The sequence below is a fragment of the Tachyglossus aculeatus genome, chromosome 14 (assembly GCF_015852505.1).
Source record: "Tachyglossus aculeatus isolate mTacAcu1 chromosome 14, mTacAcu1.pri, whole genome shotgun sequence".
Lineage (NCBI taxonomy): Eukaryota > Metazoa > Chordata > Mammalia > Monotremata > Tachyglossidae > Tachyglossus > Tachyglossus aculeatus.
This window is the reverse complement of record NC_052079.1, coordinates 8986640-9274997: the sequence shown is the minus strand read 5'-3', so window position 1 is coordinate 9274997 and position 288358 is coordinate 8986640. Positions and strand designations below refer to the sequence as shown.

Here is a 288358-nt window from a genome sequence, read left to right as displayed (position 1 = left end):
TTCTCTCTCCACTCCCCCTAGATTATGAGCCCCATCTGGGACAGGGACTGTGTCTGACCTGACTGAATTGTTTCTACCCCGGAGCTTGGAACATTGCTTGGCACATAGTAAGAGCTTAAGACATATCGCAATTATTAAAGATAATAAGTATTAATCAATTAAAGATAATAATTAAGATAATTAAAGAGAGGATAAGGTCTCGGGTAGAACATTAAGATCCTGTGAGCAGCAGAGCTGAGGAAAAGCAGAAGGTTCATCAGAGATGAAGATGTTGCCCAATCCAAAACAAAATAGAATGTGAAGGCAATTGACAGGATTATTCTGGCAAAATGGACTTTACTACCTGAGTTTTTCAGGAGATTTCCTGACTCCACCTCTTCCCCTGCCAGGTGAAAAAACAGCCTTAGATGTCTGGCCTGTCTATAGTAGGAGACGGGGCAGCTTCCAAGTTCCCTGGGAGACTCCCAACTGGTTGCTAGCAAAATGCCTGTATCCTCACTTCATTTCTTTGGGCCTCCATTTTCCTATCTAATCCTGCTTGCCATCCTCGACCAGCTGGGGGAATCTGAAGCATCTTTGTTTCAAACTGCTCCAAGAAAAGAGAAAATTTGAAATGTTCTCCAAAAATCGCATCTCTTCCAAGAGGCCTTCCTTGATAAAGCTCTTCCTCTGAATCGACTATGCTCTTGGCTATGTACCCCTTAGGTACTTACCCCAGCCCCACGTGACTAAAGTGCATATCCTTGTACTCTACTTTTTTCTCTGTCTGTAAATTATTTTAATGCCTTTCTCCCTGATTTAGACTGTAAGCTCCTTGTGGGCAGGGAGTGCGTCTGCATATCCTTGTACTCTACTTTTTTCTCTGTCTGTAAATTATTTTAATGCCTTTCTCCCTGATTTAGACTGTAAGCTCCTTGTGGGCAGGGAGTGCGTCTGCATATCTTTGTACTCTACTTTTTTCTCTGTCTGTAAATTATTTTAATGCCTTTCTTCCTGATTTAGATTCCACTTGTACTGCGTGACAAGACTGAATGATCACCAGTTTCTCCATGACCCTGTGCTCGGCTATTCTCTTCCCTGCGTGGAAAGAATCTGGTTATGACTCCGTTCCCGAGAGGCCCGCCCGCCATCACACCGCGAGACGCCCGGGACTCCGTTCCCGAGAGGCCCGCCCGCCCGCCATCACACCGCGAGGCCTTGCTGCTCCCGGAAGGATCCTCTCCTCAGAGCGCCGCCATAGACGCCCGGGACTCCGTTCCCGAGAGGCCCGCCCGCCCGCCATCACACCGCGAGACGCCCGGGACTCCGTTCCCGAGAGGCCCGCCCGCCATCACACCGCGAGGCCTTGCTGCTCCCGGAAGGATCCTCTCCTCAGAGCGCCGCCATAGACGCCCGGGACTCCGTTCCCGAGAGGCCCGCCCGCCCGCCATCACACCGCGAGACGCCCGGGACTCCGTTCCCGGGAGGCCCACCCGCCATCACACCGCGAGGCCTTGCTGCTCCCGGAAGGATCCTCTCCTCTGAGCGCCGCCATAAACGCCCGGGACTCCGTTCCCGAGAGGCCCGCACGCCCGCCATCACACCGCGAGGCCTTGCTGCTCCCGGAAGGATCCTCTCCTCAGAGCGCCGCCATAGACGCCCGGGACTCCGTTCCCGAGAGGCCCGCCCGCCCCGCCCGCCATCACCCCCGCGAGGACTTGCCGCTCCCGGAAGGCTCCTCTCCTCAGAGCGCCGCCATTGACGCCCGTGACTCCGTTCCCGAGAGGCCTGGCCGCCCACCCTCCCGCCATCTCAGCGCCCCCACGGACGCCCCGCCTGCTTCCACCCCCCCCCACTTAGGAGGCCTTCCGTAAAGTGCCCCTCATCCCCCCCCCTTCCCGGTCCGGTCCTGACTGACTCTACCCCCGCCCGCCCCCAGGTAAAAAGCCCTTGTTAGCACCTTGTTAGCACCATGTTACATGTTACATTAACGACAACCTCATTCACACCTCCTCAGCCCTCCCATGCTAGTTGACTGTTCGCTCCCCTCCCCAGGTATCTCTGCTCCCTGACCCCCCTTAACTGGCCCACCCTACTCCAGCTCTTAATAGTTTGTATCTGCTCTCTGTGGCATCATTGTTTGCCAATTCTATTATTGCCATAGCATATTGATTGCTCAACTACACCCTGTGATGCCATCGCCTACTTTTATCATTGCTACTGTTTTATTGCTTCTGCATCTCAATTGTTAACCCCCCACTGTACTGTCACTCGCCCTGCTGACCTCACCATGAACTTTCAGTTCCCTTGCTCCCAACTGCCATTCCCATTCCTCACCTTCCCCTTCCCCCCTCCCACCCAGCTGTTTCCCTCCCTCTCACCCACCAAGACCGCTCCCCCTCAACCCCTACCAAGGATTCCTCTGTACCAGCGCAGGTCCTCTGCTTCTCCCTCCCGACCCCCCTCCTCCCCTTCTCCCCGCCCCCACCCCATCCCAGTTCTCCTTTCCCATCGCCACCCCCCCTTCCCACTCTCCCCGCCCAGGCCCCCGCCAACTCATCCCAATCCAAACCCTCCCCACCCCTCGCACCCTTCCCCCTCCCTCCCCACCCTCGACAGCTGATGCCAAGTGTGGCCTCTGGAACCCCCGCTCCGTTTTAAGTAAGATTCCTTTCATCCTGGACCTTTTCCTTTCCAGTTCTCTACTCCTCCTCGCCCTAACTGAAACATGGCTGTCGTCGGACGACACGGTCTCTTCTGCTGCTCTCTGCAGTGCAGGCCTCTTCTTCTCCCACTCCCCCAGACTCACTGGAAAAGGAGGAGGTGTCGGTTTCCTTCTCGCCCCCCAATGTCGCTTTCGCACTATCCCTCCTCCCCCTTCCCTTTCCCTCCCCTCCTTTGAAGCCCACATTATTCGCCTCTACCACCCCCTCCAGATTCTTGTAGCCGTCATCTACCGCCCTCCGGGCCCCACTTCCAACTTCTTTAACGACTTTGACCCCTTCCTCACATTCCTTCTCTCCTTCTCCATGCCCACTCTGATCCTTGGAGACTTCAATATCCACATGGATATCCCTAACGACTCCTCTGCCGCCCGCCTTCTATCTCTCCTTGACGCTGCCAACCTCTTCCTCCACCCCACCTCACCCACTCACCAACTTGGTCATACCCTCGACCTCATCATCTCCTACCGCTGCACTGTGTCCACCCTCACCAACTCTGTGATCCCTCTCTCTGATCATAATCTTCTCACCTGCCTCCTCACTCACACTCCTTTCCCCTGTAAATCCGTATTACTCCCTCACAGAGATCTCCGCTCTCTGGACCCCACCCATCTTTCGGAACGCCTCACACCCCACCTCGCCGCCCTCTCCTCTCTACCCAGTCTTGATGATCAGATTACTGCTCTCAACTCTACCCTTTCTACTCAGCTAGACTCGCTCGCTCCCCTTTCCCTTCGCCGCTCTCGCACCACTAACCCACAGCCCTGGATCACTGCCACTGTCCGCCTCCTTCGCTCTTATGCTCGAGCTGCCGAACGCTGCTGGCGAAAGTCTAAACACCATGCCAACCTCGTTCACTTCAAGTTTATCCTTTCCTGCCTTAACTCAGCCCTCTCTTCTGCCAGACAAAACTATTTCTCCTCCCTTATTGACACCCATGCCCATCACCCCCGCCAGCTCTTCCGTACATTCAACTCCCTTCTCAGGCCCCCGGTTCCTCCCCCTCCTCCTTCCCTCACCTCCAACGATCTGGCCTCCTACTTCATTAACAAAATTAAATCCATCAGGTCCGACCTCCCCAAAGTCTCTTCCCCCCTTTCTCCAACCCCCCGGCTCTCAACATTCTCTGCTACTCTCCCATCCTTCCCAGTGGTATCCTCAGAGGAACTCTCCTCCCTCCTCTCAAGTGCTACTCCGGCCACCTGTGCTTCTGACCCCATTCCCTCTCATCTTATGAAATCTCTCGCTCCATCCCTTCTCCCCTCCTTAACTTCCATCTTCAACCGCTCACTCTCCATGGTTCCTTCCCCTCTGCCTTCAAACATGCCCATGTCTCTCCCATCCTAAAAAAACCCTCTCTTGACCCCACCTCACCTTCTAGTTATCGTCCCATATCCCTCCTACCATTCCTTTCCAAACTCCTTGAACGAGTTGTCTACACGCGCTGCCTAGAATTCCTCAACAACAACTCTCTCCTCGACCCCCTCCAGTCTGGCTTCCGTCCCCTTCATTCCACGGAAACTGCGCTCTCAAAGGTCACCAATGACCTCCTGCTTGCCAAATCCAACGGCTCATACTCTGTCCTAATCCTCCTCGACCTCTCAGCTGCCTTTGACACTGTGGACCACCCCCTTCTCCTCAACACGTTATCTGACCTTGGCTTCACAGACTCCGTCCTCTCCTGGTTCTCCTCTTATCTCTCCGGTCGTTCTTTCTCAGTCTCTTTTGCAGGCTCCTCCTCCCCCTCCCATCCTCTTACTGTGGGAGTTCCCCAAGGTTCAGTGCTTGGTCCCCTTCTGTTCTCAATCTACACTCACTCCCTTGGTGACCTCATTCGCTCCCACGGCTTCAACTATCACCTCTACGCTGATGACACCCAGATCTACATCTCTGCCCCTGCTCTCTCCCCCTCCCTCCAGGCTCGCATCTCCTCCTGCCTTCAGGACATCTCCATCTGGATGTCCGCCCGCCACCTAAAGCTCAACATGTCGAAGACTGAGCTCCTTGTCTTCCCTCCCAAACCTTGTCCTCTCCCTGACTTTCCCATCTCTGTTGACGGCACTACCATCCTTCCCGTCTCACAAGCCCGCAACCTTGGTGTCATCCTCGACTCCGCTCTCTCATTCACCCCTCACATCCAAGCCGTCACCAAAACCTGCCGGTCTCAGCTCCGCAACATTGCCAAGATCCGCCCTTTCCTCTCCATCCAAACCGCTACCCTGCTAATTCAAGCTCTCATCCTATCCCGTCTGGACTACTGCACTAGCCTTCTCTCTGATCTCCCATCCTCGTGTCTCTCTCCACTTCAATCCATACTTCATGCTGCTGCCCGGATTATCTTTGTCCAGAAACGCTCTGGACATATCACTCCCCTCCTCAAAAACCTCCAATGGCTACCGATCAATCTGCGCATCAGGCAGAAACTCCTCACCCTGGGCTTCAAGGCTCTCCATCACCTCGCCCCCTCCTACCTCACCTCCCTTCTCTCCTTCTACTGCCCAGCCCGCACCCTCCGCTCCTCCACCACTAATCTCCTCACTGTACCTCGCTCTCGCCTGTCCCGCCATCGACCCCCGGCCCACGTCATCCCCCGGGCCTGGAATGCCCTCCCTCTGCCCATCCGCCAAGCTAGCTCTCTTCCTCCCTTCAAGGCCCTCCTGAGAGCTCACCTCCTCCAGGAGGCCTTCCCAGATTGAGCCCCTTCTTTCCTCTCCCCCTCGTCCCCCTCTCCATCCCCCCGCCTTACCGCCTTCCCCTCCCCACAGCACCTGTATATATGTATATATGGTTGTACATATTTATTACTCTGTTTATTTATTTATTTATTTATTTTACTTGTACATTTCTATCCTACTTATTTTATTTTGTTGGTATGTTTGGTTCTGTTCTCTGTCTCCCCCTTTTAGACTGTGAGCCCACTATCGGGTAGGGACTGTCTCTATGTGATGCCAATTTGTACTTCCCAAGCGCTTAGTACAGTGCTCTGCACATAGTAAGCGCTCAATAAATACGATTGATTGATTGATTGATTGATTTAGACTGTAAGCTCCTTGTGGGCAGGGAGTGCGTCTATCAATTCGTATTGTATTCTCCTCAAGGGCTTAGTACAACTCTCCACATATAGTAAGCGCTAAGTACCATTAACTACCACATTTTGCATCTCCCCATGCTTTACAGTAAGTGCTCAACAAATACCATTGATCGACCTCCTTTCAAACATGGGGCCAAGTCTGAAGTTGGGAGGATAGTATCAAATATGTCGCTCTCCCTTTCCCAAAATAGAGCAAGCTGCTCGGGTCAGTCAGTCTCCCTTAGAGACTGAACAGCATAAATCTTTCCTCGCACCCAGCGGGGTTACGGATTGTGTCCTCCTCAGCCAAGGGCTTCTGTTCCTGCTCGTACCCATTAATCAAGTGTTATCCCCTGCATGGAGGGATAGGAAGGAAAGCAGAGGACGTGAGCAGTAAGGGCAATCTGCATGCAAATTTCAACTTCATATCAAGTATTGCTCCCAGCTCCAAACCTTGGTATTAACGTTGTTGGGTCTTGGGGAAGCTCTTCAGGTGAAATGTTTTGAGTCGTGTGCTCAGAAAAAGACCAGACCAAAGCCAAACAGATCAGGTGACCGCCACAGGTCCTGAGGACATTACCAGAATGAAATGGTTAATTAGCTACCCATCAAGCCCCCTAATCCTAGGCCCGGTGGAGGTGGCCACTAAATTAAAAGGGACAGGGGACAGACAATGAACTACCACTCCGCAATGAAGGGAATTCTTGCCTTGGTAAAATGCTGAGTTTTTCCCTTTCAAAGGACTTTTTCTCTCTAAACTAAACAACGCTGGTTGTTTCTGAAGTGGCTCTAGAAGCTGGAAAGCATTTGCTCTTCACATCCCAGTTACTCTTCTGACACACTGTTGGGTTTTTCTTTTCTTTTTCGAAAAAAAAAAAAAACCAACAAAAAAAATTTAACTTGATTCTGCCCAAAAAGAAAAAAATGGCAAGGAATATAAAGATTTGTTTGACTGTGTTCGCTGTTGGAACAAGAATTGAATTATGGGCAGAAAGCCAGGGAACAGTGACAGAGGATAAACTGCATTAATTTTGCAACGTCTGATAACGGCCTTGAAAAGCAGAATAATCATAATACATAATCATACGGGTAGCTGTCAGGAGACAATGAAAATAAATACCATACCTTCAAAGATATACAAATTATCCATCTGAGTGAAAGTTCTTAAATAGCTATATAGTGCTTCTGTCAAATGAGATAACGTGTAACAACAATAGATGCTAGTGGGACTATGGATAATTGTTATGAAGTTACAATTTTTAGTTGCATAATATCTTTTTTTGGCTTATTGGCTATTTATCCATCGTTTAAATAGGTTCTAATTTTCCTTCTCTCGGGTTTCATGCTGGCTACTTAATTTCTGCAAGAAGTGCAAGTAATCTAGGCTAAATTCAATTTCCAATACCTAATAAGTGGATTGGAAAAAATGGCCCAATTATTTCAGTATAGCCTCAGGGCAGGGCCACATTCTGTAAGGAGAAATGAACCTAAACTGTTCTGGTGTATGATGGTTTCTGCAAGGTCTCCAAGGGACCAGATGCAAAGAAAATGCACTCTAAAGCCCATCTGACCAACATCTTACCCAAAGAGATTCCCCAAGTCCCAGTCACCTTAGTGCAGCAGTTTGGAGCTGGGAGCAATACTTGATCTGCAGTTGAAATTCCCATGCAGGTTGCCCTTACTGCTCACGTCCTCTGCTTTCCTTATTGGCCCTCCACACAGGGGCTGACATATGATTAATGGGGATGAATGGGAAGAGAGAGCAATCGGCTGAGGAGGACAAGGTCCTGCGTCACAAAGTCCCGGAGATAAGAGTCGAGTGGGTCAGGGGCTCTCCGGTGTTGTTTACCTTCCCATGGAGACCCTTGCCTCTCCACACTCCTCCCCTACCTGGGGAAACTTTAGCCTCCCAAGGCTGGAGAGACCTGAAAGAATCTATTCCATTTCCTGTTCTTGAGCAGGAGGTCATTTCTGGGAGAATGAGTTTGTCCTTGGTTTGAAAACTTCCATAGCTCACTATTGTCCTCATCATCCAGTCGTCCGTGACTATCACCAATGTCGTGATCGCACTCGCTGGCTTCATCATCAACTAGATGATCAATTGATCAATGGTATTTATTGAGATCTTTCTGTGTGCAGAGCACTGTACTAAGCATTTGGGAGAGTACAATACAATAAAGGTGATAGAAACACTCTCTGCCCACAAGGAGCTTGCATCTAAGAGCCCCTATAAGGTGTCCTAGGCACTGAGAGGAATTATTAATAATAATAATAATAATACTAATGGCATTTATTAAGTGCTTACTATGTGCAAAGCATTGTTCTAAGCATTGGGGAGGTTACAAGGTGATCAGGTTGCCCCACATGGGGCTCACAGTCTTAATCCCTATTTTACAGATGAGGTAACTGAGGCACAGAGAAGTGAAGTGACTTGCCCAAAGTCACAGAGCTGACAGTTGGCGGGGCCAGGATTTGAACCCATGACCTCTGACTCCAAAGCCCGTGCCTTTTCCACTGAGCCACATAGAAGGGCAGAGTAAATCTGTGTCCCTGCCCTGAAGGAGCTGACCATCCAGTTGTAATAATAATAATAACTGTGGTATTTGTTAAGCACTGACTACGTGCCAAGCACTGTACTAAGAGCTGGGGTGGATCCAAGCAAATCAGGTTGGATACAGTCCCTGTCCCACATGGGGCTCACAGTCTCAATTCCAATTTTACAGATGAGGTACCAGGCACAGAGAAGTGAAGTGACTTGCCTAAGGTTACACAGCAGACACATGGTGGAGCGGATTTAGAACCCATGACCTTCTGGGTCCCAGACCCGTGCTCTAGCCACTCAGAGAGAGAAGCAGGTAGATGTATACAGCTGGCCTGCATGCTCAAAGGCGACGTTACTGGCAGAAGACTTTCATCTGTATGAGTGAGAAGTATGGCCAAAAAGACAAATTCTTCTACAGTATTTATCGCTACAAAAAGCAGGACATTTTGGGATTCCTAAATGAGACTGCTCAAACATCCAGGAACTCTCAAAGGGGACTGCTGCCTCTTCAGTCCCTGAGAGACCAACTCTGGGCTCCAAGGGACATAAGACTTTAGTTTGGGGTTGTGGAGAGAAGGAGGAAGAAGTATCCTACCACAAACTGGGTGTGCATTTGATTTTTTTTTTCCAGTAGTAATGATGAGTTGCACTGAGTCATCCACATCTTCTCACCTGGACACCACATAGCACAAAGTATGCCCTGCTAGGTGGCTGGCAGGAGTAGCAGGTATAGCCTGTAGCCAATCTCTGTACTTTTTTCACATTTGAGAGACTGCTCTGTGTGAGACTCGCCATAAATATGCAACAAGACCAACTTTTCTTCTGAAAATACCCCCTCAAAATAATACGCTGTTCTCCCCAACTGGCCTTGGGCATAATGATTCTTGCCTTAGACCAGTAGCAATAGTGCTTTGCACATAGTAAGCACTTAACAAATGCCATTGTATACATATATATGTATTGTATATATTGTATTTATATATATTTTATATATATGAAATAGTAGAGAAGCAGTGTGGCCTAGTGAAAAGAGCACATGCCCGGGAGTCAGAAGATGTGGGTTCTAATGCCAGCTTTGCCATTTGCTTCTGGGTGACCCTAGATAAGTAACTTAACTTCCCCGTGCCTCAGTTTTCTCATCTGTCATATGGGGATTTGCTACCTCTTCTCCCTTCTACTTCAACTCTGAGCCCCATGTGGCACAGGGACTGTGGCCAACCTGATTACCTTGTATCTACCCCAGCATTTAGAATGGTGCTTGATGCTTAATGATATCATAATTATTATTGATATAGTAGTATTTATGGAGCACCCATTTGGTGCACTGTACTAGATGCACCAACTCCCATGCAGGAACTGTGAAAATGTGACCAGGTTCAAGGGATGGTCACCTAACGTGGCCGCTTCCCAGACAAACAGGGGACCTAATTCACTTGTACCTACCCCCAGCACTTAGAGCTGTGTTTGTCACAGAATAAGCACTTGACAAATACATAAAAAAGATTATCTTCTCCAGTGAAATGTTGGGGGGGGTCCCGGGTCCCAATCCATTTCAGCTGACCCATTTTAATCAAAACATTTACCTTCCTATTTCTGCCAAGAAATTTCATAATCCTTCTCATTAACATTTTTCACTAGATAGGTCAAGTCTTAGAGCAAGAGTTGCTTAAAAGCAATTCAAAATAACAACCATGTCATCCTCGTAAGGGGTGTTGAACTGGAGGAAAGAGATAAGCATAATGCAGGAGTGATAAACAAGAAGAATTTGATTCTTGAAATGTCCTTCAGTTATTTCTAATGCAGGTTATTTACTACGGGTGAAATGCTTGAGTCTCTGCATGCCAAGGTCTGCTTTGATGTTACTCTATATTGATACAGCGCACAGATTTGCTACTGCATTGAGGTGTAGAAGAATAGTGATACTCCCCCCCCATACTGTGGGTCACAATGTTGTAGCAGGGAGCCAATTTCCTAAGGCTCTGCTGGCCTCCTCCAGAAGGGAGGGAGCCATGGAGTTCACTGCTAGGGATAAGATACTCTTCTGCCCCGCCAGTGAACTGGAAAAGTAAACGCACCTTCCACAGAGGGCCAATGCACACCCTATAACTGCAGAACCCTGTGTCAACCCTTTGGGGTCATATAATGGTATTTGTTAAGCGCTTACTTCGTGCTGAGCACTATACTAAGTGCTGGAGTAGATGCAGGCTCATCAGGTTGGCCACAGTCCATGTCCCACATTGGGCTCACAATCTTAAATCTCCAGTGGCTACCAATCAATCTGCGCATCAGGCAGAAACTCCTCACCCTGGGCTTCAAGGCTGTCCATCCCCTCGCCCCCTCCTACCTCACCTCTCTTCTCTCCTTCTGCAGCCCACCCTGCACCCTCCGCTCCTCTGCCGCTAATCTCCTCACCATGCCTCATTCTTGCCTGTCCCGCCGTCGACCCCCGACCCACGTCATCCCCCAGGCCTGGAATGCCCTCCCTCTGCCCATCCGCCAAGCTAGCTCTCTTCCCCCCTTCAAAGCCCTACTGAGAGCTCATCTCCTCCAGGAGGCCTTCCCAGACTGAGCCCCTTCCTTCCTCTCCCCTCATCCCCCTCTCTATCCCCCCCGTCTTACCTCCTTCCATTCCCCACAGCACCTGTATATATGTTTATATGTTTGTACATTTTTATTACTCTATTTATTTATTTTACTTGTACATATCTATTCTATTTATTTTATTTTGTTATTATGTTTGGTTTTGTTCTCTGTCTCCCCCTTCTAGACTGTGAGCCCACTGTTGGGTAGGGACTGTCTCTATATGTTGCCACCTTGTACTTCCCAAGCGCTTAATACAGTGCTCTGCATACAGCAAGTGCTCAATAAATACGATTGATTGATTGATTGATAAGGTGACTGAGGTACAGAGAAATTAAGTGACCTACCCAAGGTCACACAGCAAACAAGTGGCAGAGGCAGATTTAGAACCCAGGTCCTTCTGACTCCCGGGCCTGTGCTCTATTCACTAGGTCAGCTGCTTCATGAATCCTGATTTTCAGTCCAGTACTCTACACAGCGTAAGAACTCAATAAATGCTAGTGATTGATTGAAAAGGAGGAAGTAATCCTCACCCCCTGAGCCCTTAAATATTAACCTATTCTTCCCTCGCAACTGTGCTAAGTACGTATCTTTGCAAACTCTGTTGCTTTTTCCTACCAGTAACGTATTTTATAGTGTCTATCTCCCCAAGTAGATTGGGAACTATTCAAGGGCAGGGATCGTGTCTACTAACTCTGTTTTACTTTCCCAGTATTCTGCAAAGAGTAAGTGCTCTTGATCGATTATTTGATTGGTTGATTGATTAATCAGGAAGGTGAGGAAGAGTTGGAGAAAGTGAGGAAGGAGAGAAGGAAGAAGCAGTAAGTGCTTTAGCCTCCATTTGAACGAGCGACAGTAACACGTTGAGCAAATCGGAATTATCTGTCTTCAGGACCGATTTGCTTAACAACAGATTCCCCTGGACCACGCAGCTGTCCGGGACAAGTAATGTGTTTTATAGTGTCTATCTCCCCAAGTAGATTGGGAACTATTCAAGGGCAGGGATCATGTCTACTAATTCTGTTTTACTTTCCCAGTATTCTGCAAAGAGTAAGTGCTCTTGATCGATTATTTGATTGGTTGACTGATTAATCAGGAAGGTGAGGAAGAGTTGGAGAAAGTGAGGAAGGAGACAAGGAGAAGCAGTAAGTGCTTTAGCCTCCATTTGAACGAGCGACAGTAACATGTTGAGCAAATCGGAATTATCTGTCTTCAGGACCGATTTGCTTAACAACAGATTCCCCTGGACCACGCAGCTGTCCGGGACTGAGGAAGCTGGTGTCCTCTGGGAAATTCTTCCGACTCAACGGAGCATCAGTTAAGCGCATCATTGAAAGTCCTTGAAACAGTCATCCAGGAACTCATCAAGGCTGATGAGTGCGCGCTGGAGGCCCCCACGGCAGGAGCCAGGCCGCTCATTGCCAGCCACTTCTCAGGACCAGCCAACAGCTTGGCTGTCCTGTGGTAGGCTGACTGGCAGAAGGTATTGCCAGAATTGGTGTCAGGATTCAGACGAAAGCCAAGGTGGAGCCACCGGAAAGGGGGCTACTGCCCTAGACTAGAGTCTCTGAGAAGATGGCAACACCCTGAGTGCTCTGCACACAGTAAGCGCTCAATAAATACGATTGATTGATTATTTATTTATTTATTTTACTTGTACATATCTATTCTATTTATTTTATTTTGTTAGTATGTTTGGTTTTGTTCTCTGTCTCCCCCCTTTTAGACTGTGAGCCCACTGTTGGGTAGGGACTGTATATGTTGCCAACTTGTACTTCCCAAGCGCTTAGTACAGTGCTCTGCACACAGTAAGCACTCAATAAATACGATTGATTGATTGATTGAAAGAAATATAGCAGCAGGTAGAGTTAACTGACCCAGGGGTCAGGGGATACCTCAGGGCCCACCAGGTCCTCTTCTGGACTAATGTCCCCCGAGACGAGCAACCTTGGAGAAGCAGCTTGGCCTAGAGGAAAAATGGCAAGCCTGGGAGTCAAAGGACCTGTGTTCTAATCCTGGCTCAGACACTTGCCTGTTATGTGACCTTGGGCAAGTTGCTTAACCTCTCAATGCCTCAGTTTCCTCATCTGTAAAATTCATTCATTCACTCAATCGTATTTATTGAGCACTTACTGTGTGCAGAGCACTGTACTAAGCGCTTGGGAAGTACAAGTTGGCAACATATAGAGACGGTCCCTACCCAACAGCGGGCTCACAGTCTAGAAGGGGGAGACAGACAACAAAACGAAACATATTAACAAAATAAAATAAATAGAATAGTTAATATGTACAAGTAAAATAGAGTAATAAATCTGTACAAACATATATACAGGTGCTGTGGGGAGGGGAAGGAGGTAGGACGGGGGGGATGGGGTGGGGGAGAAGGGGGAGAGAAAGGAGGGGGCTCAGTCTGGGAAGGCCTCCTGGAAGAGGTGAGCTCTCAGTAGGGCTTTGAAGGGAGGCAGAGAGCATGAGGATTCAAAACCTGTTCTCCTGCCCCCTTAGACTGTGAGCCCCATGTGGGACAGGGATTGGGTCTGACCTGATTATCTAGGATCTACCCCCTTGGCATATAGTAAGCATTTAAAAAATACTACATTATTATTAGAAAAATCTCCTTGGCAGTTTAAGAGGAGAGAGCTGGACTGTGGGCCAGGAGATGGAGCAGATTAAACAGAGGCCTAGACCCAGAGGAAGACTGACTGACACCTTCTTGCTGTCAGGCCCTCCTCCCCCTGCCAGGATTACCTGAGCACCACTGTCAAACTCACCCCACTCTTCTCCATTGCTGTATTAAATCCTCTAATTGCCCAGTGTTCTGGATGACTCATGCTCCCACAAATGCCAATTATTACTCCCAAAGTTGTGACTCACAGTCTTAATATGTCAATCACAAATAGAGAAGCAGCGTGGCTCAGTGGAAAGAGCACGGGCTTTGGAGTCAGAGGTCATGGGTTCAAATTCCGCTCTGCCAATTGTCAGCTGTGTGACTTTGGGCAAGTCACTTCAGTTCTCTGTGCCTCAGTTCCCTCATCTGTAAAATGGGGATTAAGACTGTGAGCCCCCTGTGGGATAACCTGATCACCTTGAAACCTCCCCAGCGCGTAGAACAGTGCTTTGCACATAGTAAATGCTTAATAAATGCCATCATTATTATTATTATTAAATTTCCATTTTTCCCGGATTCCCCTAACTCTGCCTGTTCCAGTCCATCCCCTTCCCCCAAACCCAGGGCTGTTGCGGTGGGAAAGGAGAGGAGCCAGGGGAAGAGCCCAGGACAGTTACTGTTGTTATTATTGTATTTGTTAAATGTTTACTGTGGGTAACACTGTTCTAAGTGAGGTAGATACAAGTCGACCAGGTCAGCTCAGCCCCTGATCCTCTTCAGATCAATCAATCAATCATATTTATTGAGCACTTACTCTGTGACCCGGGGAATAAAAGATTCAGCCCAGCAACCCCCTGGCGAGTCAGAAATTGGTCCGGACTGATTCACCTCCCAGCCTGTAATAAGCTCTGCAGACTGTGTTAATCTGTCAGTGGCAATTACTGAGCTCTTACTGTGTTCAGAGAACTGTAGTAAGTGTTTGGGAGAGTACCGTACGATAGAGTTGGTAGACATGAGTCCAGGGTCCTAGGAGGCTAAGGACAGCCCATAAACCCATGGGCTCAGGGCCTGGAAGCAATTAGGCATGTTCTCAAAAAAAAAATGGTCAAGGAATTTTACTATGTGTAGCACTATTCAATCAATCAATCGTATTTATTGAGCACTTACTGTGTGCAGAGCACTGTACTAAGTGCTTGGGAAGTACAAGTTGGCAACATATAGAGACAGTCCCTACCCAACAGTGGGCTCACAGTCTAAAAGGGGGAGACAGAGAACAAAACCAAACATACTAACAAAATAAAATAAATAGAATAGATATGTACAAGTAAAATAAATAAATAAATAAATAGAGCAATAAATATGTACAAACATATATACATATATACAGGTGCTGTATACAGGTGGGGAAGGGAAGGAGGTAAGATGGGGGGGATGGATTCTAAGTGCCGAGGTAGATAGAAGTTGTTCTGGCTGGACACAATCCTGGATCCTCATCAAATCAATAAATGAATCAGTGGCATTTATTAAACACTTATGTACAGGGCATTGTTCTAATCACCTCGGAAAGTACAATAGATTTAATTTAACACAATCCCAGCCCTCAAAGAGTTGACAATCCCACAGAGTTCACAGCCCCCAGTACTAGCACTGTAACCCTGCAGATTTCTGAAACTGTCAGGGACACCCACCTCTCTGATCCTGGCTGGTAGAACTGACGTAGAACCCCATTTGCAAAGCAGGATTAGCATGGTAAATGTCTGTCTTTCTTGAGGAGAGGGGATCTGTCTTGAATTCAGAATCAGCCTGGGTCTTTAGCCTCCATTTCTTAAAGCAACGCTGTATAGGGGGTAGAGCATGGGCTTGGGAGTCAGATGGTCATGGGTTCTAATCCTGGCTCCGCCACTTGTCTGCTGTGTGACCTTGGGCAAGTGACTTCACTTCTCTGTTCTTCAGTTACCTCATCTGTAAAATGGGGATTGAGACTGCGCTCCATGTGGGCTAGGGACTGTGTCCAACCCGATTCGCTTGTATCCACCCCAACGCTTAACACAGTCCTGGCACATAATAGAGAAGCAGCGTGGCTCAGTGGAAAGAGCCTGGGTTTGGGAGTCAGAAGTCATGGGTTCTAATTCCGGTTCCACCACCTGTCAGCTGTGTGACTTTGGGCAAGTCACTTAACTTCTCCGTGCCTCAGTTACCTCATCTGTAAAATGGGGATTAAGACTGTGAGCCCCACGTGGGACAACCTGATTACCTTGTATCCCCCCAGCGCTTAGAACAGTGCTTGGCACATAGTAAGCGCTTAACAAATGCCATCATTATTACTATAATAAGCACTTAACAAATACCATTATTATTATTATAAGAGCTGGCTAACTGAAAAGGAAGAGAAATCCCCTGAGAATGGAGAAAACCTGGGCCCCGAGGAGGTGCGTGTTTCCTTCCTGTGGGGATGAGGTTCTGGTGGCAGATGGGAGATGGGCAGGATTCGGGAGATGGGCAGGTTTCAGGAGGGCGCGATGCCTGGCAAACTGGTACAGAAGTGCTTATTAAATGCCATTATATTATTATTATTATTAACAAATGCCATCATTATTACTATAATAAGCGCTTAACAAATACCATTATTATTATTATTATAAGAGCTGGCCAACTGAAAAGGAAGAGAAACCCCCTGAGAATGGAGAAAACCTGGGCCCCAAGGAGGCGCGATGCCTGGCAAACCGGTACAGAAGCGCTTAATAAATGCAATTATATTATTATTATTATTATTATTATTAGCAAATGCCATCATTATTACTATAATAAGCGCTTAACAAATACCATTATTATTATTATAAGAACCGGCTAACTGAAAAGGAAGAGAAACCCCCTGAGACTGGAGAAAACCTGGGCCCCGAGGAGGCGCGATGCCTGGCAAACCAGTACAGAAGCACTTAATAAATGCCATTATATTATTATTATTAACAAATGCCATCATTATTACTATAGTAAGCGCTTAACAAATACCATTATTATTATTATAAGAGCCGGCTAACTGAAAAGGAAGAGAAACCCCCTGAGAATGGAGAAACCCTGGGCCCCAAGGAGGCGCGATGCCTGGCCAACCGGTACAGAAGCGCTTAATAAATGCCACTATATTATTATTATTAACAAATGCCATCATTATTACTATAATAAGCGCTTAACAAATACCATTATTATTATAAGAACCGGCTAACTGAAAAGGAAGAGAAACCCCCCTGAGACTGGAGAAAACCTGGGCCCCGAGGAGGCGTGATGTCTGGCAAACCGGTACAGAAGCGCTTAATAAATGTTATTATTATTATCATTATTATTATTATTATTATTATTATTATTATTATTATCCCTTGGCTGCCGGGAGGCAGAGACGAACCTTTTTTGTCCACCAGGGGTCGCCAGGGCCCTGCGCCCGGCCTCTTGTTCCCTTCCATCTGCACCGCGCCAAGTCAGGGCTCAATAGATGCTCTTCTTACTACCTGCCAGGAGTTTACTAGATACTACAATTGATTAGGAAATTAATCGGTCTCCCAGGTGAAACCTCTCCTCCAAGACGCCCTTGACACAATGTGTCCTGTTCCCCTGGGACTAAAGAGGTGAGAGAAAAGTCAGCTTCAGTGACACCTCAAAGAACCCACGAGACTTCTTTATTTCTTAATTCTTAACTTCTTAATTATTGATGCAGACACGGTTCAGAAGGGACTATGTATAAATAGGCAATAGGTGGGATATGGTCCAGCCTTGCTATTCTGAGGAGGTTATTAGGAGGAGGAAAAAATATCGGCTACAAGAAATGTGGTTCTTGAAGCACCAAAACGCCCCTTTTGATCAGCCCAAGGAGAGACCGGCTGGGTGGCTGCCAGACTTCCTGGCCAGCTGTCAGACGGCTCCAAAGACACACCATGGCCCTGGGAGTGGCTGGGAGAGTGGAGGAGAGATTCTTCAGCAGATCCTTCAGTCCAAAGGAGGAACCACCCCAAGGGGCATTTTAGGGGAGTGCTCTCCCTCAGGAGTCCAGGAGAGCATCAGAAAGGATTCTGACTAGAGGTTGTTGTTTTGAAACTTGGGAATTGGCATTTGGCAATTGACGACAAATCACCATGGGCCCATGAGTGTCCACTGGGGCACTGAGGATTCGAGCCCATACCCATAAGTGCAAGCAATCAGAGGGCACTGGCCCACACCAGGCTTCACAATAGGCACCTCTTGGGCTCCCAGAAGACAAGAACACATAATGTGGAAAGCCGAGCCCTGGACTGGTTCACGCCCTCAGCCCACGTGCTGACTCAAACCTTCCTCCACCCAGTTTCTCATGATATTTCCCAGCATCCTCTTAGGCGGGGGACACCATAAAAGATTTGCTGCTCTAAAAAGTCAGGGTCAATACTGACTCCCAGCCAGTCTTTTCAATGCAATGCCAGGCCTGTAGATGATAGTGAGTCTGAAAGCTAGGACGGCTTCAAACTAAAGCCTGAAATGCTCTGTTGGAACACAACGACTTGATATTATCAGGAGAGCATATTTTTTCCTATGACCCCCACAAGGAGCTGGCAGGCAGTGTTTGCTTCTTGTTTCACATTGTAAAGATGGAGAAGCTTGATTGGTTACCCAGCTACAGACAGCCTGTTCTCTAACTGGCAAGGGTGATCTGGAAAGGGACCCAATGGTCCTGATTCCATTTCAGCCTTTTCCCTTCCCATGAGTGCTCTGAAATCTTGTTTTATAAAGTTTAACAGAGTGGCCTAATGGAAGGAGCGTAGTACTGGGGATCAGGAGGTGCATGTCGACTTGGGCAAGTCACATACTTTCTCTGGGTCTCGGTTTTTTCATATGTAAAATGGGGCCCACATATCTTTTGTCCCTACCCACAGGATTGTGAGCCCCATTTTTCCGGCCTGATGATCTTATATCTACCCAAGCTCGTAGCACAGTGCTTGCTACATAAGCAGTCAATACTACCATTCTTTAGGTGCTGACTACATATGAATCGCTACTGTAAGCACAGGAGAGGATGGGAAGAGATAAATGTGAGCCCGTTGTTGGGTAGGGACCATCTCTATATGTTGCCGACTTGTACTTCCCAAGCTCTTAGTGCAGTGCTCTGCACACAGTAAGCACTCAATAAATACGATCGAATGAATGAATGAATGAATTGAAGCGTGGTCCCAAGTCGGGGCCAAAATCTTCCAGGGCTTAGAACAGTGCTTTGCACATAGTAAGCGCTTAACAAAAACCATCATTATTATTATTATAATATAGTAAGCACTTAACACCTACCATAATTATTTTTATTTTATAAATAAATAGATCTCTCTTTCCCCCACCAGAATGGAAAGTGGTGATGATCTCTAGTCACCATTTTGCCCTAACTCAAGCTTCACTGGGAAAAATGTCTTGAGTCTAAGCTCCTAGCCAGAACCATAATAGCGATCATCACTGAGATGAGAAATAACCTGAAAGGGCCTCCCATTTTAGTAGACTGGAGGTTTGATAAATGCCCCTGTACTTCTCTGAGTGAGCCAGGCACCAGAGTCTCATCTAGGTAAGGGTGGACCAGGCAGAAGGCAGGGGCTCTGCCAGCAGTGGGAGTGGTTTCCAACCGAAGACCACCTGTGGCATCTGGTGGAGTGGGCTGCTCAGCTGGAACCCTGGAAAACTGGCAGGCCGACACAGGCCACAAAGGCCTGTGGCGACTGCCCAGCCATGGTGCTAGCTTGTGTCCACTGCTGCCGTAAATGGGTTTGGGGACTTAAAATTTGTATGCGGCTTTCGCATCGTGCCCCACCGTTCTACTCACCTCTTCACGTGTGACACCTACCACCCCAGTAGGGGGAATGAGGAAGCACACATGATGCTGGGCGCGCCTTTGGGGTCACGCTGAGGCTCCTCCGTCATTTTATCAGTTCACCGTGTCCAGAATAAGCTGACCACAGGTCACATATCGGTTTGAACAGCTTCTGCCTTGGGTGGATTGGTTCCCTCTCTTCCTCTCTCTGCATCTCGTCTCTCCCTCTCAGAGAGCTGGGTCCAAGGTCAAAGAAGGAGATGTGTTTCTATCTCCTCAGAGAAGTTTCCTAAGGAGCCCCTAGGTGTCCCTTTCCTATCACTAGACACCATCAGGACCTAGTTGAGACTTTAAAAATGTCTATTTCTCATTCTGTCCTTGTTTGCGCATTCTTTAAAATCTCAGTCCAAAGAGGAAGGCAGCTTCTGTTATTCAATATGCTATGCCGAATGTTCATCTTGCTGGTTTTTGTCTGTGCAAACTTACCTCTATAAAAGCAAATGAATAATAACCATGTCATTTATAAAGCACTTACTGTGTGATAAGCCCTGGTTTATCAGACGGGATTCAGTGTCTGTTCCACAAAGAGCTCAAAGAGATCTAATCCCCATTTCCCATATGAGGAAACCAAGGGCCAGAGAGGTAAAGTGACTCACCCAAGGTCAGTCAGGGGCAGAGCTGAGACTTGAACTCAGGCCCCCTGATTCTAAGGCCCAGGTTCTTTCCAATAGATTCCCCTGCCAGGCTTCAGAGGAATGGTCTGCACCCTGTAGGGTCTTTATAAATATAGTCAATGACTCTTACATTCTGGCCAGATTTTGTTTCAATTTCTCCAGTGCTTCTTATCGCCCTTCATTTAGGGTTGGGGTCCTGATGTTTTGGTCTTATAAGTCAAACAATGCTATTAGCTTCTGCTAATAGTAGTGATGATTCATAGCAATAACTGTGTTTTTGTTAAGTGCTTACTGTAGGCCAAGCACTGTGCTCACAGCTGGAGTAGATGATGATGATGATGATGGCATTTATTAAGCGCTTACTATGTGCAAAGCACTGTTCTAAGCGCTGGGGAGGTTACAAGGTGATCAGGTTGTCCCACAGGGGGCTCACAGTCTTAATCCCCGTTTTACAGATGAGGAAACTGAGGCACAGAGAAGTTAAGTGGCTTGCCCAAAGTCACACAGCTGACAGTTGGCAGAGCTTGGATTTGAACCCTTGACCTCTGACTCCAAAGTCCGTGCTCTTTCCACTGAGCCATGCTGCTTCTCACTTGTAGATACAAGTGAATCAGATCAGATGCAGGCCTGTCCTACCAAGCCTCACAGATTAAGAGGGAAAGAGACCAGGTGTTTCATTCCCATTTTACAGATGAGAAAACTAAGGCATAGAATCATATCTTTCTCTGGGAGATGGAGCACCACAGTTCTGAGAGGAAAATTCCCACATCCTAAGTGGGAAGGGAGAAGGGCCTGTCCCTAATCACCCCACCCCCTTCCAGGAAGATCATTCCTTGGGGCATCCTGATGATGATGGTGATGATCAGCTGACTTCTGAAGGCAAGATTTTAGGAGCATTGGAAGAACAGGCTTGAGAGGTGAGAGGGAGGAGTAGGAACAGCAGCCACCCTGCCTGTTTTTCTTCAAAAGCTTTCAGGTACCTCAGTCAGGATTGTTTTTGTCCTGAGCCTTATCCATTTTTACATCAGCTCCCTTGCCAAGCAAGGCCAGAGTAATTAACCTGAATGAGAAAACGTGATTCAGGTTCCCACTCCTCATAACTCTCAGAACTGTCTAATCCCAGAAATGTTCTTCTGTTGGTGCAGAGGGCCAGCTCAGCAGGAGTCTTTGGTGGGTCTGAGAGGGAGCTCACCAGTCCACTGGAGTGTTCGGGAAGCAGACCCTGCTCCCTGAGCCTTGGTTGAGAGGCCCATTATGGGTCACTGCAGGAAAAAATTGGAGAAATGTAGGTCACTATTAGGGTGGAGGGCCCAGTGGGCGGCCATCACATAGTTCCTCCAACTATCCATTGCTCTCGTCAGAGTCTGAGCTCTGGACTAGGTGGAGCAGGAGTCTGAGATTTTCCCATTATTCTCAGCACTTCCCATGATGTAATGACTTGTGGCCTCTTCGGGACTTCCTGAGTGAGCCAGACTCTGTAGTTAGATGTGGGTCAGGCTGCGACCTCCATTTCCTGTCTAGATCTAAAGCCTCCGATAAAGCAGGGCAGACCCATAGGCACAACATTCCTCTCTCTTAGCCAGAAACAACACAAATGTGGCTCATGGCAAGGGAAGTTAAGGAAGCTCAGAACTAAGGGTGAATCTCTCCACATATTCTAAAGCAGTATTGCCCTTGCCTCTATGATTTGTGTCTTAAGATTGTCTGTGCCACAGACAGATCCTTGAGCCTCTAGCAGTATTCCAGCCATGGTCCAGCTTTCCAACAAAGAGAGCGAGCGAGAGAACTATAAAAATAAAACCTGACCCCATTGTGTCACGGCAACTTCATTCCCAGGCTGGACACACTGAAGAGCGGGTGTGAGGAGCCGGGTCCTTGGTCCCCTTGGTCTAGGCTAAAGACAAGACTAGATGCTGAGAATGGATACATTCTTCTCCATCAGTTGTGGAGTCTGGTTTTTTCGGGGGGCTGCACTAGCAGAAGACTGTCAGTCCAGTGACATTTCATCAGATGACAAGCAGGGTGCATGATGTGTGATCATGGGGCCAGGATTCAATCAATCAATCAATCAATCAATCAATCAATGGTCAGTACTGAGATCTTACTATGTGCAAGGCACTATACTAAGCACTTGGGAGAGAACAACACAACAGAATTAGCAGTCTAGCATATTCTTTAGACTCTACTTCTGTGAACTGTACTACTCCACAGATCGAACTGCAGGATAAGGAATGCTGACTCTTTCCTTCTGTATACTATACTGCCTGTTCCTCAACCAAGGGCTCTGGGTCATCCTCATAACATAAGATTCTGGTAATGGTTCTTAACATCGTAGTTCTATCATCTGCCAAATGCCTACAATTACATTTTTCAGGCCCAAATATGAAGTTTATATGAGAACAAAGATTACTATGTTGTCCACCGAAGCTCTTCCTGCAACATTTCGACAATAACGGACAGCTCATCCTTTTAGGAAAACAATTATCAGCCAAAATGAGGTGGGAGTCAGTAATTTACTATCCAGTCAAAACAGTCTCTGTTAGTAGAATTGTCTGTTGAATTACTAAGTTTGTTAGTCCATTTTAACAGAGCTTGTTTTATAAACAGTAAATCAAGCAATCTCAGCTGCAAAATCTCAGTTAACAAAAACAGAACTACTCTTACAGGTCAAATGTTTTCCCATAATGTTGACAGCTATAGAATTGCTAATACTAACAAATGCCTTTTTGTGGGTTTAAACTGCAATAAAAATTGGATAAGCTCCATTTCTAAGGTGACTACTTAGAATACGAGTTAGAATATGAATAATACAACTCTAAGCTAGCTTTCCCTAGAAACGAATTCTCCCCAGGAGTGACATAAGTGTTTAAAACTCCACATGCCTTTTAGGAAGCCGTTGAAATTGTGCTGTGAGTCCTCTATTTCATGAACAATAATCAGACATGCTCAAAGTCCTCTTTCTTTCAAGGAGAATTAGAATTTTTACCAAACAAAGTTTCAAGGAAAGTTTGTAGAGCTAGTGGAGCTGTTCACATTAGTGCCCCAGGCAGGTCCTGGTGAGGTTGAAGGTGGGCAACGGCTGGAGGAGTGGAGAATTTCCCACTGGAGATCGAGACCAGAACTCTAGATGCAACTAGTTGACATTTGAAGGTGCTGTCAGCCCTTTGATTGTCTGATAATTGACAGAAAGCCTCTTGTTCCCCCACCTGGATACCTCGGCTCCACCTGCTCAGCACCCCAAGACTGGCTGTGTGGAGTGAATGGGGGCAGAAATATCTGGCTGTGTTAACACCCCTGGGATCACAGAGTCCTTATCTCCTGACTCTGGGCTCCTCCCCAACTACCGTTTGCCAAGGACAGTTTGTCCAGAGAATTGGATCCACTCCCTAAATGGGATCATACTCAGCAAGCTCAGAGTAGTCTGAATTCTGTCTGGCATTATAAAGCACCAGGCATCCAGGAAAAATGAAGGTTGAAAAATGCAGGAATGACCTTCTGCCATACTGGGAGAGGGGATGAGATATTGGTGCAGTATGTCATAGCTGTGATCCCATTAGTGGGATGAGATATTACTTATTGAAGAGAAAGGTGGAGAGACGAACTTAGCCTGGGCTGTGACAGTTCAAGGTTTCCTTTTTGATGTAGAAGACTTTTCCATCTAATTAATGTAATTGTGGTATTTGTTCAGTGCCTACTACTTGCCAAGCTGTGTGCTAAGCGCTGGGATAAATACGAAACAATCAGATCAGACTCAATCCCATTCCACTTGGTTATCTCAATGAAGAATCTCTTTTCTTCTTGAACCTATCTTTTGGCATTCTCATTTTTGGAAAACCTGAATTTAAGATGAGCGATCCCCACTTCCAGTTGGTGCCCCCAAGGCTGGTCTGGGTGCTCAGGTGTTAATAATAATGATGGCATTTATTAAGCGCTTACTATGTGCAAAGCACTGTTCTAAGCGCTAGGGAGGTTACAGGGTGATCAGGTTGTCCCATGGGGGCTCACAGTCTTAATCCCCATTTTGCAGATGAGGTAACTGAGGCACAGAGAAGTTACGTGACTTGCCCAAAGTCACACAGCTGGCAATTGGCAGAACCGGGATTTGAACCCCTGACCTCTGACTCCAAAGTCCGTGCTCTTTCCACTGAGCCACGCTGCTTCCCCAATAGCCCAATAGCCCAAGCTCTACAGCCAAGCACAGTATTAAGTGTTGGAGTATATGCCGGATTATCCAGCTCAAACAGTCCTGTCCCCCATGGGACTCCCAGTCAAAGTAGGAAGAAGAACAGGAATTGAATCCCCATTTTACAGATGAGAAAACTGAGAAATGAAGTGACTTGCCCAGGGTCACACAGCTGGTAAGCAGTGAAGCAGGGATCAGACCCTCTAGGCCATGCTGTTTTTCTTTGAGATTGTTTTTCATGATGTCTCTCATTTATTTATTCTGTCCTTCCGAACATGGCCGTTGGTAAACTTGCCCAGCCATTTGTTGAGGAGTATGGCTATAAGAGGACCTACTGAAACTGCTCCCATAGCTGCATACAGCCTCTGAAGTAGGCCCAGGTGTCCTCATCCTAGAGAAGGTTGCACACTACAACTCTAGTCTTTCAATCTGGCATGAAGCAAGTGGGCTAGTGGAAAGGGCTGCATTTCAATCCTCGCTCTATCACTTGTCTGCTGGGTGACTTTGGGCAAGTCACTTAACCTGCTCTGTGCCTCCAATTCCTCATCTGTAAAATGGGGATTCAATACCTGTCCTCCCTCACCCTTAGATTGTGAACCCCATGTGGGACAGGGACTGTGTCTGACCTGATTGTATTCTTTCTATCCCAGTGGATAGCATAATGCTTGGCACATCATAAGCGCTTACTAATAACAATAATAATTTAGCAAATGCCACAGTTATCATTATAATTAAGCTTGATGGCCCATTGTTGCCAAACCCCGTTAGTTCCCATATGCTATGTTGAACTACTTGGTATTTTTGTTACTCCTTTGTCAGTTCATTCAATCATATTTCACTCAAATACATTTATTGAATACTTCCTGTGTGCAGAGTACGGTGGTAAGTGCTTGGGAGAGTACAATATAACTATAAACAGGCACATTCCCTGACCACAATGAGCTTACAGTCTAGAGGGAGAGACAGACATCAACATAAATAAAATACAGCTATGTACATAAGTGCTGTGGGGCTGGGAGGGGGGATGAATAAAGGGAGCAAGTCAGGGTGACACAGAAGGGAGTGGGAGGAGAGGAAAGGAGGGTTTAGTCAGGGGAGGCCCCATGGAGGAAAGGGCTTCCCTGATCTGATCATCTGATCTGATCAGTCTGATCATTGCTGATACCATACTGTTTAGGTAGGACCAACTGTAGTGTGTTCACATACTCCACTCCAGCTTGCTCACTCCACTCCTCTCAAGCTAACTCCTAAGTGTACCGTATTCAAACTTCTCCCATCTCTGACCCACCACTAATAACAATGATAATAGTAATAATAATTGTGTTTTTGTTAAGCACTTGCTATATGCCAAGCACCTTACTAAACGCTGAGGTAGATACAAGATCATCAAGTCCCACAAGGAGCTCACAGTCTAAGCAAGAGAGAGAACAGATATTGAATCCCCGTTTTTCAGATGAGGTAATTGAGGCACAGAGAAGTGACTTGCCCAAAGTCATACAACAGGCAAGTGGCAGAGCTAGAATTAGAACCCAAGTCCTCTGACTCTTAGGCCCATTCCTCTGGGCCACATTGCTTCTCACCTTTTCTTTCTACAAAGAGCTTCTTCCCCACCTCAAATCTGCAAAAACGACCTTTAGAGACATCCTAAAAAGCCACACACTCCGTGGGATAGGGAGAAGGAATTGCATTAGTCAAACAGAAACTGGAGTGAGGTTCTCTAGGAGGAGGGGGAAGGGGGATGGTCCACAGAGTTGATGAAGGCTCTGTCAAGTGATCCATCCACAGGCCTACTCTCCAGAGACACAACATTCATCCAGACTGGAAAGTACTCTGGGCAACTCATTGTCGGAACCCAGTGCCACACACACTGAGGGCACTAAAAAACATGGTTTGATGACAGTGATTATAGCACCATCATGATCCGTAATAGAGGCGGCCCTATGTGGGTGGAAGACAAATCGCTCCTCTGCTAAGGGAGGGCCTTTTCATCCCTTTTCATCCCTTTTCTTTGAGCGAGTGGGACCAGCATGTTTGGTTTACATTCCCAGTTTTTGACTCTCAGGTTGGACCTGCTAGAACCAGTGGGGTTAAGACTCTCATGGTTCCCCACCTTTCCGCATGGATGATCTAAGGTAGATTCATTTCTCATCTATGAGGGGGAGGAGGGGCATTACCCAATTTACCAATTGCAGTGGAATTGACAGTCTGCCAGCTCTTTGTGGAAAGCTGGGTTAATTTGCCCAAACGCTCTAAGAATAATGATAATAATTGAGGTATTTATTAAACACTTACAGTGTGCCTAGCACTGTCCTAAGTGCTGGGGTAGATACGAGAAAATCAAGTCCCACATGGGGCTCACAGTTCAACAGGGAGGGAGAACAGCTACTGAATCCCCATTTTGCAGATGAGGGAACTGAGGCCAAGAGAAGTTAAGTGACTTACCCAAGGTCACACAGCAGACGAGTGGCAGAGCTGGAATTAGAACCCAGGTCCTCTGACTTCCAGGCCTGTATTCTTTCCACTAGGCCATGCTGCTTCTCAAAGGTCTGTAGGAAAGAGCGTGATGATGTATTTTTTGCTTTGTCCTCCTCATTAGAAAATGAACAAACTGTCCCATGGGACAGAATCCACGGTTAAGAAGGTGACTTCATTCTGGAGACAATTTCTAGCAGACTGACCGTACTAACAATGTCCTGAACTTTTAGGCAACTCTTCCCTTCATCAACTGAAGCCGCAGTCTGGTGCAATTGAATAGTCGGAGGTATCGCTAGTTGCAATCCTAATTAAAATTTTGGCCCCAAGTCATGAGCCGAATCCAAGCCAGAAGCTTTTGACATTTGCATTAGCTTTTTAAACAAAGTCTCTTTCCTGGATACAAACATTTTGAGGATGTTTGGTTCTCCCAGTTGCAGAAAAGTTCACAAGGAGTCCAGAGGAAAGAAAACTAATTGGGTTAGCTCTTGTTTCTCTTTTCCAACTTCTGGAACAGCCTATGGAGCTGAAATGTCACTTGAGATCTGTAAACCTCCACCAGATTCTGCTTTTCCCCACTCTGCCATTCCCCTCCAGCCATGGAAGCTCGGTTGGCCTAGGTCTGGCGTGGTTCTGGGTGTGAGTCAGCTTCATCTTGCCAAAGGCAGGGAGCTGGATTCTCTGAAGATCCCTTCAGCACTTCTACTCTGAATTCAATTCATTTAAGATTGATTAAGCCATCAGAGTGACTGGGAGACTTGATACCGAACAATTAGAGAAGCACCATGGTCTAGTGGCTAGAGCATAGGCCTAGGAGTCAGAAGGGCCAGCGTTTTAATCCTTGCTCCGCCTCTTGCCTGCTGTGTGACCTTGGGAAAATCACTTCATTTCTCTGGGCCTCAGTTACCTTATCTGTAAAATGGGGATTGAGACATTGAGCACCATGTGGGACATGGACTGTGTCCAACCTGGTTAATGTGTGCTTACCCTAGCACTTAATACATTGTCCTAGCACAGAGTAAGAGCATAACAAATACCATAAGTAATATATAAAAAAAAGAAGTATGGGCCCTCCAGGATTTTACAGTCTAAGCAATCAGTGCTATTTATTGAGTGCTCACTGTGTGCAGAGCACTGTACTAAGTGTTTGGGCGATACAATACAACAGGGTTGGTAGATATGTTCCCTGCCCTTAGGCTTATGGTGATCAGTAGAGAGCCCATCAGCAGGGCTTCGACTTAGATTTCTGAGCCAAATGGGACAAAATGTCAGTGTCCCCACCTCCCCACTCAATCTTGTTAAGGCCATCCCACCTCCTGGGTCTGCCCACCATTAGTTCTCAAAGCCTCCGTGACTTCCCTCTTAAAGCCTGAGAGAAATCACAAGATTTCAAGAAGAGAAGATTTTAGATGGGGGGAAGTGATGCAAATGATAAAAAGCAAAAGCTAGCAATCAGAATAGATATTCTATTGAGTTACAGAGATGCCAGGCTCCTGGTAAGAAATGTATGCTTAGGGCACTGAGGAGGGGAAGGCAGATTTCAGTTTGGAGAATCAGGACATGAGCTGTAGTCCCGTTTCCCCTGACCTCCAGTCCTGCAAAGAGGTGACACTCTTGTCACTGAAATATGAGGCAATTATGTATATTCTCTGATTTTCCAGCAAAATAAGAGCCATCCATGAAGACATTCCTATATGTGAAGGCTGTCAGGCAACCTTACAAAGAAGAAGGCTTGGAGAATGTGTTTCCTCTAGACTAGAGGCTCCTTGTAGGCAGGGAAAATGTCTACCAAGTCTGGTATACTGCGCTCTCTCAAGTGCTTAGTTCAGTGCTCTGCACACAGTAAGCACTCAATAAATACGATTGAATGAATGAATGAATGAATGAATGTCAAATTTATGGCCACCTGGATCAGTTCAGGACCCGGGAGAGAGGAAAAAGGTACAGTGTAGGCCGTTGGGAGCTCAGCTCCTGAATCCGTGTCTGTACCAAAGAGGCTTCCACCACCCCTGGGTGCTCTTCAGATATCCAAGGGTGTGGGGAAGCAGCAGCAGCAGCCCCTGTATCCCAGAGCAAAGAGCCAGCTGCTTGGCCCATGAGGAAGAGAAGAGCTCTCCACTGTTCCTCTACCTCACGGTTGTGTAAGGGGAAAAATTTTCTGGTGAATGCATGCATGTGCCTGTTTCTTTCATCTATGCCCCTCCTACACTACAGACCAATGCCAGGCCTTGCCCCCTCTGGGGCCACGGCAGTACTCGGGCCAAAGGGACCATGGCCCCAGCATGCCTTCCCAGGGTGGCTCAGCCAGGGTCGTGGACACAGTGACTGCTGTTCTGACAGCTACCCTGGCTCAAATGATCAATCCCGGTGCCGGGCATGAATGAGTTTCTGGTGCAGCCAGAAACCAGGAATCTCTTCCATCTTCATCTCTTCCTCCTCCTAGTCCTTGCTCTGGGATCTCCATCACCCCAGTTGGCAACAGAATCCATGTAGGTCCTTTGTTAAGATTTCAGGTGGTGGGACCAAACCCCTTTAATCAGGACCATCCCATCTGACGTGTGGCATCCGGGCACTGTTGGTCAAGGGCAGCCTGCCCACTTTGACTGAGAAGTGGGAGGAGAAGCAAGAAAATGTTCAGGAGGAGGTGGGGGGAATCCACCCCTCCCACACTGGGAAGAAACAATTATAGGGGGGAGAGGCCACTTAAGCCAAGTCAATTTAGATCAGAAAGACATTCCATTCCACCTGGACTCATTGGCTTGGCTCTGTTTTCTGCAGAAACTGAGAAAAGTACTTCAATTGATTCTGCCTAGAGAGCTAATGTGTGTTGTTCATTAGAACTTGTGAGAAGCAATTTGGGTTGCTGGGAGCAGCCTTTAGATTGACAGCAAGTAGACCTGGCCTTGTTACTTAGGAACATAAGATCATGAATCAGGCCATTCCTGGTCAGTCTAGTGGTCCATCCAACCCAGGATCCTATCACCAACAGAGGCAGTGAGACACTTGGAGGAGCTATATAATGGTTGTCTTCCTCTGAGAGAAAAGTGTTTTCTTTATTTCAGTCCCTGAAATAACAGTAACAAAAATAGCAACAATAATAAATCATAGTAAATAATAGTAATAAAAGAAGCACAGCCCCAAACTAGAATGTCTCAGGAGAATTGGAGCATTCTGTGCCCTAGATAGATCTTTTCTCAAGGTCACAAATTCCACACAGCACTTTCACCTTAGATCCCAAGACAGCTCAGTGACATTGTGAATTGTATTGCCCCATTGTATTTCCTCGGCCTCTCTCACTTGGCATGGCATCACTTGAGTTTTTGATTTGGACATTTTGTACCCATTGTGCACTGCTGAGTACTGTAGGTGAATTCAACAAGTCCCTTCCCTATTCAGATTTACCACTGGGAGTGTATCCCTCCCTCCTGTGTCTCCAACTCAGTACGTCCTCTAGTCAATTAATCAATCCATGGTATTTATTGAGCACTCACTGGCTGCAGAGCACTGAACTAAGTGCTTGGGAAAGTACAGTACAACAGAGTTGGTAGACAACTTCTCTACCCACCCCGAATTTACAGTCTAGAGGAGGAGCTCTTTTGAGTAGTCTGCCCCATCCCAGCCTTTACAGCACCTCGAGGGTTAAGACAGCCCTAGAGGCCTTGAATAACCAGTAATTACTTTTTTCGAAGCCACATTAACATCCTCAGCAATATCAACTGCGCCCATGTAAAGTCAAGTTTCGTGAGGTTGATTGTAATTAGTCTTCAGGGTGACAATCTGGGAGTGTATTATCACTCACAATGAGGCCTACACCAAATCTAAAAATACCATGTCAGCTGTGCCTGTGAATGCTTATCTATCACTGGGCCGTAGGATTAGCTGTTGGAAAATGCACCTCAGATGTTCTTTTAAAGAAGCAATCACCATGTTATCGTACTAGTGGCACTTCTACAAATGACTTGCCTCTAAACTCAGCTAGCAAGGAGTGAACTCTCCATAGACATGCATTCACTCCTGAAACACACAGACACACATGCACATGACACCCAACTCAACTCTTAGCATGAGTTGCATTTACGTTACAAAAACTGTATGCATTTTTTGATGGTATTTGTTAAGCGCTTTCTAAGTGCCAGACACTATACTAAGTTCTGGGGTTGATACAAGCTAATCAGGTTGGATTCAGCCCCTGTCCCACATGGGGCTCACAGTCTTAATCCCCATTTTACAGATAAGGTTACTGAGTCACAGAAGGTAAGTGACTTGCTTAAGGTCACACAGCAGACAGTTGATGGAGCTGGGATTAGAACCTAGGTCCTACTGTCTCCCAGGCCCATTGCTCTATCCACTAGGCCACACTGTTTCCCTAGGCTACCAGTATTGAGTGCCTACCACGCACTGTAATAAGCACTTCAGAGATTATAATAGCTAAAGTGTGTGTATGTGTGTGTGTCTGTGTGTCCATCCCCATGGCCCCAGGTGAGTGTATAGCTATGTGTCCATCTCCATGGCCTGTGGGTGTTTCCGTGTCCACCACCCTGGGGATTAAGATTGTGAACCCCATGTGGGACATGGACTGTGTCCAACCTGATTACCTTCTATCTACCCCAGGGCTTAGAACAGTGTGTGACACATAGTAAGTGCTTAACAAATATTATTATTGTTATTACCCTAGCCCCAAGGGAGAGTCCTGGTTGTCATTGCAAAGTGGCCTTTGGTAGGTGAGGAACTGAGGTCAGCACACTTGGCAAATTTGCCTTTTCTCAACGTTTGTCATCATGGCTTTCGTTGGTCTCCAATCCCCACTGGTACTGGTTGGAAGGGCTACTGTAGGGACTTTACCCCAAGGGTTTCTGTCACAAAAAAAGACACCCAGACTGGTCCATGAATCAGTTGGCATTCTAGTCTTCTGCCCTTCTCTTCCTAGAGCAGATAGCTGGTAGGGGAGAATTTTCTGGTCCCGATTTGGGTCCCCAGAATACAAGACAGAATACAAGGCTTTCGGCTTTCCTTTAGAAAGGACAAAAAAGATTCTTCTGAAGCTAAAAATAGTTCCAGTACTCATCAGTATTCAACAAGCTTTCATCATATAACAAAGTTACACAGTCTAAGGTCAAAAGAGCATAAAATCCAATTCAATCACAAAACATAATTCTCTTCCTGGTATATATCCCTCCTTGAGCTAGAATCCATATTCCTAAGTGTTTCCAAGTTAATTTATCTATCTAAGATCTTTATCTGGGTCTCTCTTTTTTCAGCCAGGCCTGCTTCCCCTTGGGCCTTCAGCACTTCCCAAAATGGTGGCTCAGCCCCAGCCATATCACTTAAACACCTTCCCCACTCACCTGAATCCCATTTTTATTAAGCCAGGCAATAGCCCGGTAGCTGTGACTAAGCACATGGAATTCCCCTCTACCATTGAGGAAGCCATTGTCCTGGCGATGTTCTTATGATGGGTACAAATGTCTTCAGTTTTGTAGGCTCAGCTGCTGTTGATAGAGACTCTGCTCCCACTGTTTCTTCAAAACCACTAGACTCTTCGGTCTCTTAGGGAAAATGCTATGGGGAATAGTCTACCACACAAATCTCTTCAACTAACAACACTCTAAAATTCCATCCCTATGTTTTCTTCTCTACTGATGAGTTGTTTAAACAGTGTAGACATTCCAACAGTCTCCAAACCTTAACTAAGACTTTAATGGGACAGGAGGAGTCTCGCCACCTTTGTCACCCCCGGGGCCCCACTTCCTCTCGGATTGAGTGGGTCGCCCACCCCCTCGTCGGCTTGGTGGGGCTTGTGGTTTTCTGGAGAATAATGATGGATCCCTCCTGCCTGCAATTTGAGCATCGCAGGGAGCGACCAGAGGTGGAAGGAAATGAATGGGCTGGTACTAAGTTTCCATGAGAAATCAAAGTCCCAGAACGGTCGTTCCAGTATGAAGTTTATTTTGCCTCTGCAGCCCTTTTGGCCCATACCGCCCTGGGCAGGAGAGGGATGCTTGGCCCTGCCCCTGGCCCTTGCTATGTGGGGGGCAATACAGGCCCCTTTTCCTCATCAGTGGGTTTATCTCCATGCCTGCATCCCGTCCCTGCTGCCCTTATCATCACAGGAGACACTAGTAGCATTCCGTGGAGAAGCAGTGTGGCCTACTGGAAAGAGCATGGGCCAGAGTCAGAGGATCTGGATTCTTATCCCAGTTCTGCCACTTATTTCCTGTGTGACGTTGGGCAGGTCACTTAACTTTTTGGGCCTCAGTTTCCTCATCTGTAAAATGGAGGTTTAAATCCAACTCCTTACTCAGACTGTGAGCCCCATGTGGGACAGGAGCTGGGTCCAACCCAGTCATCTTGTATCTTACTCAGCTCTTGGTGCAGTGCATTGCACATTGTAAGCACTTAACAAGTACAATAAATACTATTATTGTTATTATTAAAATATACTTACTTTCACCCTTGGGAACCTCCCCCTCCTGAAATGGAGTCCCTGAAATCTGTCAGGCTAGCTCCCCTTTAACAAGGCTCCTGAGGGAACTCCTCTTCATTTGGCTGCCTAGGCTGTGGATAAGTTCGGAATGCCAGCTGAGCCAAAGTTTTCACTGTAGTCTTACCTCACCTTGCCGGGACTTCTCAAGAATGTGAAATAATCCAACAGAGATCCTCCACCAGACTCCTCAACCATTCCTCGAGGTGCTAAGCACCTCACCCCACTGAGAAGTTCAATCTCTTTTTCCGCCTCGGAGAATCACCTGTGCCGAGAGGCACTCGCCGCCCACCACCTCATGACTCCTTTGCATGCTGTTTTATAGTTCACTTCGTCTTCCTTCGGGAAATCACTTTTTAATAGCTTCTTTGCATTTTACACCTGAAGAAAATATGCTCTAAAAATAAAAACCTCACTTCTCCAAGCTTCTGAAGTACTCCCGAAAATGATAACCTGCTGGATGACAGATTCATCTTCACTTTCTCCATATGTCAACCCAGAATCCTCCACTGCCTCTGCCGTCTCTGTTATTTGATAGCCCTCGGCCCCTCCTTCATGATTCTAAGTTTAGGTTTGACAGCCTAAGTAGAATCAATCCGGCAAATGTATTTATTGAGCACTTACTATGTGCAGAGCACTGTACTAAGTTCTTAGGAGAATACCGTATCACAAATCTGGTACACATGTTCCCTGCCCACCATAAGCCCACAATCTAGAGGGGGAGACAGATATTAATAAAATAAATAAATTATAGATACATACTGAGGGAGGGATGAATAAAGGGTGCAAATCCAAGTGCAAGAGTGACACAGAAGGGAATGGGGGAAGAGGAAATGAGGGTTTAGTCAGGGAAGGCCTCTTGGAGATGTGCTTTTAATAAGATTTTGAAGGTAGGGAGTGCGATTGTCTGTGAGATATGAAGAGGAAATGTATTTTTTTTTTCTACAGGGCCTAATTCAGTATGGACCCCTGGACTCCTGGGATGGAATGTGAATGTATCCAGGTTCAGAATAGCCTATTGGGCAGTATGTACTTTGCTAGTAGTTGGGAAAGGGGATGGCCTCCTCGAGAGGACATCTCCTGCCTTCTCTCAAAATCTCCCCCCTCCACCTGTGCCTCCAAATTAATCCTTTCGCACCTAATCACACTTGCCCCCTCCCCTCTTTCCTCCCTGACCACCATCTTCAACTGTTCACTTTCTAAATTGCTTCTTCCCCATGCTTTCAAACATGCTCATGTCTTCTCTAGCCTAAAAATCCCTCCCTTGACCCCATGGTTCTCTCCAGTTATCGCCCCATCTCCCTTCCACCTTTCCTCTCCAGACTCCTTGAGTCTTCCTCTTCTCCAATCCTCTCCTTGACCCGCTCCAGTCTGGCTTCTACCCCCTTGACTCCATGGAAACTGCCCTTTCTAAGGTCATCAGTGACCTTCTTGCCAAATCCAACGACTGATACTCCATCCTAATCTCAGCTGCATTCGTCACTTTTGACCATCCCCTTCTCCTGGAAGCATTATCCAACTTTGGCTTCCATGTCTTCTATGAACTTGGATCTGTACCCTTTAAGCACTTAATATTCACCCCATGCTCAGCCCCATGGCACTTATGTACCCATTTGGAATTATGTATGTGTTTTAATGACTGTGTCCTCCGCTAGACTGTAAGCTCCTTGTGGACATGGAACATGTCTACCAACTCTGTTGTATTCTCCCAAGTGCTCGGCACACAATGAGTGCTCAAAAACATGCTTAATTGGTTGAATGATTGAAGGCCTATCCCAGATTTGACTAGACTGAGTAAGCTTTCCAGGGAGAAATTTTCAGGTCACTGGATGGTGGCAGGGAATGCTGGATAAACTCAGCGGGCTCACCATGAGACATACTCCAAAAGTCGAGTGAAAGGCTGGGGGCCCTAAGTACCAAAAACTTTGGCAGGTCAGTCTGAGAAGGGAGCCCTGGTGAGAGCACACCAAATTAGAGCTGATTTTCCCTGAAGTAAGTTCTCAGGGATTTTTACCTGGAAATCCTTGGGGAATAAGCCTGTCACATCACACCCTCACAGACTCAGAAAGATTAGAAGTTTAGCACAGCTCAAGGTAAGTTACAAGTGCTTGCAGTAGGGGAACAGTATTTTAATTAGAGAGTGAACTAGGGAAAATGGAGAGCTGTTTCTAAAAAAGAAGAAAAGCAATAACTAGCACAAAATAGCACATTCTCATGGTAATATCAGCTGCTGCCCCTTTGAGAATGGAGTACAGAAATGAGTTATTGAAATTACTCCTCGTACTATTGCTCTGCCTTTAAGATTTGGCCACACGCTTTGATGTTTGTGCATTGGTGACTATCGTCTCAATAACATTTTTGCAGTTCATACCCCAAGGCATATTTGACTTCTCTGAATATTGCCTTTTTTCCCTTCTTTATTGTGGTCTAGGTATTTTCATCCAGTTGGTTTAAGATGGCTCCCTTCAGCCACCTGTTCAGTGATGAAACCTTGAATGTTTAGCCCAGTGCTTGGCACATAATGAGTGCTTAACAAATACCTTAATTAATTAGCCTCTCTATTCCAATGGGGCCCACAAGTTGGTTGGCTTTTCCTTTACTGAAAATGAAAAGAGGAGTAAAATTGTGTAATTGCTCTCTGTCTACTCGGCATTTGGGGCACTCGGACTTTCTGACAGAAATAAGACACCATGTAATGATAATGATACTGACTGTGGTATTTGTTCAGAGATTACTTTGTGCCAAACACTGGGTAAGCAATGGGGTAGATACAAGATAATATGGTTAGATTCAGTCCCTGTCCCACTTGAGGCTCACAGTCGGAGAGGGAGAGAGAACAGATATTGAATCTCCATTTTATAGATGAGGAAATGAGGCACAGAGGAAGTGAAGTGACTTTCCTAAGGCCACAGAGCAGGCAAGTGATCGAGATGAGATTAGCACCCAGGTCGTCTAAATTCCAGGCCCGTGCTCTTTCCACTAACCTTTTGCCAGTGGAGAAAGGTCTAAGCAGTACAGTCTTTGGCTCCCAGGGATTTGATGGTCTTATGATTTCTGGTGGTCATGCAAGTCCACACTCTCAGGCCGATTGCTTTAATATTCTGTTGTTCGCTGCCTGGGAGGAACTCGCACATTTGGAATGTAGGGTGAAAAAGAAGATTCCAGCACAATGGTGGTGGGTTCTCTTCCCTCTTCCCTACAGAACTGAGAAACAGGAAATGTCTCTGTTCAGTTGGTGTCCCGGAAGCCCATCAGCTTTTGTAAGGTCAGTAATGTGAAGTTCTCCTGCTTAGTAGCCTTTGGGCCACAAATCAGAGCTGTAGAGAATGGCAGAGAATCATCTGCCTAATCGCATGAAGCAGCATGGTTTAGTTGCTAGAGCACAGGCCCAGGGAGCAGAAGGACCTGAGTTCTAATCCCGGCTCCACCACATGTCCGCTGTGTGACTTTGGGCCGGTCACTTAACTTCTCTGTGCCTCAGTTGCCTCTTCTGTAAAATGGGGATGAGTATGAGCCCCATGTGGGACAAGGACTGTGTCCAACCTGATTAACTTGTATCTTCCCCAGGGCTTAGTACAGTGCTTAACACATAGTAAGCACTTAACAAATGCCATAATTATTATTTATTATTATTATTACCTCAGGCACACATTGTGGATCCCATGATATTTGTAGTGAAAAAAGATCTCCTTTTACCAATTCCATTTTCTGAATTAATGCAGCACCAAAATAAATGGCTTGACTGGCCATCCCAGTGGGAGTGGGAGTCACACCCATGAGGTTGTCGGAGGTTTATGGGAGTAAATCCAGCCCTCTTCTGCAGCTGCTGTATCCCATGGGTGTTCCCTGTGCATATCATCATGACTGAAACCCATCTCTGTGCCACTGTCTCCACCCACCTCCCCATCACACTCTCTACCCGTTACCTCATCATGACAGAAACTGGGCATCAGGCTCCTTGCTCCCTCCTTCGGCCCTCAGCTCACTGCCAGCCAGCACAGCCTCAGGGGTGCCCCCAGGATCCAGCCTGCCAGAGGTGGGCCAGGATGCTCCCCCCAAATCAGCTGTCAATCATGGAAATTCTCTGGCTAACTAGAAGATAAACACAAGGCACACGGTCCCATCTCTCCATAGAGGAGCCGGATGAAATTCAGTTGCGAAAAGATCCGTTGTCGATCCCTTCTCCCTGGCTTGTCAGCCAGGCTGAGCCACAGCAATCGTTAAACAGCAGGCTGCATTCACCCAGATGCTATTTGTTGCTTTCTAGTTGTGCAGTCAACACTCTCCCTCTTCAAAATAGGGTGATCTCTAAATCACCCATGAAATGGCAGTGTATCAAAAAGCAGTTTGCCATTTTCCCAGGAGAGTTTGGCCCTTGGCTAGGCAGATGTCAACCCCACAGGAAGATGAAATGCATGGAAGTTACAGTGCACAGTCTCTGAATTGACCTTACTCCCAGGGCCTGGGCTAACTGTTCAGAGCTGAGATTCCAGAGCCCCAGTTCAACCCACCTCACCCACGCTTTGTAGGAAGAAATTTATTTCTCTCTCTGACTACCTGGGGGTCTACAGAGAGTTTAATTCCCTGCCCTAAGCAATTCCTCACCACTCTGGCAACTCGGTAGCTTCGAAGTTCTGCCCCATTGCCTGTACCCATTTGAGAGCGACACAGTTTTGGGGATGGAGGTTTTAGTTGGATTTCAGTCCATGGAGCAACCCTAAGGGACCAGATCAGGCCCCCACAGGCAACCTGGGGACAGCAGGTAGAAGAGAGAGAAGAGAAACTCACTGAGGAGTTGAAAATGAGGGGAAAGTCAAAAAAGCTAACTCTTCTCCTCACAATCAATCAATCACTGGTATTTACTGAGCTCTTACTGTATGCAATAATAATAATAACGGCATTTGTTAAGCACTTACTATGTGTGAAGCATTGTTCTAAGTGCTGGGGGGGGATACAAGGTGATCAGGTTGTCCCACGTGGGGCTCACAGTTTTAATCCCCATTTTACAGGTGAGGTAACTGAGGCCCAGAGAAGTTAAGTGACTTGACCAAAGTCACACAGCTGACAAGTGGAGGAGCCGGAATTAGAACCCATGACTTCTGGCTCCCAAGCCCATGCTCTTTCCACTGAGCAATGCTGCTTCCCCTACTGTACTGTACTGTAGTGTACTGTACCATACTAAGCATTTGAAGGAATATGGTAGAGTAAATAGACATGATCTCTGCCGTACCTGACTAAGCCCTCATTTCCTCTTCTCCCACTCCCATCTGTGTCACCCTTGCACTTGGATTTGCTCCCTTTTTTCACCCCTCCTTCAGCCCCACAGCACTTATGTCCATATCCATAATTTATTCATTCATATTAATGTCTGTCTCCCCCTCCAGACTGTAACCTCATTCTGGGCAGGGAACATGTCTACTAACTTTGTTATATTATACTCTCCCAAGTGCTTAGTACGGTGCTCTGCCCACAGTAAGCGCTCAATAAGTGTGATTAATTGATTGATCGAATAGTTTAAGATCAGATTTGAAAGCCCTGAGAGGATAGCCTTACCACTAAAAACTAATTCAATGAAATTGGCCCAAATTAACCCATAGAGAAATTCCTTTCTGATAGATCCAGGTTCCCTTCTTTACAATTCTTACCCATACTTGACCCCACCGTGGCCACTTCAGCCCAGGGCCAGACTCTCCCCCCACCTTTCCAGGCCCCACCATCAAGCTCCTCACAGTGACCCCTGAAGACCCCACACCCAGATTTCAGAATGGTGAGACACAGGCTCCACTTTCCCCTCGGTCAGCACACCCATCAGCTTGGTTGGTTGCCTTTCCCCACCTCAAGTCCGGCCTCTCCTCACCTGTCTCACAGATGGAAGAGAGGGATTCCCCAAGTTCCCTTCTCTTAACTGGCCAGCAATTCCAGGCTTCATTATTCAGCCTCCTGTGACCGATGGCCAGTGTCACAGTGAGAAAGCCAGGATCTGACATTCAAGTGATTTTGAAATCCAGCCAGGAATACCTGGGCTCTGGTAGCATCCAAGACAGCTTGCTGGAGAAGAGCGCATACCATTCTCTTTGGGTTGTTTGTTTTTCAATTAATACGGCTTTTAAACTGAAAGCCACTTCTGGTTGTAAGGACTCTTAAAGGATACTTCATAAATTTAGTTGGGAGCTCATCATATATGAAGAGAAAGAGAGAAGAAGAAAGAGAGGAATAAAGGAAGGGAGAAAAAGAGAGAGAGAGAGACCTGTTCTCCTTCCCACAGGAGTTAAGGAGAGGGAGAATGAGTATTTAATCCCCATTTTACAGCTGAAGAAACTAATGTGTAGTGAAATCAAGGGACTTGCTCAAGGTCACACAGTAGGCAAGATTAGAACTCAAGTCTCCTGACTCTCAGTTCTGGGCTCTTTCCATTAGGACCTGGGGCTTATCATGTCCATCCCCACAGTGTTTGCTTATAGTCCTCAGGGCCTTTATAGGAGAGAGTTGGTAAATTATCCCCCCCACCTTCAGAGACCTCTTAAAATCCACCTCTTCTAGAAGGACTTCCACCACCCCAAATCATTTCAGCCCAATGGTAATCTCAATATGCCATATTCAACATTTATACATATACTGTTCTGCAAATCCTACTTATTTTATTCTCTTTATTCACCTCTTCGCCTTCCCATTCTCTTGCCATTACCAATGGCATCCATGATCTTTCTTTGGCTCCACTATTTATAAATTATTCATTTCTGCCCACCTGACCCATTAAATTGTAAGCTCTTTGAGGGCAGAACTGTGCCTTTAACTTCTGTTGTTCTCTCTCACGTGTTTAGTACAGTGCTCTGCACTCAGTAAGCACGTAGTTAATACTACTGATTGATTGACCGTTGATATACCACTTTTCCAGGGAAGAAATATTCTCAGATAAAAGGTTGGAAGGTTTTGTTTTGTTCTAAATGGTTAAGATCAGTTCTTTCTAAGTAGCACTAGGCAGATGATCAATAAAAAACATTTTCTGGGCAGAAAACCTTTTGCCCATGTGTGTGAAGAGCTCACCGGCCAATCTTCTCCATGCCGACCTAACCCCAAACTCATTTCTTCGGGCAAAGCTAAATAAGCACTTCATCCTCTTGGGAAACCTTGTAGAGTCCTATTTCTTAGTCTGACTCAACCTGTGAGATTTTGGAATGCTCAGCATCCTTTTGTGAAAATGTCAAACTTTTATTCTGTTCTCTCCCCTCCCAGTTCTCTCCCTTCAGAGATTCTGAGTTGTGGAGATTGGAGAGCCCTGGGGGTCAGGGGAAAGGGGAGAGCCATTGCCAGAGCCAGAGGGAACCTGAGGGAGCCGGAGGGCCAAAGTTAAAAGGGATGAGTCAGGCTCCATGAATATCCATGAACTGTCTTCCATCTGGCCACCCTGCTGTAGGCCTAAGGAAAGGGAACTGCTGAGCTGGCTGCTGAGGTGGTTGCTCAGAGCTGTTGGTCATAATGAGGGGTGTCAACATTTTCTAAAGGTAGACTTCTGGGTTCTGAGGAGAAACAGTGCGGAGTGCAGTCTTCCTTGGGAGGGCTGGGAATAATTAAAGTAGGAGGCATAATTCCATCCCAAACACATCTTTTATGCAGCAGTTTCATTCATTGTTTGCTCTGGACTATGAGTAATATCTCTCTAGGTGGGAAATGATTGTTTGCTCTGGACTATGAGTAATATCTCTCTAGATGGGAAGTGATTGACAAGGCCCTGTGTGCCCTTCACTGTTTTCCAGTGCTGAGTTTTGCCTGTCAGAACCAAACTGAGTCTCTGTGGCAGAAAAAGGGCAAATTTGGGATGGGATGGGATGGGACTCCATCGGGACACCAAGAAGTCTTCTGAGCAGCAGTAGAAACGTCCAGGCTCAGGGCAATGAATAATGGTTGTAACTTTCTCTAGATTTCAGTAATTTATCTGCTCTTATTTACAACTAGAGCTTGGAGGAGCCGGAAATAGGAGAGAGAAAGCTGACAAACAGGATCGTGAGGCTAGGATAGATCATCTTTTCCTGAAGGGGAAGTTGGAATGCTTTTCATCAAAATGGCAGAACATAACTTTTTGAGTGAAAAAGGGCCAGAATTTAATCCAGGCTCCATCGCTTGTCTGCTTTGTGATCTTGGGCAAGTCACTTCACTTCTTCAGGCTTCAGTAGCCTCATCTGTAAAATGGGGATTGAGACTGTGAGCCCCACGTGGGACAGGGACTCTGTCCAACCGGATTTGCTTGTATCCACCCGTGTGCTTAGTACAGTGCCTGGCACATAGTAAGTGCTTAACAAATGCCATAATTATTAATTATTATTATTATGCCACAGTCATGTTATGCCTTGCTCAGACCCAGCATTGAGTAATGATGGCATCTTGTAGAGGGGGGCAATGAGGGAGGGCAGGGTGAGCTCTACTTTGTCCTTGGGCAGGTGGAGCAGCAGCACAAACACTGGCCCAGGCAGGCTGAAGTGCCGGCAAGGCCAGCTAGGGGAAGTTGAGAAGCTGTCCCAAGATGTCCCCAAACTCGGAAAGACTAGTGTGGTTGGAGAGCAGCTCTTGGATTTAAATTTCTTCAAAACCTCTTGGATCATGGTTCCACGCTTTGGGACTATATTGGGTGGAATTTTGCACACAATGGAGGAGCCAGTGAGACTTCAATTGCTGTGCCAGGCATTTTCAAATCACCCACAGATATCATAGATACAGGAAAGAAATAGAGGAGAGGGAGGCAGAGAAAAAGAGTGTGTGTGTGTGTGTGAGAGAGAGAGAGACAGAGAGAGAGAGAGAAAGGAAAGATTCAGTATATAACATGGAAAACAAAGGAGAGGTGAAAGAAATAAAGATAAACTGAAACAAGAGGAAATTCATTCATTTAATAGCAATAATTGAACACTTTTTATGTTATTTCTTAATATGTGCCAGGTACTGTTCTAAGCACTGGGATAGAAACAAGCTAATCAATTTGAACACAGTCCATGTCCCGCATGGGACTCACACTCTTAATCCTCATTTTACAGATGAGAGAACTGAGGCACAGAGAAGTGAAGTGACTTGCCCAAGGTCACGCAGCAGACAGATGGCAGAGCTGGGACTAGAACCCAGGTCCTTCCGACTCCCAGGCCCCTACTCTAGTCATTAGGCCATGCTGTTCTTGGGAAGGTGCAGTAAAAGTAAAGACAAGCTCCCTGTCCTCAAGAACCTTACAATCTTTTGAAAATCAGAGTTGTACTCTCCCAAGCCCTTAGTACAGTATTCTGCACACAGTAAGAGCTCAATTAATACAGTTGATTGCTGGATTGATTGATTGATCAGAGCATGAAAAACTCCTGAGGAGGAGGGAAAAGATAAAGTGGGAAGAGAAAAAAAAACCCACTTCAGAACAAATAAACAGAATGTCTGTAAGAACAAGTAATGCAAATGAAGATAAATGTGGCTAGAAAATAAAAAGAACAAATTGAAATGAAGTTACAGCCAAAATTTAAAGAGGCAAAGGATGTGAATTAAAAATATAGGATTAAACAAAGTGGAAGGTATACCCAAACTGAAATAGGAGGACCAACATTAAGCTTAAGCAGCTCAGATCCCATTCCTTAATTTAAATTAGTTCGCTTTTGGTAACATCCCACAGAACTAGAAAATAATTGATCGTTCTTGTTGAGCTCCAGGCCTCCACCTCCCCCTTGTTCTATTTATAAAATCTCCGTACAGCATTACTTTCTCTTCTTTGTTTTAATGTATACATGTCATGAATGGGGGAGTAACTTGGAGGTACTGAAGGGGAAAGAGAGGAAGAGGGGAGAAGGGGAAGGAAAGGAAAAGGGAGGTGGGGAAAGAAGCAGGGGAAAAGAGAGGGATATGGAGGGAATAGACTTGCCAAGCCACTGTTCTTCAGGATCCTTCATTGTGGCCTCATTGCCTCTTGTCCAAGACATTTTGTCTTTGGCAAGCTAGAAGGCACATTTCAGTCAATCAATCATCCTTCCTGTTGTCTTCTCCATTTCCCCCACTGCTGCTGCTGCTTTCATCATTGCCACTGCAACTGAGGAGTTCACTCTGACTGCATGGGCCAAAATCAGGTCCCTAATGGGCCCCAACATTGACATTCAAGTGATAGGACAGACCCTCCCACCCGCACATAGGGTAACCCAAGTCCCTCCTAGGGTAGGACACTGGTCACTGTAATTACCTGGGACGTAGTTACCTCGCATACCCTGATGCCCACTGAAGAACAAAATGGAAGTTGCATTCCGAGAAGTACACTTGGTTTCCTTTATTAGGACCTCTTTTAGAGAGAAACTTTACAAGGTTTCATTGCAGCATCTTTCAACCCACACAGGAGGGTCATCAACACCAGTAGGCGACTCACCTGAAATGCACTTGTCATATCTTGGCAAAAAGTGGCCGCAAACGTGTGGTTCCTTTGGAGCTATGCATTAGGAAGACAATCCTAGTGCCAGAGTACAAAGTTCTACACACAGACAAGTGCATCGCACCAAATAGGTGCTCAAGCAATGCTGCTAACACTACTACCTCTAGTAGGTGCTCCATAAATACTCTTGATTGACTGATTGCTTTGTTCCCCGTTCGGGATGGCTATGGCTTTGTGTCCAGGATTTTCATTTTAAGCATTCAGCCTCCCTCTGCCACTGAGTTCCGTTGCTTAGAAGCAGTTCCTGTGTTCTCAGTGTTCTGGGAGGGGAACACGACCACTGCAAGGCAAGAGGAATAGGTCAGAGACCCCCCCCTGGAGAAAGGCTCTAGATTTGGGGTTACAAATGAACTTCCATATGACATTATTGGTAGTAACACTAGTGGTAGTAGCAGTTGTAGTAGTAGTGGTAGACTGTAAACTCGTTGTGGGCTGGGAATTTGTCTGTTTATTGTTGTATTGTACTCTACCAAGCACTTAGTACCATGTTCTGCGCACAGTAAGTTCTCAGTAAATATGATTGAATGAATGAATGAACAGTAGCAGTAGTAGCTATAATAATAACTGTGGTATTTGTTAAGTGCTTACTATATGCCAAGCCCTGTACTTAGTGCTAGGGAAAATATAATACAATCAGGTTAGATACAATTCTTGTCCTATAGGATTCAGAATCTAAGGGGGAGGGGGAATAGATAGAGAATAGATGGAGATAGAGAATCCTCATTTTACAGATGAGGAAACTGAGACTCAAAGAAGCGAAATGACTTGCCCAGGGTTACACAGCAGGCAAGGGATTTGTGTCTTCCCCAGCATTTACAACAGTGCTTGACAAATAGTAAGCACTTAATAAATACCACTTTTAGAAAAGGGTTAGGCTGTGTGTGATAAATCAACATGTTGAAAATTTTACATCAAACTTATATTGGTTTTTATCTGATCTTTGTCATCTCAGATTCCATATTATTCTTTGGATTGAAATTCTGGGTAGGGCTACATGAAAGTGAATTAATGCTTGGAATTATGCTTTCTGCTTGTGCTGTTTTTGTTTCATTTAATCAAAAACTAATGTTAAAGCTTACTCTGTTTATCAAATTATAGGGTCTAAACACCTGGGGGCTTTAAAATACAGGCTGAAGCATTGTGAATGCCATCCTTGTGGCTCTCTGGCTCCTCACATAACTTTCACCTTCCAAGTATGATTTGAATTGGGCACTGAGTGGTATGTGCTTTAGGTAGTTTTCATTACAAATACTGTAATCACTTTGTATTAATATCAAAATGTTATTACCTAAGGGTTGTAAAGCCCTCAATTAATCAATCAATGAATGGTATTTATGGAGTGCTTACTGTGTACAGAGCACTGTACAAAGCTAATAGAATTAGCAGACAAGCTCCCTGCCCAAAATGAGTTTTCAGTATAGTGGGGGGTAACAGACATTAATATGACTGGATAAATAATTTATTATACATAATTTAAAGTGGCTAAGTGCTGTGAAGTTGCAGGTGGGGCAAATATCAAATATCCAGAGGTCACAGATCCAAATGCATAGATGACACAGAAGGGAGAGCAAGTCGGAGAAAAGAGGGCTTAATCTGGAAAGGCCTCTTGGAGGAGATGTGACCTTAATGGTGCTTTGATAATAATAATAATAATGGCATTTATTAAGTGCTTATTATGTGCAAAGCACTGTTCTAAGCCCTGGGGAGGTTACAAGGTGATCAGGTTGTTCCACAGGGGGCTCACAGTCTTAATCCCCATTTTACAGATGAAGTAACTGAGACACAGAGAAGTTAAGTGACTTGCCCAAAGTCACACAACTGACAATTGGTGGAGCCAGGATCTGGCATATATGGATGGAGAAGGAGTTCCAGACTAGGGGGAGGATGTGGGAAAGGGGTCAGTGTTCAGATAGATGAGTTCGGGGCACAGTGAATAAACTGGAATTAGGAGGATCAGATTCTGCAGGCTGGACTGTAGTAGGAGATTAGTGAAATGAGGTAGGATAGGGTGAGCTGATTGAGTGCTTTAAAGCCAATGGTTAGGAGTTTCTGTTTGATGTGGAGTGGGATGGGCAGGCATTAGAGATTCTTGAGGAGTGGAGAAACATGGACTGAATGGTTTTCTTGATAAATGATCCATGTAGCAGAGTGAAATATGGACTGGAGTGGGGAAAGAAAGGAGGCTGAAAATCAGAGTGGAGGCAGATTCAGGAGTAAAGGATGGGATAGGTTAAGTCCTTGGATAATAATAATAATAATAATAATAATAGCATTTGTTAAGCACTTACTATGTGCAAAGCACTGTTCTAAGCGCTGGGGAGGATACAAGGTGATCAGGTTGTCCCACGTGGGGCTCAGAGTCTTAATCCCCATTTTACAGATGAAGGAACTGAGGCTCAGAGAAGTTATGTGACTTGCCCAAAGTCACACAGCTGACAAGTGGCAGAGCTGGGATTAGAATCCATGACCTCTAACTCCCAAGCCCGGGCTCTTTCCACTGAGTCATGCTGCTTCTCTGGATGGATCAGCATGGTCCGCAGCAAACAGCTTCTCATTTACCTTGCAAAACTTCTCTCTGGTTTGAAACAGGTTTTTTTAATCCATTTTTCAGCCTTAGAATTGGAAACGTGGTGAGTTGATGATGGGAACAGTCAATTGATGTTATCAAAGATCAAGCCAGTAAAGGCTCGGGATACTTCCGTCCAGTAAGCTCCCTCAATCCTGAACTATATTTTCTCTTTCCCATCCAAACTGCTGGTCTGGTATTATTTTCCCTACACAGAAGCTCATTTATTTGATGTATAGTTCAAGAACTCCAAAGCTTTAATGGCATTATGTATGAAAAGCTGATATGCATCAGAAATGAATCCCGGCTCAAGACAAAGGATAGAGTGTAAGGTATTGTTAATTGTTTCTCAGTAGGCTTCCAAGAAAGATACCTATAATTAGTGTCTTCTTCAATGAATCATTTTAATGCTCAGGTCATCACAAAATGGAGTTCATGAAATGTATTGAATAAATCTATTCTGCCGTGAATTGTAGGACCAAAAATAAATAAATATGAAACTCCAATGGAGAGTAATCTTTTTCTACAGGATATATCATGAATAAGTTTGTAATCTGCTGCGGTAGTAGTTTTCCTTTTCTGTATATGAAATGAAAACAGAATTATACTGAGTTTGCAAATTATTTTCCACACAGTTACCAATGGAATTCAATCAATCAGTGATAGCTATTGAGCTCTGTTTTGGTACAGAGCACTGTACTACGTTCTTTGGAGAATACACTAGACATGGTTCTTGCCCTCAGGTACCATACAATCTAGTGGGGGAGACATACATTAAAATGAATTAGAGTGTACGACTAAATACATAAGTGCTATAGAGGTAGGGGGAATAAGTTCCAAAGTGCTTAGAGGTTATGGATTTAAAAACATATGTGATGCAAAAGAGAGAGAAAATAGTTTAGGGGGATGAGAAGTTATTCAGAGAAGGCTTCCTGGAGGAGATATGATTTTAATAGGGCTTTGAAGAATGGGAGTGTGATGGTCTTCAGTTTCAGAAGAGCAAATACCATCCAATCAATAAATAGATATCATTTATTGAATGCCTACTTGTGCACAGAGCACTGCCCAAGTTCTTGGGAGAGTCCAAGAGTTAAAATGCATGTTTGCTGACCTCGAAGATCTTACAATCTTACAATTTGGGACAGGGACTATACCCAATGTAATGAACTACCCCAGTGTTTAGTACAGTGTTTGGCACATAGTAAGAGCTTAATAAGCACCATAATGAATTAATTAATTAAAACAGAGTGGAAGAAAACTCAAGGCTTAAGGAAGAAGCTCAGATTTAGCCCAATAAACTTGTAATAACAACATTGCTCAGGGGCTGACAGACCTTTGCTTCCCCTCCTGTCTGCTTCACTTCTTGTGGATATTTCACCTTCTATTAGCACCTCCATGAGAGGAAACACCAGCCCATGGAATTTAGAAAATTCTACTTTGCTACTTGGTACCACCCTTGGCAAAAGTTGAATTGGGATAGGAGGGAGATGAGGGACTGGCACATACTGGCCTTGGTTAGGGAGCATTTTGATGTCATAAAACTGTGTTCTCCTTAATCCCAAAACCTTAGATAATCAAAACTTGCTTATTAATACTGCCAAAAAGTTGGTTGAGTAGACAAAGACCTTTTGAAAATAAATTGCCTGTGGTTCCCAGCTCCTATTGCAAAACTGAACTAAGAATGGATGAGAGCCCTTCTTCCCATTATTTGCCTTGAGGAGTACAAAGAGGAAAAGTTAGCCTCCTCACGGAAAGACACTTGTTGTGAGGCTGAAAATTCCAGGGCAGGGAAAGTGCCTTTTCCTTTGATTGTATCCTTTCCTAGTAGATAGAACAGAGGACTAAGGGGTCAGGAGACCTGGTAGAGGGGGATGGAAAACAGGTATTGAATCCCCATTTTACAGATGAGGAAACTGAGGCACAGAGAGGTTAAGTAATTTCCCCAAGGTCACACTGCAGGCAAGTGGCAGATCTAGGGATTGGAGCCTATGTCCTCTGACTCTTAGGCCCATGCTCTTTCCGCTAGGCCGTGCTGCTTCTTAATTACTGCTGCCTCTCAAGTGGGGATTCTATACCTGTTCTCCCTATGGTTTAGACTGTGAGCCCAGTATGGGACAGGGACAGTGTCCAATCTGATTATTCTGAATCTGCCCTAGCATTTAGAACAGTGCTTGGCATGCAATAAATAGTTAGCAAATGTCCTCATGAGGGAATACTTCTTGAAACCATCCGCTACTAATAGGAAGAAGAAACACCAGAGTGAGAGAATTTTAAGAATTCTCAAGGCACTGGGGTGCAAAGAAGAAAAATCAATTCGCGAAAATGTTTTGGATCTTTATATGATAGATGACCTGTCAGCACTGCATAAGTAAACTTCAGTGATGTAGTATTGAATCAATACACAAAACTCAATCAATCAATGTACTAAATGGAACATTTTCCAAATCAGCCTCTCAGTCATTAGCAAGTGAAAGAGTCATTTTTTTCAAAGGCTCATCTGCTTTCCCAACAAGGAAATGCCTTATGTTCTGGAGTCCTTTAGCTGGGTAAATCTCATGCCCTGTCAGATTAGAGTGAATTGTTCACTTAGCTCAGTTCATTAAATTCAACAGAGGTACAATCCATCTGGCAGAATTATATATATATATACAAATATATATATAGTCTGTTTTGAATTTACTGTACAAGGCATTCAGATGCAAACTAGCTCAGGGATTAATATAAAATGCATAGATGGGACCCCTTGTATTACATCTAAGAGCAGTTCAGTTAGAGGGTCTTCAGCAGAGATGTACTACAACACTTCACGTTTAATGTTAATTTTAAGTCCTCTCAAAATGTATCTACCTATGTCATGCAGAGCCAGGCTGGCTGTAAGGAACAAAGTTATCTCCATGGGGGATTTTCCTAGCAATGGGAAATCATTTCTAAAAGCAGAAAAATAAAATATAACTCATTTTACAGGATTTGGACACACTAAATTATACAACTTTGATGTCTCTGGCCACCCAACCTTCTATTTAAGAGTTGCCATCTGTAACCTTAAGAGGAAAAGGGGTCCAAGGTGAATATTGGGTAGGAAACTTTTCCTCACTAGAGAAGCAGCATGGCTTTGTGGAAAGAGCACAGGACTTCATTTGTAGGATGGCCATCAGATTCAGGTGCTGTGTCATTTTTCATGCTTTTGAAGCAGCTTGGGCTAGTGGATAGAGCATGGGCTTGGTGGTCAGAAGGGCCTGAGTTCTGATCCCAGCTCCACCACGAGTCTCTTATGTGATCTTGGGCAAGTCACTAAACTTCTCTGTGCCTCAGTTACCTGATCTGCAAAATGAGGATTTAGACTGTGAGCCCTATGGAGGACAAGAACTGTGTCCAACCTGATTACCGTGTATCTACCCCAATGCTTAGTACAGTTCCTGGCATGTAGTAAGTGCTTAACAAATACCACAATCATTTTTAATTATTATTTAGTTGAAGTAGTGATTTCCTCAAAAGCTGAAGGAAAGACCCAAACCCAGCCTCCCCATTTTGCCTACTTTTCTACACTTTGAAATGCTTTCCCATTGTGGAAGGCCCCCATGATTCAGAAGATCACGGTAGTTATATTGCCCCCTAAACTGTAGCTAGTTCCTTGTGGGCAGGGAACATGTCTACCAACTCTGTTGTACTCTCCCAAGGTCTTAGTACAATGCTCTGCACACAGTAAGCGCTCAATGAATATGACTGAAAACACAGAAAGAACTAAATGCTGTTGCAGTATATTCTCCAGATAATAATAATAATTGTGGCATTTCTTAAGTGCTTACTAAGGCCCGAGCTCTTTACATTAGGCCATACATTGCCTCCCTAAGGACAGATAGACAAAGGAGAAGAGAACAGATTCAAAAAAAGGAGCTTGCCATTTAGGGAACTGACAGAGTCTAGCCAAAACAGGGCATTAAGCGTTACACCAAGTCGAAGATCTACAAAGCAGCTGTGGGGTCCAACCTGCAAACATGAAAAAAAAACGAAGGTTCAGTCTACAGCTCTTGCTTGTACCTTGGCCACCTTTCCTGAGAAGAAGCCAATTTTAGTGGATTTGTTTACCTTCAATCAGCCCTGCGATGATCCCATGGTACCAACCCAACATCTAGATTTTATGGCCCCAAGCATCCACTGTCGTTTATCATACATCACTCTTTTAAAAGTGATAGTGAAGTGGAAAGACATTTTATATGATCCGCATTTAATTTCCAATTATGCCTAATTTTGTGATTCAGAAATATTACCTTTTATATATGCCACCTCCAGATCGGAGGGATTTCAAGCGCATCCTCGATGGGTTCGGAATGAAAATGAAACCCAGAATACAGCTGGTTGAGCTCTGTATAGACTCAGTGACTCAGATAATGTGTATCCTTCAACAGAGGTGAAATAGGTAGTTATTTTCTGACAGCTTTATAATTGGCAATGCTTCCTGGTATGTGGCAAATCATTTGTAAAAAACAGTTTTTGCATAAAGCTGTCTTCTTTGCAGAAAAGAGTCAAAAAAACATATTTCCAGCTGTTTGGAGAATGTAAAATCCATAACTGACAGTATGATTACTAGTTCGAGCCAGAGCTTATTGAGTTGTCATGGAATCTCAAGGGCATGTTTTGCACCTCAGGGAAATTCATACCAGACGCCCTTCAAATTTGAATGCTGTTTAAGAATCGGGCTGCTAGAGGAGGCCCAGGCAAATTGAGGCAGGAGCAATGCTGAGGCTATGAGCTCTGTACCCTCAGCAAACTCAGGGCCCCTCCCCCACTGTTTTGCCCTCCCTCCCTTGGAATAAGCTATTCCCGGGAGAAATGGTTAAGAATTCTTCCGTCCCCCTCTTGATTCTCCTCATTTCCTGGGCTTAGCCCAAATTCTGTCCACCTCATACCTGACTTCCCATCACCTTCACAAAGCATCCATTCCCCCTTCCCCCCACCCAAGCATCCTGTATTTGTCTTCTCTGTCTGTGGTAGCTCCACTCTTCACTTGAAATCACCTTTTAAAAAAAAATGTATCTGTTAAGCACTTACTGTGTGCCAGGCACTGTATTAAACTCTGGGGTAGATTCAAGATAATCAGGGTGGACACATTCCTTGACCCAGGTAGGACTCACAATCTTAATCCCCATTTTACTAATGAGGGAACTGAGCACCGAGAAGTTAAGTGACTTTTCTTAGGTCACACAACAGACAAGTGGCAGAGCTGGGACTAGAACCCAGCTCCCCTGATTCCCAGGTCTGTGCTCTTTCTGCTAGGATACACTGCTTTTCCCCTTCTCCACCAAATGCAGGCTTTCCCCATATCTTCAAAACTCACTCTCTCTCCAAACTAGAATCACCCAGTCGATCTTTTTCCTCTCTTACATATGTCAAACCAAGCTCATCTCCTGAATAGTAACTGTGACATTTGTTAAGGACTTATTCTCTGTAGACCAACGCTGGGGTAGATACAACCCAGTCCTTGTCCCTCATGCAGTTCACAGTCTCAAGGGGAAGGGAGAATTTGTCGCATCCTCATTTTTGTGGGTGAGGAAACAAGGGCACAGGGAGTTTCCCAAGGGCACACAGCAGGCAAGTGGTAGAACCAGCATTAGCACCTAGGTCTTCTGAGTCATAGGCTCATGTTCTTTCCACTGTTACAGAGTCTCCTTGTGGCTCCTTAAATTCAATCCTCCTTTCTTTGATTGTGAGCCCCCTGAGGAACCGTGTCCAATTCTCACTTGTGGTTTTTCTTTCAACACTTAGTACAACGGTCCGCACAAAGTGCACTCTTAATAAATATTACTACTATTACTACCTAGACCCAAACCGTCCCTTGTGTCTAGGGTAACTAAAGGTCCCTGGTACTTCCTGATTTATGTTTACATAACCCATCAATCTCTCCTCCTCTTATGTTTGGGCAGTTTGTTTTCCTTCCTGAGGAGAATTGTCCATCCTAAACTTGCCCTTAATGAACTTTATTCTGATGGCTTTCAATTAATGTAAATGGTTAAAGGGCCTTTTATCACAAGCTTTAGTGAAAGGCAGGAAAAAGGTCAATATGCTTCTCAACTTGGAAAATGTTCCCTCAGTTTAACCAGGCAGACTCCTTCTTGATTCATTGGCTAATTATGAAATCAAATACTACCATCATGGCCTTTAAGATTAATTCAAAGAAAAGAAGCATGATTTTCCTCCATTATTTTAGCCATTTTCTTGAAGGAGTATGCAAACTCATTCCTTCCAAATATGGGCTCTTCAATTTAAAAATGGCTTCTTGACATGCCCAAGGAGGGCCCATTTACATTAAATACAGTCCAGTGAATGTTTCAGAAGACTAGATCTCCAAGTGACTTCACTTAAATGATGCAGCTTTTCCAATTACAAATTTCCTCTGGAAAAAACAAAAAAAAACACCTTGACCTCTTACATCTTTCAAACAATAGTATCATGCCGGAAAGTCCCTGGGCTTTTAATAAATGAGAACTGATTTGAATTAAAATTGGGGTTCCTATTGTGTGAAGGTGTTTTTTAGGCTGCTTTTTAGCTAATGCCATTGCTCTCCATGCTGAGGAGAGACTTGCCTTGATATGCTTTAACTAGACTTTAGGCAGAATGTAACATCACACCGAATGCCACGACTGCCAAGACTTAGCCCAGTGCTCTGCCCAAAGTAAAGTGCTCAGTAATGCCGTTGATTGATTCAGTAGCAGAACAACTCTACTGTTTCTCTCTCATCTATTTCCTTAATTTATAATCCTTCCTACCTCTTCCAGGCCTTTATGTTCCTTCTGAAACCTCCAGGCACCCTAACCTCCTAACTCCCAATTATAGCCCAGCAATAGTGAAGTAGCATTTAGCAAGGAAAAGTGATTTAGGCAGCCCTTAAAATGTTTCATTGGCTGAAAAGGAGGCCCTGAATATTTGTTGCTTATAGTTACCCAATAGGTACTGTAGAAAATGTAAAATCCACCTAATACTGAAAGCTATTGGGCTTTAAAATGATCTTGATAACTTGTATACAACTTATTAAACTTCCAGAGGGTTTCTTCACACCTCACAAAGGAACTCTGACTTTACATTTAATGGGCCTGGAACTCCGGCAGAGTGTGAAATCAACAAAGACACTTGGTCATGAGGGCAGTGGGCTTGTACAATTGTCTCAGGAAAGGTTTCCTATCGAATGATGCGACCATAGACTGTTCACCCTTAGAGAACACCAGCCAAGTTATGCAGAGTGGAGTAAACAAGTGATACATACACCCCACAGGTGACTGCTAGTACCTGACTGGAAATCTTCCGATGATGCCTGTGAGCAAAAAAGTGAAAACAGAAAGGAAGAAACCAAGCCCCATTCATTTATTATCACACTGAATGGCTAATGGGAGATGCTGCTGGGGCCTAGAAATGAAGGCATAAAAAAATTTCATGTCAGTCTGCTGGGGTCTGTCTTGGTGATGCCTTGAAAGTTGCCATAGAAAGAAAGCATGGCCTGCATTTGATTCTAGGGGAGGCCCAGAATCGGAAAGGTAGTAGGGGGAGAGCTGTGGGGTGAGCAAGTCCAGCAAGTCCCAGAAGGCTGTGAGACTTAAACTGGGTACAGGCCAAGCTTGCTCCACCCAGATACAAAAGCCCAAGCATTTACAGTGAACAAGAGCAGGTAGGGGTCAGTGCAAATCAGTCCATTAGCCAGAATTGTCCAATTCCAGGACATCGGATGTGTTGTCTGGAAAGTACCTCAGACAGCCTAGGATTGTCATGGCTAAACCAGGACAAATAGTCAGCCTATGTAACTGCATTCCTCCTGCCACCCCTCACCCCCCCACACACTTCTTTTTCACCCTGGATAACTGTAATCTACACGTTGGCCATTTTCAGATGGATCTTGAAAGCATCTGTAGCCCCTTGATGAAAAGAAATGATTGGATTGATGTGTGATCTGTCACGAAATTGACTTTTGTACGTTACTCATTCATGCCTGAATTAAGTTCTGACAGAATAGATTCCATTGAAAATTGCTACAGCAAGAATCAGAAGTGTATGGTTCTTTCTGTAACTGAGCTTAATATCACTTGCCATTTTCCCCAGGACAATGAACATAAATGAAAGAACCATTCATCCAACCAAATTTAGGGGCGAGTCGAATCAGGAGGTCATTTCAGCTGTGGCCATCAGGAAAATAAATCAAATTCTGAAGTGTAATACTGTGACAGTTTAAAACAATAACTCCTTTCAATACATCCTTCCTCCCTGTTGAGTCTCCATTTCCTCTAACTTCTCTCTGCTGTCCTCTGTTCAGTTCCTTGGTTGTTGAAGCAAAATAATCCTCCTTCTTTCTGGAGAAACATTCTCCCAGCTGGAACCCAAGGAGTCTCTGGTGTCTCCTGATCCTCTGCATATGGTAAACATTCAATTAATACCATTGATTGATTGACTGCTTTGTGGTGGTAGTGGTAGTAGCAGTGATAAATGCACTTGAGTGCAGTGCCCTTGGGAGTACTAAGCCCTTGGGAGTCCAAATAAAGCATGTTCCTTACCCAGGAGCTCATTATAATGAGAAGCAGATAGAGAAATAGAGAAATATTTACAAGCTGTGGAATCCCAATAAACCTATATCCTTTCCATCTTTACCTCTTCCTCTGCTCTCAACTACCCATCTCTCTGCCCTATGCATCTCATACAGGGATCTGAGACAATGAGAGAGATAGGGGAGGTGGAGGAGAGAAGAGCTAGAGAAAGGAAAAATCCAGAAGTGATAATTTTAGATGAATCGGGCATAGTTGAATTAGAAAATGGGTCCCCGTGGCTGGGTAAGGCCAAGAAATTTTGCCCAAATTCAGTGTAATTCCCTTTGGGCCTGCCCTCCTGTTGTATAAATCTGGAAGGGAGCCCCCGGGGAAAACAGCCCTAAATAGTCCACAGTCTAGAAAACGATCCTAATTTAGGTAGCTGGCCAGACGCTGACACCACAGAGAGCAGCCCTGTTCCTGTCTCAGAGACAAACCATGGGAACTGCTGAGGCAGCATTCAGATGCTGCAGGACCCCACCGCAACCTCCCAGCTTCCTGCTGGGTCATCTCACATCAACAAGCCGCTGACCCCGCCACCCCAGCCTTCCACAGTCCCGTCAAAGTCAATTGCCCTTATTTCTAAATTTCTAAAGGAATTCCTTGTAATATAATATCAGAAGCACCATGGCCTAGTGGATAGCATGGGCCTAAGAGTCAGAAAGACCTAGGTTCCAATCCCAGCTCCACCACTTGTCTGCTGTGTGACCACGGGCAAATCACTTTACTGCGAACACTGGTGAAAACTCTTTGCGCCAACCCTCATTCTGAGGCAGCAGATGAGTGTAACTCCCAGGAATTCTGGGACAAGAGAGCCGATTGGAACAGATTCATGGACTGAATTGATCGAAGGGACTGGCAGGAGTCATGATAGATTTAAACCATTGCACAAGTACAAGAATAAAATCACTTTTTTACTACAAAAGTTAATTCGCTAGCAACTCGGGTGTTTATGGTGAAAGCTAAATCTCCCTCCCAGTGAAGACATATAACTTGTGTATCTGACAGAGAAGGGAAAAAAAGACAATATATGTTGTAAAGAGATTTTCTTTTGGGTTAATTTAAAAAAAGATGATGTTAAATAGCAAGCAGATGAGCAAGGAAGATATGTCTAGCTTTTACTCCTGTTATAAATGAATTGTTAGTGGATTGCTTCTTTTCAAATCACTAAATTTTCTGATCCTAAGATTTCAACCCATCCAAGTCATTTAAGGTTTATAAATGTGTAACAACATTTATATCCAATTTTTATCTACATTTAATTCCTGTAGTTTAGGGACTGTAGACGAGCCCAATTAGCACCAGAAAAAGGATAAAAAAGTTAAAATTAAACCAATTAAAACTCCAAATACCTGCACACCAGCACAGAGCTGGCAGTGATTTTCTGATTAGACTAATCTAAGCTAATTAAATATTTGCTGGATTTCCAAGGGAATCAGACAGGTCGAACATCTTACCACCTGAAGCATAGGATATTTACCACTAGGAAACTGATGTACATCAAATTCCTTCTGCCCTGGCTCATTCCAACAAAGTAGAGCTTTGGGCAAGCGTATGGTATGAACCCAGAGATTTCATCTGTTTTTCCTACAAATATTACTAGAGTGGAAGCCACTGGGTCATTTGTTCTGAAGAAACATCACCTTGCCTGTGAGGAGCAAAGAACCAAAAGAAACTTTATCGCCAATTCAGAGCTCCAGGACATTTCCTCAGAAGCCCTCATTCGACAAGGGGAGAAAGATGAATGATTGCCATTGGGAGGAACATCAGATTCCATTCAGGTACTGGTACTGCAGAAATGGTGGAGAGGAATGGGAATTGGGAAGGAGGGGAAGACCCCCAGAATTGCTAAGCAATAGAAGTTACCTGTGGGAAAGATCATGGGGATGTAATAATAATTGCTTACTATCTGACAAACACTGTTCTAAGTGCTGGGGTTGATACAAGGTAATCAGGTTAGACACAGTCCTTGTCCAAAATAGGGCTCACAGTCTAGGTAGGAGGGAATAGAATTTAATCCCCATTTTACAGATGAGAAAATTTAGTCACAGAGAAGGGACATGACTCACCCACGGCCACACAACAGGCAAGTGGCAGAACTGGGATAAGACCCCAGGTCCTCTGATTCGCAGGCCTGTGCTCTTTCCACTAGGTAATACTACTTCTCTGTACAGATAAACCAAAATGCAGATAACCTATGGATGGATACTTGTGAAGAGTCTGAAATACAATTAAAGCATTTAGATGCTGCAACTGTGAGCCCTATGTGGGTTAGGTACTGTGTCTGACCTACATCTACTGTATCTACCCCAGTGCTTAGTAGGGTGTTTGGAACATAGTAAGCACTTAGACACCACATTTATTAGATATATAGCACTTATGTACATTTCTGTAATATATTTAAATGTCTGTCTCCCCTAGACTGTAAGTTCCTTGGGAGCAGGAAACGCATCTACCAACTCTGCTACATTGTTCTCTCCCACGTACTTAGTACAGAGCTTTGCACACAGTAAGCACTCAACAGATAGGATTGATTTCCTCTATGATAGAAGAGTAAATTTGGAAACAAAGGGAGGAGGAAGAGGGCTAGGCCCGTGGTTATTCAAGCATTGGCCCAGCAACGGAACTGCAAGTCCAGACTTCCAAAGGGTGAGGAAACAGAGCCGCAGAAGGCTGACACCACACTCCAGCAGTGCTCACCCACATGTTCTGAGTGGCTCAGGAGTCCTTTAAAATCCCCACCTGGCTGCTTGGCATCAAGGGAATGTTGACCTTCCGCAGAGCAGTAGTCCCTCCCTGGGGCTAGCAGTGGAGAAGCAGCTGAGAAGCAGCATGGCCTAGTGGGTATAGAAGGGGCCTGGGCGTCAGAAGAAACTGGGTTCTAATTCCAGCTCCGCCAATTGTCTGCTGTGTGACCTTGGGCAAGTCACTTGATTCTGCTGTGCCTCAGTTACCTCATCTGTGAAATGGAGATTAAAAGTGTGAGCCCTGTGCAGGATAGGAACTGTGTCTAACCTGACCATTGCTAAGTACAGTGTCTGGCGCTTAACAAATAACTACTTACAAAAAAAATTGCCCACATAGTTCTCACCCAAGAGCAGTATTTCCTTCCGAAGTAAGCTGTCCTTTAACTGCCAGTTTGGGAAGAGGGGTGGGGGGAGGCGCCTTAGGGTTGGGGGGAGGCACCAAGAGGGCCTGGACCCATTCAGTAAGCCACAAGCTTCTGGCAAAGCCACTGTCCATCCCCTTTGGGGTTGCCCTGTAGTCCCCAGGAAAGCGTAAGAGCAGGGCAGAACCCTTGCCCCAGACAAGCAGCAAAGGGCAGGTGGGTGTGGGGAAGAGAGGGCCAAGGCAGCGTCAGAGGAGGGATGCAGCTGATGCCACAGTTGGCATCAGGGCTGTGGCTGTAGATCTGGGATGTGCCTCACATTCTCACTGGATGCCATGTGGCTCTGCGGTCCGTTCACAGTCCTGGATTCTTGCCAGGACCCACAGCTCTGAATGAGCTCAATTTAATGGAATGTGCCCCTGGAAGACTGGAGTGTGCAAAATCTTGAGACCACATTTGGAGGCAGAATGGTATTCCAAAGGGACTGAAGGAGAAGAAAGAAGTCCAGTTCTGTAAACCTCTCCTTCCCAGGAGCTACGAGGACATGGGAGGCGTGTGTCAGGGTGGAGAGCAAGGGCAGATCCGGGAGGTATTGTAAAGAAAGAATTGGCAGGATTTAGAGACATTAGGGCAGGAGCCTCTATCCCTGACCTTCTCATTGCCTTGCTTGCCTTTCTCCAAATTGTTCTTCTCCATTGTTTCCAGCCAGAGGAGATCTGGGTCTGGCAGGACAGCTTTTTTTAATTCATTTGTTTTGCAGTTACAATAATAAGAATTATAGTGTGGTATTTGTAAGCATTTTCTATGTGCCAAGCACTGGGATAGATACCAGATAATAATTAGATCATATACATTCCCTGACCCACATGGGGCTCACGGTCTAAGGGGGAGAGAGAACAGGTGTTTACCCATTTTACAGAGGAGGAAACTGAAGAACAGAGAAGTTATTAATAATAATAATAATGGTATTTGTTAAGCACTTACTATGTGCCAAGCACTGTTCTAAGAGCTGGGGGGATACAAGGTGATCAGGTTGTCCCATGTAGGGCTCACAGTCTTAATCCCCATTTTGCAGATGAGGTAATTGAGGCACAGAGAAGTTAAATGATTTGCCCAAAGTCACACAGCTGACAAAATGGTGGAGTCAGAATTAGAATCCATGACCTCTGACTCCCAAGTCCATACTCTTTCCACTGAGTCACGCTGCTTCTCTTAAGTGACTTACCCAAGGTCACACAGCAGGCATGTGGTGGAGCCGGGATTAGAACCCTGCTTTCCTGACTCCCAGCCCTGTCCTCTTTCCATTAGACCACATTATCTTCCCAGACTTCCCCCAAAACCTAGAACTTGCATCCCAAGCTCTTCCAGAGTGGAGATTGTAAGATTTAGTGCCTTTCACCAAGCACCCAGTACAGTACTCTGCACACAGTCATTCAGTAAATGCCATTGATTTTTTTTTTTCCTGGGTGCAGCAATAGGCAGTTAAACATCTTCATGGTCCAGGAATGGTGACCAGATCAGTTCACTTCCACTCCAGTTGGCCAGTTGCCCACTCCCCTATGGCTCCCCAAATGGCTATCGATAACCCCATCTAATTTCAATGTGCTGGAGACAAATACGGAGCCCGTGTCTGCTACACTGAATAGGGGCCAGGACACTTATGAGCTCTGCATTTACATAATCTATGCTGCCTTGATTCTAAGAGAAACTGAAGTCAGCCCTGCCTCTCCTGAGGAATCTGAGAGAGACTGGTGTCAGGCTGGGAAGGGAGAGGATGAAGATTATTTACATAATTGCCTCCCACTCAAAGGAGCAAAAACAATGAAGTGTTTTTAACAAGTGTCAATGAAAATATCGTTTCAAGTGAATAATTTGAGTGAGGCAACTAATCCGCAGAATTAAAGCATGTCCTTGCTCAGAGGCAAACAGAAAGAAAAGGAAGAGTTAAAAGATGGGAGATTTGTGATCCATCCTCTTACAAGTTTCACCCTGAAAAGGTGTCTGCCTGAGCCACCCTGGTTCTCTCTGGGAGTTACGGATGTTTCCTCAGTACATCTGAGTTTTTCCATTTCCACTTCTGGATCCCTGCAATTCTCCCCGGCCCTGCAGGAAGTGACTCTGGCAACCATAGTTTGAGATTTCATTTATGAAACCGTTGGTAGACCTTGCCACTAATGTAGTCGAGTTTACCGAAACTCTAAATTGGGCTAGAGATGGATAAGCCTGAATGTAGCCCCAAGAAACCATGGAGCAGCATAAAATTTGTTATGCTGACTCTCTGCCTGAATTATAATCATTTTTCCACCTCATTTTACATTAAAGCCACATAACCTCCGTCAGGGATTTTGAGAGATCTTTTCAAATCAGGTCCCGGGGAGCGATGACATAAGCACCGATGGCTACCATTCCCAAAGATTAAACAGTGCCCGAGAAGGGGGGAAAGTGCAATATATTTGTTTTGGTTTTGTGCTGCAGAGAGAGGATCGATCACAAGGATGAAAGCTGCTTGGGGATTTATATTTGGATGTGACAGTGTCTTCCGTTCCAATCTGATGTCAGGGAGAGATGAACAGGTCCAATTTTCAGCTGGAAATAAATTCCTCCTTTTCTCCTTGTGCTCTCTTGTACTCAAGAAAATCAGGATTGAGAATCTCCCAGGCCTTTGACAGGACCCAAGATAAAGTTTTCCCAAGGTGTCGGTTTAAAGAACAGATTCCAGGGTTGGCCAGTTCAAGTGTTCCCCACCCCAGGTCATATCCACCAACAGCCATACTTAGAACTTATATTTTACAATAATACTTAGCACTTATTTTTTATATTGATTTAAGTTTACCACTTTAGTTTTCCCATTGATTTTTTCATTTTTTATCTTTCCACACTCCTCCTAGTACCAGCTACAGCCTTGTTCTGTCTGCCATTACCACTATGTGTAAATAATGCGAATCTGCCTGCCCTATAGATGAGCAGTTCCTTTATCTTGTGTTGTTCACTCCCAAGACTTCAGTACAGTGCTGTTCACAGGAGGCGCTCATTGATTGACAAGAGGATATGGGCTTATTGATGAAAAAAAAGAACCCACACCTTCTGCATTAACTACCGATTGATGAGGAGTTTTCATCGGGTCCAGCCCGACAATGATCATGGGATTACATGGATCTCCCTCATAATGCGGGACTCCAACCCCACCGACTTCTCTCATTGCCCCCGACTGCCTTTCGCTGCAGTATCCTGCCAGTTCCAGTCCTATCAGGTTGCAGCACTGGGGCCAGAGTCCAAAAAGGAATTTATTTGAAAACCAAGAGACAAAGTGGAGAATAAGTTCAGAAGGAGAACAAAATGCGTCAGCAGTGGTTGGGGAAATAAATGATTAATCCTTCTCCTGATGATATAGTCAATGAGGGCCTGGAGGAGCTCGACCCTGGCATTGCTGCGGCATGGAACATAGCTTGGAATTGGCTTGATTAACTTCCCCCTTGGGCCTAGAAGGGAGAGAACCACTGGGAACCTAAAGAAAACCCATGACAGAGAAACCCAGCCAGAGAGGACAGCCCAAGTCCCGCAGAATCAGCATTGCACAGTGGAGAGAAGCAACAGGATCTTGGTGTCATCGTCAGCAACAGCCCTGTTTGAATGCCTCCTATGAATGAGCATGGGAATGCATAGTAGAAGTCAAAGAGGAGCTCACAGTCAACGAGGTAGGAGGAGCAGGGAGCCTAACCCTATGTGACAGATGAAGACACTGAGTTTCAGATTGTCCAAGGTCATATCACAGGCCGCTGACAGGGTTGGGAGTAGTACCAGGCTGCTTGGCAGATAAGTCTGGCGGTGGCTGGAAGATCATCTTTTAGGAGCACCACGAAAAGACACCCTCTGAGGTAGAATGGGGATTCTGAAAACCCCTCTCAGTAGAATGCAGGTCAACAAAATGCCAAGCTGCTGAAGTGGAAAAGACCTTCACGGCATCCCAATGTTTTGCTTTTCACCCTGTCTGCGCTTTAACTCTAAATCCATTTTCTCTCATAGCCAGATGCCACTGTTCCAGAAAAGTGAAGTCGGTTGATTCCTAATCAGCATCGCTGCCACTCTGTCCAACCATCAGGGGTCATAGGTGTGAACCTCCACTAACAGTCGCAGACTTTTACGAAGAGGGTGGTTGGGGGCGTGGGGCTATCCCATCTCTCTCAATCCAAGATGGAAGTGGAACACCAGCCAATTTAATTCGCTATTAGCTCAAGAAGATAATGATGATGGATACACTCAACCGAAGAATCGAAGCCAGCTGACATAATCAATAAAATATAAAAGGGATTTATTTTTTAATAGAGTTCAGTTATTCATTAGTTCACTCCAGACAAGGCATGACCACAATCTAGGGCCTCCCTAAGCCCTGGATGATTAATCATATGCTAATGGAATAAAGCAGAAACAACTAAAGCCATCAAACTGCTGGCCAGAAAGGAGAAAGCCAAACCTTTCAACTGGGTGGTTTGCAGACCCAGGAGCGAGCAGAGATGGGGTTGATAAATGTTTCAGGGGACCACAGGAGACACATTAATGAAAGCAAATTATTTCATTGTCATTGAAGCTCAATCAATGCTAAAGCCAGTATGTGGAGAAGTCCCAAAAGAAAGGAATCAGCACCTGGTGAGAGTGCATCAGTTGAGCAGGTGAGTGAGTAGAATGAGCTGAGAGTAAAACCACCAAAACGTGCAGAGAGAATTTATAATCGGGAGCCAAGTTTCAATACGCTGACTTCTACGATCACACGTGCTTTCAGAAGGTGTTTGGGAGCGATTGTGGAAGACTGGGGAGTTAGGAACAGTCTTCCAACAGCGGGAGACTTCTTGAGACAGATCGGGTGTGGCTGGCATTGGGAGTTCCGCAGGCTCAGCTTTCATCTGACAGAGGAAAGAAAGCCTTGCTGGGGTCTAGAAGATCTGGGCGGACCTGAAAAAATCCAAACAGCAAAATGCAAAAGTGAAGACAAAAATAAAAGTGATTGCATTTCCCTGCCCAGTATTCACAAACACTATCATCTCCTCTTCTTAGTCTGATCTGATTGCGTATCTATCCCAGCGCTCAGTTCAATGTGTGGCACACAGTAAGCACTTAACAAATATCAAAATTATTATTATTGTTGTTATTGTTACTATTATTATTGTTGTTATTAGTATTATGATTATTATTATTCCACCTGCTCTCCTAATGCTTTAAAGAGGTTGAAAATTCCCACTAAAAATCATTAACTAGAGCTGTATGAGTCGGAACAACAACCAGTAAAGAATGTATCTCTGTATGGATATCAAAATTTCAGTTCTGTTAAATACTTTACAAGGTGTTTATACTCTTCTGTGGTAAGAACATGTTGCAGAATAGGATCACAACCTTAACTATCATTTTATAATGTCAGTTTCTAGTTGAGAAGCAGCGTGGCTCAGTGGAAAGAGCACGGGCTTTGGAGTCAGAGGTCATGGGTTCGAATCCCGGCTCCGCCACATGTCTGCTGTGTGACCTTGGACACTTAACTTCTCTGAGCCTCAGTTACCTCATCTGTAAAATGGGGATTAAGACTGTGAGCCCCACGTGGGACAACCTGATCACCTTGTATCCCCCTCAGCGCTTAGAACAGTGCTCTGCACATGGTAAGCACTTAACAAATGCCATCATTATTATTATTATTATTATTGAAATCATAATGCACTCACATAGTTAAGCCAAGTGTCTTCATTTGGCATTCCAGAGCTGGAAAAAAGGAGTAAGGAATTTCCAACTCTCCACTGATTCAGTGTGTGTCCTCGAGACAGACAGTGGGCAAGGGTTGACAAATCTACAACAGTTAAGAGCAAGATTAGATGTAAATTATAGCCACGTGTGAATGAATAATAGATAAATACCTGAGGGCTGAGTCACCAAGGGGACAGTGCATGGTGAGGTTGGTTTAATCAGGGAATACTTCCTGGAAGGGGAGGCTTTTAAGAAAGGTTTTAAAGAAGGAGAAGAAGGATACGAGTCGAGTGAAGCTAAGTGAGGAGGCCTTCAGGACAGGAGAAAGATGTGGTTTTCTGGGCATTTCAGAGATAAGGGCAAGCCACCAGGAGCAGGAGGAATTATGCATCCTCTTGGGATCACCAATCAGAAAATTCCTCCATTTCTAAGTTTGTCAGATCCACCCAGTTCTTCTATCACACCAGCACTGCATTTTTGAAGAAACAGAGAGAGGTCCTATATGGTGCAAACATACCAGTGCAACAAGGAGTTAGTTTTATGGGCCAACAGTGGGGACTGGATTGACAGTCACCACCCCTAGGAAGTATGGATAGGAGCTCACCTTCAGTGGTGCCTTCTCCCACCACAAAGGATGATTTCATGTATTTGGACTCAGGCATTGTTTTTCGTGTTCCAGTCAGCTTTGTCCTTGGCTATCAATGACTCCTTATCAGTACTGGAGGTCAATTAACCTAAGTTGGGATTGAGATTTAGGGTTCTGTTTAATGACCACTAAGAACAGATATAGTTCTGCCTGTAATTAACATGAGTGATGCTTTTCCCCCTCTCCTCCTTCCCAACAGAAGAGATATCCCAGGTGACTTTGGCATCAAGTGGGCTAACAGTTGCTACCAGTGCCAGTGAGAATCTTCCTGTCACAGTCATCAAGCATCAGGTAAGTAATTTCCATCCCAGGCCCATGTCTCCACTACCTCTGCCTGAATCTGCCCACTTGCCTTGTTTAAAACATGACCTTGCAAGTGCTGTTTTCAGATATCCAGCTGCCCTGAGGCAGAGAACAATCTGCCCTCACCCACAACTGCCCCGGTGTCTGTCTCTTAGCTAAAAGTCCGGATAGCTTGGCTCTAAGACCCTGACTGACCCTCTTTGTGAGATGGCTTCAGTAAATCCTCACACTCAGAGGGCATAAATGGGCATCCACCATTGAAGTCATCGGATTTCCAATGGTGAAAGAAGCTGTGGCTCTTGACGGACACTTGGTTCAAATAAAATATGACTTGGCGGCATCATGGTCATGCCTCTGAGCACTCTGATTGGCTCAGAAATGGTGCCAAGGGACATTACCCTCTCCCTCCCACTGGCCTCCCTCCTGCTTGCCTGTCGGTCACTGCCACGGCTCTGACCCCAGCCCTGCCTCCTAAAAGGGCAGGACGCTGGGCCAGATTGTAAGGAGACAGACTCGTAACCCACCTTTCCCTGCTCACACCCCCACCCATCCACCCACCGGTGGGAGGCAGCCAGCCCTACAGGGAGCCCCTTACATGGCATGGGAAAGCGGCTGCAGGGAAAGATAAGAAGATAAAGCAAAGGTCAAACACTCTGAAGGGTCTGGCTGCCCCAGGAATCCTCAAAGCCCTCCCCGGGCAGCATCTTTTGGGGGACCCCTGCCTAGCCTGATGCCATTCCCTCCCCCCAACCTCCTCCCCTCCTCTACTGGGTCTCCCCATCTGTTGGGTGAGTGATCCAGCTGCACCAGTGACAGTGAAGTGTCTGAAATCAGAAGGCCTTGGAGGCCCTGGCCTGTTGGCAGATCTGAACCATGTCAAGGCTCAGGTATGTCTGGGGGCAATTGCACAGGAAGGAATAGACGTTTATCCCTTTTATGGGACTCCACAGTTTGTCCAAATGCTTGGAATGGTGAGTCACACTTTGTGTGCATTCATACGTATATATGGATCTATGGGTGGATATTTGTAAGTATGTATATTGTATAGATACAATCTATATGTATCCACTTGAATTCCCAGATGATCGAATGGAATAAGGCTTTATTTATCTCCAATCCTGCAAGACCAAATCCACCCTGATATAGCTATGGAAAGCACAGTCAGTTCAGACTGCCTCCTTCCCATCTGGACACAACCCCAAACTCTTTTGCTCAGGGAAATATCATATTTTAGGGGAGGGGAGCATGTTATCATTGGCGTTCCAACCTCATTCCATCATTATGTAGAACAGAGTCAATAACACAGTGAAAGCTTCGTTTAGGAGTTGGAATTTTTCACTCCCTTGGGGCAAATTTAATGTCAGTACTCAAGGAATTCCTGAAACATCATTTTTTCCTATGTATTACACACATATGCATTTTGGCAGGACACTGATGACAGCTTCGAATGAAAAACAATGCTGAGGAAACTGTGGGCTGGAAAAAAATACGATCTAGTGAAAGAGCAAAGGTCTATGGTTCAGATGACATGGATTCTTATCCCAGTTCTGGCATTGGCCTGCTGTGGGTCCTCGGGTAAGTCATTTTAGCCACTCTCGGTCTCAGTTTCCTCATCTGTAAATTGAGCCCACTGTTGGGTAGGGACCATCTCTATATGTTGCCAACTTGTACTTCCCAAGCGCTTAGTACAGTGCTCTGCACGTAGTAAGTACTCAATAAATACGATTGGACGATTCTGTTAATTGGCAATTTATTCATTCATTCATTCAGTCGTATTTATTGAGTGCTTACTGTGTGCAGAGCACTGTACTAAGTGCTTGAGAAGTACAAGTTGGCAACATATAGAGACGGTCCCTACCCAACAACGGGCTCACAGTCTAGAAGGGGGAGACAGACAACAAAGCATATTAACAAAATGAAATAAATAGAATAGTAAATATGTACAAGTAAAATAAATAGAGTAATAAATCTGTACAAACATATATACAGGTGAGGTGGGGAAGGGAAGCAGGTAGGGCAGGGGATATGCGGAGGGGGAGAGGAAGGAGTGGGCTCAGTCTGGGAAGGCCTCCTGGAGGAGGTGAGCTCTCAGTAGGGCTTTGAAGGGAGGAAGAGAGCCTCAATAACACCTGCCAATTCCCTACCACACGGGGATGTTATGATGAGGGTGAGAAATGATATTATTCATAGCAAAGTTCCTTGGAAATATTATTATTGGCTAAAATAACCAGGATCAGATATAGATGTGGAATAGATGTCTTCTGTCTCACAGCTTGTGATCAACACAGAATTGGCCAGGTCTTCCTGATCCTAGGAAGGAGACTGCAATTCCCAGTGTCCTTGTAGAAGTGATCAAAGCCAATACCACAAAGTTCAGAAGGGAAAACCATGGGCTAGAACTCAGGAAGAAAGCCAAGCCCCAGATGGGGAAATAACTGACTCCACCTAAGTCTGACCCAAAGGTGACCATATAGAAGCAACGAGTCACTTCTCTTCCTGTGCTCCACACCCAAAGCGTTTTTACACCAGCTCTGAGACTGATTGGTTGATCGATTGGTGGTCAAGAGCTTGGGAAGGATCCAGATAAATCAATCAATCCTGTTTAGCGAGCACTTACTGTATGCAGAGCATGGAACCAAGTGCTTGGGAGAGTAGAGTACAACAGAGTCGGTAGATACTTCCCCTACCCACAATAAGCTTACAGTCTAGAGGGAGAGACAGACATTAATTTAAATAAATCAATTTTGGATATGTACATAAGTGTTGTGGGAAAAGCAGTCAAATATCTCTGAGGACCAGGTTGTCATTCCTTAGAGCAAGTTTTAACAGTTTGTTTCATTTGACTTATCGTCAGAAGGAGCCAGAAGGATACATTGCATTATCTGACAGGTATCAGTTCTTAGGATCGTCCAAAGGCAGAGTTGGGATGACCTGTTTGCTTCCCAAGCATTTGCAGCAGTAGGGCAGGTCAGCTGTCAAAAGAAAACATCATTTTTCTGGCTGTGGCTGGATTGGCTGGATAGTATATTAACAGCAACCAACTCCTCCCAGTCCCTCACCTTCTTCTAACCCTGTGAGAATGAGAGTTCTCCTTTTAATTGAGACAATATTATTTATTTATAACTATCACTGAGGGAATCCATTTCTAACTGGAATGCCTGTACCAAGTAGCTATTCAGTGCCACATGCCAGTACTGTCTTCTGCCAGCATATTTTTAAGTGAATGACCATAATTCTGTCACACTTGGCATAAATCCTAACAAGTAGATTCAACTTGTACTATTTTCATCTATTTCCTCACACTAAAACTACGGTCACGAGTACAAGCCTGTACCTGCTGACATTGTTTTTATATTTTATGAGCTTTCTTCAGGCTGCCAGTGATAGAGATATCATCCCGCTTTTGATTTTTGAGCATTTTCTTTTTCCTCCAAAACTGTCTAACCCAATACAGATTAGGATATCTTCTCTATCACCTTTTGGGAATGTAAAAAAAGCATTCACTGTTAGAAGAAAACTTTACATTGCTAAAGCAATTATAATATGTTTCTCTCGGGAAGAAAACGGGACACAAACTGAGGCAGAACACAGGTTGTTGTGCTGAGAAGCAGGGAATTTGCTTAGTAAAGGAAACACCAGAGGCTTCTGGGAAAGTCACAGACCCCCACAGAATGCAGCTCCATTTTCCTCAACCAGGTTGGACATGCCTTCCTTCAATTGAAGTCTAATTACCTTGCTGATTGCTAAATGATTGGACAACAGCTGTGAGGACCAGAGACTGTACAGCTGTAGTTTCTGGTGTCATCATCAAAAAAAAATTGCTGCTCAATGAAGACCGGCCAGCAGACTGGTGAGAGCTTACGAGCCTGGTACGTGGAGCGGGTAAGTCCCAAGCTAAAACAGCTAATGAATAATTTCCAAAAGCTGAACTTTGGGGGAGCCGCAGAGGATCGGAGCTGTTTTTAGTTGTGGAAAATGGTGCCTTTTTATTATTCATGTTTGGTGTTTGATCATGGCTGCTGGAGTTTCTGAGTGAGTTTAAGTATTTTAATGAATGTCACTTGGTTGCATCCATGCCCCAAAGCTGTTTCAGCAAAGAGGACAGGATTTGAAATGCAATAATGTAATTGGACTTCAGAATTTCTTTGATTAAGTAAGAGGCAGGAAGATCAGAGGTTGGTGTGTGAGCCTGTATTGAATCTGTGGGAAGGAAGGTGGAATTTCCACACTGATGGCCCACTGAGGGAAACACTAGAACTTGGCTAGAGGTATTTCTCTCCCCTCTCACTCTCCTGGCATCACCTAGGCTGACAGTGGAGAAGTTGGGGCTGACACAGTACTGGAGCTGGTAGAGTAGAACAGAAATGAGCAAAAAGAGAAAGAAACAGCCTCAGAGAAACAGCAAAACTTCACTCTGGTCCAAGAGAAGATGGGCAACTCACTGGAAGCACAAAGGAATAATACATGTTCTTACCTGTCCCACACCTATCATCATGGTGGGTGGGGAAGAATGGGGAGGAGATTTGTCTCCCCTCAACACTGCTCCCCTGCTCTGCAGTGGGACCTCTGGCCCTGTTGGTCCAGCAAGCGGAGCCCAACATGGAATCAGTGTGGTCTTGTGGAAAGAGTATGGAACTGGGAGTCTAGAAGATCTGGTTCGAATCCCAGTTCTATCATCGGTCTACTGGGTGTCCATAGGCAAGTCACTTGATCACTTTGGACTTCAGTTTCCTCATCTGTAAAATGGGGATAAGGTAGATTGTGAGTCCCACATAGAACAGGGACTATATTGGGACTTATCACCTTGTCTCTACCCCAAAAGCTTAGCACATAGTGAGTGTTTAATAAATGCCATAATTTTTATTAATTATTGTGATGCAGGGTGAGCAGAAGTGTTTGACCATGCACAATCCCATTTGTATCTTCCACCTTAGTTCTTGAGCCTTCTGAACCACTTCAGATACCTGGATGTGGTCCTGGTGGAAGGAATCTGCCCCAGGCTTTAAGGGAAGAAGAGAGGAACTCCTCCATGTTTCTTTCTTTTTTCTTTTGAAAGGTGAACATAGCTCTGCAACCACACCCCGAGTCATGCCCTGTTTGGACAGTATGGAACAGCCCTTTTTTGTGCTATTTGTTAAGTGCTTACTATGTGCTAGGCACTGTACTAAGCTCTGGGATAGATACAAGCTAATCAGCTTGGACGCAGTCCAGGTCCTACATGGGGCTCACAGCCTTATTGTCCATTTTACAGATGAGGGAACTGACACACGGAAAAGTTAAATAACTAATTCTAGGTCACACAGCACCAAGTGGCAGAGTAGGGATTAGAACCCAGGTCCTTCTGACCCCCAGGCCTGTGCTCTATCCATTAGGCTATACTGCTTTGGATCCATTTCTGTGTGTGAATGAACAGAACTTAGTGGGCTCTGCACAAACCAAGAATGTCCTGTCGATTCACCTTTGTGTGCTGTTGCACACCCGGCCCAATACAAAGTTTGCTTCTCCCCCAAATGAAGCCGTCATTCCGCACTCACCCTGGAACCTGCCCTCTTGTCCCCTTTGGTGACTTCCTCCTGGGGTCCGTGCTCCACACAACCAGATTTTCACTTCTTCTAAGTTAATTTACCCATAGCTACACCCAACTCTGAACTCTGAACTGCTGAGCATCCTTCAATTTATTCCAGCTTGTCTTCCCTATTAAATTGTGAGCTCCTCGAGGACAGAGGTTACTCCTTAATAGATCCCTTGGCCTATGCACTAGGTCTCTGCAGCATGCAACTAAGATTGGAAGCAGAATCTGGAAATAAGGCCTCAAGGAACTGCAAGACAATAATAACAATAATAATAATAATGGCATTTAATGCTCACTATGTGCTAATAATAATAATAATGGCATTTGTTAAGTGCTTACTATGTGCAGAGCACTGTTCTAAGCACTGGGGAGGTTACAAGGTGATCAGGTTGTCCCGCATGGGGCTCACAGTCTTAATCCCCATTTTACAGATGAAGGAAATGAGGCACAGAGAAGTTAAGTGACTTGCCCAAAGTCACACAGCTGACAATTGGCAGAGCTGGGATTTGAACCCATGACCTCTGACTCCAAAGCCTGTGCTCTTTCCACTGAGCCATGCTGCTTCCCTTGGACTCAAGTCTCTGGTCCCTCACATCAGCTCTGTATTTCCATTTGGCTCAGCTGAGCTGGTCTCTTAGATCTCCTGCCACGTCTTAATAACAACCTGGTTTTTCTGCCTCAAGTTGTCATTCCCCCGAGAGTATATTCACATTCCACACAGCATGGAGTTTACCAGTGAAAAATATTTCTAATACAGTTTTGAAAATTCATTTTTATGTAAATTCCCTCACTTAATAAATTTTATATACGCCTCCATCAGCGATAACAGATCAGCACTCTTTTCCCCAGAGGGGATCATGAGGGCAAGGAGTTAGAAATCTTTGCTTATCGTGGAATTAACACAATGTAGTCGAAACAGAAAACGGGTGTGTATGTTGCAAAGTTTTTTTTTTTCTCCTGGGTTGTTTACTTCACCTTGCCCAGTTTGTCAGGTACGGCAACTAGTTTCCTATATAAAAACAGCCCAGTTCAAACTCTCCATTCTTAGACAACACCATTGGTGTTCCCGGCGTTGGGGAGTACTTCCATTTTTTCAATTTGTATTTTAATTCTCCTGAAATGTTTATCTGTAATTGGTTCTGAGACCCTGTTGTGTCCCTAATCTTTGTATCCTCCCTCCCTCAGAATTTTAAGCCACAAGAGAGCTGGCAGTGTCTTTTAATAAATAGGGCCCTCTAGACTGTGTACAGGGAGTGGGTATGCCAACTCTGTTATATAGTACTCTCCCAAGTGCTAAGTACAGGGCTCTGCACACAGCAAGTGCTCAATAAATTTGATTGACTAATTGAATTTTTTAAAAAGGTATTTAAGTGCTTACTATGTGCCAAACCCTGTACTAAGCACTGGGGTAGATACAAGGTAATCAGGTTGGGCGTAGTCCCTGTCCCACATGGGGCTCACAGCCTTAATCCCCACTTTACAGATGAGGTAACTGAGGCCCAGAGAAATTAAGTGACTTTACCAAGGTCACACAACAGACAAATGGAGAAGCTGGGATTAGAACTCGGGTTTTACTGATGACACCCGGGCCCATATTCTATTCACTAGGTCACACTGGGGCTACCAGTTCTGGCTGAGGCAGATTCCTCAGAAGAACATCTTGATCCTCAACACTGGGAGAGATTTCTGCGAGGTGATTTAAGGAGATCTTATCTGAATTTAAAATGTCAGATTCCAATTCCATCTTAAACAGTAAGAGGATCACCATTTTGCCCACATTAGGAGATATTTGGGGAAGCTGACTGGGGACTGTGGAAGTTTACAAGCTGAAACTTTCAGTGGGAAGGTTTCAAGTCCTTTCATAATCCTTGCAGGAAAAGAATGACTAAATGCACCTCCCAAGAAAGTTATTTACCAGTTCTGTGACAAAAGACCCGTCTAGGGTTTTGCTATAGATGGTTTTGGTTTCCAGGTCTATGAAAATACATCTGTAGCTTCCAGAAGAAGATAAAGAGCCATTAATTTTTGTGTTTAATCATTTTGTACCCCATTTGTACAGGAATGGTTGGGACAAGAAAGTTTGAATGGCAATGCACAAACCACTAGCACTAGAATCAATTCCATGATGCAGTTCCAAAGTCTTAATGACAGGACTGAGGCTTGTCCATCCTATATAGTTAATTATGGTCATTATTCATGGTATTTCTTAAATGCTCACTAGGAGGTTAGCACTGCAGTAAGAACTGGGGTTGATACGGGATGATTAGGAGGGACAATCACCTGCTTCCCCCCACCCTGGGTCCCACAATCCAAAAAGGAGAGGTTCAATCAAAGCAGTGGTATTTATGGAGCACTTACTGTGTGCAGAGGACTGTACAATGCAACAGAGTTGGTGGAAACAAGGAGTTTACAGTGTGGAGGGGGAGACAGACATTTAGATAAATTACAGAGAAGTGCATAAATGCTGAGGGGCAAATATCAACAGCTTAAAGGATACAGATGCAGAAAGGAGAGGGAGTGCAGGAAATGAGGGTTTAGTTGAGAAAGGGCTTTTGGAGAAGATGTGACTTTAGTAAGGCTTTTTAAGGTGGGAAGAGTGGCGTTCTATCATATATGAAGGGGAAGGGAGTTCCAGGCCAGAGGGTGGACATGGGCAAGGAGTCAGCAGTGAGATAGACGAGAATGAGGTATATTGAGTAGGTTGGTGTTAGATGAGTGAAGTGTGCAGGCTGGGTTGGTAAGGTAAGGTAGGAGAAGGAGAGCTGATTGAGTGCTTTAAAACTGATGGTAAAGAGTTTCTGTTGGTTGTCGAGAATGAGGTATAGTGAGTAGGTTGGTGTTATGTGAGTGAAGTGAGTGTGCAGGTTGGGTTGGTAAAGTAAGGTAGGAGAAGGAGAGCTGATTGAGTGCTTTAAAACTGATGGTAAAGAGTTTCTGTTGGTTGTGGTGGTGGAAGAGCAACTACTGGAGGTTCTTGAGGAGTGGGCTGATGTGGACTAAATGTTTTCTTCAGAAAAATTATCCAGACTGTAGAGTGAATTAAGGCCTGGATTGGGGAGAGACAGGAGGCAGGGAAGTCAAGGAGGAGGCTGATGCAGTTATTCATTCAATCATATTTATTGTGCACTTACGGTATGCAGAGCACTATACTAAGCACTTGGAAAGTACAATTCAGCAACAGAGACAATCCCTACCCAACAATGGGCTTTATAATGACTGTTTCATCACTAGACTGGCTAGCGATAGAAGGATCCCTTCCTACCTGTCGAGCCCCATCCCAACCCTTCTATTGTCAGCAGAGAGATGTTAGAGTGCACTTTGCTCCAGGCAGGGAAGGAGCTGGGGAATTTGGAGATGGTGGTGGCAGGCTTGTTCATTTCCATGCCAGATGGTGAGGTGGGTGGTGGGAGTTTTTAGATCTTCCTAACCCAGCGAAATGACTCCTCCTAGAGCAGAGGAATTGAGACATCACTCACCCGGCACCTGGACCCCACCTCCAGGATGGTTGAGCACACCAGGATTTTTACTGTTGGTTAATACATTGGTGCCCTTAGGAACTGGACAAACTTTTAGGACCTTAGGGATGAACATGTGGGGGAAAATGTGAATATCGATCAATCAATCATATTTATTGAGTGTTTACTGTGCGCAGTGCCCTGTACTAAGCACTTGGGAGAGTACAATATAACAAAGGTGGTAGACAGGTTCTCTTGCCCACAACAAGCTTTCAGTCTAAAGGGGAAGAATATGTGTATGAAGCAAGCATATAAGACTATGGGAAATCTCACTACTGTTGTCCATCTATGTCAATATTCTTACAGTGTCAACAGGTTGCTTGGAGGAATATGTGATGGTTGTCAATGAATCAGTGCTATTTATTGAGTGCTTATTGTGTGCAGAGTATTGCAACTGAGCGCTAGGGAATACACTACAACAGAGTTGGTGGACTTGATCACTGCCCGCAGTGAACTTGCAGAGTGAATATCCATTTCCATGATTGTATCATCTATTCCCTCTTCAACTGTAATTTTCCATCTGACAATCCATATTGAACCTCTCATTCATTAACTCATACAGCCCCTCCCCTCCATTTGGGCTTGCTCCTATTTTCTGCCTGCACAACTTCCTGTGGGAACAAATTCCATGTCTTAGTAGCTCACACTGTTGAACCTTAGCTTTCCTGGCAAGCACCGGCTTCCCACTACATCTGTTTCCTTTGGACATATCTCAGGGACTCACTTCTGAGGGTGGTGCGGTTTCACTGCTCTTTCCCCTAGGTCCTGCCTCGTTGCCCCATTCCTCCCCTGTGATTGCCTGTGCCCCAGCTGATGTTACCAGGTCAGTGATTGACATCCATGTAAAAGAGCTTTCCTTGTGGGAGGGGTCCTGATGAGTGAGCAGATTCCCAGTTCTAGAATCATCTGAGACTTTCCCCTTTTTCTGTGGGTGGGGCTAGTGTTGGATCATCCCAGGGTCAGGGGTGGGGAAGAAAGGGAGATATTACATTTTGGACAATAATAATAATAATAATGGCACATACTATGTGCCAAGCACTGTTCTAAGGGCTGGGGTAGGTACAAATTAATCAGGTTGGACACAATCTCTGTCCCACATCAGGCTCACACTCTTAATCTGCATTTTACAGAAGAGGTAACTGAGTCCCAGAGAAGCTAAGTGTCTTGCCCCAGGTCACACAGCAGACAAGTGGCAGAGCTGGGATTAGAACTCAAGTCCTTCTGACTCTCAGGCCTGTGCTCTATCCACTAAGCCATGCTGCTTCTCAACCAGGGATCTAAACCAGGGTGTAGACCCATATCTACAGGCATACTGTGCCCTTGGAGAAGCAGCACAGCCCAGTGGAAAGAGCATAGGACTGAAAGTCAGAGGACCTGGGTTCTAATCTCAGTTCCCCCACTTGTCTACTTTGTGACTTTGGACAAGTCACTTAACCTCTGTGCTTCAGTTTCCTCATCCACAAAATGGGAAAGAAATTCCTGTTCCTCCTCCAGAAACCGGGAGCCCTTTGTGGAACAGGGATTAGGTCCAATCTGATTACTTTGTATCTGGCCCGAGGTTTATCCCAGTGATCGCTCTGTAGCAAGCGTTATTATTGGGCTGCAAGACTGGGTCCATCTCCAACAAAATCTTCCTCTGAGCAAGAAAGCCAGGAAGTTTCAGAGAATATTATATATTCCAAAATATTGCTTATGTAGATACTGGCAGGAAGGATAAGCTTTTGATCGCAGCATCGTGCTGAGACTGCCGGGTTAAAAATAGGGAGAAAACAAAGCCAACCCAGCGTGGTCACAGCCAGCGGCAGTGGTGAGCTGATACTAGCATGCCTGAATCAAAACCGAAGCTTTAATCAAACTTCTCCATTTTCTTCGTTGCATAAACCCCGCTTCTTTATTTTCTCCAAATGCTGCAAACTCTTTCTCCCTTGATAAGGACCCTCCAGGCTACTTCAAAAAGGAGCAATCTGCTTTGGGATTGGTTACGGTAAGTGGAAAGCTACTCCAGGGCAGGCACTGTGCTTTGGCTTTTTTCTTATATTCCCCAAGCACCTAGTTCACAAAAGGTGATGAATCAGTACTGTTAAAGGTGAGAGGCCGGGCTCTACCTTAGAGATTGGACTGTGACCATTGGTTCAGCTGATGAGAGACTCACTTGGCCTGCAGCAAGAGTCCAAAAACCTCTGTTTAAGATAAGTGCCAGTAGTAGTACTATTTATTCAGCACTCGCATAGTGCGGTGCACTCTTCTAGGCACTTGGAGAATACAGAAAAAAGAAGTAATACATTCCCTGCCCATAAGGAGCTTACATTTTAACTGAGGTGACTTCAGATATTTACAACTAGAGTAGTCAAAATACATAATCAAATGTACAGTTGAATAAATATGTAGACAGAAGTGCTAAGGATGAGTATAAATGAGGTGATAAGTTGGCAGGTGGATTTATATGTTTTAGAATGCTGGGAAATTATATCAGGGAAGGCTTGTTGGAGGAGGAAGGATTTGAATATGTTGGGGAGAACTGTGGTCTGGGGAAGGGGAGTAGTTCTAAACTGGGGGAGGAGCATGAGTGAGGGAATGGACACTGGGGAGTCAAGAACAAGGTTCAGCTAGAAGGTTGTCTGGGTTGGAACCAAGAGCATCCTCCAAAGGCCAGTGCAGTGAGGCCAACTTCATCCCCTCATCTGGGTCAGATTGATCCATGGAGGAAAGGGGCTGCTCTTATACCAAACACCACCAATTCTAGGGATTGGGCATCTAAGAACTCAAACTGAACATCTTTGATACTAGGGATTGGGGATCTATGAACTGGAACCAAACACTACCAACACTAATGATTGGGTGTCACAGTTGTGAACTTCCTACGGGGTCACATTTTACCAAGTGACACTCACACCTTGTCAAAAGAAAAGAAAAGAAATTCTTCACCCACCGCCCCCCCATCACCTGATGTAACTTCACCACTGCTTTGATGTGCCTTTATAGTAGGCGTATGTGACACTGTGGGGGAAATCTCAATAGAAAGTGGAGGCCTCTGATATGTGCATGGAAGGAGAATCACTCTCATCTGTAGCCTCTGAACTTCTAGCAAATCTGAGGCTCAGACAAAATAGCAGTAGTAGAAATGGTGTTAACATAGGCTGTCCTATATAGTCACTGAAAGGTTAAAAAGCGTATTTCAACCAAGTGATTCCCTGTCCTCAGTTTATATGTGGCTTTATCTAGATGTAGTCTGCATTCTTCTCCTTTCTCTGGAACATTTACTGAGTGGAATCCTGGGGGAAGAAGATTTGGTTGGACTTTCCCAAAAATCTAGAACTACAAACAATTATTCAGGGATGAAATAAGAATGACAATAATGATAATAATGACTATTTACAGTGGACTAACTGAAATGTTCATGTGACTGCAAATCTGGGCAGGTCAAGCTCCCACAAAACATTATTGTTAATAATAGCAATAATAATAATATTTGTTAAGCACGTACTATGTGTCAAATACTGTACTAAGCCCTGGAATAGATACAACACAGTCAGAGTGGACACAGTCGCTGTCCTACGTGGGGCTCACAGTCTAAGAGGGAGGGAGAACAGGAGTTTAATCCCCATTTTACAGATGAGGAATGTGAGGCACAGAGAAGTTAAGTGAATTGCCCAAGGTCACACAGTAGGCAAATGGTGGAGATGAGATTAGAACCCAAATCCCCTGATTCTAGGGCTCCTGCTCTTTCCACTTCTAAAGCCTTAATTAGACTTGGAGCTCAAATTGTTTCTAATGAGCAATTAAAAAGCGATACAAACAGGAATAGTTCCACCTGCCTTGCCAGATGTGTTCCCTTGGAAATTAGACATGGTAATAATTCTCAGCCCTGTGCATGGAAAGGTTTCATGTAAATGTTGACTTTGACAAATTTATGTGCTGGTGGGATGATAGGGCCTTTGTTTAATCCACCAGAGTTACTTTGAGGAGCCAATTCTACCTTATAATGAGCATACGCCATCCTTGACTTCCAAAAGTGTGGACAGTTGCCTAGAGAATAAAGATTCATTCAATCGTATTTATTGAGCACTTACTGTGCGCAGAGCACTGTACTAAGCGCTTAAATATCTGTGATCACATAAAGATCTGTGAATTACTTTTGAAAATTGTTGAAATTGTAAGAAACCATCTCCAGGAAGGCCTTCTTCTAGTCATGGATTATGGAATGATTGGTAAATTCTCTCAGTTCTTCTAGAACGTAGATTTTCACTCTGTGAAGTGCCTAGAAGTCTGTTGGAGGTAAGGGAGCATTCCTCTGACAAAGCATATCCATCTGGAAAGAACTTGATGTGGTGTCAGGAGAAAAGGTTGTGAGCCTTCCCTTGACATTTGTCAGGGCATGTGTAATATCATGCCAGTTTTCCTTAATGTGGATCAATCAATCAATTAATGTTATGTATCATCATTAATACATATCATTAGTGATTGGGTGTCACATTTGTGAACTTCCTACAGGGGTCACATTTTACCAAGTGAGACTCACATCTTGTCAAAAGAAAAGAAAAGAAAAGAAATTCTTCACCCACCGCTCCCCATCACTTGATGTAACCTCACTGCTGTTTTGATGTGCCTTTATAGTAGGTGTCACATTATTATTACTAATAATAATGATAATAAGAAAAGTGGTTTTGTTAAGCACTTACTATGTGCCAAGCACTGGGGTTGGAAACAGTTCCTAGTCCATATGGGGCTCACCACCTAAAGGGTAGGTAAAATAGATATTTAATCCTCATTTTACAGATGAAGAAACTGAGGCACAGAAAAGTTAAGTAATTTGTCCAAGGTCACACAGTGGGCAAGTGGCAGAGCCAGGATTAGAACTCAGGTGTTCTGATTTCTTAGGCCAGTTCTCTTTGTCCTAAACCAGGCTTACACTGGGCAGAGCACAGTATTCAGTTAACTCAGTTGTAATTGCCTCAGTTAACTCATCTGTAAAATGGGGATTAAAACTGGGAACCCTATGTGGGACAGGGGCTGTGCCCAACATGATTATGTCATATCCTCCCCAGCACTTGGTACAGTGGCTGGCACATAGTAAGCACTTAACAAATCCCATGAAAAAAAGAACATGAAAAAAACATGAAAAAAAGAAAAGAGAAAAGTTATCTATGTTCTAGAGAACTGAGTGTACCAAGCCCTTGCATATGCATAAAACAACTCCATTTATTGACAATTCTGTGGGAGCCTACGGGTTTTTAGAGAGAGAAGCAATCCCTACCTGTGCTGTTGTGAGACTTCAGTTTACCCAGCAGATCAGTCAATGAGTTAATCAATGGTATTTATTGAGTGCTGACTGTATGCAGAGCAATGTATTAAGCAACTGGGGGAGTACAGTACAGCAGAGCTGGTAGACACGTCCCCTGAGCTTACAGTCTAGAAGACTGTAAATACCAAAGACATATTGGTGTAGGTGAAATCAGCAGAGAAATCTCCATCCCTGTGTTATCTGCTCCACCTCTGCACCCTCCAGCACCTGGGATCTCACAGACGCTCTTTTATTGGGGAAATGCTCCTAATTTCTGAACGCAGAAGGTGGTTGACCATCAGAAACATCATTGTCAGGCAAACTGGGATGGAGCTCTACTGTCAGGGCCAGCAATTTCTGGCCACCAGATCAACTATCCTGCTGCTCGATGAACTTACTAAAAGAGTGGAAGTTAGTGAGACTGCTGAGCTTGAGACTGCTGTTTCTCTAAGCAAGACTGCTCACAAACACATTCAGAGAAGAGAAATAGGTATGCAGGTCTGGAAAAGGGGCTGAAACAAAGGGAGAAATGGAAGAACAAGCAAATAAAATCAATTTTCATCTCTGGAGCTTGGGCATGCTGTCTTGGAGACTCGTGTGCTGACACTTCCTCTGGAGGCAGCCCTTCTGGATTCCTGCCCCAAGGTCAGATTTTTATTTTTGTAATGTGAGCCAGAATAGCCACTGTGTCTCATTCACTTATTTCTCTCGCCCTGGCCTCTTGTTCATTCATGCCCTCCCTCTGGTCCAGAACTCCCTCCTACTTCACATCCATCAGACCACCGCTCTCCCCAGCTTCAAAGCCCTTCTGAAATTGCATCTCCCCCAGGAGGCCTTCCCTGATTAATCATCCATCTGCCCCTCTTTCCTCCACTACTGACCCTTCAGCATTTCTGCGTTTCACCCCACCACCTCAGAAGCACTTATGAACATAGCTTTGAAATCTTTTGCTTCTCCCTACGTGTCATTTATTTTAGTGTCTGTTTTCCCCAGCTTGATTTTAAACTCCTTGAGGGTGTAGACCATGACTCCTAATTTTATTTTACTCTCTGGTACTCTCCCAATTACTCAATACAGTGCTCTGCACAAAGTAAGCTCTCAGTAAATACTATTGAGTGATTGATGATTATCGCATATGTGGCAGATAAATGCATTATTATAATGTGTACAAGACAAATGAATGTAAAATAATAATTCAAGAAGATTCAGTAGTACAATATCTGCATAAAATCAACAGTGACTGCTTGGTGCAATCAGTCATAAATATTCAGTAATAGTATTTGTTAAGCACCCACTTGGTGAAATGCACCGTACTAGGTGTTTGGGAATTTAACATATGATAGAGTCCCTGCTCAGAGGGACTTTGCACTCTGGGTTATGGAGTTCTTGACAGGAAATAATTATTTGATCCTTAAGTCAGTTACTCTCATCATGCTTCCCTGACACCAGTAGTGGTTATGAAGATTCCCATGAAATGGCCTCTCTCAAAGAAAGAAATAAAGAGGCAGAGGGAAGCCTACTATTTATAAGTTCAGATTACTTTGAAACCAGAACGTTTTTAAGCATAAAAAATGCATTTGACCTTTCTAGCACGTTGCTTTGTGTAGAAAACATTAATTAATTATTGTCACGCAGGCCCTTGGAAAGTCTAAAGTGCTTTGTAAATGCTAAATAATAAAAAAGAGTCAAAACAAATCAGTGAGAAGCTGGAACAACTGTTTTTAACAGCATTTTGCTACTGACCCTTTCCTCTCTCTCTCTCAAAATAGTTTATGGAAAGATTATAAGGATGAGTTCCACAAAGTGATTTCTGGCAAGATCTTAGGCTTTCCATGAATTTCCACGTAGTTATTATTTATTTTATTATTTATTTGGTTTCTGACTTTGGCTGATTAAGGAAATTCCACTCAGTTGAACTGGACGTTCTTGAGTTCTACTGGTTGCCAGTCTCTCTTGGGCGGGAAAAGTTAAGCATGTTTCTCCTCTTATTCTGTGTAGCTGTTAAATTTAAACAAGGGCCACCCTAATCTAATCATGATTGTTCTTCTTATTATTATTATTATTATTGTATTTGTTAAGCACTTACTATGTGTCAAGCCCCATTCTTAGCGCTGGGATAGATACAAGTTAATCAGATTGGGCACAGCAGCCCCTGCCCCCTTGGGGCTCAAAGTCTAAGTAGGAGGGAGAACAAGTATTGAGTCCCCATTTTACAGTTGAGGAAATGGAGGCACAGAGAATAATAATAATGGTATTTGTTAAGCACTAACTATGTGTCAGGCACTGTACTAAGCGCTGGGGTGAATACAAGTAAATTGGGTTGAACCCAGTCCCTGTCCCACGGGGGGCTCACAGTCTCAATCCGCATTTTACAGATAAGGTGACTGAGGCACAGAGAAGTTAAATGACTTACCCAGGGTTACACAGCAAGCAATTGGCAGAGCTGGGATTAGAACCCAGGTCCACTGACTCAAAGGCTAATGCTTTTCCACCAGGCCGTTCTGCTTCTCATTTAACCAAGAACTATGTGCTAAGTGCTGGGGTAGATACGGGGCTATGAGATGAGACACCGTTCCTGTCCCTCTCAGAGCTCACAATTTTTTTATCCCTATTTCACAAATGAGGAAATTGAGACCCTGCAAGACTAAGTGACTGAGTGCTTACTGTGTGTGGGTTACTAAACCAGGCGCTTGGGGAACATATAACAGAAGTTAAAGATTCAGATCCCTACTCTCAAGGAGTTCACATTCCCATGGGGGAGGCAGGTGGACCCAAACTGGTCAACATATGAGGTAAGAGACTAAAACCATAGAAGTATTAGTAATAATAATAATAAGAATAGTAGTAATAATTGAGACGCAGCATTTCCTGGTGGAAAGAGCACCGGCCTGAGAGTCAGAGGACTGTGGTTCTTCTAATCCCAGCTCTATCAATAGCTTGCTGTGTGCAAATCACTTAACTTCTCTGTGCCTCAATTCTCCTGCTCTTCCTCCTATTTAGACTGTGAGCTCCACGGGTGATAAGGACTGTGTCCAATCTAATTAACTTGTATCTACCCTAGAGTGTAGAACAGTGTCTGACACGTGGTAAGCATTTAACAAATACCATAAAAAATAATAATTGTGGTATTTGTTAAGTGCTTAATGTGTGTCAAGCACTGTACTAAGCGCTGGGATAGGTACAAGATTATCAGGTCCCTCATGGCGCTCACAGTCTAAGTAGGAGGGAGTGCTGGTATTAAATCTCCATTTTGCAGAGAAGGGAACTGAGGCATGGAGAAGTTAAGTGACTTGCCCAAGGTCATACAGCAAGCTAATGGTAGATTCAGGATTAGAACGCAGGTCCTCTGACTCCCGGGCCCATGGTCTTTCCACTATGCTATGCTGCTTCTACAAACAACAGAGTTCAAAGCAGAAGTAACCCATTAAAGATATGATAAACCTGAGAGTGAAAGGGGCTGGTAACAGAAAGGTTTGGGATTAGTCTGGAGGATGTCAGGACATTGCTAATGGTTTTATATTCTTAAATTTAGACCATTAAATCTATCATTAACTCATCTTTCATCTCATCTTATGGACCATTTTGTCAGTGACTTAATCAAATACTATTTGGGGGGGGGGACCCATCTATGTGCTGAGTACCAAAGGAATTGTTGGAGGTTCCAATGCTTTCCTTTTACTAGGGCTATCAAACACAAATAAACCCCCTCATTTTTCCTTTTCCCTAAGGCCCCATTTTGTGCCCCACAGTTCGCTCAGTAGTCTGTAGATGTGAGTGGTCTACATTGCTGCGGACTTTGCCTTGGTGCAGGGGTCCCATTCCTGCCTAGCGACTGGGGGCTGCATCTCCTGTCGCCCGGTTGGGATTTAGGAGAGGGGACATTGCTAAACCTTCCTTCCGGATATGTGATCAATCTGCAGTTTGCTCATCTGCGACGGTTATCCTTGGAGGGATTGGCCAGCAGAGGATCTGTGCCCATCAAGTTGGATTGATGTCCCTTCCCCACAGCACCTGTATATATGTATATATGTTTGTACATATTTATTACTTTATTTATTTTACTTGTACATATCTATTCTGTTTTATTTTGTTAGTATGTTTGGTTTTGTTCTGTCTCCCCCTTTTAGACTGTGAGCCCACTGTTGGGTAGGGACTGTCTCTATATGTTGCCAACTTGTACTTCCCAAGCGCTTAGTACAGTGCTCTGCACACAGTAAGCGCTCAATAAATACGATTGATTGATTGATTGATTGATTGGCTTCGTGGTCCCCTCCCGCTCCAAGAGCGTGCCAAAAGAGGCGCACTCTGCCCCCTGCTGGCCACCCAGTGAACCACCGCCAGGGTATCCATTGACTTCCACCCAGCTCTGCTCCAATCAATCAATCAATCAATCATATTTATTGAGCGCTTACTGTGTGCAGAGCACTGTACTAAGAGCTTGGGAAGTACAAGTTGGCAACATATAGAGACAGTCCCTACCCAACAGTGGGGTCACAGTCTAGAAGGGGGAGATGGAGAACAAAGCCAAACATATTAACAAAATAAAATAAATAGAATAGATATGTACAAGTAAAATAAATAAATAGAGTAATAAATATGTTCCTTGAAATTCATAGAGGTAAAAAAACAACCTCAAAATCCAGCCTTGGTGCAAAAGGCAAACACAGCTAACTTTGGACTCAGGGGATCTGGGATCTAATCCTGCCTCCCCCGCTTGTCCAAATACCATAATTATTATGCTGGGAGACCTTGGGCAAGTCACTTAACTTCTCTATGACTCAGTTATCACATCGATAAGATGGAGATTAAGACTATGAGCCCTACAAAGAACAGTCCGCAGCAATGTAGACCACTCACATCTAGAGAATACTGAGCGAACAGGTCATCAGCCAACTAGTCCCTGAGATGCTTACAGCCTGATTCATATCAAACAAACCCATTGGTCCAACCTGATTATTCTATATCTGCCTCAGTGTTTAACAAATACCATGCTTTTTTAAAAAACAGTGGATAAAACACTAGTGGATAAAACACAGTCCTGGGAGCCAGAGGACCTGGATTCTAATCCCAGCTCCATCACTTGACTGTTGTGGGACCTTAGGCAATTCAGTTAACTTCTCTGTGCCTCAGTTTCCTCAACTGCCAAATGGGGATTGAATACTGTTCTCCCTCCTAGAAGACCGTGAGCCCCATGTGGGACAGGGACTGTATTCGACTTGAATATCTTCTATCTACCCCAGCCTTTAAAACAGTGTAGAACACTGTTTAAAACACATAGTAAGCACTTAACAAATACCATTAAAAAACTGTCCTGCATTAAAGTACTGGTTTGGGAGCCCTAGGGGACCTCAACACTGGTCTAGCCAAAGCATGACTTGGAGGAGTGGAAGGGGAAAGAGGAACAAGTGCTGGAAGCCAGAGGTCCTGACTTTGTGGGCTAACAGTTGCAGCCCTGGAGAAATACTCTTCAACAACTCTTTCTAATTCAAATTATCTCCATCCACTTGGTGGGGGCCCTGCATGCATTCTAGCCAAATGCCTGGTTCTAGTGGTGTTACATAGCCACTGGTCATCAGCCAACTAGTCCCTGAGATGCTTATAGCCTGATTCATATCAAACTCTATGTGAAGCTGCAGCACATTGAATGAACCCCATTTAAAATGGATCAGAATCTGTGGACTAATAAATCATAATTGTGGTATTGCTTGTGTGCTGTGTGCAGTGACTGTATTGAGTGCTGAGATAGGTATGATACAATCAGATCAGACACAATCCATGTCCCACATGGGGTCATAGTATAAGAAGGAATTTAATCCTCATTTTACAGGTGAGAAAACTGAGGCACAAAGAAGATGACTTAAGCAAAGTCACCCAGCAGGCAAGTGGCAGAGCCAGGTTGAGAACCCAGACCTATGTTCTTTCCACTAGGCCACACTTCTTCCCACGCTGCTACTGAGGTCTAGTTTCCACATGCTCTTTCCGGGAAAGAGTATTGCTTTCCAACATGCTGAATCTTATCTTGTTTTCTCCCACCACACGGAATTGATATCTTCACCCTTTAATATCACACAAGAGGCTGCTGGAGGAATCCTTTCTGAACCAACTTAGGCATCATAGCAATGGAGTTAACTCGGCCTTCAGAAAATTCTTGTGAATTAGTCTTGTGAATTTTAATCATCACTTTAAATCATTTTTATGGGCATTGATTAAGACTGCTGTTCATTGTGAAGCATCTGAAACTGGTGAGACAGACAGGAGAGCTGAATTATCCTAAACAAAGTTGGGTGAATTTTTCCCACCTGAAATCTTGTCCCCCACCCCCACCACTTTCCACTCATCCACCCCCAGCATCAAAGGAAAATAATTTGGGAAAGTGTCTGACACAGCATGGAGTGGAACAGTAGGATTCTTAAAGTCAATTGGCTGTCTAACCCAGAGTTCATTTCCATCTCAGCATTGAATTTGAGTGAATATGACAGTAAAAACTAAAGAAGATGGGGAACAAAATAAGGACATAATAAGAACAAAAGGTTCCTAAAGATAGACCAAGAACCCTTCTTATTAACGCACTGGAGGTCTTCAGTGAAAGTACATCTATCAGGCTAATGCTGTAATCTCAATTAGACAAGGTAGTTTCAAGAAACGGAGCATTTTTAAACAAACATCGGTAATCACTTTATAAAACCAATTCAGTTGCTGTAAACTATTCAAAAGTAGTTGGCAAACTATTATAATTGATGTCTCAACATAAAAAGACTAGGAATAAACTTGGATTTTGAGGAGCTGTTTTGCAAATGGAAACCAAAAAAATATAGTGGTAACTTTTAAATCTACTTTAAATAAAACACACCCAGCATGTATGTGAGCGCCATGCCACCTGCTACAAGAAGCCTCTCCATATGAAGAACAGATTCATTCTATGATGTATAAAAAAGTACCATGCCAAGTAAAGACATTTAATTTTTTTCCAGACCATGTAATTTAAGGGTAAGTGAAGTTATGGAGACTCGGGGCTATCACAGAGACAGTACAGTTTATAAATCCAACAAACTTTCTTCGTAATTGAAATTCTCCTTCACCAAATCGATTTTCATAGCCGAGGTTTGTAATTGATTCCGCTATCAAATAGGACACTAAAAAAATGCATTGTTCCTTAAGCTTGGAACTAGCAGCCTGAACTTTTTGCTCTCGTGGTTGCCTTTTCATTGCAGAAACAAGAATTGAGAACTTTGTAAGCATTTTTTATTTAGATATTTTCATAGACAGAGGGAGCTGAAGACACTCATACAGCCTTGCCACTCAAAGTGTTGTTTGTACTGATGGAATGAACGTTCTTGTGGGAGTAAAGGTTAGAACAGAAGTGGGAGTGAGAGGAGAGTAGGAGGAGATTTCACTGGAGCATCCTACAAAGCGAAGAAAGCAGGTTGAGGGGGAGGCAGTGGTTGCTATTATAGATGTCAACCAACCTCCCCTATCCCTGTAGACTACTCCCAAGAGCTTAGTACAGTGCTCTGCACACAGTAAGCGCTCAATAAATATGATTGATGATGATGATGATCTAGTATGGAGTCCTGTTTGGGGTCAACCCAAGTATATCCTCTGGGGAGTAAAATGGCTCTTGGCTCCTGGGAGTTCTAAGAAGCAGTTTGGCTTAATGGAAAGTGCTCAGACCTGTGAATCAAAGGACCTGGGCTCTAATCCGAGCCGTGCCCTTGGGCACGTCACTTACGTTCTCTGTACCTCAGTTTCCTCTTTTGTGAAATGGGAATTCAATACCTGTTTTTCCTCCTACTTACACTGACCCCCATGGGGGACAGGGACTGTGTCTGACCTGATTATCTTGGATCTACCCAAGTGCTTAGTGGAGAGTAAGCACTTAACAAATACGATTATTAGGGGTGGTGTTTGGGTCCCTCTAGAATGGACCTGAAGTGACCCCCCCACCCAGATCCCTCTGCCTAATGCTTTTCTGGATCCTCAGCCTGGAGACGGAGGTGGAAAATCTGAGCAGCTGTTGGGTGTGGGAGGGAGGTGTGGGAGCTTCATTTCCCCTGGGTGAAGTGCCACAGTCATCTCCTCCTCCAGACCCTGGACCCTCATTCTCTCTGTGATACCGGGGCCAGAGAGGGGCAGAACCCAGTGCTCCACTAGGCCCTGGCAAGGCAACTGAGCCTTTGTTATGCCCCAAGCTGAGCTGCTCCCTGCATCTCAGTAAGGGTCACGTCACGTCCAACCAGAAGTAGTCCTTTGAAGAATATTGGTGATACAAAGGAAGCAGTAATTAGGGTTATTCAGCCTACCAAACACTGAAACTTGGTACAACAAACCATTATGAAAAGGTGGGGTCTCTGCTGCCCCAGGAGGGTAGCTTCTAGCCAGTAGCAAGTTGCTCCATCAGATCCTGAGAGGATAGGATGGGCACGGGGGCAGGTGAGGGACATAATTTGGGCTGGTCCATCTGAAGGCACTCCCTGCTTGCTCACTACTCGGCATATGCAACCAATTAGAGCTGCTTCTGCTCCACGTTCCCCTGCTCCTGCTCTCAAATTGCATTCCAGAAATTCCCGGGTAGATGGCGGAGCAGGTCAGGCACTTCCCCCAGCACCTCTTTCATATGCTGGCATTCCTGCTGGGGTCCATCTTCCACACCTCCCCTGGGCTGGGCTTGGGGAGATAGGGGAGGGAAGAGGCTACATTAAGCCATTCTTTATTAATATTCTGGGTTACCTGTGTTTGTTTTCTCCACACTCTAGCTCCCCAGAGTGAAGGGCTGATTTGATAATTATTCAGCTAACTAATTAATAAAGTCAAGCTGGATCATTCTGGTGTAAAAGGATCAGATTGACCTGTATGATTTGGTTTGGCAGCGTACTATTGTCAAATGAACCACCTAATCGCCAAGTGCAAACCTGGCTACTAATACCTAATTTTTATTCAACATATTGGTTGTTCCCAGTTCTTAACTGAAAGGCTACTATTTTAGGTTCAGAAGTGGGGTTTTGCTATGTGGACCAGACACCCTTTTACCCATATTTTCCTTTTTTTTTTTGTCATCATCATCATCAATGATATTATTGCTTGAGCACCTCTTGGAACATACAGAAGCAATTCAGGACATGATCCCTGTCCTTGAGGAGCTTTCAATCAAAGGGGGAAGATTAGCTGACAAAAATACAAGTTAGAAGAGCTTGAGAATCTCTATATAAAGAATGTATACCTATATAATCTATATAAATGAAAAACGGTGGTGAAAATAGATGAATATATAAATAAGATGGCTGGAGGGATTAAAGGGATGAAATGAGTAAATAATAGGGAGATTAATCTGGTAATAATTCCTGAGGGAGGTGACAGCTTTTTAGAAAGGTTTTGAAGGAGGCTTTCTTTTTCTGTTTGCTCTACCTCTTGGATTGTGAGTCTTGAGTGGTTCAGGGCCTGGGTCTGATCTGTTTATCTTGGGGCTGTCCCAATGCTTGGCATGTATAAGCACAATAGTTATTTATGCTGTTACCCCTTAAATCTTATTTTTAAAATTAAGTTCCTGTTCTTTTGAAACTTCCCAGATGGGGAGCAGCAGGCAGCTAGTAAGAACTAATCAAGATCCAACCCTTGCCTTTACAGTAATTTGCTCTCCAGTTAGAACTTTCTTTCCTATATTGCTTTTTCTTGCTTCCAATATATGTGTCTTCCTATCTGCTTTGCCAAGGTCACCAGAAATGTGGTGCCTAAACGTTTCTTGAAGCTGGCAGTAAGAGAAGTGTCGTGCTCACAGGAGGGTGAGGTGATTCCAGGGACATTCCTTTACATTTTCCTCCCTTTCATCCACTTAGGCCTTTGGGCCATAATGAGTAATGTACAGGCTTCTCCATCTTGGAACACATCTACGGAGATACTGTTCTTGAAAAGGGAAGGATGGGGACAGGAACATGTCCTCCAAGAGCCTGGGGCAGTAATGGGTAATGGCCTATGGACCTGGAATGTTTTCCTGGCAGACACCTGACTCATCCTCCCCTTGCTCAGAGAAGGGTTGGCTGGGGGGGAGAAGAGGAGGGTTCTGTTAGCATAGGTGCTGCTTGCACTACCTAATTTATTTTAGTGCCTGTCTCCCTCACTAACCCATAAAGTTCTTGAAGGCAGGGATTGTCTACTAACTTTATTGTATATCCCAAACACTTTAACCGAGTGCTCTGCACCCACTAAGTACCCACTAAATACTAGTGGATGGGACTCAGCTGCAGTAGCCAAGGCAGAGGCTGGGCAGTTTTAACTTTCATTGACTCCCCCCACCCTTGATGCTATCCCCTGAAGCACCTGCCTCTCACTTGGTGCTGAAGGAAGCCAGCCCTGTGGGTGAGCAGCACAGCTGAAAACCAGCCTCATTGATCAGGGTGCACCCAGCTAGTTTCCCCACTCTCTACTTTTTTAAAGTCTGGGGCCAGTGTCAGCAGGGAAGCAGGGGGGAATGGGGAAGAAGGTGAAGATAGGATGTGAAATGAAGTGTGCTGGGATCCCAAAAGTCCTCAAGGTGAGAAATCTGAGTAGCCCTGATCCAAAGAAGCTCCCTGGATTTTGACAACACAGTATCTGTATACTTGAGGATGCCACGATTAAAAATCAAATTTATCTTCAGGCTCCCACCCCTCTATAGGCCCTAATGTGCAACACAGTAGTCAGTCAATCAATACTATTTATTGAGTGCTTATTGGGTGCAGACAATGGGGAGAGAGGGGGATTGTCTCTATTGCCAAATTGTACTGTACAAGCGCTTAGTGCAGTGTTGGGCACACAGTAAGCGCTCAATAAATATGATTGAATGAAGGAATGATGGGGACCGTGTCCAATCTGATTACCTCATATCTACCCTAGTGCTTAGAGAAGCAGTGTGGCTTAGTGGGAAGAGCCTGGGCTTGGGAGTCAGAGGATGTGGGTTCTCATTCATTGTCTTATTTGAATGAATTTCTAATTTCTATTTTTAATTATTTCTGATCCCAACACTGCCACTGATCTGCTGTGTGACCCTGGGCAAGGCACTCAACTTCTCTGTGCTTGTTACCTCATCTGTAAAATGGGGACAACCTGATTACCTTGTATCTCCCCCATCATTTTGAACTGTGCTGGGCACATAGTAAGCACTTAACAAATGTCATCATTATTATTATTACCCCAGCGTTTAGAACAATGCTTGATCCATAGCAAGCACTTAACAAATATCATCATCATCAACAGTGTTTGGCATCTAGTGATTGCAGAGAAGCAACATGGCTAGAGAAGCAGCGTGGTTCAGTGGAAAGAGCACGGGCTTGGGAGTCAGAGGTCATGGGTTCAAATTCATTCATTCATTCAATTGTATTTATTGAGCGCTTGCTGTGTACAGAGCACTGTACTAAGTGCTTGGGAAGTCCAAGTTGGCAACATATAGAGGTGGTCCCTACCCAACAGTGGGCTCACAGTCTAGAAGGGGGAGACAGGGAACAAAACAACATATTAACAAAATAAAATAAATAGAAACAATCAATCAATCGTATTTATTGAGAGCTTACTGTGTGCAAAGCACTGTATTAAGCGCTTGGGAAGTCCAAGTGGGCAACATATAGAGGCAGTCCCTACCCAACAGTGGGCTCACAGTCTCAAAGGGGAGACAGAGAACAAAACGAAACATATTAACAAAATAAAATAAATAGAATCAATCAATCGTATTTATTGAGAGCTTACTGTGTGCAGAGCACTGTACTAAGCGCTTGGGAAGTCCAAGTTGGCAACATATAGAAGCGGTCCCTACCCAACAGTGGGCTCACAGTCTAGAAGGGGGAGACAGAGAACAAAACATATTAACAAAATAGACTAGATATGTACAAATAAGATTTAACAAAATAAAATAAATAGAATAGATATGTACAACTAAAATAGAGTAATAAATCCCGGCTCCGCCAATTGTCAGCTGTGTGACTTTGGGCAAGCCATCATCATCATCAATCGTATTTATTGAGCGCTTACTATGTGCAGAGCACTGTACTAAGCACTTGGGAAGGACAAATTGGCAACATATAGAGACAGTCCCTACCCAACAGTGGGCTCACAGCCTAAAAGGGGGAGACAGCGAACAAACCAAACATACTAACAAAATCATCATCATCAATCGTATTTATTGAGCGCTTCCTATGTGCAGAGCACCGTACTAAGCGCTTGGGAAGTACAAATTGGCAACATATAGAGACGGTCCCTACCCAACAGCGGGCTCACAGCCTAAAAGGGGGAGGCAGCGAACAAACCAAACATACTAACAAAATCATCATCATCATTCGTATTTGTTGAGCGCTTCCTATGTGCAGAGCACCGTACTAAGCGCTTGGGAAGTACAAATTGGCAACATATGTAAAATAAAATAAATAGAATAGATATGTACAAATAAATAGAGTAATGTCACTTCTGTGGGCCTCAGTTCCTTCATCTGGAAAATGGGGGTGAAGGCTGGGACAACCTGGGTATCCTCCCCAGCGTTTGGCACATAGTCAGCGCTTAACAATGATTAGGAAGAAATAGCGTCATCGTGATGATGATGAGTCCGGGGCCCGGGCAGGCCGGGGGGGGGGGAGGCGGGGCGCTGCACGGCGGTGCAGTGCAGTGAATGCAGTGTAGTGCAGTGAATGCAGTGCAGTGCGTGGCACGAGGGGGCGGCGGCGGTTTGGGCGGCTGGCAGCGCCCGTTTGCACGAGTGTGGAGTTGGAGTTGCCGGGAGTTTTTGTGCTGGGTTTGGCTTTTTTTCCCCCCCTCCTTCCCTGGCCGCCGGAGCGTTGGCGGGAGGAGCCCGGAGGAGCCCGGAGGAGCCCGCAGCCAGGTGAGCGGGGCCGGGCACGCTTCATTCAATCGATTTATTGAGCGCTTACTGGGTGCCCAGCACTGGAGTAGGCGCTCGGGCTGGGCCGCAGCAGCCCCGCCCGGGGCGCCCGGAGGCTTCAGCTTGGGGGGTCAGCCGGGCGGGAGGGCTTTGCACCACTTGGGGGGCGAGCCGGGGCGGCCCGCCCAACGCGGGGACGGGCCCAGGGGAAGGGACGGTCGACGAAGAATGGTGTCTTGTTTAAGCGCTCACTGTGTGCCGAGCACTGTTCTGAGCGTTGGGGTAGATACGGGGTAATCAGGTTGTCCCACGTGGGGCGCACAGTCTTCCTCCCCATTTTCCAGCTGAGGTAACTGAGGCACGGAGGCGGTAAGTGGCTTGCCCAAGGGCACACAGCAGACCAGTGGCGGGGCCGGGATTAGAACCCACGTCCTCTGACTCCCAAGTCCGTGCCCTTTCCACTAAGCCACGGTGCCTGTGGTTTATTCTCACTCATTCTTTCTCTCTCCCCTTCTCTCTCTTTCTCTTTCTCTCCCCTTCTCTTTCTCTCTCCCCTTCTCTCTCTCTCCTTACCCTTCTCTCTCTACCTTTCCCTTTCTCTCCCCTTCTCTCTCTTTCTCCCCTTCTCTCTCTCTTTCTCCCCTTCTCTCTCTCTTTCTCCCCTTCTCTCTCTCTTTCTCCCCTTCTCTCTCTCCTTCCCCCTTCTCTCTCTCTTTCTCCCCTTCTCTCTCTTTCCCCCTTCTCTCTCTCTCTTTCCCCCTTCTCTCTCTCTCTTTCCCCCTTCTCTCTCTCTCTTTCCCCCTTCTCTCTCTCTTTCCCCCTTCTCTCTCTCTTTCCCCCTTCTCTCTCTTTCCCCCGTCTCTCTCTCTTTCCCCCGTCTCTCTCTCTTTCCCCCGTCTCTCTCTCTTTCCCCCGTCTCTCTCTCTTTCCCCCGTCTCTCTCTTTCCCCCGTCTCTCTCTTTCCCCCGTCTCTCTCTTTCCCCCGTCTCTCTCTTCCCCCTTCTCTCTCTCTTTCTCCCCTTCTCTCTCTCTCTCTCCCCTTCTCTCTCTCTTTCTCCCCTTCTCTCTCTCTCCTTCCCCTTCTCTCTCTCTCCTTCCCCTTCTCTCTCTCCCCCTCCCTTTCTCCCTCTCCCCTTCTCTCTCTCTTTCTCTTTCTCCCCTTCTCTCTCTCTTTCTCTTTCTCCCCTTCTCTCTCTCTCTCCTTCCCCTTCTCTCTCTCTCTCCTTCCCCTTCTCTCTCCCCTTTTCTCTCTCCCTTTCTCCCTCTCCCCTTCTCTCTCTCTTTCTCTTTCTCCCCTTCTCTCTCTCTCCTTCCCCTTCTCTCTCCCCTTCTCTCTCTCCCTCCCCTTCTCTCTCTCCCTCTCCCTTTCTCCCTCTCCCCTTCTCTCTCTCTTTCTCCCCTTCTCTCTCTCTCTCTTTCTCTCCCCTTCTCTCTCTCTCCTCCCCCAACAGTGGGAGGGATGGTTGCTGTCCCCAGCCTTACCCCTGCTAAAATTGGGATCCAAGAAGGACAGGGGAGGTTGGGGGGAGGCCGGAGCGGGACTTGGGTGGGAAAACCCAAAGGGTCCTGGAGAGGGGAAGGCTGGCTGGGTCATGATTGAAGTTTTCCCATTCGGACGTTTGAGCCTCCACGTCTTGCTCTGATCTACCAGGGCCAGAGTCTGCTTGGGAGATTAAATCCCAAAACGGATCCGCAGGCCAGAATCAGGCTTCTCTGGCTGTGGGTTTGTGTGTCAAGCCATTTAAGGGGATCCTCTAGTCCCAAGTGCCATGCTGTAAATGTTCTGGCTTCCGTGGCCACCCTGTAGCACGGGATGAGCCAAAAGAAATCGGGCAGGTCCTGGGGTCTTAGAAGACTGTGACGTTGGGCCACTGTGAGGCAGAGTCCAAGCGCTGTTAGGCTTAGCCATGCCAGTCTTAAACCATGCAAGTAGGAGTGTCTAAATTCTGTCACCGATTGTCAAAATGCGGTATAGTTTTCTGTGTTTGTTTTTAAATTCACACATTATCCTTCCGATAACACCAAGATTCAAGACTGGTAAAAACTTGCACCCGGGAGTTCCCCAGCCAGACCCAAGCCTATCATTAGACCTCCATGCAGACAGGCAGCTGTTGGCTGAATTCAACCAGCATGGATTGGGTTGTTGAACTGTGTGGGTGACAGGAGTTTCTGACCAGTCAGCATTCATCCTGTCGCTCCCCCTGACAAGGTGGGGCAGGGAGAGATCTATTCATGGGAGCAAGGTGAAAGGAGTTTGGTGGTGGGGGGGGGGGGGGGGGGGGCTGCAGCTGGTAGACTGGTAGACCTGGGCTCTCCCTCGTGGTGGTGGGGTGCGTTAGGCAATCCTGCCTCATTCTCCAGACTCCCCTAGGCTGGCCCTTTGGTCACTACCCCATCCAACTTTTCCAGTCCTTTTCCCGGAGGGCTGGGAGAGAGGAAGGTTTCCACTCGTCCTGTGGCGGAGGGGCAGTGGCAGTCATTGCAGTGGGCCCATCCTGAGAGAGCTAGGAAGAGGTAAGGTTTTCAAGGAGGTATTTCGAAGCACCCTTACGCCCTTCCAGCAGGTGGGACCAGGAAGAGATTTCTTCCTCCTTCCTTCCCCTTCCATCCCCACTCAGTGAATTCCTCAGCAGAAGTAGGTAAGGTGGCTTGTCATTCCAGATCTTGTAGTGCTGTTTTAACACTGGTTGTTCCAGTGCAGGTGACCTGTAAAGGCCCTGATTACCAGACTCCTCCCCACGGGAGTAGTCAACTTGTTGGTGGGGGGGAGTCTGATAAAGAAGCTTAATTATAATTGTGGCCTTACTGTATGCCCAGCACTGCACCAAGTGCTGGGGAAGATAGTACAGTACAATCAGACTAGACCAAGTTCTTGTCTCCCCCCCCCCACCCCCCCACTGAACTCACAATATAAAGAAGGGGGTGGAGATCTAGTATTTAATGCCTTGAGGCACAGAGAAGTTAAGTGGCTTGCCCAGGGTGTCACAGCAGGCAAGTAGCAGAACCAGAATTAGAATTCAGAGTTCCTGACTCCCTATCCTGTGCTGTCCCTCTAGACTGTAAGATAGGAAACAGGCCTACCAACTGTTAGACTATACTTTACCAAGTGCTTAGTATAATTCTCTACACACAGTAAACACTCAATAAATGACTGACTGATTCCCACTAGGCTACGATGTTTAGAGCTTTTATCAGCTCAAACCTCAGGAGGAAAGAGTGTACTGCAGGATTAGAGGGCAAGTTTATAAATAATTTAGCATCCCGTCCTCTGCGTCAGTGGCTTACCCAAGTTTTCTGCTTGAAGTAGATGCCCCAGGAGGAACCTTTGAGTGTGGGTCAGCCTAGCATCTCTTCCCCATGATGGTGGACAGCTTGTCCATAATCTCCCTGGACACTCCAGGAACCATTCTGAATGAACCTGATGAAATCACCCAGCTGGGGGCTCATGGTTCCAGATCCCATCCCACCTCCGGGATGGAGGCCCTGCGGTCGGTCACTACCCTGTCCCATTCTTTACTTCCCACTGGGCCCAGAAATTCTGGTGCATCCAGAGGACCTGGACTCACCCAGCCTGGTTGAAGTTCAGATCCCACCGATAGTGTGCAGTGAGCACATACTCAGTGCCGAGCACTGCATTAAGCACTTGGGAGAGTACAATAGCTAGTAGACATGATATCTGCCTTAAAGGAGCTTACAGTGTGTCAGGGAAGAAATACTAAAATAACTTACAGAGAGGGGAAGTAACCAATATGAAGACACATACCTCAGTGCTGGGTGGGAGAGGGAATGGTGCGAGTCCCTTAAGTGAGCACTGACCGGTTTCCCTGGGAGGCCAGAATGGCCCAGGACCTGGGGTGTCCACCTCTCATCCTGGCCTCCTCCTTTACGAGCCGAGTCTCTCCAGCTACTGCAGATTTGTGAGAGTCACATCCCAGTGAGTTTTCCAGTTCCACTGGTGGTTTTGGAATTCATCTGTAGAGGCTCCCAGGTCAGTCAGAGCTTTTGAGCCTCTCACTTGGCATCCGTAATGGGCTCGGAGCTGAGCTTTCTTCTTTCCCGAGAGCCAGGTGTTACATGGGGTCCCCTGGAGAGTTGCATGCAGTCAGTGGGGGGGCGGGAGGAGGCACGAGATGGGGGAAACAAAGGTCCCTAGTCCATCCTCACAACTCAGGACCTTTCAGATGAGACACTATTTCTGTCCAAGCCTCTCATGCTCACCTAGCTGCTTAATGTACACTCACCATTGGCCTGAGGTCGGGGCTGTTGGATGGGCTGGGGATGAAAACTCCCGGTTGGCTGCTGGTTCCAGCAGACAGATGTGGGGGGGGGACATTTATAGCAAAGGGGAGGACTGTGTATAAGAGAGACCCAAGTGGCAGGTAGAAGGGCAAGAACCCCTTTACCTGGATCAGGAAACCCACGTGGTAGACAGCGCTGTGTTTGCTAATAGTTTCCATTTTTCTCAGCGGGAGATAAAGGTTTTTATAGACCTTAAGGAATCATTCAGCTGATGGATTTAAGTCTGAATCTCCTGGTGAATTTGAGGAGAAGAAACCTCACAGAGTTATCTGGGGCCTTTGTGGGAGCTGTGTGGCCTAGTGTGAAGAGCCCAGGACTGGGAGTCAGGAAACTGGGGTTCTTCTAATCCTGGCTCCACCACTTGCCTGCTGGGTGACCTTGGGCAAGTCATTTTATGTCTCTCTGCCGCAGTTAACTCATTTGTAAAATGGGGATTCAGTACCTGCTTTCTCTCCCCCCTAGATTATGAGCCCCATGTAGGACAGGGATTATGTCTGATCAAATTATCTCATACCTACCCCATGCGTAACACACAGGAAGTGCTTAACAATTATAGTTATTAACCTTATGAGTTCATCAGAAAGTCCCAGGTTTCTTCATAAACCACAAATATTCTTGGACATATGCTACACATAAGGTCACAGTGTATCCACCCACTTTGGCTAGATCTTCCTGATTCTGTTCTATGAATGTAAACACAAAGAGCTTGCCAGCTGTGGGGTATGCATAACTAAGGGTAAACAAGGGCTGGGGAGAGTGACTGTAGACAGTATCTAGACTGTAAGCTCGTTGTGGGCAGGGACTGTGTGTGTTTATTATATTGTACTTTCCCAAATGCTTCGTGCAGTGCTTTGCACACAGTAAGTGCTCAATAAATATGGCTGAAAGAATGACTGAAGGAGAGGGTTGTTATTCCCCAAACAGTGGAGAGTGTGATTACTTTCACAAGGCGTCTGCCCCAGCTAAATTGTCTTTGGTTATCAAATGATAAAGCATTCTTTCCCGAGCATTATCTTGTATCTACTCCAGTGCTTAGTGCAGTACTTGGCACAGTAAGTGCTTAATAAACACTGAAATTATTACTATTATTATTGTTATTATTATTAAGCCCCTAGTAAGGTGCTCTGCACACAGTAAGCACTCAGTAGATACCACGGATTGATTTTCTGGGGCACCTAAGATGTCTATGCTGCTTTACCGATGGAGACTCTAGTAAAACTCACTAATTGTTCTTGTCTCCTTAACTCTTTATTCCCACTGTTCAGAGTCCATAAAGATGGCCTTTGACAGTTAACTTTTTACGTACACGCTTGTATATAAACTTTGTTAGGCGATTCCATACTGAGTCGTAACTTGATTATTTTAGCTCTCGTTGCATTTAGTGGGTTAGGTGCCAGAAAGACATTTATACTTTTTATATGTAGGGCACGTCTTTTGAGGTTGTTGGCAGCTTATATAGATTTGGGCACCATTGCTTTAAACTCCCGCTCTATATATATTTTTTCATATCTATATATATGAAGTAAAAGTAGAAACTGTCGCCATGTGGGTCACTGCTGAGGGCTCTGATTGGCTCGGAGATGATGGCTTTCAGGTGGGAGGACTGGGAGGGGCAGAAGCAGGGACTAAGGAGGAGGAAAAAAGAACTATGGTGGGGTGCGGGGCGTGAGAGGAAGAGGGAGCTGGGAAGGAGAGACAAGGGGCTGCTAGGAACTGGGAACCTTCAGCACAGCCTGAGAAGCGCCGAGAGCCAGACCCTGTTGGGCGAGGAGGAGGAGAAGGGAAAAGAGAGGAGGAGAGAGAGAAGAGAAAGTCTAGCTGTGGCCAAAGTTGGCCGGGGCTGCTGCAGGAGCATGGGACAGAGGCAGGTTCTTAGCCCCCACCTTGGGCACCAACCCCCTAAGGCCCAGGTGGGACAGCGATTGTGTCCAACCTGATTATCCTATATCTACTCCAGTGCCCAATACAGTGCTTGGGACGGAGTACTTAGATAACACAATTATTATTCTAGGAACACTGGGCACCTTTTTAACATGTTGTTGAGACGAGTAGATGAGTAGCAGCATGGCATAGCGGATAGAGCATGGTCCTGGGAGTCAGAAAGTCATGGGTTCTAATCCCGGCTCCTCCACTTGTCTGCTGTGTGACCTTGGGCAAGTCACTTCACTTCTCTGGGCCTCAGTTACCTCATCTGTAAAATGAGGATTGAGACTCTGAGCCCTGTGTGGAACCAGGAGTGTGTCCAACCCAGTTTGCTTGAATCCGCCTTAGTGCTTAATACAGTGCCTGGCACATAGTGAGCACTCAACACATACTATAGTTATTGAGAAGTAGTGAGACTTAATAGAGTACTATCTACTATCTGGGAGTCAGAAGGACCTGCGTTCTAATCCCGGCCCTGCCAGTTGTCTTCTGTGTGACCCTGGGCAAGTCCCTTCATTTCTCTGGGCCTCAGTTACCTCATCTGTAAAATGGGGATTAAGACTCTGTGAGCCCCATATGGGATAAGGATTGTGTGCTACCTGATTAGCTTGTATCTACTGCAGCACTTAAAACAGTGCTTGGCACATAGTAAGTGCTTAACAAATACCATAATTAATTATTTAGTAAACCCTCTTAAAATCCATGATCAGGGGCCGTCAGGTGATTGATCTTTCAAGTTCTGTTGAGTGTTGCAATGAGGAATTCATAATCCATCTATTGAGTGAAGCAACTCAAGTGAACTGCAAGTGAAGCAACTTCTAGAAGGTCAATGTTAGTACTACTAATAATGTATTTCAGTGCTTACTGTGCTAAGCGCTGTGGCTGATGCAAGATAATCAGGTCAAACATAGTCTTATCCCATGAGGGGCTCATTTCTGAGCCGCCTCCTCTGAGCTTCAGCCAGCTTGAGCTAAGAGCCTGGGTCCCCCAAACCTCCAAGGGGATGCCCCCAGGTCCTGGGTGGTAGGGAAAAAAAGATTTGCCAACTGTCTACTCCTCACACCATTGGTCTAAAGGAAGCCCGACCAGCCAGAGCGCTTTATCTCACATTTCCGTTTATGCTTCGGAGCGGCCCCAGAAACGATAAGTCCCATTAAAGAGATCAGATGGTAGGAGCTCAAGTGTACAACATGATGTTTTAAGAGATAAAAGAGGGGTCTGTGTTCACTTGCTTCCTGACTGCCATCGGCAACTGAGGAAGGGGAAACGGTTGGGAGTCAGGAGACCTAAATTCTAATCCTAGCTCTGCCATGTGACATCTGTCCAGTCATTTATCTTCTCTGTGTCGGTTTCCTCATCTGTAAAATGGGGATACGGTACTTATTTTCTCTCCTCCTTAGACTGTAAGCCCCATGTGGGTTAGGGGCTGTGCCCAAACTGATTTTATTGTCTCAACCCCGAAGTTTAGCACAGTACGTGGTATGTAGTAAGAGCAAAACAAATGCCACCTACTAGTATTATTTTACGGTTCCAGAAATGAGTTGTTGGTCTAGGGAGAAGCAGTCACTGGACTCTCCAATGGGATGAGGTTCGTCCTTGCTCTTTACACCTAGTGTTGATCGAAGGGGCCACCATATTTCTACCTCCTGAGGGTGTCCAGGTTTTGAAGACTGGAAAGATCGTTGGCCTCTGTGGTTTCCTTTTGTTTTTTTCGTAAATTTTATATTGCATCTAATTTGCATCCCTGTAACAATGAAAGTTTTATAACATCCTCCAAGACTGTAAGCGCATTATGGACAGGGAATGTGTCTGCTAATTGTGTTGTATTGTACTCCCCAAGCACTTAGTACAGTGATCTCTTCCTCATAATAAGAGACCAATAAATGCCACTGATTGATTGATAACTTAATTTGTGTAAAGGGTGTTGCCGTAACAGTATTGTTTGGTCAGGGCTAAGGAAAATATTAAACAGATGCAGTCGAAGATATTACGTGGAGTGTGATTTGTAGTATTTTATTTCTTGGGCCAATATAAACTTAGCCAGAAAAGTTTACATTGTAGGAACATGAGCCTCAATATAGGGATGATAATTTTGCTATGGAATTTTAATGGTGCAATTTGGTTGAGACATTGACCTCTGAGTGGCTAATATTGCAACAGACAAAGTTTTTCAATTAGCAAAGTTGAGAGGATTCATTTGGTAAGAATGACAAAATGGCGCTAGATGGAAAGAACATAGGATTGAGTGTCAGGAGGCCTGGGTTCTAATCCCAGTTTTGCCATTTACTTGCTGTGTGATCTTTGGCAAGTCACTTAACCTCTGTGTTTCCTCATCTGTAAAATGGGGATGAGTTTTGCTCATTAACCTACTCACTGGGTCCCACCATCATTTCTCCCTGCAGAACTCTTGCTCTTCCTTCCCATGTGGCAGACCATTGCTCTCCCCATCTTCAAAGCTCTCCTGAAATTCCATCTCTTCTGATTAATTGCTCCTCTTTCTGTATTTTTCATTCCCTCTCATTGCTTCACCACATTCCAAAAAGTTTCATACTCCCCCCCGAACCATTGTTTCTTTCCATAATGTATTTTAGTGATTATCTAACCCGCTAGATTGTAAGCCCCACTGAGGGTGGAAATCAGGTCTACTAAATCTTTTGTGCACTCCCAAGCACTTAGTTCAGTGGTCTGCCTACAGTTGGCAATTAATAAATGCCATTGATTGTGAACCTCAAGTGGGACAGGAAATGTGTCCTTTCTAACCATTTTTTTAACCACCCCAGTGCTTATCACATCATAAGCACTTTAAGAAATATTATTATTATTGCATTTTAGAGCATTTGCTGGTGAGTGAATGCATTTAATAATAACTGATATTTAAGTGCATACTACGTACAAAGCACTGGTATAGGTGCAGTATATACAGATCAGACACAGTCCCTTTACCACATGGGTTTCACAGTCTAGAAGGTAGAACAGGTATTGAATCCCATTTTACAAATGAGAAAACTGAGATCCAGAGACGTTACATGATTTGACCAAGGTCACACAGCAGGCAAATGTTAGAACCAGGATTAGAACTCTTCATCATCTGACTCGTAGGTCCGTGCTGTTCCACTAGACCACATGAGCTTTTTTCCCACCACAGATACTATAACTGACCGGGTACATGAGTCAGTTGTGTTTTATTGGGAGCTTACTCTGTGCAGAGCACCTTACTGAGTGCTTGGGTGAGTACAGTAGAACAAAGTAAGCACATTCCCTGCCCTCAAGGAGCTTAAAGTCAGGAGTCCTTCAGAAACCCTGTCTCTTCTAGGAAGTTTTCACTGCTGGCTCTTCTTTTCTCCAGAACACATCTATATGTGTGCTCTGTTTATTTCCTTTGATCATTCTAATTATGTGTATTTTTATGTTTGACTCTCATGTGAGCTTGGTGTGGGCTGGAAATGTAGCCGTTCGTTATTCTGTACTTCCAAAGCACCTGATACATTACACTGTACCAAAGGGGTGCTAATCCGTACTACTATTAATACTACCCTCCACACTACCCCCTCAACCCTTGGGTACTTACAGCCATATACAGCTCTTTCCCCTAGCATTTGTTCCCCTTGTCCTTATTCCATTCCCCTTTTCCTCCTAAATGTAAATTGTTTTGTGTCTGGCCCAGTTTTATTGTGAGTTCTTTGAGGGTAGGGCTTGCATCTCATATCTCTGTTGTTCTCTCCCTGCACACAGTAGGCACTTAAGCTATTCATTCAGTTGTGTTTATTGAGCACTTACTGTGTGCAGAGCACTGCACTAAGCACTTGGGAAGTACAAGTCGGCAACATATAGAGACGGTCCCTACCGAACAACGGGCTCACAGTCTAGAAGGGGGAGTCAGACAACAAAAACGAAACGTGTAGACAAGTGTCAAAATCATCAGAACAAATAGAATTAAAGCTATACAACTGTTGGATTTAGGGGTGGCATGTAGACCACCATAGGCAGCAGGTGTCTGTTGGGCAGGGATCTCAAGAAGCCCTCCTTGGCCTCATGGTAACTAGTGGTCTCAAAGTTGGCTGCAGCCTTGCAACCCCCAGGGCACAACTGTGCTTCCCTTCTCTCTTTCTCTCTCCACCTTTTAGTGTAAGGAATTGTATGTGAAGAGTTGTGTTGGTCCCTGGGTTAGTAGATGGATCTTCGGCACTTTCTTTTGGGTAAAGAATAGCAGAAAATATTTGAAAACATTTTCAAGATATCACAAGGTAGTAAGTCCATTTTTTCATTTTCGAAGTCCTGAGGGTGACACACGGTGTCTAGTAAGATTACTCTCCTACAGGACCTAGTCTTGGACATTTCAATGCAGAAACAGAAGGTTGATGAGCGCGAAGCCAGTGCCGGTTATGCTTTGAAAGGGTTTGAAGTTTAATGTTGAGCTAATGGACACAAACCAACAAAAGACAATTTGGAGGGAAGGCAGTTTACTGTCCTCACCAGCCTTTTACTTCTCCTAAGATGAGATGGAGAATCAGGATGTCAGCTGGAAATTAGTGTTCCACTCCCCAGTTGGCAATTGTCATCATCTTATCCATGTTCTAACTTTCCAGAGCTTGACTTCCATGGAGCTTCCTTTAACTCTGTCAGGTCCCTGTAGGGTAGAGGGGAAAGGATTCACCCTGTTTTGCAGGTGAGCTGAGGCAAACCCTGGGATCTGTGGCCACTTTGGAATGGATTCAGTAGCTTCTGCCCCTCTGCTGATGCTTCTGTTGGGATGTTAAAGGTTACAAGGGGTGACTTTGGGAAGACTGCAGCAATATAGTGACTTTTAAAATTTAGTTAAACCTTTAAATAATGCATTCCTCTCTTTTCCTATATCCCCTAAATACTAAAAGCTGGCTCCAGCAAGTTCTGGGGAATTTAATATAAAGTACAGGAGGTAAAAAACAACAACTCCGTAGATAGGGTTCCAATATACCCCCACCCCCATGTTTGGTCCCTTTGGTTTGTTCTAAAGAGGATTCAGTATTTCCCGTGCTGCACCCTTTCTGCAAACCTCACTGCGACTTTTATCTTAATAGTAAATCTAAGCCAAGCAACTCTAGAATTGCTTAGCTGCTGTCCTCTTTGTACTCCAGCTGGGGCTGTGAGGAGGGGAAAGGAGGAGAGGGAAAGAACTGAATTGATTGGGCTTTTCTTCCAAAGTGAAGGTTGCTATACATTTTCAAACAAGTTGGAGGTCCTGGGCGGTTTTCAGGAGAGGCGTGGGCGACTCTAAATTTCCGGCTGGTGACGGGGATGGTTCCGGGAGGATCTCCAGTGCTGAACTTTGCTTCGGCGGGGGGTGGAGGGGTGTGAGTGTGCTAGTTTGGGGCTGCCTCTGGACTTAGCCTGCAGGCTGGGGGGGGGGGAAAGAAGGAGGAGGGAGGCAGGAGATGAGGTGGATAGGAGCAAGCCAAAAAGTGCATCTCTAGCGCTCCTGGGTCCCAGGCTCATCTTAAACTGTGGAGAGAAGGGGCGCTGTGAACCTCTGCCTGGGGAGAGTGGATGCTCTGCAGCAATAAAAATAATAATGGAATTAAATGCTGTCTCAATTGTATTGAATGCTTAGTATGCACAGAGGACCATACTAAGCATTTAGGAGAGTACAGTATAAAAGAATTAGCCAAATTAGCGAACATGTTCCCTGCTCACAGTGAGCTTAGTCGTGTGTGCCGAACACTTTGCTAAGCACGGGATAGACACAAGATCATCAGATTGGACAGAATGCCCACCCCACAAGAAACTCACAGTCTAATAGGGAGGGAGAACTGGTATTGTATTCCCATTTTCCAGTTGAGGGATTTGCCCCTGGTCACACAGGAGGCTGGGGCAAATCTGGGAAAGAACCCAGCTAGCTGGTCAGTCATTGGAGAGCATGATGTAGTGGTGGCAGAGCAGGCAGAAAGGAAAACCTGCTGCTTCTTGGTGGGGGTGAGTGACAATGAGGACTTGGGCTTCGCTCCATGCAGAAGTTTGGAGTGATTGTGGTTGTGGAGGCTCCCCTGGTTAGAACACCAATTTGAGGGCTGTGGCCAATAAGAAAGCAACAGGTTGTGGAATTCCCCAATTTTTTAGCATTTGCTTGGTATCCTGACTCCCAGGCCTGATAGCCAAACTGGGTTCTAGCACGCTGATGAAAGGCAGGGCGAGTCAACATGGAGAAGATGCCCTTCTTTCCTAACAGGTTGTCATTCAGCATTTGTGGAGCATCTTGCCTTGGCTGTAAGAGAGCTGGCAGCCCTCGCTTAGGCTGAGAATGCTGGTGCCAGGATGCCAGTCTTTGCTCCTGTGGCTTCTGTTTTCATACGTTTCCCTCTTCATGTGGGTGATTTCCGCACATTGGGTCTGAACACGGCAGCGGGAAAGCTAAGCTACTTGTTCACCTGCCAAAAGAGCCCCACTCCTTCCAAGCGTGGTCTTGTCGCCGTTTCTGTTTTGAACTTCCACTCAAGTCAGCACAGGATGTGCAACTTGACAGATGGGGTGAGGGCTCCCCCACCTCCGAGATTTCTGGGTGACTAGCTCCCAGGAGTGGAACTGGGCTTCATATTGGGAGCCAGAAGCATTTCCCCTGTTGAAAGTGGGCTGTTGTCAATTGTCTTTTTGCCTTCCAGAATAGAGGTGTCTCTAGTTCCTTCCCAAATAAAGCTTTTCACATTATTTAGCACTCTGAAACTGTCACTGAATGCCACGCCTCAGAAAACAGAACTCATCTTCCCACCCCGACCTTGCCCTTCCCAAGACTTTCCTATCACTGTAGTTACCACCTTCCTCCTGGTCTCACAAGGTGGCATTATCCTCTGGGCAGCTCCCTCTTTCAACTCAAATATTCAATCTATCATGAAATCCTGTCAGTTTTCCTTCACAGTATCTCTAGAATCCACCCTTTCCATCCAAACAGCTACCATGCTGGTCCAAGCACTTATCCTTGCTCATCTTGACTGCTGCATCAGCCTCCTTGCTGGCTTTCTTACCTCCTGTCTCTTCCCACTCCAGTCCATATATCCACACTCCTCAAAAACCTCCAGTGGTTGCCCATCCACCTCTGCATCAAGCACCTTTCCATCGACAGCAGCAGAAGTTGACTTGTAAATAATGATATACACTAGTAAATCAGTTATTTGTTACACATAAAATCTCCATTCTTGCCATCAGAGAAGAAACACACTATAAAAATAAGGTTTATTGGCAGTGGCAATAAAATTTATTTATGAGCAACTAATTTTGAAGTATAGACCCAGTGGTTTATCCTTGGTGTGAACAAAAAACAATGTCAGGAACCATTGCCCGCTTAATCAGTGGTATTTATTGAGCACTGACTGACTATGCAGAGCACTGGACTAAGTTCCCTTCTATCCCAACCCCTTTCTAGGCACTGTTTAAAATGACAGAGACACATTTTCTGAATAATTTTGGCAGGTCAGATCTGACTGCAGTAGCTCTGCTCCCTGGTGGAAGCAGGGGCTGTTTTGGGGTTTTTTTATGGTATTTGTTAAGCACTTATTATGGTGCTAGGATAGATACAAGCTAATCAGGTTGGAACAGTCCATGTCCTACTTAGGGCTCACAGTCTTAATCCCCATTTTACAGATGAGGCAACTGAGGCACAGAGAAGTAAATTACCTCACCCAAGATCCCGTACCAGACAAATGGTAGAGCTGGGATTAGAACCGAGGCCTTTTGACTGGTTGCGCTCTGTTCCCTGCCAGAAGTACAGGTTGTCTTCTGTTCCCTGCATGAAGCAGCTCAGCAAACTTTCCCTTTGTGGGGCTGTTGGGGTGAAAATGAGTGGGCTCCTGTGCAAACTCTCTGGACCTATTTGTTCTGCATTAATCATCATCTGCACTGATTAGAGGTGATGTGGAGTTTTCCAAGGGAGACACAGGATTAAATCCATTCAATGAACATATTCCCTGCAAGGATGCTGGGAAATTTGAAATCTGGTCCAGATGTTCTCTCAAAGCAGGCAATTTCTGCCCTGCTTTCAGGGTCCTTCCCAGCTTCCTTTCATTAATAACAGTAACTTAATAGCAATAATAGTAGGGTATGTGTTTACTATGTGCCAAACCCTGGGGTCAAAACAAGATAATTCATTCAATCATATTTATTGAGCGCTTACTGTTGGACATAGTCCCTGTCCCACGTGGAGCTTATGGTCTAAGAGGGAGGAAAACAGACAGTTACTCCCCATTTTGCAGGTGAGGAAACTGAGGGCCAAAGAGGTTAAGTGACTTACCTAAGGTCATACTGCAGGCAAGAGGCAGAGCTGGGTTTATTCATTCATTCATTCAATATATTTATTGAGCGCTTACTGTGTGCAGAGCACTGTACTAAGCGCTTGGGAAGTACAAATTTGCAACATATAGAGACAGTCCCTACCCAACGGCAGGCTCACAGTCTACATTCACAGTCCACATTCCACAGGGGATGTTCCCTCTGAGAACAAAATACAAAGACCTATATATTGATGCCAATTGCATTCATTGAGCGCTTACTGTGGGCACAGCACTGTACGAGAGAACAATATAACAGACACATCCCCTGCCCACAATGAGCATACAGTCTAGAGGGGGAAACAGACATGAATATAAATAAATTACGGACATGTACATAAGTGCTGTGGGGCTGGGAAGGGGATGATGAATAAGAGAGAAAGAAAAGGAACAGAGGGCTTAGTCAGGGAAGGCCTCTTGGAGGAGATGTGACTTCAATAAGGCTTTGAAGAGTGGGGAGCGTCATTGTTGGCTATGTGAACCCAAGAACCCAAGGCCCCCTAACTCCCAGACCTGTGCTCCTTCCATTAGTTTACTTGCTTCCTCTGTTGACTCTGTTGCTGCTTGTTGTTTGCAAACCACTGTTGCCTGGTTTTTATGTCAACCCTTTCCAAATTGTGGACCCACGCAAGGGACGGTGTGTATGATCCTAGGAGCTTAGCACAGGGCACGACACATAGTGAGCACTTTAATAGCAGAACTAAGGGATTCCCTGCGGGCCAGAGCTGATGAGAAGATTTACTGTCTAGGTAGATGACCTCTCCATAGCCCATAAGCAGGCCAGCAGCCCCCACCTCGTTTCCTTCTGCTGCCGGGGAAGTTTCTCGTTCTCGCGGCTGACCTTCAGCTCTCTTCCTCTCCTCCTACCAGTGAAAGTTACCGAAATCTCAGCAACAGTGTCTGCATCCCAACTTCTGTTTTCCTCTTCTGCTTTGAATTCCAGGGATATTTAGAGAAAAGAAAATTCAGTCAGTCGTTGGCATGGTGTCTTGTGGATGAACTGTGGGAGGAAGGAGAGACTGAGCTCTTCTTATGGAATCTGGGAGCGAAGAGAGAGTGTGGATAAATACCATTGATTGATTGGATTACCCTCACCTTCCCCTTTTCCTCCTTGCTCTATTTTCTGTCTTTTAGTCATTTTGTGGTCACTAGTTTCCCCTGGAGGGGGTTATTCCCATCTGCCAGTTTGGCCACCCATTGCATCACATCCAACTGTTGTAGTTGGCTTTTTTTTTTCTTTTAATGAGTAATTTCTTCCAGGATCTTTTTTTTTTTTAACCTAAAACATCGAGGGCTAAACAAGAACCCAGCACAGCGTAGTTGTTTACATGTAGTTAGTCCTTCATAAAAACCATGATTATTTCTATCTTCCTCTGTAGGTCAGTAACTATCATAGTTCCAGGTTGTCAACAGCTTCCTCAATCCTCTGTTGTCAGCAAACACTGCAGCAGGCAAAGGGTATTAAGAAAATAGTTTTTTAAAAAGCAAGCAAATCATAGATAAGCCAAGAGCATCAGGCAAGTGATCATTTTGTTGGGCTGGGGAACTAGCCAAATTCTTCAAAGTCTCAGGGCATTTAAGAAATCACATTTTTGGGGTAAACCTAATTCATTTGGTGTTTGAACTATTCCTGAAGATTTCACACCTCATCCAAAAGAATATTCTAGAGTAGAGCCTGCTGTGTACAGACAGAAATGTAGGCAGTTGGGGGCATTTTGATTGTGTGAGTTCTTTGGAGTGTAAAGGCAAATATTTGTGTTTCTACTTGAACTCCTTTTGGGAGCATCTTTTGCTATTTGTTCCCTCAAGGGAGAAAGAGAAATGAAACTTAGGTTCAACTATATTTCCCTCAAAGTGCAACTTTTCAAAGTCAGGTAAAAATTCATCTGAAGGATGCATCCCTACATGATGTTTCCAAATCCTGTTCAACATTGAGGTTTCCCTTTAAATGGCAGGAGGGGCATTTGCAGTTGAGCCTAGTCCAAATGGGTTTGTGTGGGAGATGTTGGGTGCCTAAGGTTTCTAGAGTATTTCAGGATTCCTAGAGGCCTAGAGTGGGGTGGTGAGGAATGGAGGAGGAGCGGGGACTGAGAGCTAGGCAAGGAAAGCCCTTGATTCAGTGGGAACTGAGGACACTCCACTGGAAGAAAAAATATCTTTCCCTTGCAGGGGAGAGTTGCATTTAGGAAGCAGCCCAGTGCCATGGAGAGAACAGGGGGCTGGAGGTCAGGAGACCTGGGTTCTAGTCCCTGCTCTGCCACCACCCTTCTGGGTGACGTAGAACAAATGACTTTACCTCTCTGTTTCTCAGTTACTTCATCTAGAAAATGGGGATAATAATCCATCTTCTCCCTACTTCACAGGGATGTGTGAAAGTGCTTTGGAAAATCAAAAGCACTTTCATGCAAACCAAGGTATCACTGTCGGATTGGAAGATGCTTTTCAGCAGATGGGAATTCTGCACTCCCTAGGTAGGGCAATGGTGAAGATGTATCTTTTCACCTGCAGGCTTCACCTCTGTTTTCCTTTGGGTGGAAGCACACAGCGGATCTTCCCAAGTACAGTGAATATTTGCTTTGAGGCGGTTGCCAGGTTCCCATGGACTCCCGTGGTGGCCTGGGAGATGCTGTGTAGCCTGTGTTTGGGCCGTCTGTTTACAAATAGTGGGAGCTGGAGAAGGAACGGATGCAGTGGTCGCAGTCAGAGTATGGTAAGATGAAGAAATGCAGACATGACTAGAGAGTCTTTTGAGAGTAAGGACTGGGAATCAGGCCTTGGGTAGAATGGTTGGGGGGCTTGTTTCTGGTGAGTTGTGTTAATAATAACTGGTATTTGCCAAGTGCTGAGGTTCGTGCAAGATAATCAGGTAGGACAGAGTCCCTGTCCTGCATAGAACTCTCAGTCTGAAGGAGGGAGAACAGGTATTGAATGCTTGTTGTACATATGAGGCAACTGAGGCAAAGTGAAATGACTTTGCCCAAGGTTATTCAGCCGCTCAGTGGTAGAGCTGGGATTAGAATCGAGGTCCCCTGATTCCTGGGCCCATGTTCTTTCCACAGACATAGAAAACAGCACCTTTTAGCCCAGCTTCAAATGCAACCGCTCCCAGAGGTTTTCATTTCAGAGCAAGTGAAGGAAGGGAAAGGACTCGGATAGAGCGTGATGTGTCTTGGTTGATTGTTGGCCATGTGCTTTCCTTTCTGGCAGTCCAAGACAAGGAACAGTTTCAGGGTTTTTTTGGTTGTTTAATAGCAGAGATAAAAGAAGAGTGCAATGTAAATCACATTTAATTGGACCCATATGGAAAACAGAGTAATTATGTATGTCAAATCATGAACATTTTTCTTTTATTCATGATCAATTATTAATAGCACATGATCTCTCATCTCATTTAATAAAACAAGAGTAATTGGAGCGTCCATGGAATTGCCGGCAGACTCAAGGGTCTTGATCAGAGAGGCTGGGATGAGGGTTTCGGGGGCTGCTGCCGTCAGATCAGCTCAGTAGCAGCTACTAAAAGCAAGAAGCTTGCCCTCTTCTGCCAAACCATGCCCCTCTTCCCCCGCCCCTACCTCCTCACCTAGAAGAGGCATAATCCCCTGAATAATTACCCCTTTCAATTCAAGCTGAATTCCCGGCTCATATCTGTTCGTTCATCATTCATTTAATCACTTGCTTGTTTTTTTATCACTTGTACCTATTGTTTGTTTAGCAGTTTAGGCCTGTTTATCTCAGGGAGAGTAGGGACTGTGTCTTTTGCTTCTGTTCTATGTTCCCAAATGCCTTAGACTGTGCTTGGCACCCAAAAGTAATAGTATATCTGTTGAGCACCTGCTGGTGCGGTACACTGTACAAGGTGTTTGGGATATATAGCATAACAAAGTGACCTGTTACCTGCCCACAAGAAGCTTCCAGTCAAACGGATGCTCAGTTGGTGCTGCTGCTGCTGGCAGTGGTGGTGAAGGAAAGCCCATAGCAAATAAGGTTTCCATCAGTTTGCTAAAGCTCTAAGTGATTATTTCTAAACTGATTACTTGAGTATAGAGAAGACTCTTCCTGTGGTGAGCATTTTGGCTTCGGCAGGCCAGAATTTTTTGGTTAAGTGTGTGGAGTGAAATAAGGAACCGCTTTTCTCTGAACGTTTACCTAAGGGAATGGGAAATGCTGGGAAAAAGTACATAGAAAAATAGGGGTGTGAAGGGCTGTAAGGAACAGAGTCACTGTGGGAATCAGTGTTTTTCCATCCGGCAAAACACGTAAACTCGGAAGCACAATGGAAAGTGGCCATAGTACAGAATCCTGAAGGCAAGCATAGCGTTCTGTGAGTGGGTTGAGAGGTTGGTGTCCCTGCTTTCTGAGCCACTGGTGTTTCTGAATCCTTGGTGACAGTGACCAGCTGCTTTGTGATGGCAGGACCCCTCTGTGATGCGATGTCAAGAGCAACTTGCAGAAGCTGGTGGGGATCGGGTGGCGAGGCAGGCAGCGCCCATCAGGGCTGGACCCCAAAGCTGCTGGGGGCTCCGAGAAGCAGTCACCGACACCTAACTTCTGACGGTTAGTGGTGAGGCATGAGCTGGTTAGCCATCCGCTGGTGCCTGCCGGGCCGGTGGCAACAACCTTGTCGCATTCCTGACTGTCCCACATTCCCCCTTCTCAATCAGTTGGTATGGATTGAGCGCCTGCTGCATGCAGAACACTGTACTAAGCCTATGGGAGAGTACAATATGCTAAAGTTGGTAGGCCCAATCTCTGCCTGCAAATAGCTTGAAGTTTATAGAGGGGTTGCTTTGGGCCCCTCTTGCTCCTCTGGGTTTTTTTCTGGGTTCATCGCCTCTCCTCCCCAGCTGGAAAGTGTCCGAGTTATCTCATTTGGAGGAAGGTGTCTGGCTGGCTCTCCGGCCAGCTGTGGGGACTCTGCCCCTTTCCTTCGCCAACCCTCACTTGCCCATTCCATGCTTCATTTTGTGTGCTCTGTAAATGTTTTTTTATCTGTCTCTCCCTTTGGAGCATGTACTCTTCGTGGGCAAGTTAAGCATCACTTTATTGTTTTTGCACTTCGCAAGTGCTTAGTACAGAGTACATCACATTCAGTAATTCAGTACTCATTTGGTTCCTGTACACACTCACAGTCTGTTATGTAATCAATTGTATTTACTGAGCGTTTACTCCATGTGGAGCACTGTATTGAGCCCTTGGGAGAGTATAATGCAATGGATTTGGTAGATATATTTCCTGACTATAAGGTGCTTACAGTTTAGGAGGGGAGGCAGGCATTAAAATTAATTGTGGATATAATAATAATAATAATGGTATTTAAGTGCTTACTATTTGCCAGGAACTATTCTCAGCACTGGGGTAGATTTAAGTTAATCAGGTTGAATACGGTCCCTTTCCCACTTGGGGCTCACAGTATTTATCCCCATTTTACTGATGAGGTAACAAGCACTTTCATTCATTCAGTCGTATTTATGATTATGATGATGATGATGATGATTATTAGCATTACGGTATTTGTTAAGCACTTACTATGTGCCAAGCAATGTTCTAAGCACAAGGTAATGAGGTTGTCCCACGCGGGGCTCACAGTCTCAATCCCTATTTTCAATTGAGGTAATAATAATAATAATAATAATGGTATTTGTTAAGTGTTACTACGTGCAAAGCACTGTTCTAAGCACTGAGGAGGTTACAAGGTGATCAGGTTGTCCCACGGGGGGCTCACAGTTTTAATCCCCATTTTACAGATGAGGTAACTGAGGCCCAGAGAAGTGAAGTGACTTACCCAAGGTCACACAGCAGACAAGTGGCAGATCCGGGATTAGAACCCACGACCTCTGACTCCCAAGTCTGTGCTCTTGCCACTAGGCCATGCTGCTTATGGTGTGCAGAGTACTGTACTAAGCGCTTGGGAGAGTACAATATAAAAGACACATTCCTGCCCACAACGAGGTACAGAAGTTAAGCGACTTGCCCAAGGTCACACAGCAGATAAGTGGCAGAGCCAGTAAGGGCTCAATAAATATGACTGAATGAATGGTTCAGGATTAGAATCCATATTTTCTTGACTCCCAAGTCTGGGCTCTTGCAATCCACCTTCAGCATTAACGTATACACATATTCAATTATTCATTTGGTCGCTTCACCCCAATATACTGATGTTACTAACCACTGCATCCTTGTTCTTGCTCCTGTTATACCTACATGATTAACATCTGCTGCCCTGCTATGCCTACAGCAGGGATCATGGTTTTGGTACATAGTTGTTCTTACCGGAACAGTGAGCACTAAATTACCGTTGACTGATTTGATTAACAATTAAACGCAATACAAACCAGAGCAGTCAGAAGGTCCTGCCAGGTTAAAACTTTGCTTATGAATTTAATCTTTAAGAAGTGTGACCTAGTTAATACTTTAGCATTACTTACAGCCACAGCCGATTTTCTCCTGACCAAAAGGGTCTTTTCTTGGCACCGAAGCCCCAGTTTTCTCTTCATAATAGTGTAGTTCAATATAAATTTTGAATGAGCAAAAGTTCTATAGTCCTTTATATTCAAAATAACATCCAAGTGATCCACCTAATCAAAATTGGACTCTCACCAGGAGACCTAGCCCTCCTGTCTCTGAAGCCCACTATGTTCTCCTCTTGGGTTTTTAGCAGGTAGTATTACGGAGCCTCAGACCTGACCTAAACTCCAGGTGTCTTCTGCACTAAGCATCTTCTTGCTTTAAAAGACCAAGACCCAGCCTTTATTTGATTGCCAGAAACAGCCTTCTAAAATGGCTATGCAAATTCCACCACCTTTCAATGGGAGCATGATGACCTGCTCAAATATCACATCCTCAAGCTGTTTTGAGGGGATAGATCCCTGGCAGATGAGAGCAAATCAGCCACTGGGCAACTTTTCTACATGTGTTAGACCTATCTTTCTTCATTTTGAGGACACCCGGGGAGAACTGAACAGGCTCCAGAAAACCTCTTCTTCCCAAGTTCCAATGAGTTGGTTCTCAGTCACTCAGTGAGTGACCCAGGCTGGTGACCAGATGCAGCCAATTGATGGCTCTGGGGAGTTGGCAAGGTTCTAAACCCCTCAACATATGGGTTGAAAGGAGTGAAAACCTGACCCAAAGAATTTCTCCCCAAAGTGCAATGTAGTCTGGCAGCTAATGCTGTTTTGATATTGACAAACATCAACAGTCATTATGACTAGTGTACACAATGTTAGACTAACCCAAACAAAAAACAAAATGCAGCATTGATATTGGCAAATATCAGGCGTCATTATGACTCGCATACACAACTTTACACTAACCCAAACAAAAACAACACAAAAACCAACAGATGTTTTCTATGCATGGATTACAGATCTTGCCTAAAAGCTGGTTGGGTTAATTTGCGATACCTATCACAACAAACCAGAGGTCACAGTGGAACTTGGGAAGCAGAATGACTTAGTTTAGCAGTACTAGATAATGGATTTATTTGTATTTTATTGAAACCTTAACACTGTCCACAGGGCCTTCATAATGATTCAGGCAGTGCAAGATATGGCCTGCCCTTCAAAAGAAGTACAGTTTACTTCAGATAAGGGCACGTGTTAGGAAGATCAATTAGTTTCTAAGTATATTTCACCTCTAGTGTGAAAGCATCCTTGGGTTGCTATTACTAATTAATAATTGGTACTTATTAATAGCTTATTTACCAAGCACTCACTGTATTATTAAAAGCTGGGGTAGATACAAGATAACTCTGTTGGACACATTCCCTGGTCTCAAATAGGGGCTCACAGTCTAAGTAGAAGAGAGTAGGATTTAAATAACAAAGATGATATCTGTTAAGTGCTTCTTATGTGTGAGGCAGTGTACCAAGTGCTGGGGTGAATACCAGCAAATCAGGCCTGGACACAGTCCCTGTCCTAGTTAAGGCTCACCATTTCAATCCCTATTCCACAGATGAGAGAAACTGAGCCCCAGAGAAGTGATTTGCCCAAGGTCATAATACCAGACATGGGTCATAATAATAATTTTGGTATTTGTTAAGCGCTTACTATGTGCCAAGCACTGTTCTAAGCACTGGTGGAGGTACAAGGTAATCAGGTTGTCCCACATGGGGCTCACAGTCTTAATCCCCATTTTCCAGATGAGGTAACTGAGGCCCAGAGAAGTTGTGACTTGCCCAAAGTCACACAGCTGATAAGTGGCGGAGACGGGATTAGAACCCATGACCTCTGACTCCCAAGCCCACGGTCTTTCCACTGAGCCACACTGCTTCTGTAAAAAGTCCACGACAACACCTGTCAGAAGTCCATATTACAGATGAGGAATCTGAGGCCCAGAAGTTGTGACTTGCCCAAGATCCCACATCAAAGTGGCAGAACTGGGACCAGAACCCACATCCTGTGACTTCTAGTTCCATGTTCTTTTTACTAGGGCACACTGCTTAAGCAACTTAAGGAAACACAAAATATGAGAGTCATTTCCACACAAAGGGGACTCAACCTACATGGAACCAAGAGCGTCAGCTACTGCTCCAGCTCCCTAGAGGATTTTACTGCAGAATTAACTTCTTCAGTTATCTGCCACATTTAGCATCTTTCAGCCACAATCCCCAGCAACCTCAAAATGCTGTGGGACTGAGGGTGGGGTGAATACAGGTATAAATCCAAGTGCGAGGGCAACGCAGAAGGGAAGGAGAGTAGGGGAAATAAGAGCTTGGTCGAGGAAGTCTTCTTGAAGGAGATGTGCTTTTAGTAAGGCTTTGAAGGGGCGGGAGAGAGATGGTCTGCAAGATACGAAGGGGGAGAGGGAGTTCTAGGCCAGGAGTAGGAAAAGGGCAAGGGTTTGGTGGCAAGATAGATGAGATTGAGCTAAAATGAGTAGGTTGGCGTTAGAGGAGTGAAGTGAACGTGCTGGATTGTATGTATTTCTGGGCTTCAGGCCCCGGCGTAGAAATGCAGGCTGGTCAGTGTGGTTTCTTCACCAAGAACTCTGCACCCATCCCTAGGATGAATGGGGCTTTGTGCTGGCTGTCGGTCGTCTTGTGTTCTCACAAAAGCAGTATTATTCGCGCTTATGTCGACTCTGGCCGGTTGCACTCTAAATGCCGATTTTGTATTTACCGATCAACTCCCTCCATCTCCTCCCCCACCTGGCACCCATCCGCTCCCCAGCCCAGGGTTAGGGCTGGTGCCTTGAGGCTGAGCTCCCTTCCTCCCTCCCTCCCTCCCTTGAAAGCAATGGTGTGTCAGCTCTAGGCTGCAAGAAGTGAACACGACAGAGGCAGCCCAGGGGAGGGGTCCAAACTTCATTAGATTGAGAGGGCTTTGGGAGTGGGCCACCATTACAGAGGGGTTCTTGGCCCCTTCGGCTGGCCCTGCCTTTAGCGCTCTCCAGGAGGCCAGCTGATGGAAGTGCTTCAGGGGCAGGATAATCGGTCTCTCGGAGCACAGAGGCTGTGGGGAAGTGAAAGATACTGTGTTTGCCGAAGTCGAGCGCAGTCACTGTATGCCCTGGTTGCCGTCGGGGCCCGTGAATCTGCCTTTGCTGTCCCGTTTTGGAATCAGGAAGGTCTTTGGATTGGTGAGGCCAAGGTCTTCTCCCATGTCGCCTTGAGAAATTCTGGGTTTCCATTGCTAGGTTCTCTCTGAACCGGTTCCGAAGGGAGCAGTGGAGCTCCACATAGGTTGGCCTGGCCCTAATAACAGCAATAGCGATGATAGTAATCGGGGCATTTGTTAAGCACCGTTTATGTGCCGAGCACTGGGATACGTACAAGACATTCGTCAGATCAGACACAGACCCTATCCCATAAGGAACTCACAATCTAAGGCAAAGAGAGGACAGATATGTAATCCCCATTTTGCAGATGAGGAAACAGAGGCATAGAGAAGTTAGATGACTTGCCCAAGGTCGTACAGATGGTGAGTGGCAGAACTGGGATCAAAACCCAGGTGTCCTGACTCCCGGCCCTGTGTTTTTTGCACTCAGCCATGCTGCTTTTCTGGGCCAGGTCCTATGTCCTGCAGGCTGGTGGAACTAGAATTTCACACACAGTGCTCTAAGCCAAATCCCAGCAGCCTCGTTGGGCAGTAGGGATCACTACCAGGGCCCACTCCGCCCCACCCAGGTGACCCCATATCTGCCTCACCTTGCCACCTGAATGAGCAAGAGGATGAGAGGGACCCGCTCCTATTCCTGAGAGTAGTCAGTGTTTAATTTTTTTTTGTTTTTTTGTTTTTGTGTTTAATTTTGTTTCACCAGCTTCCTCCCATCAGCCCCGCTCTGGGAATAGTGCTGGTTAATTACTGTGGCTGAACGGGTGCAGAAGAATTCAGACACATGAATCATTGTTGGCAATCGGTTATTTCTCCCTCTTGCCAAAAATAACCCACGATATGGATGGAAGTTTAGGATCTGGCAGATTGCAACCCCTTGGAATACAAAGCGTTTCGGGACTCAGCCCCACAGAATGTCAGCCTGGACGGGCGGGATGGGGAGTGGGGAGAGGGAAGCTTGGCAGGCTCTGGGCTGAGGGGGCAAAACTCGGGGGGGCCCGGCCCTCCAGCCCCCAGCCAGGCAGGACAGCATGGCCTAATGGAAAGAACTGGGCCCCAGGAGTCAGAAGGCCTGCATTCGAATTGCAGCTGTTGGGTGATCTGGGTCCAGTCACTTCACCTCTTGGCTTCAGTTTCCTCATCTGTTAAATAGGGGTTAAATACCTGTTCTCCCTGCCCACAAGACCTTGAGTCCCATGTGGAACAGGGACAATGGCTGACCCGACAGTGCTTGGCACATAGCGCTGAGAAGAGACTGAACTGAACAGACAGTCATTATTGCTATTCCCCGCAGTCAGGCCCCTCCGGAGGGGTGGGCTGGGGGTGGAGCCCAACAGCAGGGTATCCAGACCTGCCAAGGAGCATGTCTCATCCCCGGGAATTGGCGCTCCGATGGTTTATTTTGGGATTCCCTGGGCATCCAGGAATTTTCCTCCTGCCACCCCCAAACTGCCCCCAGAGGGTGACTCACCAAACTGGCCAGGCTCGCCCAGGCAGGGACGGGAGGGATGAGGAGGCCTGCTAGCTATCGGTGACACAGACTGGTGAGGGTGGGGTGGGGGCCTGTGCACTTAAGGTCATGTGACACCACCATTGTGAATGAGAGAGAGGAGTGGTTGGAGTGGCGGATGCCCTAATGCCCCGGAAGGTTGTTGGAACCATTGAGGCACAATCCAGTCCTGCTCCTGCCTTTCCCTCAGGTGCCATTCTACAAGTTGGCATTAAATTGACCGTGGTTGGTGAGTGAGCCAGTCTTGAGCCCTGGGACTTCCTGCCCCAGAGCCAGCTGAGGGAGGCAGGGGCGGGGGAGGCCCTTGCCTGCCGCCTACTCTAACACCCCATGAACCCTGGCACTGTCAGCCCTGGCACTGTCTGCTTGAGCTGAACCCAGGCGATTAGGGGTTGTGGGGGTTCTCCCCCAGCATGCTGCCATTCCCTGTGGCTTTGGCACAACAGAGTGTATCCACTCTAGATAGGCATGGCTTCAGGGCCTTCACCAGGCCCAGGGTAGGTGGCCTCGTGGGTGGTCGACTTTCCCATCTTTCTTCCTCTTATCTGCACCCCTGTTCCTTCCACCCATTTATGGCCGACTGATCTCAGGGCCCTCAGGACCTGGGTGAGCTGGACCCAGAGTGTGGAGAGTTGCATCCTCTCCCTGGGAGGCCTCAGGCGCGCGCGCACGCACACACACACACTCCCCGCCACCATACACCCCCCCACACCCCAAATCCTTCTCCCAGGTGGCCTTGGGTGCTCTGAAGGGGAATCTCCCACCCCTAATCCCTCTCCAGGTGGCCTCAGGAGCTCTGAATCCCAGTTCCATGCTGGAGCTCAGAGACCCTGGGGGTCTGGACACCTGGTCAGCCTGACTTGTAGCCAGGGTGGTCAATCTGACCCCCACTTAACTCCTTGCACAGAAACATGCCTCTACACTCTCAGACTGAGACCTCAAGGCAGATCAGGCCACAGGCACAGGTGTGGGAATGCGCGCACTCACACACACAAGCACATGTCACCAGTGGAGAGGAAAGAGCAAGTGAAGCAGAGACACAGTCTCTGTCCCACACAGGGCTCACTCCCTAGGAAGGAGGGAGAGCAGGTATTCTAGCCCCATTTTACGGGTGAGGAAATGAGGGACAGGGAGGGTCACCCAGCAAGCAAATGGTGAAGCTGGGTTTAGAACTCATCCCTCTCCATCGCCCGCCCTCCCCTCTTGGTACATGGACCCTGTTTTAGAACAAACCTCGGGGCCGTCATACTGGCTCCGGGCGCAGCCCTGGTCACTGGCTGCCGTTGCCAGTGTGCTGCCAAGCACGCCTGCGCTGTCTCACCTGACCACGGGCCAAGGTGGAAGCATGATGCGATCCCGAGGAGCTGCATTGCCAGAGGGCTGAGTGTCGTAGGTGTGGCCCGACGGGCCTCGTGGCCTGCGTGTCAGAGCGCGTGGCTCAGTAACGCTCCTGAGTCCTGTCTCACCCCACAAGAGCTGGATTTCCACATCCAGGAGATCAGGTGAACCAGGTTCTGCCCGGGCCACCAGGCCACCCGAGAGCCATCTCTGTAGGAGGACTGACTGGTGTGGCTGAGAGTCACTCTGGGAATCTACGGCTTCCTCACGAAAGGCGCATTTCCGGGGTCTGGAGCGGTGTCTCCTGGGATCATTTTGCTGAGAGGGGCCGGGTGGTCCGGATGACGAGGCCATCACACTCCGTGGCAACCAGGTAGGCTTACTTGAGGACACAGTCAGGGGCCCCTTTCGTGCCCAACCCAAGGCTCATGCCTCTCCCTGGGCTGAATCGCCTTCTCCCTTGAGCTTTTGGTAGCCGGGTTCCTCCCTTCGCTCATTCCCTCCCTCCATCCTTTCCCCCTTCCAAGTCCTTCTAAAACGCCGCCTCCAGGAGAATTCCCACACTAATTGGGCCTTGCTGTCCAGATCACGCCCTCCTATCAATCCGCCGGGCACTTGGGTTTTTGTGTTTGTTTTTTGTTGGTTCATTTCCTTGTCTCTATTTTAATATCTGTTTTTTCTCAGCTAGGGTAGTTGAGAAGCCTAGTGGGAAGAGCATGGGCCTGGGAATCAGTGGCCTGGGTTTTAATCCTGGCTCTGCCACTTGTCTGCTGGGTGACCTTGGACAAGTCACTTCACTTCTCTCTCAGTTTCTGTGAAATAGGGATTCAGTATCTGTTCTCACTCCTGTTTAAACCACATATGAGCCACATATGAGACAGGGAATATGTGCAGTCTGATTATCTTGTATTTACCCCAGTGCTTAGTACAGCACTTGGCCCATTGGAAGCACTTAACAAATACAGCAATTATTATTGTATATTTAATCTACTACCTTCCCTGTTAGACTATTAGCTGCTGGAGGGCAGGGGTCAAGTCTCTCATCAGTTCCTTAAATGCCTCTTACAGCACACTCTGTGCCGTAGGTGCTCAGTTCATTCAGTGGAAAGTGACTACTAAGTTGGCTTTTGCTTTGAGTAGTGGCCCCATCTCCTCCTCAAGGCATGCATTTAGGAGGGAACTGCTCCTCTCAAACATTCTGGCTCTGGGGCTGAACGGATAATGAGGAAGGACACTTCATTGGACATAGTCCAGGGAACCTCATCTTACTGTTGGTCTTGTTAATATTTGCCACTCGCAGCCCATTGTCTCTTTTTTTTTTCCCAGCCTGCCTCTTGGGGTCCCAGTAATAATAATGATAGTGATATTTTTAAAGCCTTCCTTCATGCCAGGCATGGTGTTAAGCTCTGGGGGTAGAAACAGGATAATTACATCTGACACAGTCCCAGTCTCATGCGGGGCTCACAGTTAAAGGGAGAAGGATTTTTTGCATCCCCATTTCAGATGAGGAGATTGAGAGACAGAGAAGTTGACTTGCCCAAGGTCATTCAGAAAGCAATTGGCAGAGCTGTGGAATCAGAACCCAGGTGGCCTGATTGAGTCTGTGCCCTATCTACCAGGCCACGCTGCTTCTTAGTCTACTCAGTGTACCTCGATCTTTTCCGTCTCACCACCGACGCCTGGCCCACGTTCTCTCTCTTGGGTAGAGCAGAGAATGTGTCTACCAATTCTCTTGTATTGTGCAGTGGTCTGTACTCAGTAAATGTGACATTATTCCTGATGCCCGTGTGCTGAGAGCAGTTCCTCTCATAACTGCTGTACTTCAGGCCATAGTGTCTGCTGCTCTGATTGAGGCCTGGCTTCCCGGCGTCTCCTCTCCCTACTTGTGTATGCAGCCTCGCAGTTCACCAACCAGCAGCTGTGTGGGACTCTAGATTTCCCCCACTTCTCACGCATTCCTCCCAGAGGAGCTGTGTTGTTATCCATGCTGGTGAGCTGACTGCATTCTTGGGTTCGAGCAGCGTCCCGTCATTCGACGCTGCGGGGGAATCTGCAGGCGGTTTTGACGCAGCTGGGTGGACTGTCTTGGTTGGGTTCTTGGCCCCCAGCTCTAGGGCATTTGAGCCCTAGCCTGCTCTGGAGCTTTTCAACTTGGTATGGAGCTCAAGTCACCTTTTGGCCACATTTTGTCTGTCTCCCTAGGGCCTCCGGCACTTCTCGGTTCAGTTTTCTACTTGTCTGCCTCTTCATCCAGTGCCCGAGGACCACCATAGGATTCAGTGGCAGCCTTGAATTTTGGGTTCCTGATGGGAATCGTGGGCTGCCGGTGGCAACAGATGCCTGATGAAGGATGTGTCTGTTGCTCTGCCAGTGCTGGCTGATTAATTCTGCCCGTGTTTGTGAGTGTTAGCCTCCAGAGTACAGCTCTGAGCACTAGGCGTTCCTGGTTGACTGACCATCTCAAGGGCTCTGCCCGATGCTCTCAGCCCTTTGTGTTTTCCCGTCTGATCAATCAATCAATCATATTTATTGAGCGCTTACTGTGTGCAGAGCACTGTACTAAGCTCTTGGGAAGTACAAGTTGGCAACATATAGAGACAGTCCCTACCCAACAGTGGGCTCACAGTCTAGACGTGGGAGAGGGATGGGAAGTGTCCTCTGATAAAGCTTCCAGGTCCCTTGTCCTTGTCCTTCATAACACAGCCCTGCTTTTAGTCTGTGAATATTCAAAAAAACCCAAATTCGCAATCGCAGTATTAAAATGCAGAGCAGAGAGGTTTCTCTCATGAGACTAAATCCCCAAAGTGTCTTGTGTTTCCCGGTAGATCTAGGGTGGAGAGATGAGAAGGTGATTCAGGGAAGGTTCCCTGGAAGATATGTGATTTTAGCAGGGCTTTGAAACTTGTAAAGAGTGGTGGTTTGTCAGGACGTGGGAGGGAGGGTGCGAGCCAGGGGTCGATAGTGAGAGAGATGAGAACCAGACCCAATGAGTGGGTTGGTGTTCTAGAAGCAGCATGGCTTAATGGAAAGATCACAGACCTGGGTTCTAATTCTGGCTCTGTCACATACCTGTTGGGCAAGTCACTTAACTTCTCTGTGCCCCAATGCCCTCATCTGCAAAATGGGACTTCCTTGCCTGTGCTCCCTCCTACTTAGACTGTAAGCCCCTTGTGGGGCCTGATTCTCTTGTTAGTACCCCAGTGATTAGTCCAGTGCTTGGTACACAGTAAGCACTTAATAAATACCACTAAAAAAAGAAGGGAACGAAGGGTGCGAGCTGGGTTGTAGTGAGAGAAGTGTGAGGATCTTAGTACAGTGCTCTGCACACAGTAAGCGCTCAATAAATACGATTGAATGAATGAAAGTAGTAGGGCCAGAGCTGATTGACTACCTTAAAGTTCATGTTGGGGTTCTACTTGTTGAGGAAACTGGGGCACAGAGAAGTGAAGTGATTTTCCCAAGGTTACCCAGCAGGTAAGTGGTGAAGCTGGGATTAGAACCCAGGTCAGGAGTAGATCAGAGTGGTACCTAACCCCTTGCCAGTCAAGGCCATTGTTACCATGGTCCAACTCCTCTGGGAGGCAGGGCTGCTGCAAGAGGTGGGGTTTCTCTGAGGGGATGGGGTCCATCTCCAAGCCAATCAGAGCACTTAGTGATGGTGCCACCTGGGGCTGTCTCAGAGCCAGTCTCAGCTCTTGGAGGTGATGCCTGCTGTTTCTGAGCCAATTGGGGTATTTGGAGGTAAGGGCCCTTCCAGGTTGACAAGTTAATATTTGTTCAGTTTTTGAAATTTGCACTGCTTTGGGGGATATAGAATGGTCCAAATTCAGAATATCTGGCAGGCAGATGTGTGAATGAACTACAGAGTCTGTGTTCAGCTCTGCTTTGGAGCCCGCTTCCTTGGCTAATAGCCACGTGGCTTCGAAGTTAATTACATAGACAAAATGAAAAATTCCATTTTCTGCCCTGCACCTACATGGGTTTTGTATTTGCATTTAATCATTGAGCCTCCCTTTATCTCCGTAGGTACAGTGAGCTGTCCCATCTCATTTACATGACAATGAGAGCTCTGTCATAAGTGGGTGAATTAGCCTTGGAAGGAATTTAAGCAGTTTGTTGATTAAATAACTAAGTATACATTCAGTGCTGCCACCCTATTCTCAAAAATGGCAAAATCCCTCTATCGACACGTGATAGTTTGCAGAGTTCTGCTGTTAGTGTCAAAATGGATATTATAATAAACCTCCCTTCTTTCCCCCAGTTTTTAGTGCTCTGGGCCTAATGATGATGGTGATTAGTGTTCACTGTGTGCCAAACACTGTGCCAAGCGCTGAGGTATCCCAAGAAATATCCAGTTTGGACACAACTGTCCCATCTGGGGATCAGAGAGAAACAAAAAGATTGTATCCCCTTGTTTACAGATGAAGCAGCTGAGGCACAGAGAGGTTCAGTGACTTGTCTGAGGTCACCCAGCAGGCAAATGATAGAACTGGGCCTAGAACCAAGGTCCCTGACTCCTAATCATCCTGTTTCCAATAAGTCACAGTCCTCTCTGGCCTCTTCTACTGTGGACCGGCACAGACCAGCTTGACAGGATCTGGACCCCCAGCAGGGTGTGGGTGATGGAGTAACATGGAGAAGAACCCCCGAGGGACACCATCAGGGTGCTGAGAAGGGGGCAGATTGATCCCCTGTCAGACTTGGGGTCCAGGAGGCCAGAGATGGATGGGGATCATTCTGAGCAGAAACAAGATGCTCTCGGAAACCTCAGCTCCTTTCGTCCAGACCACGGCTTCTCGGGCAACTCTCCCGGAAGGCTCCCAGCCCCAGTGTTAGGCCAGTTGGAAGCATTTGTTGAGCAGCATTTGGGAGAAAACTGCAGTTATCCCTGCCTTCGAAGAGCTTTTACAGTCTAGAGAGGGCAGGGTTAGGCCTGGGCCTGTGTGTATCCTTGGCAGCCACTGGCTTCTGGGTGCCCCTCTCTTCCCTCCTGGCCTCCCTTCCCCTCTGGGAATGTCTGGGAGTGGGGTGGGGGTCAGGCAGCTGGGAAGGAGCGGTGGATTTGGCGGTCCCTTCCACCTTATGCCCTTCTCATGCCTTTCTCTCACACACAGGAGTGATCTGACTGTGGCAGGGTCCCCACCAGCACCACACTCCCTGGGAGCCGGGGGAGTCGTGTCATCCTTGAGAAGCAGCATGGCCTAATGGCAAGAGCACGGGCTTGGAAGTCAGAGGATGTGAGTTTTAATCCTGGCACTGCCACTTGTCTGCTGTGTGACCTTGGGCCAGTCGCTTAACTTCTCTGTGCCTGTTACCTCAACTGTAAAATGGGGATTAAGACTGTGAGCCCCACGGGGGACAACGTGATTACGTTGTATCTACCCCAGCACTTATAACAGTGCTCGGCACATAGTAAGCACTTAACAAACACCATAATTATTACTGTTTTTATTATTGAATCAGAGGAATACGTGTGTTTGAGCTGTTTCAATGTGATGTCTCTTGCTGGTGTCTAGGAGCTCGAGAGCTGGCTGGTGCTTATTTGCATTTCCCAGTTCTACTCTGGGCTTCTCTCAGGTGGAGGTGACACCCGCCCCCCAAACAAGGGTCAGGCATTTGAACCCGGTAAACATTCCGGATTATTCCACCAGGCCCAACTAATACTGGCTTTTGGATTTCCCCTTGGTCCCTCGCTGTAATCCCTGGAAGCTGAGCTGATCGGACTGTTTAACTACCAGATGAGGGGCCATCTGGGAGCCAGGGGACATGAGTGTTGCAAGGTTTGAGCCATTTTGCCTCCCAGCCCCATGCAAACCTGATGAAGAGGCAGCTTTGTTCGGCAACAAGCTCCTGCATTCGGTTCAGATGGCTTGGTTTCTGGGACTCTGGGCAATGGGGAGTTGCTTTGAAGGCTGCGTCTGGTGGATGGTGCTGAACTAGAATGACGGGCGCATTCTGAGCTGAGCCCCAAGGTAGAGCAGACCTGAAACCTCCTTTCAGCCGCTGGCTCAGACCCCTGTCCATTTATCCTCAGCTAGCGCCTTCCCCTCCCACCCTGGATGGAGGAGGGGGGCCGCCATTTGTGTCCCATTTTTATTAAGTACCTTCTAGGGACCAAACACTGCGCAAAGTGCTGGGGTAGATACAAGATAATCAGATCAGACATAGTGACAGTCCCACATGGGACCCCCAGGCTAAGAGGTAGGGAGAGCAGGTATCTTGTTCCCCATTTTACAGGCGAGGAAACGGAGGCACAATGTGACGTATTGAAGGTCACACAGCGTGCCAGTGGCGGAGCTGGGGATAAGATCCAGGTCTCCTAACTCCCAGTCCTGTGCTCTTTTTCGCTAGACACACTGCCTTCTCAGTAAAGTGCCTCCCTGTCCTCCAATTCCCACCCGGATTGTGTCCGCTCACAGGCAGCTGGTTCCCAAGACACTGGTAGCTGTCAAAGCCTCACACGTGGTCCTGCCTCAGCCCATCCTCTCCCAGCTCCTCAGGAGCCTCGAGAACCCTAGGAGGGGCTTCGGTTCCCAGCCAACACCAGTGCAGCTGCCGTAGGAAATCAGGGTAATTCAGGCAGTGAGCATTTTAATTGAGCTGTTATTACCCAGATTACAGGCATCTGGTGGTGTTTCTGAGTTGGACTGAAGAGTGCCTTCTCAGAGAGGCCAACTAGCCAGGATGGGTCCTGCTGACCGGATCCCACTGCTGGCACAGGCCCGGGCCCAGCAGCTCCGAGATGCGAGTGAGGATTCTGAGGAGGCCCAGCCCTGGGACTGAATAGCCACCGACTGTGTTTTCATAAACTTCTGGCCTTGTACAAAATGAGTGCAACCACCCTGGATGAGTTCATTTCCGGGAGAGGAACTTTGGAATGTGGAATCAATAATAATAATTGTGGTATTTAAGTATTTACTATGTGCCAAGCCCTGAACTAAGCACTGGGTAGGCACAAATTAAGACAGATCAGACAATCCCAGTCCCACAAAGGGCTCAGAGTATAAGGAGGAAGGGGAATTTATTTAATCCCCATTTTACAGATGAGGCATAGAGAAGTCAAGTGACATGTCCAAGGTCACATGGCAGACAAGTGACAGAGCTGGGATTAGAACCTAAGTCCTGACTCCTAGTCCAGTGCTCTTTCCACCAGACCGGACTGATATTCTCAAGTATGAGTCTCTACTGCTAGAGCTTCTGCAGAAGTCTCCGTCCTAACCAGACCATCAGTGGTGTTTACTGAGGGACTTCCGAGTGCAAAGTCCTGAGCTAAGCATTGGCAGCATACAACAGAAGCAAGACACCCACCCCCTGCCCTCTAGGAGTTTGCAATCTAAGGAAACTATTACCAGACTTCACCATTTGATCGTGAATGCTTAAAGCTATGGAACGTGAAAGATTTCACCTCCTTCACTCCAGTGCCTCTGTTCCTTTAAAGTCTTCCCCCTCTGCCTTGACTTTGACATCTGGGATTTGCTCTTCCGAATGAGGGTCCCCGAGCCCACGACCCGGATGTCCGCACAATCCCCGCGCCTCCCCCTCTCACGTTATTGCTTCAGATCCTGGTTTATTAAAAAGCCAGGGGCCTTAGGAGGTGGACCAGGACAAAGGTAACACACAGCACGAAACAAGGTAAACAAGCCAATGTAAACCAAAAATGTGTATGGCGATTGTATCTGGAGCACTGTTTGTTCTTCTGATATTAGGCCTCCAGAGGAGCACGCTCACAGACTGTACAAACAGAAATAGGGGTGATTTAAATAGGGTAGGTTTATCATTCAAGTGAAGGGTGAGTCACAGACTCCTCCGGGCCCCAGGACTCTGGCAGAGAGAGGGCCCTGCCTATCCTACGGAAGCTCTGCAGAGTAGCAGCACAGGCTCCTCAGAAGAAAGCTAAACCACCCTCCAAGTGAAAAGAAGCACAGCTCCCTGCTGGGAGAGAGGGACGCTGAGTGCATGTCCGCCCATGGAGATTTATTGGGAATAAATCCCGATAAAGGGTACAGACTTCTGGGCCAACCTTGGGTACAACTTTCCACTACCTCCACCCAACCCCCTCACAGAGTATCTGGAAATCGGAGATTGAGTCGGCCCCAGAGAGTTGAGGACTGTGGGGTTGGGGTGGCGGACAGAAGGAGGAGCATAGTGCTGTGCATACACTAGACGCTCCATAAATACTATTGATTGATTGATTGGCAGAGACTGTGTTTTCTTTTGTGTGCTCATTGAGAGTTTACCAACAGGTAACTAAGTACCCGGCTCTGTCTAGAGTAAGCACTCCATACATATACCATTGATTGATTACTGTCTGCTCCTGGCTCCACCACTTGCCTGTTGTGTGACCTCAGGCAAATTGCTTAACTTTGCTGCGCTTTGGTTTCTTCTCCTGTAAAGTAGAGATTAAACACCTGTTCTCTCTCCCCTTAGACTATGAGCCCTGTGTGGGACAGAGACTGTGTCTGATCTGATTGTATCTAAACTAGCACTTAGCTTAATGTTTGACAACATAGTATGCAGTCAACAGATACTAACATTAATTGTTTTAATTATTATTACTAGTATCATTATTGAGTTCCTAGGATTATGGCAGGGTCCGAAAAATGGCTTAAAGCAAATATGGTTCTTCTCTTCAAGGAAAAAGGCTGAGCCCAGTGTTTATAGGGTAATGTAAGCACTTTGTACAGTCCTCTGCACAGAGTAAACACTCAGTACATGCTGTTGATTGGTTGATTACTGTCTCCATCTGACATGATCCTGGAAAGAAAAAAAATCCAACTTTTGGAAGCCACAGGATCCCGGCTAATCATCCACATGGTAAAGAGCATTTTGGGCCAAAAGCGTTTAATTTCCTTCTGTGACCAAGTGAAGACCTGCCAGGTTTTTTTCTTGACAGAAGGAAGGCTTTAAATTCTGTCTGTTGTAGCTCCCCGTAGCTTGTTGTAGAATTGGTCTGGCATTTTCTGGGAAGGCCCAGCATCTCTCCAGGAAGGGTCCGTGGACTGGGTAATTGAACTCTGTGTCTGAAAAGTGAGAGAATTCTCTCGGGCTCTGCTTTTTTTTCTGAATACCGAAGGCAGTCGAAGTTAGGAAGGCTAATCTTCAAGTGGGAAGCTTACGTGGGGGAAAAACGGGCCTAACGAGGGGGCCTTATGTTAATGTCCACTTTCCTCTTGCTTCTGACTCCAGAGAGATCCCTTGTCGTGCCGTCTCTCGCTGAGTTACGATGAGCGCCAAGTCGACCATCAGCAAGGAGATTTTCGCCCCCCAGGATGAGAGGATGCTGGGAGCCGTCCAAGTCAAGAGGAGAACAAAGAAAAAGATCCCTTTCCTGGCCACCGGGGGGCAGGGAGAATACCAGACCTACATCTGCCTGTCAGGTAATCAATCAATCAATCAATCGTATTTAGTGAGCGCTTACTGTGTGCAGAGCACTGTACTAAGCGCTTGGGAAGTACAAGTTGGCAACATAAGTAAGTGGTAAGTGGCTGAGCGGCAGCTTTTTCCTTCCAGGCCCCAGGTCAGGGCGTGCCCCTATCCTCCCTCTCCTACGTCTCCATGGCCATTTGGTTGACCGTCGTGGCCACCCCAGGGGCAGGGCCGTGCTCGGCTTGGGAGGGAACTTCAGGTGTGAAAGCCTTGGGTCCGGGCAGAGGTTTGGTCGGGGCAGGCTAGAATGAGGACTACGGACTGGCTTCTCATCGTGCTTCCTGGGCCACGGTAACGAGGGACCGAGGGTGCCGGCGGCTCATCCGGGCCTTTCCCCGCCCTGCGGTTGTCACCTTCCCCGGCGAGACCAGCAGCTGCAGAAGTGGTGGCCTTCATTCTCAGGCTGTGGGCATGCAGGGTCCGGTGGGCTCTCCCCTCATCTCCCAACTCTGCTCCTCTCCTGCCAAGAACAGTTGCTTATCAGGGGACTTGCTGTGTGATCCTGTGTGTTCCTGTGTCTGGGGGTTGGGGGTGGGGACCGGCTCAGTTCTGCTTTGCTTAAACTGGAGGTGCTGGGCTCCCCAGTGGGTCCGGGATGAGGCTTCCCATAGGGCTAGGGAGGAAGCTGGCCCACCCGGGGCACTGGGGGTTCTGCTTGGGCCTGCTATCTCTCTTCTTTTCCTTTCCTTTCCATTCTCGAGATGGTCAGTGGGCGCTGAGAGCACCCCTCCCACGCCCCATGCCCCCAATACCCTAGTGAGGATTCTACTCTTACTGTATTATACTCTTCCTAACACTTAGTGCAGTTCTCTGCACACGGTATGTGCTCAGTACATATCATTGATTGCTTGATTCATTCCGCTGGGGAGTGGAGGAGCTGGTGGGAAGCCACATCTCAGGGGATGTGGAGTGGGCCAGCTGGGAGGCGGCTGCAGGCAGAATAATTGGGGGTTTGGGCCTGAGAATTGCAGCAACTATCTTAGAAAGAGGCTTTGGGAAGATCATGAGGCGTAGAAGAAGAAACAGAAACAATGCCAGACATTGAGCATAGCAGGTGCAATCCTTATGGGAATACAGACTGTAAGCTCCTTGTGGACAGGGATCTTATCTGTCAACTGTGTTGTAGGGTGCTCTCTCAGACATTCAGTAAGTGCCGTTGATCAATTGATAGAGGGTCTGTCAATCAAGTCGAGGAGCTCCACAGCTTTTGTGCTGCTCTGCAAAAACTGCTTCTCTCCCTGGGCACTGCCCGAGAAGTCATCTCCAAGGCAGATTGAATGTGGACGCATCGTGTCACATTTGGGAATGGCCAAGGGGGTTCCTCATTGGCCTTTCCATTCCCACACAAGCCCCTGAGTGACTTCCATCTCAAGGGCTGCCTTCTTTGAGGGTGAAGAACACAGAGTTGTGTTAATATATTATAATATGCCTGGATCTGGGAGAGCTTAGTGTCTCCGGGCAGGATTTGGGGAGGATCAACACTGTATCAGAGAAATGATCCACATCTCCACCACTATCTGGCTGTGTCCTACGAAGCCAGAGGAGGCTCACTCCACCCCATCAGCCACAAGGAAAACAGCTCTGTTACCAATAGGAAGGCGACCGGTCATCTTGCCCAGGGCTTTCATTTCTTTGTCTCCGATTGATTTACTGACATTTCTGTCTCCAAATTTGGTTCGAGGTGGCACAGTGCTCAGCTCATGTAGTTCAGAGAGATTGGGTGAGTAACCTTGGAGAAGCAAAAAAAGTGCTGGAAGATCTGGACAAAAGTCTCTTTTTAAAACCGAAAGCTCAAGAGCCTGATCTGTTTTTGGTTTGTGTTGAGGTTTTTTCCCCTTTCTTCCCCACAGCCCTCTCTGTGGCAGCTGAATCAAACCCTGCCATGCTCCTTTGTGAAGCTGAGACTATTTACTTTATTGGGGAGCTAGTTTCAGCTCTCCCCACCCCCAAACATCTCCACTCCCAGGGCAATCAAGCAATCTATCAACTGTATTTATTGAGCACTTCCTCTATGCAGAGCACTTGGGAGAGTATAATGCAATAAAGTTTGGTGATGTGTTCCCTGCCTACAAGGAGCTTACAGCTAGAACACAACTGGCCCTCTTCAGTGCCCCATCCCCTGCTTCCTACAGCTTTGATACCTGGACATTTGAGCTATGGTGGGGAAGATTCTTATCCTCAATAAGGATTGCGGTCTTCAAAATTCTTCCACAGCAGGTCACTTCTCCCTGTGGGCTCTCCAGTCCCACTGAGCACACTGACTCCAGCTTGTTCTCCACTCCAGGCAGGTTGACCTTCTTAGAGTTCCCCCTTCTCCTCTGCATTAGAGCCTCCCTTTCCTGCCTAGTCCTGTCTGTCCCTTCTGCTCCTTTATCCTTAAAATTGTGATATGTAAGAAGACCTCCTCCAGGAAGTCTTCCCTCAGTAACTCAGCCCAAGCCTCAACGTAGGAATACAGTCAGTAACCAACCCTACTCCTACAGTTCCCTTGAAATAGTAGGTATGAGACCCTGTTTGGGTGGGCACTGCAGGGAAGGAAAGGTGGGCTGAGGCGGCAGTGTGAGAAAGGGGTCTCGAGGGTGAAGGCTGAGCCTTCTAGAGTTAGTGACGCTCTGGGTTCTAGGCCTGGTTTGCCTGTCGTTATGGTGCCAGTCATCAGATAGCAATTAAAACTACGCATTAGTAGAGTCATCTAGTGATTTGCCCCATCAAATGGATTGGGCAGATGGGAAAGAGGCCAAATGTTCCTGCCACTAGTGAGTTTCTGGGAAGGACAGGGTTTGTTTGAGCTGGAACTCTGCCTCAGAAAGCAGGAAAGTGTGCAGTTTTATTTGTTTCAAATTGAAAAGAATAAAGGGCCTCTTGTGTTCAGTTGATTTAGCCCTTACTATATGCAGAGTACTAGGCACATGGGAATGTACAATATAATAGAGTAGACGTGACCCTACACACAAGGAGCTTACAATCTAGAGGAGAAGACAGAGTGTACAGTCAAGTACAGATATGCTGCTGAACGTCACTTCAGAGACCATAATGGCTGAAAGTACTGACTTGTCATAATTCCAAAGCCCTGCCTGAGTTCAGGTTCGCAGGGAGATGGTGTTTTAGAGCAACTCCCACTGAAAATTAGCACCTCTCCCAGAGCCAAGTCCCACTGCAGGAATGGAACCTTTCTCTTCTTCCCTGAGGGGCGGAGCAGAGCTGGATCTCCTCTCCCAGGCCTGGAGGGATGGCTGACCACAGGGAGCTCCCTCATGACTGCCCAGCCCCTTAACAAGTTGATGAGTTGTTTCCATCCTCTGTTCCAGGATGGAAGCCAGATGGGAATGCAGGAAAACGCTGAGGCCAAAGCCAAAAGTTAAACTCCATCTGCTGTGCATTCTCCCTTTCTCCTGCCAGCTCTCCCCACCATGTGAGCTGGGGAGCAGCTGGCTCACTGACTCGTTCAGATGAACTGTGGGGATCTGGTTTCAAAACTCAAGGGAATTGTGTGGCTCAAACAATAATATTGATTGAGCACTAACCCCTTGCTGAGCACTGTACTGAGTGCTTGGGGGAGTACACTGAAGTAAGCCCTCGAGCTTACAATCTTCCAGAATTTGGAGCTGTCCTTCTGCCCTAGGTGAGGCCAATGAAGGCCAGAGAAGGCCTCCTGGCTTTTGTTACTAATGAAATTTCTCTTGCAAGTCAGAAGGGCTTTCAAGGTCCTTTATCTTCCTTGGTTTGTGAGGATATCTGCCCCTTGGACACTTTGTCGTTGCCGAGTGTTGGAAAATTTTTGCTTGCTGGACTAGCGCGTGGTGTTAGCCTGACCTAGTATCAGAAGCTTCCATTTCTTTTTGAGCCACATGGCTAAGGTGGCCACGCAGGTCCCAGCCCTTGTCCCAAGGAGGATGAGGGGGTGAACAGAACTGTGTGATCAGAGTCACTTCAGTCTCCTTTTGCAATCACACTGCCTTCGACTTCTTTGTGCATGTTTTTTATTCCATGTTTCTCAGTATCTCTCCATCTCCCATTGCTGCATTTTGTTAATTACACGTAGGATTCCCAGCTCATCTTCCTTGATTTGTCCCTGGCCTCTACCAAGGAGAGAGGTGAAATCTAAATTTGTTAGACCCTACTTATTTACATAAGTATGAGGGTCAACCATATCTGAATTTGATTAAAACACCACTGATGGTCAGATTCACCTGTGGAGTGCTTGTGTAGTTGAAAAGGCCAACGCGGGATCTACGGTCCTGGCCACGTTGTACCTTCCTACTTATCAGTTGTTGTTGTTTTTTCTCTTTTTAAATCTCAATCTCTGCCTTAAATCCAGCACTCAAAATAGACACCATTTTATGTATTATTCTGTCTCCAGCAACTGAGACCCTTCCTCCAGTTTGTCATCCAAACAGAGTTTGATTTCCTCTGCTGTGCCCAGTGCCAGGGCCTGCCCTTCCAGAAGGATGTTTGAGGAATATTGTTCAACAGCAGTTGAACAGTTCTCCATTGTGCAGCCAACTGAGTGTCCTTTGGACAGTTCGAAGGAAGAGTTTACCCAGTGTATTGAGCAGTTGACCAAAATTTGAGAGGCTGGCTTCTGCCTGAAGCCTCCTTCATCATCACTGATATTTATTGAGCACCTGCTGGGGACAGAGCACTATCTTAGGCAGTTGGAAAAATACAATTGAAGTGGTCCCTGCAGTCAAGGCACATATTTATCATAATATCTGTCTCCCCTCTGTAGGCTGTAAACTCCTTGTGGGCAGGGAACATGCATGTCAAATTTGCATGTATTGTCCTCTTCCAAGCACCTAGAACAGTGCTCACAGTAAGCACTCAGTAAATATCATTGATTGATAGACATTTGTAAACACAGTGTGGGGAGGAGTGATAGGAGCACCCCATCCATCTTACTGGTCTGGCTTTTTCCTCAGAAATCAACGTGGCTCTCCCTCCCTTGTGCTGAAGGCTGTATCAGTCAATCATTCAGTGGTATTTATTGAGCACTTACCATGTGCAGAGCACTGTACTAAGCACTTGGGAGAGTACAGGGAGCTTCAGTCTAGGGGAGGAATGGCATTCTACAAACTGCCAGTTTGGCAGAAGTGGGGCCAGCTGCTATGAATGTTATCCAGATGGAGAGTGACTTGGAATCACTGGGGTCCTTATTTATAGAGCCAGTTTGGCCCTGCCATTGTGTAGATGTTCAGAAATTAGGATTTAGAGTCAGCATTTAGCTAGTTTGAGCTCATTGCTGAATTCTTCGTTGTGAAGCCATCTGAGTGTCCTCTGGATCTTGAAGTTTATTTCGGAAGGTGATTTGTTTCATTTTTAGGCTCTGATTTGGCTCTAGAGTCTGGGGCAGTAGTAGTTTGATGTTAACCTTCTGTTGCAATCTGGAGTTTCTCAGCCCGTCAATCTCTCCCTTGCTCTTTTTATAAATGAGAGCGGAATTTCCTTTCTGCCTGCTACGTTTATTGATTGCATCCCACCGTCTGGCCGTTTGCTGAGGCAGTAGGCTCTCGCTTTGCCTGGGAGCAGTTTTGTTTGTTCAAGTGCTCTTTGCATTAAGAATATTTTGCTCTTTATTAGTCAAGGTTGTGTAACCCCCTCTATAACCCCCTCTCCCGCGCAAAAAAAACAGAGCCATTCTACAAACCCTCTCTTAGAAATCTGCGCCATCAATCGACAGTTTTTATTAAGTGCCTACTAATCATAATATTTGTGGTCTAAGCCAAACACTGTGCTAAGCTGTGAGGCAGATATAAGATAATCAGGGTGGACACAGTCTATGTCCCACAAGAGGCTCTCAGCCTAAATATTAGGGAGAACAGGTAGGAGGAAAAAGAGAATGGAAAGGTAGCCCTACCTGCTTCCCATCCCCACAGCACCTGTATATATGTTTGTACAAATTTAGTACTCTATTTTACTTGTACATATTTACTATTCTATTTATTTTATTTTGTTAATGATGTGCATCTAGCTTTACTTCTATTTATTCTGATGACTTGACACCTGTTCACATGTTTTGTTGTCTATCTCCCCCTTCTAGACTGTGAGCCCGTTGTTGGGTAGGGACCATCTCTATGTGTTGCCAGCTTGTACTTCCCAAGCACTTAGTACAGTGCTCTGCACACAGTAAGCGCTCAATAAATACGATTGAATGAATACACACTTATGTAGTAGAGGCGGCAAGTGGATTTGAACGGTTGGGAGTCAGAGGGTTAGACATGTGTAAGTGCAGAGGTGGTAGTGGAGAGGCTATGAGGAGTGGAAAAGAAAAATTCATCAGGGAAGGCCTCGAGAATGAGGTGGAGTTGCAAAAGGTTTTTAAATATAGGGAGAGCCAAGGTCTGGCGGATTTGAATCTCACTAGATTGCAAGCTCTTTGAGGATAAGGTTCTTGTATGTGCCAACTCTACACGCAGTAAGCGCTCAATAAATGCGATTGAATGAATGAACTATTTGTAGTGTACTCTCCCAAGCGTTTAGTACAGGGCTCTGCACGTAGTAAGTGTTCCATAAATACTATTGATTGAAAGGGGAGGGAGTCCATGCAAGAGGAAAAGGTGGGAGACAAAAGCAAGGCCCAGTGAGGAGTTGTCTGGCAGGGAATGGAAGAGTGCAGGCCAGGGTCAGTGATGGAATCTTCTGTCACGAATAATGGATGTGCCTTGGTCGTGGGTGGATAGGAAGAGGTGGAGAGATGCTTTGGAGAGGAGTGGACTTCCCCCCGAGGAGTCCGAGGGGTGCAGGGCTGTGGGACTAAATTCTGGGCCTGGGCGTGAGCCTCAGCTGCCCCACGACTGGGAGAGCTGGGTGCCGCCATGAATGACCAACCACCTGATGACTTGAGTGAACAAGTCTGTGGGTCCAGTTCCGACGTTGGCTGGAAAGGTGAAATTCCTGCAGGGTTTGCAGTTGAGAGATTTCCCCGGGCTCTGGTTCTGGGCAGGGACGACCCCGTGCTGCTTTCCAGCCCTTTCATCTGACCTCCGTGATGTTCGGAATCCAAAGTATCCTTGGCTTCCTTGCCTAATTCAAACCTGGTGCTTTCCACATGTTTTTGGCAAAATATAATTTTTCCACAGACTTGGTTCCAAAGGCCAAAGGAATCGGCCCCCTTGCTCATTTCACAGCTCACATTTGGAAGGTTCCATGGTGTGCCAGAACCCCTGGGCTTGCAAACCAAAGCCCCATGTAGGCGTATTAAGGTGTTTGTTTTCTCATTGGAAAATGAGCTAATGCACTAAGCTATTAGTCCTTAGTTCGGGTCTGACTGATCTGCCTGGAGGCGAAGATCAGTTCATGTAAGAAAGCAAGTTCGATTCTCAACGGGAGGCGTCTAACTAAATCCTTGGGTATCAAATGCAGGGGGGTGGGCAGGTGGGCAAAGAAGTAAAGATGTTTCCTTATGCGATGATTGACTTCCCAAGGAGGGAACCAGAGGGTTGTGGGGGGTCTGTGGGTCTTCTCTTTTAGTCTCCAACTTGTCACAAGAATATTGACCATCTTATTGGTAACTTGTCTGTTCAGTGCCTGAACCTTTTTTTGTTGTCAGATTGTTTTACTCTGTATTGGTGGAAAGGGCATGGGAGGGTGGATTTGGTGGCAGGAGCTAGTTTTGGTATTTACTAAGTGCAGTGCCTTGGGTTAATAGTCTAGGGAGTCCCACATAAGCACAAGCCATGTTGCCTGCCCACAAGAAACCTCCGATCTAACTCTGGACACAAGCATGTCTCGCGTGTCCTGGAAGTCATTTCTGAGAAACAGCTCACTTGCTTATGGCAAGGATTTGGGCTCGTGTTTCTGTTTGCAAGCACTGGGGCAGATACAGGATAATCAGATTGGACCCAGTCCCTGTCCCACATGGGGCTCCCAGTCTAAGGGGGAGGGAGAACAGGTATTAAATACCCATTTTACAGATGAGGGAACTGAGCCACAGTGAAGCGATTTGCCCAAGGTCACATAATAGACAAGTGGTGGAGCTGAGATTAGACTCCAGGTCCTCTCACTCCCTGGCCCATGCTCTTTACACTAGGCTGCACTGCTCCTCTCAGGGAGGACAAGTCCAGATAACCAATCTTCCTGGAATTGCAGCTCTGATTGTCTTCTCAAAGATGATTGTGAAACAGTGCCTCTTGGGCATCTTTCTGGACTGTAGTTCCCCCAGCCCCCAGGAGTGAAAACTTGCTACTGATAGCTCAGAAATAGTTCACACCTCATTAGAAGCCTTGTGGGTTTTCTTCTCTTTGCTCCTCTCCCCCTTCCTTTTCTCTATGGGATTGTGACAAGCTTCAACCTGAACTTTCCCCCAATCACAGCCATTAAACAGCCTGGATTCTCATCACAGACAGTTGCTTCCTGGTCTTCTCAGCTGCCAAGCCCCTTGAAGTCTCCCGTTTCTCAAACACAGAACAAATTTAAGGAAACGATGTGTTCACCACTAAGACTGGCTGGGCAGACTTTCCTTTCGAATCCCAGATCGGTGGTCCGTTTGAGGTAGGGGACTGTGGTGGGTTTTGTTTGGCTCTACCATCTGAGGTGAGCATCAGCCCTTCCCTCCAGCCTTTCTGGGATGGAATCAGGCCGAACCTAGGCTAGGACAAGTTTCGATCGAGGCCACCTTCCTCCGGCTTCTGCTCCTCACCTAGCCGCCTCACTGTGGATTGATAAGTTTGTGGGAAGGGAGCAGTCCGAGGGGAGGGTTGGCTCCTCCCGAAGACTGTTTTCAGCAAAAGCCTGCCCCCAGGCCAGCTGCTTCCATAAACGTTCAAGCTCATCCTATTCTTAGAGAAGACCCCTCTAAGTCCTAGACTGAGACCCCTCCCCACAGACTGTGACCCCTCCTTCCTCTCCCCCTCCTCCCCATCCCCCTGCCTTACCTCCTTCCCCTCCCCACAGCACCTATATATATGTATATATGTTTGTATATATTTATTACTCTATTTTACTTGTACATATTTATTCTATTTATTTTATTTTGTTAATATGTTTTGTTTTGTTGTATGTCTCCCCCTTCTAGACTGTGAGCCTGCTGTTGGGTAGGAACCGTCTCTATATGTTGCCAACTTGTACTTCCCAAGCGCTTAGTACAGTGCTGTGCACACAGTAAGCGCTCAATATATACGAATGAATGAATGAATGAGAAGCAGCGTGGGGTAGTGCAAGGAGCATTGTTCTGGAAGTCATAGGATGTGGGGTCTAATCTTGGTTCTTCCATTTACCTATTGGGTGACCTGGGGTTAGCCACTTAAATTCTCTGCCCCTCAGTTTCCTCATCTGTAAAATAGGGACTAAACACCGCTTCTCCCTCCTACTTAAATTGTGAGCCCCACGTGGAACAGGGACTGGGATTTCTGACCCTGTAGTTGTCCTCCGTAGTTAAAGAAGACACCACCAATGATGAAATTCACCTATGGATGGGAGTGTAGTAGACTCTAGGTGCAGTGCATCATTTTGCTTGGGATAGAAACAATTCTACTTCCTACTGCTCCCTATCTATCAGTCTCTGCCTCTGGATTGTAAACTCTCTGAGGACTCAGATTGGGCCTTTTTGCTTCTAAGGTAATTTCCCAATTGCTTAATAGGATGCATTTCCCTGAGGTGCTCAGTGAGTACCATTGATAAACTGCCCCTGAATGAGGACTTATGGGAAATGTTTCTTTGGAAGGTGGACTAACTATTGTAGACATGAACGGAAATTGCCGCATTATTTTCAGCTGCCTCATGGTAAATCCTCTTCTTGAGGTGTGATTTGATCAACAAAAGGTAATCGTCTCCAAGCCCGATTTATCATCCCCATGAGAGATTCATCAGAAGCAGGCAGTTTCTCTAACTCTGGAGTCTGTGTTTTAAAAAACAAACCGTGAAAAGGAAGTTGTTGATCTACTGGCGTAATGTTTCTGCTAGACGTAGGTGAGCTGTATTGGAGAAATGGGGATGGCAGAAGAAATGTTTCAAACACCCACAGCTCGATAGATCAGATTGGCCCAGAGTCATTCGAAAATAGGTGACACTTCGGCAGGTTCAAGTTCTGTTTGGTCATTTTGCCTCCCTCATTGTTCCTTGTGTGTCAGCAGAGTGATGCAGGTGCTTCAGAGAAGGCTATCATTTTTAAATAGTGGAGCATGAGCCAGTTGTCAGGCTTTATTGCCATCTAAATCTTCCAAATAGTACTTTGAAAAAAAAAAACTGTGTTTAAGAGATTGTCTAGATGAGCAGATACTCATGTTGGCCGAATATTGCTCTGGGATTAAGAAAAGCTCATTTCTGAGTATCCCTTAGAGGAAGGACTTCTTCCATTTAAATCCTTTGGGACTGATATCAACTACTCTCAGTTCATAAAATTTTGTTGTGTCGATAAATTCCCCTTCTGGTGAATTTCAGCATGCATTATATATTTTTTGAGGAAGAAAGTGAAATGGGAAAACAGACAAATGCTTTTAGCTTCTGTGGATGTTCAGCAATAAATGTGTGGAACTGCAATCGGGGGCATGCGTGTATTTAGCCCCAGGGGCTGAATCTGAACACTCGGACAGTTTCTGCTGAAAGGCGGAAGAATTTGCTTGGGTCAGAAGAAGAATGGCCAAGGGCAGTGTGTTTGGACGGCAGTGTCTGGCACATAGAAAAATGTCCTTGCTAGTTGCTGCAGGATTTGGAAATTTAAAAATGTTGAATGGGCAGGCTTCAGGACTGGTTGGCTTTCCTGCAGCTGGAGTTTATGTGGCAGGCGTTAGGGATTGGGTCTCCCAGCTTTGTTGTATTGTACTCTCCCAAGTGCTTAGAACAGTGCTCTGCATTCAGTTAAGTACTCAATAAATAGCATTAATTGGGGTGGCTTTGCTGTTGCTTTCCTTGGTTGGATGATGGTACCCTGTTTTTACCTCCCAGCATGGCATTCATTCATTCAATCATTTATTGAGCACTTACTGTGTGCAGAGCACTGAACTAAGCGCAGTTGCATTACACTTCACTAGGGCATAAAGCAGGGTCCTGTGAGTGTAAACCCCAGGTGGTGCATTTCTCTGAGAGGCCTGGGCAGTGACTGGTTCTTATCAGCCACGTGGCGTACTGAGGATGAGAGCATCTGTGGGCCTTGAAGGATTTCACACCATTTTGCTCTCATGCTTGGATTACGTATGAATGGAAATCTCCCTTCCCAGCAGGGCAGCGTGGGCGATTTGAAGTTCAGCTGGGGAGAAGGTGAATCGGATGAGGCCGAACTCGCCAGCACCCTGAGCAGCAGCAGCTGCCAATTATGAGGACCCAAGGGCATTCTGGTGGCATATGCAAAGAGTGCCCAGCTCACCTTCTTAGTTTGCATTATCTTGCCCGTGTCAGTGCTTTGCACCGTGCTTGGCCTCTACCTTGTGCCAAGCACTCTGCTGAGTACTGAGATAGACAAGATAATCAAGTCGGACACAGCCCCTGTCCCATGTGGGACTCAGTGGGAGGGAAAATGGGTATCGAACCCTGATATTACAGATGAGGGAACTGAGGCACAGAGAAGTTAAGTGGCTTGCAGGGTCACATAGCAGGCAAGTGGCAGAACAGGGAACACAACCCAGGTCCTCTGACTCTTAGGCCTGTACTCTTTCCACTAGGCCATGCTGCTGCTTAGAAAACTCTCCATCACCTCTGAACCACAGAAGAACATTAACTTTTCATCTACCTGGTTGGCATTTTAAAGCCTAAGAGAGCTTTTTAAATCTGTGAAAGCCATTGGTATCTGCCAGGGGGAGGTCTTCTTTTCTGCTCTGTTTGTATTCAACGTAGCTCTCAGGATCCCCTGGGTTTTTCCTTTCAACACGGGACTGGAAGTCTCAATAGTGAAACATGATCAGAATTTGGATGTATTCACAGAGAAGCAGCCCTTAATTGGTAATTACAGGGAACATCAGGGATGTAGAGGGAAAGTTAGGGGTGTTGAAAGTTAGGTAAATTCCTTACCAGCAGGCTGGATGTCCAGAAGGGCAGACCTTGCTAGACTCTAAGCTCCTTGAGAGCAGGGATTGGGTCTACCATCTGTATTATACACTCCCAAGCACTTAATACACTCAATACACTTAAACACTCAATGAAAACCATTGATTGATTCAATTGCATCTGAGTGCTTACTGTTGCAGAGCACTGAACTAAGCACTTGGGAGATTCCAGTATAACAGAATTCTTAGACACATTCTCTGTCCACAATGAGCTTACAGTTTAGAGGGGGCTTATGGTCTTTCTCCTAGCGTACCAACCAAATCCCAGCTCCGCCGCTTGTCAGCTGTGTGACTTTGGGCAAGTCACTTAATAATAATAATAATAATAATAATAATGGCATTTATTAAGCGCTTACTGTGTGCAAAGCACTGTTCTAAGCGCTGGGGGGATACAGTGTCATGAGATTGTCCCACTTGGGGCTCACAGTCTTCATCCCCATTTTACAGATGAGGGAACTGAGGCCCAGAGAAGTGAAGTGACCCGCCCAAAGTCACACAGCTGACAAGTGGCGGAGCCGGCATTTGAACCCATGACCTCTGACTCCAAAGCCCGGGCTCTTTTCCACTGAGCCACGCTGCTTCTCACTTAACTTCTCTGTACCTCAGTTACCTCATGTGTAAAATGGGGATTAAGATTGTGAGCCCCACATGGGACAACCTGATCACTTTCTATCCTCCCCAGCGCTTAGAACAGTGCTTTGCACATAGTAAATGCTTAACAAATACCAAAATATATATATATAAAACTGTACTCTCCCAAGCACTTAGTACAGTGGTCTGTACCAAGTAAGCTCTCAATAAATACCACTGATTGATTGGTCACACCACTCCTCCTAACATCCTTTTGTCATGATTGAAGACAGGGCCCAGGGCTTGATGGTCCATTGCGCATGGCCAAATCCTCTCCAACACCAACCGGTACCACTAGAAGGAGGTGGGTGATGAAGATAGAACTTAAGACCAGAGGCAAGAACCCTTTTCTGTGATTTACTCTCCAGGACAGGAGATTCTCAGGAATGCCATAGTCTTGCATTTCTCCCCTTGACATCCTTAAATATCTTTGGGGCAGGCACAGTCTGAAGTACCTTTGGATCTGCAATCACAGGTGACAACCCTGTAACCGGCAGGATTTTATGAGGAGGCTCAGAGCCTGGTGTTGGGAGATTCAGCTGCAATAACCACCAAGTTAGTAAAGTTATTCCAGGGATCATGGCTGCTGGATTTAGGTTTTACGGTAGCTGGAGAGGCTGCTGAAGAGCTGAAAAATGGTGTTAAAAAGAGAGACAGGTTAGGCGGCTGCGATTTGTTTTTCCAGTGAGATGTTTTTAATAGACTGGGAGGGGAGGAGATGGAAGCTCTGTGCTTTAGAGACACCATTAAAATTGTAAACGAGCAGCAGAGTGAACAGCTTGATCGGTGCCCTTAAGGAGAGGACGGCTCAGAATGCTGGCGAAGTTTGGAAACGTTAACCAATGGCAAGGTTAATGAAGAAGGGAACAAATAGCACCCTCAGATGCAAGAATAAGACAGATCTCAGCTGGTTTCTGTGTTTAGACTTTGATTTCAGATTTTGCCATTGACGATAATAATTGTGGCATTTACGCGTTTATTTGGAGGTCTAGCACTGTGGGTAGATACAATGTAATAAGATCAGACACAGCCCCTGTTCCACATGGGGCTCCACTTTACATTTGAGGAAACTTGAGGTACAGAAAAGTTGTGCCTTACCCATGGTCACTCAACAGTAGCGTAGCCAGGATTAGAACCCAGGTCACCTGACTCCCAACCTGTGCTCTCTGCAGGGCCATGCTACTTCCCGCGAGCTCAGGCTTGCATCTAACCAGGAGTGTTCAGCTTGGGCAGGCGACGCGATCTGTCTGGGAACAATTCTTGAGAGCCTTAGGAGGCCAGTCCCACTGTCAGTAGACAGAGCTTTGCTTCCAGCCCTTTCTTTTCCTCATTAATTGTCTCCGCGGTGGTTTTATAAGGATGCCCGTTACTAATTTGTCAGCCAGCTGGGCAGTAAACTAAGATTAATGTGAATTGAGCCATGCCTGATCATATGCTCTCTGAAAGTCGGGGGCAGGTTGGTGGGGAAGGGAGGAAACTTTGTTAATGCTGTGAGTTAATGGAATATTTCACTATGATCATTAATGCCTTCCACTTAAGGGGAGAGAAACAAGGACATATAAAGGGAAACAAGCCCAAAACAGGCAGGGTTGCTATTTTTGCAGTTTATAGAACATATTCATTTGGGGGAAGTGAAGTCTCTGAAGCTTGTTTTAATAAACATGAGAAAGATCATCTCAGTGATGGTTTGGAGTGGGGGGGAAAGAACAGGTTTTTTTGTAAGTGTTTTTAGAGGAGGGAAAAAGCTAGGCAGTCTGCTAACAGAAACTATCAGGAACTGCAGTTGAGAGGAGAGACGTGGGAAACTCAGAGAAGTGAAAATGAGAGTATCTTTCCTGCCCTTTTAAGGAATTCAATCATAAGCATGCTGAACCAAAGGCAATTATTGAGAATGTGACAAAGTGCTGCTAATGATCCCGATCTCCTCCATTGCAGAGAGCCAGCCAACAGCCCGATGGGCCAAGGTGGAGTACTGTGGAAGGGATTGAGGACAAGGGGCTCGTTTAGGCAGAATCAAAGGGTCCGAGATTCAATCAATCGCTGGTATTTATTGAGCACTTACTGTGTGCAGAGCACCATACTAAACACATGGAAAAGTACAATACAACAGAATAGGTAGATGGGATCCTTGCTTGCAAGGATCTTACAGTCTACAGGGGAAGTGTCTGCTTCTAGACTTCAGGGCTCTCCACCATCTGATGCCATCTTACCCACCTTCTCTCCTCCCTCTGTTCCGGAGCTTGCCGTCTTTGCCCTTCCCAAGCCAACATTCTAGCTGTTCCTCACCCTCAACTCTCCCGCCCCACCCCCTAGGTCACGCTGTTGCCTGGCTGTAGAACCCCCTTCCCACTTCAGACAGACCCCATAGTCCTACTAAAACGGCACCTGCTTCAACAGGCCTTCTCCAAGTAATTTCCCAGGACTCAACTCTGTAGTCCCCATCAGCCACTCTGGCACTTGAAGTTAATTTACACCCTTCCTCAGCCCTTATGTAGAGCAGTGATATCTATACTCTCAGGGCAGAACAGAATCTCTTCTTATTCCCCTTCCCCCAACAGCATTCTACCTGAAGGGCGTGGTGAGGACACCCCTCCTGGGTCGGATGTCCTCACAGTGGTTTTTCCGATGGGATGCTGTTGGAGAATGGGGAACTGTTCTTCTAACAACGAGCATCTGAATGGATGGAGCGCTGCGATGACGGAACAAATGTTGTGTAGAACCAAACAAGGTCTGAGTACAGTCACACAGGTTTTCCTCAACACAGGCTCCGTCAAGAAAGGAATTATCAGAAAACTGGTGTGGCCTAGTGGGAAGCACTCAGCCTTGCATTCTAATCCCAGCCCTCTCATTTTATGGAATCTCTCGCTCCGTCCCTCCTTAACTTCCATCTTCAACAGCTCACTCTCCACTGGTTCCTTCCCCTCTGTCTTCAAACATGCCCACATCTCCCCCATCCTAAAAAACCCTCTCTTGACCCCACCTCCCCTTCTAGTTATCACCCTATTCCCCTCCTACCATTCCTTTCCAAACTCCTTGAACGAGTCATCTACACGCGCTGCCTCGAATTCCTCAACGCCAACTCCCTCCTCGACCCCCTCCAATCTGGCTTCCGTCTCCTACATTCCACCGAAACTGCCCTCTCAAAGGTCACCAATGACCTCCTCTTTGCCAAATCCAACGGCTCCTAATCTATCCTAATCCTCCTCGACCTCTCAGCTGCCTTCGACACTGTGGATCACCCCCTTCAACTCAACACGCTATCCAACCTTGGCTTCACAGACTGTCCTCTCCTGGTTCTCCTCTTATCTCTCCGGCCATTCATTCTCAGTCTCTTTTGCAGGCTCCTCCTCCCCCTCCTATTCCCTTACTGTAGGGGTTCCTCAAGGGTCAGTTCTTGGTCCCCTTCTGTTCTCTATCTACACTCACTCCCTCGGTGAGCTCATTCACTCCCCCGGCTTCAACTATCATCTCTACACTGATGACACCCAAATCTACATCTCTGCCCCTGCTCTCTCTCCCTCCCTTCAGGCTCATGTCTCCTCCTGCCTTCAAGACATCTCCATCTGGATGTCTGCCCGCCATCTAAAACTCAACATGTCCAAGATTGAACTCCTTATCTTCCCTCCCAAACCCTGCCCTCTCCCTGACTTTCCCATCACTGTTGCCGGCACTACCATCCTTCCCGTCTCGCAAACCCACAACCTTGGTGTCATCCTCGACTCCGCTCTCTCATTCACCCCTCACATCCAATCCGTCACCAAAACCTGCCGGTCTCACCTCTGCAACATCGCCAAGATCCACCCTTTTCTCTCCATCCAAACCGCTACACTGCTTGTTCAGTTTCTCATCCTATCCCAACTGGATTACTGCATCCGCCTCCTCTCCGATCTCCCATCCTCCTGTCTCTCCCCACTTCAATGTATACTTCACGCTGCTGCCCAGATCATCTTTGTGCAGAAACGCTCTGGGCATGTCAAAAATCTCCAGTGGCTACCAATCAACCTACGCATCAGGCAAAAACTCCTCACTCTCGGCTTCAAGGCTGTCCATCACCTCGCCCCCTCCTACCTCACCTCCCTTCTTTCCTTCTACAGCCCAGCCCGCACCCTCCACTCCTCTGCCACCAACCTCCTCACTGTGCCTCGTTCTCAACTGTCCCGCCGTCGACCCCCAGCCCACATCTTCCCCCTGGCCTGGAATGCCCTCCCTCCACACATCCCCCAAGTTAGCTCTCTTCCTCCCTTCGAAGCCCTACTGAGAGCTCCCCTCCTCCAGGAGGCCCTCCCAGACTGAGCCCCCTTCTTCCTCCCCCCCTCCTCCCCCTTTCCATCCCCCCACCCTACCTCATTTCCCTCCCCACAGCACCTGTATATATGTTTGTACAGATCTATTACTCTATTTATTTTACTTGTACATATTTACTATTCTATTTTATTTTGTTAATATGTTTTGTTTTGCTGTCTGTGTCCCTCTTCTAGACTGTGAGCCTGCTGTTGGGTAGGGGCCGTCTCTATGTGTTGCCAACTTCTACTTCCCAAGCGCTTAGTACAGTGCTCTGCACACAGTAAGCACTCAATAAATACAAATGAATGAATGAATGTTCGTGACCTTGGACAAATCACTTCACTTCTTTATGCCTCAGTTTCCTCATCTGTGAAATGGGGATGAAATACCTATTCCTACCTACTTAGACTGTGAGCCTCATATGGTACAGGGACTCTCGTAACTGATTGTCCTGCATCTACTCCGGTGCTTATATTGCTTAACAAACACCATACTACTTATTATTATTATTATTATTATTATTATTACTACTACTACTATTACTACATACCTGTCCATGCCCCTTCCCCGCATTCCCATTCCCATGGTTTCCTACATAAAAATGTAAAAACGGTTGGCTTCCTGAGCCACCAGAGCTTTCCTGCTGCTTTAAAATAACATAATCATGTTTTCTTTTCAAAGCAAGCTCTGCCAGAAATAGCTGACATGCCCTAAAGATTAGCAACAGTGCCTCATGGAAAGAGTTCTGGGAGTCAGGAGATCTGGGTTCTAATCGCAACTCCACCACTTGTCTGCTAACCTTGGACAAAGTCAATTCTCTGGACCTTTGCTTGTTCAGCTATCAAATGGAAATTGATCTCTCATCTTCTCACCCCATTCCTCCACCTACTGCCACTTCAACAACTTTCTGAACACTTATGGGCCTCCAAGTAGCACCTCTCCTTCTCCTCCTCCTCTTTACCCACGTCCTTCTCCCCTTCAATCTGACAGATTACCATTCTCCTCATCTTGAAGGTCATCCTAAAATCACATCTCCAAGAGGCCTTTTAAATGGCATTTGTTAAGTGCTTACTATGTGCCAAACAAGGTACTAAATGCTGGGCTAGATACAAACGAATAAGGTTGGACCCAGTTCATGTTCCACGTGGGGCTCACAGTCATAATCCCCATTTTACAATGAAGGGATCTGAGGCACAGAGAAATTAAATGACTTGCCCAAGGTCACTCAGCAGACATGTGGTGGAGCTGGGATTATAACCTAGGTCCTTTTGAATCCCAGGTCTGTGTTCTTTCCACTAGGCCATGCTGCTCCTCTTGGATTTCCCTAAGTCCTTATTTTTCTACTCACCTTCATTTCAGCATTGCCTGTGCCCTTGGATCTGTACCCTTCCACTCCACCCTCGACCCCACAGCACTTATGTACATATGCTTTTACTCTTCCGTTTCCCCTGTCTGTAATTTAATTTAATGTCTGTCTCCCTCTGGACTATAAGATCCATGTGGGCAGTGATTGTGTCTACCAACTGCATTCATTCATTCAATCGTATTTATTGAGTGCTTACTGTGTGTAGAGCACTGTACTAAGCGCTTGGGAAGTACAAGTTGGCAACGTATAGAGACGGTCCCTACCCAACAGTGGGCTCACAGTCTAGAAGGGGGAGACTATTGTATTATAGTCTCCCAAGTGCTTAATTCAGTGCCCTGTGCACACTAAGCACTCAATAGAAATCATTGATTGTGTAACTGTTGCTTCTCTCTGCCTGTAATCTATTTAAATGTCTGTCTCCCGCCTACTAGATTGTAAACCTGAGGACAAGGATCATGTTTACGAACTCTGTTTTATTCATTCATTCAATCGTGTTTATTGAGCGCTTACCACGTGCAGAGCACTCTCCCAAGCCCCTAGTTCAGTGGTCTACACAAATCAAAATCGTGGCATTATTTGAGTGCTTACTGTGTGCAAAGCCCTGTACTAAGTGCTTGGGAGACTTCAACAGGCTAGGTGGACACTGTTCTTGCCTTCAAGGAATGTAGAATCTAGTGGAAAAGAAGCAAAAATGGCCTAGAGGGCCAGTAATTCCCCGGAAAATAAATTTGCTTGTATACAGCATACATTTAGGTGAAAGATTCCCTGTGGGCAGGGAATGTATATCTTGTGCTTCTGTTGAATTTTCCAAGTGCTTAATACAGTGCATTGTATTGGGTAGGTGCTCAGTAAATACCATTACTACTGCATGGAAGCATCTCAAAAGGAAAATCAAGATTGAGGGGGTTTTCAGACACTTCTAACTTCAACATACCATTAGTTTTCCATAACTATCTAACTTGAGCACTATTGAAGGACCACAATAAAAATGGCTTCTCACAAAGGCAAAAAAAAAAACCAGCAAAAAAGTGTTCAGGAGCAAAAAAGACTTCCACTTGGAAGCTCTGAGCCTGGCCAGACATAGCAAAAGAGGTTTCTGCTCCCTGAATTGGCTTTTAAAAAGAGAAATGAAAAAACCACACAGTCATCCCTTTTCTTTTCTTCTGCCTTGGTCTGCTTTTCTCTGGTACTGCCAAGTGTGAGGTTTGTAAACTCAGCTGTTCCCTGAGAGAAAAGCCCCTTTGATTTTTTTTTTTTATGGGCTTTTTATAAAATGGTACCACAACATCCTGGCAAAACCCCAGAAGACACCCTCTCTTTTGCTGCTGCTTTCAGAAGCTTCAGGAAATGTTTTCTTTGGGATGAGACCCAGCCATGGAGGAAATCAAAATGAGAAATCTATGAATACCTCGGGAGGGAATTAGAAGCCTTCAGCATATCTTCCCCCTGCTGTATCAGATGTTTAAACAGTAGCATCAGGATGTATCTACACCAGACGCCCACCATACCTCAATAGTGAGAGCTTGCGTCTAGTTGCCTTATCATCAGGGAAATGGGGGGACCAAGGACTTGGAAAATCCCATGTAAAGGAAAACTCACACTGTAGTACGAACTCCGTTCAGTGCCTCACACATGCACCCAGCCATTTCTTCTTATTTTATTGTATCTGTTAAGCACTTACCATGTGTAAAGCACTGAGGTAGATACAGATTAATCAAGTCGTACACAAGTCCCTGTTTTCATATGGGGCTCACAGTGTAAGTCTTCTGAACCCCATCTTGCCGTGTCCAAACAGCTCATGTTGTGGGACAAACAGACGTTATAGGAGAACTGGGAAAAAAGTTTGGAAGAACTGACTGTACTGTATTTTAAATGAATCCTTTGGACATTTTGTTTGCAATCAAAAAGTGTTCACCTGGGCTCCTCAAATTCTATACACTTGTTGAGCACAGGTTTCCCAATTGTCCAGGAGGTGAGCGCTGTTGAAGATCTTCCTAACAGGCGCTTCAGTGCTTATTTGTTCACACCCATCCACAGATCTTAGTTTCACTTCTGTGTACCTGTCTTCCCTCCTTTAGATGGCAAGCTCCTTGGTGTCACCATTTGTGTCCCTAGGCTCCCCAAGCTTCTAGCATCAGCCTTAATAATTCTGGTACTTGTTAAGTGCTTACTATGTGCCAAGCACTGTTCTAAGCACTGGGGTAGATTCAAATTAATAAGGTTGGACACAGTCCCTGACCCACATGGGGCTCACAGTCTTCACCCCCATTTTATAGTTGAGGTAGCTGAGGCACAGAGAAGTTAAGCGATTTGCTCAAGGTCACACAGCAGACAAGTGATGGAACTGGGGTTAGACTCCCAGGACCCTGCTCTATCCAATAAGCCACACCTTAAGACACTTAACCAACTGTCTCCTCCCCCACCTATCATCACTCCTCTTCCACCACACCCCAGCCTGCACACTTCACTCTTCCAGTAACAACCGGCTCACTGTGCCTCACTCTCCTTTCTCTCGCCTCCGACCCCATACTCACGCTCTCCATCCTGCCTGGAATCCCTCCCCTTTCACATCCTACAGAGCACTGCTTTCCCCATCTTCAAAGTCGTACTAAAGCCACACCTCCTCCAGGAAGCTTTCCCTGACTAATCTCACGTCTCTCTTCCGTATGTTCCCTACCTACCGAACACCTGTGGACTTGAATCCTTATCCCCCAAGCACTGAAGTACTCACCCCACCCCCACGGGACTTAGGTACATATCTTTATACTTGGTTGCTTCCCCCTATCTGTAATTTATTTTCTTGGCTGTTTCTTCCCTGATAAATTGTGAGCTTGTTGTTGGCAGGAAACGCATCTACCAATGCTACTTGTCCAAGCACTTAGTCCAGTGCTCCGCATACACTAAGCACTCAGTAAATACCGTGGATGGATCTAGGGCACTGCTGTGAACTCAGAAGGCCATCAGTGTAAGCTCACTGTGGGCAGGGAATGTGTTATGGCAAGCAGTAAGCATTCAAAAAATACGACTAATATTGGTATTCATTGTTAGGTAAGTTTTTTCCCCCCTCTATAAACTGGAAAGCTATTGAACCTCTCAGTTTGGCAGCAGAAGAGGAAAGGGATATAGTTTGGGCTCAAAAGTGGGGAGGTGCTGAATGGGAGGAACAGTATGGACAGAAGTGGAGAAAGGGGGGGGCCTGGGCATCCTGAAGCTTGAGCCAAGAGGGGTCTCAATCCCCACTCTAGTGGAGTGAGTGGGTTTGTTTGATCAGCTAAATGGCAATCAGCACTGTCTAAATGGCAATCAGCAATGTCCTCTTGCTGGAGAGGCAGAAGTGAGAAAACAAGCACAAAAAATTCCTGAAACACAGGAGAAGCCATCCAAGGAGAAGAGATGCCGAGCAGGCTCTGAAAGAATTAGAGGAATTTGGACTAGTTAATCGTGGCCTTTAAGTGTTTTTCTATGTGCCAGGCACTGGGGTAGATTCAAGATAACCCAATCAGGCACAGTCCCTGAAAAGTGGATCTCCTGAGCCAGATTAATATGTATGGTTTTTTCCAATTGTCTGCAACCTCTGCTATTTCCAGAGGGGTTGAGTGATACCAGTGAACCCATCCGCTAAGACTGTTTAGCTCAGGGAACGTGTCTAGCAGCTCTGTTACCATTGTACTCATCATAGCAATTAGTACAGTGCTGTGCTCATAGGTGCTCCGTAAATACCATTGTTGATGATGATGATTTCATTGTTTTGGAAGATATTAAAAAAAGAAATGTTAACCAAGGTTGATAACGGGGGTTTCAAAAAATAAGCCAATGAGTTTTTTGATGGGCCAAGCTTTTTAAAATCTATAAAAATGCCACAGAATAACAGCTGGTGAAATCACAGTTTATTCATTTTTCCTTTGTATTTTTGGAAAGCCATGATAAAAACACAGATTCTCCTGAGAGTCTTAATGATCAACAAAATCTATCTGTCCTAACTCCGCCTATCCTGACAGAGAGCTAGCTAGTCTATTGTTAAAGAACACCATGTGGAACAGCCTTCACTGGGGAAGTCTTTAAAAATCCTCTAGCCAGAGACCCAGTCAGTCAGTGGCGTTCTTTGAGTGCTTACTCTGTGCACTTGGGACAGTCAACACACAACCCCAGCCCTCAAAACGTTTAGCATCCAGTGATGAAGACAGACATTAAAATAAAGGAGGAAGTGGCGAAGTGTAAGGATGGGTATGTAAGTGCCCTGAGTGTTGGAAGTGGGGTGCATATCTAAGTGCTTGGGGGTACAGATTCAAATGCATAGGTGTGCAGTAGGGAGGGAAAATAAATGAGAAGAAAATAGTCAAGGAAGGCTTCCTGGAAGAATTGTGATTTTAACAGGGCTTTGACAATGGGAAGAGTGGTGATCTTTTGGATATAAAGTGGAAGGGGGGGGTGGTAAGTTCCAGGCAGGAGGGAAAGGGTATGAGCAGGGGGTCGAAAATGAGAGAGGCGAGAGTAAGGAATAGTGAGCTAGTTATACCCCAGGAGGTCTTTAAACCCTACTCATGGAAACTTAAAATAGGACCTGCAGAATCCATTTTTTTAAATCAAGCCATGAAAGAGAAATAATAGTAATAGGTATTAAGCATTTACTATGTGCAAAGCTCTTTGCCAAATCCTGGGGTAGGTATAGTTAAACAGATCAAATACAGCCTCTATTCTATCTGGTGCTCACGCTCAAAGAGGTAAGAAGAGCGTAGTTCCCAGTACTGTAGCTGAGGACACTTGGGCACAGAGAAGGTAAGTGACTTACCCAGGGTCATACAAAAGGCAAGTGATAAAGCAAAGTGGAAAGTCGACCTTTACATCCAGGTCTGTCAGGTCAGGTGGGGTAGCATTAAGAAAACCACATGTTGTGGGTCCCACACATGCCTGCAACCAGTTCTTCCGATCCTGTGTCGTTCTTTGCGCAGGGCATGTCTATCGACCTCCAGTGTACCTTGGATGGTATTGTACCTGGATGGTGCCCAGGCACTCAGCAGGCACCTGTTTGTCTGCTGTGTGACCTTGAGCAAGTTACTTAACATCTCTGTGTCTCACCTCATCTGTAAACTGTGGATTAAGACTGCGAGCCCCATGTGCCACACGGACTGTGTCTAACCTGATTATTTTGTATCTTCCCTCATGCTTAACAGATACCATTAAAATAAATAGTGCTAATGACCGGGTGAAGGGGAGGAATCTAAGAAGCAATTTGTGGGGTGTGTCCTCAAGTACTTAAGGGAAAGATGCCACAGTGGTTGTACTTTTGACTCAAGTTCCACAAAAGTTCAGAGAAAATCTCTGTCTCTCCTTTCCCTGATGAGATTGTGATCTTAATCCAATCACAGCAGCATCTTGTGGCAATTATAGGAGAGACCTGTGGCCAGCCCCATATCCCAGTGGGCATGATAATGGGGCTTGGAATTGACCGGATTAACAGTACATTGCCACGGAGTACCGCAGGCCTGCACTGCTTCTGACCCTGGTGTCCCCTGCTCCCCGCCTCAGCTCCGGTCTCTGACCCTATGAAGGCCGTTTGTCTTATTCCGCCTCTCACCCAGCCATGATAGCTGGGGCTGGGACCGGAGGAGATGCCTGTTCCATCTCCTGCCCCCGCTTCAGAGAGACAGTCCAGGCACCACCATGGTCATCTGGAAGGTGTCACGTTAGCCTGGCTCTTGCCCCAAGTCCAGAGCTAGACTGGAAGAGGCCCACTGTGGTCAGCTTCCAGCCTAGGGAATTGGGGGCTTGGGGAGCTTCGGACCAGAAACAGGGCCACAGACATCCTCCATCCGTGAGTGCTTTGTGCCACAATGCATGAGAGGGGAATCTTGTTCCCCAAACCCATCACATGAGGTAGCTCCCTTTGTCTCCCCTGCATGTGGAGAGGGTGTGTCACTCAGCTCGTCACTGGGGAAGCTGAAAGCTGTACTACGTGCCTCCGGGACTTCAAGGCCTTTGATGGCAACACCTCCAAGACGTGGGGACGTGGGGTCAGGTTGGTGTTGCCGACAGCATGACCTAGTAGAAAGAGCAAAGGGCTGGGAGACAGGAGGCCTGGGTTCTGATCTTGGCTCTGTTATTTGTCTGTTGTGTGACCTTGCATGGGTCACGTAACCTCCATTTCCTCCTCTGCTAAAATATCTGCTCTCCTTCGCTGCTGACTGTGAGCCTCATGTGGCTCATTGGACAATCTGACCATCTTGTCCAATCTGATCATCTTGTATCTACCCCAGTGCTTAGCACAGTATGGGGCACATTGTCATGCTTAGTAACTATCAGCATTATTAATGTACTCTCCCAATCACTTAATACCGGGCTCTGCACAGAGGCTTTCAGTAAATACTATCGATCGATTGACCGGTTGAATCCTAGTGGAGCTATCTTGGCCCACTAAGCCATCCCCTAACCTTGATATGGGATTCAGGTTTCAAGAGTGCTGAGCCCGAGCTCCTTATATTGACAGATTGATCTGGTCTCTCGCTTCCCCTCTTCTGCCCTTGAAATAGGACAGTGTTGGTCCAGGTGATGTGATAAATGAATCCTAAATAACAGGAAAGATGGTGGACTGACAAGATGCTTAGCAGCCATAATAATAGTAATAATAATCATCGTATTTGTTAAACACTTGTGTTCCAAGCATTTTGCTCTGCATACAGTAAGTGCTTAGCTACTTTTTTTTAAGGTCACACAGCAGGAGAGTCCCCTGAATAGGAGGGAACAGAAACCCATATGAGCCATGAATTCCATTAGAGAAGGAGCGGAGTCCTGTGGGGAACATCAGCGAGGGTAGTGGAGGTGGTAACAGAAGATGGTGGGAAAAGGCTTGTAGTTCTGAGAACAAATGATTGGTCGGGGGAGGGAGGTGGGGATGGACAGGCAAGGTGGTGGCGGCGGCACAGCAGGGAGAGGGAATAGATAGCATCTACAGGACTAGCAGAAAGGGCTGGCCAATATGGGTGAAGGCTCAGAGGAAAAAAATGGAGTGTGAGGAAGAGAGACTCCTTGGACAATTTGTCATGGAATTAGAGCTGGAAGGGTGCCACCAGCACATCACCAACTCTCTCACGGCCAGCTGGCTAGAACCCTCGTCTGCCCACAGTGAAGGCCCGCGGGCTGAGCAGAGAACAGATGATAGTTCTCTGGCTTGTCCGGGCCCCGCCAAGGGCAGACCACCGCCGCTTCCAACAGACACTTGTCGTGGAAAGAGTGGGCGTAAGTCCGCGTTGGCACCCTGTCCAAGCTGCCTCATGAAAACTGCAGTAGGGCAGAACTGACTGTGCGGGTCAAATGGAAATGGTTTCACTCTTCTTGGTACCCCAGAGAGAGAGAGAGAGAGAGAGAGAGAGAGAGAGAGAGAGAGAGAGCAGTGATCATTGGAGTAGCAAATCTCCAGGAAACAGCAAGAAATTTTTGGAGGCGGTTTTCTGGGTTTCTGGAAGATTTCTTCCAGCAAGAGAAGCTACTTCGATCTCAGATCCTGAATCAGTTTGGAACCTGTCCAAGACTAAAGCACATTAAATACTCTCTCAGGTGCCCGTGCTGCCCAGCCATGCCCTTTCTCTTAGGTCCATCTTAGCTTTAATGGGGGAGGGGGAAGAATATGAAAAGAGCACAGAATTGGGAGTCAGGAGATTCGGGTTCCAATTCTGGCTTCACCATAGCATGCCCTGAGATCTTGGGCAAGTCACTTAACTTTTCTGTGCCTCTTTCCTCATCAGCTCTCCTCCCCTCTTGCAGCCCCTTTCCTACTTGAGGCTCACAGTGTGTCTGTTCATCATCATTAGTGGTATATATTGAGCACTTACTGTACTAAGTGCTTGGGAGAGTACAAAACCACAGAGCGGGTGGACACATTCCCTGCCCACAGCAAGCTTTCAAGCAGTCATTTTGATTGAGCACTTACTATGTGCAGAGCACTTTACTAAGCACTTGTGGGGGTACAGTATACTGAGTTGGTAGACATATTCCCTGCCCACAGTGAAGTGTCAGGAGAAGACAGACATTAATATAAGTAAATGAATTATGTACGTAAGTGCTTTAGGGCTGAGGGAGGAGTGAATGAAGAGTGCAAATCCAAGTACAGGAGTGGCACAGAGGGAAGACGGAGAAGTGGAGATGAGGGGTTGGTATGGGGAGACGTCTTGGAGATGTGCTTTTAATAAGGTTTCAAAGGTGGGGAGGGTGATGTTGTGTCAGATAAGAAGAGGGAGAGTGTTCCAGTACAGAGGCCGGAAGTGGGCAAGGGATTGGCAGCAAGATAGACAAAATTGAGGTACAGTCAGATTGCATTGTCGACCACAGTGCCTGGCTTATATTGAGCACTTAAGTTTCACTATTATTGTTGTTTTCATTATTATTACTATTATTAGACCTTCCTCTCCACCAGAAGGGTGTATTCTGCCTCCCCACCAGATAGAATCCAAACTGTGAGGTTTCATTCGGTGAAGGTGGTGGTCTTCATGTGTTTTGTACAGTAGAGAAATGATAACACTAACCTAATACTGTGACAGAGGCGCAATAACAGTCCACTAAGTTTTGGCCAGCATGGCAACCCTTCTGTCCTGCAACAAACTTCATAAAACCGAGGTTATCAATACCACTGTTGCCCTCAGCCGAAAGACCCCAAAATGATGTTGGAAAGGTAGAGAAGTATGTGGGTTGGTGAAGGAGTGGAAACAAATGTGGGGTCTGTAGGAGAACATGGTCAAACAGTCAAGGTGGTTCAGCAGACACTGGCTAACATTTAAGGATCTGGTGAGTCTGTACTGGCCCAGTTCAGATGGGTTAGTCTGGCTACTGGGATGTGGTGCTTTGGCGGGGCATGGAGGATTTACACTTCAATGGTAGAGGTTGCCTAATGGTAAACATGCCTAATACCTATAATGAGATAGTGTGGCGGAACCAGTTCAGCATGATAAGTAGAGGAAGGTAATAATCCTGGGATTTGTGGGTCTGCACGTCAGAGGATCTGAGTTCTAATCCCACTCTGCCACTTTTTTCAATGGTGTTTAGCATTTACTACATACCAGGCACTGTACTTAGCCCTGGGGTTGATACAAGATACTCGGGTTGGACGTGGTCCCTCTCCCACACAGGGCTCACAGTCTTACAGATGAGGGAACTGAAGCAGAGAGAAGTGACTTGTCCAGGGTCTCACAGCAGACAAGTGGCGGAGCTGGTATTAGAACCTGGGTCCTTTTGACTCCCAGGACCATGCTCTATTCCTTAGGCCCAGCTGCTTCCCACTTGCCTGGGATTCAATCCCCATTTTTCCTCCCCATTTGGGACAGGGACTGTATCCGACCTGATTATCTTGTATCTACTCCAGCGCTTCGTGTACAGTGCTTGGCACTTAGTAACTGCTTAACAATCACCGCAATTACTATTACTATGTATTATCATCACTGTTTTCAAGGAGAAAGGTGAGAGAGATGACTGAGGTATTAATCAATAAATTGTATTTATTGAGCACTTATTGTGTGCAGAGCACTCTACTAAACACTTGGGAAAGTACAGTATGACAGAACTGGTAGATGCATTCCCTGCCCACACTGATCTTACAGTCTACAAACTGTATCTAGTATCTCACTGCTCTCCAGGGCCAGCAAAAAGAAGAGAGGAGAAAGTGCCTTTTTTGGGTCATATACTTCCCTGGAGGGTGAATTGAAAACAGATACTCACCCCGGTTCTCAGAACTCGATCATAAATGCTTTTAAAAGGAAAGAGTGAATAGGATGGGCAGCTGTCCTTTCTAAATAAGGTTTCCTTCCCACCCTTCTATGTTGTTTTGGTGTTTGTGGAAATTGAAGATCTACTCTGAGCAGTGTGCCTTTCTGGGAATTAGCTGTCAGAGAGCAGTGACAAATCAGAAGAGATTTGCTAGAGTTCAGTGAAATGTTTCACGTCAGCATATTTTTCCCAGTTCTCCTTCCTGAAGCCTCCAGCAACACTTTAATAAGCTCTATTTGCAGAACCAGAAAATAAAATGGAGATAATGGATCAATGTTAAAATCTATTCACGTTTCAGAACCACCGAAATAAACAAAGTGGATTTAAGGAAAGGAGGCTGAGATACAGGTTTAACAGTTGGACTTGCTGGAAAACAGGTTGTGGCTCTGGGCTCTTTGGAAAGAGGTTCAGATTGGAACTGGAAGTTGGGGGAAAAATAGAAATGGTAATGTAGTGCAAATGCCGCATTTGGTTCAGTTGGAATCCTTTCCCATTGGGTGCTTATAACTGCAAAACTGTAGCACCACAAACCAGATGGATAATCTCACCTATCTGGCCATTTGGAGGATAGAGGAAATCTTCTTCAGGATATTGTAATGTGTGATGAGGTCCCTAGAAAGTGTCTTCGATTCCCACAGCAGAGTTCAGAATGAACCACCTAGCCTGAGCCTCCTTGTGCAAGAGCTTAGAAATTCATGGGGGCAGGGGGGGGATTTTTTTTTCTGCCAAGCCCTGTCCCAGTGCGTTCTCTGGGTGCTGATGTCATTTGGGGTGTGGAGGAAATGGGATGAAATGCCTCTGGACCATGTCGAATTTATCCGCACTGTTGGGGGCTCTTTTTCTCTGGTTTTCACTAACACTGGAGTTGCCCTTTGGTTTGATTGCTGTTATTTTTGGTTTTATCAACTGACAAATCCCACTGAAATTCTTAGTACAAGTGCTTAGTACAGTGCTCTGCACACAGTAAGTGCTCAATAAATACGATTGAATGAATGAATGAAACCCTTCTAATCTGCAGGGAGCAAGGAGCTGGTGTGTCAGGGTGAGATAAGTTTTAAAGGAGAGCACAGCAGCAGCAATCAGTCCATTGGGATTGAGAATTTATTGTGTGCAGAGCACTATGCTGAGTGCTTGGGAGAGGATAACTGGGCAGTCAGGAAGTTGTCAGTAGAGGGAGGTTGCATGTGCTGGTCATTGGGGCAGTGAGAAAGGAAATGCACTTTGGGGCAACAGAGGCAGCACTGGCAGGTGGACAGAGGGAAAGCACTCCAATTTTGGGCCTCCATAGTTGGCAGCCTGAGCCCTGAAGCAAATGGAAGAGAAAGTCAAACATCTACAGCAAAGTAGCAAGCTACAAGGCAAGGGAACTAGCCTTTGTGTTAGTACACAGAAGGAACGGTTTGTGTCTTAACCCTTACCCCATTAATTGTATGCTGTATGTTTCCTGGAATGCTGGGTTTGTGATTGGTTCGCACTGTAGGGGAGGCTTGGGATAAAGAGTGCAAGGTGGTGGGATGGGGAGCTTGGATCACCAGGATCTGTGTTCTTGGGTTCACTTTGAGGAGGGGGCTTCCAGAACAGGAAAACTATTGGCCCTAGGAGAACCAGGAGAGCCAGAAACAGTTTCCAAGAGGCTAGAGTCCAGGGTGTCCCTACTGCAATCCTGTGAAAGAAACATGTTGCTTTAGAAGTGCCAGGTGAACAGGTTGAGGAGCAGCATGGCCAGGTGGAAAGAATCCAAGCCTAGGAATCAGGAGACTTGGTGTGTAAAATCACTTAACAGTTTTTAAGGGAGGACACTTAACAATCTTGGAGAGTCTGGCAGAGTCTGCCTGTGAGGTGTGATGGGAAATGCAGGATACTTGCTCATTTCTAAATGTGTCATAAAAGATTCTAATGGATTGCTCTTCTACCTCAACTCGGCAGGGGTTTCTTTGGCGTCCCTCTAGACTGTTGGCTCGCTATGGGCAAGGCATGTGACTGCTAATTCTGTTATATTGTCCTCTGCCAAGTTCTTAGTACAGTGCTCTGCACACAGTAAGCTCTCAATAAATACCACTGATTGATTAATTCCCAGCTGCTGCAGTCTGTCTTGGCTTCTCCTTCGTGAATGTTATCATTCTTCAACCTTTATCGAGCCTCCACCTCCAAGCCAGGACTTGGGTGTTTGGCTAAATCAATGTATGTAGAGTCCAGAGGAACATCCTGGGCTGTTAGCCCCATGGCGAGGGAGGCCAGCAGGGAGCTGGGGGCTGGCCATCCAGGTACCATTTGCATATGCTGCCAGAGTCATTTCTCTGAAGAAAGAGAGACTTAATAACCTGGGTTTAAAAGAAGAAAAAGAAATACCATGGCTCTCACCACATGGCTGTTTTCGGCTCCATCCAAGCCAACCTTCTAGCTGCACCTCACTTTCAGCTGTCCCCCTTCTGGGTCATTGCTCATGCTGTTCTCCCCACCTGGGACTCTCTCCCTCCCCATATGAGATGGACCCAGATCTCCCCTCATTCCAATCCCCCCAAAATGCCACCTTCTCCAACAAGCTTTCCCCATTTGATTTGCCGGCACCAGAGTCGTGTCATTCTTTCAGCCAACTCTAACACTAAGGAGCTTATATAATAATGATGCCATTTGTTAAGCACTTACTATGTGCCAAGCACTGTTCTAAGCACTCCATGCTCTCCTTAGCCCTCATAGATGTACATCTACTCAGTTTATTTTGATGACTGTAGTTGTAAGTGGTTTTTATGTTTGTTTCCCCCATAACGAGAAGGTTCAGAATAATAAAGTGGCAAGTTCCCTGTCCACAAGGGACTTACGCTCTTCTTATGACCTGGGAGCAGGTCATTTTGTTATTCTGTACTTCTCAGACTCCAAGCCCGGTGCACTACAACTAGGTGCTCAAGTGCTGCTGCTGTTGCTCGACCCTGGGTCTCAAATTCTTCGTGTCTTTTTTTTTTTTATGGTGGTATTTGTGAAGTGCTTACTGTGTACCAAGCACTGATCTAAACCCTGGGAGAGATAGAAGTATCCCTGTTTCATAGGAGACTCACAATCTAAGTAGGAAGGAGAACAGGTATTGAATCCCTATTTCATAGGAAACTGAGACCCAGAGAAATTAAGTGACTTGCCCAGGGTCACAAAGCAGACAAGTGGCGGAGTCAGGATTAGAACCCAGGTCCATGCTCTTTCCACTAGGTCACATTGCTTCTCCTGAAGCAGCGTGGCTCAGTGGAAAGAGCATGGGCTTTAGAGTCAGAGGTCATGGGTTCAAATGCCGGCTCTGCCAATTGTCAGCTGTGAGCCCCCCGTGGGACTACCTGATCACCTTGTAACCTCCCCAGCGCTTAGAACAGTGCTTTGCACATAGTAAGCGCTTAATAAATGCCCTCATTATTATTATTATTATAACCCCAGGTGCTGGTATTGACTTGGATGAGTGTAAATTCAAGTGTGGATGTAATTTCAGCAATAGTAACTGTGTCAAGGGAGACAGGACACAACCTCAAATCCTTGGCAGATGCCAAGAGGGCACTTGGGTCATTTCCTCAATGTGAGAAAGTTGTTCGGCCACTACAGGAAGCCTGAAGTTCAGTGTGTGGGTTTGCCTGGGTCTTTAACGAGATAATTTCCTAAGTGTTTAACGTGAACATCAAGGGGCAAGCGAGGAAATGACCGCTCTCGAGGTTGGCGGCAGTCATTCCCACAGGCCGTCTCCTGAAACAGAGCCTGTGGAGGGGATTGAGCAGCTGAGGGAGCTGAGAGAAAGAGAGGAGTACCATCTGCTACCACCTCTCCCCAAGGAAGAATGGTTTGGTTTAAGCATTTACTCTGTGCCAAGTCCTGGGCTATGCACTAGGTTACACACAAGATAAGATCGAACATTGTCCCTGTCCCATCTTGGCCTCGCAGTCTATGAGGGAAGGATAACTGGTGTCTTAGCCCCATTTGCAAATGGGGAAACTGAAGCCCAGAGAGGTTAAATAACTTGCCCAAGGTCACACAGCAGGCACATGGAGGAGCCAGGATTAGAACATGGGTCTCCTGACTCCTGGTCCCATGGCCTTTGCACTAGGCCCCAGACACTGCCTCACCTTAGGGTGGGTTGAGCCTCCCTGGCTGACTGACCCACAGTGTGAGTTGAGAGAAAGACAAGTGAGTGGCTCTCAGACTGGCAGCAAGATGGAAACTAGTGGCCCTAGGAGAACCAGGAGAGCCAGAAACAGTTTCCAAGAGGCTAGAGTCCAGGGTGTCCCTATTACAATCCTGTGAAAGAAATACATTGCCACCCTCATGCACGTCTGGGGAGTTTCCTCTCATTTCATGTGAGTCCTGTCAGTCACCGTGATATGAATCCCACACTGTTCGTTGTTCTTCAGGCCTTAAATTCCAGTGGTTTAGGAGGCCAGGTCATTCATTCATTCATTCATTCAATCGTATTTATTGAGCGCTTACTGTGTGCAGAGCATGGTACTAAGTGCTTGGGAAGTACAAGTTGGGAACATATAGAAACGGTCCCTACCCAACAACGGGCTCACAGTCTAGTAGGGGGAGACAGACAACAAAACAAAACATGTGGACAGGTGTCAAGTTGTCAGAACAAATAGAATTAAAGCTAGATGCATATCAGTTAACAAAATAAATAGAATAGTAAATATGTACAAGTAAAATAGAGTAATAAATCTGTACAAACATATATACAGGTGCTGTGGCAAGGGGAAGGAGGTAGGGCGGGGGGGATGGGGAGAAGGAGGGAAAAAGGGGGCTCAGAAAAAGGTCAGATCTCATGCATTAGGACATTAATCTCTTCCCTCTAACATCACCTTCATCCTCTTCCTCCACTCCTTTGTTGGGATTCTTAGGACCAGGGATGTTGACGGTTGATTTTTCCCCAAGAGGGAGGGATCGGGGTTAGGGGCTGTGTATATTTCCACCTGTTAATGTTGTTTAGGTTTCGAGGCCCTGCTTTCTTCCTCTGGATCTGTCACACCACGCCACCCCACCCTAGAAATCCCGCTAATCCCCCTCCCCACCCCAAGCTCAACCCACTGGGGCTGTGTCCACAGGATCTGTTATTTTAGATTTGATTTCATCCCATCAAAAAGAAACTCCCAGACATTCCAGGGGCAGTGACGGTGTTTTTCTCTTAGTAAAATGTTGACGATTCCTCTGACAAAGTGAATGATGGATGATCAGCCTCAGCAGGGTGCTGACCAGCCTTGTAGCAGCCTCTGGAGCTGGCCATCCTCCGCAACACTGAATACATTAGGATAGACCTGAAATTCTGGTCCTCTGAAAACCTCTTTCTCATGATCTGTAACCTCAAATTGGCTTTTATGGTTTTTAAGCTACTCGTTTTGACTTTTGGTGTTTGTTTTTTTTGTTTAAGATACAGTGTTCCTCCCTCCTAAAGGCCAGAGGAATTGGCAGGGCAGAGCGGGCCCTGGGGCCCCAGAGAGCATTATTTTCTTTTAAGGAACTAATCTATCTGTGGTAGGAGCAGGACAGTCCTCTTCAGAATGCCCACTGGGCTCCTTGGGGGTGCCAACTTCCTGGGCAGCCAGTGGAAGATTCTTCTTACTTCTGGGAAAGCATTCATTCATTCATTCAATCATATTTATTGAGCACTTACTGTGTGCAGAGCACTGTACTAAGCACTTGGGAAGTACAAGTTAGCAACATATAGAGATAGTCCCTACCCAACAGCGGGCTCACAGTCTAGAAGGGGAAGACAGGCAACAAAACAAAACATATAAACCAAATAAAATAAATAGAATAAATATGTACAAGTAAAATAAATAAATAGAGTAATAAGTCTGTACAAACATATATACAGGTGCTGTGGGGAGGGGAAGGAGGTAGGGCGGGAGAGGGGGAGGAGGGGGACAGGAAGAAGGGGGCTCAGTCTGGGAAGGCCTCCTGGAGGAGGTGGGCTCTCAGTAGGGCTTTGAAGGGAGGAAGAGAACTGGCTTGGCAGATGTGAGGAGGGAGGGCATTCCAGGCCAAGGGGAGGACGTGGGCCGGGGGTCGGCGGCGGGACAGGTGAGAACAAGGCACAGTGAGGAGGTTAGCAGTAGAGGAGCAGAGGCTGCGGGCTGGGCTATAGAAGGAAAGAAGGGAGGTGAGGTAGGAGGGGCCAACGTGATGGAGAGCCTTGAAGCCGAGGGTGAGGAGTTTCTGCCTGATGCGTAGGTTGATTGGTAGCCACTGGAGATTTTTGAGGAGGGTAGTAACATGCCCAGAGCGTTTCTGCACAAAGACGATCTGGGCAGCAGCGTGAAGTATGGATTGAAGTGGGGAGAGACAGGAGGATGGGAGATCGGAGAGGAGGCTGATGCAGTAATCCAGTTGGGATAGGATGAGAGATTGAACGAGCAGGGTAGCGGTTTGGATGGAGAGGAAAGGGCAGATCTTGGCGATGTTGCGGAGGTGAGACCAGCAGGATTTGGTGACGTATTGGATGTGAGGGGTGAACAAGAGAGCTGAGTCGAGGATGACACCAAGTTTGCGGGCTTGTGAGACTGGAAGAATGGTAGTGCCATCAACAGTGATGGGAAAGTCAGGGAGAGGGCAGGGTTTGGGAGGGAAGATAAGGAGTTCAGGAGGAGGAGCCCGCAAAAGAGACTGAGAATGAGCGGCCGGAGAGATACGAGGAGAACCAGGAGAGGACAGAGTCTGTGAAGCCAAGGTTGGCTAGCGTGTTGAGGAGAACGGGGTGGTCCACAGTGTCGAAGGCAGCTGAGAGGTCGAGGAGGATTAGGATAGAGTAGGAGCTGTTGGATTTGGCAAGCAGGAGGTCATTGGTGACCTTTGAGAGGGCAGTTTCCGTGGAATGTAGGGGACAGAAGCCAGATTGGAGGGGGTCAAGGAGAGAGTTGGAATTGAGGAATTCAAGGCAGCTCATGTAGATGACTCGTTCAAGGAGTTTGGAAAGGAATGGTAGGAGGGAGATAGGGCGATAACTAGAAGGTGAGGTGGGGTCAAGAGAGGGTTTTTTTAGGATGGGAGAGACGTGGGCATGTTTGAAAGCAGAGGGGAAGGAACCAGTGGAGAGTGAGCAGTTGAAGACGGAAGTTAAGGAGGGGAGAAGGGACAGAGCGAGAGATTTCATAAGATGAGAGGGAATGGGGTCAGAAGCACAAGTGGCCGGAGTAGCACTTGAGAGGAGGGAGGAGATCTCATCTGCGGATACTGCTGGGAAGGATGGGAGAGTAGCGCAGAGGGTTGAGAGCCAGGGGGTTGGAGAAGCAGGGAGAGTCACTTTGGGGAGCTCAGACCTGATGGATTTAATTTTATTAATGAAGTAGGGGGCCAGATTGTTGGGGGTGGGGGAAGGAGGAGGGGGAGGAACAGGGGGCCTGAGAAGGGAGTTAAATGTACAGAAGAGCTGAAGGGGATGATGGGCATGGGTGTCAATAAGGGAGGAGAAATAGTTTTGTCTGGCTGAGGGAGAGGGCTGAGTTAAGGCAGGAAAGGATAAACTTGAAGTGAACGAGGTTGGCATGGTGTTTAGACTTTCGCCAGCAGCGCTCAGCAGCTCGGGCATAAGAGCGAAGGAGGCGGACAGTGACAGTGATCCAGGGCTGTGTGTTAGTGGTATGAGAGTGGCGAAGGGAAAGGGGAGCGATTCCATCAGTGGTCTTTACTGAGCACCTGCAGAGCGCTGCTCTAAGGGCTCATTCAGTGGTAGTCACTCTTTCGTTCACCCTCTACTCTCAGGCATGCAACAGCCTGAGATGTGGGAAGATTGTGGATGAGGAAATTAGCCAGATGCAGGGCAGATGTGCTTGGTCTGAAGGGCAGGGACTGCAGAGCCCTGGAAGCAGTTTTTGCCGGGCTGAATGAAGAGAGTTCATCTGACAGGCTCCTGTGGGGTACATTATTGTGCGGAAATGTGGAGTCCTGCTGAGAGGGGAAGGGACCTCTGTGGGAGAAACTGTTAGAGTGACATCTCCGTGAATGGCCCCAGGGCATTTTAAGGGATTGGCATTGCTGAGATTAAAACAGGGTCTTGGAGAAGCATGGTCTGGTGGAAGTGGCATGGCTCTGAGAATCAGAGAACCTGGGTTCTAATCCCAGCTCTGCCACTTGCAGTGTGACCTTGGGCAAGTCACTTAACTTCTGTGCCTCTGTTTCCTCATCTATAAAATGGGGATTAAATACCTGTTATCCTTCCTGTTTACACTGTGGGTCCCTGGTGGGGCAGGAAGTGTGTCCAACCTGATTATCTTGTATCTGTCCCGGCGCTTTGTACAATGCTTGGCACATAGAAGTTAACAAATACTACAATTATTATTATTATTATCAGCAGCAGCATCAATAGCTCCCCAGAGCTTTGGGGTGGGCTGTTGAGAATTGTGGATCATACCATCCCTCTCATTCTGATTATGGAGTGCTCGTCCCTCAAGTTGTTCGTTATCGTTTTCATGAAATTCATTTGCTGGGGTTTTATTCTCCTTGCATAACAAGGGCCTTTGGTTTTCTGGGACACTGTTCCCTGGTAGAGGGAGAGAGGAACCTTTGAAGTTAGTTTCCAAAGCTCAGGGAATATCGAACTGCATCTCAGCTGTAGACTTGTGAGCCCACGGAAAAAAAAAAATCTAATTGAGCAAATAGCTCTTGCTTCTTCAGTTTGCAATGGCTTTAACACCATTTGACCAACGCTTCCTGAAAAGTGGTATTTTTGGACTTCAGAAACATTCAGTGAAGCCTTAGGCTCAGTGCTGTACATCCATACCACATTCTCAAAATTCTCTGCCTGTTTGGAAGGAGGCCGCTATCATCAGCATAATTATTAATTAACCCCACAGCATATCTAAGCAGCGTGGCTTAGTGGAAAGAGCCCGGGCTTGGGAGTCAGAGGTCGTGGTTCTAATCCCGGCTCCACCACTTATCAGCTGTCTGACTTTGGGCTAGTCATTTAACTTCTCTGTGCCTCGGTTACCTCATCTGTAAACTGGAGATTGACTGTGAACCCCACGTGGGACAACCTGATTATCTTATATCTGTCCCAGTGCTTAGAACAGTGCTTGGCACATAGTAAGAGCTTAACAAATATCATCATTATTATTATATCAATTGTATATTTTAAATCATTTATATTAATGTCTGTTTCTCCCTCTTCCCCCTAATTGGCATTTACTTTAGTGTCTGTCTCCTCTGCTAAACTGCTAGCTCCTTGAGGACAGGGATCATGTCATTCTCCCCCTCTAGATTGTAAGGTTGTTGTGGGCAGGGAATGTGTCTGTTTATTGTTATACTGTACTCTCCCAAGCGCTTAGTGCAGTGCTCTGCACATAGAAAGTGCTCAATAAATATGATTGAACCAACTCTGGTGTGCTCTCCGAAGAACTGAGTACAGTGCTCAGCCTACAGGAAGCCATTAATAAAGACTGTCAGTGGACTGATTGATCCAAATTTCTTGGTGGTTTGGCAAGAGGCCCCACCATCTTGTGCCCTTCTAGGCTAGTTCCCTTTCCTGAACAAGAAAAGGCAAACCTCCCCTCTGTTCAGCCAGAAAGCTCCATCACACGAAGGATTTACTTTTGTGTGGATTTAAGCCTACATAATCTTCAAATCCCATTAATCTCCATCACACCGGGAGCCCAAACCACAGTGCATTCCGACTGCCACAGTCAAGTTAGCTCTGCTCTGTGATGGGACCGGTCGGATGAATGGACCCTTTCGTTCCTCTCAGCGATGTAGGTGGGGAGCAGAGGGAAAGATGAGTGGCAACAGAAATCTTATCAGTGTGTCTTACACAGCTGTGTCAGAGCTGAACCGGATTAGGGAACATTGTTCAGGAAATGCAGTTCAGGAAATAAATGCGAAATGAAGCATTTCTTATGAAGTGCTGATGTTGCAGGGAGCAGGCTAATGTGCCAGAAGAGGAAACAATTATTTGGAACTGATCTGTACTCCACGTGCAACAGCTCTTATTATATTACGTTTTATTATTACATTGCTATAATAATAGAAACAACAAATGTGGTATTTGTTAAGCACTTACTCTGTGACAAGCGCTGTACTATATACTGGGATAAATTTAAGATAACCAGATCTGATCTAGTCCCCATCCCACCCAAGGATCAAAGTCTTAGAGAGGAAGGGAGAGCAGGGATCTTATCCCTGTTTTACTGAAAAGAAGACTGAAGCCCATGAAGGTTAAGCCACTTGTCCAAGGTCACACAGCAGTTAAGTGGCAAAGCTGAGTCTAATACCTGGGGCTCCTGACTCCCAGTGCTGTGCTCTCTCCACTAGGGCATGCCAGCTTTTGAGAATAACTTGATAAATTTAACCATATTTATTAAATGGGATTTTCATAATGTCTAGAGAATAGTTTATGAGAACAAAAATAGAGCAGAAGCCTTATTATTATGACAGTAAGCAGTTACAGTGTGCTAAGTGCTGAGGGAGCTACAAAGTCCCTGACCCAAACGGGGCTCACAATCTGTCTTATCCCCACTTTACAGAGGCGCAGAGAAGTTAAGTGACTTGCCCAAAGTCACCCAGTAGGCCAGTGGCAGAGCTGGGATTTGAACCCAGGTCTTCTGATTCCCAGCCCATGTGCTCCCCACTAGGCCATACTGCCTCTCTATTAATGATTCCTCTCAGAGAGCAATAACCTGAATGAGTTTCAGGTGAACAAGAGGGTTTCAAAACTTCAAATCCAAAATCAGAAAGTCTCAGACAAAAGGGGTTGTCTCTCATTGCAAACTCTCCATATCAGATTTATAAACTTCTGAATTCTCCTCATCCCTTACTGGTGGTACATTTGCTGAGGACGAATATCCACCCTGCCCTCCTCCTAAAGAGTACAGGAGGGAAGGAGAGTCGGGGAGGGGAGCAGGGATGGGAAGGGGGTGGGAAGGTGGGAAAAGGGTAAAGGAAGGGGGTGGGAAGTGAGCAAAGGGCCAGGAGGTATGAGGGGAGAAAATATGGAGGTAGAGAACTACCAGTCTCTAACAACTGGGGAGACCCATCTTCCTTCACTGGGGAAAAGACCCATCCCAAATAGGGCTGTAGGATAAACAGTTAGAGGTGGCAATTGCTTGGATTATTGTTTTGTGTCTGTCCCTTTCTGTTGTAAATTGTGAGCCTCTGAGCCAGGGTCTGGAATCAACATCCTTGTACTTTCATTCATTCATTCATTCATTCAATCGTATTAATTGAGCGCTTACTGTGTGCAGAGCACTGTACTAAGCGCTTGGGAAGTACAAGTTGGCAACATATAGAGACGGTCTCTACCCAACAACGGGCTCACAGTCTAGACGGGGGAGACAGACGACAAAACAAAACATGTGGACAGGTGTCAAGTCGTCAGAACAAATAGAATTAAAGCTAGATGCACATCATTAACAAAATAAATAGAATAATAAATATGTACAAGTAAAATAAATAGAGTAATAAATCTGTGCAAACATATACAGGTGCTGTGGGGAAGGGAAGGAGGTAGGGCGGGGAGGATGGGGAGGAGGAGAGGAAAAAAGAGGGCTCAGTCTGGGAAGGCCTCCTGGAGGAGGTGAGCGCTCAGTAGGGCTTTGAAGGGAGAAAGAGAGCTAGCTTGGCTGATGTGCGGAGGGAGGGCATTCCAGACCAGGGGGAGGATGTGGGTTGGGGGTCGACGGAGAGACCACTTCCCCACCGACACCCACTGTCCCCAAGGCCACAGAAGAGGCAACCGCTGCCCCCAGCAGAGAGAGAGATGGGGGAATCCAGACGTACCAGGTTGAATGCCCCATACTCTTCCCTGAGGAAATGGGTGAGGAATCCCAATAATCTGATCCCCCCACGTCCAGCGGGCCTGGTTAAGGCCCGAGGAGATGGGCAGGTAGAGGTAGGGCAGGAGGCCGGCCGACAAACAGAGCGTCAGCTTGGCCCAGAGGCCCCCGGACAGCTCCTGCGGCAACACCCAGGCAGGCTCAACGTCAGCACCGGGTCCCGGGTGGCTCGGTCCGGGCGCCGACTGCCTGGCGGGTGAACAGTGTGGCATCTTTATAGTATTTATTAAGCACTTACTAGGTGCAGAGCCCTGTACTAAGGGTAGGGAGAGAATACACTGTTGTGAATTAAACACAGTCCCTATCCCTGAGGTGGCTCACAGTCTAACAGTACAGGGTTCTGCACATTGTAAGCACTCGCTGAACATCACTGTTTAATTTCTTACCTCCTTCCCTTCCCCACAGCACCTGTATATATGTATATATGTTTGTACATATTTATTACTCTATGTATTTATTTTACTTGTACATATCTATCCTATTTATTTTATTTTGTTAGTATGTTTGGTTTTGTTCTCTGTCTCCCCCTTTTAGACTGTGAGCCCACTGTTGGGTAGGGACTGTCTCTATATGTTGCCAATTTGTACTTCCCAAGCGCTTAGTACAGTGCTCTGCACATAGTAAGCACTCAATAAAAACTATTGATTGATTGATTGCAGTGAAACAAATGTCAAAAATGCCAGCTTCAGTGGAATGGTGTGGGATTCCCATAAATCAAGACACTCCCTGCACCCTCTGAAACCCCAACCTCCCAACAACTACTGTTTCACGTGTGAAATCCCAGTTTTAAATATCACTTACAGTTTCAAGGGATCCGGAGTTTCCATATAGGAATTGTCTAGGATTCTGGGGCGATGTGTGGAGGCATAGCATAGGTGGAAAGTGTGAGACAGGTAAAGGCTGTAGAAGCCCCCAAAACAGTCAGCTATCCCTAGAGGGTAAGCTCCTTGCGGGCAGGGATCGTGGCTCTTCTATGGTACTCCCCCAAGTGCTTAGCTTAGGTGGCGTTTTCACACCTTGAAATCCAGTTGAAAGCTTGTAGGGAATCTCTAGGTTGCCTAGGGACTTGAATATCCTGCTCCCTCTTCCTGAAGCCCTACAGAGAAAATTGGGTGGTGCCTGGTCCCTGAACTTGCTGTGACTAACAAGTCCCCTTTAAGCTATTTGTGGCTGAATGAATTGTGTGAAAAATTCTGAAAACTTTCCGCATTCGCTCCACGCATCATTAAATTGGATATTACCTGCCAGATAAAAATCATGTATCTGGCTTATACAGGCACAGGCCAAGGAGTTAAGTGTTCAGAGTGAAATACTATTGTGTTTTAAGTATTGCGAGAGGCTGTGGAAAGGGAAAGCGAACAGTGAGCTGCAATAATGAGGCATCACTGGAGAGTGAAAGGAGAGTGCTTGAGCTTCCTCTCTTCTGGCTGGAGAAGTGGCAGCCCCATTTTCGTCTTTATTCTTATGCTGATTTCCAGCTGGTAAGTTGCAAAACGAAGGCAACAAACTGCAGTGTAGACTAGTGGGAAGAGCAATGGGCTTGGGAGTCATTTCAGCTCTGCCACTAGCCTGTGCTGTGACCTTGGGCAAGTTACCTAACTTCTTGGTGCCACAGTTTCCTCATCTGTAAAATGGGGACTCAGTCCCTGTTCCCGTCTACTTGGACTGTGAGCCCCATGTCGGGTGGGGACTGTGTCCAACCTGATTATCTGGTGTCTGCCCCAGCGCTCTCCACAGTACTTGGTATGTAGTAAGTGTTTAACGAGTACCATAGTTTACTTAAGTGCCACAGTTAACTTATTTAAATTTAAAAGCAGATTATAATGTCAGCTCTCCTCATGTAGTGGTGTGTGAGGTGCTGGGGAGAGACAGGATGGAAGTAGAAGATGAGGTTCTGGACCTTAAGGAGGAGTGTAGATGCCCCATGGCCTAATAGAAAGAGCAAAAGACTAGAAATCGGACATCTGGGTTCTAGGCCTGGCTCTACCACTGCCTGCTGTGTGCCCTTGGGCAAGTCTCCTGATCTCACAGTTACCTCATCTGGAAAATGGGGATGAAACATCCGCTCATTCCTGCTTAGGCTGTGAGCCGCATGTGGAACAGGGACTATGTTTGACCTAATGGTGTTGAATTCGCCCTAGTAATAGTAATAATGGAATTTGTTAAGCGCTTACTATGTGCCAAACACTGTTCTAAACGTTGGACACCTAGCACCCAAGTAATCAATCAATCACTGGTATTTACTGAGTGCTCACTATATGCAGATCATTGTTCTTCCCACAACGACCTTACCTGTCTGCTGTGTGACCTTGGGCACTTCACTTCTCTGGGCCTCAGTTCCCTCATCTATAAAATGGGGATTACGACTGGGAACCCCATGTGGGACATGGACTGTATCCAACTTGATTAGCTTGTATCTACCCCAGCACTCAGTGCAGGACCTGACATATAGTAAGCGCTTAACAAATGCAATTTAAAAAAAAAAAGCTTCCCCCCAATGGCCCATCGCCAAAAGACCTTCCCCTGCTTCTCTTCATGCTCCCTGTCCTTCTCCTGGGTCAGCCAAGCGAGCTTTCACCAGAGAGAGAGGGTGACCAGGCTTGTGGGCTTTGCTATTTGAATTGCACTCATTTTTGAATTCTTCCCAGCGTAAACCTGCTCTTTCATGTCTTAAGCAAAATGGTTGTCATCTTTTCTTTTAAACCAAAGCAGTGATGCCGTGACTAGTGAGTTGGCTGCAGAAATAGGATTGCTCTACAAACATTTGGTTTCTAATAAAAACTGGGCTGGATCATCAGACCCCAAGATGTGGGGTGGAGTTGGGAGTGAAACAGCTTGAAAATCGTAATACATGTGTCCAGACTGTAAGCTTCTTTTGAGCAGGAATTGTATCTACCACTCTATTGTGTAGTATTTTCCCAAGCACATTGCTCTGCGGTGATCTTCTGTGCAGTGACTTCAGTGCTGTATTTTTTTTAACCATATATATAGTGCAGGAATCATGTCTACTGTCTCTGTTGTACTCTCCCACACACTTAGTACAGTGCTCTTCACAGAGTAAGCACTCAGTAAATTCCATTGATTGATTTAGACAGGGAGCACTTCCCTCACACCCCACCCTGTCAAACATTGCCCGTGTCTTCAGATGGGCTCATTTTGGAGACCACTTTCTTTCCCAAAAGAATGTAAATCAGAGTGTTTTCACCAGCAGCTGAGATTTAAATTCTGGCTCACAGAGAGAGGCTTTTGAGAGGCACTCTTCTCTTTAAGTGCCTGACCCCCTCAGGACAGTGGGAAGAGCTTTAAAGAACTTCATCAAGGATATCCACCCAAGTTCTAGGACTTTTTACGAAGAAAAGATAGCGTTAGTGGTCATTTCTGCATGGCTTGTTCAGAAACAAAAGTGACCCCAGCCTAAGGATTCCTTGGGTGTCAGGTCTGGGGAACAGGGCTGTGAGGCTCGATGTGGGGGTCCCATTGATAGAAGGTGCCTCATCTGTAAGATGGGAATTTATTACCTGTCCTCCCTCCTACTGACTGTCAGCCGCTTGTGGGACAGGGAATGTGTCTGACCTGAGTATCTTGTGTCTACCCAGTGTTTAGTACAGTGCTTGGCACTTAGTAAGCACTTAACAGATCCCATACTTATTATTCCTATTAATAATAAATGAGGGGGAAGTGAATATAATCTTGTCTTAAAAAATTCGAGAGAAATCCTTTCTCTGTAGGTCAACAGTGGCACAAAGCTAGGAGAGCTGATTTCCACTGCTGCCCTGTGGCCTCTGCCTGCCCAAGTAGTGTCAGTCATGAGTGAGTGGAGAAACAAAGGCTGCCCCAGCCTCTGCAAATAAGCTAGGAAAAAAAAAAACTTATTGCTTATCCTTATACATGTCTGTGGCCCAAATGGTTTGCATCAGTAAACCAGGAAATCCTTTTTGTGTGTTTGGGGTGGATGGCCAATAAAGGAAGCTCTATTTCCTGTTTTTGAAAGCTTCCTTTAATCTCTTAAACACATTTCAAGATCTCACAAATGTTTAAAATGCGTTGCTTCCTCTAGCTTGGAAACCCAGCAGCAGTAATTTGGTGGAACTTATTCACTGTCTCGCCGAAAATATCAGCCAAGACCATACAGGAGACACCAGGACTTTTGAATGGGGAAGGAGGTGCCAAAGGTGGTCTGGTGTGATCGGGTGATGGAAGCGAGGTAGAATGGCCTCCTTGTTGGAGAGTGAGTAGATCTGGATTTGGGGTTGCCATTGCAAGAAAGCCACCCACCTGCCTGTAAAGGAGTTGGTGCAGTAGAGTTAAGCTGTCTAGTGGCAAGAGCACAGAACTGGCAGTCAGGAGACCCGGATTCTTATCCCATCTCAACTACTGCTGCGTGACCTTGGGCTAGTCACTCACTGCTCTGGGCTTCAGTTTCCTCAGCTGTAAAATGAGGATTAAATACCTGTTCTCCCTCTTTCTGAGACTTGGATCTTCAGACTGTCTAATATGATGGTACTGTATCTTCCCCATGCTTAGAACATGGTACGCAGTGAACAGAAGGTACAATTAGTATTGTTATAGACAGATTTGGGGGCACTGAAGAGAGTTTGAATTCAAGTGAATAAAATAGCAATGTTAATCATAGTGTTGGTATTTGTTAAGTGCTTACTGTGTGTCAAGCACTATTCTAAGCTCTGGGATAGATATAAGGTAATCAGGTTGTCCCACGTGCGGCTCTGTCTTCATCCCCATTTTACAGATGAGGTAACTGAGGCACAGAGAAGTTAAGTGATTTTCCCAAGGTCACACAGCTGACAGGTGGCAGAGTTGGGAATAGAATCCAGGACCTCCGACTCCCAAGCCCGTGCTCTTTCCCTAAGCCACGCTGCTAAAAGGCGATAGGGAGAAGCTGGACGAACTATCTGTGGAGAGACCAGGGTTCTAATCCTGGCTGCACCACTTGCCACCATTTTGACCTTAGGCAAGTCATTTTACCACTCCATGCCTCATTTTGCTAATGCGGAATAAATAGAAAGTTCTCCCTCCAACTTAGACTTTGAGCCCCATATGGGACAGGGACTGTGTCAGTTCTGATTGGCTCTACCCAGGGCTTAGCATTTAAAGTATTGCTGCTGTTATCATCATTATCACTTGGCTCCCCATCTTTAAAGCCCTCCTGAATCCCTCACAACCCTGTAAATTGGGTCAAAGGAGGGGCTCAGCAGGGGGTTGACATGCTCCACCCTTGAATCAGAGACACCGAGGAAGATGTGCCCTGGACCAACGGCCCCCCCACCAACCCCAGCAAATAGAGCCCCATGGTCTGAAAAGCCCAGCTTGCAGCCTGCTGAGTGAGTATATGCTGAGCTGTCAACCCGTGGTGCTTGCTTTCTTGCAGTGACCAACAAGAAACCAACGCAGGCGTCCATCACAAAGGTCAAGCAGTTCGAAGGTTCCACCTCTTTTGTCAGGAGATCGCAGTGGGCGCTCGGGCAGCTCCGCCAAGTCAACGGCATCGACCCCAACCGGGTGAGTGAATCGTCCGGGTTCACCAGGCGAGGCTAAAGCCTTACTTCCAGCAGCCACTTCTCTGACCTCTTTTCTCTTCCTTTTGTGGAAAGGCCGCTTTTTGATTTTATTTCAAAAGGGATGCTTGTGCAGTCTGGGCAGCTGACCCACAGCCAGGAAATTGTAGGGACCCTGAATTAGGGAGAAGGGCTGCATTTAAATGTGTTTTTCGGTGATGGGATGAGAGTCAGAGTACATTTCTCTTTGGAAGCAGCTATATCCAACCAGGATTGCTCCTTCAAAAATGGTACAACTTCCAGAGAAAGTATTGGAAGGAAACTTGTGTATTGTGACCAGTCAAGCACTGTTATTATGAAGTCTGGCAAAGATGAGGTATTTCTCAACACCACTGTTGAACCGAACATGCATTTTGCCTTCAACTAGATGGCAGGAATAGCAGGTGGTGATTATGTCAGGTTACTAGAGGATCTTGGGTGGTAGAAACAGGAGCATCGATGGAAAAGCAATGAAGTAAGCTTGTTCTCTTTCCTAGGTAACTGCCAAAATAACATGAATCTTGCTTTGTACAAATCCATGTAATTAAACCTCTTCACACCCTAAGGGATTTTGTTTGCTTTAATAAGCTACTCTTTCAAGTCAGTCTTCTTCAACCAAATCGTCATCTGCCTTGTATGCAGATAAGATGTTCAGTTGGAATAGAGCCCTTGTAAAAGTGTGGGCTCTTTTAAAAGCATTTTTAGAGAGCAGCTATTGTTTTTAAGGCTCTAGCATGTTGTGTTTTATGTCTTTTTTCCTCAGGATTCCCCCGAATTTGACTTGCTCTTTGAAAATGCTTTCGACCAATGGGTGGCCAGCACAGCTTCTGAAAAATGCACCTTCTTTCAGATCCTCCATCACACTTGTCAGCGGTACCTCACGGACAAGAAGCCAGAATTTATTAACTGCCAGTCCAAAATAATGGGGGGTAAGTTGGTTGTGATCTTAGCAGCGATCCGTGAGACTTCATTTTGGGGAGTCTTTTTCCACGGAGTGGTAAATCTCTTCCATGGAGTTCCTGTTAAATACCACAGACTTAAGCTCCCCTTGGCTCCAGTTTAATAATTGTTTCCGAGAAGTTTGGCTCATGAAGTGGAAGCAGCATAATCTAATGGAAAAATCCCAGGCTTGGAAGTCAGGGGACCTGGGTTCTAGTCCCAGTTCTGCCATTTGCCTGCTGGGTGTCCTTGGGCAAGTGACTTAACCTCTCTATGCCTGTGTTTCCTCATGGATAAAATGGACATAAAATAGCTGCCCCTCATAAACCATGAGCCGTGTGTGAGACAGGGACTGTTTCTGATCTGATTATCCTGTATATACCACAGTACTTAGCTTTTAATAACAAGCACTTAATAGCTACCATCATCTGTTTCTCCCTCTAGAGTGTAAGCTCTCCCAAGCACTTAGTACAGTGCTCTGTACGTGGTAAGCGCTTAGTGAATTTGATAGATTGATCATCATCATGCTCCTTCTCAATCCAGTGGTATTTTCATTCCTCTCAAGAAGCTGGTCTCCTTAGGGAAAGAAACACCCACTTAAGAAACTGCAGCCTCTCTTTTCTTCAGGCTATCTAATTTTGCCCCAGATCCCGGTCACGTTTCCTATTGTGCTTTCGTCTCTACGACTGTGGAGTCCCAGACCTCCCCTTCTGGCCCTGGCCTTTGCTGTCAGAAAACATGGCTGGTTTTCCTCTTTCTTGGGTTCCTCTTGGAATTTGCTAAACTGCAATGACATTGGGCGGGATCCCATCTCAAGTAACTGAGGGCCTCCTTTCTGAGGTAGTTCTTCTCCCTGTTTCTTTTCAGAAGGATCAACAAAAGACTGATGATATTAAGTGCTTACTATAGTCAGTCACAAACATGGGTGGTTTTCCTCTTTCTTGGGTTCCTCTTGGAATTTGCTAAACTACAATGACATTGGACGGGGTCCCATCTCAAGTAACCGAGGGCCTCCTTTCTGAGGTAGTTCTTCTCCCTGTTTCTTTTCAGAAGGATCAACAAAAGACTAATGATATTAAGTGCTTACTATAGTCTGTCAGTGTTATTAACTGAGGGCTTACTGTGTGCAGAGCATTCTACTAGCACTTGGGAGAGTACAGTTCAGTTGTTAGACATGATCCCCATTCTCAAGGAGTTTACAATTAAGCTGGAGAAGATGGGCATTAAAATCAATTACAGATAAGGGAGGATACCAGGAATTAAGATATGTATATAAGTGTGACAGGGGTTGGATGTACTAAGTACTGAGATAGACGTGAGATAATCAAATTGGACTCAGTCCCTGTTCCACCCAGGGCTCATAGCTAAGAGTGAGGATGAAATGGTATTTTATTCTCATTAGACAGATGAAGAAACTGAGACCCAGAGAGGTAAAGTGACTTGACCAGGCACTCAGTGGCAGACAAATGACAGCACCAGAATTCGAACCCAGGTCTCCTGACTCCCAGTCCCACACTCTTTTCACTAGGCTGTGCTGCTTTTCCTCCGTGTGAAGTCTGTATCTCTGTGAGGAGAATCTCTGTATGAACAGGGGTGGTAGAGAGCTTTCTTTCTGGGTATTGTATCAGTAGATTTACGAACCATGTTTTGCTCAGCTTTTAAAGCAGACTTTTAGCCTTAAATTAAAGATATTATTAGAAACCTTGCATTGCCGAAGACAGCCCTCACATGAATTAAGAATAAGGTCCATTACTCATTCTTGTCAGCTAATGGTTATTATTGCAATGTATTCATTATCCTGGTGCATATTGTTGGTAGAAGGCTTTGTTCCATTCATCTTCATTATCAGCTTCAACGAAGAGTCATCTACATCCCTCATATAGGAGTTAAGGCCATAATGGCTCTGGAGAGGCTTTCATAGGAATTGAAGCCAAGTCTCGTGTTCTAATTTACATCCTCGAATCGAGCTACATATGCAAGGTGATGGTTGTTCTTATTGGGATCAAAATAGGTAAATCTCTGGGGCCAGAATGGAAAATAATAGACAGCACCATTTCAGAAAAAAAGAACATTTCAGTGACTGATTGCTTCTCTTTGACATTAAATAGAGCAGGAGTCGGTAACCTTTTTGGACAGAAGAGCCAAGCAAAATGAAACCTCTGAGCATTTGGTGTGTGTGGCTCTTTGCTGCCAAGAGCTGGGCTGTTGTATATCTAAATAGTGCCAACCTTCCCATATTCCCAACACTGTCCAGGGCCTCCTCTTGTCATTCCACTCCACTCCCTCACTGTACTCTCAACTGGTCAGTCAATAGTATTTATCGAGCTCTTACTGGGTGCGGAGCACCGGACTAAAAGCTTGGGAGACTACAGAGCAATAGAGTTGGTAGACACGATCCTGGCCATAAAGGAGCTTGTAGTCTAGTGAGGGAGGCAGACTTTAAAATAGGTTACAGATAGGGGGGCCGCTCCTGGACTTCTGGAAATCATTGGTTGATAGGCTGGATATGCTCATAAGCGTTTTAACATATCCGAGACCAGCCCGTCTCTCTGGTGGTTTGAATGCCCTCTGAAGTGCACCCAGTTTTCCCGTGCGGTGGGGATTGTGTTCCCACAAAGCCCACGTGAAGGCAGCACTTGTGATTCTGCAGCCTGGCATGTCCAAATGGGCTGGTGTTCTCAGGCTGTCAGTTCCCAAAATCCCACACTGCATCCCAGCCAAAATGCTTAGAGGAGACACACCCCCAGGAAAACTGAGCTAATCTGCCCTTTATCATTATCAGTGTCCAATCTGTATCGGTGTCTGTCCTTGGCATCTCGCCCACATTCTGTTCACTTAGATAGCACATGTCCAGTTTGTGAGAACTTGGGCCTTAGCCTTGTATTTAGATTCAGATAAAGGTGCTCTCACCCTAAGTGCCCCTTAAGTGTATAGTCAGCCATGCATGTTTGCAGAGTACCCGATATCAGCAGTTCTGTTCTTTCAAATCTGCCTCCTTCAGGTTGTCGAGTCTGAGGTCTGTTCCCCCTAACTGTTCAGGGGGTCCTCTCTACAAAGAATGCATTTTGCAACTGATGGGCAGCATGTTAGGTGCTGGTCTATGGGGTAAAACAGCTGTTTAAACTGGAAGAAGGAATGTAGCTTCTGCAGAAAGATGTAGAATCCCAGTTCCCCCTCCATCTCTGTCCCCAACCATTTCCTCTCAATAATAACAACTGGGGTATTTGTTCAGAGCTTCCTATGTGCCAAGCACTACAGTAAGCACTGTGGTAAATACAAGATAATCAGGTCAGACACAGTCCCTCTCCCTCATGGGGCTCACAGTCTAAGGGAGAGGGGGAAATGGTATTGAATCCCCATTTTAACAGATGAGGACACTGAGGCACAAGCCCAGGTTTTCGTGAAAGGAGATGGGGCCATTGGCCAAAGCATGCTGGAACAGAGGCACACCTCACACAGAAAGAGAAGGAGGAGAGAAGTTGGTATCGGGAGGAAAGAATCAGGAAATATGGACGGGGAGGTGAAGGGATTAGTTTAGGAAAAAATTAAAAAAGCAAAAAGGAAAAAGCCAAGGAATTGGTGGGACAGAAAGAGAAAGTCAGGGCTAGGGGGAACAGAGGGAAAAGAGGGAGAGGGCTGGGGAAGGAGCAAGAAGGGGACTGTGGGTGTCAGATACGTTAACTCAGAAAGGAGACTTGGACCAAAGAGCCAACATGCATGAATGCAGGCGGGGACAGAGCATACATTGGGTTCCAGAGGATCTTGGGACAAGCCCCACAGAGAAAAGGGGGAGATGGGAAGATAAATTGAAAAGGAAAATGGAAGGCGTAAGAGGGAAGAGAGAGAGAGAGGGAGCGCGAACAGCAAGCCCACAAGAGTATGAAGGTGGTCTTTAGAGTCCCTTTTAGACTGTGAGCCCACTGTTGGGTAGGGACTGTCTCTATATGTTGCCAACTTGTACTTCCCAAGCGCTTAGTACAGTGCTGTGCACACAGTAAGCGCTCAATAAATACGATTGATTGATTTAGAGTACCTAAAGCATGGATGCGGATGGGTATGCCCATCTTCCAGGTTTGGAAAGACCTTTTCTGTCTGTCCCATTGTGTTTTCCTGCCACTCCACAATTCCCAATTGGAGGGAAGCGATGGACCCCACTCCCAAGGCACAACAGAGGTTGGAGAACTTGTCCTGCTCCTCAAATTCCCTATTTCTAGGAGTCCTCTCCCTGATATTGTTCCTCCTGTTGATCCAGCCGTACTGCACTCTGGAAAAAGAGTGTGAGTCAAATACTGCAGTTCAGATCAAAGCATGCTTGGAAAAGTAATGCAGCCAGTGCCGTGAATTTAGCTCGGAAGGAACGGTTGAGCACCCAAATCGATCCCACCGGGAGAGAGGGTTATAAAGAGCTTATTGTAGTCATTTGTATCCAGAGGAATCCATGTTGAACCCCCCCGGTGACCTTCAGTCTCACCTTCAAAATTAGAAACAAAATGAGACCCAACAGAGGAAAGAGCAGCTAAGGAGAGAATGTGGGCAAAATGGAAGGTGCCACTTCCCTCTGCTCCGAGGAGTTGGATGAATTTGCGGTCTCATTTGGATGTGGATCTTGACAGATAAATGTGATGGGGGTAGGCAGACTGCCTACATGGATAATAATAATAATAATTATGGTATTCGTTAAGTGCTTACTGTGTGCCAAGCACTGGGGTAGATACAAGGTAATCAGGTTGTCCCACATGGGGCTCACAGTCTTAATCCCCATTTTCCAGATGAGGTAACTGAGACACAGAGAAGTTAAGTGACTTGCCCAAGGTCACACAGCAGACAAGCGGTGGAGGCAGGATTAGAATCCACGTCCTCTGACTCCCAAGCCCATACTCTTGCCACTAAGCCACGCTGCATTTAGTAATCAAGTGTTCTTTCATTCTTAGTGGATCTTTAAGGAGCCTGGAAAACGCCTTCCCCTCCCCCCTTAATAAATAATAATGGCATTTGTTAAGCGCTTAGTATGTGCCAAGCATCGTTCTAAGCACTTGGTTAGGTACACGGTGATCAGGTCGGACAGTCTCTGTCTCACATGGGGCTCAGAGTCCAAGGGGGAGAGAGAACAAGTACTGAATCTTCATTTTACAGTTGAGGAAGCTGAGGCACAGAGGAGTTAAGCAACCCTCTTTGAGTTGCTTCAAGGACCCTGTATGAGTTTGGTGGTGGTGGTGATTTGCACCTCACACTCCCTGTAGTCCCCACCGTCCCCTTGGTTTAGTTAGTAATAATAATAATAGCATTTGTTAAGAGCTTACTATGTGCCAAGCACTGTTCTAAGCCCTGGGGAGGATACAAGGTGATCAGGTTGTCCCACATGGGGCTCACAGTCTTAATCCCCATTTTCCAGATGAGGTAACTGAGGCACAGAGAACTTAAGTGACTTGCCCAAAGTCACACAGCTGACAAGCGGCGGACCAGGATTTGAGCCCATGACCTCTGACTCCCAAGCCTGTGCTCTTGCCATGGAGCCACGCTGCTTCTCTCCAGCTTACTATGTGCCAAGCACTGTACTAAGCACTGGAGTAGATACCTGGTAATCAGGTTGTCCCACATGGGGCTCACAGTCTTAATCCCTATTTTACAGATGAGGTATCTCAAGCGCAGAGAAGTTAAGTGACTTGCCCAAAGTCACACAGCTGATAAGTGGCAGAGCCGGGATTAGAGCCCATGACCTCTGACTCCCAAGTCTGGGCTCTTTCCACTAAGCCACGCTGCTTCTCTAAGTTTAGATCACTTAGTGGTTCAAGTTACATGTACTTGAAATAAAGTGTGTTCAACTCCCTTTATAAAGGGAAAGGAAATGACTACAATACCATATACCCACTGTAACTGCTAATAAGGATGTCTACGGTGGGGAACGTATCAATTAAAATATTCACGTGCCCGAGGTTTTTGAGGATCCACAAAAGGAAGTGATTAGCCCATTTTGTCAAACTAATGCCCATGTGATGATATGTGGAAACAGTCAACGCTTGCAGCTGCAAGTTTATAAGCTTTATAAGGTAGGGCTTTAATTATAGCTCAATTCTGCAGCGAAAAAATGCTCAATTAGCTCATGTAAAATTTTGCTTCTTAGTGAGAATTTTTTTTTGGCCAAGATTAAGGAAATCTGGAAATTCCTTACTGTTGGCTTCCTGGCTGTTCACCAGCTTTGCCCATCTTACATCTGGGTTCCCTTGGCTCACTCTTCTCCAATTCTCACACTGCATTTCTCTCAAGGTACCACCTCACTATTTCGCTCCTACCTCTCCTGCCTCTGACTCTTCCTTCATTCACTCCGTTCTTCCTTCCTTGAACTCCATCCCCCAGCTGATGCACTATGCTACAACTCTCTCCTTCTCCAAAATCCTCCTGGTAGCCCATCTCCTTCAGGAGGTCTTAGCTGATGAATCTTCTACACCCCAGCATGTGTCATCACAAGAGCCACCCTTAGCCAAACTTACCCATCCTCCAGGACTTGTGTGGATGCAGTTATCTAGTCGTTATTTCGTCCCTACCATCTGCTGTACCCTCGTCCTTCCTCCTGCTCCCACTGTTGGATAAATAATGTGTTTGCCCGTCTCCCCCGTTCAGTGGGAAGTTTCTTGAAGGCAGGGTCTGGGTCTCTTGCTTCTCGTCTAATCTTAGGAGACAAGGGGGATAAGGACTTCAAGGTTTCTCCAGGAACGAATTGAGAAGTTCTGTGGGATCAGAAGGTTGGGGTGAATATATTCTGAAGCCATTTGCCGATGGATTTGCCATTCAAGTTGTGGGGAGAATCAGTGTCCGTTTATCTTTATTATTAACAATAATCATATTAATTGTGGTATTAAGCCCTTCCTATGTGACAAACACTATCCTGAACACTGGGGTAGATACAAGATAATCAGCTCAGGCATGATTAATTAATCAGTATTATTTATTGAGCACCTACAAGGTGCACAGCACTGACTGTACCAAGTGCTTGGAATGATGAGTTTTCCATCCAGAGGGACGAGTGAGCCTCAGTCAATCAGTGCTATTTATTGAATACTTACTGTGTGCCAAGCCCTTGGGCGATCCATACATTCAAGGATTCAGGACCAGGGACCTGATTGGAGGAATGGATTATTGTAGTTCGCGCAGCGAGCCGCAGCTCTCGGCCCAGCCAATGCCAAAGTTGCTCTGCGTATGGAACCCATTGGCGGCCAAAGCGACCGCTGCACAGTGCTGATGTGCTGTGGTGTCGTGACCGTCACTGAAAAAGAGAAGCAGAAAGGGCCAAGCACTAAGGACTGTGGCCACAGTGGCTTTTTAAACAGTGACTGAAAGTGATTCTTCTTGCAATATGAACAGCATCATAACTCACACGTTGGGTGTAGAATGTGTGTATTGTCTCTCCCACAAAAGTTCTTGAATTTCATTCAGCATTCAGAGAGGGCAGGCTAGCCCCAGACTTTAGTCCCATAAGTTTTTGACCTTTTTTTTGTAAACTATGCATTTTTCCTTGGATGGTGAGCCTCTAAAGGCGCGGTCTGTATCTTTGATTTCTAGTGTGTGTTGCCAAATGCCTAAGATATTGTTCTCTACCCAGTCGGTGCTTAGTAAATTGCTGTTGTTGATGGTGATCTGTGCATCGTCAGATAGTGTCTTGCCACATCAAGCGTTGGGTAGCTGATGAAGGTTCTTCTGTTAAGTGGAAGGTTTCCAGGTGCAAGCTGGTAAATAATCTCAGTATTTTCAGGCTTATTGCCAGCTTATAATCAAGTTTGCGTGTGTGTGTGTGTATGTGTGCATGTGTGCGCGCTCATGTGAGAAGCACGTGTGAGAAGCTTAGAGAAGCAGTGCGGCTCAGTGGAAAGAGCATGGGCTTTGGAGTCAGAGGTCATGGGTTCAAATCCCAGCTCCACCAATTGTCAGCTGTATGACTTTGGGCAAGTCACTTAATTTATCTGTGCCTCAGTTGCCTCATCTGTAAAATGGGGATTAAGACTGTGAGCCCCCCGTAGGACAGCCTGATCACCTTGTAACCTCCCCAGCACTTAGAACAGTGCTTTGCACGTAGTAAGCACTTAATAAATGTCATTATTATTATTATTATGCCTCCAGGACCCAGTGGTCAGCATACAGAAGATCCTGGAAGGCAGGGTGTATAACAAATAAGAAAATGAACCCAGGAAATAAAATACTAGGGATCTCAGTTTTGCCTTTAACTCTCACAGAATCTCTGTTTAAAATTTGGAATAATGTATTAAGTGCTTTCTGTGTGCCAAACTCTGGGACTAATAAGGTTTAGGGTTAGATAATCACGTTAGACAGTCTCTGCCCCACCTAATGGACAGAGCACAGGCCCAGGAATCAGAAGGACCTGGGTTCTAATACCGGCTCCACCACTTGTCTGCTGTGTGACTTTGGACAAGGCACTTAACTTTTCTGCTTCAGTTATCTCATCTGTCAAATGGGGATTAAGATTGCGAGCCCCATTTAGGGCATAGACTGTGTCCACCATGATTGGTTTGTATCTACCACGACACTTAGTACAGTGCCTGGCACATAGTAAGCATTTAACAAAGACTATAAACAAACATGGGGCTCACAGTCTGAGGGAGGAAGAAGAGCTGTTTTACCCCCATTTTACAGATGGGGAACCCTGAGGCACAAAGAAGTTAAATGACTGCCCTAACGTCACACAGCAGGAAAGGGGCAGAGATGGGACTAGAACCCCGCTCCTGAGTCCCAGGCCACCTCTCGGTCCAGTAGACCAGGTTGCCCCGATGTAGACCTTACCAGATAGGAAAGTGACATTTTCTCCCGAACCTCTGCTTTGCCACGTAAATTCATCTTGAATTTCCTGAAGTCCAAGCCCTCTCAGAAAGGCATATCTCTGTCAGAAACATAATTATTAAGCAATTACGCTGTAATCAATTGCATCTGCTCCATGTTCTGGTGGCAGCAGCAGAACCTGGCTCAGATAAACACCAGCATTGACCCAAGCCTGAACAGTTCCCAAAGCAGACTCGTAAACCAAATGTTTCTACGCTGTGCTAATTGTGCCAAAGCCACATCCAAGATCTGGCTTTAGAAATTGCATCCCACAGTCGTAGAAATGCAGCAGACAAATTTTGCAGCCCAGCCCGATTGGGGTCATTCTCTTTTGGAAACTTTTATCCCCTGAATCATTTTGGTCACTCTTCTCTCTACCTTCTCCAACCCCATTCTGTTGAATTCAGTCAATCAGAAGTATCTATTGAGTGCTTACGGTGTGCAGAGCATTGTACTAAGCTCTTGGGGGAGTACAGTATTAACAGAGTTGTTTGTTCTTCCTCAACAGACACGTTCCCTGCCCACTGAGTTTATAGTCTAGGGGGATTTTACTGAGACAGATGGAGTTGGGCTGTATTGACCCTAAAGAGGTGCTTGTGGTTTGTAGGAAGGAGCCCAGGCATCGCTTCCTCTCTGGGGAGAAGGCAGGGGCATTCTTTTTCAAATGGAGTTGTTTATTCTTCCTTGATATTTTAGTTTCGTTTAGTTCAAAGGAACTGGCAGTTTTTCTCCTCAAGTACTTCTGTGGTCCATAATGGAGTCTCCAATTTTGAGCAGAACATACACCCAGACACCAGTTGCACTTCAGTTCACTCAGTAGTATTAAGTGCATACTCTGTGCAGAGTACTGTATTTGGACATACTTACTGTCCACGAGGAGCTGACGGTCTTGTGGAGAGGACAGGCACCAGAAGAAATTACAGTTGACATTCCAGAGTTCAAAAATCCATACAAAAGTGCTGTGTTGGGGAGAAGGTGGATGAGTACTTAAGGCTTGGAAAGTAGGTGATACAGTGGATAGGGAATAGGGTGGGAAGACAGATGATTCAGTTATTAAAAATGTACTTTTTGTGGTGGCCTTTGAAGCCCTTAAGCCTGAAGATTTGTTGTTCTGGAAATGAGGCGGGGAAAATAAAAGCCTTCCAAACTTTTGCTCACCCTCCAGAGGATTAGCTGATACTTTTCTGAGATTTTTTTGTTGTTGTTCAAGAAACAGGCCCACCACACCAGCAGGCCTAAGGTCGGGGGTGGGGGGTGGGGGGTCTGTTCTCTTGTTCTGAGGAGGACGAAGAACCCAATTTGAGCTCTCCCAGTTAAGTAACAGTGGAAGCTTGTTTTAATGGAGACCATGATAATTCCTCTTGGATGTGACTGTGTTTGAGGCGTTGGCTCAATTAATCCCAGCACCTTCAGTCAGTACAGCGACTTCACTGTCCCAGAGCACTTTAACATGAATTACCTCCTTCCGTTCTCACAACAACCCTTTGAGACTTGAGAGGTGGACTGTGTTATCCCCATTTTACCGAGGTGGAAACTGAAACAGAGGTTAAGTGACTCGCCCACACTTCCGCAGCAGGCGGCCAGTGGCAAAACTGAGACCAGAATTCAGATTCCTTGACTCCCCACCAGATCCAGCCGGTAAGGTGGCCCCTCTGCATCCGTTTGCCTCCATAACACCTACCACAGATCCACACTCCTCGTTGAATTGAGAATGTTTACGTATGGCAAATAATGCGATGCAGATTAACTTGGTGTAATTGATAGCAATTTGAATCAGTTGATGATAATTGTAGTGGATTTTAATGACCAGTTGGCTTGGGTTTTCAGGACATCCTTTTTTGGAAGTTAAAATGGTGCCAGAATTTCATTAGTAATCAAATGAAATATGTTAAGACAACAAGTGTGACTGAGTTGATTTGAAAGGAGATCTAATTTGGATTAATTTGATAAGCAATGCAGACAGAATGGGCCACAGCAATCTCCCGAAACGTCCCGGGTTCTTCCAGAGCCGACAGGACCCGCCCATCAGGAGGCTTTGTGAGTGGTGCCTTTCTGTTCAAGAGGGTTCATTTCTCTGGGTTTGTCTCTGACTGGGTTTTCAGCTTCCATCCCCGCCACCACCCCCAGTGATCGGTGAAGGGGTTTGGGGGAGGGAGGGTGCGGCGATGCCCCATTTTGGAGTTGGAGAAATCAGCTTGTCTGTGACACTCATGGCCAGAGGGCCCCTAAAAAAAAAATAAAAGCACCCTATCCAGGCCCAAACACAGGAGAAAACCAGTAGGCTAGCAGCCAAAGTCAGTCAGTCATATTTATTGAGTGCTTCCTATGTGCAAAGCACTGTACTCAGCCTGAAAACAGGAAAAAAACCAGTAGGCAAGCAGCCAAAGTTAGTCATATTTATTGAACACATACTGTGTGCAAGGCACTGTACTAAGTGCTTGGGGGAGTACCATAGAACAATAAACAGACGCATTCCCTGCCCACATCAAGCTTACAGTCCAGAGGATGAGCTCAAAGCTTGCTTAACTCCGGTGGGGCGAAGGAAATGATGTGTGCATGGGGGGGCCTCTTCTCAAATGTTGTGACAGATTCAGTCATGGAGAAGAGGCCCTTATCAGTGTTCTGCACACAGTAAGCACTCAAGAAATACAATTGGATTGTCTTGTTGGGGCATTTGCAACTCGGCTACAGCCTAATAATAATATTGTGGTATTTGGTAACTGCTTACTATGTGCTAAGTACTGCAATAGATGCAATACAATTAGCTCCAAGTCTCTCTGCCTCAGAAATCGGTGGCACTTTAGGCTTACCCGCCTCTCCACCCTTTGTGACTGGCTGGCAGGCTCTGCTGGTCAAAGAAACTGGAAGTGCATCTGCTCGCTACCACCAGTCACCAGTCACCATCACTGCTCCACAATGCTCTCTCCCCGCTTCTCAGCTGAACTACCTTTTTAAAAAGATGATAATAATAATGGCATTTATTAAGCGCTTACTATGTGCAAAGCACTGTTCTAAGCACTGGGGAAGTTACAAGGTGATCAGGTTGGCCCATGGCGGGCTCACAGTCTTAATCCCCATTTTACAGATGAGGGGACTGAGGCCCAGAGAAGTTAAGTGACTTGCCCAAAGTCACACAGCTGACAATTGGCGGAGCTGGGATTTGAACCCATGACCTCTGACTCCAAAGCCCATGCTCTTTCCACTGAGCCACACTGCTTCTCTATTGTTATTAATATTATTATTATTAGATGCTTATTAGAGGAAACCTGCTCTAGTAGCAGCAGTAGTAGTTGTGGTAGTATTTATTAAGTGCTTACCTGCGTGCAAGGCACTGTACTAAGTGCTGGGAGAGAATGCATAGGTGGGAATTAGACATGACCCCTGTCCCTAGGGAGGCTCACAATATAAGAGTAAAAATGGGGAGAAGGGATTGAATTCAAGGACATCAGAAGCAATGAAACATTAAAACACAACCCAGAAAAATACACAAAATGGACTTGGTCTTGACAGGGATGGAAATGTCTAGGAGTGTGAGAGAGCAGCTTTTCTTCTCATCCCGGAGCGTGCTGGGAGGGTAGGCGGCAGTGACCGCCGATACTTTTCTCAATAGTGATGGAGGGGTCTGAGAGCCCACGGAAGCAGCTTTTCTCCTTGTCCCACTCGCAACATGCTGGGAGCAGGGACCCTTGGTGGCAGGAGGGAAGGCGGCAGTGGCCATGATGGTTTTCTTGACCGGGATGGAGGAGTCTGAGAGAGTGTGATCTGACTCTGAATTACCTATGAAATGGTCCTTCAGGACAGCAGGTGTTGGTGCCAGACTCAAGAGGCCTGAGACAGAAGCTCATGCCCACACAGACATTTGTGGGTTTGACTTTGTCAGCTTTTGTGCACATTTGGTAAGCATCTGCCCAGTTCCCCTTGAAAAAAAAAAAAAAGACTAAAAACAAAAAATCGAGCGCAGTCCTGTTTGGCGCACCGACTCTCCAGTTTTTTAGGCATACTGTGTGTACCTAAACACATCCCAGAATGTGATTACTTTGTCTCAGCAAGACTTTGTCGTAAAGCAAAGCGGGGGGGTACTGGGTGGGGGGGGTGTTGGGTGTGCGTGTGTGTGTTTGTGTGTCTAAGCTCCATTGGTTCACATATTGAAATTTACCAAGGCTAAGGGCAAAAGAGGACACTGTTAGCTCTGGGGCTCTTTGAAGTCAGGGATCGCGTCTACTTACTCTGCACTGCACTCTCCCGAACATTTAACACAGTGCTCTGCACCCTGTAGGGGCTCAGTAAGTACTGTTGGTTAGTAAGTGCACAAATCCCTGATTTGTTTTCACTCTCACAAAAGGAATAAGATATAATAAGGATTTGAGAAGCAGCGTTGCCTAGTGGAAAGAACACGAGTCTGGGAGTTGGAGGACCTGGATTCTAATCCTGGCTCTGCCAGTTGCTTGTTGTGTGACCTTGGGCAAATCACTTAACTTCTCTGTGCCTCAGTCTCCTTATCTTTAAAATATAGATTAAAAACCCTACCCAGTCATAGTTATTGAGCACTTACTATGTGCAGAGCACGGTACTAAGCACTTGGGAGAGTACAGTACAAAAGAATTAGCAAATATTCCCTTCTCATAATGAGCTTACACCCTCCTACTTAAACTGTGAGCCCTAAATGGGATGGAGATGGTGTCCAATCTGATTATCTTGTATCTAACTCAGTGCTTAGTACAGTGCTTGGTACAAAGTAAATGCTTAAAAAGTACCATTAAAAAGATAATAAGGGCAACAGTGATCTCTCAGCTGCCACATAAGTGATCTTGGGGAACCACGGCAGAACCTTTATAGAATTGAGATTTCAGCCTCCATCTTCCAGCCATTGCAGTTCTACGTTCGGAGGTAGTTCATCATAATCATAACAATAATGGCATTTATTTTTCATGTATTATGGGATAAGAGCTGGAATAGATACACAGTTTTGAAACTAGACATAATCCCTGTCCCACAAGGTGCTCTTAATCACTTTTATTCCCACTTTACAGATGAGGAAACTGAGGCCCAGACAGGTTTAAGTGACTTGCTCAAAGTGACACAGCAGGCCAATGGCAGAGCTGGGACTTGAATCCAAGCCATCTAACTGCCTGTAGCATGTTCCCCCTGCTAGGCTTCAAATTCAACCATCTCCATATTCTGCACACGATAAGGAGAGCTCTCTGGAGCCTGGTTTGATGCTAACCAGATCAGGAGTTTTAGGCTTGAGTCCTCCCATGGGCACTTTTGCATTTAAAGTTTTCTTGACATTCTCCCAAACTGAGAAGCAAACTGAACTAAGGCAGAAGAGGTGGGCTCAGTTCTAAACAATGGCAGCAGGTAACTCCTAGGAAGAGAGAAGGGGCAGTGCCTAAAATAAAATAGATGCCTTTGTCCTTCCCTCCTCCCTTGACCCTGGGGATTGAGTATTAATAACCTTAGCAATTGGATGGGTGAGAGGTGCAATATTTTCCCACTTGAAGGATCTGAGTCTTAATAGCTATGATTAATAGGAGACATCATCATCATCAATCATATTTATTGAGCACTTACTGTGTGCAGAGCACTGTACTAAGTGCTTGGGAAGTACAAATTGGCAACATATAGAGACAGTCCCTACCCAACAGTGGGCTCATCGGCCCTGGAGAGTACAAAAGGACAAAGGTCTGCAGACACAGCTGCTGCTCGAACAGCAAATAAGGGAGAGGAGAGAAAGGTATTGAGTCCCCATTTTGCAGATGAGGAAACTGAGACCCAGAGAGGTTAAGTGGCTAGTCTGAGGTATCCAGTTTCTCTGATTCCCAGGCCCGGGCTCTTTCCACTAGACCATGCTAGACCAGAAAATCTCGCCCTTGGGCCTGCCCTTGTGTTGACCGGTTGCAAAGTCGGCAGTTTAGGGAACTCTCCCGGTGTCTGATCTTCCCAAGGAAAGCCACCCCTCTCCTGATGGCCGCATGCCAGGCCGATCTGGCCACTGCTGCTGCCGCTGCTGCTACTGTTTAACCTGGTTTAGGCTGTGCTTCACTGCAGCTTTTAAGCATTGGTTCTGCCCTTCCTACCTGCTTGTGCCCCATTTCCGCTCACCTGTCGGCTCTGCCCGAGTATCCCCGCTGTCGTACATTCTGTTTACATGTTCTGGCTGGCAAAGTGCTGTTAGAATGTAACTGCTCAAGCAGCTGAGAGGTAGAGAAACAGTGTGGCCCAGCAAAAAGAGCATGAGCCTGGGGGACTGGAGACCTGGGTCCTAATCCCAGCCTTGTCACTTGCCTGCTCTATAACCTCAGCAGGTTCCCTAATTTCTCCGTGTCTCAGGATCCTCACTGGTAAAATGGAGATTGAGTCCCCCTTCTCACCTCCCCTTGGACTGTGAACCCCTTTGGGGTCGGGGACCGGCTCCGATCCGTTTATCTTGTAACTCCCCTAGAACTTAGCACAGTGCTTAGCAAAGACCTGAGTGATCACTTTCATTCTGGAACACAGCTCGCTTACGTCTGGGGCCGGGGCCTAACGCCGTGCCTTGGTCTGTTGCAGGAAATAGTATTCTACACTCGGCAGCAGACAGTGTGAGCAGCGCGGTGCAGAAGGCCAGCCAGGCCCTCAATGAGCGTGGGGAGAGGCTGGGTCGAGCGGAGGAGAAGACGGAAGATATGAAGAACAGCGCTCAGCAGTTTGCCGAGACTGCACACAAGGTAGCGGGGTGGGCGGCTTGTCCTCCAGGTGGATCTCCGTCCAGAGGGATCAACTCTGCCCCGAGGCACCTGAAGCAGATCGGGGGACACGTTCGGGCATCTGGAGCCCACCTTGGTATTCGCCGAGGGTGCAGCCCGCTTAGTCTCCCCTTCCTCCCTCCCCACAGTCCATCAGGAGTACTATTTTTTGAGCTCCTGCTGTGTGCTGAGCACTGAACTAAGCATGGGGAGGGTACAATTGAAAAATGCAACCCCAGTGTGGCTTTCTGTCTCCACATTCAGAAGCTCAAACCACCGATGGTATTTACTGAGCACTTATTGGGTACAGACCACTGTACTAAGCATTTGATTCAAGGAGCACTTGCTTAGTCATTCGGTTGTATTGGTGAGTCGGAAGCTGTTTTGGGCATCCAGTGGCCCCGGTGACATTTTTGGCAGTCCCTTCCTCTCACATCAGCCCCCAGCTGTGAGCTGAGCCAGGTCAGAGCCCCAGGAGGCCCAGCCCGACTGGTAGAGGTGGCCAAATACTCCTGGAAATGGGAGCTTCTGCCTCATCAATGTGGCTGTCCAGGGGGGAATTACTGGCACAGTCAGGAAGGTGGGATTGGTGGCATCAGCTGCAGGCCGTGAGGCCTGGCCATGTACCATGATTAGCGACCTGGGTGCTGGGCCAGCAGCAGCTCCTCCAACTCTCCCAGCTGGGGGATGCTGTGACCCACCCTACTGGGGGCGGCGGGGTGGTCCTGGTTCTCTAAATGGGCATTCCCAATGAATGCAACCTTCTGGTACACTGAACCTGAGCTGGGAGAAGTAGAATGCAAAGTCTGGGCGGGGCTAAGGAAATTCAGTCCAAATTCAGTCCTCCCAGAGGTCGACCAGCAGTCGTGGTCGGAGGCAGAGGGGCCGCTTTCCTGGTCCATTCTCAGCAGGGTGGGTTGGCTTCTCTGCCCCCATCCGAGCCCTGACGGAGCCTTGAGAATGCCCCAAGGCAAGCAAAGGAGGGAAGCCAGGAGTGTGTCCCAGATAGTGCAAGGATGGACAATAACAATGTCATCTATTATCAGTCAGTCATATTTATTGAGTGCTTACTATGCGCAGAGCAAAGTACTAAGCTCTTGGGAGAGTACAGTATGACAGAATTAGCCGACACATTCTCTGCCCTTAACAAGCTTATAGTCTAGGGAGATGGTATTTGTTAAGCACTTACTATGTTCAAGGCACTCTACTAAGGATGGGTAGATATGAGCTAATCAGGTTGCACACAGTCCATGTCCCACTTGAGGCTCACGGTCCTAATCCCCATTTTGCAGATGAGGGAACTGAGGCACAGAGAAGGGGAGTGACTTGCCCAAGGTCACAGAGCAGACTAGCAGCCGGGACTAGAACCCAGGCCGTTCTGACTCCCAGGCCTGTCCTCTATCCAGTAGGCCATGCTGTTGTTATGTGCGTTTTGTGTGCCAACTGCTAGGCCGGATGTAAGATAATCACGTCAGATAGTGTACCTCAGCCCAGATAGGGCTCACAAGCCAAGAGGCAGGGAGAGCAGGGGTATTTTAACGTTTTCCAGAAGAGGAAATGGAGGCCAAGAGGGGGTAAGCCACTTACCCACCATCTCCCTAGCAGGCAAGTGGCAGAACTAGAATCCGGGGCTCCCTGCAGGGCTCCCAAAGCCCCAGGGAAGGAGCTAGAAGGCACGGCTGCCTCCGGCACGGTGACTGTTCTCTCAGCAGTCCAGAGACTGTGCCGTCTGGCTTCCGGAACGAGGCAGAGAGACACAGCCTCTCCCTGCATTCCACTCTTCCTCCTCCTCCAGCTGGGACCAGGGCTGGGAGTCTGGGATGGGCCTGAGGGCAGCAGGTGCTTGTGGATGACCCCCCACCCCCACCCCACCCCCGACCACCTCAGTGATCCGTGGCCCCCTGGGCTAGTAGAAGTGCTGCTCCCGCACCGCCCACTCCCTTCCCCCCAGCCCCACAGTCTCCCTGCCTCCCTCCAACTGGTTTGGGAAGTGCAGTCCTGGCCTCGGGGGATGTTCTCCTGGCGTCTATCCAGAGCCATGCTGGTGAGTGCCCTCTTGACAATGGTCAGGGTTTGAGGGCCACCCTCCCCCAACCCCACCCCCAGCTCTGAGGAAGCCGGGGCCTTTCCTGAGTTATGGGTTGGCGCCCGGCCAGCCCTTTGTGAGCCCGGGGCTCCACCCCGGCAGAGACGTTCGCTTTCCTGGATCCGGGAACGTCTCCCTCCCACTGTCCCCCACCCGCCACGGGCCGTGGGCCGCAGGCCACGCTGAACCTTTCTCCCCCTCTCTCGGGCAGAGGCAGCCAGAAACTGCAGCCATTCCATCCCCCACCCACCCTTCCACCCCTCCCCTCCAGCCTCTCTAGCCCCAGGGCTGATGGGAAGCCTAGCAACATTATTAGTAGGATTCATTCTTTCTAAATAGTGGCTTCTAGCATTTGCCATTCACTCGTGTATTTCCTCAGTTGACCATTTGGTTTTCAAATTTGATGGACTTGAAGCTCCTGCTCCGGGAAAGGGCAATTGCTAGTCAGTCAGCCAATCAATAATATTTACTGAGCGCATACTGGGTGTGCAGAGCGTTATACCAAGCACTTGGGAGAGTACAGTATAGTTAGTAGTCCCAGTGTCTGCCCCCGAAGAGCTTACAGTCTAACAGAGGAGACGGAGACTGAAGTAAATTACAGGTAGAGAGAAGCAGCAGAGTTTAAATTACTGTAAGGGTTGGGAGGTTGAATACAGAAGCGCTTAGGTGACACACGTGTTAAAATGGCAGTAGTGGAGAGGCATCGTGGCCTGGGGGAAAGAGTAGGGGCTTAAGAGTCAGAAGACCTGGGTTCTAATCCCAGCTCAACCATTTGCCTTCTGTTTAACCGTGGGCAAGTCACTTAACTTCTGTGTGCCTCAGTTCCATCCTCTCCAGAATGGGAATTCAATACCTGTTCTCCATCCTACTTAGGCTGAGAGCCCCAGGTGGGACCTGATTATCTTGTATCTACCCCAGTGCTAGGTACAGTGCTTGGCACATCGTAAGCACTTTTAAAAATATCATTATTATTATCATTAGTGGGGAAGGAATGGGGTTGAGGGGGACATTGAGAGGTTAGTCATGGAAGGTCTCCTAGAGAAGATGTTGATTTTAGAAGTGCCTTGAAGATAGGGAGAGCAGCAGTCTGCTGGATGTGGAGGGACAGGGAGTTCCGGGACAGCAAGAGATGAAGAACAAGACACAGTGAGTAGTTTGGCCTGTGATAGAGGTTGAGGAAAAGTAGAGTCTCTCCTGGGCTGGGAAGGCTTTGTGCAAGAGGCGGAAGGAGTCAGAGAAGCCACTAAGCTCAGTGCAGGAGAATGAGGTCATGGGGGTCGAGAGCAGATTTGTTTGACAAGATGATTTGTCACGAACAGGATCCAGCCAGCTGCTTCATCCTGTACCTCCCAGGGCCTTAGGGGTTAGTAACGTCTTCAAACTTCAAATCCAACTCAGAGGAGGTAGGGGACCAAACCCCGTACGGAGCCCGTGTGGGAGAGGTCAGCGGTCAGCCAGATTTTTACCTAGTGAAACAGCACATTTGCCAGGCCTCAACCCAGGCCAGAGCAGTGATTGCCTTTATGAGAAAACAACATCCTCAGTGTAAGTTCAAACTGGGCACCCCAACCCAGATGCCCAGCATGGCCCGTGTAGGGCTGCTGTGCTCAGAGAAGAATTCCCCGGAAGAAATTAATGGCAGTGAGTTGGCCCGCATTGATTAGTTGTAGCTTAACAGGTTGATGAGAAGCAGTTTGGCGATGCTGATCCAGGATTAATCGTTGGGCTCTGTGAAGGCAGGGCATTCAGCACTTTAGTTCGGGGCTTGAATCGCCTGATATTAAATAGTGCAGGAGGCAGTTCGCACCCACTGCCTCCCGGCGGGTCAAGGAACCCGGTGGCTTGTGGGGCAAAGAAACTGAAGGACGACCAAGATCGGAGAGTGGGTCCGCCTGAGACTGCCAACTGCAGAGGTGGAGACACAGCCAGGGGAATTGCGGGATGGCTGGGGAGAGCGACGTCGGGGGATTGTAAGTCGTCAAGATTAGGGTATTCGGTACGTGCTTCTGCCTGATGTGTGACCATGGGCAAGGCACTTCACTTTGCTGTACCGCACTTTCCTCATCCATTAGATGAGATTCAATACCTGTTTCTCCCTCCTACTTAGACTTTGAGCTCCATGTGGGGCAGGGGATATCTTTTACCTACCCCAGCACTCAGTGCAGTGTTGGGCACATAATAAGCCCTGAACAAATATCACAATTATGATTATTATTAAAGCATTCCATCAGCTCTCCCCACTACTTATCCTCACTCCTCTCCCACTACACCCCAGCTCTCACCCTTCACTCCTAACTAGCCAACCTGCTCATGTTGCCACCTCCTTATCTCTCGCCATCGACCTCTTGATCACGTCCAACCTTCTGCTTGGAGCTCTCTCCCACTTCTCATCCAGCAGACCCCTGCTCTCCCCATCCTTAAAGCCCTCTTGGAATCACGTCTCCTCTAGGAGGCTTTCCCTGATTAATCTCAAGTCTCCCCAGCCTAGTCCCCTCTCCCCCAGCTACTGTCACTGCCGCACTCCCATGTCACCTAAGCTCTTGCATCCTCAACCTCCCTGTCCTCATAGCAATTTAAATTCTGTTGCTTTCTCCTAACTGTAATATATTTTCGAGTCGGTTTCCCCCACTAGATTTTAAGCACCTCAGGGGCAATAACTCTGTTGTACTCTCCCAAGCACTTAACCAGCACAGTGCTCTGCACAGAACAAATGGTCAATAAAATAGTATTGATTGATTGATTAATCATTGGGCCTCTTGATCTGGTCTCAAAGAATCTTAGGGCCTGTGAAGTTGGCAAATGGTTCCCTAAAGGCAGCTTTGGGTCCGGGAGGGTGTGGTGAGGCCCTTTCTGTGCTTCCTGCTGGAAGGCGGCCGGGCCCAGGGCATTGCCCTCGTTGGCTGATGTCCAGTTTCCATTAACAAAGAGCCCTGAGGCCTGGCTGGGCTTGGGAGCTAGCAGGTGCTGGGCTGGCGTTTAGAAAGATTTGACTTTTCAACGGAATGCACTTGTCAGATCCCGCCAGAAGAGTTCTTGAAGCGTGTCCACTTCTCCATTCAGACAGTTGTTCACCTTTCGTCTGTAACAATTTCACTGTCAAGTGCAGTGCACCAGCTCGAGTCATTTCCCAAAGGTGAATATTTTGGGGATTAAAGAGGGACTGAAAGGGCCCGGACTGGAAAGCAGGAGACTTGGGTTCTAGGCTGGCTCCACCCCTTTCCTGCTGCATGGTGCTGGGCAAGTCACTTAACCTCTCTGAGCCTCAGTTTCCTCATCTGTAAAATGGAGTCTATGATTCCCTTTACTCCCCACTTTTAATAATAATAATAATAATAATAATGGCATTTATTGAGCGCTTACTATGTGCAAAACACTGTTCTAAGCGCTGGGGAGGTTACAAGGTGATCAGGTTGTCCCACAGGGGGCTCACAGTCTTCATCCCCATTTTCCAGATGAGGGAACTGAGGCCCAGAGAAGTGAAGTGACTTGCCCAAAGTCACACAGCTGATAAGTGGCGGAGCTGGGATTTGAACCCACGACCTCTGACTCCAAAACCCAGGCTCTTTCCACTGAGCCGCACAGCCTTATGTGGGACAGGGACTGTGTCTGGCCTGATTATCTTGTTGCTACCCTAATTCTTAGCACGGTACTTGGCACAGAACAGGTGCTTAATCTTGTTGTTGGTTTGGGGCTTTTTTGACAATGTTATCATTTCCTCTCTGCACTTGACCTTTCTCCATTCTTTGTGAGTAGTTCATTCATTCATTCAATCGTATTTATTGAGTGCTTACTGTGTGCAGAGCACTGTACTAAGCGCTTGGGAAGTACAGATCGGCAACACATAGAGACGGTCCCTACCTAACAAAGGTGATTTAAGGTCCAGATTTGAAAGATGTTGATTTTTGTTCCTTCAGATAAAGCACTAAATTGGGAATCAGAAGGCCTGAGTTCTAGATCCATCATGGATTTGCTGGGTGAATTTAGGCAAGCCACTAAACCTCTCTGGGCATCAACTGGTCTTTTCAAATGGGTCTGGTCCTGGTTCCCCGTGAATATCAGAGTAAAACCAGAGTGTGGAAATATAGCGAGGTTATTTTTTTCACAATTAATGTAATCAGCTTTTAGTAGTTTCTGTGTTCAAACAAGTTGAAAAGACGCAAAAACCGTACACCCATTTTATTCTTGTCCTGGTTGAAAACCCAGAAAAAAATTGTAAATGAATATCTGTACCCGTCAAAGGAAGGAAGTAACAGATGTGGAAATGCTTTGAGGGCTTCAGAAAGAATGCTGTGGTGTGTAAGAGGATGGTCCTGTCATTTACTTCATTTCTAATTATTTAAAACCGGCCAAGAGTTGGGCCTCAAATCTGTTGCCGTAGAATCAATCGTATTTATTGAGCGCTTACTGTGTGCAGAGCACTGTACTAAGCGCTTAGAATGTTGGAGCGGCAAAAGCCATCCACACATTTCAGGTAAAGGTCTTCATGGTTCAGCAGCAGGTTATTGGAAAACACATCACTAGCCGTCTGCCATGAGGCCAGGTGTCAAGGGGGACCACCCCCACCCGCCCACCTTCTACTGATTCTCCTCATGTTCTTTGGATCCCGTGTTGGAGACAGACTACTGGCAGGATGGGCCATGAGCCAGACCCAGCAAGATTTCTCTTGGTTCCTTAGGATGGCATAGATAATGGTGAATGAGGAAAAATGCTGAAGGGAGCTGTCTTCTGAACCCGCTGCTCTCATTGCCGTTCTGCTTAAGGAGATCGGCTAAACTCACATTCTCCATGTCTCCTCTCTTCCAGCTGGCCATGAAGCACAAATGCTGAGGGACTTTCCATCCCCGAGAACCTCCCACGAAAAACTGGAAAGTTTGGTTGAGCAATTTTTACAAGAAACCCAAATCTCCACCTGCTTCTCCTTGCCAATTCAGTGGAAGTTGCGTGTGTGGGGGTGTGGGGGTGTGTGTGTGTGTTTGTTTCGCAGGTGTCAGTTTGGGGAGCGGGGCCGGGGGTGGGGGGAGATGTTTTGTTCTGACATCTCTGGGCGAGCAAGTGGAGAAATGCTGCAGTATCTTTGACTCTGGTTGGGATTTTCCCACCAGTTAGGTTAGTGAAGGGAGCGGGGAGGTGGTTGTTTTTGCCTCTTTTGATTTGCCCAGGGTTGGGGGCGTTGTGGAAGGGGTTGTTTTTGTTTTCTTAAGAAAACTATGAAAATTGGACCAAATGTTAAACTCTGCTGGGTACTCCAGCAAAGCCCACTTTTTTCTTCTGGAGTGAAACATTTCAGTTTGGGTGCGTCCAATGTTACCACTGTCATTCGGAAATAAAATTCCAAGACTGACGACATGCTGTCTGTGTAGCTCATGCAAGGAGAAGTTGGGCGTCAGCATTCACCAGCCCCAATCCCTCGAGACAGGCAGTTGTGTCTTGGGAAGCGCAGGCGGCATTGGCTCTCGCCAGCGCTTGAAACCTGAACCCCCAAGATGAATCTGCTGTCTCTGCTTCACTCCCAATTTGCACCCTTTTTCAGGATCAGTCACTCAGACTGTAGTGTGGCGGGACGTTGGCTTTGAGTGTTGGCTGTTTGGGAGACATGTGATATCCAAACCTCAGGCTTCCCTTTCCTTATCTTTGCCCGAAAATGAGCAGTCTCACTAAAGAAGCCTTGGATTTTATAAAGAACATATTGGTCCAGGTCTTAGAGAGCTTTGTAAGTGAAATGGGAAGCCTAAGTGTCTATTTTCCGTGCTATTTTCATGATGAAGTCCCCTGGTCTGGTCTGTAGCCCTTGAGACACGTTATTACCTAGGGACGGTGGGATATTTATCTAGGCCTGCCTTGTTGCAGGTCACTGAGCCGGGCCCCTGTGCAGTTCCTTTATGTCTGACCTGTGTTGATTTTTTTTTTAAGTATTATTGTTCTAATTTTACTATTTATTTCAGGTCATTTAAATGGGAAGCGTTTTGGGAGGGGAAAAAACAGTCTCCCGGCGGTTGCTAGTATGTCATTAAGCAGTCCCCCTGTCTATTTGATGCCTGCCTTCCCTGCTTCAGTCCAGATGGACAAGTGGACTAACCCTTCTCCTGGAGGAAGGACAGTTTCCAGGTCTTGCTTATGACAGCTCTGCCCTCAGAGCCTTTGGGGGCACTTGTTTGCTCAGAGGGTCAGAGCCTAAGCCCTGGGTTAATGCTCCCACCCTTCATGAGCACGCAGAGGCCAAGTGCCATCCTCCCCCCAGCTCAGACTCGCCCTGCTGTTCATTGCTTTTCAAACCGCATGATACTTCAGAACCTTTTTCTCGGTTCCCACCTTACTGTTGAGCCAAAGTTGACCTAATCAGAGTGTGCTGCAGCCTTCCACGGAGGGAATGAGAAGCCTTTGCATTATTTATGCCATTCTGCACAGCCAAAGGTCACCTGATCAAGCTGTCTTGGGGAATTGAGAACGAAAGTTGTAGCTCTGGGGGGAAAGATCTCTCCGGCGGTACTTCAATGTCGAGTTGGAGACGGGATTCATCTGAGTCCTATTTCTGAATCCTCTGAGGGAGCTCTTCCAGATAATCATCTTTGGCCAGAGATTATTCAGGAAAGACAACCGGTATTGAGATTTTTTTGTGTGTTGCTTTTCTCTTTCGTCTCACAAAAGTAGTTTAAAGAGGTCGGCAGCTTGCTACCTCCTTAGTACCAATATCATGGAGGAATAGAGAATTGCCCCAGCACACCTTCCATGCATTACCCCAAATAAGCCCAGCCCTTGCTCTGGGAAATTATTGCTGTTGTCACCAGAATATTGAGAACTTGGAAACCATCCCCCACTTCAGTGATTAGCTTTCTCCAATCTTACCCCCGCCCAGTTCTTAGACACAATCGCTCGGCCTTCAGTCTCACTCCTTATCGAATGCAACACACACCCTCGACAACTATTGCCAAACTAAGCAGAGGGGGGCCCAGGGAGACTGCTTGCTACAGAGAGCGCCGTGAAGTAATTATGTTCTGCATAAGCCCCTAGATATAAATTTTAGAACCACAGATTGGATCCCTGCTATCGCATGGATATTCTGATGGCATAAATAATTTACAGAGCAAATCTACAACCCCAGAAAATCCAGACTGAGGGGTGGGGTTGTGGAGGAGGACTGGTTACCAGCAAATAAAACCCAGCACGATATTAGGGCGCACTGCCTTGAGGTTGAGCAGGTGAGGTCAGAAGCATAATATAAAATTCCCAGCCCTTCCTTTTGAGCTGAACCGGTGTTAATTACATCTCCTCACTTTGTGCTTTCTGCACTACTCTGTGCCTCTCTTAACTTCCCTTGGCACTCTTGAGCCCTGTGTTCTCGGGGAAAGTTGTCTTGATGAGAAGCAAGGATGTCTGGATGAGTTCCCAGCTTCCTTCACTGATTGGCTTCTTGACCTCGGAAACTCCTTGACCTACCTTCCCACAGTTTAGTCATCTGTAGAGCAAGGAAATAAATTCCTTTTCTTTCCCTAGCTACTTCACAGGGCGGTTGTGAGGAGCCCTGGAGCTTTTGTTAGTGATGTGTGCTTCTCTGAGATTCTTGGTTAGAAGGTGCTATGATATTAAAGTATTACAAGGTCACATCCCAGGGCAAAGAACTACAAAAGATGTTGATGATTTGGGGCCAGTCCCGTTTATTGTGCTCAGAGAAGGTGATAATTTGTTTCATTCCAGCTCCCCATTACATTTCTGGATGTAGTGTTCCTGATGAAACTCCCGAACACCATCCCACACGGAAGGGAAAACTTCACAGTGTTGCAAATTCTTCCCGGAATGTAGCCGTCGTAGTCCACTCTAGTATTACTAGGCATCGGTGTACAGGAAGTATACCTTTATTCAGGTTAATGTTTCATATTACAGAATGTATTTGTAAAATGTAACAGGATCGGTAGCTGTAGTCACTTTTTTTAAGATCCGCAAAGAATGAAGGTTGTGTGTTAGATATAAAATTCCAGTGAACTCTGTCTTTACTTTGGTAGCTAGCAAAAGGTTGTGCGTTCATGTGAAAATATTTGGAGAATGTTCTTAAACAAGTGGTCATAAAGGTAGGTCGTACTCTAATTTGCCAAATTGTGAAACTGCTGATATCTGTTGTACAGTGTTTTAATTTCAGAGATGTTTTCAAGGCTGTCAAATAGAGTTTTGTTTCATTCCAAGGCAAGTGGGGCTACTCTGTTGATGATTGTTGCAAACTCTCATTTTTTCATTAAACATTTTAAGTCTGGAGAGGTGTTTTTTGGTGGTGTTTTGGGGGCTGGGGTGCTCCCCCCACCCTGCCCTCACAATTACCCAATGTCCTGTTTCAGACTCAGAGGAAAATAATGAGACGGGGGTGATGGTTGGATGGCAATGTAGTCTTAGTAGTAGTGTTCAGTGAGCGCTTACTATATACAGAGCACTGAACTAAGCACTGGGAAAGAACAATACAGATGATAGAAACCTTGAACCCTGAGAACACAACTTCCACTACCAGTCAGCAGGACAAGTGAAGCTTGAAAGCTTGTGTGACTTCCCTTGCACGTTGGAAATTGAGAGATGGAATTTAAAATTACAGGATAACTTGTGCCTTTTCCACTAATCAATCAATCAGTAGTCTTTCTTGCTTTATCGAGGGCCCGTACTAAGTGCTTGAGAGTGTACAGTAGCGTGATCCCTGAATCCTGCCTTCAAGGAGCTTACCACCTAACAGGGGAGACAGTAGACTAAGTGAAGTAGGAAGAAGCAATAGGAAATAAAGGTATGTTTATTTGGTATTTTGGGGGACTACAGGGAATCTTTAGAAAAAGATTCAATTCCTGAATCGCGGGAGTCCTACGCTCCTGGACTTCCGGTAGGTGAAACGATGGTGTCACTCCACAAAATAGCATTATTAGCGTTCTTATTATCCCTTGAAGTGCTGCTCTTTCAGAAGCTCCCTGTCCTTGCCCCTACAGGTGTCTTCATTCCCTGAGCTCTCAGACACTCTGTGGAATCTTAAAGGAAACAGAGATTGAGTCAACTGTGTTGCTGCTATTCACAGTTGGCTGTTAATGGGGAAAGAGTCAAGTGTAGGGGTCATCTGGGGACCCGCCAAATCTTGGGAAAGTCACTGACCAACCTATAAAGCCACACAGCAGGGAGAGTGGATTGGGAGGCACTGAGGAGGAGGAGGAGCGGGTTTGGGGAGGAGAGCGAGTGAGAATGAGCAAACAGCAACCAAACAGGTGATTGGAGTTTGGTTGGTTTTTGTCAGGCAACCGACAGCAAAGAGGCTGTCAGCACAGATCAAAGCAAACTAGAACCTTAAAGACTTCATCCTCATAAGGTAATAGCGTAGTTTTGATGTCAATGGTAATGTGGCACTAATATATTAATAACAATATATTAGTAATAATAAAAAGAGGTAGACCAACAAACAGAGACAGGGTCAGGGGCGCTGAGTACTGTAACGGACTGAGTACCGGGACTTTGTTTTTGGGAACTGTGTCCTGCAACTTGAGGTTGAGCTTGTGGCAGCCTCAGCACTGTCGGAGCTGCTCAGGGTGCTGGATGGGCCATCTGTGGTGGGTCCACGTCTCTGGGCCTGGACGGGGGCAGTAGGCACAACAGGTCCTTGTCTGGGCCTCCCTCTTTCCACCGGCACGTCGCCGCGAACCCATCTCTCTGCCTGTCCTGGGATCGCCGTGCTTGTTATCTGATGAGCCTTCGGGAGCATCCAAGGGGCCGCAACAGAGGAACCGACAGAGGGAGAACTGCCGGGGAAATGAAGTGGATGGATACTCCCAGCCAGTTAATGGTACAGTCGAGACCCTCTTCCTGTCCCCAATTTGTTTTATTCCTTGGACTGAAGCATCAAGAGGGTTGTGGGGGGCGGGGGAGGTGGGTGGGGGGGAGAAGAGAGTTTTGGGGAGGTAATTTTGTATTCCACCTCTCTCATTGCCCTGTCTCCATTGACTAGGTTACAAACTTCACCAAATAGAAGGGGGATGGGGCTGAGACCCCAGCAGTAGTCCCTTTCCGAGGATCCACTGAGGCGCTCTGGGCCCCTGACTTGGGGAAACCTGGAGGGGTTGGAAGCTGGAGATTCCTGCTGGCCAACCCACGGTTCTGTAGCTTACTCCCGCTGCCCACCATGCAGCATTTTAGATCGAACAAGCTGCCTCTGGGAAAGTGTCATAACGCCAACCCCAGTAGACTCCTCATTTAGGGTTCTGCTCCAGTTACCCTCACAACCTGCATCATGCCTCCCATCCCCCTGCGAGGGAATTGTGTGTGTTTTTCACTGAGCCGCAGGCCTGTCCCAGTATTCGGGAAGGCCGAGCCAGAAACCACACTGCTTGCTAAGGAGTGTCTTGGTTCGGTAGTCTTGTACAGTAATTGCTTTGCTGTTTTATTGTGGTTTTTCAGGTGACATAGAAGGCAAGATGACTCTGTAACTTCCCTGTGGCTTGGTTGCTTGTGAGATCCGGTCCACGGCTTATCAAAGGTAATTCCTCTCCTGCTCTCTTCCAGAATACACCAAGTGGCTCGACTCAGGGTAACCAGAGCCGTGGCGTAATCTCTTGTCCCGCAAGCTGTGTCTGTGTTCAGGGACCTATCAAGAGAATGGCCTTTTTTTGGTTCCGTTGTTTGTGTGGTTTAGGGTTTTTTTTTTGTTGTTGTTTTGATTTATTACACACACACACCCCCCCCACCAAGTCATTCTGGTTTCTCATTCACACAGAAATCTACCCTTTCATTCTTTGAATCTTCATGTTAGTCATTACAATGCCATCTGCTGGATTTATCTGAGTTTCTTTGCTGTCTCTCCTCAAGAAGTCTAGGGGTTCGGCGGGGAGACAAGGGTCCCCCTCTTTTCCAAACAGAATTACCCCTTGGTGATGGTCTCAGATATGGTCACCAGTGTCTACTCAAATCGAAACGGTTTTGGAGGTGGTATTTTCCCTAAGGAACAAACAGATTTTAGAAAGGGAATGTTTACTTTGGAATGTGCACTTACATCTGTGAGCTGAAAACTGACAGGTGAGGATCAGAAGAAATCCTGAGCATGCAGCTTGAGTGTAGACGTATCCAGGCAAAGTGTATTCCAGGCTAGTGAACATGACATCACTGTTCCGCTAGGACAATCCAGGTGCTGTTGGTCATAATAATTGTGGTACTTGTTGAATGCTCACTCTGTCAAGCGCTGTACTGAGCGCTGTGATAGAAGCATGATGATCAGATTGGACACAGTCCCACGTGGAACTCACTGTTGGCATAAAATAAGTAAAATTGACCTGTCGAGTGGAATGTGTTTGGTTTTAAGTTAAACTCTGTACTCCAATACTGAGACCCAAATGCCAGGATCTATCTTTGTAATCTTCAATTCTCTCGGGGCCGCAGAAGAGTTGTCTTGCTCTGGTGTTGCCCCTGCCTTTTTCTTGGCAGTCTCCAGCCTTCTGTTCATTATGGGATTTATGAAGCTGAAGTCTCATTCCCAACATGAGACTCCAGCCATCCAAGTACTCACAAGACACCAAGCACTGTGCGAATTGCTGGGATGGAAACAAGGTCATCAAACCAGAATCTATCCCAGTCCCATTTGGTGCTCACGATCTGAATTCTGCTGCAATAGTGACATCCCCATTCTAATCCTCATTCAGCAGGGCCTGTTTGGGGGGCCAATTTGCGGCAGGTGGAAAATGCCACAGAACCCATTTGGGCCTCAGTGTCCCCACTGTTGTCTGATGTGTCAAAGTAGTTCAGGCCAGTAGAAGCAGTGTGGCTTAATGGAAAGAGCCCGGGCCTGAGAGTCACAGGACCTGAGTTCTAATCCCAGTTCTGCCTCTTGTCTGCTGTGTGACCATGGGCAAGTCACTTCGCTTCTCGATGCCTCAGTTCCCTCATCTGCAAATTGGGGATTCAATACCTGTTCCCCTTCCTACATAGTCTGTGAGCCTCATGTGGGACCTCATGACTTTATATCTACCCCCAGTGCTTAGTGCAGTGCGTGGCACATAGTAAGCACTTAACAAATACCACAATTATGATTATTATTATTAGGCCAGGAAGGGGGTAGGTTGAGGGCCACCCCCACAGCTCACTCAGCTCCAAACACCTTGGAGGTCGCTCAGAAAAGACCACATCTGCAAGCAAATCCCGTCCCCTTGATTTCCATGTGTGCAACTTGAAATTAGGGGATTTCAATGTTTATAAAATCATTACTCTCCCAGGGGCCAGCGTCTCTCCAAGGCAGCACACCTGTGTCACGAGGAGCCGGCCAGCCCTCCCGTCCTAGTGCGAGGCAGGTAGGAGCTTCACCATTTGTTTGTGCTTCGAAGACCGTTCCCTTCAGGGCCCAGCGCAAAGAACTGAGCCCCCATGTTGGGTTTGAACCATTTTTCAGCCACAGTAACAAAAGGCCTGGTGGGGAGACTAGGCTCCAGACTGTCAGAATCCTTCTGAGACTTGATTCCATCCCATCTCACAGAAGTGAAAGAAAAATCACTCCTCTCCCAGCCGTGTGAGAGCTCCGAGTCATCATCATCAATCGTATTTATTGAGCGCTTACTATGTGCAGAGCACTGTACTAAGTGCTTGGGAAGTACAAATTGGCAACACATAAAGACAGTCCCTACCCAACAGTGGGCTCACAGTCTAAAAGGGGGAGACAGAGAACAAAACCAAACATACTAACAAAATAAAATAAATAGAATAGATATGTACAAATAAAATAAATAGAGTAATAAATATGTACAAACATATATACATATGTACAGGTGCTGTGGGGAAGGGAAGGAGGTAGGATAAGGGGGATGGAGAGGGGGACGAGGGGGAGAGGAAGGAAGGGGCTCAGTCTGGGAAGGCCTCCTGGAGGACGTGAGCTCTCAGCAGGGCCTTGAAGGGAGGAAGAGAGCAAGCTTGGTGGATGGGCAGAGGGAGGCCATTCCAGGCCCGGGGGATGACGTGGGCCGGAGGTCGATGGCGAGTCCTTTTGAAGGCAAGGCAAGCCAAAGAAATGTAACTTTTCCTGATGGTGAGGCAGAGTCTGCCCCCGGTTCAGAGATCAAGGGAGAGGGAGGAGGAGGAAAGGGAGCAGGGAGAGAGACATGGAGGGAGAATGGAGAGGCAGGATGGGGTTACGTAGGGGGAAACTAGCCAGCCCTGGGCCCTGACCCACGGCTTCACGCTGGGGGTTGGAAAAACTGAAGACGGATCTTTCTGCTGCTTCACCACACCTATGAACAGTTGCTGACCTGCCAGGATCTGACTGAAATAGCAGCCAAACCGGTGTGTTCATTGCAAAGACAGATGGCCAGGGGGAAGGGAGGGGGTTCGGCAGAGAGCAGCCTCACTAATTACCACCACTCGGTAGAAAAACGTTCGTTCCAGAGCCGCCGGCTCCCCCTCTACTCGGCGACCGCGAGACAAGACGCCAGTCAGCAGGATGGGGACACAGCTTGTCCTCTCAGCTTCGTTTCCCCATGGCTCCCGGTTCTTATCCAACTCTGGGAGCTCATCCCATCAATCCCCTCAATAGGATTCACTGAGCACCTGAGTGCAAAGCACTGTGCTAAGTACTTGGGAGAACCCATAGATATAGGAGACGTAATCCCTGCTTACAGTGGAGACAGGAATTTCACAGATAGGAGGAAGAAATGTTTCAATATTATTAGATAGCAAGGGACATGAAATGATGAGTACTCGGAGGATGTGAGTGCAAAAATATTCAAGTGGTGCCAAAGTGGCTGAATTTATAGTTGGGGAGATGAAACCTGAGGAGAAGAAAAATTAACTGGGGAAAGCTTCCCAGAGGAGGTAGGGATAATGAAGGGCTTTGAAAATGTATTTTAGTTCCTGGCTCCCCAGCTAGATTGTAAGCTCCTTGAGGGCAGGGATCATGCACAACCCCAAATGCTTAATATAGGCCTCTGCACTTAATGGTGATAATAATAATGATAATTGTGGTATTGGTTAAGCACCTACTATGTGCCAAGCACTCTAGTAAGTACTGGGGTAAATACAAGATCATTCATTCATTCAGTCATATTTATTGAGCACTTTACTGTGTGCAGAGCACTGTACTAAGCGCTTGGGGGAGAGTAAAATCCAACAGTAAACAGGCACAGTCCCTGCCTCACCTGGGAGGGAGAACGAGTATTGATTGACTCCCCAAGCTTCAGAATAATATTGACTGATTGAAGATGGAGAGAACAGAGGTTTGAAGGTGAAGGGAGCCTCCAGCTCTCTGGGGCTTCTGCATCTCCTGGAGATCCCCGAAATGGTATTTATTTTATTTTGTTAGTATGTTTGGTTTTGTTCTCTGTCTCCCCCTTTTAGACTGTGAGCCCACTGTCGGTTAGGGACTGTCTCTGTGTGTTGCCAATTTGTACTTCCCAAGCGCTTAGTACAGTGCTCTTCACATAGTAAGCACTCAATAAATACGATTGATGATGATGATGATGATGATCTCAGACATATTTGCCCAGAAGAGGCAGGAAAGATCACGGACGCTGCTCAGAGCTCCTGAATTGTCAGAGAGCTCAGATTTGAGTTGCATTCGGTTGCTCTCTCTCCCCGTTGACCTTTCTGCTATTGCCCGGGGCAGTAAACTCTTCCTTTTCACTCAGGGAAAGTTAAATAGCTTGGGGACTGAATTTTCACAGTTCACAACAGCTGACGTTGGGTCACGTCCAAAAGCTTGTGGGGCTTCTGCGGGATGGTTCACCTCCCTCAGGAAACTGTTTCTCACTCAGAAGTTACGTCCCACTGATATCCATGTGGTTTCGCACTGTCAGACTGTGGAGCGGTTCCATTTATTGCATATTTAATTGCCTTTAATCAGCGTAGCTGTCTTCTATGTGTTCCAGGTACATTGGCGCCATCTTATCTCTACTGATCCCGGCCTCGCTTCTGGATTAAATAACTTCTGGCCGGAATAACTTCTGTCTCTCTGTCCCCCCCGAGGATCGCCTCCCGTCAGAGATCCAGAGAAGACATTATTGCTGTCCAGAAGAGCTTCAGGTCAGAATTTCAAATCATTTAGAGTGGAGCTCAAAGAGCCAAAAATGCCTCGGATCTTAGCATTCCTGGAAGTCGGTAGAGTGAGAGTTGCTGGGGACATTTGTTGGGGAAAATAGCTCTGAAAGGACTTTGTGCCTGTGGTTCAAGTTTTTCTAGTCACAGAAAATAGCGTAATTTGACGTTTATATTGCCCTGTCTGAGTTTACCTCAAAGATGAGCCGGCTCTTTAGAGGCTGCAGAAACCCAGGCAAGCTGTGCTGTGATGGGAATAGGTTCTGTTGGAAAGTCTGATCAGAATACGACCAGCACCGTTATCTGGGGGCTGAGAGGTTGCTTGAGTTTGTGAACTACCCAGGTTCCTTGTTTTTCCTCCTGCTCCCTCCTGCTTTGGCCATTTCACCTCATTAACATCTATCCTGCCCCCATTTTGCTGTGCCACATGATGATCCTGGACCTAAGGTCCCAATAGATTTGCAATAATTGAAGCACTGGCGCGCACGCAAACAAACACACACACTTTTAAAAACAGGAATGCCTGGAAAACACACACACACACACACACACACACACACACACACACACACACACACACCCAAACACACACACCCCCACCCACACACACACACACACACACACACACACACACACACCCCCCCCCCCCCCCCCAAGAATGCCTGGAAAACCTCAGCTTCTCTAAACTCATAAGGGGCTGTGACAGAGAAGCAGCATGGCTTAGTAAATAGAATATGGGCTTGGGAGTCAGAGGATGTGGGTTCTAATCTCGGCTCTGCCACCTGTCTGACATGTGACCCTGGGCAAGCCACTTAGCTTCTCTGTGACTCAGTTCCCTCCTCTGTAAAATGGGGATTAAGAATGTGAGCCTCATGTGGGACCTGATTACCTTGTATTTTCCCCAGCACTTAGAACAGTGGTTGGCACATAGTAAGTGCTTAACAAATACCATAATTAGTACTATTATTAGATGGTGAATTGGGGTTCAGGGTTGATATTAGTGGGGTCCTGTCCACCTCCATTAGTTGTATTTATTGACCACTTACTTTATGCAGAGCACTGTATTAGTTGCTTGGGAGAGTCCAGTGGAGTTGGTCAGCTCAATCCTTGCCATTAAGGAGCTTAGAATCTCTATGCCTATGAGGGGTAGGTCAGGGCATCTTCCCAAACCCACATTCCCTCTGGGATTCCTTGAGCTGAGAGGTGGCTGATTGAAGGAGGCAGGAGGGAGAGGGAATTGGATGAGAGTCTCCCTCCCTGGGGCCTACTACTTCTATGCTTTCGTGGAAACCTTGGGATTTGGGGAATAAGGATGCGTGTTCTATGGAATGGGACTACTGCGCTTAGGTTAGCCGCTACTTACAAAGACCCCAGTGACAGATTCCCTTTTCATGAGTTGCACCAGCTTGGGGGGCTTCTTCCCATCTCCCATTTGGAACAGAAGCTTTCCTTTTGTTCCAGCATAAAACCCAAGAGTATAGCTTTTCCAGCTGGGCTGTATACGCATGTCGGGAGGAAAACAGTGGCCTAGAGAAAAATGCACAGTGCTGGGAGTTCAGAGGACCTAGGTTCTAATCCCAGCCTAGCCACTTGTCTGCCTTGTGACCTTGGGCAAGTCGCCGAGCTTCTCGACCTCATCCGTAAAATGGGGATTAAATCCTACTCCGTCCTGCTTATTATTATTACTACTAACAATAATAGTAATTTGTATTATTGTAGCATTTGTTAAGTGTGGTATGTGTCAAGCACTGTTCTAAGTGCTGGGGACAAGACAAATTAACTAGGTCATACAAAGGGCTCCCAGTCTAACTAGAAGGGAGAACAGGTACTTAGACTGTGAGCATTATGTGGGACAGAGACTGTCTCCAACATGATTATCTTGTATCTGCCCCAGTGCTTGACAAACATGATAAACATATAGAATTGAAAGGAAAGAGTCTAAGAACTTGTCTACAAATTCTGTTATATTGTACTCTCCCTTCTAGATTGTAAGTTTCCTCCAGATTGTAAACTTGTTATGGACAGGGAATGGGGTCTGCTAATTCTGTTGTATTGTACTCTCCCAAGTGCTCAATACAGTGCTCTGCACCCAGGAAGCGTTCAATAAATGTGATAGATTGATAAGGAACATGTTCCGTCACTTGTCGCTTGAGTAAATGAAGGCGGGTCCTTAATTGCCTCATCTAGAAGGACTAACCTGGAGGGAGATGACAAGGGCGGTATTGAAGGTCACACATTCAAGTTTTCTTCTCGTAGCTCAGAGATTTAAAGTGTGTCGCCTGTGATATTCCTGCTTTCCAGTCTCTGGTTCTTAATGGAAAACTAAAATGTCGACCCTTTCAATGTTTGGAGCCCAGTTTTATTTCAGGTTACGGTGACAGTTTGCCATGAAAGATCCGAGAGGTTACTGGATGAAAATGCGGTTATTTGTCAGGGGCCAAAATAGCAGAGTGAATAGGGACAACCCAGCTGCACTGCAATGCAAACGGAAATGAAGTTTAAATGTTGGTCCGGGTTTAGCGGTAGCTACTGCCCTCTTGTGGAGCATAATTGTCGATTCCTAATCAATCGTATTTATTGAGCGCTTACTGTGTGCAGAGCACTGTACTGAGCGCTTGGGAAGTACAAGTTGGCGACATATAGAGACAATCCCTACCCAACAGTGGGCTCACAGTCTAAAAGGGGGAGACAGAGAACAAAACCAAACATACTAACAAAATAAAATAAATAGAATAGATATGTACAAGTAAAATAAATAATTAGAGTAATAAATATGTACAAACATATATACAGGTGATTCAGGAGACGATGAGCAGACTAGAAATAGTTCTGAAATGTTTTTACTCCAATATTCCCCTCTCCTTTTCGGCATCTCTCTGTATATTGCCACTCTCCTGTCTTTTTTTTCCTTTGTTCACAGTGAGGCCTTGATTTACCTTGATTGCCTTGGCTACAGATGCCCAAGGCTTGCTTTTAATAGGTTCCCATTTCGTATAGTCTCTCCCTCTCTCTCTCTCTCTCTCTCTGGACATTAGTAACAATTGAGAAGCAGCTTGGCCTAGTGCATAGAGCACGGGCCGGGAGTCAGAAGGACCTGGGTTCTAATCCCAGCTCTGCCACTTGTCTGCTGTGTGACCTTGGGCAATTCACTTCACTTCCCTGTGCTCAGTTACCTCATCTGCAAAATGGGGATTAAGACTCTGAGCTCCATATGGGACAGGGACTGTGTCCAATCTGATTATGTTGTAACTACTGCAGCACTTAGAACAGCGCCTGGCACACAGTAAGTGCTTAACAAATACCGTTTTTAAAAATTAAGGTACTTATTAAGCACTATGTGTTGAGTGCTGGAATAAAGAACAAGGTTATCAGATCAGGTACAGTACTTGCCCTACACAGGACAGGGTTCAAAATCTGAGGTGGAGGGCAGATGTCTCATCCCCGTTTTACAGAAGAGGAAAGTGAGGCAAAGAGGGGTTAAAGGGTTGGCCTAAACAGTAGGTCTGTGACAGAACTGGGATTTGATCCTGGGTCTTTTGACTCCTAGTTTCATGCTTTTCCCCAATAATAACAATTGTGGCATGTGTTAAGGGCTTACTGTGCCAAACACTTTACCAAACCCTGGGATAGAGCTAAGATAATCAAGTCAGACATCGGGATCATAGGAGAGTGAACAGGTACGGACTCCGCATTTTACAGATGAGGAAATGGAGGCCTAGAGAAGTTGTCACTTGCCAACTTGTACTTCCCAAGCGCTTAGTACAGTGCTCTGCACACAGTAAGCGCTCAATAAATATGAATGAATGAATGCCCGAGGTCACACAGTAGGTAAATGGCAAAGCTGGGATTAGGTCCCCTTGCTCTTTCCACTAGGCCAAGATGCTTTCAAGAGAGGTCTGGATATTTTAGCCCCTAAAACTCCCTTCTCCTGAAATAATGAGACAGTTGAGGTCAGTGGTTTCTTGGGGATCTGAAGTAGACGCAGAGTGACAGAATGGATTCCCTTGCAGTCCTGTAGGCCAGGCAGTTGCCGGGGATTCCTGAGTACATCAGTCAGTAAATGCCTCGGATAAAATTCCCTGGGATTTCAGGCCCCAGGAAAACCAAGGTCGAGTTTACCACCAGGATGGACAGTGCCTTTAGCCACTTCACCTAGAACAGAAGGCCAAGGTTGAGCCTGAGGGCAAATCCAAGATGACTTAAGAGTTTTAACCTCTATATTCCCATAGGCGAAGTGCTCATCATAGCATCCCCAACAAGGATTTCGAGAGCAGTGGAAAACCAGGGTGTGTTCACCAGCGATAGTTCGCTAAAAAGGTAAATATTAATTTAATTGAATTATGGTATTTATTATATGCCAGGTATGGAGGTAGACCCGAGATCATTACATGGGACACAGCTGATACTCTTGATCTCTGTCCGTAATCTGTGGTGGGGAGGGGGAACAAACATTAAAATAAATTAATGATCAGGTAAATGGCACAGTGTAAGGATAGGTACATGATTGCTGGGTGGAGGCGAGAGGGTTGAATATCAAGCACATAAGGGGTCCTCCCTATTTTACAGGCTAAGTGACTTGCCCAAGGTCCCACACCGGGCAAGTGGTGGAGCCAGGAGTAGAACTGAGGGAGAACAGGAATTTTATCTCCATTTTCCAGATGAGGAAACTGAGGGACCGAGAAGTTAACTGACCCACCTAAGTTCACACAACAGGCAAGAAGAGGTGGAGGCAGGATTAGAATGTGGATCTCCTGCCACCCAAGCCCCTGCTCTTTCCCCTAGACCACCTGCCACCCAGCTTGGATGCTTTTTTTGTTTTTTTGAAGAGGTCAACAAATGCTTGCTGACTTGGTTATGAGACAGTCTTCAGGCATAACACAGTGCTCTGCACACAGCACTCAATAAATACGATTGAATGAATAACAAATAACGTTGCAGGCTGAGGCCCCATGAAACTTATATAAAAAGCAGCAATACCCATATTTATTGAGCTCTTACTAGAAGACAATGTAGCAATATAACAGAGTCGGTAGACACATTCCCCGCCCACATAATGATTTCCATCCATTTGGCCAGGACTCATTTGCTGTTCGCAGTTCACCTAGCTGACCCACTGCTCTGTCTTTCCTCAGAAAGAGGTTACTCCTGCCTCTTCAGAGAGAGGAATCTTGCTGTGATACGGCACCTTCATCAAGCGAGTTGGCCAACATGATTCGATGGATGAGAAGGGTGAGTCCTTGTCCCGGGGCATTTGGGCATTAAATCATGAACCCCGGGGGCTCAGTGAGAAACTGGTCTACTCCCAAAACCATAGAGGGAACAAGTATAGTGGCACATAATGGAAAGTCCAGGGAGGAGGAGGAAGAGAGAGAAAACACGGGAGAACATTGTACGGCAAAAAAACAGTTGCAAATCTCCAGTCTAGGCCAGTAATTGATGGGCTTATGCTACCCTTGTCTAGCCCAAAATGTCATTGCTATGTTCATTTGAAGGAGGAGCACTTTGGTAAGGAATTTTACTGTTCAAATGTTTTGTTTGACTGAATTTTAGAATTCTATGTTTGTTGTGCTTTTAAAAGACGTCCAAGAAGAACAGTGGGTCAAAGAAAGCGTTTGTCCACCCACCTTTTTTATTTTAATTGATATATTTAAGTGCTTACTGTGTGCCAGGCACCACACTTGAGAGCTGGACTAAATATAAGCTAATCTGGCTGGTTACAGTCTGTGTCCCATATGGTACTCACAGTCTTAATCCCCATTTTTCAGATGAGGTAACAGAGGCACAGAGAAGTGAAGTAACTTGCTCAAGGGCACACAGCAGACAAGCGGTGGAGCTGGAATTAGAACCCAGGTCCTCTGGCTCCTGTGCCCTTTATGATATTTCTGCTCTCAGGCATCAAAAAGTTGTTTGGGCCAGATTCAGGGGTTTTTAAGATGTGGGTGTATAAGCACTTATTATACCACTTGTTTTTAGGCTTTGTTTTTTTTGATGAATTGTTTTACGCCTTTGAAATCTGCTTTTTCAGTTTTCTTCTTAAATAGTTGAGAGGCAGGGGCTGCCAATAGATGGGGAGTACTAGTTGAGTCCCTCTCATGAGGTTATTAAAACAACCCAAATAGAAACAGTTGAGGAGCTGCTAAATGTTTTCAGTGACCTTGTCGATTGTTCCAAATTTGCAGGATCGAAAGGAAAAGAATCTTTGTTGGTAGCTCCAGTGTATCCCACTCCCCCAAGATCGGTGTCTCTTTAGGGACACGGCTGTCCCCAGCAGACATTCGGCATGTGGGTGTTGTGATACCAAGGGAAGGGCTGATCCCTTCAGCTTCTCCTCACCCACCACAGACCGACCAGCCACTGAGCACTTGCTCTTCTTTCGTCTTGGTCTGGCTGGTGTAGTTCAGCAGACAGGAACCATTCTGTCACCCTGGACCTCGTTATTTGGAAGCCTCGGGTGCAGTGGACTGCAGAAGGGCTAGCCATTATTACCAGGCTCATTTTTTGGACGGAAGATAAGGGAGACATTGATTGACCATCTTTACCAAGGTGTCACCACAAATACGCAGATGAGCTGTGCATTGAGAGCTCAAGTTGTCATGGCACAACAGCCTAGGACCTGACTGGCTTTCTGAAATCTGCATCTCTTCCAAATGTAAGTAGGAACCGATTTTTCTCATAGGAAAATGGGGACTGCTTTTGAAACAAAAGAAGTCGAATGCCTATTTTTACCCAAAATCGAATACTTGATTATCGAAGTGTAATATAGATCCATTAATGTATTTAGGATGAGTCAGAGATTCCACAGTAGGTAGCTGATTTCCGAGCCAAATTGGACACGTGTTCCAATGCTGAAAGTGTAAGTTTAGAAACATTTATATACTGCTCACTTTGACTCACAACATTCTTAAGTTGTGGACAGCTTGTGTAAAAATAATCAGGGAGTTTTACAGAGAGAGGCTGAGCAGCTGTTCAGTAGTAAATAAACTACTGTTTTAATGGAAACAAAGAAACCCAATTTGGGAGAAATGAATAGTGGTACAAGCCATCCCTGATGTTGAGCCTCCTCCCTTAGAGCTATTAGGGTCAGCTACAAACAGGAACACAAATCACTAATGTAAGCTTCAAGATTCAGAAAAGGGACTGGGCAGTTTAAAAGTGAAGTGACCTTCTATTTCCATACACATCTGGCTTTTTGAAGCTAAATTAAAACACTGCCAGTACAAATGAGTAAGTTAGTTTTCCTAGGTACCACTCTCAGGACGTAAATAAAGAAATAAACTGGAAATTATCAACTTTATTGGTATTCAGAACCAAAGCAGCTTATTGTCATCATTACTTAAAAGAAAAGGGAACAGACCAAATTATTTCACCAGATTGTTACAGAATGTACGAACAGGAGAAAGGTACTGCTTATCTCACCAGGATACGATTGATTGGTTAGGTGGGTTCATGCGAAGGTGGCATTTTTAAGCAATGTCATTGCACAATCTCTTTGTTCATCATCAAAACCGAAGCCTGGCTTCAGCACTGTAAACATTTATTTTGCTATATGTAAACTTTAAAGAGTAAAGGTGACTAATCTTAACTTGTAAAAACCAGGCCAGAATTAAATCACCAGACTTATTGGTTATGGAAGATGCTGTGTAATACTGTCTCAACAAGAATGGCAGCTTCCTGGATTTATCCCCAAAAAGGAAGTCTAGAAAGTGTTAAAATATTAAGTCAGAGAAAAACTAGACTCCAACTGCATGTAGTGCTAACAGTCGCAGAGTGCAGGGTTTGCCTGCGACCAAACCAAAAGTGGCTAGTCCTTTTCATTCTGGATCACAAGTAGGGTGTGAACAAACATCTGCTAAGAGGAAAGTGGGAGAGAAGGGGCGGGCGGGGGGGTATTCCCCAATAGCACAGACATACGGCATGTAAACACACAGTGCTGGTTACTGCAGAAAAGAAATATGCAGGGTCTAAATAATGGTAAGGAAAGCTAAGTTCGATATGCTCATATTTTTTGTTCACTTTCTTTTTTAAACCATGAATCCGTAGTGCAAGGCAGAATCACGTTTTCAACTTTAAAAAGTAATCACAGTACAAAAAATCTGGTTTCTCAAACCAGTTTCATAGCAGTGCCTCCAGGCAAAGCAACTTTGTTCGTACAGCTCTGATTGCATTTCAGTGAAATCTACGAAGGTGAACGTTTGGGTTTTTCACATATTAGCTTTCTCCCAAACTGTCAATCTGGCATCTAATATACTTGCTGTTGGTTGAAAGATTAACTCAAAGGGGGAGGGAATAAAAGGTGAAATTCTACCATGTCAGCTGTTTTAAGGGTCCTTAAAAGGGCAGTAAGGAACCTCAGGCAGCACTGGATACAGCCAGTTTCTTTAGGTGGTCCATAAAGACTTGCAAACTGACATCATCTGTGAGAATAGGTGCACCGGATTCCTGTGGAAAAAGGGAAAACCAGCTGGGTTAGGCTCCAGAGATTGAAGCAAGGAAAGTTTTCCCCTGTTCAGCCATTTTAAAAGTGGAGTAAAGCCAATTCCCTCCCAGGGACCTCAACTATAGTACGATGTCAAGGCTCGGCTCGGGTTGGGTGGAGGAGGGCACGGCATTGCCTCAGCAGGAGCAGATTCGAGGGAAGGCTCAGGGCTGAGGTAGGTAGTCAGTGCCGCTGACCTTCCTTGTGTCATAAACCGGAATTAGGTTCACTATTTAGACCGCAAGCACCAGTGCCAAAATGGGTTCTGAACATCTTCAAAATGTCCCTGAAGGGCCTCCACATTGCAATGCAGCACTGGATGCAATCAGAACTAATTTTTCAGTCCAAAAAAAAAAAAAAAGCAGGGTTCCCATAATAAGTTACAACGATCACTCATAACAATACCCTTCCCTTCCAGGCTTAATTAGGAGTATGGCTGTCCCCGACTCCTGGTGGAGAAGACTGAGGGGGATGGGCAGAGCTGGACTTACAGTTTGGTGCTCTGGGTCACAATCATGCTGCCTTTCTGGAATTCATTCATTCAGCTGTATTTATTGAGCACCTGCTATGTGCAAAGCACTGTACTAAGTGTTTGGGAGAGTACAATGAGAGACACAGTCCCTGCTCATAATGAACTCTTCATGGACCTGCATTCTCTACCTCAGTATGTTTGCCACTGGATGGTGGAAAATTGGCCCAGGCTTCAAAGGAAGGATTATTTCTGACAAGGTAGAGTTAACATTTTCGGGGCGAAGAATGACACTGTTCCCCAAACTCAAAGTGTTATCACCATTAAGAAAGCTAGTTTGGAAAAGAAGTCCAATGGATTTCCTAGGATGGTTTGCAGCTGATCCAGGGAAGGGGAACCCCAGAAGCTGTGTAATACAGCAGAGGAGATGAATAAAAGGATTAAAATGCCTAACCTCCAGGTCTGATCTTCCGTAAAGCAGATGGGTAATTTTAAGCTGCACCTTTACAAACTGACCAGGAAAATTTGGAAAAAAAGATCCTTTGAATTAGAGGGTGAAATGAAATAGCGAGAGGCATAGCCTTAGAGACTACCCCCAACCAAAAAAGGGTTACAGGAGGGGTTGGGGGGGGGGGAAACAGGTTAATCATCTTTAATAAGTAATATATCCCAGGAGCATGTCACCATTTTAAATAATATAATAATTCTATTCTATTAATAAGTCTGATGTAAGAGCCAGGCAGCAATCCAGCAGAGGTCCTCATCTTAAAAAAGGAAGTGAAAACCCTGGAGAAGACAGGAGTGACTGACTGTAAGTGGGGGCATAACAGGAATGTCCAAAGATTGCTACCAGCCCTGATCCTCTTCTTTCTCACAGTTCAATAATGGGAGTTAAGAATAAAAAATGATAAAATCCTTGCCACCATGCTGAATGTCTGAAAATAGGCTAGATTTGGGAATTACAGGCAAAATCACCTGTGACTTTCCTGACAAATCTAGTAATCTGCAGCTGACAATGTTTAGTCCATCTATTCTTGGCCCAAATAAATTTCCAATTACATTTTTTAAAAATTTGCTTATCCTCAGTTATCTGCCAGAGTCAGGCTCTGGCAGATAACTGAGCTCCCCCTTCTAGACTGTGAGCCCACTGTTGGGTAGGGACCATCTCTATATGTTGCTAACTTGTACTTCCCAAGCGCTTAGTACAATGCTCTGCACACAGTAAGCGCTCAATAAATACGATTGAATGAATGAATGAATGAGTTTCAATACAGATTTTTTTTTTTCAAAAGGTCCTTTCCAATAGTCAAGGAGGAAAGGATCGTAAACAAAAAATTATGATAATGCATTATACAGCAAGTATTTCAAATGGGAAAACTACGCAGAGAGGACTGAGATTGTTCAAGATTCCTATAAAGGCAGCTGCAAAATCAAAGATGGAAAAAAGGACTTTAGATTTCTAAATTTAGTGTTCTCCCCAATAATACTTTTCAAAATGGAAGATTTGAAAAATAGGCTCTGAATAACCAAAAAATTACTTTTGCCAGTTCAAAGTTAACTGTCTATTGGCTATACCTTTCTGAAGATGATTACAGTTAACTATCACCAATGTTATAATCTAAACCCTCCTCGAGCTTCTCTTTAAAACCACTAATGATTGAGCTAGGCATAAGTAAAGGATTAACTCTGTGTTCATTCTATTTTGCTTCCTGGTACTTTGTTTTCCTAGCAGCATTACATCTTGACAGATGCAGCTTTTGGTCCTCTTAGGTTTCACCTGCTATAGCTTGTTTTGAATTTGTCCTATCGATTTTGTTCCCCTGCACTTTTCTTCCCGCTACTTCAGTAAAAGGATTTCTACTGCCATTGAGATAGGCTGCTGTCTTGCAGGCCAGTTTCCTGTGTTCTATTATTTAGCAACCCCATGTTATGGTATAGGAACCAGACCAGAAACCCAGCATCTTTAGAAAGGGAATGAAAGTCTGTACTTTAGAGTCCTTACCTGCCCCCAAGCATACATGTTGTTATGTGTCTGGGATGGGTTGACTTTTGAAAGCAGGAAGCGAGCCTTTAACAGAAAAGCAAGGAGGAAAATTGTTATCCAGGAGAAAGGAGTTTGCAGAAAATATAAAACAGTTGATTTTCTCACAGTAATTCCACAACAAATTATAGTAGATAAAATATGAATTTTAGCCTATTCAATCTAATTTGGGGGAAGATACCACTAAAACTTTAAAGCACATAGCCATAGCTAGTGACTGACTGTCACCATCCACTCCGGAAGCAGCGCACAATTAATCAAGGTCATTTCATCCCAATATCTTTCCTAAGCTTTATGTACATATATTATCCATAGCATTAATGTATATAGCAATTCAAATACTCATACTTTTCAACACTCTGGTTCCTACCTTTCATTTGTGCATCTATCTTTCGCCTGCTTTCTTTATTTGTAAATAATCTGGCTCTCCCCAATTGGATCATAAATTCCTTGAGGGAAGAGATTAGGTCCTATTTCCCAAACAACCTCAGCATTATGCATGCAGTAAGTGCTAAATAAAAGGCACTGATGAGGATCAGAGGAGAATTTTTCTAGTTGGAACCACTTTAAAAGTGCTTTATCACCTCCAGGATTTCTTCGTATTGTGCAAAACAGGTCACGTTACCTGGCTGCCTCCATGCTCCGTATCAATGTACCGGGGCATCGGAAATCTGGAATGGAGAATTTCCTGGGCATCGTCAATTGGAGCCTGCAGCAGGTGGCGGAAATTTTCATATTCTGGCATGTCTTGGTAGCCTGACTTGCGCCATTGTGCTATGGTCTAATAAAGAAAGCATTTAAAAGTGACATTCTTATTGTTCATGTTTGAGTCTCACATGCAGTATTTTCCAGTGGAGTAACTCAAAGAAAGGAGTCACTGAATTGGATTTCTTAGTGCTGCCAAATATAAAGTATAGAATGCAGAAGATAATCAGAATTAAGCTTCACTATCAAAAGGAGACAGAACAACAAACATGGGTGTGTTAAAGCCCTTGATTTAGAACAATAGCAGGGGCCAAGAAGCTGGGTTCTCAGCATACCAGGCAGAGATTGAGTTGCCTGCCAAGGAACACTGAGGGTTCAAATAGATCTAGTGGACAGCTTTTATCTGCTACGACAATAGCTAGGCTAACATTTTCACTGTCCCTCTATGGCTGCCACTGAAAATGGACTCCGACTAGCTGTAGCTCCCCCCAAAAAAAGTAAATCATGTCCAGACTGGGTCTAGGTAATATCAGGTAGAGGGGTTTAAGGAAGATGGGTATGATGTGTTGACTGGCTGGGAGTACCGCAAAAGTAAAAGTTCAAAAATTATAAGATGGGGCATGATTTTCCCATGTTTTGATGGCTAAATTCAAATCCATAGGCCCCTGTGGGACAAAAAAGTACAGTAACCTAACACATAATGATGATATTACCTGTATATATGTTTGTACATATTTATTACTCTATTTATTTATTTATTTTACTTGTACATATCTATTCTATTTTGTTAGTATGTTTGGTTTTGTTCTCTGTCTCCCCCTTTTAGACTGTGAGCCCACTATTGGGTAGGGACTGTCTCTATGTGTTGCCAACTTGTACTTCCCAAGCGCTTAGTACACTGCTCTGCACACAGTAAGCATTCAATAAATACGATTGATGATGATATTAACCAAAGCTCAAAAATGCGTGGTAGCTGGTATTCCGACGCACAGCCTCCTGGTAGGAAAGCATCAGTTTAAGGGCTAGTTCACAAAAAAAAAATACAGTAGATCTTAATACAGTAGATTTGGGTACATTTCATCAGAAAGGAGCCAATTAGTTCTAGGAGGACCCACTAGCCCATAACTTGACAGCAGGTAGACGAGTTACTGAAAGAGTGAGAAACTGAATCTCACCTCGCCATGGTAGATCAGAATCTGGAAGAAGGTGTCCATGAGAAGAATGCGATCTGCAAGGATACTGCTGCTGTCAAGAAGAACCGGCTAGAGTGAGGGGGGAAAGGAGGAGAATAAGTAATTTTGTCAGAACCCCCAGAAGCAATATTTTGGGACTGCTTTAAATTCTTTGGTATTATTATGGACAGCTACATTCATCATACACATTTATCTAATTACCCTGGTTTGTTAAAAAAGAATCAAAATGAAGATACCAAAAAAGGAGTAACAAGGGATTTAAAAAACACTGTTTACAGTACTGTCACTAACTGTAGTTTAGCTCATGAAATTCCTTGGTGAATTTTTCTGTAAATATTCTCTTGACAGAAACTAAAATATAAACACCACACTTTTTCAAGTCTTGTTCCTAGTACAGCATTAACATATGCATACTGTCTTTTACATTACAGTCCATACATTTTCTATCATTACTTTTTAAGAATGGAGCAAACACTTTGGAAGGACCACACCTAAAGAAAAAAAAGCATGAAGGAAGTATTCAACCTGGTATCAGACACCTTTCACTCCTGTAATTCTGCCAAAACTTAACAATGCTTTAGTGAAGTGAGATTAAATCCTTAAAAAGGAGGGTAACACAAGAAACCACAATGAAATATAAAAATGATTTATCTTCAGAAGAATAATTTATTTGCAAGAAGGGCAACCCTAATTTCAGAGTGATACCAAAAATAAAAAATCCCCAACCTATGTAAAATACATAGCTACTAAGAAAATGTACATGTAAACCACCCAAACGTTACCACTTTTTTGTGGTTCTTGTTTTAAATGCTGTATGAGAAGGAAATGTGAGCTACCTAGTTACTTTTTTATAATAAACATCCATACATTTACCACACCATTATAAAATGTTCCTTTTACCTCTGGAGGTCCGCTAAAAGAATAAGCGTAGAGAATCGGTTGAATCATAATTAATGATTGGGTTAGATCTTGCCTCATGAAATGATGGCGGTAATATGAGCTCTCATCAGGGCTGTTGTTAAAAACTTGCAAGAAGGAAGATCTTCTTAAATGGAACATAAACTGCAAGAGAAGAAATACATATAATTGTACCTCAAGAAACATTCCAAAGGTTAAAAAATGTGTCAAAACATAACAAGGGCATTGTTACCAGTAAACCAACACAAAAGAAATCAGTATCAGAGGTTATTTTTCCTCAATAATAAACCTGATAAATTCTGCAGTCTTGCAAAAAACAATAAAAAAACACTCGGTATATTCAGCAACTGGTAATGTAAATTTGGGATTATCCAGAGCCTCCTTCCTACCTTCTTTTTGGCCTTCCACTGCTTATTCACATCACCTCAACAGAAGAAGATGGGGACAAAAGAAGGTGCAGTTTCAACTGTTTAAGAAGCCTGATAAGACCTGTGGAATTTGGGTACCAATAGCTTAAAGATTATGTGTGGATCTGAATGCTATCCCATTTATTGTAAGTATTCAAAAGTTGGAAAACAGTTTTTTACCAACCCATCCTCCCTACCAGGTGTATACAAAATACAATAAAGGATTCAGAGGACCTAAAGGGTTTCTTGCAAAGGATCAAATTTACCTCTAAAATCTTTTGACATCTTACAACATCTGTTCTTTGTTATTTATTGTTCTAAAAAGACTAATACAACAAAATCTCAAAGGACAACTAATTCTATACCATCCCAAGCAAAACCTGATGGAAAAAAAATCCTCTGAAGGGACATTTTGTATTCTTATATTTCTAGTGGCTAAGTGTTGCCAAATTCCCCTTTTTAAAGAGGGTAAAACACACAAGAGATATTGACCAAGGGTCCCCAACTGGTAATATACAAAGTATACTCACCTGAGGGTAAAGAGAAAAAGTTTCTGAAAATCTAAAGGAACTCGGATCATCTTTGTGATACTCTCCAAATTTCTGACACTGCATGGAAATGAAATTCAAATTAGTGTAGTTGACATAATCCAGGTGCTTTGCCCCCTTTTCACAGCATTAACTGAAACAAAACCTTCTTTAAAAACTGGCTCTAAAGTCATGTTTTCTTATTTTGGCTCATTCTTTGAGCTTCATGGGCCTTCCTAAATGGTGGAAGGTTGTTTGGAAGATCTTGGACACATTCCTGCCCTCTCTGCAGGAGTACTTGACTGTGTTGAAAGGGGTCCAATCTGTTGTTCCCTTATAGTGGGGGTGGGATAGAACGTTTGGGGCCATATGGCTTCCTCGATGATGAGTATAAGTTCTTAGTTCGGTGTCAGTCGACATATTCTTGGACCTTTTCAGGTTTCGCGTTCCATGATGGGTATCATGGAACAGCAGTAGAGACCAGCAAGTAAAGTACATTGTTAAGGAGAGGAAAATAACTGCCACATAATACTGCTACAGTCTTAAAAAGATCTGATTTTTTTCCACCTATTTGCTTTTTGTAATTCACTCTGGAACTGATATTAGTTACTTCTAATACATTACATTAGTTACTTTAATATAACTTGTCTGCTGTGTGACCTTGGACAAGTCACTTTACTTCTCATGTGCTTCAGTTACCCCATCTGTACAGTGGGGATTAATTAAGACTGTGAGCCCCATGTAGGACATGGACTGTCCCCAAACTGATTAGCTTGTATCTCCTCCAGTGTTTAGCACAGTGCCTAGCACAAAGTTTGTGCTGAACAAATACCATAAAAAACCCCAAAAAAGACACCCATTCTCAAAGCAAGTTTTCCAGGATTTAGAGCTGAATGAACTTGACCATCATACTGCTTAATTTGATTCAGAGATCCAAGAAAAAAAAACAAAACTACAAGATCATTTTTCTGAAGTTAACTGTGCTTTCATGCTGTCAGCATTTCCAGTACCTTTCCATGGTACTGAGGAAAAAAAATAAACTGAAAAATTATAACCATTGTTCCTCACCAACTTCACTATCACTCTCAGAATAGTAGGTTGGGAATTATTTCAGTTGCTTGACGTAATAATAATAATGGTATTTGTTAAGCACTTACTATGTGTCAAGCACTAGGGATGATTCAAGGTAATCAGGTTGTCCCACATGGGGTTCACAGTCATAATCCCCGTTTTACAGAAGAGGTAACTGAGGCACAGAGAAGTTAAGTGACTTGCCCAAAGTCACACAGCTGACAAGTGGCTGAGCCGGGATTAGAACCCATGACCTCTGACTCCCAAGCCCAGGCTCTTTCCACTGAGCTACGCTGCTTTTCTTAGCCACGCTGCTTCTCTTTGAGAAGTACTTTGAGAAGGTAATTATTCACCGATCATTAAGAGTGCTACTCTCCCAAGTACTTAGCACACAGTAAGCTGCACACAGTAAGCACTCAATACCAATTATAAGGACATATTAGCAAACTCTCTAATTCTGGGAAACCCATGGTCTTGCTTCTTACCAGCCGAATGAGCTGTCTGTCCAGCCACCGAAGCACATCAGGACCTTCTTCTGTCTCTGCCCTGTACACTGCCAGCCTGGCCATAAGGATGGCAGCTGCCTCCTGATCAAAGGAAGCAGCAATGTTTTGGATCTGTGTTTGAGCATCTGCCCAGCTGAAGACAAAGAGGAAACACAATTGTATGATTGCTCTCACTCTGTTGACAGTTCACTTTAATTTTAGTCAAATCGTAGGAATGAAAGTGTCGCTTGAGTAATGCCACCATTGCTCTTATAATACCAACTTTTACCTGAAGACTTTTACCTGAACACTTTTATAGTGTTAAAAAAAAACCCTAAAAAACTTTCAATTTAGCATTGGTGTCCTTTAAAATGTTTTTGGGTGCTTTTTGAAATTGTTGTCAGACCTCAACAGTCTAAAAATCCTTGTTGGGGACTTAGAGTAAGCAAAAGCAAAAAACGGCGCTTTTCCCTCAAAATTTGAGTCCAAACCTTGAACAATATTAATTCCCACAACCTGCCAAATTAACAATTACTGAGGGATATGTTCAGATTCCTGATAACTCTGTTCAACCTTCTTGCCAGGAAAAACAGGTTGAAAAAATGTAATGCTTTACCTTTGGTAAAATGATTAATTGTAGTTTTAATATTCTTTCTATTGTATTTCCTCTCGCTGCAAGCAGCCTCAGTTTACTCTTTTCACTGAATTTTACAGACTACATTATTGTCTCTCTCCATTACTATGTTCTGTGGTGCTTGGAAGCAGTTAAACTTCCTTCCATTTCTGTTGTTTTCGTAAGAATCTATGTTAGCAGGGGAACAATGACACAGCCATACATTTGTGATCTCTTAAATGAAAAGGGGAGCATGAAAAAGGAATTGTGAATCGTTAGTACGAAAGGGCAGGGCAATTAAAGCTTGGCCATCCAAATCACACTTCTGAAGGCCTAATGTATTTTTCATGGTTCAAATTCCTCAAAGGCAGAGGTTGTGTCTTTTACTTTTACTCTACTCTCCTGATCACTTAATGCAGTGCTCTGCACAGAGTGTTTACCCAAAGAATATTTACTGATTTTTCCAACATTTGTGGTTTAGCTTGACCACAAAGTTTTTTAAAAACATGTTTGTTTTTTGAAGAAGGAGGGAGGTATGAGACTGTAACTGGAACTATAGAATCAGTTTCCACTGATCATGGTTATAGCAAAGGTGTATAACTGATGTGGCTTCGATGAAGTGACATTTCTATGAGACTTTAGTTTCACATTTTGCCTTGGTTCTGATTTAGCAAATACGCTCATCACTGGGGATGAATTTTGATATGTTTAGCAAAATACCCCCTTCTATAAATTAGTCAAAATAACAATCGAAAAGATGAATTCCTCAAGAGGCTACTTGGAGGCACCGTAGATGGCCTTGAGCATCTTCACCATCTGCTGAATGAAAATAAAATCAAAAACAGAAGGTTCTGGGCAAACATTTAAGAGAATTCTCTGCGGATTAAGCTATCACTATTTAGAAGTAGAAGCCTAGTCAAGGAGGTAACACCACTGCTTATGCAGAGAAACGAGAATGGATAGCTTCCTTTTTAAGGAAAATCCTCCTGACCGATGCCCAAAAGATCAAATCAGCCCCCAGAGTGACCTGAAAGAGTCTTACAAAAGCCGGGCACACTGACAGCCATTCTAAATACATGAAAAATCAACTTACAGATTATTTAAGTTTTAAGGTGGACAACAGGTTCTAGTCTTATCAACCTACTGACATTTTCCTGGGCCTGGGAGATGCAGTGAATCAAGACAATATTGATTTTTATTATTATTTACATTATTATTATTATTATTTATCCTGATTGATTGAGAAGCACTGCTACAAATGACACCTTGAAATTAAATGTCGTAAAGACAACTTACTTCCTGGCCACTGTGGTAACTCTGATCCGTCTCTGCCCACTTGAATGCTGGTACTGGGTCACAAACTGTATTGCCCCACGTCCTCCTTGAGGGATTGGAGCATTGTGCTACACCAAAACAGCAAAATAGAGAAAAAGTTTTTTGTGCTCATCACAGTTCCTACCACTACCCTTTTTTTAAAATAAAATTGACTAGGTTTGGTAACCTGAGTGGAATTTATGGGGATTTAGAGGGAAGGAATGGAGGCAGGTTAGAAGAGGAAAGCAAGTAAAGCAAAGGGGGAAGGCAACAAGACTGGAGAGGTGGCACAATATTTATATGAGTCACAAAATAAAGCATAGGAATAAGGGATTGAGTAAAGGAAAAGGACCTGGGAAAAGAATAAAGATGATGACTTGGTGTCAAAAGGAAATCAATCAATCAATCGTATTTATTGAGCGCTTACTATGTGCAGAGCACTGTACTAAGCACTTGGGAAGTACAAATTGGCATCACATAGAGACAGTCCCTACCCAACAGTGGGCTCACAGTCTAAAAGGGGGAGACAGAGAACAGAACCAAACATACCAACAAAATAAAATAAGTAGGATACAAATGTACAAGTAAAATAAATAAATAAATAAATAGAGTAATAAATATGTACAACCATATATACATATATACAGGTGCTGTGGGGAAGGGAAGGAGGTAAGACGGGGGGATGGGGAGGGGGACGAGGGGGAGAGGAAAGAAGGGGGAAAGCAGCAAGAAAGTGGCAAACTTTTCCAAAGGAAAATCACCCAAATGTGCATGGGGAATATTGAATGTTTGGGGATGCACCATGCAGACAGCATTAACATTCTAGGGTCTATGCTCCACTAGCTCTACCTGCCAATCCATCTTGAACAGGGGCAGGGGGCTAGTTTACAGGAGGGCCGAAATTTTCATAACTTGAAGAATGTTGTTAAAGAGAACACTTCCCCCCCATTGGAGTGATGAGGTCCATTGGAAAGACCCCACCCTGAACTCCCCCTCACCCCCCAACTATCTCTGAGGGGCAACCCTGTCCAGCTGAAGCAAGGCAAGTAAAAGGCACAGCTAAGAGTGCCATACAACCATGACAAATCCCCTTCCAGGGAGCCCATGAAAGACACGACCTCCCCATTCTCCTTCCACACCAAGCAGGGTTGGGGGTGAAACCCAGACCTGCTGGACCAGGGAAGGCAGCAAGCTCAGCAGCCGCACACCTAGGCAGTCCACCCACCTGGAAGGTTTGTGACTGTCAGTTTTCTGAATGGTCTGCCAAAGCACTGAAAACAGTGCCCTTGGCTGTGATACAGTTCCTATTGGTCTAATTGTTGTTCTTGTTTTCTTACATCGTATGCAGAGTTTAACACTTCAACCTTGTCTCATGTGTTTGTGGCTAATTCCCCCTTCCCCTTATTCTCAGACTGTGAGCCCCCTGTAAACTAGGACCTATGCTTGGATTATCCTCGCACTCTTTCCCAGAGTAAACTCTGCATTCAGAAGGCACTCACTAAACACTACTGAAAGAATAAAACCTGATGTTTCCTGAGGGTGGTAGGAGAGTTCATTGTTCTCTATGAAGTAATAAGCTACACACAAATTTCAATCTGAACACTGAAAAATAGGCTACATCTTCCTCAATAACACAGGAAAATAAATATGAATGGAACGGGACCTATATTAGCTATTATTTCAATGGTAATTAAAAATACTCTTAGCCATACCTGATTCACAACCTCAAAATACAGGGCCAAGGTTGTATTGGGATTTAGTCCACATATCTTCCATTGGCAAGTGCCGCCTGTTCCTATCTCCTACAATAGCAACATAATGAATTGAAGTTTGATAACACAAGTACAAATGCCATTATTTCTCATTAATTTCTAAGAAATAACCCCCCCCCAAATTTAGAGGAAATGAAAACAGGCTTATTTCATATTTAATAATAGAATCCTATAGATCCCATTATTTCATCCAGTGATATAAAAATATTGTTAATCCCATAAAATTACAAAACTGACCTCATTCTTTTACATAAATTACAGCTCAGTCAGTTTATTTGAAGTATTCCTTCCAAAGAGCTACCATTTAAGTTAAAAAGTTAATCAAATTAAGCAGTTCTTTGCAAAAAGAGGGTAAAATATTTTACTGTTTTTAGCTGTGAGTGAGGATTTATCCATCTAACACAATACAAATCTAAAATTTACAGCTCAATTTTGATTTCTACAGGAACTCAACCTTCTTCGTGCATTTTCCTAGGTCCTTTGCTTCCTCTCATCCTTCCTACTAAGGCTTGCTTTTAGTCATTTCACAAGCATCTCTGCCATAAAACGTGGGAGGAAAATGAAAGGAAGTGAAAATCAAAACTGTCACTATAATTTCTTATTTTTTCAAGCAATAAACTGGGAGGAAGAAGAGGTTGAAATTCTTTTCTAAAACTATATTTTTAGGTTACCAGTGAATAACCCAAATATTCCTCTTCTATACTGCTTCAGCTAATCAAGAATAGTTGCATCCCCTATATTGTATAACCAAAGTTGACTTACATTTTCTGACACACAGGGTCCTTTAGAGTTGAGTGACACACAGGGTCCAATCGCTCCTGAAACTTTTATTTCCCTTGATGTCTGAAGAAAACAAAAATTCCTGAGTTGTTCAAATATTGTTCAAACTGTTCAAAAAATAAGGCCTCTGTAAGACTTTAGTTTTAGGACACAGACCACTTTTCACTTCAATTTCAATAATCAGTGTAGTATCTTAATATTCAGTACGCTTGCTGAGTGATTTGTAAAAATCACTGCATTTAATTAATTTCTTTTACTCTGGTTAATCATAGACAAGGTTTGCCACACTAACGGGTTCAATATCATACAAACCATCAACTTTTAAACGTTCATTGCAAACCCATAATAAAGAAAAAAATGACTGCATGTCACACTTTCATTATGTACTTTTTATTTATTGTGGATTGTTGATTCCTCAAAATTGTGTTAAGGCAGCTTTGCTGATTAGTGAATGTTTTTACATGATAAAGGGGTACCTAAGAGCTGTTTACTACTGAAATGGAACCTGGTAGCCATATTACTCTGCTTTGCCCTTTTTAATTTGGAAATCTTCCTTTACTATCTGCATTATGTTGTGATATTTGTAATAAATCGGGGCTAAATTTCCCAAGTTACATATGGTTACTTTATTCCAAGACAACTGAATAAGGTGATACCAAAATTTAGTTTTGAATACATGCACAACCAAAATTAATCAGTGATATTACCTTGTAATACAAACCTGCTAGAAAATATGGTATCAACATCAATCATCGGTATTAACAGATTGCAGAGCACAGTACTAAGCACATATCAGAAAAATTTAGAAAACTAACCCATTAATGTGGGGATAAAAACTATCAACACAATGTAGTCTGTCCCAAGAACTACTTTGCTAAATACCCTGATACTTTTAAGCCGCTCTAATTGAATCTAAAATAATATACTTGGTATTAAAATACAGTGGATTAAAAGATGTGATTATGTGTTACTACATTCGAAATTTTAGGAAGACACTGTTATTCTCACTTACTCTTGCTAAGCTATGAAACATCAAGATATGAGCTTGGCTCTATTTTGAAAAAACAATATGATAAAACCATTTTGGTACTATCAGGAGATTCAAAATATCGTTGAGCAGATCATTAAGAAATTTCTCTCTCATTTTCTCTTCCTTAATTCCACCCTCTCTCTAAACAGAAAAGTGGTTCTATTTCTTTTCACTTCACCTGGACTAGATCTGGGAGACTTGGCCAGAATTCTAGTATCTTCCTATTATGACAAAAAAATAATTTATAGAATAATAAATAGAATAATTTATAGAATTTTAAGTCATATTGCTTCATTATTTTATTTGTTTTTTAACCATTATTCACTGCTATTATTTATCCCTGTTATAAATCACAAATATGAGTGTAACCATTTTGTCTTCTGAATTTGAGGGACTACTAATCTGTGAGGGAATACAACAAAGTAATATGTTCTTTAAGTTTGGGTTCTTACCTTTATTTCTAATGTGCCTCCAAACCCCATTTTAAATTGTCCTTGCCCATCTTTAGTAAAAACTCTTTGGAATGTTTGTTTGAATAAGGAAGTATTGAAAGAATCTCCCATTACCATGTATCCTCTGCATAAAAAGACCAAAAAACAATTCATGAAATGTTCAATCTGTGCAAGGGCTCAATGAAATCATAAAAATGCGGGCTGGGTCTCAAATACTTTTAAAGGAAAATAACTAATTTTTTTCTAATCTCATCTTTCTCTGATATGGTTTTTAATATCTATTCACCAAACAGGTATCCAAGGATATATCTGAATAAACAGTGGGCTTCCCACCACAGCTAGTCTCATTTCCTAAAAGAATAAAAACTTCAGTTGTAGCCATCATGCAAGGCTTTATTAATCAGTTTATACAAGCCTATCATCTGAAGCATATCTGGTAGGCCCAACTAAGTTTTCAGAAAGTTAAAATTAGAACATCCATAAATAAACCCCTATAAAAGTATTCTCAAATAACATCTTCACCAATGGCAAATACAACTCACTCATTTCATGACAGGTTAAAAGTAGGGCCTCAATCAAAGCCTTCAGAGACATACCCAGTGAGGTTAGGACAACATTTCATCTCCAGAAGACCAGTCTGATCCAATGCACATGCATAAATGTCGATAACATGACCAGTTGTAGCTGCCCGATTAGCCAGTGCTTCAAAATGCTATAATGCAGGGTTTTAAAAAATAAATTCCATCAACAACAGCAGGTAAAACTGATCCTACCACAAATCTTGCCTATCAGCCTGACTAGACTTCAAATAGACTGTGGCTGAACAGAAAAGCTATGCAAATTTTAGAGATCTTGAAATCACTCAGAGCTGTGGTTTTTGGGCCATCAATATTCAAACAATTACAAATTTAAAATGGTGACGTTTACATTCCCACTTCCCGATCTCTTCAGATTTACTTAAAAGGGTAAACTGAGGTTGTAAAAGAGGCGAATTCAAATACAGATTCAAAAGCTGAATTTTTCCCCTTCTCATATGTCAGTTTTAGAGAAGTAAATGCTGCAGAAAATGATGAAGGTATAAAGACTCTCGATAAAAATAATGTGGCCCATTTAACTGTTTCTCTATTATTATCCTCATTTTTCCCATTCTGGTATCAAAGAGATGAACAAAAATTATTTTAATGTCAGCATAACCCCAATTCCAACCTGAAGTGTATTTCTAACATCTGTTTCGGGTAGAGTGAGATTAGGTAATGTTCTTCTGACAATGGGCACCTTGGGTTTGGCAGGCCACATTATCTAAGGAATTGCTTGTGCTCATGCACATGTGCATGGGGTTAGAGTAACCCAAGGTCTCCTTAGAGGAAGACCTGGGTTTATACACATTCTTGTGCTAACAAAAAATACTCCAAACAAGTGTTTTAAAAGCACAGGTACATACAGGATAGACAACAAATCAGAAGCTGACAAGACCCGAATCGGAATATTTGATTCCCATTTAAACAGTACGATGAATATGCACACTACTGACAACCACTAGCAGCTCTTTCCCATCCAGTGAATTATTTCATGGGAATCTAAGATGACAAAATCTTGTTGAAAGCTACTCCCCACCCTAAGTAAATCTTCCTCATCAGACTTTAATAATGCAAATAGAAAATATTCTCAACAAGTCAGAGATCCATTTCAACTCTTATTTCAAGACCCAAAACAGATGTACTATGTTACCTCTAATGGTGACAGAAATATGAAATTTGACCTCAGCTATTTCCTTCAGAAGTGAAGAGGCTACCCACAGCAATTATAGCTTAGTGGGCACCTACTCTTAGCAGATGCAGTTACAGAGAATCGAAAGCAAGTTATACCAATTCTCCAGTAGCAATCCTCTCCAGAAATGCTGCTGCTAGTAACGGTAACAAGAAGCTGCAACACTACCAGAATCCTCTACCTCTGGACCATAATTTCCCCAGACTGTGGTGCATCTTTCCTCTTCTAGTCTATTGGTCTTTCCACCCAATACTGCGGCTTTCCAGAGTCTCAGTTCTCTCTTCTACACTTTTTAGAGCCTCTGAGGTAGACCCCCCCCAAGCCATCTTCTCTCAATAGATTTGCCCAGCCCATCTCTGTCTCTGATGAGCTGTGTTCTCTAGGTGGTGTCAGGGGCTGTTTCTTGGACATATTGTATTTCTGATCTGGTCTCTGGTTTAAATACTCTTACCTTGAAGACTGGATAAAATGCAGTAATAAATACAGATAAAATAAATAAAATGTAGCAGAACACATTCTACTTAATCCTTGACTGTCTCTGTTCCAGTTTAACAATATGCTGGCCCCAAGTCATCTTTGGTTCATATCTGACTGTAGCTAACCAGGAGTCTCGATGTCAGACTCCCCCAGCAACATAAAATGTTTGGGCTTAATGAATCTATCAAGTAAACATGCTGATTCTCTAGGTATCAGGAATGCTGATTCTCTAGGTATCAGGATACAGGTGACAGTCCAAAAATATCATTTTGACTTACCTTAGTTCCCTTTTTAACGAATTTAGCATTGTCCTTCTCAATGTCATGCCAAGACCTTATGGGGGTCTTCAGCTCATCGCCAACCACCATTCCAGGTCCCTGAGTAGACGGACCACCTATGAACATCATGATGCGGGCACCGGTGTTAGGGAAAGTGCACTGTGGGAGAAAACAACATGTCAAAAAAACAGTTTAGAACAATCACTCATTCTAGAACATATTTTTCACAACCCTAGAGAAAATCCTTTTTGATTTGTTTTTTTAAAAAAGCCCTAACACACTGACCCATTATGGTCCCCAAAAATTGCATTTTAAAAAACCCTAAAAAAACAAAGGTAACTTTAAAATTCAGCTGCAAATATAAAAATCTAGTTCCTGTGAATAAAGATTCTTTCTTCTTTGTTCATTACTGCTTTTCTAAGAGGAGATCTTGTACAGAATGAGATTTGGGAATAATCATTACCTCAAGGAGCCCTACAGCAATGGAAAGAGCCACCCCAGAGGAACGCAGAGGTCTCTTTCCCTGGGGAACAGGCCAAGGATCTCGCTGCAGTTCTCCCAAGAGGTCTGTAAGATTCATGTCTATTTTCTGAACTGGTTGTAGAAATCTGAAAAACAATATAACCTTAAATTAGGGGGCTTGGGTTTGCTTCTCCCCTGAAGCAAATGACCTATCTTCTAAAACTGAAAAGGATGGCACCTAGCACTCAAGCCTTGAATATGCTAGACTGTAAGTACCTTGAAGGCAGGGATCATGCCTACTAACGCTATTGTACTCTCTCATGTGCTTAATACAGTGCCCTGCACGCTATAAACATGCAACAAATCTCACTGATTGATGTGCTAAACACACACATACAATGCATTTAGAGGTTAGGGGCCTCTCTCCCTCACTCTTCAACCTGGACTCTCCTCTCAGTTACTGCTGAACTCTCTCCCCACTCTGGCCATTTTCCTCTCCCCACTACTTTCCCTTACCCTAGTCCCCCCTTCTTCCTCTGTCAGCCCTTTTCCTTCTCTCTAGTTGAGGGGGCAGGTCCTCTCTCAGCTCCTGCATGTCGGCTGGGATTGCATCTAACAGGCCTCGGCCAGTGTCTGTGTCCCTGAAAGGAAATGAAGCCTTGCCCTCTAGGTGTGAGATTGGGTGGTATTTTTGCCCCCGCCCCAGCAAGGCCTGACCAGAAGACTAAAGAGTGATTCTAGAGTAGTCCCAATGGACACCAGAAGATGAGATACCATGAAATCAATATGTACATAAATTTGGTGCTGGCATATGTAATTGATCTAAATGACTTTCCCACTGCTTTTTGCTATCCTTCACTGCACTCAAAGCTGAAAGCCTCTTCTTCTACTACGCTCTTCCACATACTGCTTTAAATAGAAAGACTCTAAGTTCACCTATGAAGTGCCCATTCTCATCATACACTTTAAAATACCCAAGCAGAAAATACTTTTCCTTGGACCACTTGGAAAAACTATATTAATTTAGCAGGGTTGATTATCAGAAACCCCGACCTGAGTACCGGGAGTTTGACCTTTCAACATCCATCCAACCTGGGGAAGTGTCAAGGAAGAGAATTCAAAGGACCCAACAGAGACCCTGGCCCCCTTTCAGCAAGAGCCCAACTAAACCAGATTCCCTCTGACTCTTACAGGCCTTCCTCCTTCTCCTCCTCCTCCTCTTCTCCCAAGCTTCCAGCACAGTTGTTGCCAGCCCCACTGCACCTCCCAATTCTATCATATTTTCCCTGCCACCCCAAGGATTTCCTAGGACCCTTAGACTAGAATTTTATCAATGCAATGTCTCCTGTAATAAACCTCAGGCCTAAATGTTTCAACTCTCCTTAGGTGTCTGTCACCAGCCTTCTCCCCACTCTTTTTTCCCCTAGATGGGTCCAATTTTCACCCCTGTACTTTCCCATGTATTTGTACACTAGGCACCTAGAAAGTGCTACTAAGTATGAATACACAAAAACACATCCTGTGGACACAATTCCCTTTCGAATTCCTGTCACCACTTCAGAATCACTAAATTTGGGGTTTACATGTAAATAATTGTTATTCCATGCTTCATCCAAATTCAAAAAATTACCTGTTGGAAGGAGGTGGTTGCTGTACTTGGGGTCCACGTGCTGCCTGAGTGACGGGTACTTTTGACAGCCCCAACATTTCCTGTGAAGAGAACCTTTATTTAGTCTACATTCACTTAGAGAGGCTCAACAGCATGTGAAATACACTCTTTAAATTAATGTGTTCTCAAAACTTTTAGTCTTTGACATCATGAAAAATCACTGCCTTCTAAATGACTATAATCAACAAGAAAATACTCAACACACCCCCTCCAAGATAAACCTGAGTGCCCTGCAGAAGTCTGCTTCATATTTAAAACATGAAATGGCAATGTGCCGAGATCTTACTCGAACCATAAAAAAAGATTACATTTTAAGAGGCCATGTTTACAGGCTTACTGGTGAAATGGAAGGCACAGAAGCAAAAGAAAACAACCCCAAAGTAAATATTAAAGAGAACAATTATTTTCAAAAGATATGTTTTTTTAAAAAAAACGAAAGTGGAGAGAAAAGGTCTGAGGAAAAAAGTAAGAAAAAATGGGGATAAAAGGATATTTAAGCTATTAATTTGGCTTCTCTATGGGAATATTTTTTTTAAGTGCACAAAAAGTGATGGGGAAAATAACCTGGAAGAGAAGTAACCTACTAGGGAGATTGACAGCAAGGGCTCCCAGTGGGCAGAAACTGTCAGTCAGTCAGCAGGAGACCTATCAGCACCTCCGCACCCTGGGGGAGTTCAGGTGTATTCAGTGATTCTGGGTGGGGGAGACCTAAAGGATTCCCAGGGGTGTCTTAGCTTTGTTGAAACTGGGAGACCAACAACTCATCAGGCAGCTGGAAGGATTGTGATTACAATCCTGAACTGAAACTTGAACTGGAATGCACTCTAGAACTTTTCTCCACATTTACACTCATTAAAACCTTTATGTGGAAATTAGGGTTGAGATTTTGCCTTCAAGCTTGCCTGGGTGCCTGTTCTGAATAAAGGTTGCCGAGCAGTGGTGACATGCTGCACAACATGCCATTACCCCAGTTCAGCTGGAATGGAGGGTACCATTCCCAATCTTCAGAAGCCTGGTTAGCTCAGAAGGACCAGGACTATGTCAAGAACGAATGGGTCCAGAGCGGTCCTAAGTGGATCTGTCTGACCTGAAGCCCCTTAGGAGGCCATGTTAGCTGGAGAGCCCCCCAGGCTGTGGGTCAACCCCAGAAAGAAGCAAGAGAAGACAGCGGTTCAATCTTGCCCTCCTGAGAGCTAAACAGGGGTAGCCCCGGGAAAGGGGGACTTCAGAAGGGTCCTGGAAACAGACATCCAGGGGCTACTGCCAGAACAGACTAACCCTCAACAGTCCACCACTCTGGATCCCCTGGCCCTGGGAGCAGAAACTATCCTTAAACCAACTGAGTTCTGAGGACGAAGGCATCCTAGTGCTCTGAGTTCACTCGCTTTTTCAAGCTCCCCATAGCCCAGGATAACCAGGCCCATAGCAAATGTAGTTTGTTCCATTCCCACAGAATTGTCTCATTTTTGTTTCCCAACATAAAAGATCAAAAGTAACATCTGTATAGCCAAAAATGTAAATGCAAAAGGAAATACAATTAAATTACTACATTAAAGCCCTTCAAAAAGAAAGCTGGAATACCACAGCTTCAGTTGCATCAAATGTACTCTAACCTTTTTTATTAATGAAAAGAAAATTTTCTGGGCAACAGCTGTAGAAGCACCTTCCCTCCTGAAAGTTTTGCTTGCCATCCACAATGTTTACCTGAAGCTGTTTTGCAGTCAGATCTTTTGTGCCTCTGAAGACATAGCTTTTTGAAATGCCCTCGCAACCAAGTTCATGAACCTGCACCATTCTTCCAAAAGTAATAAGTCCCACCAAAGCTGTAGGTGGTAAAAGGCTTAATGACATCTGCATGGATTCCTTCAGGGCTTGTAAGTCTTCATCTTCCATACAAGTGTCCACCACGTAGAGAAATATCAAAGGCATTTGTGGGCCCCGCTGTAAATTGAGGGAGGAAAAAAAAAGATTCTAAGATTCACCTTCTCCTTCCATTCCCCATGCCCCTCATTCATCCTGAGCTACAGTTTATCAGACCTAATCATTCTGATTAAAGTTGGGTTAGTACGACTTGCGGTGGTAGTGGGAGAAAGGAAGGTCTGATTCAACAATCCTTACGATTGGCTTGTTGATCAGACCAGGCAAAGTCTGGTCTCCAGAACGCATTGGAAAATTTGCCTCATACTAACATTGAGAATTGACATTTTCACTAAAACCCATTAATTAAGAACTTTCTGTGAAAACCAAGAATAATGTACAGGGAACTTACAAATGTTAATGTGTTTTTAAAGGATGGTTCTATGTATGATCTTACCAGCACTACATATTCAATGCTAGAAAACTGAGGTAAAAGTTCAGCAGGTTGATTCAATTCAGATATACCGGCATAAGTAGGTGGAAACTGCAAAAAAGAAAAATGTTGTAGTTTAAAACAAATACTTTTCCAGGAGCAATTATGGGAAACAGTTTAAATGGTATGTTTTTTATACATATCCAAGGGATTAGATAAAAGAGTGCTCTTAAAAAAAATTATGTTAGCATTAAATCATGCCGCCATGAATGGTTCTTACCATGACTTTCAAATAATATGTTCTAACTTACAATTACATTAATAGGAAAAAGGCTTGGGCTTTATTTTCTTACCTGATTCCTCTGATAGCAAAAATTGCAAGCCCAGAGTTTTGCTCGATAATCCACTTGACTAAAAAAAGTACAAGAGCAAAAAGTTAGCCATTTATCAATGTCTCATTTTAATTCACAGCAGGGTTTCTATTAATTGAAAAGCCTATATGGCCAACTATTAATTTTTATTTTTAAGCCCCAGGGCCTACCAAAAGATAAAATTAGGCTCACTCCTGGCTTGGTGGACTGACAATAAAATCACCATATATCTGATTTTGAGGACCATTTTCTTAAAAAGTGCCTCTCTTCCTTCCTCTTCAACAGCAATAAATAGGGCCACGCTCTCAATTGGTGCTCAATAAATACTTTTTAAAGGTTTGCCAGAGTACACTCGTTGCATTCTATTCCAAATTTTCCTATCCCTGGGATTTATATACATAAGTATTTAAGATAGCTACTGCAAAAAGTCTTGTATTTCAAGGACAGCAGGCACACAAGTTCCACCTGGATATAAACAGAAATACTAAACATTCCAAGTGGGTGGGGGGTGAGGGCTGCTATCAATGGAGTCCCTGCTAGCTTTGAATCTTGCATTTGCTAGCAAATAGTGGAATGGTCCCAGGAATTGTCATGGCATGGTTGCCACTTTCCAGCAGACGCCCCGAGCTCCCGGACACTATGGCATTTTGGTAGTAATAATAATAATAATATTAATGGTATTTGTTAAGCACTTACTATGTGTCAAGCACTGTTCTAAGCACTGGGGTAGATACAAGGTAATCAGGTTGGACACAGTCCCGGTCCCACATGGGGCTCAAGTCTTAATCTCCACTTTACAGATGAGGGAACTGAGGTACAGAGAAGCTGAGTGACCTGACCAAGGTTCCTAATGAGGACGAGGAAACCATCATGAAGAGTCAGTCATTGATCTGCCCGGGCTTAAAGGGCACCCCTGCCTAAGAGGGCCCTCCTCTGCAGCCAGGAGCCCGAGGACTACAGCTTCAAAGGTGACCGCATCACATCTTCTACTCTACAGCATTTCCTAAAAACCACCACAATTACTCATTTCAAAGTGACCAATGTTCAAGTTTTGTTCTCCTGAGACATACAGACCCATTGGGCGAAACCTAAAATTGAAATACAACTGGTTTCAAAAAGGCTTACCCACTTTACTTTTGTCACTGTCCTGCTGATTGCAGACTATGTTTTTCTCTCCGTCACTTTGAAGTAATTCCATTTCGGAAATGATTTCTAGTAAAAACACATATACGTTACCATAACGGGTTCAAAACTGCACGGCATGTGGTCCTGCTGCAGAGGACGGGCTCGTACTGGATTGGAGGCAGGTCAGGTCTCTCTTTCAGCGGGGTAAAGAGGGAAGCCACGGGTACCACCATTCTTGTGGCTTCGAGGCGACTTGAAGGCCAAACATTCCAACTAAACCTGACTCCATCCCTGTCTTCGTTCTGCTGGATAAATTCTAGGAAGGTCGTCATCGTTATATTTATTTATTTCTGTGAGAGAGAGAGAGAGAGAGAGAGAGAGAAGAGAGAGGAAGAAATTAATTGAAGGGCTACATGTTTGAAAAATCCCAACTTAAAGCAGCAACTCATTTTGCTTTGAGCAACAGCTACCAATTAAAAATCACGCCAGGAGGAAGTAGGGGGGGGTTCACTGGAAAGAGTCCAGGGCTGCAAGTCAGGACCTTGGCTCTCCAATAAGCTTGCTGTGGGACTTCTGGGCTTCAGTTTCTCCTACCTGCTTACCCTTATGTTCCCACAGTCCATACACTACCTCTGTCCCTCTCCCCACCATCACCTTGAGTTATTGGGATCACGTGTGAATGAGGTGAAACTATGTTACCATCTGCATAATATTACTATACCAAAGAAAAAAAAGCTTTAGAAAAAAACAAGAGGGCCGCACGCAAACGTTCACAGTTGCAGCACTGACTGTGGTTGAACAAAAACTGTGGAGCTGGGTGCATGGCGCTTTGTGTACAGAGTAGCCTTACCATCCCCTCTACCCACATTCCTTTGGAAGGCATCTGGAACACCAGATGGCTGAGAGGATGGGCCAAGCCACAAACAAAATCCACACATTCCAAGAGATTACTGAACTCCCAAGTGTCCAGAATGGTGCTTTGCACACACTGGGCACTCAAGTACTGATGAAAATGATGATAATGATGAAGGGAAAATTAATTGCTATAATGGAAAACCCCCATGACAACCACATACTGTTCATAATGGGCCAAGATGAGGGTCTTTTCCACGTGGGTAAAATGAGGCAATGATGTCTTTTTGCTCAAAGTTGTAATGCAAGATGACCAAACTGGGATTTAAATTCAGATCCCTTGTCTCCTATTCTAATATCAAATCTAGTGTCAAATCACTCTGCTCCCAAAGCATATATAAAAACACATTATAGTCTAAAAAATGTGAAACTCAAAGGAAAAACATTACATATAACACAGCTGTCCAGGAAATGCCTAGGAACAAAGGGCATGTTCAGTAATACACAGTCAAGGAGGCTTTTCTAAAATTAAAGCACTGGTAACACTTATCCCAAGGCACCATACCCCAATTTAGCAATCACTTATCCTATCCCGCCTTGATTACCATATCAACCTCCTTGCTGACCTTCCTGCCTCTCCCCACTCCAGTCCATATAACTCTCCGCTGCCGGAATCACTGTTCTACAGAAACGTTCAGGCCATGTTTCCCCACTACTCAAGAACCTCCAGTAGTTGCCTATACACATCCACAACAAAAAGAGAATCTTCTGGTTTAGGCTTGTTATGGGAGGCTAAAGCAAACTTGCAGGCAATAAAACAATTACTTTATAGGCTGGTAAATTTTGTAACTTCTTCCCCTCTGGGCCCTAAACAGGTTGAATGCGAATAAAATTAACATTCTTTGTTACTGTTTTGGGAGCTATTATTAGTATCACAATTTCAAGCAGAATTATGGGGATTTTATGTTATTTGAATTCTGTACAGTTTTCAAGTATACTTCTCTTTCTGACTTTTATGATGTGGAGAAGCAGCATGGCTCAGTGGAAAGAGCCAGACATCATGGGTTCAAATCCCAGCTCCGCCAATTGTCAGCTGTGTGACTTTGGGCTAGTCACTTAACTTCTCTGTGCCTCAGTTCCCTCATCTTCAAAACGGGGATTAAGATTGTGAACCCCCGTGGGACAACCTGAGCACCTTGTAACCTCCCCTGCGCTTAGAACAGTGCTTTGCACATAGTAAGCGCTTAATAGATGCCATTATTATTCCCCCTTCTAGACTGTGAGCCCATTGTTGGGTAGGGACCGTCTCTATATGTTGCCAACTTGTACTTCCCAAGTGCTTAGTAAAGTGCTCTGCACACAGTAAGCGCTCAATAAATACGATTGAATGAATGACCAATGGAAGACAAGTAGTAGCAAAAAATCCTAAATCAAATTCACGGTTTTGTCTAAATCATCTCTAAACAAAATTAATAAAATTAAAAGTTCACTGAAATTGATATACCGAAACTGCAACGTGCATGAAAAAGTGGAATACGGAGAGACATGCCCTTCTGTTCTGGGACAAAAAAAACCTACAACTGATCAGAGCAGAAGACGTAATTCCAGAATAATGGGGTCAGAGTTCCCAGCCTCTCCTTTAGTCCTCAAAAGCAACAGATTTTTGTCTCTCCTGTTTCCACTGGCATAGGTGGAAAATATCAACATTCAGGAATGAAAGCAATCTCAACAAGAAAAAATGTGGGGATATGAACTGAATCGGAAGAACATAAAGGAAGTTAAACGAAGGGGTGAAAAAAACTTGGGATTGTCAAATGGCAGAGCATATCAGTTTGAGGAAAACATTGGTTTTTGTTCCTTAGGCCCAAAGAAGAAGATTAAAAAGTATATTATATATCCACAACATACTCAGCCCTGGCAACACCAAGCATCTCCTATCCCCAGCCTAAGGGAGCTGAATGAGCAACAACGACAGGAAAGGAACCAACACCAACTATGGGCCTTTTATGTCATAGAAAGGGACACTGAGCTGATCAACTTATCCCAAAACAAAAGCATAAGCACAGAACCGAACAGCAGAAAAAGAGTGTAAACCAAAATGGCTTCATTTTATATTAAAAAATGGCAGCAGATTGGTAAGAAAGCTAGAGAATCTTGGAAGTAATTTCAAATTCCTTTCACTCCCACTTCAAAAAAAATAATTTTTAAACAAAAGTAGTATTTTAGTATCTTTTGTTTCTTAATTCCAGAAACAAACCAGCTAAATGCAGAATTTGCATCAAGGACATTAGAAACTTTTATAGGAGCAGGAAGAAGAAAGTCTTGTGAAATTTATCTTTTTTCTAACCTGAGGGAATGCCATATCACATGCTCTACCAGAAACCGCTAGACAGTGGCCTGAATCACCTACAGCAGCATTTATTTAGCATCGTTTCCATACAGCTCTCTTTATGAGCTGAGGGTAATTACAAAATCTGTGAAGGCAAGTATCCTGTCCCCTAGGGAAGGGAAAGGGGAGAAAAAGTCAAGATAAAATGTATAATCAAAACAGTGCAAGAGAATTGATGACTTGTGGTTTGACAGGAAGGGAAGAAATTCCAGGGGGAAGGAGGGTGTTAAAGTACAGGAGCTAAGAGAGTCAAGTCTACACAAGAAGAAAGAAGGTACGTTGGCCAGAGTAGAGTGGCACAGTCTGGGCTATTGTGAAAATAGAAGTCAGCATTTCAGAAATCTGGAGCGCAGCCCAAGACTCTGAATTAATTGTCTGTGGCTGAATTGTACTTCCCAAGTGCTTAGTACAGTGCTCAATAAACAAGACTGCGCTCAATGCAGTAAAGTGCTCAATAAATATGACTGACTCCTGCCATCAGAGCTGGGCTGCATGGGGGCGGTTCTGTGGCCTCAGACCCCTCTCTCCCTTTCCCCTCCACCCTGGTGCACTGCAGTGCCCGAACCCCAATCAAGCTGGGGCAGAGGATGGGCGAGGCAGCAGTGAGGACTTTGTTTCATTAGGTCAAAAGTTCCTCGCTTCCACCGTATCTTCCGAACATCTAGTACAGTACTCTGCACATTGCAGGTGCTCAATAAATGTTGAGGAAGTATCCTGTTTATGAACTGAGAGGATTCAACACAATTTTTGAAATCAATCTACTATTATTAGTATTCCTCTGCTTATCTTCTCCCTAAATTGCAAGTTCATTGTGGCAGGGACTGCCCTGCCACCCATTTTTCCTCTTTCTATTCCCAAGTGCCTAGTAGAGCATTATGTGTTTTACAGACCCTTAATAAATACTTTTGATGATAATTTATGCAAGTAGGTGTAGGATGGGCTGGAGAGGAGAGATTGGGAGAAGAGAAGCCTGCAAGGAGACGGTCACGGTAGACTGGACTGGAAGTGTGGAGAGCTTATTTTTAGGCTGTGACAGTGGAGAGGAATGGACATTTCTTGAACTATTACAGAGAAAAAAAAAGTGGCAGGTTATTAGTAATAATAACAGGTGTGGTGCTTGTTAAGCACTTACTATGTATTAAAACAGGTAGGTGTCAAAAGAGAAATCAAAATGACTTCAAGGTAAAGTGTGCAATAACAGTGGTGCTGTCTACTGTGTTGGAAAAGTTGGCAGTAGAGAGGGTTGATCAGTTGATTTTGACATGAAAAAGGACATATTAGGCAAATGCCGAGCTGTGGGAGTAATGGGACAATCCTGGTGAATGCCAATCAGACACCAGACCAAAAGTCTTCTTGGCCCCCAACTTTGGGTCCATACCAGGGCCATCCCAAAACCTGGATCAATTTCGGTCCCTTCCAGGCTTCAAATCTTGGGGACCTTACAGACCAGAACTGAGCCATCCTAAACCCAGATCAGACTTCTAAAGCAGCACCGTATTGGCCTAGATCCTCTATGACCGACTGGATGATACAACATTGTTAGAAAGAGACTTTCTCTTATAAGTTGTTTTTTTTTAAAGAGTCACGGGTGCAGGGAGAAATACTGGCTGTAACACAGTAGGCTAGATTGTTTAGATTTTAAACTTTCTGTCCTTGAACTTAGATTTTTAAGTATTCTAGGCAAGAAACCCTGCAAAGAAATACTGAAATCAACTTTCTCTCATAAAATTTGCAATACAAGTTAACTTGGCCACACGGCTATATCATAAAATGCCAATTTAATGTAATAAATCAAATATATGGGTCACACACCTTTTATACGGCTCCCTACTTACAATTAAAGTCTTTATTATTTTTATCTTTAAACATTTCACCTGTCCATAAATAGCTTTTAGTCCAAGGATGCAATAACACCATCCTATCGATAGTTCTGAACAGATTTATTTTTAAAGCCAAATATATTGCAGTCCTTCCTCTACTTCTTGGTTTACTTTGGGTCTTTCAGAGAAGGTTCTTAAGGCTATTCGGGATAAAAATGAGTAGATTTACGGCCTGGCATTTTACCACCTTAATTTTATGAATAAAATGCTGTCCTTAGAGACACCGGTGACAGTGAAATTTACGGACTTTTCAGTCCACCCTAATTAAGATTGAAGATGTAATTAAAATGAAAGCCCCGCCTCTCCTGGGGGGGCATTCATTCAATTGTATTCACTGAGCGTTTACTGTGTGCAAAGAGGTTGGGAGACTACAATCCAACAACAAACAGTCTTAGAGAAGCAGTGGCATAGTGGAGAGAGCACAGAGCACAGGCCTGGGAGTCGGAAGGTTATGGATTCTAATTCCAACCCTGTTCACTGAATAAATTCATTCACTCAATTGTATTTATTGAGCGCTGTACTGCAGAGCACTGTGCAGAGAAGCAGCGTGGCTCAGTGGAAAGAGAACGGGCTTTGGAGTCAGAGGTCATGGGTTCAAATTCCGGCTCCACCAATTGTCAGCTGTGTGACTTTGGGCAAGTCACTTCACTTCTCTGTACCTAAATTACCTCATCTGTAAAATGGGGATTAAGATTGTGAACCCCACGTGGGACAACCTGATCGCCTTGTATCCCCCAGTGCTCAGAACAGAGCTTTGCACATAGTAAGCACTTAATAAATACCATCGTTATTATTAGTATTACTACTAAGCACTTGTAAAACACAATTTGGCAACATATAGAGACAGTCGCTACCCAACACCGGGCTCACGGTCTAGAAGGGGGTGACCTTGGGCAAGTCACTTCACTTCTCCGGGCGTCAGTTCTCTCACCTGTAAAATGGGGACTAAGACTGTGAGTTCCACGTGGGACGGGGACTGTGCCCAACCTGATTAGGTTGTCTCACCTGTAAAATGGGGCCTAAGACTGTGAGTTCTACATGGGACAGGGACTGTGACCAACCTGATTAGGTTGTCTCACCCGTAAAATGGGGCCTAAGACTGTGAGTTCTACATGGGACGGGGACTGTGACCAACCTGATTAGGTTGTCTCACCCGTAAAATGGGGCCTAAGACTGTGAGTTCTATGTGGGACGGCGGGGACTGTGCCCAACCTGATTAGGTTGTCTCACCCGTAAAATGGGGCCTAAGACTATGAGTTCCACGTGGGACGGCGGGGACTGTGCCCAACCTGATTAGGTTGTCTCACCTGTAAAATGGGCCTTAAGACTGTGAGTTCTACGTGGGACGGGGACTGTGCCCAACCTGATTAGGTTGTCTCACCCGTAAAATGGGGTCTAAGACTGTGAGTTCCACGTGGGACGGGGAAGGTGCCCAACCTGACTAGGTTGTCTCACCTGCAAAATGGGGACTAAGACTGTGAGTTCTACGTGAAAGGGGACTGTGCCCAACCTGATTAGGTTGTCTCACCCGCAAAATGGGGACTAAGACTGTGAGTTCTACGTGGGACTGTGGGGACTGTGCCCAACCTGACTAGGTTGCCTCACCCGCAAAATGGGGCCTAAGACTGTGAGTTCTACGTGAAAGGGGACTGAGCCCAACCTGAGTAGGTTGTCTCACCTGCAAAATGGGCCCTAAGACTGTGAGTTCTACGTGAAAGGGGACTGTGCCCAACCTGATTGGGTTGTCTCACCTGCAAAATGGGGCCTAAGACTGTCAGTTCTACATGGGACGGGGACTGTGCCCAACCTGATTAGGTTGTCTCACCCGCAAAATGGGGACTAAGACTGTGAGTTCTATGTGGGACGGCGGGGACTGTGCCCAACCTGACTAGGTTGTCTCACCTGCAAAATGGGGCCTAAGACTGTCAGTTCTACATGGGACGGGGACTGTGCCCAACCTGATTAGGTTGTCACCTATAAGATGGGGCCTAAGACTGTGAGTTCTACGTGGGACGGGGACTGTGCCCAACCTGATTGGGTTGTCTCACCCGCAAAATGGGGACTAAGACTGTGAGTTCTACGTGGGACGGCGGGGACTGTGACCAACCTGATTAGGTTGTCTCTGCCCCGGCGTTTAGGACAGCGCACTTGTCACGTAATAATAATACCAATGTTGGTATGTGCCGAGCACTGCTCTAAGCGCTGGGGGAGATGGCAGGTGATGAGGCTGCCCCCCTTCTGGGGGGGGGGGGGTCTGAGGGGGCTCCCGAAGCCCCCGACCGCGGCCCGTCCCCGTCGCCCGCTGCGGCCGCCGTCGCCGGGGACAGGTCCCCGGGACCAAAGTCCGGGACCCGCCGCGCGCGCGCACACACACACGGACTGACTGACAGACGGACTGACTGACAGACCTGACGGACGTTGGGACGGACGGACGGACGGAGGGGGGTGGGGGCGGTCCTTGGTCCCGACCCTCCGGCCCAAGCGCCCGCTCCTCAGGCTGAGGCGACCGGACCCGACCCGGGGCTCGCACACACACACACACACACACAGAGCCTATCATCCCAGGGGTGGGGGGGGGTGTCCCCTCCCCCAAACTACCTGCACCCGTCCCCGCGGAGCCTCCCCCGGAGCCGGCAGGGTCGGTGCCCAGCGTCCCCGCCGCCGCCGCCGGACTGACGGACGGACTGAGGGAGGGAGGGACGGACGGACGGACCGGCCCGGCCGTCCCGCTCCGCCCCCGCCCCCGCCAACATGGCTGGGGCCGCCTCTGCCACGTCAGCCGACCCGCGGGGGTGGGGGGGGGGGAAGCAGGAGGAGGGAAGGGAGGAGGGACGGGAGCCGGAGACACGCCCCCTCCCGCGCGCGCGCCAACAACCCCTCCCTCAGGCGCGCGCGCGCCAACAACCTCCCCCTCAGGCGCGCCAACAACCCCCCCCAGGAGCGCGCGCGCCAACAACCCCCCCCCAGGAGCGCGCGCGCCAACAACCTCCCCCTCAGGCGCGCCAACAACCTCCCCCTCAGGCGCGCCAACAACCCCCCCCAGGAGCGCGCGCGCCAACAACCTCCCCCTCAGGCGCGCCAACAACCCCTCCCTCAGGCGCGCGCGCCAATCTCCACCGCGCATGCGCACCCCCCCCACCCCCTTATCCGGCCGGCCGGCGCGCTCGCCATTCCCCTCGCTGCCCGCGCTTCCCCGCCCCAGACTCTAATAATAATAAATGATGGCATTTATTAAGCGCTTACTACGTGCAAAGCACTGCTCTGACCGCTGGGGAGGTTACAAGGTGATCAGGCTGTGCCACGGTGGGGGGGGGGGGGTTCACAGTCATTCGTTCATTCATTCAATCGTATTTATTTAGCACTTACTGTGTGCACAGCACTGGACTAAGCGCTTGGGAAGGACAAGTTGGCGACATCTAGAGACGGTCCCTACCCGACGGCAGGCTCACAGTCTAGAAGGGGGAGACAGACAACAAAACAAAACATATTAGCAAAATAAAATAAATAGAATAAATATGTACCAATAAAATAGAGTAATAAATACGTACAAACATATGTGCATATATACAGGGAATACGTACAAACATATGTACATATATACAGGGAATACGTACAAACATATATACAGGTGCCGTGGGGGGGGGGAAGGAGGGGGCTCAGTCTGGGAAGGCCTCCTGGAGGAGGTGAGCTCTCAGTAGGGCCTCTTAATCCCCATTTTACAGATGAGGTAACAGGCCCAGAGAAGGGAAGTGACTTGTCCAAAGTCACACAACTGACAATTGGCAGAGTCGGGATTCGAACCCATGACCTCTGACTCCAAAACCCGGGCTCTTTCCACTGCACCACGCTGACTCTGCCACCCAGCACAGCCCAGTCCGGCCCGGGCGCCTGACTGACGTGCCAAAGGGCCTCCGCAAGCCGCCCTGTCTGCTGCCCAACCCGGAGTGGGGGCACAATAACGGCCATTGCCGGGGTGCCCCTCTGCCGGCTCCCCTGGCACCCCCTAACTGGGGCAGTCCCACAGAGCCCAGTTCTGGGCCCGCTTCTAATCTCCCATCGACACCCACACCCTTGCTCCCATTTCCCAAGCGCTTAGTACAGTGCTCTGCACACAGTAAGCGCTCAATAAATACGACTGAATGAATGAATTTGCTCCCGTGGCTTCAACTGCCATCCGCTCACAGCTGATTCCCAAATTTACCTCTCCAACCCAACCTGTCTTTAAGGTCTTCTATTCACTCCTACTTTCGGGACATCTCTGCTTGGCTGGCCCGCGGACACCTCAAACTTAGCATATCCTAAATAGAACTCTTTGTCTTCCCACCTGAACGCTCTCCTTCCCCGGATTTCCCATTAAAATGGACACCACCACCATTCTCCCTTTGTCATAAACCCATAACCGTAGGATCCTCTCTCTCTCTCTCTCTCCCGACTACTGCATCGGCCTCTTCGCTGACCTATCTGCCTCCAGGCTCTCCCATTTCAATCCATACTTCACTCTACTGCCTGTACCATTTCTCTAAAACACATATAAATGATAATAATAATCACACCTATCTCCTCACTTCTTAAAAACCTCCAAAGTTTGCCCAATCATCTCTTCATCAAACAGAAATTCCTTATCACTGGATTTAAGCCATCCAATCAGCCCTCCCACTCCTACTTCACTCAGATCCCACGACAAACCACACCTTATATGTCACTCCTTTAACGCTAACCTACTTACTGTACTTTGACTCGTGCCATTTTATTCCTTCCACGTGTCCTATCTCCAGCCTGGAATTCCCTCCCACTTCCTATCTGACAGACTACCACTCCCCCTGTCTTCAAAGCCCTAGTAAAATTACATCTCCTCTAAGAAGCCTTCCCTAACTAACTTCTCATCATTCATTCATTCATTCAATCGTATTTAATGAGCGCCTACTGTGTGCACAGCACTGTGCTAAGTGCTTGGAAAGTACAATCTGGCAACATCTAGAGATGGTACCTACCCAACAATGGGCTCACAGTCTAGAAGGGGAAGACGGACAACAAAACAAAACATGGAGATAGGTGTCAAATCCAACAGAATTAAATAGAATTTGAGCTATATAGACATCATTAATAAACTAGAGTAGTAAACATGTACAAGTAAAATAAATTGAGTGATAAATCTGTACAAACATATATAGAGGTGCTGTGGGGAGGGGAAGGAGGTAGGGCGGGGGGGATGGGGAGGAGGAGAGGAAAAAGAGGGGGGCTCTTTCACTCATTCATTCATTCAATCGTATTTATTGAGCACTTACTGTGTGCTGGGCACTGTGCTAAGCACTTGGAAAGTACAATTTGGCAACAAATAAAAACGGTCCCTACCCACCAACGGGCTCCCAGTCTAGAAGGGGGAGACAGACAACAAAACAAAACATGGAGACAGGTATCAAGTCCATCAAAATTAAATAGAATTAGAGCTATATGGACATCATTAATAAAATAGAGTAGTAAATACCTTCCCTTCCGTGGCACCTGTGCACTTGGGTCTGTACCTCTCCAGCACTTCTTTAATTCACCCCACCCTTTCTGAACCAAGTACATATCCTTGTACCCTGCTTTGTCTTCTATCTGAAATGTATTTTAATATCTGTCTCCCCCACTACACTGTAAGCTCCTGGAGGATAATAATAGTATTTGTTAGGTGCTTCAAATGTGCTAGGCACTGTAATAATAATGAAGGCATTTGTTAAGAGTTTACTATGTGCAAAGCACTGTTCTAAGCACTGGGGAGGATACAAGGTGATCAGGTTGTCCCACATGGGACTCACAGTCTTAATCCCCATTTTAAAGGTGAGGTAACCGAGGCACAGAGAAGTTAAATGACTTGCCCCAAGTCACATAGCTGACAAGTGGCAGAGCCGGGATTAGCACCCATGACCTCTCCCAAACCCAGGTTCTTTCCACTGAGCCATGCTGCTTCCCTAAGTACTAAGTACTGGGGTAGATACAAAATACGCAGATCCCACATGAGGCTCACATTCTAAGTAGGAGGGAGAACACGTATTGAAAGTTTTTGCATTTTGCAGATGAGGAAACTGAGGTACAGAGAAATGAAGTGACCTGCCCAAGGTCACACAGCAGGTGACAGCACAGGGATTAGAACCCAGATCCTCCGACTCCCAAGCCTGGGCTCTTGCCACTAGGCCATGCTGTTTCTCATAAGGATCATGTCTACCAATTCTTTTGTATTGTATGCACCCAAGTACTTAGTACAGGTGCTCCGTACAGATTAAGTGCTCAATAAATACCATTTATTGACTGACTGATTCCCTGAACCCTATTAGCTGGACTGTATATGCATATATCAGATATCATGTATATGCATATATATTTATATACATACATACATATATATATATATATATATATATATATATATATATATATGAATTATTTCTAGATCTAAACTCTGCAAATTTCTGTTGGATTTTAACCCCTACTGGACAACACCCAATCCCCAAATGTCACATAAAGGCTTAAGAGTTTCTGCCTAGCAAAATAAGATGTGGGAAGACATAACTTTCCCTTCATGGGGATGAGCTGAGGATTTTGATTTGGGGGAAATTTGACTATGAAGGAAAGTGACACGCATATCTTGGACAACACACAATCCCCAAATGTCACATAAAGGCTTAAGAGTTTCTGCCTAGCAAAATAAGATGTGGGAAGACATAACTTTCCCTTCGTGGGGATGAGCTGAGGATTTTGATTTGGGGGAAATCTGACTATGAAGCGAAATGACACGCATATCAAAACCAGAGAAGAAATGGTTTTACGGTGATATTTGAATGAAGTAAAATGGAAGGCCATTCCAGGCATAGGGTTTTGAATGTCTGTCCCTACGGATAAAATATAATGGAGGGAGTGGTGGGAAGCCAATGAATGCCTTTCAGAAGGGAGTCAAAGTAGTCGTTAGAATGGATGATTTTAGCTGTATTTATAGTTGTAGGAGGATGATCTGCACACAGACTGAGGTTAAAACCTGCGCCTTTCTGGGTTTCGCTAGGCAGTGTTTGATAAGATAATGGTATCCTACCTGCTTTAGACTGCATTGTGCTTTTTATTGTGGACCCTGTTGTTGTTGCTTCCATGTCCTTCACCAGTGTGCATGAAATTGGAAAATTGCTGAATGGGCACAGTAGTTCAATATTCCTATAAAGCAAAGAAACATTTTAAATGCAGAGCATTTGCTATTGATCAATATGGAGTCATGGTAAAAGGTGAGATTAAGACACGTTCCTAGGAAATCTTATTCTAGGAATGACATCAACAGTAGCATTCGACTCCACAAACAACAAGTTCACCTTCCAAACTTACTTTTCAGTTTATTTGGGGCACTTACTCATCCAAATATTCATCTTTCCAGTCTCTTTTTCTATCAGTAATTACTTTGTGTCAGTCTCTCCCTCTCCCCGCCCCCCTCGCAGTAGACTGTAAGCTCCTTAAGGTCTGTAACTGTGTCTTCTAGCTCTAATGGACTCTCCCAAGCACTCTGTACAGTTTTCTACATACAAAGTAGGTATTCACCCATCAATCGATAATGTTTATTGAGTGCCTATTGTGTGCAAAGTGCTTGGGAGAATGATACTATAATATTAGAAGAGAAATCAGGCAGGTATGCATCTAGCTAAGATCCAAAAGGTGAACTTCACTGGATGGAGAAGGGTAAGAATCAGCCAGTTCTTGAAGCTGTGAGTGTTTATTTTTCAGAGAGAAAAGATTTGTGATCTTCTCTATATGGGATCTAAACTTCCAGACTTTTGATGATTCCTCAGTTGGATTTTTTTTCTGATCCTTTATAATAATCCTACTCTTTGAAATTATGAATGGTGTGCTTTTAGAGGATCTGTACTGTTTACAAATGTGTGGAAGAAGAAAATGGTAACCTAGCAGTTTATGGTTAAGCTGCGATCGAAACTGTCATTGAACCTAGAATTCTATATTATTCCCACGAGAAGGAGCGTTTTGGTTTTTGATTCACTCTTTTATCTTTCTATCCAAAACAGTTGGATTACTTGCTGTATTCCCCAACATGGCTTCTATTACATTTATTAAGGTGGTGGCATCACAACCACTACCCAGATCGATAATATTTAATTCTAGAAATGGTCAGATCCTCTTAGTTTTCATTATTCATCATCATCATCATCATCATCAATCGTATTTATTGAGCGCTTACTGTGTGCAGAGCACTGTACTAAGCGCTTGGGAAGTACAAATTGGCAACATATAGAGACAGTCCCTACCCAACAGTGGGCTCACAGTCTAAAAGGGGGAGACAGAGAACAAAACCAAACATACTAACAAAATAAAATAAATAGAATAGATATGTACAAGTAAAATAAATAGAGTAATAAATATGTACAAACATATATACATATACACAGGTGCTGTGGGGAAGGGAAGGAGGTTAGATGGGGGGATGGAGAGGGGGACGAGGGGGAGAGGAAGGAAGGGGCTCAGTCTGGGAAGGCCTCCTGGAGGAGGCCTTCACGACGTTCTGGCAGTAGCCTTTCTTTTGTTATACCATAACCTTAAAAATCTGACATTTAAAAAAATCCTACTACAGATTCAAAATCCCTGAAACTTTTTATTATTACCGGCTTGCAATTATTACACATATAATGTAATGGGTTGGGATAAATTAAAATACCATTAACACGGACGTATTTTAACGTCAAACAAAATGTAGAATTTTTACAGAGGGGTAGTCTTCCCACCGAGAGTGACAGACAAGCCTCGGTCCGGAGACTTCAGGATCGAGAACCTGCTCGGAAGAATTGAGTCCAGGCTGGTGGTTTGCTCTTGTCCCTGGCAGTCACGCCCCCACTGAGCACAAAGAAAGACTAGGCAGACAGAGGTACGGCACATTATGAAGTACACCCAAAGATTTTTTGTGCTTTTTGGTGGCTGGTTTTTTTTTTCTGTTCGGGACCCATTTACATTTCCACGGAGGTTAACCTCCATTAACCACTTCTACTGAAATTTTCCAGGTACAAAAGTAGTTTCCATCTCCAATGAACACAGACAGGCTTCCTATGTAACCAGGGAGTGTTCAGATGAACCAGGGAGTGTTCAGATGACTGGCTGATCGTGGAAGTCTTAAAAATAGGTTCATGAAACATCGTACAGTCCTGAAAATAGGTCGGATGAGACAATTTCTTAAAAGCTGTGAAATTCAGGATTCCACGGTTTACTCGGCAGTTTTTCCAAAGTTGTTTCCTCCAGAAACTACATAAATATAACTTCTTCCAGACTGTTTCTCAGCAAAGCTGACTACCCTGAGGTATTTTCAGGGTCCTTTTCACATTTGTATTCACTAGACAATACTAGTCATATAGCCCATTATCAACTGTTTAAAAATACATCTACAGGTGTGTATGGTAGGAAGCCATTATGGGCTTTTCCATATGCTTGAGTTCACTACCAAACATTAATCCTTGTTTCTTTTCCTTCGCTCTCTAATTTATGCAAATTCATGGATTAAATGATCAGATCCATTCATTCACATTCATAAACTGCTACTTACCTCTTCTCCTTTAGGAAAAGAGCCCAGGATGTGACATTGCCTGCTTGGGTCATTTTTCTCTCTCTCCTTTGAATCAGGTTCACTTCTGCAACATATTGCTTGAACTCCATTGTTACAGTCACCCGCCACAGTTCTTTCGGGTTAACAAATAATCTGCTTTTTCTCCTGTGTTTGAAAATTGAAAAACAAAAATTCGGTTAACATTAAAAAAAGACCAAAAAATGGAAGTTAGTAAAAAATCTTGCAAACTTGGCTCTGGTCTCTATATTCCTCATTCTCTCACAAAATAAAAGTTTATCACCTAAGTGAAAACGTCCCCCTAAAACTGACTTTCTGGATTCGTTACTCAGGCTAGGTGTTTCTGCTGATTCTAACTCTCCTACAACAAAACAGGAAAGCTGTTTCACCAGCTCTTGGTTACAGCTGATGACGCTTTTCATAAGTAAAAAGGAAGTTACATCCTGGTTCTACAGCCAAAGTCTCGTCAGTTTAAGGCAAACACTTTTGAAAACTGACTTAAATGCCACGAGAAAAGGAAAGTAATATGACCCAGTTTAAGGCTTGTCCAAAACTCTATGAAGTACGCTATAGCTGTCCCATTGCCTGTGAAGCGCTCGTTTCACCCACTAGGTTTCTTCAAAAAGTTGTTTCATCTGGTGGCAATATGAGTCAGTCATTGCAGTTTATCATATCCTTCAGCTGAGACTTTGGGACAATCAATCAGAAACTGCTGAATTGTGATAACAGTGCTCTGGGAAGAAACTGTAAAGAGCAGCAGGATCACATCTTGATCAATGCCAGGCACTTGCAAGCAACTCTTTCTTCCTACACAAATATACTTATCACTTATGGATCAGGTCACACCAAAATCGACAGTTCCCTGTAGTGCAAAGATTGATCCCATCATGCTATATGAAAAATATGTCTTAGAACTGGCTGTATTTTAATCTGATTCATTATGACTTACCCTTTCTCCAGCCTGTCCTAAAAACTCATATTCACATACCAACTATTATGATTCTGTTTAATATCCAAGCGATGGAGACCACAGAATAACCAATCTCAAAAATGCTGCGAGTTGTAAGAGAATGTGTACTGACAAATCACAGCACACATGGCAACCAAATGCTCATTGGCATTGACCAATCCCAGCCCCGCCACTTGCCTGCTGCGTGACTTTGAGCTAATAACTTCTCTGTGCCTCAGTTTCTTTGCCTATAAAATGGGTGGTCACCTTGCCTCCTCCTCCTACCTCACTGCTTTCCTGTTACAACCCAGCCGGCACACTTCACTCCTCTAATGCCAACCTCATTGTAGCTCATTCTCATCCATCTCGTCCCCAACTTCTCACCCACATCCTGCCTCTGGCCTGGGACCCCCTCCCTCTTGATATCGACAGAGAGTTACTCTCTCCACCTTCAAAGCCTCACTGAGACCTTCCCTAATCAATCAATCAATCAATCGTATTTATTGAGCGCTTACTGTGTGCAGAGCACTGTACTAAGCACTTGGGAAGTACAAGCTGGCAACATATAGAGACGGTCCCTACCCAACAGTGGGCTCACGGTCTAGAACTAAGCCCTAACTAAGCCAGTTGCTCTTTTCTCACCCCCTCAGCCTCACAGCATTTATGAACATATCTGTAATTTATTTATATTAACGTCTGTTTCCACCTCTAGACTGTGAGCTTGCTGTGGGAAGGGAATGTGTCTGCCAACTCCGTTATGCCGTACTCTCCCAAGCGCTCAGTGCAGAGCACAATAAATGCAATTGATTGATGGGAATTCAATAAATGTTCTCCCCTTTAAACTGTGACCAACCTCATTACCGTATCTTACCTCACTACCTAATAATAATAATGATGATGATATTTGTTAACCACTTAGTTTGTGCCAAGCACTGTTCTAAGCACTGGGAGGGATACAAGTTAATCAGGTTGTCCCACGTGAGGCTCACAGTCTTAATTCCCATGCTACAGATAATAATAATAATGATGATGGCATTTGTTAAGCACTTACTATGTGCAGAGCACTGTTCTAAGTGCTGGGGGGGATACAAGGTGATCAAGTTGTCCGTCTTAATCCCCATTTTACAGACGAGGGAACTGAGGCTCAGAGAAGTTAAGTGACTTGCCCAAGGTCACACAGCAGACATGTGGCGGAGTCGGGATTTGAACCCATGACCTCTGACTCCCAAGCCTGTGCTCTTTCCACTGAGCAACGCTGCTTCTCTTAACCTAACCTTGTCTACGCCAGGGCTTCGTACAGCGCTTGGCACATAGTAAATGCTTAACAAATACTATTATTATCATTATTATGATTGAACAGTGATGAACCAATCAATCCTATTTTTGAGTGTTTACTATGTGCAGAGCACTGCATTAAGCAATTGGGACAGTACAAAAATAATGATGGTATTTGTTAAATGCTTATTACGTGCCAAGCACTGTATAACAGAAGTAGGTGACATATTCCCTGCCCACAACAAGCTTACAATCTAGAAGACTGTAACCAGAGGATTTTCAAAAACTAATTGGGATCCAAAGTGCACGTCTCGGGATTGTAAACCACATCCACCTAGAAACTTCCCAAGAGGGAACCCGTGGCTACATTTTGATTTATTGGAGGCTCCTGGGATTGTAGTCCATCTGCTCTACCTGGAACCTCTTACCGAGAAGCAGCGTGGCTCAGTGGAAAGAGCCCGGGGCTGGGAATCAGAGGTCATGGGTTCAAATCCTGACTCCGCCAATTGTCAGCTGTGTGACCTTGGGCAAGGCACTTAGCTTCTCTGTGCCTCAGCTGCCTCGTCTGTAAAATGGGGATGAAGACTGTGAGCCCCACGTGGGACAACCTGATCACCTTGTATCCTCCCCAGTGCTTGGCACATAGTAAGTGCTTAACAGATACTACCATTTCTATTATTCTCTGTGCCTCAGTTACCTCGTCTGTAAAATGGGGATTAAGACTGTAGCTCCACGTGGGACAGCCTGATCACCTTGTAAACTCCCCAGCACTTAGACCAGTGCTTGGCACATAGTAAGCACTTAAATACTACCATTATTATTATTATTCTCTGTGCCTGTTACCTCATCTGTAAAATGGGGATTAAGTTTGTGAGCTCCACGTTTGACAGCCTGATAATAATAATGATGGTATTTGTAAGCACTTATTATGTGCAAAGCACTGTTCAAAGCACTGGGGGGATACAAGGTGATCAGTTTGTCCCACGTAGGGCTCACAGTCTTAATCCCCATTTTACAGATGAGGGAACTGAGGCACAGAGGTTAAGTGACTTGCCCAAAGTCACACAGCTGGCAATTGGCAGGGCTGGGATTTGAACCCATGACCTCTGACTCCAAAGCCCGGGTTCTTTCCACTGAGCCACGCTGCTTCTCTTGTAACCTCCCCAGTGCTTAGACCAGTGCTTGGCACATAGTAAGCACTTAACAACTGCCATTATTATTATTATTATTATTATTACCAGTCCCGCCATCAGTGGTGCTGAGGGATGTCAGCCCATCCACCTGGAGCCTCTGACTACCCTTCTGAGCAGTCAACTGAATGATGGCAGTTTAGGAAACAGGTAAAAACAGGTGAGGCTTGGCACATAGTAAGCGCTTAACAATTGCCACTATTATTATTATTTATTATTACTATTATTACCAGTCCTGCCATCAGTGGTGCTGGGGGATGTCAGCCCATCCATCTGGAGCCTCTGACTACTCTTCTGGGCGGTCAACTGAATGAGGGCAGTTTAGGAAACAGGTAAAAACAGGTGAGGATTGGCACACAGTAAGCGCTTAACAAATGCCATTATTTTTATTATTATTTATTATTATTATTATTATTAATTATTACCAGTCCTGCTATCAGTGGTGCTGAGGGATGTCAGCCCATCCACCTGGAGCCTCTGACTACTCTTCTGGGCGGTCAACTGAATGAGGGCAGTTTAGGAAACAGGTAAAAACAGGTGAGGCTCTCATTGGCTTCACACACAAAATGGGATGGGGGTCTTCACCCGTCATGGTGCCACCATCTTCATTCATTCATTCAATCATATTTACTGAGCGCTTATTGTGTGCAGAGCACGTACTAAGCGCTTGGGAAGATAGAGACGGTCCCTACCCAACAACGGGCTCACAGGCTAGAGTCTAGAGGACTCTTAGTACTTTCATTCATTCAATCGTATTTATTGAGCGCTTACTGTGTACAGGGCACTGTACTAAGCGCTTGGGAAGTGGAAGTCCAAGTTGGCAACGTATAGAGACGGTCCCTACCCAACAATGGGCTCACAGGCTAGAGTCTAGAGGACTCTTAGTACTTTCATTCATTCAGTCATATTTATTGAGTGCTTTCTGCATGCAAAGCACTGGACTAAGCACTTGGGAAGTCCAAGTTGGCCACATATAGAGACGGTCCCTACCCAACAACGGGCTTATAGGCTAGAGTCTAGAGGACTCAGTACTTTCATTCATTCAATCGTATTTATTGAGCGCTTACTGTGTGCAGGGCACTGTACTAAGCGCTTGGGAAGTCCAAGTTGGCAACGTATAGAGACGGCCCCTACCCAACAATGGGCTCACAGGCTAGAGTCTGGAGGACTCTTAGTACTTTCATTCATTCAATCGTATTTATTGAGTGCTTACTGTGTGCAGGGCACTGTACTAAGCACTTGGGAAGTCCAAGTTGGCGACATATAGAGACGGTCCCTACCCAACAACAGGCTCACAGGCTAGAGCCTAGAGGACTCTTAGTACTTTCATTCAATCGTATTTATTGAGCGCTTACTGTGTGCAGGGCACTGTACTAAGCGCTTGGGAAGTCCAAGTTGGCAATTTATAGAGACGGTCCCTACCCAACAACGAGCTCACAGGCTAGAGTCTAGAGGACTCAGTACTTTCATTCATTCAATCGTATTTATTGAGCACTTACTGTGTGCAGGGCACTGTACTAAGCGCTTGGGAAGTACAAGTTGGTGACGTATAGAGCCGGTCCCTACCCAACAGCGGGCTCACAGGCTAGAAGCAGCGTGGCTCAGTGGAAAAGAGCCCGGGCTTTGGAGTCAGAGGTCATGGGTTCAAATCCCGGCTCCGCCGCTTGTCAGCTGTGTGACTTAGGGCAAGTCACAATCAATCATCATCATCATCAATCGTATTTATTTAACGCTTACTATGTGCAGAGCACTGTACTAAGCGCTTGGGAAGTACAAATTGGCAACATATCAATCAACCGCATTTATTGAGCGCTTACTGTGTGCAGAGCACTGGACTAAGCGCTTGGGAAGTACAAATTGGCAACATCATCATCATCAATCGTATTTATTGAGCGCTTACTGTGTGCAGAGCACTGGACTAAGCGCTTGGGAAGTACAAGTTGGCAACATAGAGAGACGGTCCCTACCCAACAGTGGGCTGCTCACAGTCTCTGTGCCTCGTTTCCCTCACCTGTAAAATGGGGATGAAGACGGTGAGCCCCACGTGGGACAACCCGATGACCCTGTATCCCCCCCGTCCCCCAGCGCTTAGAACAGTGCTTGGCACATAGTAAGCGCTTAATAAATAGCACTGGTATTGAAGCCTTCCTCTAAGCGAAGCGCTCACAAGGGAAGGGCCGGAGGCTCCCGTCAGGAGCAACGGCCACGAGGGGAGGCTGTGCGCGTGCGCACTCCAGCCCCCTCCCGCCCCTCCCTCCTGCGCAGGCGCCCCGCGACGCCCTGCGCGCGCGCTCCAGCCCCTCCCTCACCTCCCTCCTGCGCAGGCGCCCCGCGACGCCCTGCGCGCGCGCTCCAGCCCCTCCCTCACCTCCCTCCTGCGCAGGCGCACTGCGACGCCCCACGCGCGCGCGCTCCAGCCCCCTCCCGCACCTCCGCATGCGCAGGCGTACTGAGACGCCCCGAGCGCGCTCTCCAGCCCCCTCCCGCGCAGGCGCGAGGCCCGGCGCAGGCGCCGCGCGACGCCCCGCCGCAGGCACCGCGCGACGCCCCGCGCGCCCACTCCAGCCCCCTCCCGCCCCTCCCCCTGCGCAGGCGCACTGCGACGCCCCTCGCGCGCTCTCCAGCCCCCTCCCGCCCCTCCCTCCTACGCAGGCGCGAGGCCCGGCGCAGGCGCCCCGCGACGCCCCGCGCGCGCACTCCAGCCCCCTCCCGCCCCTCCCTCCTGCGCAGGCGCACTGCGACGCCCCGCGCGCGCGCTCTCCAGCCCCCTCCCGCCCCTCCCCCTGCGCAGGCGTACTGAGACGCCCCGAGCGCGCACTCCAGCCCCCTCCCGCCCCTCCCTCCCTCGCAGGCGCGAGGCCCGGCGCAGGCGCCCCGCGACGCCCCCTCCAACCCCTCCCGCCCCTCCCTCCTGCGCAGGCGCCCCGCGACGCCCCACGTGCGCACTCCAGCCCCTCCCGCCCCTCCCTCCTGCGCAGGCGCCCCGCGCGCGCGGCCTCCAGCCCCCTCCCGCCCCTCTCTCCTGCGCAGGCGCGCTGCGACGCCCCGCGCGCCATTTCTCCGTGACGCGAGGCGGCGGGCGCCATGCGGACGATGACGACGACGACGGCGGCGGGGGCGGCTGAGGAGGAGGCTGAGGAGGAGCTGATGCCCCGGTTCTTGCCGGTGGGCCACTGCGACCTCACCGAGGACTTCGACCCCACGGTGCCCCCGAGGACGCCGCAGGAGTATCTGAAACGGGTCCAGTGAGTGGCTCCGGCGGGTGTGTGTGTGTGGGGGGGGTAACTGCATCAGCCTCCTCCCCCATCTCCCACCCTCCTGTCTCTCCCCTCCTCAATCAATCAATCAATCGTATTTATCGAGCGCTTACTACGTGCAGAGCACCGTACTAAGCGCTTGGGAAGTACAAATTGGCAACATAGAGAGACGGTCCCTACCCAGCAGTGGGCTCAGCGCATCTTTCACGCCGCTGCCCGGCTCGTCTTTGTCCAGAACCGCCGCGGGCCTGGTACGAGTCCCGCCTCCGCCGCAAGGCGTCTGCCGTGTGACCTTGGGCAAGTCACATAACTTCTGTGAGCCGCAGTTCCCTCATCTGCAAAAATGGGGGTGAAGACTGGGAGCCCCACGTGGGACAACTTGATCACATTGTATCCCCACCCCCAAGCGCTTAGAACAGTGCTTGGCACATAGTAAGCGCTTAACAAATGCCGTCATTGTTATTATTATGTTACTCCCCTCCTCAGAAATCTCCAGTGGCTACCAATCAATCTGCGCATCAGGCAGAAACTCCTCCCCCTGGGCTTCCAGGCTGTCCATCCATCCATCCATCCCCTGGCCCCCTCCTCCCTCACCTCCCTTCTGTCCTCCTCCGCCGCTCATCTCCTCCCCGTTAGGCCTCGTTCTCGCCTGTCCCGCCATCGACCCCCGGGCCTGGAATGCCCCCAATCCCTCTGCCCCTCCGCCAAGCTCGCTCTCTTCCTCCCTTCAAGGCCCTACTGAGGGCTCACCTCCTCCAGGAGGCCTTCCCAGACTGAGCCCCCTCCTTCCTCTCCCCCCTCCATCTCCCCCGCCTTACCTCCTTCCCTTCCCCACAGCACCTGTATATATGTTTGTACATATTTATTACTCAATTTATTTATTTTCCTTGTACCTATCCTATTTATTTTATTTTGTTAGTATGTTCGGTTTTGTTCTCCGTCTCCCCCTTTTAGACTGTGAGCCCACTGCTGGGCAGGGACCGTCTCTATATGTTGCCAACTTGGACTTCCCAAGCGCTTAGCCCAGTGCTCTGCACACAGTAAGCGCTCAGTAAATACGATTGATTGATTGATGGGAGATCAGAGAGAAGTGATCTCCTCCCCGTTAGGCCTCGTTCTCGCCTGTCCCGCCGTCGACCCCCGGCCCTCATCATCCCCCTGGCCTGGAATGCCCTCCCTCCGCCCATCCCCCAAGTTAGCTCTCTTCCTCCCTTCAAAGCCCTACTGAAAGCTCACCTCCTCCAGGAGGCCTTCCCACACTGAGCCCCTTCCTTCCTCTCCCCCTACTCTCCCTCCGCATCCCCCTCGCCTTACCTCCTTCCCCTCCCCACAGCACCTGTATATATGTTTGTACAGATTTATTACTCTGTTGTTTATTTATTTATCTTACTTGTACATATCTATTCTATTTATTTTATTTTGTTAGTATGTTCGGTTTTGTTCTCTGTCTCCCCCTTCTAGACTGTGAGCCCACTGTTGGGTAGGGACTGTCTCTATATGTTGCCGACTTGTACTTCCCAAGCGCTTAGTACAGTGCTCTGCACACAGTAAGCGCTCAATAAATACGATTGATTGATTGTACATATTTATTACTCTATTTATTTATTTATTTTACTTCTACATATCTATTTATTTTATTTTGCTAATATGTTTGGTTTTGTTGTCTGTCTCCCCCTTCTAGACTGTGAGCCCGCTGTCGGGTAGGGACCGTCTCTAGATGTTGCCAACTTGTACTTCCCAAGCGCTTAGTCCAGTGCTCTGCACACAGTAAGCGCTCACTAAATACGATTGATTGATTGAGGGAGTGATTGATTGAGGGAGGGCCGAGCCTCCCTACCGCCCCCCCTTCGATGCCTGAGGGGCAACTCATTCATTCAGTCCTATTCATTCAATCGTATTTAGTGAGCTCTTACTGTCACTACTAATAATAATGGCATTTGCTAAGCGCTTACTTTGTGCAAAACACTGTTCTAATCAATCAATCGTATTGAGCGCTTACTGTGTGCAGAGCACTGTACTAAGCGCTTGGGAAGTCCAAGTTGGCAACATCTAGAGACGGGCCCTACCCAACAGCGGGCTCACAGTCTAGAAGGGGGAGACAGACAACAAAACAAAACATATTCACAGAATAATAGAGTAATAAATCTGTACAAACAAATATACAGGTGCTGTGGGGAGGGGAAGGAGGTAAGGCGTGGGGCATGAGGAGGGGGAGAGGAAGGACGGGGCTCAGTCTGGGAAGGCCTCCTACTTGTATCATTTGCTTCCTTACAGGAGATGTGCTACATGTAACCATTTCAAATAGAAATAAGTAATTATTCAAAGTATAGTATCCTTGTGCATTGTGGACAATTTGGTCATCACTCTAAATGGTATTTGTTAAGTGTTTTCTATGTGTCAGGCGCTGTTCTGAACACTGGGGTAGATACAAGTTAATCAGGTTGGACACAGTCTGTGTCCCGCATGGGGCTCACAGTCTTAGTCCTGATTTTAAGGATAACTGAGGTACAGAGAAGTTAAGTAACTTGCCCAAGGTCAAACAGCAGGCAAGTGGTGGAGCCAGGATTAAAACCCAAGTCCTTCTGGGCCCATGTTCTATCCACTAAGACATGCTGAATTCCCTTCAAAGCCCTACTGAGAGCTCACCTCCTCCAGGAGGCCTTCCCAGACTGAGCCCCCTCCTTCCTCTCCTCCTCCTCCCCCTCCCCATCCCACAGCACCTGTATATATGTATATATGTTTGTACATATTTATGACTATTTATTTTATTCTGTGAATATGTTTTGTTTTGTTGTCTGTCTCCCCCTTCTAGACTGTGAGCCCGCTGTTGGGTAGGGACCGTCTCTACATGTTGCCGACTTGTACTTCCCAAGCGCTTAGTACAGTGCTTCGCACACAGTAAGTGCTCAAATACAAATGAATGAAGGTGATCATGTTGTCCCATGGCGGGGCTCACGGTCTTAGTCCCCATTTTACAGATGAGGGAACTGAGGCACAGAGAAGTTAAGTGACTTGCCCAAAGTCACACAGCTGGTGATTGGCAGAGCCGGGATTTGAACCCATGACCTCTGACTCCAAAGCCCGGGCTCTTTCCACTGAGCCACGAGATAGACGGTCCCTCCCCAGCCATGGGCTCACAGGCTAGAAGGGGGAGACAGATAACATTCATTCATTCAGTCGTATTTATTGAGCGCTTACTGCGTGTAGAGCGCTGTACTAGGCGCTTGGGAAGTGCAAGTCGGCAACAGATAGAGACGGTCCCCACCCAACCACGGGCTCACAGGAAGGGGGAGACAGACAACAAAACAAGTAGACAGTACCGTCAAAATAAATAGAATTAGAGCTACCTACACATCATTAAGCAGCGTGGCTTAATGGAAAGAGCCCGGGCTTGGGAGTCAGAGGTCATGGGTTCTAATCCCGGTTCCACCACTTGTCAGCTGTGTGACCCTAGGCAAGCCACTCAGCTTCTCTGTGCCTCTGTTACCTTATCTGTAAAATGTGGATTAAGACTGTGAGCCCCACAGGGGACAACCTGATTACCTTGTATTTACCCCAGCGCTTAGGACAGTGCTTGGCACAGAGTAAGCACTTCACAAATACCATCTTTATTATTATTAAATAGAGTAATAAATATGTGCAAATATACACCAGTGCTGTGGGGAGGAGGGGGGAGGGAGGGACTGTGGGCGATGAGGGGAGGAGGAGCAGTGACTTGCTCAGGGTCACACAGCAGACAACTGGAGCACTTACTGTGTGCAGAGCACTGGACTAAGCGCTCGGGAGAGCACACTACAACAAGAAACAGACACATGCGCTGCCCACAACGAGCTGACAGCCTGGTCCCCCTCAGCCAGCCGGACAGACCCTCGTCAGGCTGGTCAGTGTGGTCGCCTCCGCCAGGATGGCATCTCACCGAGTACCAAGGTGCCTCGGGGGGACTTTCATAATAATAATAGCAGTAATAAAATTATGGCCCTCGTTAAGCGCTTACTATAGGCCAAGGACTGATGTAAGCCATGGGATTGATACAAGCTATACAAATAGCTATATAAATGTATTTAGCTGTATAGATAGTTGAGTGACTTTGGACAAGTCACTAAACTTCTCTGTGCCTCAGTTCCCTCATCTGTCAAATGGGGATGAAGACTGTGAGCCCCAGGTGGGACAACCTGATTACCTTGTATCTACCCCAGCGCTTAGAACAGTGCCTGGCACATAGTAAGCACTTAACAAATACCATCATTATTATTATTATTATTCAATTCAACCCGATTGGACACAGTCCCTCTCCCACATTGGGCTTACACTCTTAGTCCCCATTTTTCACAGGTGAGGTAACTGAGGCATAGAGGATATGAAGTGACTTGCCCGAGGTCTCACAGTAGACAGGTAGTGGAACCGGGATTAGAACCCATGACTTTCTGACTCCGGAGTCCGTGCTGTATTCACTACACCATGCTGCTTCTTTTATTCATCTGCAGGATTGAAGCAGCCCGTTGTCCCGAAGTTCTTGTGGCCCAGATAGATCCAAAGAAGTTGAAGAGGAATCAAACCGTCAGCGTCTCAGTAAGTTTGCGATTCCCTTTTCAGATTGTTTGTTTTCATTAAGAGATGGAAATAGTGCAGCCCGGGCCTGGAGTCAGGTCATGAGTTCTAATTCCGGATCCGCCATTTGTCTGCTGTGTGACCCGGGGCAAGTCACGTAACGTCTCTGGGTCTGTTGCCTCATCTGCAGAATGGGGATTAAGACTGTGAGCGCCGTGGGACTCAACCCAATTTGCTTGTATCCTCCCCAGTGCTTAGTACAGTGCCTGGAACGTAGTAAGTGCTTAACAAATACCACAATTAGTAGTAGTAGTATTAGTGTTATTAAATGTGGTTTCCTTTGATTTTTGGGGACCTGTGTATTCATTATCACTAAAACTTGTACTTCTCCCTCCAGCTAGCTTAAGACTTGTGGTAGAAGAGTTGGAGGTGGTGTCACCATGCTATTAGTCTGGCCTTGCTTACAGTCTATCATCGTCAACATCATTATTTATCAGTGGTACTTATTGAGCACTTACTGTGTGCAGAGCATTGTATGAAGCCCTTGGGAGAGTGCAGTACAACAGAATTGGTAAAAGCATTCTCCACCAACACCGACCTTATAGTCTAGGCAGGGAGACAGGTGTTTATATAAATAGACAATATAGTGGAGACAGAAAAGACCTAAAATAATACCTAATAATTGAATCTAAATATATGCTGAGGTATTTTGGGGGCGTGTTCCTTTTGTTTGTTTCTGCTCTGGTCTAGGAAGATAAGGAGTAAAGTCGAAGCTGAGAAGGGGAAAAGGGAATACCAGGAATGTAATGCTGGGGAACAGGTGATCATGCAAGTAAGAGCAGGTAATGAGGTGGGGGTAAAGAGAGGGAAGAGCAAATTGGGTGGAAAAATCAATCAACTCGGATTTATTGAGCACTTACTGGCTTGAGAGAGTAATAATATAACAGAGTTGGTGTACATGTTCCCTGCCCACAATGAGCTTTCAGTCTAAAGAGGGGGAATCTAATGAGGACTGTTCGAGACAGAGGGGCACATCACTTATCTAAGTTATGTTTAACAGTTTGCCACTATTTGGGGAATTGGAGTATTCGGCGTTATAGGAATCTAGGTGCAATATTATTCATCATTCTAACTATGCTTTCTAGCTCTCAGGATGCCAGCCAGCCCCAGAGGGATATTCTCCCACACTCAAATGGCAACAGCAACAAGTGTCACAGTTTTCAGGTACTCGCCAGGTAATGATCATTGATCAAAAGTACTCTCCAGGTAATGATATTGATCAAACCTAGGCAGAAAAGTAGGAATTGACAGTCCAGTGGGAAAATTCATAAATCCTTATGTAAACAGTAATTTGAAACATGCTATCCAGCCCAACCTTTGAAATAGTTTGAATGTTATATGTGTTTCATAACTAATTGTACAAGAGACTGCATTCTCTTTCCCAAAAAGGCCTGTAACTGGAATAAAATGATTATATTATTTCATCGTCAAGGAGCCCTAATGAACAGAGTAGCTTCTGCCATCTGCCTCTCCCTTCCCCTCTCTCCGACGGGAATAGAGGCTGAGCAAAATCCCTACCTGAACAAAACTTGGAATACTGGGTAATTGTGACAGTTCAGGCCTGGACTACCCTTCTCAGTAAATTTAATCTTTATCTTGGATCACAGTGATAATCTGCTATATGTTTTTCCTGCCCCCAGATCCTCCTTTAGATTGGAAAGTCCTATGGGCCAGGGACCAGATGTGAATCATTAATTGTGTAGTCTCCCCAGTGCTCAGGGTAGGGGTTTGCCCATCAGAAGCGCTTAATAAATGCTATTTTGGGGTTTTGTGTTTTTTTCCAGAGAGTGAACAAACACAGAAACCACTGGAAGTCACAGCAACTGGATAGCAATGTAATGATGGTGTGTAGCTTTCTGGGGGTTTATTGCTTTTTTTATTGTTCTACATCCACTTCTTTCCAGCAATTCAGTTGTACCACCAGCCTGGCCAAAAGACTGAATAAAAAGCATATACGAAAAATGTGCACGCACCCAGTTATGCCCGAAGGTGTTTTTTCCGTGTTTTGGCTAGCAGACTGTTTCTAGACTGTGAGCCCACTGCTGGGTAGGGATCGTCTCTATATGTTGCCAACTTGTACTTCCCAAGCGCCTAGTACAGTGCTCTGCACACAGTAAGCGCTCAATAAATACGATTGATTGATTGAAATTAGGCAACACTCATCCAGTAATGGGCCTGTTTGGATTCAGGAAGCCACAGTATAGGAAGAAATGGCTTTGGCACATTCATTTGACAGGGAACCCAATGACCACAACCACGCATGTTTTCCTTTACCAGAATGCAGCCTCTGCATTGTGAGAAAATTGGATCCACATGCCTTCCTTTTTCATACGCTAATGCCGGTGTATGTAATCGTAGAAATGAGGAACCATGTTCCCGTTCGTTATGTTCCTTTGATTAATTTTGGCCTGAATTCTTCAGGAGGCAATCCTATGGCGTGCATTCATATTTTTGGATTCTTTTCACCATTAAGCATGCTTTTGAGATGTGACTTAACAGCATTTAGACAGTGCTTGAAAACTACGGCCCACGTTTTCAGCTTAGTAGTGGGATTGTAAAAGGGAACTGATTACCCTTGTGAGTTTCCCCAGTGTCTTGAAACACATTCAGAAGAAGCACCAAGATTTCCAGTTCCTAGTCAACTGAAGGGAAAGCTTTTCTTACTCGCTTTTATAGGTCACTGGGTATTTTGGAAAGGAGAACTTGGCTGGTTGGTGTGCCTTCTAAGGTGCTGGTGCTTTCACTTTAAGTGTCATTGAAATACATTCTTCAGGTTCTGACTTATTTAAGTGGCGGGCCATACTTGGGCACTGAGAATGTCGATTTGTGTGTTTCTGGAAATTCCTTACCATTCGTTTCAAGGCACTCCACTAATGCTTTTCACACCCATGTCTTCCCTACAACTCCCCTCCCAATGCCTTGCTCACGTTATCCCGGGGGTCTGGAATGCCCTCCTTCCCCTCACCCCCAAAAATCCACCAAAACTCATCCTTCTTCTTTTTTTAAAATGGTATTCATTAAGTGCTTACTCTGTGCCAGTCACTGTACTAAGCGCTGGAGCAGATACAAATCAGCTTGGACACAGTTCCTGTCCCACATGGGGCTCACAATCTTAATCCCCCTTTTACAGATGAGGTAACTGAGGAACAGAGAAGTTAAGTGACTTGCCCAAGGTCACGCAGCGAACAAGAGGCAGAGCTGGGATTAGAACCCAGATCTTTCTGATTCCTGAGCCTGTGTTCTGTCCACCCCGTTACACTACTGCTTTTTCAAAGCCCTTCTAAAATCCCACCTATTCCAACAAGCCTCCCCCAACTAATCATCAGTATCTTGAATTTTCTCCAACCTTCAGGCATCTCTTGCACTCAAATATCACCTATGCCCAGCTTTACACTTCTGTATTAAGCGTTTAATTTTATCTGTTCTGATTGCACTTCTTGTGACTGTCTGGGTCTGTCTCCCCCCGTGAGAGTATAAGCTTGTAAACAGCAAATGTGTTTTGTGCTTCTGCTGTACTTCCCAGATGGGTGCTTGTCACTCAGTAGACGCTTGATGCATGCCATTACTCTTGTCGCCACTACTAAAATCTAGCTTCGTTTTTATTCCTTCAGCCAAAATCAGAGGATGAAGAAGGCTGGAAAAAATTTTGCTTGGGAGAAAGGTTATGTGGTGAGATGGCTGTTGCAGCACCTATAGAAGAAAATCCAGGAATTGATTATGTGCAGGTAGGTCATAAGGTCAAGACGCAAAACCCAAAGGAACAGAATCTCTGGTTTTCTGTAATAGCACCTAAAAAGAAACAGAAAGGCACCGGGCCAGATGTTACAGGCCACTGGCGTCCACGGGGAAGCAGCATGCTCAGTGGAAAGAGCACGGGCTTTGGAGTCAGGCGTCATGGGTTCAAATCCCGGCTCCACCAATTGTCAGCTGTGTGACTTTGGGCAAGTCACTTCACTTCTCTCGGCCTCAGTTACCTCATCTGTAAAAATGGGGATTAAGACTGTGAGCCCCCGTGGGACAACCTGATCACCTTGTAACCTCCCCAGCACTTAGAACAGTGCTTTGCACATAGTAAGTGCTTAATAAATGCCATTATTATTATTATTATTATTATCTAGGCCGGCTTTCACTTAGATAAACAGATCTAAAAGTGCGAGCCCAAAACAGAAAACAATTGCTGAAAATCTATGAATTCTAAAGTTGAAAATTCTGCCCAGCTAATCTGAAAGGGGGAAGGAAGAGAAGTCAGAGCTGGATTTGTCCATGTACGTGTGAGCCCCCAAACATGTAAGCATGCTTCTCTTCAGTTACATTTAACCTGTAGACTCTTAACTCCTTGTGGGCAGGGAACATGTTTATTACTCTGTTCTATTGCATTCTCCCAGGTGCTAGTACAGTGTTCTATACATAATAAGCGCTTGATAAATACCACCGATTGATTTTTCTGTTTTTCTTGCAGATTGGTTTTCCTCCCCTGCTTAGTATTGTCAGTAGGATGAATCAGGTAAAACCCATTTCTAACGTATAAAAGATGAAATTTTCTTAATATAAGCCAACTCCTTTTAGCTCTGTTTGCAGTGTAATATGTCAGATAGGTTTCTCATGCTAACCTTGTTTTTTCCAATCCTAGTTTTGAGTATCCAATTTAATATTCCATAGACAATTTGGGCAACCACAGTATACAGTTTTAAGCCCTCAGGCAAACTGACTGTGCCCCCACTACCTCTCCCTCACCTCTTAAACTCCCTCCCTCTCCCAACTCCGCTTTGGAGTGATAGTATCAATAGTTCTTTGAAAGGCACTGTAAGTATGATTTTCTATGTAATGTGAATATGATAAAAGCTTTAGAAGGCTTGTTTTTTGTCCTGTACATTGAATACAACTCAGTGAGATGGAAGCTAAAGAGCTCCTACCCTTCTACTTTATTTCATAAACCTAGAGGCTTACAAACTGTGGATTTGCCAACTCGGGGTACTTTGGGGAATTAATCCCCCACAGTGGAGAAGGGAAGACTATGTGCAATCAATTGTCCTAAATAATTGATTTCTGGATGAAAATGTTGTGCTAATAATAAATATTAACCTCATGATTTAGAGCAAAGAGCAGCAGTTAGAGTCCCAGTATCCTTTAGCATGTCAGCTCCTTAAGGCTAGAGAATGCATCATTTCTCTGTGTTTATAATTTCCCGAATGCTTAGTACAGTGCCATTTCCTGCAGAGGGTGCTCAGTAAATACTGTTATTTCTATTGCAAAGTTACCTAGGCTAAAGGCTAAAGGTAAAAGACCACACGTACCCCATTTAAAATGAAATTATAGATTGTTGAATTCATGAAGAAAATTTTCAGCTTGGATTTCTAGAAACTGACTTGTGCATGAAATCAATGTGGTTCATTTTCAGTGTAAATCAGATCCCACCTTTTACCCATATTCGTGTTCTGTCTCATTTTAAAAAGGCAACAATAACGAATGTCTTGGAGTACCTGATTAACTGGTTTGGAGAAAGAGATTTTACTCCAGAATTGGTAATTTTCTATCTTATTTTCATCCTGCAAACCAAAGTTATCTAATATTTTTAAATTTGTTCATTCATTCAATTGTATTTATTGAGCGCTTACTGTGTGCAGAGCACTGTACTAGGTGCTTGGGAAGTACAAATTGGCCCCTAAATTATTCTAACTGAGAATAATAGCATGGAACCACAGCAAACTTAGCAGATAGGTGTTTATTTCAAGTATACAGATGTGATGCATCCATTTTTTTTTGAAAAATAGCAAAATTATTAGAAGTGCTGTGTCACTCTCTTTCCCTTTTCTGTAAAACAATTTTAGGGGCCCAAAACTAAGCATTTGAAGAATCTGGAAATGGGCTGTTTATCCCCAAAGGTTGGAGTAATTTTACTTTGCTAAACCTTAATATGAGGTGTTGCAGGTGGGAGGTGTCACATTTTACCCCAATGATTAATCCTTTCTACCTTTTATGGACATTTTAATTGAAACTGGAAAAGGGGAGTTTATCCAAAGTTGGTTGAATTTCCAAAGCTTTAGCATAATCAACACTTTCCCAGTGTTCTGCACACAGTAAGCACTTAATATTCTTACTGCTACTACTGTGTGAGATAGTTTATTTGGAATTTCACATGGGCACTTTCTGTAGACGATAACTATACTTAAATTTATTCTTTCATTCTATCCAGGGAAGGTGGTTTTATGCTCTGTTAGCTTGTCTTGAAAAACCCCTGTTGCCTGAGTCTCATTCCTTGATTCGGCAACTCGCAAGACGCTGCTCAGAAGTGAGACTCTTAGTGGTGAGTTGCAACTTGAAATTTCAACTAGCAAAATATCTTATTTGTTGAGTGTGATGGTGAGGGAACAGCTCAATAAAAAGTGAGGAACTGTACGATTTTGTTCAAACTGTTGCGATTTCTAGCGCAGAGAAAATGAAAGTCAGTGTGACACTTTTTTTTTGACACCCTCTATAAATATTAAGGTTTTTTTGTAATAGGACTCTACTAGCAAGGGAAGGACTAGTTTTATACTTTTCATTCTTTTATCTTCCAGGAAAGCAAAGAAGATGAAAGAGTACCTGCTTTGAATTTATTAATTTGCTTAGTTAGCAGGTAAGGATATAGAATAAAAGTGACTTTGAATAAATAACATTTGGATTATCTGCTATTTTAACATTTAGGAACATTAAGGCAGCAAACTGGCTGGGAAATAGGAATCGCGTAGAAAGCCGCACTATTCTAAGGGGGGGCATCTTAATATCTGTTCAATGAAACTTTACACTGTATTAAAGTCTTCGTTTCGAACCTCTATTTAAGTATCTTGGTTGTTTCTGGGTCAGTGGGCCAAGACAAACCCAGAACAGTTCTACAGTCGGTAAATTTGTATCCTAACGAAGGCTGTGTTAAAGGGACAGGACCTTATGGACTTATTTCTATCCATCCTTAGCAGCTTTATACATTGGAAAGTGAAGTTTGGATTAAGTGCTCTGGCAGAGATTCAGGCAGTGAAAAGAGAGAGAGTAAAGAACGATTCAGAGCCTGGAAACATGGACAGAAGGCTCTGAGCGGCATCTCCTTACTGCTTTCCCAGTGTGCAGGCAAGAGGTAGAAAAGGAAGAGGATGAGTTGTCCCTGTTTGGTGTGCTCCAAGTTTCAGCATCCAAATCAGTGTTGGGTAATTGTTCCCCGACAGTTCCTTTCTAAGGCATGTGTCCTCAGGGGTGATCCTTTTCTGCCTGGAAATTGCTCATACTGAGAATGCCGTAATATTTTTAAATGTTCTGACCGTGTGATCTCTTTTAAACCTATCCCCCAATAGGTATTTTGATCAGCGTGATCTGGCTGACGAACCATCCTGATGTGGTCGTGGCATCCAAGGAGTGTGATAAAGTAGCCTCCTGCCTATTCGGGGAGAGGCAACTCAACATCAAAGCTTCAAATCCACAGAAACAACTCCGGTTCATCTCTCAGTGACTCAATTTGAAATGAATGAGAAAGTGGTTGGAGTGTTTTTGAACAATGAGCCAGCTAAGGGGCTGCTGCAAGGACTCGCAAGTGGTCTGCAATGATGTTGGCTCTAGGTGGAAAAAACATTCAAAACAGTCCCCTTTTTACCTAAATGAAAATGACCTCCGGCAGCAAATATATATATCATTCTATAAAACATTGGAGAATGAAATTTTACTTTAGTTAAATAGCTTCTTGTATGATTTTTGTGAGAATCGTTCTACTTCAGAACCTTACTGTAGCATCTGAACCTTATCTGGATCCCAGTAAGTGTTTTAATTGTGTACTAGGTGATGGACAAACAAAACTAAAATGTAGCTATTGAAAGTACAACTGTCTTCAGTGTAGTGGAATTCAAAATCATCAGGATTAAGCCTTCCGTAGCTCCCCGGGTTAGTGTTAGATGTGTGAAGGAGTTTGTGGGCTTGGAGGGTCCTCCACTGTTGTGCCAGAAGAAATGGACTACTGACCCTCTGCAGACCTCAGAAGTGAACTCAAAGCACCTAGCAAAATCCTTAAAGGCCAGGCTGGAGTCCTGGTGACTCAATTATCCCCCTGCTAAGGTGGGAAGAGTCCCTCCCACTGGCCCTGGCATAGGACTGTCCATCTCCAGGGGAGATAGGGGCAGGGCATGTCAGTTTATTATTGCATTGTATTCTCCTAAGTGCTTAGTACAGTGCTCTGCACATAGTAAGCACTCAATAAATACAATTGAATGAATGGAAAAGTGGTGGTGTCCCCTAAGGACCCAACAGTAGACAAGGCTCAACATGACAATGAAGGAGAAAGGCCCCAAACCACCTACTATTGAAGCCAGCTGTCAACCACTCCATTTTGTATGGAAAGCTTTCTCACTATGGAACAGTACAGTGGTTCTAGATGTATTCATTTCTTCCAAGAACGTTTGCTGGATTGATATAGTCCAAATAACGTGCAACATAGAATAATTTCAGCCCACTGGGACTGTACTACTAATTTCAGTTTGTATGGATACTTTTATTTACAAGGGCACCTTCAGTTTCTTAGTACCTTTAATACAGAATTTGTACATACTTATTTTTGTACATATTCTATTTTATTTTGTTAATGTTTTGTTTTGCTGTCTGTCTCCCCCTTCTAGACTGTAAGCCCGCTGTTGGGTAGGGACCATCTCTATATGTTGCCAACATGTACTTCCCAAGAGCTTAGTACAGTGCTCTGCACACAGTAAGTGCTCAATAAAAACGATTGAATGAATGAATACAGAACAAAATGCACCATAGATTAGAGAAGTTGGAGGTCTGTGTTAGGTATGCTGCCAATTTGTACTTCCCAAGCGCTTAGTACAGTGGTCTGCACATAGTAAGCGCTCAATAAATACGATTGAATGTTAGTCTCCTGCAGTGATTAGATTATTTATATCTTTCGAATTATATGTTAAATGGCTCACTTCTCCAATAGTTACATTACATTAATGATCTCACTTCCATTTCATTCATTCATTCAATCGTATTGAGCGCTTACTGTGTGCAGAGCACTGGACTAAGCGCTTGGGAAGTACAAGTTGGCAACATCTAGAGACGGTCCCTACCCAACAGCGGGCTCACAATCTAGAAGGGGGAGAACAGAGAACAAAAGAAAACATTAACAAAATAAGATAAATAGAATATGTACAAATAAAATAGAGTAATAAATATGTATAAAACATATATATATATATATATATACAGGTGCTGTGGGGAAGGGAAGGAGGTAAGATGGGGGGGGATGGAGAGGGGGACGAGGGGGAGAGGAAGGAAGGGGCTCAGTCTGGGAAGGCCTCCTGGAGGAGGGGAGCTCTCAGTAGGGCCTTGAAGGGAGGAAGAGAGCGAGCTTGGCGGATGGGCAGAGGGAGGGCAGTCCAGGCCCGGGGGAGGACGGGGGCCGGGGGTCGGAGGCGGGACAGGTGAGAACGAGGCACGGTGAGGAGATTAGCGGCAGCCAGGTCCTCTTTTGGTCCTGTACAGCTTTCCTTCCTATCCCAGAACCTGTGTGACTGTTCTGTTGTTCCTCACCCAAAAATCAAGCCCAGGAATCCTCAAAGCCAAATCACCTTTCCCTCCAGTCTGGATCAGGTCAAAATGAGTGAATTCGGTTAGGATGTCGTTTTGTTCAGTACCAATACGACCTGTGTTTAAAACACAGTTTCAGTGCCATCCACAACATGGCTCCTTAAAAGAGGTTAGATAACATCCATTCCATTGTCATTTCTTCACATACACTGTACAGTGATTTTTACAATGACCCAATCTAAAATTAGACCATTAAAGGGTTTTAATGCAGCAGCTTATTCTTCTCTCCACTTATTTCTGTTCCTACTCTCCCCCTCGTCAAAGGTATGATTCAAATTCTTGGAAACGTGAAATTGGTAACATTCTTTACTCCGCTCTATCGGATTTACAACTCCTTTTAATCCTACGAAGGCTGAGTTTTCTATTCCTTTTAGACAGTCTTCATGGAAAAATGTGGATTATATACCTATTGGCCATAGACTTTCACTTCAAATATGTTGCCAACTTGTACTTCCCAAGCACTTACTACAGTGCTCTGCACACAGTAAGCGCTCAATAAATACGATTGATTGATTGTAAGTGAAACTAAAATACAAAATGGGAATTGGCCTTCAGTTTCAAAAACACCAGCATAATCTTATTGCGTCCCAAATTACGACTACATAAAAATGAAATTTAGACTCACGAGGCACTAGACTGGGATTTGTTCAATGTTAACTGTGGGAGAGAACGTTTTTCAGACATGAAATATGAAAACTAAATTCTTTAATACAAACATAATTCCAGCACAGTTTACAATGTGAATTCCTATTCAACTTGTTGGCCTTTTAAAAAGTGTACAGTAACTCATACTTCAAACTCCTTATCAAAAACAAATGTTACATTGGGGCAACTCATACAGTAAAAATGTTGTTTTCCCCCCCTGCTATGTTGAGGGATTGGTGGGCAGGGAGGAGGGGAGGGACATACCAGTCCAAAAATCGAGTTAACAACAACAGAGGCCTACAGGGAGTCACCTAGTTTGGGAGAAGTTGCTACAACAGCAGCCTTTTAGCCAGAGGAAACACTGCAAGGAGCCCACATCAGAGGCGAGAGGGTATTCACATGGGGGGGCTTAACTTCAGGTATTTAGAGGGATTCATTCTCTAAGAATCTGGGCCCAGCGCCAGCCATCTAAATCACAGGGCGGAGGACGAGTGGGGGGAAGAGAACAAAGCACTGTGCCTATTCTGCATCACACAAAACCTACAGCCCAAGCAGAAACCGGTCCTGGGGGGCACTTTACGCTTGTCATTATCCACCTGGGGGTGGATAAAGGACTCAACCGGTGCACTCATCAAAATGCCAACTTCTAGCCTTCTGTTAGTCCGAATGCAGCTAACAACTTGAACTGCACGTGCATTTTCTCCTTCAATTCAGCCGGACTGAAGCGGAAACCATTTAAAAGGCATCTAAATGAGGCAAAGGCGTGTTTAAGCTTTGGAGGTGGGTCCCATCAATTTAGGACTGTTTTCTTGACATTCCCTAATGGAGGAGTTCTACCTCCCACCTAGGATGTAGTGTCTTTCTAAGGTTTCCCTTTTTCGTTTTCTCCTCGGTCAGCGGCTAGATTTATCAGAATGGTGCCATTTGAAAATCATTCACTATCCTAAATTTAAACATGCATTAATATAAACAGACAATAATACGGTTAAAGCAAATACCGCTGCTACCCTAAATGCTTTATACACGAATAATTTATCTTTTACACTGTAGAAGTCTTGCATGTCAGCGTGCTTTACGTCTTCTGAATCATCACCTGGAATTTACCTACGTTAAGTAAAAACAATAACATTACCATCATTTTCTGCAGGGCTTACCTGAATTAAATAAAGCAAACTGAGAAGCCGTGTGCCTTAGAAGACAGCACAGGGCTGGAAGTCAGAGGACCTGAGTTCTAATCCCGGCTCCGTCACATGCCTGCTGTGTGACCTCGGACAAGTCACTTAACTTCTCTGGGCCTCAGTTACCTCACCTGCAAAATGGGGATTAAGACTGATCCCCACGTGGGACGTGGACTGTACCCGGCCCAATTATCTTGTATCTATCCGAGGGCTCAGTACAGTGCCTGGCACCTACAGCTTAACAAACATTAAAACAACAACAGATCTTGTTGTACAATCTTGTTTGCACAGATTTATTACTCTATTTTACTTGTACATATTTACTATTCTATTTGTTAATGATGTGCATCTAGCTTTATTTCTATTTATTCTGATGACTTGACACCTGTCCACGTTGTGTTTCATTGTCTGTCTCCCGCTTCTAGACTGTGAGCCCGTTGTTGGGGACCATCTCTATATGTTGCCAACTTGTACTTCCCAAGCGCTTAGTACAGTGCTCTGCACACAGTAAGCGCTCAATAAATATGAATGAATGAACAACAAACTGAAAATCGGATTTCGGCTCTTATTTGGGCAGTATTTTCCATAGGAGACAGATTTGGTATGCCCTAGTTGTTTTAATGTGGAGACTAATTGTTCTTTGGCCTCCTGGCCTTAGAACCTCTAGCCAAAGATAAGAAAGGTAATAAGGGAGCTGAAATAAATGGGATCAATTTCGCTACTTATCAAGAGGGTCTCAAAGATCTGGGAACTAACACATGTTTGTGAAAGAGCAAAGTACTGGCAGCCAGGGACCCAGGTTTGAGACCCAGCTCCGCCCCAAAAATGGCTGTGTGATCACAAACAAATCACTTTCCCTCTCTGTGCCTCAGCTTCCGCACCTGTAAAATGGGGATAAAAGACCTGCTCTCTCTACCTTTTAAACAGGAAGCCCAGGGTTGATCAGAGACCGTGTTTGATAGATCACCTATCAACCTCAGCACACTTGTTAGCACCCAGTTAATGCTTATTAAGCACCACCTTTATTCACTACAATTGGCTAAAGAAAGGGTAGCAGTGGATTCACACTTTTCAGATTGTCATTGCATTTCAATTACTCCTGCACTCCCTGCCTCCACCCCGTAAATAATGGTGGAGACTCAGGAGGGGCTTTGAAGTCCTGGACAAACATTTTAGCTATTATTCAGTGTTGCGTTTTTGTAAGCAGAGAAAATCATTTGGGGGTTAAGACTTCCCTTAAACGAAACGATATGGAGAATGGATTGAACCAAAGACAAAACTGAGAAGCAGCGTGTCTCAGTGGAAAGAGCCCGGGCTTTGGAGTCAGAGGTCGTGGGTTCAAATCCTGGCTCCACCAATTGTCAGCTGTGTGACTTTGGGCAAGTAGCTGCTTGGCTCGGTGGAAAGAGCCAGGCTTTGGAGTCAGAGGTCCTGGGTTCAAGTCCCAGCTCCGCCAACTGTCAGCTGTGTGACATTGGGGAAGTCACTTAACTTCTTTGGGCCTCAGTTACCTCATCTAAAATGGGGATTAAAACTGTGAGCTCCCCGTGGGACAACCTCATCACCTTGTAACCTCCCCAGCGCTTAGAACAGTGCTTTGCACATAGTAAGCGCTTAACAAATACCATCATTATTATTATTATCATCATCACTAAGCCTCATTAATTCAATAAATATGATTGATTGATTGATTGATTAATTCACCACCAGCAGTTGGGTCATTTCGGGTGTAAATGCAACGGGCTAAAACCCTGCCATTCATTCAGTCGTATTTAATTGAGCGCTTACTGTGTGCACAGCACTGTACTAAGCAATTGGGAAGTACAAATCGGCAACATATAGAGACGGTCCCTACCCAACAACGGGCTCACAGGCTAGTCTGCCACAGAGAGACATCTCTGAAAGTGTTCTTGCTCAACTCTACGCTACTGTAAATGATGTGGTACGCTGTGAACACTGGATTGGGTGTTCCGGAGAGCCACAGCAAATAATGTATTAAAAAAGGTTAATTTACTTACATGCAGGCATGGCTGACACTTCAGCTGTCACAATGCTCTTTATCCCCAAATTAGATAAACCACCTCTGATTAAGCCACACGTGAAGGCTAAATACTGAATAAAAACATAATTTGAGGAAGATTACGGAAGGTTACAAAAAATGCAATTTATCCTACGAAAAATGTCAGAACTCAGACAAGACTATACCATTCTACAGAGCAGTCAAAGAGTTGCGCCTCTTGCTAGGCCAGTTTGCCACTTTACGTCACCAAACCGTTCCACTTTATATCACTAAAAGCTTTAGACCTTTCGCACTAGCTTTCGCAACCTTACTGGGTATATATGTGTGCATATAGCTCTAATTCTGTTTATTCTGACGGTTTTGACACCTGTCTACATGTTTTGTTGTCTGTCTCCCCCTTCTAGAATGTGAGCCCGTTTCTGGGTAGGGACCGTCTCTATATGTTGCTGACTTGTACTTCCCAAGCGCTTAGTACAGTGCTCTGCACACAGAAAGTGCTCAATAAATACGATTGATTGAATGAATGAATGAATGAACCAGCCCCCGTTTTTTTTTTCCAAAGCCCGCAGCAAGGAATTTGGTTTGGGATGGAGTTAGGGTCCTTTTTTTTCCCCACTCAGAAATTATATATTTGAAAATATCAGTGAGTTCATAAAGTTAAATGTTGACATTTCTGGTGAATTACTATTAAGCAACAAGTAACTGAGAAGCTATTAAGCAGAGAGTAACTGAGAAGCTCCTTTATACTCTTGCTTATTGGGTCTAACATGTGCACCATGAAGACCTTGGCTTTGAGAAAGGTTTTTATAGGTTCAGAAAACACCTGTAGCTTTTATCAAGGATTATTAAATCTGTTTCAGAAAACACTTTTACTGATTTTCAAAAAAGAGCAACTGTTTCAGAAATCCTACCCTAGAGACATCTAATGTGCAGATTTAGGAGCTGCTGTGATTAGCAGTTCACTTAATAATTTATAGCCGGATTCACGCCTGTGAGCCCAGATACAAAATTCTCTATGAACAACAAGAATTGTTTTTCTGCCCTACAGACAACTCAACTCCTAAGTAGAACTGCTGATGCATCTTTGACTATTTTCCATTATGTAATCGTAACTACTGTGATCAGAATTAAATGCTTCCATTAAGTTACTTTGTAAGTACCTTTGGCGCGTGTTCTAAATACTGTTTCCCTGCAGACATCTGAGTCAGGAGACGAAATTTGTTGTCCTGAAGTACATAGATGCCCTGTTCCCAAAACACGAAATCAAAGACATGTGGAGTCAGTGCACGTGTCAGTATAAAAAATAATTTTGCTCTCTAAAACTACTCTTCAGCAATTACATACTGCTTAAAATAATGCAACAGAAAGGGCTGTCGGGTACATGCAAGTGATTTCCTTTTAAAAAACTTAGGACTGAAAAATGCAAGGATCATTTTCAATGAAAGAAAATCACTATTACATAGTTTATGTGGGGGAGAGGAAAAAAGTCACTGATCACCACCAGATTCCATCAGATAAGTGTCCGCCTTACCAAAAGACCCTCCCTGCAGTTAGTATTTTGACAGACTGCAAAGCTCAATTATTTTGGTCACTGCAAAGTCAAAGCAGAAGAAACTTGGTAAAGTTGTATTGCAAAGTACATAATGCTGCTGTGTATTAAATAGTATTAAAAGGGTTTTCAAATATCAAATAAGGAGGTATGCAAATCTGACATTAAAAATAAACCATTACGTTTCGCTCCCTCTTTTTACCTCAATATTAAAGGGTGGGGGTCACAATCAAGTAGAGCTCTCAGTACTTTTTTCTTCATCCACTCCGAGTAAACTCGCTGTGGGCAGGGAATGTGTCTGCTAATTCTGTTTTGCTCTCCCAAGCACTTAGTACAGTAAGTGCTCAATAAATACAATCGATTGATTGACTGAGAAGTGGAAGGGGGAGGCCATGAACAGGTACAGAGTGAAAGCTGCAAGTCTTCCCCTAAAGCCAATTATTTTCACAAATCCCAACCGATTTGGCTGTGGAAAGGAGGAATAGGAAGTAAAGTACTGCTCAAATTTGTTTTAAATGGGATTGCAGTCTTGCTCTTTCAACTATCGATATTGGATTTCAACCATCACTCCTCTCCTGCCGTCCAAAAAAAACCAAAAACAAAGCTCAGAGCAGCTGGCAGGAATTATCACGGGGCTTACGATGCCTAATACGATTATTCTAAGAAAATCCGAAATAAAAAGAGGTATTTGAAAACTCTTTTATGACTACTGACTACATAGCAGCATTGTATTTTGCACTACAACTTTACCAACCTTCTGCACCTCAGAATTTACATTTTATCATGAGAAGTACTTATGATACATCTTAACAGCTATAATTTTTACTTCCCTTCTGACATTCCAAAATATAACACATACCTTTGTAATAATCATTTTTAAATGAACCTTTCAATACACTGTTCAATACTGGAAAGAAAAACAGAAAAATACAGTAACTCAAATTTTCCCTTAGGTACTTGGTACTTACAAGAAAAAAAAAATGAACAAAAACACATAAATGGAATAACAGTAAATCCATAAAACAGAATTCATTCAATCGTACTTATTGAGCGCTTACTGTGTGCAGAGCACTGTACTTAGCGCTTGGGAAGTACAAGTCGGCAACATATAGAGACGGTCCCTATACGGGCTCACAGTCTAGAAGGGGGAGACAGACAACAAAACAAAACATGTAGACAGGTGACAAAACATGCAGACAGGTGACAAAACATGTAGACTAGACAGGTGAATGTCAATGTTTCATCCAAAATGGGCTTGGGAGTGTAGGGCTTAATTATCTAAGTACCTGGTGATTTGTCCTCAGATTATCAATTTGTTTTTTGAATACTGTAGTCCAAAAATCTTTACAAATGAACTTCATGATATCTAACTCATCCTTAAACCTGGCAGTGTCCTTTGTAAACCTAAGAAATAACCAAAATCAAATTACTTTTTTTCCCCAAATAATGGTATCTAACAATTACAGGGTAGCAGTAGTAGTAGTAATGAAATTTATTACGCTGCCCACTGGCTGCAAGGCAATGTTCTTGCCCATGCTTGGGAAAGTACAAAATACAAAGATGTGTATTCATTCAATCGTATTTATTGAGCGCTTACTGTGTGCAGAGCACTGTTACTCTCTCAACAGTGGATACAGATTTTACAAAATTGTATTACAAATTTGCATTTAACATTAACATACAAAATTTTACAAAAAATGCAAAATAGTTACAATCTAGTGGATTTCCAAAGTACGTTCTGATTATACCTGAGCATAATTTTTCATTCAAATCGAGGAATATCTTACTTCAGTATCTTTAAAATTAAAATTTTAAATTTAGCATCTTTAAATTAAAATCTTTAAAATTGTGACTTCTGCTGCCACAAACTCAGCATCACAGAATCTTGATTTCTCTGCACGTAAATACAGATTTTGTCTCACTGGGCCAGTGGTATCATATGCCACTGCCAAAAGTAAGGCTGACCCAGTATTTCAAAAACGGCAGAAACTCCCAAAATACTGCTATCTCCTTGGCGGTGTTGGTTTCAGAAAAGTTGTGTTAAAATTTTTCAAGTGAGCAATTAAATCATCCTTCTCACCTTTCTATTAGTCCTTGTCCCACTCGAAACCCCATGTTTTCTAGCTTAGTAATGCATCGTCCATTTTCCTACAAGATACAGAAGGAAGATGTAATACATTTTTACTACAATTCCAACAGATTGTCAGCTAGAATCTGAACCAAAAGCTCCTTTCGAAAATTGTTATCCCTCACACTATCCAAGAGTTTTACTTATAATAAATCTTGTCGTTTAGAAGATTTTCCTTTTTTCACTAAAATAATTTCCTTAGGGAAGTTACCGATCTATAAATCAAAGTGAGAGCTTTTCGGGTCCATCATTAAATCCCATTTAAGACCAAAGGGAATTCAAACCATAGACCCATTTAGTCCAGGAGCATGTCTCCAACCAAGATGCTTGGAGAGACAGTGTGCTGATTGCCCTACTAAACAGCCATTCCTAATGAGGAAGGGATCGGTAGTATTTTTCAAGTGCTTACGATGTGCAGAGCTCTAAACTTGGACAAATATAATACAGCAGAGTTGGTGGACATGTTCCCTGCCCAGAGGACAACATCCTGTGTGGGCAAGGTATGTCATCTAACTTTTCCCTCCAATAACCAACCATGGATGTAGTGTCCGTGCAATTATTTACCTTTACTCTTGATCCTGCTCGTATCCCTAATGCTCTCCGTAACATCCCTGCATTTCCCTCTATTACTCCACTATGGACTTCTTGCCACGAACGGATTCCACCCTGCACAGACTCCCTACGGTAACCAATTCCATACTCTTCCCAAAAGAAAATTGTTGTTTTTTTTATTTGAAGCTGTGAACTTTAAACTTCTCTCCATTCTGTGGAATTAGGTAAAATCTATCCCGTTCGTGGGGTCCACACTGATTTTTCTCATGTCCCTTCTTGTACTTTGACTTTCTAGACTGAAGAGTTCTAAATTTTCCAGGCTCTCTTCCCGAAGGAGGAACTGCTCCTAAATCCTTGGCTCTGTTGACTGCTCTTCTCTTCATCGTCTTCAGCTCTATTTTGACCTTCCTAAAATGTAATCACTAGCCCCATGAGAGGGAGAGAAAAGACACAGGCTCAAAGGGTACATGAAGAACCTTATCTTAATAATAACAATAATAATAATTACGGTATTTGTGCTTACTATGTGCTTAACTGTACTAAGCGCTGGGTTCACACTCAATTACTGCCCAGACTCAACACCATCCCCCTCCAAAGCCTCTGTCCCTGCCACAGTCAGGAAAGGGAAGTAGCTTGGCTTAGCAGCGTTTAGAACAGTGCTTGGCACATAGTATGCGCTTGACAAATACCAACATTATTATTATTATTATTGTATCCACCCCAGAGCTTAGCACAGTGCCTGATACATAGCAAGCACTTAACAAAATACCACTATTATTGTGGGAAGCAGCATGGCTCAGTGGAAAGAGCTGGGGCTTGGGAGTCAGAGGTCATGGGTTCTAATCCCGGCTCCGCCACCTGTCTACTGGTGACCTTGGGCAATTCACTTCACTTCTCTGAGCCTCAGTTCCCTCACCTGTAAAATGGGGGTGAAGATTGTGAACCCCCCGTGGGACAATCTGATCACCTGGTTCAGTGGAAAGAGCCCGGGCTTTGGAGTCAGAGGTCAGGGGTTCAAATCCCAGCTCCGCCAATTGTCAGCTGTGTGACTTTGGGCAAGTCACTTCACTTCTCTGGGCCTCAGTTCCCTCATCTGTAAAATGGGGATGAATAATAATAATAATAATAATTGGCATTTATTAAGCGCTTACTATGTGCAAGGCACTGTTCTAGGCGCTGGGGAGGATACGGGGTGATCAGGTTGTCCCACGTGGGGCTCACAGTCTTAATCCCCATTTTACCAATGAGGTAACTGAGGCCCAGAGAAGTTAAGTGACTTGCCCGAGATCACACAGCAGGCATGTGGCGGAGTCGGCATTCGAACCCATGACCTCTGACTCCAAAGCCCGTGCTCTTTCCACTGAGCCACGCTACTTCTCTGTGAGCCCCCCTGGGGGACAACCTGATCACCTTGTAACCTCCCCAATGCTTAGAACAGTGCTTTGCACATAGTAAGTGCTTAATAAATGCCATTATTATTGTTATTATTATTGTATCCTCTCAGTGCATAGAACAGTGCTTGGCACATAGTAGGCGCTTAACAAATGCCATCACTATTACAGTTATTACTAAGTTATTATTCTTCTAGACTGTGAGCAGCCCGCTGTTGGGTAGGGATCGTCTCTATATGTTGCCAACTTGTACTTCCCAAGCGCTTAGTCCAGTGCTCTGCACACAGTAAGCGCTCAATAAATACGATTGGTTGATTGATTGATTGATTGACAAGTGGCCGAGCCGTGATTTGACCCCATGACCTCTGACTCCGAAGCCCGGGCTCTTTCCCCTGAGCCACGCTACGTCTGTTAAGCGCTGACTACGTGCTAAGCACTGTTCTAAGCGCTGGGGAGGTGACAAGGTGATCAGGTTGTCCCACGGGGGCCTCACAGTCTTAATCCCCATTTTCCAGAAGAGGGAACAGAGGCCAAGAGAAATGAAGCAGCATGGCTCAGTGGAAAAAGCCGGGCTTTGGAGTCAGAGGTCAAGGGTTCAAATCCCGTCTCCGCCGCTTGTCAGCTGGGTGACTCTGGGCAGGTCACTTCTCTGGGCCTCAGTTCCCTCATCTGTAAAATGGGGATTCTTTATTTATTTATTCATTTTACTTGTACATATCTATTCTATTTATTTTATTTTGTTAGTATGCTTGGTTTTGTTGTCTGTCTCCCCCTTTTAGACTGTGAGCCCACTGTTGGGTAGGGACTGTCTCTAGATGTTGCCAATTTGGACTTCCCAAGCGCTTAGTACAGTGCTCTGCACATAGTAAGCGCTCAATAAATACGATTGATTGATTGATTGATTGAGGCCGAGAGAAGTGAAGCAGCGCGGCTCAGCGGAGAGCCCGGGCTTTGGAGTCAGGGGTGATGGGTTCAAATCCCGGCTCCGCCGCTTGTCAGCTGGGTGACTCTGGGCAGGTCACTTCACTGGGCCTCAGTTCCCTCATCTGGAAAATGGGGATTATTTATTTATTTATTTATTTTACTTGTACCTATCTATTCTATTTATTTTATTTTGTTAGTATGTTTGGTTTTGTTCTTTGTCTCCCCCTTCTAGACTGTGAGCCCACTGTTGGATAGGGACCGTCTCAATATGTTGCCAACTTGTACTTCCCAAGCGCTTAGTACAGTGCTCTGCACACAGTAAGCGCTCAATAAATACGATCGATGATGATAGTAAGCGCTCAATAAATACGATTGATTGATTGATTGATTGATTGAGGCCGAGAGAAGTGAAGCAGCGCGGCTCAGTGGAAAGAGGCCGGGCTTTGGAGTCAGAGGTCATGGGTTCAAATCCCGGCTCCGCCGCTTGTCAGTTGGGTGACTCTGGGCAGGTCACTTCTCTGGGCCTCAGTTCCCTCATCTGTAAAATGGGGGTTATTTATTTATTTATTTTGCTTGTACATATCTATTCTATTTATTTTATTTTGTTAGTATGTTTGACTTTGTTCTCTGTCTCCCCCTTTTATACGTTGCCAACTTGTACTTCCCAAGCGCTTAGTACAGTGCTCTGCACACAGTAAGCGCTCAATAAATACGATCGATGATGATAGTAAGCGCTCAATAAATACGATTGATTGATTGATTGATTGATTGAGGCCGAGAGAAGTGAAGCAGCGCGGCTCAGTGGAAAGAGGCCGGGCTTTGGAGTCAGAGGTGATGGGTTCAAATCCCGGCTCCGCCGCTTGTCAGTTGGGTGACTCTGGGCAGGTCACTTCTCTGGGCCTCAGTTCCCTCATCTGTAAAATGGGGATTATTTATTTATTTATTTTGCTTGTACATATCTATTCTATTTATTTTATTTTGTTAGTACGTTTGATTTTGTTCTCTGTCTCCCCCTTTTATACGTTGCCAACTTGTACTTCCCAAGCGCTTAGTCCAGTGCTCTGCACACAGTAAGCGCTCAATAAATACGATTGGTGATGACAGTAAGCGCTCAATAAATACGATTGATTGACTGATTGAGGCCGAGAGAAGTGAAGCATTGAGGCTCAGCGGAAAGAGCCCGGGCTCTGGAGTCAGAGGTGATGGGTTCAAATCCCGGCTCCGCCGCTTGTCAGCTGGGTGACTCTGGGCAGGTCACTTCACTGGGCCTCAGTTCCCTCATCTGTAAAATGGGGATTAAGACTGGGGGACAGCCTGACAGCACTTTGTACACTCCCCAGCGCTCAGGACAGTGCTTTGCACATAGTAAGCGCTTAATAAATGACATTAAAAAAAAAGTGAAGTGACTTTCCCCAAGTCACCCGGCTGACCAGTGGGGGGGGGGAGGGTGAGGGGGGGTCGTCGCCTCACCAGCTCGGCCTGGTCCGCGGCCTTGTAGACGCCGGTCACCAGCTCGTTGTGGAGAAGGAGGAACAGCGCCTCGTCCGCCATTTCCTGCTCGCTCGGCTCTCCCGCCCGCCCGCCCGCCCGCCCGTCAGCGCGGTCCCGATCCCGATCCCTATCCCGAGCCCGATCCCAATCCCGATCCCGGCGCCGATCCCTCTCCCTGCCCGGCGCCCGCGGGCGGGGCGCGGAGCGAACCGGAAGTGGACGGACGGAGACGAGACGTAACTTCCGGTCCCGCCGGGCCCGCGCATGCGCCTGCCCCTCTTCCGCTCGCGGGGCCCTGGCCGTAATCATCATTCGTTCATTCATTCATTCAATCAATCGTATTTATTGAGCGCCTCCTGACATTCCACAGCCCGCGGGCGGGGCGCGGAGCGGAAGTGGACCGACGGAGACGAGACGTAACTTCCGGTCCCGCCCCCCGCCGGGCCCGCGCACGCGCCTGCCCCTCTTCCGCTCGCGGGGACCTGGCCGTAATCGTCATTCATTCATTCAATCGTTCATTCATTCAACCAATCGTATTTATTGAGCGCCTCCTGACATTCCACAGCCCGCGGGCGGAGCGGAAGTGGACGGACGGAGACGAGGAGCAACTTCCGGTCCCGCCCCCCCGCCGGGCCCGCGCATGCGCCTGCCCCTCTTCCGCTCGCGGGGACCATGCCGTAATCATCATTCATTCATTCATTCAATCGTTCATACATTCATCCAATCGTATTTTTTGAGCGCCTTCTGACATTCAACGGGGCGCGGAGCGGAAGTGGCCGGAGGGAGACGAGACGCAACTTCCGGTCCCGCCCCCCCGCCGGGCCCGCGCATGCGCCTGCCCCCTCTTCCGCTCGCGGGGCCCTGGCCGTAATCATCATCATTCATTCATTCATTCAATCGTTCATTCATTCATCCAATCGTATTTATTGAGCGCCTTCTGACATTCTAGAGCCCGCGGTCGGGGCGCGGAGCGGAAGTGGCCGGAGGGAGACGAGACGCAACTTCCGGTCCCGCCCTCCCGCCGGGCCCGCGCATGCGCCTGCCCCTTTTCAGCTCGCGGGGCCCTGGCCGTAATCATAATTCATTCAATCAACCAATCAATCATATTTATTGAGCGCTTACTATGTGCAGAGCGCTGGACTAAGCGCTTGGGAGGCACAGCAGCGTTTAGAACGGTGCTTTGCATATAGTGAGCGCTTAGTAAATGCCATCATCGTCATTATTATTATTATTACAAGTTGGCAACAATAGTCAAGAGTTAGAAGCAGCGTGGCTCAATGGAAAGAGCACGGGCTTTGGAGTCGTCATCATCATCATCAATCGTATTTACTGAGCGCTTACTGTGTGCAGAGCACTGGGCTAAGCGCTTGGGAAGTCCAAGTTGGCAACATATAGAGACGGTCCCTGCCCAGCAGTGGGCTCACAGTCTAAAAGGGGGAGACGGAGAACAAAACCGAACATACTAACAAAATAAAATAAATAGGATAGGTACAAGGAAAATAAATAAATTGAGTAATAAATATGTACAAACGTATATACAGGTGCTGTGGGGAAGGGAAGGAGGTAAGGCGGGGGAGATGGAGGGGGGAGAGGAAGGAGGGGGCTCAGTGTGGGAAGGCCTCCTGGAGGAGGTGAGCTCTCAGCAGGGCCTTGAAGGGAGGAAGAGAGCGAGCTTGGCGGATGGGCAGAGGGATTGGGGCCATTCCAGGCCCGGGGGTCGATGGCGGGACAGGCGAGAACGAGGCCTAACGGGGAGGAGATGAGCGGCGGAGGAGGACAGAAGGGAGGTGAGGGAGGAGGGGGCCAGGGGATGGATGGATGGACAGCCTGGAAGCCCAGGGGGAGGAGTTTCTGCCTGATTCATTCATTCAGTCGTTCATTCATTCATCCAATCGTATTTATTGAGCGCCTTCTGACATTCCAGAACCTAACACATACCTTGGTAATAATCATTTTTAAATGAACCTTTCAATACACTGCTCAGTACTGGAAAGAAAACCAGAAAAATACAGTAACTCAAATTTGCCCTTAGGTACTTGGTACTTACGAGAAAAAAAAATTGACAGAAGCACACAGATGGAATAACAGTAAATCCACAAAACAGAATTCATTCAATCGTATTTATTGAGCGCTTACTGTGTGCGGAGCACTGGACTAGGCGCTTGGGAAGTACAAGTCGGCATCACATGGAGACGGTCCCTATCCAACAGCGGGCTCACAGTCTAGAAGGGGGAGTCCTCGGTGGGTGAGAGCCAACCTCAGATTACTGTGTGCAGAGCAATCAATCAATCAATCAATCGTATTTATTGAGCGCTTACTGTGTGCAGAGCACTGGACTAAGCGCTTGGGAAGTACAGGTTGGCAGCATATACAGTCCCTACCCAACAGTGGGCTCACAGTCTAAAAGGGGGAGACAGAGAACGAAACCGAACATACTAACAAAATAAAATAAATAGAATAGATATGTACAAGTAAAATAAATAAATAGAGTAATAAATATGTACAAACATATATACGTATATACAGGTGCTGTGGGGATGGGAAGGAGGTAAAATGGGGGGATGGAGGGGGGACGAGGGCGAGAGGAAGGAAGGGGCTCAGTCTGGGAAGGCCTCCTGGAGGAGGTGAGCTATCAGTAGTAATCATTCATTCATTCAGTCGTGTTTGTTGAGCGCTTACTGTGTGCAGAGCGCTGGACTAAGCGCTTGGAAGGTACAGCGCTTAGAGCAGTGCTTTGCATATAGTAAGCGCTTAATAAATGCCATCATTATTATTATTATTATTACAAGTTGGCAACATCTAGAGACGGTCCCTACCCAACAGCGGGCTCACAGTCTAGAAGGGGGAGACAGACAACAAAACAATAATAATGGTAATTGCTAATAATAATAATGACATTTGTTAATTCATTCATTCAATCGTATTTATTGAGCGCTTACTGTGTGCAGAGCACTGGACTCAGGGCTTGGGAAATACAAGTTGGCGACATAATAATAAATAATAATAATAATAATAATAATGATGGTAGAGAAGCAGTGTGGCTCAGTGGGAAAGAGCACGCCTTTGGAGTTAGAGGTCATGGGTTCAAATCCTGGCTCCGCCAATTAGCTGTGTGACTTTGGGCAAGTCACTTAACTTCTCTGTGCCTCAGTTACCTCATCTGTAAAATGGGGATGAAGACTGTGAGCCCCCGCGTGGGACCTGATCATCTTGTAACCTCTCCAGCGCTTAGAACAGTGCTTTGCACATAGTAAGCGCTTAATAAATGTCATTATTATTATTA

At 45.6% G+C, this 288358-nt stretch overlaps 4 protein-coding genes and 1 long non-coding RNA gene across 11 annotated transcripts; 3 read left to right on the top strand and 2 right to left on the bottom strand.

Moving 5' to 3' along the window:
• Positions 1 to 91539: 91539 nt before the first annotated feature.
• Positions 91540 to 200160, top strand: STXBP6 (syntaxin binding protein 6). Of its 3 annotated transcripts, none has more exons than XM_038756246.1 (6): positions 91540 to 91668; positions 123695 to 123817; positions 127767 to 127957; positions 173175 to 173305; positions 174104 to 174269; positions 196720 to 200160. In XM_038756246.1, exons 3-6 carry the CDS (start codon positions 127804 to 127806, stop codon positions 196992 to 196994), a joined length of 726 nt encoding a protein of 241 aa, XP_038612174.1. In that variant the 5' UTR covers positions 91540 to 91668; positions 123695 to 123817; positions 127767 to 127803; the 3' UTR covers positions 196995 to 200160. The 3 variants fall into 3 exon arrangements, with proteins under 3 accessions (XP_038612174.1, XP_038612175.1, XP_038612173.1); XM_038756247.1 differs by lacking the exon at positions 123695 to 123817 and adding an exon at positions 189655 to 189812 and having other exon boundaries at positions 196720 to 196823; XM_038756245.1 differs by lacking the exon at positions 123695 to 123817.
• Positions 200161 to 201167: 1007 nt separating this feature from the next.
• On the top strand, positions 201168 to 215978 carry LOC119936654. Its single transcript, XR_005453815.1, has 8 exons — positions 201168 to 201709; positions 202321 to 202399; positions 204126 to 204200; positions 206763 to 206916; positions 211158 to 211245; positions 212061 to 212157; positions 213108 to 213577; positions 215823 to 215978. It is a non-coding gene; the product is annotated as an uncharacterized LOC119936654 (long non-coding RNA).
• On the bottom strand, positions 214205 to 256284 carry SEC23A (SEC23 homolog A, COPII coat complex component). Of its 3 annotated transcripts, XM_038756106.1 has the most exons (23): positions 256158 to 256284; positions 255963 to 256038; positions 252301 to 252465; positions 249808 to 249923; positions 237732 to 237970; positions 236478 to 236535; positions 236149 to 236235; positions 235539 to 235775; positions 233796 to 233875; positions 232167 to 232311; positions 231704 to 231862; positions 229778 to 229893; positions 229182 to 229305; positions 227682 to 227762; positions 226860 to 226949; positions 225130 to 225236; positions 223221 to 223374; positions 221668 to 221745; positions 220713 to 220874; positions 219795 to 219881; positions 218540 to 218695; positions 217876 to 217941; positions 214205 to 215367 (listed from the first exon to the last, which is right to left on the bottom strand). In XM_038756106.1, the coding sequence occupies exons 5-23, from the start codon at positions 237950 to 237952 to the stop codon at positions 215278 to 215280; spliced, it is 2298 nt and encodes a 765-aa protein (XP_038612034.1). In that variant the 5' UTR covers positions 237953 to 237970; positions 249808 to 249923; positions 252301 to 252465; positions 255963 to 256038; positions 256158 to 256284; the 3' UTR covers positions 214205 to 215277. The 3 variants fall into 3 exon arrangements, with proteins under 3 accessions (XP_038612034.1, XP_038612035.1, XP_038612033.1); XM_038756107.1 differs by lacking the exons at positions 249808 to 249923; positions 252301 to 252465; positions 255963 to 256038; positions 256158 to 256284 and adding an exon at positions 246108 to 246141; XM_038756105.1 differs by lacking the exons at positions 249808 to 249923; positions 252301 to 252465; positions 255963 to 256038; positions 256158 to 256284 and adding an exon at positions 245340 to 245431.
• A 2537-nt stretch (positions 256285 to 258821) lies between these two features.
• Positions 258822 to 271647, top strand: GEMIN2 (gem nuclear organelle associated protein 2). 3 transcript variants are annotated; one of them, XM_038756455.1, is made up of 11 exons: positions 258822 to 258977; positions 263474 to 263558; positions 264683 to 264772; positions 265382 to 265441; positions 267209 to 267322; positions 268057 to 268101; positions 269051 to 269119; positions 269426 to 269479; positions 269791 to 269901; positions 270155 to 270213; positions 270920 to 271647. In XM_038756455.1, exons 1-11 carry the CDS (start codon positions 258826 to 258828, stop codon positions 270957 to 270959), a joined length of 879 nt encoding a protein of 292 aa, XP_038612383.1. In that variant the 5' UTR covers positions 258822 to 258825; the 3' UTR covers positions 270960 to 271647. The 3 variants fall into 3 exon arrangements, with proteins under 3 accessions (XP_038612383.1, XP_038612384.1, XP_038612385.1); XM_038756456.1 differs by lacking the exon at positions 269426 to 269479; XM_038756457.1 differs by lacking the exon at positions 270155 to 270213.
• Positions 271648 to 273818: 2171 nt separating this feature from the next.
• TRAPPC6B (trafficking protein particle complex 6B) lies at positions 273819 to 285153 on the bottom strand. The gene is made up of 6 exons (XM_038756623.1): positions 285055 to 285153; positions 280670 to 280737; positions 279876 to 279993; positions 278201 to 278284; positions 277039 to 277132; positions 273819 to 274946 (listed from the first exon to the last, which is right to left on the bottom strand). Exons 1-6 carry the CDS (start codon positions 285133 to 285135, stop codon positions 274915 to 274917), a joined length of 477 nt encoding a protein of 158 aa, XP_038612551.1. The 5' UTR covers positions 285136 to 285153; the 3' UTR covers positions 273819 to 274914.
• Positions 285154 to 288358: the final 3205 nt, after the last annotated feature.

What these genes read in the sequence shown, in the direction of transcription:
- STXBP6 (XM_038756245.1), top strand. Translation starts at nt 127,804, where the DNA reads ATGAGCGCCAAGTCGACCATCAGCAAGGAGATTTTCGCCCCCCAGGAT. An exon ending in ACGGCATCGACCCCAACCGG is followed by an intron (nt 173,306 to 174,103) that starts GTGAGTGAATCG and finishes TTTTTTCCTCAG; the next exon opens with GATTCCCCCGAATTTGACTT. An exon ending in CCAGTCCAAAATAATGGGGG is followed by an intron (nt 174,270 to 196,719) that starts GTAAGTTGGTTG and finishes CCTCTCTTCCAG; the next exon opens with CTGGCCATGAAGCACAAATG.
- SEC23A (XM_038756106.1), bottom strand. Translation starts at nt 237,952, where the DNA reads ATGACGACCTTCCTAGAATTTATCCAGCAGAACGAAGACAGGGATGGA. An exon ending in ACAGACAGCTCATTCGGCTG is followed by an intron (nt 221,746 to 223,220) that starts GTAAGAAGCAAG and finishes ATTTCCATGCAG; the next exon opens with TGTCAGAAATTTGGAGAGTA. An exon ending in CTTTTTCTCTTTACCCTCAG is followed by an intron (nt 220,875 to 221,667) that starts GTGAGTATACTT and finishes CTTCTCTTGCAG; the next exon opens with TTTATGTTCCATTTAAGAAG.
- GEMIN2 (XM_038756455.1), top strand. Translation starts at nt 258,826, where the DNA reads ATGACGACGACGACGGCGGCGGGGGCGGCTGAGGAGGAGGCTGAGGAG. An exon ending in AGTTTTCAGGTACTCGCCAG is followed by an intron (nt 264,773 to 265,381) that starts GTAATGATCATT and finishes GTTTTTTTCCAG; the next exon opens with AGAGTGAACAAACACAGAAA. An exon ending in TGGGCTGTTTATCCCCAAAG is followed by an intron (nt 269,480 to 269,790) that starts GTTGGAGTAATT and finishes CATTCTATCCAG; the next exon opens with GGAAGGTGGTTTTATGCTCT.
- TRAPPC6B (XM_038756623.1), bottom strand. Translation starts at nt 285,135, where the DNA reads ATGGCGGACGAGGCGCTGTTCCTCCTTCTCCACAACGAGCTGGTGACC. An exon ending in CCGCGGACCAGGCCGAGCTG is followed by an intron (nt 280,738 to 285,054) that starts GTGAGGCGACGA and finishes TGTATCTTGTAG; the next exon opens with GAAAATGGACGATGCATTAC. An exon ending in GGACAAGGACTAATAGAAAG is followed by an intron (nt 279,994 to 280,669) that starts GTGAGAAGGATG and finishes GTTATTTCTTAG; the next exon opens with GTTTACAAAGGACACTGCCA.